Here is a 255,618-nt window from a genome sequence, read left to right as displayed (position 1 = left end):
GGTCCTTACGTCTGACATCCCGGAAGCCAATAATGATAAACAGATGAATACTTTCAACTTAACTGCGAGGGGCCTGTTCTTGTCCTGCTGCCTAGACTGCTCCTCTGTCCCCAGTCCCCTCTCAGTTGGAAGGGCTCCTGCTTCAAGGCCATACCCCCTCTGTAAAGGGGTTCCCAGGTGTCCCCCATGTCAGGCTGTGCTGGGCTCCCCGGTGTAACGGTTTTGGCTACAGGACTGCAAGAGTTAGGCGTGTCCAACAGGAAACAGAGAAATAAGGCACCCTGAGGAGGTAAAGGGGCCCCGGCCAGGGAGACAGGAGTCTAGTTTCCAGGCCACTGGTGTGAGCTGAACAAGGGTCTCCCCCTCTGGGGGTCCAGTCTCAGCTTCTAAACAGCAGGGGAGCGGGATGAAATGGTCTTTATCTTCAGAGCCTTTATCAGAGTCTATGAGATCTCCCCTTCTTTCCTTGGGAACAGGCTGTCCTAGGGATGAGTAAGTCCCTGGGACCTTCGAGACCTCACAACCTGGTTTCCAGATGGTCCCCAGAGCCAGCGGGACCGGTTGTCTCCTGGCTGAGCCACAGCCCGCCAGGCCGCTGAGGAGGGTGAGGGCGCCCCCTGGCGGGACCTGGGAGAAAGGCTCTCGGAGCTGTGGGATGGGTCTGAACTGACTGCAGTGGCATCCAAGGACCCATGGAAGGCATCTAGCCCAACCCCTCATTTTCCAAATGGGGAAGCTGAGGTTCACAGGAGTGAAAGACACTCTGTTGGGTAAAGTTTCCAGATAAAACACAGGATTCCCAGTTAAACTTGTTTTCATATAAACACGAATAATATTAACATTTTTTTAACATTTATTTATTTTTGAGAGACAGAGAACGGAGCATGAGTGGGAGAGATGCAAAGAGAGAGGAATACAAAGAATCCGAGGCTGTCAGCACAGAGCTCCAAGCAGGGCTCGAACCCATGAGCTGTGAGAGCATGACCTGAGCCGAAGTTGGAGGCTTAACTGACTGAGCCACCCAGGTGCCCAGAAATGAATAATTTTAAAAAATAATAAATTTTCATTTATTTATTTTTGAGAGACGGAGAGGGAACAAGTGGGGGAGGGGGAAGAGCGAAAGGGGGACAGAAGATCCGAACCGGGCTCCATGCAGACAGCAGACACCCTGATGTGGGGCTCGAACTCACGAACCATGAGATCATGACCTGAGCTGAAGACAGCCGCTTAACCGACAGAGCCACCCAGGTGCCCCAATAATTTTTTTAATATAAGTATGTCCCATGCAACATTTAGGACATACTTCTACTAGAAAATTACTTGTTAGGTACTTGAACTTCAAGTGTAAACAGTGTCTTGTCTTTTCTTTTGCTCAGTCTGGCAACTCGACTGCAAGTCCATCCACTGAGTTAATGTCTGAGCTCGGACTGCAGACCAGACATGGGTCAGGGCTCCTTCATCCCTGACTACCGTGTTTTGCTTGCAGCTCTGCCCAGCGTTCAGCAGGGGCATGGGACACGTCCGTTGACATTTCCTGGGAGAGAGCAAGTGGAAGGATATATGAATCTTGTCTTTGACGATCCCAGGAATGTTTTAAAGGTTCAGACAGAATGTTTCAAAGAGATGGGTCCTTCCCAATTCATGCTACCATCAAAAGCCCACCTTCAATGTTTTGGTAATAGAATTGCCTGACCTCCCTGTCCTGGTCTGATTTACAAGATTAGGGAGGAACCTGGGCGAGGAAAGAATCTGCACTGATAACTGGAATTCCTCAGTTATGCTTCTTGTGGTGAGCATTGAGTAGTGTATAGAATTGTCCAATCAGTATGTCATACACCTGAAACTAATATGACATTACCTATTAATTACACTTCAATTAGAAATAAATAAGTAAATAAGTGAATAAATGTCTGTATGTTCCCCAGGTGCTTCTGATACATAGCAAAGATTGAGACCCCCTGGGTTAGCTATAAGGAAGAAAGGTAGCTGCTTAGATGGGGCAGGTTTTAACTGATATATATCAGTAACTGCCCATCTTCATGATGCATAGGTGGAGGGGGCTGGGTTGTTAAAAAGCACATTCCCAGGGGGCATCTGGGTGGCGCGGTTAGTTGAGCGCCTGACTCTTGATTTCGGCTTGGGTCGTGATTTTGTGGTTCATGGGATCGAGCCCTGCATCAGGCTCTGTGTTGATAGTGCAGAACCTGCTTGGGATCCTGTCTCTGCCGCTCCCCCTGTGCACTCTCTCTCTCAAAATAAATGAATAAACTTAAAAAAAAAAAAAGCACTTTCCTAGTCCTACTTCCAGAGATTCTCTTTGAGTAGACCCAGTCTGGGGCCCTGGACTCTTCCCTTTTGACATGCACTCAGGTTCACCTGTATTTGTAATGTATTTGATTTGTTAAGAAACAAAAATAGAACTGAAGCAAATATGGATGGGTGATAAAGTTCTTCAGACAGGAAGTATATGAATACAAACATTATTCTATTTGTTCTAACTTAAATACTTCACTGAAAATACTTGTAAAACTTAGGAGCATTTTAGGGGTGATCTGTGACGTAGGTGGCAAGAGGGTGGACAGAGATGCCCACTTCCAGATACAGACTGGTTGCCCTCCATGTCTAAGAGTTGCAGTCTGGGGTGAGATGAGCAGGGCTTCGTTCTGCAGGGTGGGAAAGATTCAGAGAAGCAGAGGTCAGCCTCACAGTCAGGAAACAAGGAGTCTGAGCAAATGGGAGAGTAAGTGTCAGGCGACTAGGGCGTGTCTTGTTCGTAGCCGGTGTCGATAAATGACCTCTCTTGCCCTATCTCCTATCACTACTCAGTCACTATACCTTAGCCGAAGGCCTTCTTTGTGTTCCTGAAGCATGCCAAGTTTTGCCGTGCCTCAGGGCCTTCGCACTTGCTGCGCCCTCTGTTGGAACTACCCTCTTTTCCCAGCTTTTCCTTAGTGACTGCCTCTTTGTCACTCTCAGGTCTCAGTTCAAATGTTACCTCCTCAGAGAGGCCTTTGCTGTCTACCCTTCTTACTCCCATGCTCTGTCCTTCATTTCGAGGATCACAACCTGTAATTATTATCATATTTATTCATTTTTGTTGCCTGACGCCCCCCACCCTGATGCAAAATGTAAGATACATGAACACAGGGACCTGATCTCTTTTGTTCATCGCTATTGCCCCTCTGCCTGAGCACATCTCATGGAACATATTAAGTTCTCCCAGTCAATTATTTGTTGAATGAATGAATGAATGAATGGTGGGGCAAGGCCAGAATAGGGAAAGCCCTTGGAACAAGGGAAAAATGTAGGTAGACATTGGAGTCTGAGAAAATACAGGGAAAAAGTTCCTTGACATTGGTCTTGGCAAAGATTTTTTAGATTTGACACCAAAAGTACAAGTGGCAAAGCCAAAAATAGACAAGTGGGACTTCATCAAAGTAAAAAGCTTCTGCACAGCCAAAGAATCATCAATACGACAAGGCATCCTACAGAATGGTCGAAAATATTTGTGAACCATCTAAGGTGTTAATATCCAAAATATATCAGGACCTCATACAACTTAATAGAGAAAAAATTTTTCGATTTAAAAATGGACAAAAGGGGAGCCCGGTAAAGCATCCGACTCTTGATCTCACCTCAGGTCATGATCTCACGGTTTGTGAAATTGAGTTCTGTGCTGGGCTCTGTGCTGACATTGCAGAGCCTGCTTGGGATTCTCTCTCTCTCTCTCTCTCTCTCTCTCTCTCTCTCTCTCTCTTTTTCTCTGTCACCCTCTGCCCTTCCCCTACTCATGCACACCCTCTCTCTCTCTCTCTCAAATAAATAAATAAGCTTAAAAATTGTTTTAATGGGCAAAGGACTTGAATAGACATTTTCCCAAAGAAGACGTTCAAATGGCCGATAGGTACATAGAAAGGTGTTCAACATCACTCATCATCAGGGAAATGCAAATCAAAATGATGGTGAGATATGGCCTCATGCCTGTCGGAATGGTTGTCATCAAAAGCACGAGAGATAAGAAGCCTTGGCGAGAATGTAAAGAACAGGGAACCCTTGGGCACTGTGAGTGGGAATGTGCATTAGCACAGCCACTGTGGAAAACAGTATGGGAATTCCTTGAAGAATTGAAAACAGAACTATCATATGATCCAGGCACTTCATTTCTGGGTGTATATATCTGAAGGAAATGAAAACACTATCCGGGGGCGCCTGGGTGGCTCAGTCGGTTAAGCATCCGACTTCAGCTCAGGTCAAGATTTCGTGGTTCATGAACCTCACGTCAGGCTCTGTGCTGACAGCTTGGAGCCTGGAGCCTGTTTCAGATTCTGTGTCTCCTCCTCTTTCTCTGCCCCTCCCCTGCCCATGCTCTGTCTCTCTCTATCTCTCAAGAATAAATAAACTTTAAAAAAAAATTTTAAAAAAAGGAAAACACTATTGCAAAGAAATATCTGCATCCGCATTTTCCTTGCAGCATTATAGATATAGACATAGAGACAACCTAAGTGTCCATCAGTGGGTGAATGGATAAATACAATGGAATATTATTCAGCCATAGAAAGAAGGAAGCCCTGCTCTCTGTGACAACATGGATGGACCTTGAGGGCATTACGCTAAGTGAAATAAATCTGACAAAGAAAGAGCAACATTGTAGGTTCTCACTTATCTCTGGAATCTGAAAAGGCTAAATTCAAAGGAATAGAGTAGAATGGTGGTTGCCAGGGGCAGGGGAATGGGGGAAACGGGGAGACGTATAAATGCCAGGCTCTGTGATGAGTCAATTCTGGGGATCCGAGGCACGGTACAGTGGCTATAATCAACAACACTGTGTGATATACTTGAAAGATACTAAGAGAGATCTTAAATGTTATCACCACACACACAACAGAGGGAATTCTGTGAGGGGATGGAAGTGTTAATCAGCCTCATTGTAGTAAAGGATTTCTTAATGTATCAAATCATCACATTGTACCCCTTAAACTTACATATGTTGTTTGTCTATACTATTGCAATAAAGCTGGAAAAAAACACACTAAACCAAACCTCCACATTTCCTATGTCTCTAATTTAGAAATATTTAGTTCTCCATCTGTTAAGTCTCCGGTCTCTTTTTTTCCCCCAAAGTTTATTTATTTTGAGAGAGAGAGTGAGAGAGCACGCAGGGGAGGGGTAGAGAGAGAGAGAGGGAGGGAGAGAATCCCAAGCAGGCTCTGCACCATCAGTGCGGAGCCTGACTCGGGGCTCAAACCCACGAACCGTGAGATCGTGACCTGAGCTGAAATCAAGAGTCGGTTGCTTAACCGACGGAGCCACCCAGGTGCCCCGTCAGATCTCTTTGGTTGCATATTTGCTAAGGGACATGGCTACAAAAGCAGGCGGTGCAGGTAGGTCAGAATGGTGACGGCATTAGTGCCACTGGGGACGTGACTTTCAGAGGCGGGGATGGACAAGCCTCCGTGAAGTTCAGAGAAAGCGAAGGGCCAGCATCCATCAACTCACAGGGTCACAGCACTTCAGTGTATCTTAAAGCAGAACCAAACAAAACGACAACAAAACAAACAAAAGCCCGAACAGCTTTGCTCACGTTTGCAAAGGAGAGCTAGATTCCGGGCTCAAATCCTTAGAAACAGGATTTCTCCATCCGTTCATTGAAGAGCCACGTGGGACGTGGGACAATTCCTCACGGTAAAGGACTCTCTTGGTCTCGGCTCCTGCCCGTTCAAAGGCCAGCTGTGCCCTGGAAACCGTGACTGACCCCACAACTCCAAAAGGAACCCCGGTGACGATACACCACCGGGAGAACCTCTTTCTTGGACGCTTGCTGAGCGCTACCCGAGGCCAGCAGGGGGCGGCCTGACTCCAGAAATGAGCGCTCCTGGGCCGGCCGTGGACCTCAAAGGCCCGCCGGGAGCACCCCCCCCCCCCCCCCCCCCCCCCCCGCCTGTCCTCTCTCAGGACACTGAGGGGTCCGCTGCTCTGCCCACTCCCCCATTGCACACCATTCTATAGGTGAAGGAAACTGAGTCTCAGAGGGGAAGAGGGATGGGAGATTTGTGCCATGTCTACTTTGGTGGCACAGTCTGGAAAGGAATTCAAGAAGCAGAAACCCCAACGCCCACAATGTCATCATCCCTGTGCTCTGAGAAACGTCATCGTCACCTCCCCAGTCCTCAGCCGTGGGACAGACACCAGGGACCTGAGCCCTCCTGTGCCCAAGGCTGGCTCCCGGGCCTAGCAAAGAAGGCAGTGTGCTAGAGGAGAAGGAGGGAAGCCAGCGGACCTGGTCCTGGGTCCAACCCTGGCAGGAACCGCAATACCACACGATTCCCCTCTCTGAGCCCCCGACTTTCTTTTTCTAAGGAGAGTAGTACATACACGGCAAAATCCTACCAAACATAAAACTCCAAACTCTGCAGAAGGGTTTAAAATGTCTCCTCCTCTTGGGATGAGCACTGGGTGTTGTATGGAAACTAATTTGACAATAAACTTCATATATTGGAAAAAAAAAAATGTCTCCTCCTCAGCTTCCATTTCATTTCCTAGAGTAAACAAATTGTTAATATTCCTCATATATCTTTCTGGAGAAATATTATAATATGCAAAGATAGTTGTGTGTACATATATACGCATATATACTTTTTAAAAAGGTTTTATCTATTTATTTATTTATTTTTAAATGTTTATTTATTATTGTTGAAGAAGAGAGAGAGAGAGAGAGACAAAGGGTGAATGGGGGAGGGACAAAGAGAGGGAAACAACAGAATCCGAAGCAGGCTCCAGGCTCCACGCTGCCAGCACAGAGCCCAACGCAGGGCTCGAACTCACAAACCGTGAGATCATGACCTGAGCTGAAATCAAGAGTCAGACACTTAACTGACTGAGCCACCCAGGTGTCCCTAAAATTGTATCTATTTAGGGAATCTCTGCACCCATTTCGGGGCTCGAATTCACAACCCTGAGATCAAGAGTCGCATGGTCTCCCCACTGAGCCAGCAAAGCACACAGATTGGATTATACTCAACACTTTATTCTGTGTTTTGTTTTTTGATTTACAGTATCACCAATAATCTTTCCACAGCACTGATGTGTGTTTACCTCCTTCCTGCCTGTGCCTGTATACCACTCCATAACACAAATGTCCCACAGTTAAATGCCCTTTCCCTCCAGTCCCAGGAGGGTGGAAAGTATGTGAGGCCTCCCCAGTTCCCGAGTCACTGTGGGAACCTTCTGAGTCCTTCCCTGCCTGCCCATCCATTTTTCCCACCTGGTTTAGCAACTTCTGCCTTCCCTCCCAAGGGCTCCCATGCGGGTCTCTTGAGATAACATCTTGTGAAGGCCTTTGCCAAAAGCACGCCTTTTTCTGCCCCTGGAAGGAATTATTTTCACTTGTGCCGAAGAAGAGTCTCTGCAGGTACTTGTAACCCCTGCCAAGAAATCTGAGAGGCCCCGAATTCCTCAGTGCTTGGATCCCAGAATCGCTTCATCTGCCGGCTGCTCCCTTCCAAGGGGCACCGAGATGACGGAGTTACACGCTGCTTAAAGGCTTAGAGTGTGTCAGATGAAAGGGTTTGGGGGAAGTGGTGTTTACAGGGATCAGGGCAGACACACTGGAAGGGCCAGGGTCCCCCTTCCCTTCTCAAAGATGTCAGAGGATTGGCCTCATCCAAACCCCTGAGGAAGTCTCCCACCCTTTCCATCCCAAAGCCACTTAGCATCAGGACTGTTAGCCCCTGAAGGTTTGTGGGGACTGGGGAGGACGATGGGGGCTGCTTCACCTTGCACAATGCCAGGGGGCTCTTTTTACATTGACTATGCGGTGAATGGTACCCAGGAGAGGTACAAAGTGGTGCCGATGACCATACTACAGCAGCCAGCATGATCTTTTTAAAATGTGAAAAAACCAACTAATGATTTCTTGCTATACCCCAAATAAAACCCATAAATGTCTCTGCATGATCCAGTCTCATTTTCCTCTTAACTTGATGTCTACCATCACGCTGGCTCACTAAGTTGCAAACACATTGACCTTTCTGATCCCAAACGGGCCTGGGGGCCTTAGTTTCCACCTCAGGGCCTTTGCACAGGCTGCCTCTAGACCTTCCCAAGATTGGCTGCTTCTTGTTATTGAATGCCCATCTTATTTTCAGACATGAGCTCTTTCTATTCACTTCCAACTTACATTCAAAGTCCCATCTGCCAGCTCTGCTCCTTTTGAACATGCTCTTTCTTTTTCCAGCAGCTGGCGGGGTAAGCTTGTATCCACGGAGTCAGCACAACGCCTGGCACATTATGGACGTTCACAATTTCTTCCGAACAGACGTTGACTTGAATCAAGGTGGTTGGCAACACCCTTGAGCTGTAAAGTGCTATGCTTTATAGTTCCCAAGTAGCGGAGAGCAAAGAGTTAGGGTCGGAGGAAACTTAGTGTCCCCTGGTTTCAGAAGTTTTGAAAAAACAGAGAACTTCTCTTTGGGGTCAGCGCATGCTTTTAGCCCTCCCTGCCTGCACAGGCTTATAAATGACGGGGCTGGCAGGAATGACTCAATCCAGCTCCATTACTGTAATAATGGGAAAGCTGAGACTTTCCCAAAGGAGAAGAAGACATTAGTAGTTGAGCTGAGACTAAGAACTCAGGTCCCCATCCTTCTGGGCTGGTGTACCCCAGTGTGTTCGTTGTCTAGATAAAGAATGAAGGGGGTAATGCACTTTGAGGGGCGGCTGACCTGCCCTGAGAAACCCGTCACAATGCTCAAAATTCCTAGCCGTTTGTCTTTCACCTGAGTTAGGGTAGTGTGTCTGAAGAAGGCTCCTATCAAAACAGAATACTTGATCGGAATCTCATCCCTTAGAAGGGATTGGTCTCTCAGGTAAGTCGATGTGGAACAGTGAAGAGCGGGACCCTGAGTGGGGAGAAAATCCCACGGGTGGTGGTGGCGGCGTTTGTTACAAAGGGGAAATTTGGGGGTCCAGGCTATGTCCAGGTATGGCACCCCAGCCGAACTCCGCCAATCTCACTTTGCCTCAGGCTGGCCTCGAATGTGAACCACAGAGAACTGTTCAAATGCCAACAAACAAATGCAAACAGCAAACAAAGGGCTGTTTGTGCCGGGGAGAACCAGTCCCACGGGTGGTTGTGGGTGTAGCGGAAAGAAGGCTCAGGTTTTGGAACAGATGGCATTTAGAAAGCTGAGGAGAGCGAGGGTCACCTCCTTTCTCCCCATGCCACCCTGCCCATCGCCCCTGTGCCGCGGGGACGGTCTGCATCAGAGGCACCTCCCAGGGGGCTGGGACGCGCAATCTGAGCCCCCGTTCATTTATCCGGCCCTCCTGGAGGGTGGGGTAAGGGACACCCGGGGGGTCTATCGCTAGTGCTTGGACAGCTGGAACAGGCAGAAAACAAGCAAGTTCAGCAAGACCCTGATATTCTAGCCTGAAAGCTCAGAACCATCCACACCCAACTCCCTGCAGTCAACGACTAGCAACACCTACAAGAAACTCAATGGAGCAAAATAATGTCACCAGCAGAACTGGTCCCAAGGGGTCCCAAGCATCCCTTGGTTCTGTTGGCAAGTTGATTCCATTCAACCTGCTTCTCCATGGAGGGAAATGAGGCCAGGAACTGCCTCCTGAGCTCAGTTTGAGGTTGGCTGAAGAGGCTTCCAAAGTGCAGAGAGTTTTTCCTTCTCCCCCTATTCTAAGCTTATCTGTTCTTAAGGGCTCCCATAAACTTCCTTCCAGTCCACGGCAGCTTCTTTCCTTTGAACTCCGAAGGCTGTTTTCCACGCTCGGCTTCGCACAGGCAGGCCCATGTCACCACTGGCTTACTGGATGCCGGGCCTCTCCCCCCGACTCATCCTCAAGCTCCTTAGAGCCATAGTGCTGAGCACACAACAGGTTACCCCGATAAAAGCCTGGAGCTGGGCGGAACTCGAGTCACCATGATGGTCCGCTCCCCTCATGTTATAGACGCAGAAAAGTAGAACAGGAGTTGCCAGGGGCTGGGAGAAGGGGGCAAAAGGGACTTGTCGTCTCATGGGTACAGAGCTTCAGTCCTGCAAGATGAAAAAGTTATGGAGACTGGCTGCGTCACAAGGTAAAATATACTTGTCGCTACTTGTCTACACACTCAGAAATGGTAAAATGGTGAATTTTACGCTACATTTTATCACACACTGAAGACAAAAAATGAAACAAGTCCTCAAAGCTATTAAGTGACTTAGTGAATCGTGGATGCCTCCCAAGGGCAGGGATTTTTATCTGTTCTGTGCTCTGCTGTGTCCCTTGCCCCTTGAAGGTGCACGGGGCACGTGCTCAGTGCGTGTTTAGAGAGTAAGTGAACCGTAACCACTTTGCATTGATACTTTATTCATGAACCCTTTGAATTAATTAATTAATTAATTAAGAGAGCGTGTGAGCAGAGGGAGGGGAGAAGGAGAGAAGGTGGGGGGTGGGGAGAGGGAGAGACAGTCGTAAGCGTGGAGCCCATCACGGGGCTTGATCTCACGACCATGAGATCATGACCTGAGCTGAAATCAAGAGTTGGACACTTAACCAACTGAGTCACCCAGGAGCCCTTTTTTTTTTTTTTTTTAATTTTTATTTTTTAAGTAAACTCCACCTCCCAACATGGGCTCGAACTCATGACCCCAAGATCAGGAGTCACATGCTCTACCGACTGAGCCGGCCAGGTGCCCCTTTTCGTGACTCCTTCAAGCGTGATGGTGATATAGCAACCACTGCTTGAAGGTCATGCCAACCTCCAGAAGGTCCCACGGGACTTGCCCTTTCCCCTGCTTCTTGCCACCAGCTGAATTGGCAGAGCAAGGGAGCCGACTGCTCGTGGGCTGTGATAACCCAGAACCCATCCAGCGCCAGACCTCAGCAGCGTTCTTCTGGAGAACTTTAAGAGTCGTGTCTCACCCCACTCTCAGTCAATTCGCTCTATCAGACGTGGATATGCAAAAACCTATCTGAAACCGGACAAAACAAAACAAATAACTATGTCCAAAGGGCACAATACTTCTCACTTCTGTGATGACTGTTTTGGCCGGACTCCTTCTCTTCCCTAACTTGCTTGGCTCTGAGAGCAGGAGCTGTGACTTGCCTTGTCCTGGCTTCTGCATTCTTACACAACCCATTTCCATCTGCTTCACATCTACTCACACACACTTCCCCCCTTTTTGTACTTTATGTAAACTTTAAAAAAAATTTTTTTTAATAAAAAAAATGTTTTAAATGTTTATTGTTTTTGAGAGAGAGGGAGAGAGAGAGAGACAGAGTGCAAGCAGGGGAGGGGCAGAGAAAGAGAGGAAGACACAGGATCTGAAGCAGGCTCCAGGCTCTGAGCTGTCAGCACAGAGCCCAATGCGGGGCTTGAACTCATGGACCATGAGATCATGACTTGAGCCGAAGTCGGACGCTCAACCGACCGAGTCACCCACATGCCCCAGTCTATGTAAACTTCTAAAATGTTTGTTTATTTTTGAGAGAGAGAAATAAAGCACATGAACGGGTGGGGGGTGCCGAGGGAGGAGGGGACAGAGGACCCGAAGCAGGCTCTGTGCTGACAGCAGAGAGCCTGATTCGGGACTCAAACCCGTGAACTGTGAGATCATGACCTGAGCCTAAGTCAGATAGATGCTCAACCGACTGGGCCACTCAGGTGCCCTAGGTAAACTTTGTTATTGAAGCAAAGTACACATGCAGAAATTACATGCAAATCCTACATGTACGTGTGCAATTCAATGAATTTTCACAAACTGACCACATCCATGTGATCAGTACCTAGTTGCAGAAACAGAATGTTACCAGCTCTCCAGAAGTCCCTTTGTGTCTCCTGGAAAGACTCTTACTGATTTCCGGTCGAATATTTTCATTTTGCAGAAGAGAACACTAAGGCCCGACAGGGAAAATGACTGTCCCAAGAGGGCAAAGGGCAATGCTCTGCGGCTACTTTGTAGCCTCAGAAGTGCAACACCTCCTTCACAGAACACACCCCTCTAGGCGGCAGTTACAGGCACCTGCCAAGCAGAGCCCTCCAGGCCCCGAATTCCCCTCTGCCCCGATGGTGCTGAAGTTAGGGCATGGTCTGTATCTGCTCTTTGTGGAACTGTTGCTACACTCAGGCCCTTCCCAGGGTTCTGTTCTGGCCTCTTCCCCTGATGACACACTCTCAAGAAGCTTAAGCAGATTGTGCCAGGAAGGCCCTTAAAGATCTGATCAATTTATGATTTGCTTAAAAAAGAAGAAAGAGAAAGAAAGAAAGAAAGAAAGAGAAAGAAAGAAAGAAAGAAAGAGAAAGAAAGAAAGAAAGAAAGAAAGAAAGAAAGAAAGAAAAAGAAGGAGGAAGGAAGGAAGGAAGGGAGGAAGGAAGGAAGGAAGGAAGGGAGAAAGAAAGAAACCCCATAAAACTTTGTTCTTAAAATTCCCTAAATTAGTGGGTTGTTACTGCCAAAAAAAATAAAATCTAACAATAGAGAAACGTACTAAGCAAGTATAAAATATTTCCTTGCCTGGATTGTGAATTAGTCAGGAGTACAGGCAGCTGTATGGTAGATGGGCTTTATATGCATGTATATGTGTCATTTTTTTAAGTTTATTTATTTATTTTGAGAGACAAAGTGAGCAGGGAAGGGGCAGAGAGAGACGGAGAGAGAGGGAGGATCCCAGTCAGTCTCTGTGCTGCTAGAGCAGAGCCCGATATGTCGTGAGCCTTGAGATCATGACCCGAGCCGAAGTCAAGAGTCTGATGCTTAACCGACTGAACCACCCAGGTGCCCCTGTGTGATTTTTTTTTTTTTTTTTTTGAAACAGCTGTCTCTTTTCCTTCCCTCCTCCTTGGCTTTCTCTCAAAGTCATTGTTTTGCTGCCAAAAGCTGGATGAGAAGGAGATGGGAAAGAGTTAGAGTGATTGCCCCTGGCTATGTACCACAAAAGCCCAGCCTTGTCAATCACCTTTGGTGTGATGCCTTTGTGTGTGATAGAAACACAGAGCAACCAGGGTGTTCTCAGCACTAAGGTCTCTGTAAACAGAATCGTGTCCTAGAGAACATAGCAGGTTAGAATGGAAAGCAGCTGTAATGTTCAACCACGTAATCCTTCGGACGGATGAGGTGGGGAAGCCCAGAGCAGCAGTGCTTGGTGTCAGGGATCTCGCCCACCAGACTGCAGATAAAACCCAAGTGTCTTGACTCCCCGTGCAGTGCTCTTTGTACTATTCCACCTCAGTTCCCAGGGTAAATCCAATTTTTCTATTCTGTCTTCCTTCTTCCCCAGACATCTATGTGTATGTGTTGTACCATGGGTGTCAATTTTGGATTTGTGGAACCAGATCATCATGGCAATAACTCAGCAAGCTTACCCTTAAAGAGCTAAATTGGTGAGGGAAATCCCGGCCGGTAGCATGCATAGCAGTCAGAATGAATTCAGTTGCCAGTGACAGAAACTGAGATCAAATGAACTTAAGCAAAAAAAAAGAATTCATTGGCTTATGTAATCAACAAGCTGGGATTTCAGGCATGGCTGGATCAAGGGCTCTCTTCTCTCTATGCCTTAGCTCTTTTCTCGTTGCCTGTTGGTGTTGGCCCCTCTCTCTCATTGCTGCTAAGCTTCCTCCACGTGGATGGGTATGGTGGGCTGAATGATGGCCTCCTAAAGATGTCCGTGTCCTAACCCTCAACTTGTGAACGTGTTTGTTACATGCTAAAGGTGATTTTATATATATGATTAAATTAAGGATCTTGAGATGGGGAGATTATCATGGATTATCCAGGTGATCCCAACGTAATCATGAAAGTCCTTTTAAGAGGGGGCAGAAGGGTCACAGAAGAAGAAGGAGATGTGATGACAGAAGCAGAGGTCAGAGAGAGAGAGAAAGAGTGCTTTGAAGACGCCACCCTACTGGCCTTGAAGACAGAGCAATAAGCCATAAGCCAAGGAATGGGGACAGCGTCCAGAAGCTGGAAAAGTCAAAAAAATGAATTCTCCCTTAGGGCTTCCGGAAGGAATGTGACCCAGCCGGCATCTTGATTTTAGGACTTCTGACCTCCGGAACTATAAGATAATAAATGTATGTTCTTTCAAGCCATTAAGTTTGCGGTAATTTGATACCATAGCAATAGGACATTAACACAAGGGGCTTATGTCTCCAGGTTGATATCTTCTTCTGTGCTAATCCAGTAGTCCGTGGGGGCGGGGAAAGTTTCTTTCTCCCAAAGTCCCCGTAAGGGCCACAGATTCTCCCTGGCCACAATCAGGTCGTGGGACTGTTCTTCCGATAACTGGTGCCGGAGCAGGCAAGACAGAAAGCTGGCTCAGCCTGAGTTCTGTGGCCATGGTGGTGGTGTTGGGGGGCTCACCGGGACTGACAGGCCCTTTAGAATTAGTTGAAATGGAGAGAGGAAGGCCGGCTGGATGGATAAAAACAACACATACACCCTACAACAGGGGATTTTTGGAGTAACATGAGGAGAAACTGAAGGCTGGGTTAGGAGGTGCTGAGGGTGGGGAGAGGTGGGTGAATCAGGGGAGAGGCGGGTAGAATTGCCGGAAAGATTTCTGGGCCCTCCTGAACCACATGGGAATTTTTTGTTGCTACACTGCAGAGTAGTCCGTGCAGATAGCGCTGAAGAGGGATTCTGGGGGGTGTGTGTGGAGGGGGCACACGGAGGAAATAGCCAAGTGCAGTGGTTCAGCTCTGAAGAGTCCCACGCTCCTAGCCCAGCTCTGCACACTTTCTGGCTGAGCAGCCTTAGGTAAGGCTCTTCATTTCTCCGGAGACTCAGACTTCTCATCTGTAAAATGGGGCCAATAGAAATCTCTCCCCTCGCGGGACTATTGTGAGGGGTAAACGTGATCAGACACGCAATGTGCTTAGCCCAGTGTCGGCACACCACAAATACCACCTGAACGGTAGCCGTTGTTATTATTATTTTAATTAAGGAGAAACACCTACGACGTCTGAGTGATTTTGAAAGGACAACTTTGTGCAGAACTGGAAGGCAGAGCCAGGGTCCGAAGGGAGGAAGCCACAGCTCAACATAAGAAAGAACTTGCTGTGGATCCGCCTCCATGAAGGAGGGCCAGGCTGTCTGGGAAGGTAATGAACACCCATCACCACGTACTCAGATGGAGAGTGGGGGGCCACTTGGAGGGGATGTTATGGAGGGCATAAGCACTCAGTTTAAGTTTTTCTCTTGCTTGGGGAGCCAGTGGCTCGCAGCCCTCAGGGGGGACCATCCCCATGTGAGCTGGGCAGCTGCGGTTTCAGAAACTCTCCAGGCTCCATCAGGTCCACGTGCATTTGGTTCTGACATGCCCAGCCTGGGATTTCTTCCAGGCTTTCGGCTTGCAGCCCCAGAGCTTGACTCCATCCCTAACTTGTTCACCTGGAGCTTAGAGAGAGGAGGAATCTGTCTGTTCTCAGCAAGCACATCAGGAACCCTGCGTGAAAAGCTTGGGAAAGTAGCTTCTGTTTGGGGGTAAGAAGCCGGTGCCCCACTAGAGAGCTGAAAACATCAGCAGTTCAGACTTCGACCACCTCGTACGTGCCTGGCACTGTGTGAACTCGTATCGACCAGACTTCAGCTCAAGTGCATAGCAAAAAAGCCGAATAATCATAGCTCACACACAGAAGTTTTGTTTTTCCTGTTTATAAAGAAGCTTGGCACAAGTGGTTCCATATTGATGTGACAGCGCCGTGTAATTATCAGGGATCCAGAATCCTATCTTTTTTGTTTTAGGGCAACAGTTCCCACAAAGTGTTTGGTTGGATATATTTGGGCCACACTGCCTACTACAACCCTCCCTTAGAGATTCACATTGAACCCCACCGTGCTCAGGACGTGCACTGCTTCCCTGGCACTCTTTATGGATAATTTTTGACAAGTATTTGCTTTTTGGGGGAATGCAAACTGGTGCAGCCACTCTGGAAAACAGTATGGAGGTTCCTCAAAAAACTAAAAAGAGAACTACCCTACGACCCAGCAATTGCACTACTAGGCATTTATCCACGGGATACAGGTGTGCTGTTTCGAAGGGACACGTGCACCCCCAAGTTTATAGCAGCACTCTCAACAATAGCCAAAGTATGGAAAGAGCCCAAATGTCCATCGATGGATGAATGGATAAGGAAGATGTGGTATATATATATATATATATATATATATATATATATATATATGGTACCCACACACACCCACACACACACACACACACACACACACACACACAATGGAGTATTACTCAGCAATCAAAAAGAATGAAATCTTGACATTTGCAACTACATGGATGGAACTGGAGGGTATGATGCTAAGTGAAATTAGTCAGAGAAAGACAAAAATCATATGACTTCACTCATATGAGGACTTTAAGAAACAAAACAGATGAACATAAGGGAAGGGAAACAAAAATAATATAACAACAGAAGAGACTCACAAATATGGAGAACAAACTGAGGGTTACTGGAGGGGTTGTGGGAGGGGGGATGGGCTAAATGGGTAAGGGGCACTAAGGAATCTAGTCCCGAAATCATTGTTGCACTATATGCTAACTAATTTGGACATAAATCAAAATACATACATAAAATTTAAAAAAAGTATTTGCTTTTCACTCAAATAGTTCATATTTGCTATGAAAAAATTTTAAGTCCAAAGCAAAAAAAGAGAAGAATAAAAGAGAAATTGTACTTATCTTTTCACCCAGAGAGACCCCTTATTAGAAAATTGGTACACTTTTCCAGACTAGATATTAAAACATATACAATCATAAGTATTCCCTTAAACGGGACCATTCTCACACACTATTCCAAACCTGTTTATTCCATTTAAGAAAGTATCACAAACACCTTCCCATGTTACAAAATATGGTCACAGTATCAAATTCATTCCTATACGCAACAGTTTATTTGGCGTCTACGCAACGGTGGTTCGCACCTACTCCAGGGGGGTTGGACACGACTAGAAGCTATCCCTTCCTCTAGGAGCTTTCTCCATTTCTCCACAGTGCTGTGTTTCACCTTGTTGATTTTTGATCACACACACACACACACACACACGCGCGTGCACGCACACACAAGTAAGATTTATTTAAAACAAATTTTTTTTTAAGTTTATTTTATTTTGAGAGAGACGGAGACAGCGCAAGTTGGAGAGGGGCAGAGAGAGAGAGGGAGAGAGAGAATCCCAAGCAGGCTCCGTGCTACCAGCACAGAGCCCGACGAGGGGCTCGAACCCACGAAACTGTGAAATCATGACCCGGGCAGAGATCAAGAGTCGGATGCTTCACTGACTGAGCCTCCCGGGCGCCCTGAGATGTGACTATTTATTGAAATAGACACAGAGTGAGGAGTCAACACGACATGAGCACAGCATGGCAAACTTCTCCATACGTGTGCATCCCTGTAACCACCACTCACACACAGAACATTTCCGGGGCCCAGAAAGTTCCTTCTTGCTCTTTCCCCAGTCACAGACCTCTCTTACCTGAAACACTTTGGAGTGAGCGGATTTTTCGTGGGAGTGGGGTGTGTTTCTAGAACTGGATAGAAGTTGAGCTGCTCAGCACAGCCCGTGTGCTGTGCCTACCTTGGCCCTCGGGACAGGGCGGGCTGGTGAGCATTACAGAGCAAGACTGAGGACTGGGGTGTGCTCCATGGGACCCTGCACCCAACTCTCCCAGCTGGGCAGGCTGGAGGCCGAGGCACAAGTGTCTGTGCTCCAAGGTCAGAGGAGGAGAGCTTAAGGGCTCAGGGCAGCACCTCCCGTCCTGTCTGGCCTGGGCAAGCCCGAGCCAAGAGGGCAGTGGAAGGGGCATTAAGTGTGAGCCGGGGGGGGGGGGGGGGGGGGGGGGGCGGCGGGTGGGAGAGAAAGGATAAAAGGTCTTATTCATGTTGCCTGGGGCGGTAGGGAGGGGTGCCTGGGCACAGGGGTAATGAGAAAAATAATAACCAGTTCTGAGCGGGGGGGATGGGGTTGAGGGGGGAACAAGTAGGAAAATCTAAATATGGACTGTGGATTAAATAAATAATGGTATTGTATCAAAGTTAAATTTCCTGATTTTGATCCTTATGCTGCGGTTCTGTAAGGGAATGTTCTCGGTGCACACGGCAGTGCTGAGGTGTGCTGCCTTTGACTTACTCTGAAGCAGTTCAGATAAAAATAGACGTGTGTGTAGATACATGCAGAGAAGACAATGGTAGAGAAAAGGGGGCAAGATGTAAACATACGACGAATCTGGGTAAAGGGTTCATTCGAGTGTCTTGTATTATTCTTTCAACTGTTTGGGGGCAAGTTGGAAAGTATAACCAGATGCAAAGTGACAGAACAGAATGGTGTCTGCGACCTGCCTGGGTTCTGGATGTGTTCACTCTGACACTGGTGAGCAGTGTAAGCATGGGGGGCTGCCTGTCTCTCTCTGGTCCTAAGGCCCCGCCGTGCAGGTGAGGAGACCAGACACCAGATGACCTCTGTGAGACACAGCAGCTCTGGCTTTCTGGACACCTGAGGCTCCAGGTTTGTGGGGTCACAGAATCAGCCAGGCGACCCGCTGAGTGGCTGATGGAGTGTGGGGTCTCTCTGTCTTAACCCGCCCACGGGGTTTGCCTCCTGCTGAGGAAGAGGAGAGAGAAAGGGGTGACTTTCCTGTGGTTGCCTTTCTCCCCGATCTAAAGTAGTAATAGAACACTCTTAACAATGCAAAATAGGGAAATGACAAGCAAAATGCAAAGGCCTCGATAATCCCACTGCTCTAATGCTGACACCAGTTTGACAGCTGCAGGAGGCTGTTAGAATAGGAGGGAATCCCCACTAGAGTGGGGAAGACTGAGGCTCAAAGTGGGGGTGGGGTGGGGGGAGACTTGTTCAACATTACAAAAATGCCGTCTGGTGGCAGGGTCAGGACTGGCGACCACGTGTTGTGAATTTCAGACCAGCCCGATATTGGTTTTTAATGCACAATGTTGTTTATTTTCTAATTATGTAAAAAATGTCTAAGATGCGAAAGTCCGAGGAGCCATACCTGCTCCTCGGATGTTTGCCTGCTGGTTTTCCTACTCTAAGAATCTCCAGAGTCCAGATGGAACTCTCCTCTCTGCCTGTGGGCCCCACACCTGGCCATTCCTTCCATCCAGCAGCCTGGGCAGGACAGGGCTTGATTCTGCCCCTCAGCAGGGTGTGAGCAGCTCCCAGGTGACAGCAAGACACCAAGGCCCTAAGTCTTCCCTGCTGACTCTTTCCCATACTCCCACGGAAGGTTGAGTTGGGACCAGCCTAAGGACTGGACCCTATATATGCCACTTCCGGAACCTGACTTTGGGGGGCCAGCACGATAAGCCTCGGTGCATTGTCCTACCTGGAATTTCACAGTTAGTGCTTCATTCCTTTAACTTAAATTTTGGCCCAATTCCTTGGGTAGCCATGTCTACGTCTAGAATGTATCAGAAGAATGGGGACATTCTGCTTGTGGGAAAAGGAAGTGTCCTGCCTTTCTTTTTCTCATTCCCCAGAACCCCGTTTGCACTTTTTTCAAACGGACATCTGAGTTCTGTTCGGGGGCCATCCCTGACGCAACTTATTGTGAACTTGAGGTAGGTCAAAGCGGGAATGCCTGAGGGTGGATACATTTAAGTTGTTTTATTTTATATGAAAAAAAAAATAGTGCTTACTGAGCTGTTATTCTGTGCTAGGCTCTGCTAAGAGCTTGACTCCCATTACTTAAATTCATGCTCACAATGACCCCGTGAGGTATGTATTTTCTTCTCCCTGGTTTATTCCTGCAGGCAACCTGGCTAGAGAGGTTATATAGAGCTGGAAAGAGGAAGGAAGGATGGGGTCAGGGGTGCGAATCCAGGTCTGGCTCTGGGAGGAGGAGGTCACCGTTGCTTTAGGGGGTTGGCTATCCACCAGCGCCCAGACCTTCTCTCTCAGCATCTGGGGTATCGGGCAAAGGCCATGGCCCCAGCTCCTCCCCGCACCCCAAAACTCTGCTTAGGCTGCCACACAGGGAGACTTGGGGTGCCCTGGGAGATCGTCTGTGCCAAGCATCGTCCTCACTTGTACAGCTGAGGAAACAGCAGGGGCAGGGCTGCTGGGTTGCACAACTCTGGGGGCATCGTTTCACTGTATCCCATGTGACAGTTACTTCTCAGCGTTGTGAAATGCAGGGCCTGTGAGGGAGAGACAGGGACTAGCCCGAGTCACACAGCCACCCCGAGTCAGGACTTGACCCCGGAGGCAAGACGGCTCTGTTGGTGTGTCCTGGGGAATGGGGGAGGGGAAGACTTGCTGGATGGACGGATGCCCAGGGGCTCCGGGAGACTTGGTGTCTCTCCAGCCCTTCGTTGGGCAGGGGGCAGGCGGGGGGGGGGGGGGGGGGTAGGCCTTTCCTGCGGAAGGATCCACAGCCTCCCACAGCCGGCCCCACAGCACAAGGAGGCACAGTGCACCTGTGCAGCTGCGTGGCCCGGCTGGGAACTCTTCTCACCCTGCTTCTGGGCAGCTCCTCAGGAAGGCCTGGCCAACAGCAGCGAGTGGTGAGGCCTAGTCCCAGAGCCAGCGCTGGCCTGGGGCCCGTTCTTACCCATGCCGCCAGGGAGCTCAGCTACAGCAGGTCCCTCCTCCCTCACAAAACCTGTGGCGTCCCACCGCCTGCAGCGTGGAGGAGTCCAGACACTTCTGCCCAGCTTTCAAGATCTGCCACCGCCTGCTTCTACTTTTTTGCACCTGCATCTCGGACCCCGGCCCTTTTGGGGCTCCATCGACCCCAGACCGCTAACACCTGTGGCCGCGTACCTGCGCTCTCCTGCCCCAAGTCTCAGCTCAGGTTGTTCTCACCTCCCCCAAACACTGCCTCCTCTCTAAACTTTTGTTTTTCCCTGGCTAAAATCCTCCCCGCCCTTGAAGTTCAAACTTATCTTCTCCAAGAAGTGTTATCTTGGAATCGACTTATGTTTCCTTTGGGTTTTGAAAATATTCAGCTGCCCATCCATCCAGCTGCCCATCCATCCATCTGTCCATCCGTCCATCCATCCGTCCATTTCTCCACCACTACTACTGTGTCCTAGGTTTACGGGTTAAGTAATGAATATGCATGGTCGCTGCCCTCAATCAGCTGTTAGTGAAGGAAGCAGACCCCTAAGCAAGGAATGTAGTCAGTGCTGCCCTGGGGGAAGGGAGGTCAGCAAAAGCCTCACAAGATAGGACAGTTTATGTCCCTTTAATAAGTCAGGGACATCTGCAGGGACTCAGCCACACTACATTTGGAATTAAAAGAATGGCTGTTGGTGAGAAGAAAGTTGTCCCATATGCGCTGACTGTCCCTGGCATCATTTTGTGCCCTTAATAGCTCCTCATGTGAGCATCTTGCTTCCTTTATTTTGCAGCATGCTTTTTTTATGTCCCGCATTTGGGTCCCACAATAATCTTGCTCTTTACAGATGAAGACACAGAGAGTCAGAGGTGAAGGGACCTGCCCACGCCACACAGCTTGTAAAAGGTATATGCAAAGAAGACAATGGTAGAGAAAAGGGGGCAAGATGTAAACATACGGCGAATCTGGGTAAAGGGCTCATTCGAATGTCTTGTATTGTTTCTTTCAACTGTTTGGGGGCAAGTTGGAAAGTATAACAAGATGCAAAGTGACAGAACAGAATGGTGTCTGCGACCTGCCTGGGTTCTGGATGTGTTCACTCTGACACTGGTGAGCAGTGTAATCGTGGGCGGCTGCCTGTCTCTCTTTGGTCCTAAGGCTCCACCGTGCAGGTGAGGAGACTGGACACCAGATGAGCTTTTCCATTGTAATTGCATTGTAGTTATCATAGGAATAGGTAACCCATACCAAAGCCATGTGAACAATCCCCTCCTAGACCTGTTCCCTATCACCTCCAGGGCATATCTGTGTTGTCAAGTCTTCACTCCCAGAGACTCATGTGTGTGTGTGGGTGTGTGTGTGTGTGTGTGTGTGTGTGTATAAACAAATTGGTTTACAAATTCTGTCCTTTACACAAATGGTAGTGCTCTCTCTCTCTCTCTCTATATATATATATATATATAGCTGTGCATTTACCTTTTTACTACTTAATACTGTAATATGGAGGTCATCCCATAGTGTATATAAAATCCTTTCCCATTCAATTTCTATAAAAAGCTGTACAGCGTTCCATCACATGGATGCCCAGTAGCTGATTTAATCAGCCAGGCACTGGTGGACATTTAGGCTGTTCCCAATCTTTCCCAGTTAGAAACAGAGCCCCAGGGAATACACTGTCCTTTTGAAATTCCTTTCAGCCTCTCTCAGCCATGATGTCCCACACGGAAAGGACATGGGCAAGGCAGGACACGGGCAGCGAGCCTCAGAGCAGCCGGGACAGGGTCTGACTCCTGGTTGGACCACTTGGTCCTGTCCCACCTTGGACCCCTTGCTCATTCCATGTGAAGCAGAGGGGCCTGGGAATTTGCGTTTCTAACACGCTTCCTGGTGAGACTGGTGTGGGGACTGTACTTTGATAACCACTGTGCTAAGCGACTAAAATATGGACTCTGGTAATTCCCATCTCTTCAGGTGGGGATTAAGGTATGTAGCCCCGTAGCACCGTGCTGGTACCAGACTAAGAACTTAATACATCTTGGTGATTATTACTAGATCAGCCCTCTCACCACAGAGCGAAAAGTTAACCAGACGTAGGGATGATGCATAGCGATCCTCGGAGCCCTGATCTGTTCTCCAGGGGGCTTAGGGGTATGCTGGAGCTTCTCTCCAAAATCTCCTCTAAGACCTAAGTCTGGAATGGCTGGGGAACTCTGCCAAGCTGCCTGGCATCAGAAATTGTCATTTTGATGGTAGCTGGGGTGGAGAACTGGGGGGGGTAAAAAGAAGCCCAACTTGGAGCCCCAGCGCTGACTGGGTGATGGATGCTTCTGTGGGCACCGTCCTGTGCCAGCTTGCTCCCTGGTGAAAGGGTGTGCAAGAGAAGACAGAGAAGGGGCTCGTCACATGCCAGCTCCTACCCCAGCCATCAAAGGGCCCCCTCTATCTTTAGAGCCCTTGTAATCTGCTCTCATTAACAGTGCTTCGGGGGGGGGGGGGTGGGGGGGGGTGGGGAACATCAGTGGTGGAGAACCCCAGGCGGCCACTGCAGGCCTGGTCATGCCCCCACTGCTCTCTCCTTGGGCCCTGGGAGGGGAAGTCTGGAGTGAAGGCCATGCTTTGCTCCTTCCCACGCCACCTCTCTGCAGGGAGGCAGGGACTCAGGAGAGCTGGCGGAAGTGTGTGAGTTTCAGTCAGAAGAGGGGCACTTAGCACAGCGCCAAAATCACGGGGGTGGAAGAAGTGACTGGGCTAGGCTCTACCCTGCTTTGTGACCTTGGGTAAGGCCTTTTCCCTCTCTGAGCCTCCGTGTTCCCTCTTGTAAAATGAGATGTGCTCAGGATCTGCAGCTGGTGCCCTGAGTCAGTGTCGAGTCCCAGAATTAAGAAGTCAGTAGCATTTGGGGCACCTGGGTGGCTCGGTCGGTTGAGCGTCCAACTTCAGCTCAGGTCGTGATCTCACGGTTCACAAGTTCGAGCCCTATCTCGGGCTCTGTGCTGACCGCTCAGAGTCTGGAGCCTGCTTCAGATTCTGTGTCTCCCTCTCTCTCTCTGCCCCTCCCCCGTTCATGCTCACTCTGTCTCTCAAAAATAAATAAAAACACTTAGAAAAAAAAGAAAAGAAGTCAGCAGCCTTTTCCTTTGGCTCACCTGTGTGCAGCCCCAGGGACATTGAACTTCTAGCACCTGCATTTGGGCCTCCTTTGCTGCCCAGTGCCCCAAACTGCTGTCCTCTCTCCCCAGCCTCCTTCTCCCCGCTCCAGTCGGCATTCTACTCCCTAGGCCTTGAAAGCCACACCACTGTGATGCTCTGCCACTCACTGGCTGTGGCATGTCAGAGAGCCATTCAAGCACTCAGCTTCCCCGTGTGTAAAGTGGAAATAACATCATTATCTGCAGAGGGGGCTGCTGTGAGCGGGACCATACGTGCAGAGGGCTTAGCATGGTTCAGGCACACAGCAGGCTCTCCATACCTGCGAGCCATTCTTGCAATTATTGTCATTGTTTCTTTAAAAGCTAAGAAGAGCCAGACTCTGGGCAGAAAACACCTAACTCTTGAGACTCTATGTCTTTAATTTTGTGTTTTTTAAAAAAATGTTTATTGATTTATTTTTTAATGCTTTTTAAAAAAATTTTATTTATTTTTATTTTTTTAAATTTACATCCAGATTAGTTAGCATATAGTACGACAATGATTCCTTCGTGCCCCTTACCCATTTAGCCCATCCCCCCTCCCACAGCCCCTCCAGGAACCCTTTGTTTGTTCTCCATATTTATGAGTCTCTTATGCTTTGTCCCCCTCCTTGTTTTTATATTATTTTTGTTTCCCTTCCCTTATGTTCATTGGTTTTGTCTCTTAAAGTCCTCATATGAGTGAAGTCATATGATTTTTGTCTTTCTCTGACTAATTTCACTTGGCATAATACCCTCCAGTTCCATCCATGTAGTTGCACATGGCAAGATTTCGTTCTTTTTGATTGCTGAGTAATACTCCATTGTGTGTGTGTGTGTGTGTGTGTGTATATATATATATATATATATATATATACCACATCTTCCATATCCATTCATCCATCGATGGACATTTGGGCTCTTTCCATACTTTGGCTATTGTTGGTAGTGCTGCTGTAAACATAGGGGGTGTCCCTTCGAAACAGCACACCTGTATCCCGTGGATAAATGCCTAGAAGTGCAATTTATCCAGTAGTGCTGGATATTTACCCAGTAGTGCTGGGTCATAGGGTAGTTCTCTTTTTAGTTTTTTGAGGAACCTCCATACTGTTTTCCAGAGTGGCTGCACCAGTTTGCATTCCCAAAAAATGTTTATTTATTTATTTTTGAGAGAGAGAGAAGAGTGGGGGGAGGCAGAAAGAGAGGGAGAGTGAATCTCAAGCAGGTTCCGCACTGTCAGCACAGAGCCCGATGCAGGGCTCGAACTCATGCAGTGTGAGATCACGACCTGAGTGCAAGATTAAGAGTTGGACGCTTAACTGACTGAGCCACCCAGGTGCCCCTAATGTTTATTTATTTTGAGAAAGACACAGAGAGAGAGGAGAGAATCCCAAGCAGGCTCCACACTGTCAGCACAGAGCCCAACATGGGGCTGGAACTCACTAACCGAGAGATCATGACCCGAGCCGAAATCAAGTTGGATGCTTACCCGACTGAGCCCCCTCAGGCGCCCTGAGGCACAGGGAGGTTAAATGCCTCCCCCAAAGTCCCAGCAGTCTGGCTCCAACCACTACACCAGAGGCTCTCATGGAGTGGTCTAAGGACCCCTGGGATCCCAGAGACACTTGGACATGACCCACAAGGTCGAAATAAATTTCATTATTACTAAGAACTTGCTTGCCTTTTTTCCTCTCATTTTCTCATGAGGACACAGTTGAAATTTCCAGAAGCTACATGACTTGTGATATCATAGCAAGTAGAGAGGAGAATCCAGGTGTCTCTTGCAGCCATTCAAAAAAAATGTACAGCAATGCCACTCTTCTTCTCGCTATTTTTTAATTTTGGAAATATTTTCTGAAGGATACTTCTATGATAATGTGATGAGTTTATTGTGACTTTTTAAAATAAATAGCCCTGTAGGGGCGCCTGGGGGGCTCAGTCGGTTAGGTGTCTGGCTTTGGTTCAGGATCATGGTCTCGCGGTCCATGAGTTCAAGCCCCGCGTCAGGTTCTGTGCTGACAGCTCAGAGCCTGGAGCCTGCTTCGAATCCTGTGTCTGCCCCTACCCCACTGCACTCTGTCTCTGTCTCTCTGTCTCAAAAATAAATGAACATTAAAATAAACAAATAAATAAATAAATAAATAAATCGCCAGGTAAATACTTAGAATGTTCTTCTCGGTTTTAACAAGGTAAGACTGTAAAGCAGTCAGACACCACAAAGCTTGAGAATCACTGTTCAACACTAAACAGAAATGCTCCCCAGTCATCGTGACGTGGGTATAATGCTCCAAGGGAGGCCCACCGGGGGTGTGTGGTCCCTGTGCTGCTTGTCAGTATCATTAGTATTATTAAGAGGGGCGCCTGGGTGGCTCAGTCGGCTAAGCGTCCGACTTCAGCTCAGGTCACGATCTCGCAGTTCGTGGGTTCGAGCCCCGCGTCGGGCTCTGTGCTGACAGCTCAGAGCCTGGAGCCTGTTTCAGATTCTGTGTCTCCCTCTCTCTCTGACCTTCGTCCATTCATGCTATATCTCTCTCTGTCTCAAAAATAAATAAACGTTAAAAAAAAAAAAAAAAAAAGAAAGAAAGAAATAGATCCCTGGATCATGCTACACGGAGTGGCCCATGGGATAACCAGCCCTATCATGAATCAAAGCCTGTGATTCAGAGCATCTGCTCTTGTGACTTGCAATGTGGGTCTTAAATTGTAAATCCCTCCTTGTGTTTCTTTCTACAGTTTCCTAAGGGTTGTGGCCTATCTCTCTCTATTGCTCTTTTTTAAAGATTATTTATTTACTTTGAGAGAGAGAGAGAGAGAGAGCACAAGTGGGGAAGGGACAGAGAGAGGGGGAGAGAGAATCCCAAGCAGGCTCCGGGCGCCCCCTGTGGCTTGTCTGTCTTGATCAGCAACTCTGGTAGTGTCTAAGATGACTCCCCTGCTCTTTGAGATGCATCCCATCTGAGCCCTGCAAAAAAAAATTTTGTTTCCTACACAGCCTATATTTTATACAAGATGCTTATAAACACTCCTGCCAAATTTTGTGACAGCCCATCTAGTTATTTTCACTTGATATGGTGACAAATAGAAACTGAATAATGAAAATGACAGTAACAGTCATATTAGAAATTCAGTAAATATCGATGGCACAGAGGCAAATGACAAATAATGGCAAATCTAGAGAAAATTTTGTGGAAATGTTCATGAAATCTGTGTGTGTGTCTCTTGCAGGGGAATCTGGTCTTCTGGGTGGCAATCTTAATTTAATCTTTCATATCACTTTTTAGATTGCTCTCTTTATCTGGAACTCTGCAAGAAGCTTCTTGGAGAGATTCCAAAGGACAAATATGCTTGAGAAGAATTTCATTCCAGAAATATTGTTAGGATCTGACATGAACATGATTCTAACTTTCAGTGTTTCTTTTTTCTTTCTTTTTAATTTTAATGCTTCTTTTTTTCAACTTTATTTATTTATTTGGAGAGAGAGAGAGTGTGTGTGTGCACAGGCGGGGAAGGGGCAGAGAGGGAGAGGGGGAGACAGAGAGAATCCCAAGCAGGCTCCACACTGTCAGTGCAGAGCCCGATGCAGGGCTCGAACTCACAAACTACGAGATCATGACCTGAGCTGAAGTCCGACACTTAATCCTTTACCAACTGAGCCACCCGGGGGGCCCCTAACTTTCAGTGCTTCTATGAAGGTTCCTTCAAAAGACAAGAGCTAGGTTTTTCAGCCGTGTTGGGTAGATGACTACGGCCTTATGGGATGTGTTAATACTCTCTATAGAAACCCCACGGAGCCTTCTATATCTTGCTTGGCAACCTGGTTCACCTCACTCTGCTTTGAACTTTGTAACCCAATCAGAGGCTTGCCTGAGAGCCAGCTCACAATGGCACCGTGTCAAAAGGAACGAGCTGCAGATCTGACCCGAAAGGTAGGGATCCTGGCTGAACGGGTAGACATACTAGAGCTTCAGGTCTTCAGCTGTGAAATGGAAAATGAAATCTACCCCTCTTAGCCCTACGGTTGTGTTCTAGGGATCAAACAAGGTAAGTCCTTTGAAAAACAGAAAGCATTTGTCTCCCGAGCGATTCCCACGTGCAGTTCTGCCTACCTGGAACCCACTCTGCCCGCACCCCCCCCCATAGCTGTGTAACCCCAAATGGTCCTACAACGTGGCTTCTCTTGCTGCAGCCATGCTGGCCTCCGGGTGCAGGCGTGTCTCAGCGTCTTTGTTACTGTCACACCCTTTGCGTGGAATGCTCTTCCCTTGGGTGACGACATGGCCGAGCCCTGATTTCCTTCCCATCTCTGTCCACATGTCGCCTTATCAGAAGGCCTTCTCTGAGCACACTGTATGAGTTAACATCCAACCCTCAGCAGCTCTCCTATTTCTCTTACACCACATCGGTGTTCTTTGTAGCACGTATGCATTGCCTAGTTATTTGTGTGCCTGTCGATGATCTGACTACAGTGGCGGTTCCACAAGGGCGGGCGCTTTGCTGTGTTCTGTTGTGATCCCAGTGCTTGGGACCTAGCATGCACACCCTCTTCCACCAGAATAAAAAAAAAAAAAGTGAAGAGACAAGAAAATCGCAGACTGCCATATGAGACTGTGAGATGGGGTGGGCTGGGGGGAAGAAATTTCAGTGGGGCGGACCATACAGAACAAAGCAGAGGAGACCCCCTGTTCCCTCCGGCTCCCCTCCCACCTCTCTGCTTCGATGTATTACGGCAAAGCCTCGGTGTAATTATGGGCATTTAGATTGTTTACTCCTTGTTAACCACCCTCTTTGCTCACTTAATTGGTCCAAAGCCTGTGGTATGAGTAACCAGCCATGCGGCAATTTGGCACGTGGGGCATAGTAGTGGTGACGGGGTTGAGCAGGGATCGCTGCCTTCACACTAGTTGAGTTCTGGGTGCAGCCTTGAGCCGAAGTGGAGCTCAGGTTGGTGGCACCCTGCAAACACACCAGGGGGACTTGCCCAGCCCCGGGATCTTCACTCTGGGCTTCTCAGGGGTGCCCGATTGGTCTCCCAAATTCCGTGCTTTGTCAGCACCCTACCCAAGTGGGTGGAATAACTCCCCCTCTCCCGCTTCAGGGGGACTAAAACCCAAGCTGCATCTACATGGCCTGGCTTTTGACTGCCTGGCCACCTCACCTTACAGGTCTCTCCTCCTCACTCATCTCCTAACTGCTTTCCTATACCTGTCCTGCCTCAGGACATTGGCACTCACTGTTCCTCTCATATCCTCATGGCTGCCTCCTTTTATCCATGTATTAGTTTATATGAATGACTGAATGGATAGTATGACTTTGGGTAAATCCTGGTCTCTCTCTGTATTGCCATTTCCCCAACTGATAAATAGGTAGATGGGTTTAAGTTCCACATTCCTTTCCAAAACATATGTCTGAGAATCACACAAGCCATTTAATGAGGTCACAACATTTTTTACAGACGCTACTGGGCCCTGGGTTCTAGAGGCTATGTAAATAGTGATGAAAAAAATAAAGGTAGAAATCCTGCCCTGAAGGGGCAGACTTTCTAGTGGGTGGAGATTGACAGACAATAAACATAGAAACAAATAAGATAATTTCAGTGACTGCTAAGTACGGTAACAATAAAAATAAGGGAACGTGATGGAGAGTGAGCCATGGTAGGGGTTTTGGTTAGAGTAGTCGAGGGGAGCCTCTTTGAGGAGGTGACTTTTCAGTGGAGACCTGAGTGACGGTGAGCTGAGACAAAGATTCCAGGGAGGAATAGCAAGGGTAGGAGCCCAGAGAAAGAAACGAGTGTGTTATCTTCAAAGAGGAGAAAGGAGGCCTGTGCAGAGGGGGAGGGTGTCTGGTGGGCAGGATGTAAGGGATGAAGGTCTTGTCCGGGGCCATGGTACAGAGTGTGGATTTCATGTTTGGGGCGATGGGCTGTTCATGGAGGGTTTGGGGAGGAGAGTGACTTAACATCTTAGAAAAAAGTCATTCTGGCTGCTTCTTAGACTAAAGGGAGACAAGAGAGGAGGCAGGAAACAGCCGTCCACGGGAGAGAAGATGGCATCTGGGTCAAGGGCAGAGGGGCTGGTGGAATTCCGGGTGTACGTTTTGGAGGTAGAGCCGAGAGTGCTCACTGATGGATTGGATGTGCTTGTGAGACAGGGATGCAGCTAATATGTGTCTGGTGAATAACAGACATGGCTCAGCGATCCCTGTGGGAGGCTGGTTTGCCAAAGAGCTCAGCATTGGGGTTTGGGCACAACTGAAACGACCTTTGTATTTCCTACTTGTCATTGTCCTTGAGGACAGGCACCGTGTGGCTTTTGTTACTTTACCCCTGATGCCTAGCACAATGCCAGGCACAGAGCTTGTACCTCTCCCAAGGACCTCCCAGGGAGGCTGGGCCAGGAAGGCGGCCCAGGGCTCACAAGCCACCTGCTCTCTATGGTCCTATCAGCCCCATGTGTCGCCAGTCCGAGCAGGTAAGGCAGCTAGGCTGCATCGCCCCTTGCCGTCTTCAGGTCACCCAGAGCCCCCTCCTGTCTGCACCCCCTCACTGGCGGTAGGAGCCCAGGAGCCCAATTTCGATGCAGTCTGGCTGCTTTCCCAGCTCAAAAATATGCCCCCTGCTTACAATTCACCAATAGTCTGGGCCCCCATCCACTTCTTCCCCTGTGGGTCACACACAGGCTTTGGGGAGACCCAGGAGTCGGCCTCACATTAAGGGTGAAATGTCAGTTGTACGGAGGAGATGTTAGGGGCAGGGGTTTGGGGAGGGGGTGTGATCTGTATTAATCCATACATTTCTCAGCTGGGGAGCTCCCCACTCGGCCTGTGATTAAAGGCTGATACAGAAAAAAGATACTCCTTTTTCAGGAAGGTCTTCTCCAGGATGCCTCCAGCGGGGAAGAATGCTCCCCCAGAGGGGAAGAGTGCTCCCCCAGAGAGCTTCTCAGGGAAGGGACTCTTCTGCATTCTTGGCTCAGCCTGACTGATTATGCAGGCTTCGCCCTGTTCCAGGGCTAATAAGAAAGCACAGCCCCAAGGCACTGGGGCTTTGTATTAAATTTTTAATAGCCACGGTGGGTTTGATCCCACACTCATGGGTGAATTAGTCACTGCAGGTTCAAGTGAGGAATTTATGGACAGGCCTCAACAATCTGCTTCTAATTTGGGGCTGGAAACTTTGATTTAAGAGTTCTAAAAGGCAATATGGTATATAGTCAAGGAGGCCTAAGTCCCTGCCATTCAACGAATCTTATTAATCTACATGTTTGGCACTGTGCTGGTCTGGGCCCCTCCCTGTGAGTCGAAAGCTACGTTTGTGAGCAAGTTACTCCTGTCTTTGGGCCTCAGCCTCTTGACTTGCAAATGAAGGAGTGGGGGCTCCTCCCAGCTCTTTCCAGCTCCGATCTCCTGCATCTGGGTCTATGAAGGACAAAAGTTATCTCCAGCAGCTGCTGCTCCTTGGAGGCCTCCCTTAGGGAAAGTTGGCTTTGGGACAGAGCGCTTGCTAGAAGCCCAAGCATGCCCTGCCCTGAAGCCCTGCCCTGAATCTCTGCTCCCCTTCCTGTTGCTGGGGGAGAGTGGAAAGGGTTAAAGTTGGCTCAGCAAGGCAGGAATAGACTCACTGGATCCCCTCCCTCTTCAGGTCCTCTCCCCGTTTTGTTCTCAGGGATTTGCTCAGCTTGCTGAGGTTAGGTAAACCTCCTTGCTGGGCTGGGAGCCATGCCTCTCTGCCTCTCTGCAGCTAGAGAGCTGAATTGTAGCAACTTGCCTGGGTTCTTCCCCCAGGCAAGAAATCTGAAGCTGTGGCAAGGGGTGGAGAAATCTTGGAACCTGAGACAATGATTCTGGCTGGAGCCAGAAGTGACTTTGGAGATGACTGAGTCCAATTAGCTCTTTTTGCAGGTGGGGAAACTGAGATTCAGAGAGGGGGCTTTCCTTAGGTTCGCCCAGTGAGTTAGGGATAGACTCAAATGCAGGTTCCGAGGTTCCCAGGCCAAATCCTTTCTCCTGGGCTGATCCCAGGAGTTTGGGGGACAGTCTTTTGGGCTGAAGCTGTCATGAATAGATAATGTGGTGGGGGGGGGACACAGAAGGAAAGTAGAGGGGCCATGATTCTAGGGGTCATGAAGAAGGAAAAAAGGACTGATTCTTTGTTGATGCTTTTTTGGGGCTGCCTTCCTGACACTCATCCTGCCTTTGCCAGGCTGTCCAGGCACCCCACATGTCTACCGCTTTGCTTTTCAGCTCACAGTAGGCTGGTCTGCTTTTGCTAAGAACCCAGCTTGAATGGAGGCTCATTCATTTAGTTGTAAACAGACTTGCTTCAAGCCCCAGTCTCATTTCTTCCTTCCTTCCTTCCTTCCTTCCTTCCTTCCTTCCTTCCTTCCTTCCTTTTAATGTTTATCTATTTTCGAAAGAGAGAGACAGAGCACAAAAGGGAAGGGGGCAGAGAGAGAGGGAGACACAGATCCTTAGCAGGCTCTGAGCTGTAAGCACAGAGCCTGACGCAGGACTTGAACCCATGAACCTGAGATCATGACCTGAGCTGAAGCCAGACGCTCAACCGATTGAGCCACCCACGTGCCCCTAGCCTCTCTTCTTATTAGCTGTGTGATCTTGGGCAAGTTGCTTAACTTTTCTGAGCCTGAGCTACCTGTCTATCAAATGGAGCGCCAACAGTAACTTCTTCACAGTGTTGTGAAGAGATGCCTGAGATAATGCAGGGCCAGGCACAACGTAAGTGCTAGAAAAATGATAGAGCTTACCAGCACTCCTCTGTCTTGGTGTCCCCTCATCGTCTTGTCTTCTCCTTCAGTAGAATGGACCTGTCTCTGGGCCTGCCCTCCTCAAAAGGTAGTGTGAAGCTGATAAGACAACGGAGGTAAAGGAGCTTCAAAAAAGACTATGTGGAACCAGCGATCTCTCTTGGTGGTCTCTCTGACTCGTTTGTCCCACGCCCCGTGGCTCCTGAACAATCCCTGGGTTGACCAGTTGTTGGTCAGCTCAGGATTTGGATTGGGGAAACACTGGGAGCCCAGATGCACCAGGATTCATCCTAACCACCCATGAACTAAATGGTTCTGGGCATGTCATTTTGTCTTTCTAGGACAGTTTTTCCCATTGCAAAAAGGGGCCAGAAACCCTGTTTTTCCTAATTCATAGGTCTGTGTTGGAAACTGCAAAGCTCTCTGGCTGCTCCTGTGTCCACCCCCACCCCCCAAACCCCCTTCCTCTGGTTCCATACCTGATTTCCATGAGACATCCAGCCCATTCTGACTTTCAGTTTTGACCAGTGGTCTGGGGCAGCTGACCCAACCTCTGCTCCAGTGTTGGGTCTGAGACCCTCCTTGCCCATCAGAGCCCTGAATTCCCTATGGTCACTGTGATTGGCTCAGGGACGGGCCTGTGACCCGATCACAGCCAACTAACATTTAGCCTGGAACTTTGGCTTATAGTGACAGGGAGAAGTGACTCACTCTTTTTTCTGCTGGACAAGAGCCTGGGAGAATGAGAATTTGGAGCTCCCAGACACCAATAGGTGTGAAGAGAATCTACCTGATCCTTAAGCAAATACAAAGCAAAACAGACAGAAGGCAGAGAGGGGCAATCTTCTGCCAGAGTTGTTTGCACATTTGGTCCTAGACTTAGCTAAAGCCAAACTATTCCTGGACTTCTCAGAAATATGAGTCAATTTATTTATATGTAATAATATAAAATATATATAATAATATTTAATAATAAAACATGATTTACTTTCCTTCTTTCTTTCCTTTTTCTATTAATTCCTCTCCTTATCTGATTATTTATCTTTGCTTAAGTCAGTCTTATTTGACTTTCTGTCACTTGCAATCAAAAATCCCTAATTAAGACAATGAAAGAATTATTATTATTTTTAATGGAAAATAATTATGATAGTTACTGGAATAAACAATGTTAGCTGTTGACCCAATTTCCATTTCCCTTTCTTCCTCATTAATAGAACGCTGGATGGGGGACGGTAGCAGGTAAGTCCCAGGAGAGATGAGATGTTTGGCCTAACCTAATCATGACACCCCTATTTCTTGTTTTTCAGAGCCCTTGCATTAACAGTGGCCATGTGACCCAATTATAGACTATAAGACAAGGAGGAATCTTCTGGGGAAAGTAGGTGTCTGGGAAAGTAGACAGCCAGCATCACCCTGTCTCCTTCTTCCTGCCTTGGAAAAGGATGTGATGACTGGAATTGCAGCAGCAACATTGTGACCATGAAGCAGAGGCCAAAAGAATTGCAAAGGTGCCTGTCCTCACAACATTAAGCCAGTACACTAATGCCAACAGCTGTCTGCCTGTATGCTTCTTGTGATAGAATAAAAACAAACACCTATTTGTTTAAGCCACTGTTAGTTGGATTTTCTATTATTTGCAGCTCAAAGCATTCTTTAGGAATGAATCATTTCACTCATGTAGAACTCAAGTAGCTATCTAGCAATGTCATTGACCCAAAACCTGGACAAAGATACTAGTTAAGAATAAAACAACTCAGCCTGTTTTCTCTCCCTAGGGGCAAAAAAAGAATAAAACAAAATAACATTTTTGGAGTAGTTACTCTTGCCAGGAAGTGTGTTAAGTGCTTTAGCTGCAATAACCTTATGGACAGTTACTATTATTAGATCAGAAAACTGAGCTACAGAAAGATATTTTTGGGGGTCACTTGGCTAATAAATCCTGGAGATAAAAAGGCTTCTGGGTAGCTACAATGGATTCTACCAGGTACTTCATTCATAAAAAAGCCCCTTGCCCAGAGATCATATACTCATTTTCTACACAGTGCAGGCATGGAGTTCTCTAACGGATTTACTGTTGTAAAAAAAAATAGAGACAGAAGCGCCCCGGAAATAAGTGACAGCTGACACTCTGTCAATGAGCAATTATAAAATACGAAAAAAGAAAAGCCTGACTCTTTCAGTGTAGGCGAAAATAGCCTAGCATACCTTCAAAGCCCCGAGGACACCACTGTATTAAAACTCAATTCCACCATTAATGTTTTATAATGGCCCTGAGTCATCAAGTAAAGCTGAAATTACGCTTTGCCTCTTGTTTGAGAAGGCAGGGAGCAGGTAGTACATCTGGGAAGGTTCCTACTTGAAATATTTCAAACAAAAGAAAATTTTAGCGTTTTAATCCACAGTACTTCCTGCTTCTCCCCACCCCACCCCAACTTTCTGGAAAAATCAGCTCACAGAATGCTTCCTCCTCTAGAGGCCCAGAGGCCAAGGTGTTAGAGGACTGCATTTTCCATCACCATTTCCCCAAGATGTTCCCTTCTCAAGCCTGAATGTCAATAAGTGTGTTTCTAGCAAAGGTGATCTTAATTTACAATGCCTGGGGGTTACCCTGGGGCAGTCATGGCAGAGAACCCAGAAACAGCGTGAAGACTTGAAGAGCAGCACTTGTTAGCACCCCCACCTGCTGCCTGAGCTGGGACCCGGAGGCTGTACAATGAGCAGAAGGCTCAGAGGCAATTAAATGGTTCCAGTGTCTAGATGGGCAGGGGCCTCTGGACAAAAGTCCGGAAGGTGAAACCTACACCATGTTGAGAGACTGGAGGTGGCCGTTGATGTCTGTAATCCAACCTGCCCTGTTAATAGATAAGGAAACCGAGGTCCAGAGATGGGAAGGGACTTACTCAAGTTTCCACAACAAGGTTATCGCACAGCTCAGAGCCCTGTTTCCTGACTTTTGACCAGGGCACAGGGGAACACCAAATCAAAGTCCCAGGGCCGGAGAGGTCCTCTGAGACTTGTGTCCTGAGCGAGGACTGGGAACAGCCTGGCTGAAGCTCCTCTCCCACCCCGGGCCTCCTCCTTGGGACTTCCGGGGCTTCCCAGGCAGCTGAACCAGGTGGGGGCCTCTCTGCTCTCAATTCAACAAATATGTATTTGGTATCCAATAGGTCCTCATAATAGTGAGAGAGATCATACGTGGTGGCTGTCCTAGTGGCTGAGATGATAGGTTCTGGTGTCGTTCGCCAGGCACCAAGTTTGGGGGGCCCCTTGCTTGCTGCACTTAGACACAACCTAAGTTACACCGGCCACACAGACAGAGCCACACAGGCATAGGTAGAGTGGTCCACCCGTTCACACACAGACACAAACATATAGCTGTATGCATAGCCATGTGCCCACATCAGAGACACACACACACATATAACACACACAGACACATGCATATATATATATATATATACTCACAAAGGCACGCACATGTGCACACACACAGAGCCCCCCTGCACCCCCCCCCCCCCAACCTTAAACAAATTGCAGTTTTAGCAACATTGGAGATGACAGCTACATACTTCCCTGGTAAAATACTTCCTCAACAGTGCCTGACCCCAAACCAGGTGTGCCCGGGTCCCTCCCCCACACCCCTTGCTGCTACAGGTATTTGCTGAGTCGCGGCCGGAACCCAGATCTGAACCCTGCCTGATTCACTTCTCTCTCTGGGCCTCAGAGCTTCCTCTTCTCCACTCAGAGCAGCCTCCCAGGGCTCAGCACCTTGAGTTCTGCCCCTGACTCATCCTGCCTTAGCACAGTATGAGGACTGTGGTTTGCACAAGCTGGGGCATGACCCAAGGTGGGGATGGGGTGATTTCGGTGCGGGGCAGGGGTCACTGTTAGGTAAGGGCCCAGGAAGCAGGATGGGTATGGGCTGTGTGTCTTGTAGGGGCACAAGGAATATGTACCATTCAGTCCTGCTGGGAAGTTGCCTTATGGGAGCAAAGGGGGGACCCAGAAGTAACCCCAGGATTGTCTGTAGTTCAGATTCCCCTCACCCCAGAGCTCCTGGGCCCTGCCCTGCCCCTCCCACAGCTGCATTCTCCCCATGGGGTCAGAGTATATAGAGCCAGTGGGCTGGTTCACCCCAAGCTTAGGATTTCCATTTCTGGGTCACATTCTGGGCACCCAGGATCTGGTTGTCCTGTTCAGAAACCCCCAACTAGCTTCCTAGGCCTGTGCAGCGGGCCTCTGCTGGACACCTGCCACCCAAGGCAGGCTGTGCACCCCTGAAGGGTGGGAGGGGGGCCAAATTGGTGCTGTTTCCTGGCCAGGAGTAAGGGTGGTGAGTGGGTGGAGCTTGGGCTGGCAGGTGTAAGCACCTTCTTTGTGGAAAGGGAAGGAGGAAGGGAAGGCTGAAGCCACGGGGCTCTCCATGTGCACTCTTGCTTAGTACCCGGCAAAATTAGGGGTGGACCCGCCTGAAGTCAGTCAGTCCTGGTGCAGGGATGTGGAGGCCTCCCGTGGCAAAAGCATGAGGCTGAATGTCAGAGAATCTGGGCTCTGGCCAACTCCCACCAAAGAGTCCCATTGGATAGGAGCACAGGCTCTGGGGTCATCTACCTGGTTTTCAGGGTTCTGGGAATGTCTAGCTGTGTGATGTCAGACAAGATGTCCTCTCTGAAGCTCAGTTTCCTCATTGGTCAAATGACACCACTAATTGTCTCTACCTCGTGTTGAATAGTAAAGGGCTTAGCAAAATGGCCGGTACCTAGTTAGTGATTAATTAGCATGATGACCTCTAATCTTGGTGAGACCCTTGCTTTTTCTCTGAGTCTCAATTCCCTTTCAGGAAAGGGAGGGATGATGCTATATTCAATGATCTTTAAAGTTTCTTTGGACACTCGGTCCAGGATTAGGTCCAAGGGAGATGCCTCTCGGTGCTTGGAAAGCCCCAAGGACAGAGTGAAGCACTGGGTATTCTCTGGGTACCGAGAGCAGCCCTCTGCTCTCACTGACGGTCTGGACCTGCATATCTTCATCGAAGCTCTTGGAGAGAGAAATGGGGCCCAGAGAACGACACTCCCTCAACCTCAGGGCTGTTGCACATGCCAGGCCCACTGCCGGGAACACTTTCAGGGTCTTTCCCTTCTCACCCGTTTAACTGCCATGCATGTCTCACATCTTACGTCAAGTGTCACTTCCTCAGGAAAGCTCAGATCTGCTGTTACCGGGTTTCATTGCTCTGTGTGTCTAATTCCATCTATAATTAGATCTACGTAGGTGATCACTGGATGGCACTTCCTCCAAGGGGCCTTCCTTTCAGCCCTGTCGAGGTTTTGTGCCCTCCAGATGTACCCCCACGGCACCCTGCACTCTATATTTCACATACATCTGTGAAATCTTTGTTTTTCATCTCTGAGGGGCAGACGAAATGTCGCCTCATCTAGGGGGCGCTGGATCAAGATGGGATCCCCTGCTGCGTGTTCCCATCCTGCTCTTTACGCTCCTTTCATAAAATGCACTGAACTTGTTAAACTTGTCATGGCTTATTCAATATCTGTCTTCTTTCACCAGAACAGGAACTTCCCAAGGCAGGAACATACTTGCCTCATCCACAGTTGTATCTCTTGCATGTAGAACAGTGCTTAGCCCATTGAAAGAATTAATAGCTACGTGTTTATCCTTTTCCCTCCGCAAACACACACACCCACCCACGCACGCGCACACATGCACAAACCTACTTTTACTCTCAGTGCCTAGGACAGTGGCTGGCACAAAGCAAACTCTCAGTTAGCACTTGTTAAATGGAGGAACGAATACGTGAGACTCCTCTACGACAGCTGAAGCTCGGGAGGCCAGGGATCACGTCTTCAACGCTGTTGTTTTCCGTTTTTTTGTCAACGTGGGATCAAGTCAGGTCTCCCCGAGAATGTCCCCGTCATAGGACCAGATGTCCAGAACTCCACTCCAGGCATTCACAGCAGGGTCCCCAGAGCCCCCCTTCTCCGCTGTTCACAACCTGCCCCACTCTCCCACCCGGCCCCACCCTTTCTTTCCAATTTTAATTTCCACAACTTCCTCTCAACCTTGGGGTCTCAGCCATGGACACCCTCCCAGAACACAGAGGTAAAATCACCTGGTTTTCTCCATTGTCCAATAGCTGCCATGGAGAGCCTGATGGAGTAAGGACAGGAGGTGATACAGTAACTAGTTCAGTGGGACAGAGGAAGCTTCATCAAAGCCATGACATTTGAGCCTGACCTTGAAGGTAGGTGCTAGGTAGCCAGGCGGAGACTGTGAGGGCTGGAGTAGTAAAGAGCAAGGCAGGAAAGGCATTTCAGGCAGAGGAAATAATCAGCAAAAGCTCAAAGCAGAACCGGCTAAGATTTCTGGCGTTGTGGCTACTCCCTGAAGAACAGTGGGGTGCAGAAACATGGGGGGAGCAGAAGGACTGCCAGGGGCTGGAAGAGAACCCAGAAATGGTATCATTAGAGAGAAAGGAAGTAATGGTACCATAGCAACAGCAAAAGTAAGATGTGGCCTTTCCTTTTTTTTTTTTTTTTAACGTTTATTTATTATTTTGAGAGAGAGAGACACACACAGTGTGAGTGGGTGAGGGGTAGGGAGAGAGGGAGACACTGAATCCAAAGCAGGCTCCAGGCTCCGAGCTGTCAGCACCGAGCCTGATGTGGGGCTCGAACCCACGAACTGTGAGATCATGACCCGAGCAGAAGCTGGACGCTCAACCGACTGAGCCACCCAGGCGCCGCTGGCCTTTCCTTTTAAAGAGACCACTGGGTAACAGTGCATGGGACTCTGCCTTTCCCGGGCCTACAGAATAAATGTTTGCATGAGCTGATGTCTCCAAGTCTTTCCAGCTCTGAAGTCCTGTGACTGAAACTAAAGTCTCCCTGGGCTTCTCATTCCAGTTTTGGCTCAGCACCAGGACTTGTGACCAGAGATGAGGTCAGTCTTGTAGATTTCAGGACAAACGAGGGCTCTGTCTATGCAGCTGGTGCGCATTTCCTGTGCCCAGAGCTCTGCGCTTGTGTGTGGTGCAGCCGGCTGTCACCATGTTCATGGCGTCACCTGCCCCTGCCAGCCTCTCATCCTCTGGGCTCCCGGAGCATCCCTAGAGCTTGGCCGGGACAAAGGCGGCACAGCAGGTTGGGGAGGGTGGGTGGATGACAGGGGGCCTATGGCAGGTTGGCAGGGCACTAAGGACACCCTGATGATCCTTGGCTCAAAGGCCTAGGCTTCCGCTTTCCTTTCCTATGTCCGCATATGTTTCTTGCAGCCAATAGATTTTGGAATGAGTCAGACCTGGCTGTGAATTCCCTCCTTGCCACTTACTTGTGGCAGGGCATTTGGCCTAGTTTGCTTGGTTTTTACTCATTATTGCATTTGCTCACTAGCTCAATTTGCTTACTGATCCATCCACTTATGTATTATTTGATAAATGTTCAAGAATGCCTACTGTGTGCCCACACAATGCAAGGGACCCGGTGTTCCACAAGCTGACTTTGTCACTGCCTTCATGATCCACAACACTGCTAGCCTGTGGGTTCAATGGCAGAGCCACTAACACTCGGCTATAGAGCATTTGAAATCTGGCTGCTGTGACCAAGGAAAAATTTCAATTTTATTTAATTTTTATTAATTTAAATTTAAAAACAGATACTTGAGAGCACCAGGGTGGCTCAGTGGGTTGAGCGTCCGACTTCGGCTCAGGTCGTGATCTCGCAGCTTGTGAGTTCAAGCCCCACATCGGGTTCTGTGCCGACAGCTCAGAGCCCGGAGCCTGCTTTGGATTCTGTGTCTCCCTCTCTCTCTGCCCCTCCCCTGCTCATGCTGTGTCTCTCCTTCAAAAATAAATAAACATTAAAAAAATTAAAAATAAATAAATAAAAGCAGATACCCGGTTCTCTTTTAAGTATGCTTGAAATAACGGGAATGTGAAGCCGCTTTTCAACTGTAAATTTTGTGAAAACTAAATACAGATCAAATATTTCGCATCTAAGTCATGATGCCCTGGACATGTATAAAAACACATTGGATTTCAGAGTGTTAGTAAGAAGTAGGAATGAAAAAGATTCTTCTAATAAATGTTTCAATATTGATGACCTGTTGGAAATAACCATTTTGGATCTACATAGAGTTCAATAAAAATAATGACCAAAAGGAATTTCATCTATTTCTTTCTCCTTTCTTTTTTTTTTTAATTATTTTTTTATTAACGTTTATTTTTGAGACAGAGACAGAGCATGAATGGGGGAGGGTCAGAGAGAGAGGGAGACACAGAATCCGAAACAGGCTCCAGGCTCTGGGCTGTCAGCACGGAGCCAGATGCGGGGCTCGAACCCACAGACTGTGAGATCATGACCTGAGCCGAAGTCGGACGCTCAGCGGACTGAGCCACCCAGGCTCCCCTCTTTCTCCTTTCTAAATGTGGCCCCTGGAAACTTAAAATCACATATGTGCTTCACATGGTCTCTGGACAGGGCTGTGTCAGGCAATTAAACGAGCAACTACAATGTGAACTCCAGGATTGTGGCCAGCGTTAAATGAGATGCTGCGTATAAAGTGTGTAGTTCAGAGGCAGCACGCAGTCTGTGTTAGCCATGCCTGAACTTCAGACATCAGGCGGTATGCCATATCACTGCGTTCCCTCACCTGGACAAGTGGTGCTGGTCTTAGGGCCAACTTCTGGTTCCCTTTGCTGACAGTGACTTTTTCCCCAGGGGTCTCGTGGGACTTTTATGCGAACAGGGCCTTCCATATCCCACCTCTTGTCCTTAGGACACTGCCAGATCTATGTTACAACAGGGGCCCAGGGACCCCTCTGGGCCCCGCTGGATGTCATCTCTGTTTTCCTTCTTCTTCCTCCTCCTCCTCATCAGTACACACTCTGCCCTACTTCAAACTCTGATCCATACTCTAGGACTTTCTAAGTCACTTTTGGATTCCACAGATTGGTAAAATTCCCCCACAATTTTGAGGACCTAACACAGGATTGTTTTCTCTATTTGTTTGCTTGTTTTTGCAAATAATAGGGTCACTAAATTTTTTTAAACATTTTTTTAAGTTTATTTTATTTTGAGAGAAAGAGCACAAGCAGGGGAGGAGAAGAGTGCGGGGCGGCGGCGGGGGTGGGGGGAGTAGATAATCACAAGCAGGCTCCACACCACCAGCACAGAGCCCGATGCTGGGCTTGAACTCACAAACCGTTGAGATCATGACCTGAGCCAAAACCAAGATTCAGATGCCCAACCAACTGAGCCACCCAGGGGTCCCTGAAATTACAAAAAAAAAATTACTATCTCCTATCACCGTATTTCATAAGAGAAAGAACACTTTTATTTATTTATTTATGTTTTTTAACGTTTATTTATTTTTGAGACAGAGAGAGACAGAGCATGAACGGGGGAGAGGCAGAGAGAGAGGGAGACACAGAATCTGAAACAGGCTCCAGGCTCTGAGCTGTCAGCACAGAGCCTGACACGGGGCTCGAACCCACAGACCGCGAGATCGTGACCTGAGCCGAAGTCGGACGCTTAACCAACTAAGCCACCTAGGCGCCCCAAGAAAGAACACTTTTAAAGGTGGGGACTATTTTTTTTTTGGGCAGGGTTTGATAAGCTAATTCTAAAATTCATATAGAAATGCAAGGAGCCCAGAAAACAATCTTAAAAAAGGAGAGCAAAGGTAAAGGACTCACACTTCCCGACTTTAAAACTTACTACAAAGCTATAGTAATCAAGGCAGTGTGGTATTGGCTAAGAACAGGCATCTGGGTCATTGGAAGAAAATCGAGGGTTGAGAAATAAACCCTTACATCTATCGTCAATTGATTCAGACAGGGATATCAAGACAATTCTATGTGGAAAGAATAGACTTTTCAACACATGGTGCCGGACAATTGGATTTGCAAATATAAAAGAATGAATTTGGATGCCTATATCTCATAAACACAAACCGTAGTTCAATATGAACCGTTGACCTAAATTAAGGAGCCATAAGCTCTTAGAAAATATAGTGGTAAATCTTTGCGATTGCAATGAATTCCTAGGTATGACCCCTAAAGCATAAGCAATAAAAGGAAAAAAATGGATAAAATGAGCATCATCAAAATGAAAACTTTTGTGTTGTAAATGACACAGTTGAGAAGAGATAAAGACAAGCCACAGGATGGGGAAAATATTCGCAAATTGTATATCTGATGAGGGACTTGTATCCAGAATAAAGAACTCTTACAGCTCAACGACATCATGATAAAAAAAAACCTAACTAAAAAATGGGCAAAGGATTTGAAGAGACATATCTCCAGAGAAGATACACCACAGGTCAATAAGAGTATGAAAAGATGCTCAATGTCTTTAGTCACTGGGGAAATGCAAATCCAAACCGCAGTGAGATCCCATCTGACATGTACTAGCATGGCAATGACCAAGAAGGCTGGTATTAACAGGTGTTGACACGGACGTAGAGGAATTGACCCTTATATCCTGCTGGCGGGAGTGAAAATGGCTGCTTTGAGAAACAGTGTGGCAGCTCTTAAAAATGCTAAGGATAGCATTACCATATGACCTAGCCATTCTATTCTTACATATCTACGCAAGAGAAATGAAAACACCTGTCCACGAAAAGAAACCATTAACAACCCCCCCCAACCCCCGCAAAAAAAACCACACACACAAAAAACCTCATACACAAATGTTCGTGGCAGCATTGCTCCTAACAACTAAAAAGTAGAGAAAGTCCCGCTGTCCATCAACTGATGAGAGGATGAACAAAGCGGGCTATACCCACGCAAAGGAGTTTTATTATGCCATAGAAGGAAATGAAGTAATGATACATGGTACCACGTGGATGAGCCACAGGGGTGCATCAAAAACGTGCTCAGTGAAATAAGCCAGGAACAAAAGAACACCTACAGTATGATTCCATTTATTCGCAGCGTCCATTTGTAGGCAAATCTACAGAGACAGAAAGTAGATTAGTGGTTGGCAGGGGCTGGAGATGAGATTTCCTTTTGGGGTGATGAAAATGTGCAAACATTAGATGGTGGTGGTCGTTGCATGACTTGATAAATAATTGAGAGCCTTTGACATGCACCCTCCTAACCAGGTGAATCTGATGGCATATAAATTGTATCTCAGGACAGCTGTTCAACATGAAAGCAGGCTCCAGGATGGACAGCATATTAGGGAAGAGAACAGAGCTGTGCTGTTTCTAGGGCTTCAGTGTGAGTGTCCACTCTGCTGCTTTTCGGCTGTGGGACCTCGGGCAAATTAGTGACTTTGCTAAACCTCCGTTTCCTCAACGACGTGGGGGATCTTGGGAGTACTAAGCAAGAGCCTCTGTGGAAGGCGACACAGTGAGTGCTCAAAAAGCACCAGACATGGGCACCCAAGTGGCTCAGCGGGTTAAGTGTCCAACTTCAGCTCAGGTCATGATCTCACGGTTCGTGAGTTCGAGCCCCACATTGGGCTCTGCACTGACAGCATGGAACCTGCTTGGGATTCTCTGTCTCCCTCTCACCCTGTGCCTCCCCCAGTCTCTCTCTCTCTCAAAATAAATACATAAACTTAAAAAGAATTCCTTAAAAAAAATCACCAGATATTTTTGTTGTTAGATGGGCCTTCACCTCTGATTCAAAGATAGTCCTTTCCATAAAACAAAGTGAACTTTATGAAAATCTCACTGGCTCATCCTTTGTTTTTCTCATTTTGTAAAAACCAGTGAAAGCTTCTTTACTGGCCAGCACCTTCTCCCCCGCCCCCACCCCTCGGGGCAGCGGGACACTGCCCACCCACGTCATCATCCCCCCCTCTGAGAAGGAGACTGCCAGGACTGGAAGAGCTTTAGGGATCATTTACTCCAGACCTTTCCAAGCACATTTTAGGAATAGAATCAGTCTTCACATGAAATTAAAATACTAATAATCATAATAACAGCTAATGATTCCTGAGCCTTCCCCATAAGCCAAGTATGATGTTAAGCATCTCACGTGTATCATCTCCTTCAGGAACCTTCCAGGTACTCAAGGCCACAGCGTTAGTAACTGGCAGAACCCTCAAAAGCCTATCAGCCTTATACAAAACGTCTGTACTCTTGATCAAGGGGCAGTTGAAAGGGGCCTGATTCCAAGTGTTTGCATCCTAGCTGAGCTCCTGGACCCTAGGATATTGAACGGCCTCAGTTTCCTGGAAATGTGCATCCTCGTGATACAAATGCTATGCAGGATTACTGCGCTAAGCACTTTGCACACATTTTTTGCACAACATGCAGCCGACAAGGTGTGAGGGGTCAATGTTTGCTTTCTTTTTAAACATTTTTTAATTTTTTAGTATTTTTTTTGTCAGAGAGAGAGAGCGTGCATGATGGTGGGTGGGGGGAGGGAGGGACAGAGGGAGAGAGAAAGAGAGGAAGAGTCTTAAGGAGGTTCCACACTCAGCATGGAGCCTGATGAGGGGCTCGATCCCATGGCCCCGGCATCATGACCTGAGCCAAAATCAAGAGTCAGACACTCACCCAACTGGGCCACCCAGGAACCCCAATGTTTGCTTTCATTACCACTGCATATATCACCTCCTTATGAAGAAACCCAGCATGAGAAACAGATTACAGTAGGGTTGTTCCAGTTGAAAAGAGTGGGGTGGGGGGGTCCCACTTCTATGTGTCCTATCTTCTGCTTCTCCCTGCAAGGCGACCCCTAGGAACCCTTCTTTGGGACTCTAGGACTTCTTGAAGCATAGTTTGAAGCCACTCTTCTCACCTCAACCTTATTCATTGCGTAGATGAGAGAACTGAGGCCCAGAAAGGGGAGGATACCCGCCCAAGGTCACACAGTCACTCAGGGGCAGAGCTAGGATTAGACCCAGGACTCCCTGATCCCAACCCAGTTGTTTGCTGCCCCTGTTGGGGGCCCCCAGGCCTCAGAGAGGTTGTGCTGCTGCCAGAACTCCCAGGTTGCCCCCCCCCCCCCACCAACCCAGTCTCAGGGATAATCCTTTAATGAACTAAGTGGGGCAATTATGGGAGGGGAGAAGGAGGCTTTGTTACTTTTTGGTAACCAACTGGCACCCTACAGAGCCTCACTTACCATCAGTGGAGGAGCACTTAGACACAAACCCACTGACTTTCCACCTCAACACCCCCCATTGGGCCCTGGGGACAAAGTGGTGATCGAGCAGCTCCTTCTGTGCGGCTTCCATCTAGTACGAGCAGTCGGACCCCAAACAAGCAAAAAACTGGAGCCAAACCCCAAAAAGATCAATCACCTCAAGACATCTTCCAGTTTTCGGTTCTTTGTTCAAAGCAGAGTAAGGGGTTGGATCCTGCAGGTCGCACAAGACAAGGCCTGGCTGGTGCTGCTCCTTCTGCCGGGACTGGCACCTGTCTTGTCTGTGCGGCTGGCTCCTGGTGGCCCCGGGTCCCCTCCCAGCTCATCTGGCCAGAGCGGCCTTCCCTGGCCATGGTACCGGAGCAGCCCCGAGCTGCTCTAGCCCTGCCTCTGCTTTATTCTCTTCAGAGCGCACAGCTCGCGACAATCATCCGACTGATCTATTTGCTGATGTGCTTGTTTTCTGTCTCCAGCCCCCTATGGAAGCGCTGGCGGGCAGGAAGTGTGTCTGTCTTGCTCGCTACTGCATGCCCAGCACCCAGCGTGGCGCTTGGCATCTGGGAGGGACTGCGCAATATTTGTTGCCTGAGTGAGCGAAAGAAGAAGTGAAGAAGTCAGGTGCCAACAAGCGGACGTGGGGAAAGGACTCTCATTCCAGGTCTGTCACTAACTTGCAGTGAGACATTGGGCAAGCTTCTTGCCTTCTCTGGTTAAGCTCATGTTCTTCAATTGCAGAGTTAAGGAGTTAGAGTTAGCATCTCTTTTGGCTGTGTGCTCACATCTCCCTTGAAGGATTTTCATGCAGAAATATGACTGACTTGGCCTTGGACTTGTCTCACTCACGAAGCTCTGTGTTCCTTGGAGGCAGAAACCAAGTTTTACCTACAGTCTAAGCCAGCACAATACCGGACATACAGGAGTAACTGATAGTGTTGGGTGAGTGAATGAATGAATGAACAACTTGATGGATGGATGGATGGGTGGATGGATGGATGGGTGGATGGATGGATGGATGGGTGGATGGATGGATGGATGGATGGGTGGATGGATGGATGGATGGGTGGATGGATGGATATATGGAAGGCGCTCTGAAGTTCCTTCCAGGGCTAGCGACTTGGAGTTCCAGGGTTCCTGTAAACAGCGACAATGAAAGAGGAAGTAGGTATTCAAGTGTGTGTCTCCTTTGGCATTTTAGGTTGGACATCGTCCTCAGACTCTTTCCAAATCCACTTCAGGGGTTCAGGCTGTTCCGGCTCTCCCAAGCCCTAAGGCAGAGAACAATCTGCTCCACCACAGTTAAGACCATGGAGGGAGTGGTACAAAGGAGGCATATGACACAACCTCATTAAAGAATATAAGACAGCAAATTATCTCATTATCCGCACAGCAAAGTGTGTTAAGGTCATAGAGCAACAATCCCATGGAAGGCTAGAGCCGCAGCAGAGGTCGGCACACCTTTTCTGTAAAAAGCCAGATGGCAAGTATTTTACGCTTTTTGGGCCACACTGTCTCTGTTGCAACTACTTACCTCTGCCAGTGTGCCATGAAAGCAGTCACAGGCAATACGTAATGAACAATCGTGCTTGGTTTCCAATAAAACTATGTATGGACACAGAGAGTTCAACTTCACGCGTTACAAAGTATTACACTGGATTTGATGTTTTCAATCGTTTAAAAATGTGGCACCATTCTCAGGTGATAGGCGGTGCAAAAGCAGGTGGTGGGGAACTGGCCCCCGGGCTGTAGTTTACGGGCCCCTCAACTAGAAGGGAGAGCACGGCGTTGGGTGGCCTATATGGGAAGCTTCCTGAAGGAGGGACATGGAAGCCAGGGAAGGACTTGGATGGGGGAGCAGCAGAGGTTTGAGACAGAGGTGAGAGAGCAAGCACACACATGGAAACGCTAGCAGAGGCCAGGGAAGCCACGAGAATGAGCGAGGCAGGCCTGGTGGGGCTGGGGTCAATGCACTCGTGTCCCATCCATAACCCGCAGCATCTGAGCTCCAGCGCTTTGCTGCCAACAAGCCCCCCCTTTTTAAATCATCCGGAATTTCAAGACAAGCCTGCCTTTTTCTGTAAAAATTCCCAATTTTTAGAAGTTGGCAAGGAAGTAAAGCTGGGGTTTTTTGTTTTGTTTTTGTTTTTTTTTGAAATTAAGAATTAAAAAAACAAAGCGTGAGTCAAATAGAACGTGAGGAGGGCTGACTGTGGCTCACAGCCGCTACTTTGTGACTCTTGGCTCTGGAGGTTTATGGAGATGATGCAAATTGGAGTGGGGGTGGGGCGGGGGTGGTGGTGGAGGGGAGCTTCTTAACTTGGGAGTGTGCCTGCAAGGGCAGGTGGGCCCTGGGAAGGAGCGACAGAAATACACCCAAAACACAAGGCCTATGTTCCAGGAGACGTTTCAGGGGAAATCGCTGTTAAAGTAAGTACAAACATATTTGGGTAGATTGCAAAAATCACATAGTTTTCCTTTTTTTAAATTACAAAAAAAATTTTTAAATGTTTATTTATTTTGAGGGAAAGAGAGACAGAGTGCGAGCAGGGGAGGGGCAGAGAGAGAAGGAGCCACAGAATCCAAAGCAGGCTCCAGGCTCCAAGAGGTCAGCACAGAGCCGGACGCGGGGCTCGAACCCACGGACTGTGAGATCATGACCTGAGCCAAAGTCGGACGCTCAACCGACTGAGCCACCCAGGTGCCCCTAAATTAAAAAAATTTTTTTTTTTTAGTTGTCATTACATACAACGAAGCTCACTGATTTCTATAGTATAGCTCAGAGAATTAGTTTTGCCTGTTCCTGAGCTCCGCATGTTACAGAGCCTGTGCTGTTTGGGCTCTGGCTTCCTTCCCTCCACATACGGTCTGAGATTCATCTATGCCATTTGCGCACACCGGTTCCCTGTTTTCCACGGTCGTGCGTACTGCTCCGTTTACCTATTTTGCGACCAACGGACATTTGGCTTGTGTCCAGTTTTTGGATCTTCTGAGTGACATCGCCATGACCATTCCTGCGTGCGTCTCTTTTGTGGACACAGACCCTGGCTTCCTGGGGTACAGGCCCCCAGTGGACCTGCCGGTGGCGTGGCTGATGTGCGTCTCAGAGAAGGTAGTACTTGCTGTGAGTGGTTTCAGACTCTATCCCCAGACCACCAGGGACCCAAGACCACTCTCCCTTGCAGTTAGGTGACCTCACTGGAAAATTTGAGAACATTGTTGGTACAGGGGTAAGGACATGAAGAGGCAGAAGACGGAGGTCACCCAATGGTACCATTGCTAGCATCATTTTGCAGATAAACACATCGAAACTCTGAGAGCAAGCCGATTTGACGGAAATCGGGTAAATATTAAGGGAAGGCCCTGGATTTAAATCCAGCATCCGCCAACTCCAGAGTCATGTTTTTGACTGCTCTGCTCCAAAGCCTGGGCACGAGCACAGGTATTTTCACCTGCCCAGCATCTATGTCCCTCCTCTCACTAACAGTATCCAGATGTCCTTTGGGGAGGCATCCAGTACCTATTTGATGTGGTCTCAGTGGGCAGTCACTCCGAGTGCCCTCTAAGTACAGGCCTGGCCTAGCGCTAGGGTGACGGGCACCAAAGGTCTAAGGCACCTAGGGGGCAAAATTTAAGGATGGGCTCACTCTCAGGGTCAGACAAGCACAGGGTCAGCCTCCCCTCATCCCAGCCCTGCAAGGGACCCAAGTTCAGCCAACCCCACCCCAGTAAGCAATCTGGATTTTGAGAGGAGGGGCGTCCTTCTAGGGGGAGGGGGAGACAGCCTGAGTGGCCTGTCCCCTCATTCCTGGTTCTTCTCTTTGGGGGAGGTCTGACAGTCACCCCTGCCTTCTTAGTCTCTGGGCTCATACCCGTGCATTAAATTCCCCTTCTGCACCAGGTAGATGGGGTTGGTTTCCCCACCTTTTAAGGAGCCCACTATGTGCTCTGGGACATGTTGCCCAAGGTTCCTGAGTCTCCTTTTCCCCATCTGGAAAATGCAGATTCAATGCTTAGCACTCCAGCTGGAAAGCACAGCAAATCCCTGGAGAGGGGATGCCTCTGAGCCCTGCTTCCTAATCCTGGCTCCACACTGGCACCACCTAGGGAGTCTGAAGAGTCCGATGCCCAGGCTTGCACCTCATCCCAATGAATTCAGAGTCTCTGGGGTGGGCCCAGGGAGCAATATTTTGTAAAGCTGCGCCCCCCCACCCCCACCCCCGGGTGATTGCAATGAACAGCTAGGGCCAAGAACAACTGTGGGAAACAACCTTGGTGTTTCTACAAGTACTTCTCCTGCAAGGCCCCATGGCTCCATGCCTGGGACTTTACTAGAAGCATCAGAGTGGCCTTCATCTGGGTGGCAGCCAGATGGGAGGAGGAACAAGAACCACTTATCTCCCTTAGGCCTCCCTTATCCCTGGGTTTTCAAGGATCCCAGCAGCAGCCTGGAGAAAGCCAGTGGGCTTAGCTTGAAATCCGCAGCCTGGGTCAGGCAGTTATTGAGGGGTCTGAAATCTTAGAGCCGAGGGCCATCAAGAGGCCATTTGGGCCATTTCCTTGCCTCGGGTGGTGGGGGCGGGGGGTGGGGAGGGAGGCACTGGTAGGGGCCCCGGAATAGGCAGCGGGAGAGCGGTGTTCAAGCCTCAACCCCACCACACTCGAACCAATGAATCTGGACGAGCAAAGCAGCTGCAAAATGAAGAGGTTATTTATTGACCAGTCGCTGTGTGCAAGGCGCCCAGCCGGCTCTCCTCAACCTGGGCACCTCAAAGTCCTCTGATTCAGGGGACAGGGGAGGGGACCCACAAGCCACGCTTGTCAGTAGGCACCCAGGTGATTCTGCTCTTGCTGGGCTCTGGACGCTGCCCTGGAGGCTGGATTATCAGGGTGATTCTGAAGAGGGAAGCCGAGCTGAGCATCACAGTAGAGGGGCTGTGTCAGGGAGGATGGCATGCTTTGGATGGCGCGGCAGAAGCGTGTGGCCCAGACATAGGCCTCAGGCTGCCCCGACACACCAGGCCCTCGGTTTACTCAACTGCCACTCAGAGGAGTAGGATCTACAGTGTGTCATATAAATTCCGGGTCCTACATCGATTCCTCTATCAGTCACACTTTTTTTTTTTTTTTTTAATTTTTAAAATCTGCGTATGGCTGACACACAATCTCACATTAGTTCCAAGGGGTACAACATAGTGATTCAACTTCTCTACGCATTATTCCAGGCTTACCGCTGGTATAGCTACCATCTGCCACTGTCGGACAATGTTACAGTATCGTTGGCTCTATTCCCTATGCTGAAGGCAGTCCTTGCCTGCACAGGGAGGAACAGAGAGAGAGGGAGACACAGGACCCGAAGCAGGCTCCAGGCTCCGAGCTGGCAGCACAGAGCCCGACACGGGGCTCGAACTCCCGGACCGCAAGATTATGACCTGAGCCGAAGTCGGACGCTTAACCGGCTGAGCCACCCAGGCACCCCTGCATGCGGTTTTAGGCAAGGCTTTGTCTCAGCTCGTCTTTCAGGCAGTTCTCATAATTTCCTGGGGAAGGTGGCACACTGGACTGATGATCTCTGTTTTTAGTACAACCCCCTCATTGGTTACATGGCCAGTAGGAGTCAGTAAACAGAGGGACCCAAATCTAAACATAGACATGTGATCCAAAATCCAATAATCCTGGACCGAGATTATCTACCTCTCTTCTTGCCCATCCATTCATCCATCATCCAACCACTCATCCATCCATCCATCCATCCATCTACCCATCCATCTCTGTGTCCGTCCATCCATGCTTTGCTAACTTACTTTCATCTGCTTATTTCCCTCATCTATTTAATAAACTCATCTATTTCCATGTATCCATTTATCATGAGTTGGTCTCTGTAACAATCTCTCTATTCAGTTTAGCAAACATTTATTCAGAGTCTGTTACACTCTCCGTATTGTATCTGTTGCTTCCACTCTCCGTAGACTTCATCTTCCCACTGAATGCTTTTCTCCTCTGACCTTTCTGCAGGATCCATACTCTGTGTGACCACAATCTCCACTTACCTCTCTCCTGACCCCCATGCTTGTGAGTGGACCCCTTGTCCTTTCTTCTTTTTTTTAAAGTTTATTTATTTATTTTGAGAGAGAGAGAGAGAGAGAGCACGATCAGGGAAGAGGCAGAGAGAGAGGGAGAGAGAGGATTCCAAGCAGGCTCTGCGCGGCGAGCGCGGAACCTGACATGGGGCTCAAACTCATGAACCATGAGATCATGAGCCGAAACCAAGAGTTGGATGCTTAACCAACTGAGCCACCCAGGTACTGCCCTTCTTGACCTTTCTTGACTGCTTTCACCTGGTTCTTCCATTCCTGTCCTATGCTAGACTCTAGGCAAATATTGATTGACTGGATGACTGGACTCCTAGCTAAGATGTTTGCATCAATTCTTTTCCAGGGTTCCATTTCCGTTCCCAGTCTAGAGCTACGCACGCGGTAAGAATTTTATTCATAATGGTGGCCCTAAATTCATAGTCCTTGGGAGTTGGAAAGGACTTTTCAACTTGTATTCATTCAACAAAACTCGCATAGCTTTGCTTGAAAGATGTGCTTGTCAGGCATAGAGATTACTGATTATTTTACAGTTGGGGAGGGGGAAGCTCTGAGGACAGGGGCTTGCTTAAGGTCCCACATTTATGGCAGAGCCTTGAGGACAGTGAAGAGATTGCCACTACTCTAGACCCAGACAGCTCCTGAATTCCCCACAGAGCCACATGGTGTGTGCTTGAAGTTCCCCAGAGCAGAGGTACTGGGAAAGCACGACCTACCTTACCAGGTCAAACCAGTCTGGCTTCATCACGAGCCACAGGGAGCTGCCTTCTGGGGGGTAGAAGAGCCTGAGTCAGTCCCTGCCTGCACAGATGACATCAGGGTGACCAGGGGCTGGCAAGGGAAGGGGGGCGTGGCCCGAAGGTACAGGCCCTGGAAGGGAAGTGGAGGGGACCTAGGAGGAAGGGAAGGGAAAGTGGGGGGCCCTACCTGAGCAGTGGAGTCCAGCTGCAAGACTCTCCTGTCAGGCTACACTTCCCCTCATCCCTGGGAAATATCCTGCTAACTCTGCCCCTTCTCTACGTTACAATCAGACTCATAAGGTATGATGTCAGTGTTTATCTAGCTCAGTGGTTCTCAAACTGGAGTGAGCCCCAGAATGACCTGGAGAGCTCCAAGCGTGGGTGGATCTGTGTGAACTCCACGAAAAGACCCCACGACAAACTGCTGAGTAAGTCATGGAATGATACACAAGATGCGATTTTCACAACCACTCTCTTTCCCCAGACAAATAAAAGGCCCCAAATGCTATATATTTCCTTCTGGAATATCTATGTATGGATATAAATATCTACAAAGGTCACACACCTAGATGATTATACTGGTCACCTTTGCAGTAGGTATTTGTGGTAGTAACAAAGAGGGCTTTAACCTTCCATGTAATGTTTTATTATTTCACAAGGAAAATTACCATGTATTACTTATGTAAATGCAAAATTTAAATAAGATGTCTCCAAATTCGTTTGCTCATTTTATCTGGTTGGAAGTGCGAGGATCTGCATTTCAGCAAAGTTTCTGGGGGCTTCTGTGGAGCTGATCCATGAATTACATTTTGAGGAAAGCTAGTCGAGCCCACCATTGTACAAATGAGTAACTTGGGAGTCAGAGAGGGTAAGGAACTTGCCTAACTCCACACAGCATGGCAGGGACTGAGTTGATATCTGACCCTGGGATGTTTTACTCCAAGGCGGTGCTCCCTCTTATACACAGTGACCAGAAAAGGAAAACCACTGGGGAACTGGATACGGAGGCAGCGTGAATGTATTTCCAGAGCAAAGCGGAAGGGGCTGGGGATCTGTGCACCTCTGAGTTAGGCCAGTTGGCAGCCTCTGTGGGGGAGGGGACACAAAGGACAGTGGTGGGGCCAGAAGGGCAAACATTGCCCATCTTTCTAACTTTTCTTTGAGATTCACTGTTCCAGCCTTTCACCCCTCTGCATTCCCTTGTCCCAGTGTGGTTTGGATTTGCATCTGAGCCCTGCCTATTTCCAGAAGGAGCAGTGGCTCCTGTGAGGACAGCCTTGGTGCTGGTAAGTGTAGGCAATCCCTTCTGTCTCCTGACCTCAGCTTCCTCATCTATCACCTATGTAGTGGACTGAATCAGTGGCTCTTAAACCTGGCTGTGCACCCTCCTGGAGGCTCATTTAAGAAGCAGAATCCTGGGCCCCTCCGTAATGGGGGATGGGGGCTGGGATGTGCTTTTTTTTTTTTTTTTTTTAAGTTTACTTATTTATTTTTGAGAGAGAGAGAAAGAGAGAGAGAGGCTGAGAGAGAGGGAGAGAGAATACAAGCAGGCTCTGCACCATCAGCACAGAGCCCAATGTGGGGCTTGAACTCACAAACTGTGGGATCATGACCTGAGCTCAAGTTGGCTTAACCGCTTAACTGATTACCCAACTGAGCCACCCAGATGCCCCCTGGAATGTGCATTTTTAACGCCCACCCCACTCAGGCCAGATTATTCCTACAAATCTGAAGTTAGAAAACCACTGGGTTACTAGTCTCTTTTCCCTGAGCAAATTTCTCTGCATCTTGAGCCTCAGGCGGGCCTAAGGCCTGGCCTGTGAGAAGGGCCTGGGGTTCTGAGGAACCCAGAGTGGCCAGCAATCCCCACTCCCAGGAGACCCTGGCCTCTCTCCCTGCCGCCTGTCTAGGCCCCTTGGCCTCTGTTCCGGGGTTCCCTCCCTCGGGCCGCCTCTTCCTTACCTGGGTGGAATGTCTGGAATGTGGCTGGCGGGGGAGGGGGGAGACAGGGCTGGTCGGCTGCCAGCCCTGCCTCTGGAATTCAGGAGGGCCTCTGCCCTGCTGGCCTTGAAGTGACCTGGCAGGACGCATACACTGACAGTGGAGTGAGGGAGGGCTGTGAGGCCCGGAGCCGGCCAGCAAGTCTCATCAGGCCTCAGTTTCTTCATCTGTAAAACCACATCCTACTTCTCTACGTGCAGGGCTTCGCGGCCCTTCCAAAGGAGTTGGCATCTGTTCATCCTCCGCACCTATCACGTTTCATTAGCGCTGTGTGAAGAGCTATGGGAAACTCACAGATGAATTAGACACCAAACCGATCCAGAAAACTACCATTTTTTTGCCTCCGGCACGCTGCATAGTGTTTTACCGATTCATCCCTAATTGAGTCCCGACAACCCTTACAAGATAAGAACCATTACCACCTCCAGATGACAGATGAGGAGATTGCTACCCAGAGAGGTGAAGTAACTTGTCCAGGGCCACACAGCTGCACACATGCGATGGCAGAGCTGGGTTGGAATCTATCTAATTTCAAATCCAGACCTCACCTTGTGCTCCACTCCCCCCGACAAATACAGCAGAGGTGGGGGCAGGGTGGGGTGAGGACCACACGATATCCTGCCCTGAACTCACAGTGAGACCAGAACAGGACAGCCTGCTCCACAAGGGCCCGGAAACCCTTTAGCAGTTTGTGGGGAGGCCCACTGGGGGAGATTAAGAGATGTCCCTGAGCAGGCAGCCTTGTGATGGACCAGTAGATGCATGATGGATGACAGTCTGGACAGAGGCCAGGCAAGAGCAAACAGAGGGTGCGGGGCTGGGGCTGGGGAAGAGTGGGCTGGCTGACGCATTCCCTACAGGGCCTAGGGCAGAAGGATGCTGAACAGAACCTCATTCCAAACTATCGAGGTTTCCAAGGCAGAGACAGCCGAAGAACTGAATCGAGTCCTTCCTAAATGCGGGTGGCAAGCCCAGGGATGCAAATCCCGTGATTTGGTGGGAGCATAACCTCAGGGTGGAGGCTAGAAGCACTAGATTAACTTAGTTCAAATCCCCCCTCTGCCATTTAAGGGCAGGACGACCGTGGACAAGTCACTTTAAACTCTCTGAATCTCAGTTCCTTCCTGTGCAAAATGAGAATGGAAATAATAGTATTGCATCAGGAAGATTTATTTGAGGAGCAAAGGAGATGATGCTTGGCCGAGCACTTAATAAATTCTAACACATGCCAGTTATTATTATCACAGTTATGATTATTGCTGTTGTCACTACACAAGAGGGAGAAATGGGGGATGAGGCTGGAAATGTGGTTCATGGTTGTGGCAAGGGGGACATGGGAGCTGTACTGGTTCCCTGGTCAGGGCCACATCCGGGCCCCAAGTCTGGGGGCAGGTGAGGTTGGGGATAACATCAGACGTTCTGTTTCAAGACCTCAGAGTGACTCCCCCCGCCCCATCCCAGCTTCCTGTTGGGGTGACCTAAACAAGGCCACGGAACCAGCCAGCCTGGCTCCAGTAGCTCTCGGCGTCAGAGCCCCACCTGCCCGCACCAGCCTGGGGCGGGCCGACCGCGGGCTGGATGAGCAGCAGGTGAGCTGCTCATGCTCACCGGCCTGGCCAACAAGGCCGGACGCTTCTCCTGGCAGGAGCCTGTCAGAACTGCCAGCTGGGGGTCAGGATGAGCTGGAGAACCCGGTGGTGCCCAGATGCCCGTGGCCAGCAGGTCTGCTGAGTGTTTGATTACATTCCCGAGCACCCCAGGCAACGCCAGGGCTGGCTGTTCCAACTCCTGCTGGGTCCCGTCTGTCTGCTACAGAGCTGACATCCCAGGCTCAGCCCCCACGGCCCACCTGCCTTCCACCTTCTGCTTCTCCCTCTCGGCTGCAGGCTGCAGCCCTCACAGAGCCAGGTGGCCTGGGCCCCCGATGACTTCATCCTCCTTAAAGGCATCGTGTCCCTTTGATAGCCAGGCCTCTGGAGCCTTTCCCGTCCACAGGTCCATAGGCCAGACTTCACGATCTCCATTCTGTACCTGTCTCCCTGCCTCATTCCCATCCTGCTGTGCGACCCTCTCCAGAGAGAAGGCAGTGTGATGGAAGGGCCCCCAGCCCTGGAAATGCCAGTTTGCATTTCAAGTTCATCGACGTGTTGTCTTAAAGGAGCCAGTCCGTCAGCCAACTGTCCCCCGTGAGCTGAATCTTCTCTCAAGAAGACTGGTCTTCCAACGTGGACCCCACTCACTAGGGACCTGCTCTGGGTATGCGACACCTGTGGGTGACGTGGTGACGCCACGGTTCCCTCCACTGGGTGACCGCCATTCCTGTTTCCCCAGGACTGTCCTGGTCATAGCACCGAAAGCCCTAGTCCCTGGGAACCCCTCGGCCCTGGGCCAACCCACATGTTGGTCAGCTGACCCTGCACACACATCTGTGATGTGCTGTCTGTCTCGGATGATTTGCGTCTATGGTTTGTGCTAAAGAAACCTGAGACTTTAGCACACCCCAAAAGGAACCAAAAGGGTTCGTTCCGTCTGTTAAACATGAAGATAATATGATCTGTGCTCTCAAACTTTATGGGTGCCCTGGAGTTTGCCACCTAGTCAGAGATTTTATTACTGCTCAGGTACCCCACTTATACTCTCTGCCCCACAGCGATGTGGACGGATTGCTCCAGAAAGGAAAACCTAGGAGGGAGGAGAAAGAGCTCACCCAGTCCACAAAGGCAATACAGCTTTCCTCGGGCAGGTAAAGGCAGTGGACAGAGACTATTTGCTAGGTGTCTCTTTGGAAGCCTACAGTATCCTTGTAAAGAATATTAGAAATTTAGGGGCGCCTGAGTGGCTCAGTCGGTTAAGCATCAGACTTCAGCTCAGGTCATGATCTCGCAGTTCGTGAGTTCAAGCCCCGCATCGGGCTCTGTGCTGACAGCTCAGAGCCTAGAGCCTGCTTTGGATTCTGTGTTTCCCTCTCTCTCTGCCCCTCCTCCACTCACACTCTGTTTGTCAAAAACGAATTAAACGTTTAAAAACATTAAAAAAAAAAAGAACATTAGAATTTTAGAACGTCAGAGGTAGAAGTTAAAGATCAGAGTTCAACACCTGCTTTGTTGAGATAGAGAAACTGAGGTCCCTAAAGAGGGTTCAGAATCAGATGTGATTCCTTTTGTTTATTTTTTTAAGGATTTTTTTTTTTTTAATTTTTTTTTTTTTTCAACGTTTTTTATTTATTTTTGGGACAGAGAGAGACAGAGCATGAACAGGGGAGGGGCAGAGAGAGAGGGAGACACAGAATCGGAAACAGGCTCCAGGCTCCGAGCCATCAGCCCAGAGCCTGACGCGGGGCTCGAACTCACGGACCGCGAGATCGTGACCTGGCTGAAGTCGGACGCTTAACCGACTGCGCCACCCAGGCACCCCTAAGGATTTTTTTTAAAGCTTATTTATTTTATTTATTTTGAGAGAGACAAAGACAGCGCAAGTGGGGAAGGGGCAGAGAGAGAGAGAGGAAGAGAGAGAATCCCAACCAGGCTCCCGGTTGCCAGAGCAGAGCCGGATGTGGAACTCAAACTCATGAAACCGTGAGATCATGACCTGAACCGAAACCAAGAGTCGGGTGCATAACCGACTGAGCCACCCAAGTGCCCCAGACATAATTCCTTTTAATTCTACAACATGCCTGGTACTGTGTAGGAAACATGGGTGCCCTGGGTCCAGCCCCAGAGAGTAGAATGTGCTTGATCTGGGATGGGGCCTGGCCATCAGGATTGACAAATGCTTCCCAGGTGATGCCAATGTGCAGCCTTGGCTGAGAACCATTGAGTCAGAGATCTGTCCCTGAGGAGATTTAAAATGGAGTGGGCCAGGGGCTGAAGTGAAGAGAGGTACACACGGAGGCAGAACACAAAGCAGAGGGTCACACGGGAGTTTCAGCCAGAGGACTACAGGGAGGAGGGTCAGACGCGGAGCAGTGCAGCCCAGTGGTTAAGGAGTTCAGACAGATGGGAGCTTGAAACTTAGCTTAGTCTAGGCCTGTGACCTTGGGCAAGTAATTAAGGCTTTTCTGAGCTTCAGTTTCTTCATCTGAAAAATAGAGTATGATAAAAGTGCCTAATCCACCAGGGTGGTGTACAGAGAAATGAGATAATCCCTGCTGAGCTGAGTGCTGACATAAAGATTAGCCATTGTTGTTATTATTATTACTTCTTGCTCAGGTCAGGGGCATGGTCGGGGAGTTCACGGAGGGAAGGAGGCACATGGGCTGTACCAAGATGGACAGGAACAGTCTTTGATGTCCAGGAAGCTGTAAGCAGGAGCTCAGGAACGAGAAGTTTCCAAGCATGCTTGGGGGGACACTGAGGAGTCCGGTTTCCATGGTGCATGGGGCAGTGGAGGCCAGCAGGTCCCCTCGTCGGGTCCTGGGGCCAGAAGGAAGAAGGACCCAAGCCTGGGTCAGGAGTGGCGGGGGAAGTGCGGAGGGGAAGAATGGCAGTGTCATGATGCGGTTCAGCAGTCCATCCCAATCCCCATCCCTTCCTCCCTTCCCCCCACCCCGGGGCTGCAGGCTGTCGCTGCACTGGACACGCTGGAGGCCAGCCTTGGCCAGAGAGGGGCCCGAGGGAAGACAGCCGCCTGCCGCTCCACACATGACTAGTCAAAGGGCTCAGGGGCCACCCCACCACCCTCCTTCTGGTTAATGCCTCATCAGCCCAGACTCCGAGACCTGGGCAGCAATCAGTCAAGTGGATAACCGCCCAGGTTAGTCTGCCCACTGGAGCTCCCCTCACGCTGCACACCCCCAAGGCGTCTCCTCCAGGGCTGAGGCAGCTGGTAGGAGAGAGGCCTGGGAGACTCCCCTCCCCGGCCAGGGAGCTCCTCTGGAGGTCTCGGGCAACATACCATAGCAGCCTGCTTGGCACTGTGGTCATCCTAATACTGGTGACAGGTCCCCAAGGGTGTGGCTCACAGTGGCTGCAGCAGCTCCGTGAATGAATACCTTCCGAGAGCTGGGAAGGAGCCAAGAGCCTCATTACTCCCTCATAAGCACCAAGACCAGAACCTTAATGATTCCACTTATCCTTAGGGTCTAGCCAGAACTTCTAAGAAAAGCACGTCCTAGCCACAGAACTAGGCCTCGGTTGTGGTCACGTGGCAGAGAAAATAGCTCTGTTCTGAGCAGCCCCAGGAGTTGTCAGCCCATTTAACACACGAGGAAACAGAGACTTAGCGCATTTAAGTCGTCCGCCTTGGGTCACAGAGCTTAGAACAATAGCAGTAACAATACGTAGCATTCTTGCTTATTAACCAGGTTCAAGGGTTGAGGCTCAGCGGAGCATCAGGCAGAGACACTAAGAGTCAGAACTGACTGCGGAGGGAGGTAATGAGCTCCCTGTAATTAGAGGTGTGCAAGCAAAGACTCACTTCTTCGCCAGGGAAGCTGCAGAGGGGATGCACGTCCCTGGGGGGGAGGGTTGGGTCGGACGGTTGCAGAGCCATTTTGAGCTCTGGGGGCGGGGGCAGGAACTATTTCATTTACCCCTCTGTCCTCGGCACCAGGTGCAGCCCCCGGAAACGTGTAAGTATGGGGCCTCACACAAAACAAGCAAATGATTACATTCTGTAACTAAAAAGCACGGCGGCAGCGAGAGAGGGTGGAGGGAGAGCTGATTCCTGTCTGCCTTTTCTTCCCTTCCCTTAAAACACTGCTTCTCAACCCAGGGAGCACATTCGAGACACCTGGGGAGCCAGGGCAGAGACACCTGGGGAGCCAGGGCAGAGAGGCGCCCCATAAATCCTACAGAGGCTAAGCTGTCTTGCCTCCCAGCGAGAGGCAGACACTGGGCTTGGCACTTTCCGTGCATGATCCGTCCTGTGAATCTGCACGACCTTATGAAGCCGGTGTTTATTCTTACCCCCATTTCACAGATGGAGCAACCGGAGCTTGGGGAGGTTAAGTCGCTTCTGGAAAAACTCACAGCTAATCACAGTGAGAAGAAGAATTACCTTTTATGGGAGACTTTCCTGCTAAGTGACATCCATTTAACCTTTATCTTTTTTTTGATCCTCATAACAAGCCCGTGAGGTAGGAGTTATTATTATCCCCATCTTTTCAAAAAAGGAAACTGAGGCTCAGACTCAGTAACTCACCCAAGGTTACTGAGCTCGTGGGTGGCAGTGCTAGCATTTTGAACCGGGCCTGGGAGGCTGGGGGGATCTCAGGGCTGCGTGTCAGGGAGGACTGTGGGGAACACTGGCTGAGAGCTTCCCCAGGCCCCTCATGGTCTCTGTGTGTCCTTGCGTGACTACTACCTGCCTAGGGCCTCAGTTTATCCTTCTGGAAGCCCGAGGAGGGAGGTGGAAATGGGCCTGATTTCTCAGCAACTTTCCAGCCCTCATTTTCCATGACTCGATTCCCCACTGTGAGTTCTGGGCCACAAACCAGTTGGCTTCCTCCCTCCCTCTCCGTGAGACAGGGAGCTGGCAGGAGGGGATGATCCGCCTCAATTCTCCCACCTCCTTTTTCCTCCTCCTCCTCCTGGGCTGGGACACACCTACTCCAACTTTCTCAGCAGCCTCTTTGGGAGTGCGTGCGGGCTTTCCTGCTCTGAGTCTCTGCACCTCCCTCCGAAGCCTGTCAGCTTGGTGCTTGGGGAAAGGGCTCCAGCCCAGCAGCCCAGCCCGGGGCACCCTCCCCTGCCTGAAGGGCATAGGTAAGGCCTGCTGGAGGGTGGGAGGCTGGGGGAGGGGGTTGCAAAGCGAATCCATTCTTGTGCCCTGTCCCAGAGCAGGGGGCGGGGGGCACGGTTGGGGGGCTCTTTGAAGGTGAGACGGGACCGGAGATGGCTGGGGCAGTAACGGTGGGGGTAGGACAGGGGCACCTAGGTACACTGAATGAATCCACGCCAGAGATGTAGCCAGCCCGAGCCTTGGGGCTGGGGATTGGGGCCGGGGAACGGGCAAGGCTAGGACTTTGATCTCATGGAGGAGCAAGGTCACATTTGCAGGCTTAGAAAGTTGGACTCATGTCCTTGGAAGAATGGGAAGTCTGTGCTTGGGCTTTCAGGGGATGAGCCTTCAGGGGGCATGTGGGGACATTTTCCTCTGTGGTTTTAGGGGGAAGTGCTGGGGTCAGGGGGCCAAGAGGTGCTGGCTTCCTGTGTGTGTCCAGGGAGGCAGAGGGGTCCTATCATGGACACAGCCACCTGGTGTGGAGGAGGGAGGGAGGATCTAAGGGACAGTCAGATAACCTGGCCAGCCCTGGCCTTTGTGTGACTCTTGAGGCACTCTGACTAGACCTCAGCTCTCCTGGCTGTAAAATGAGGGAACTCACCATCTCCAGGGGCTGCGAAAGGCTGTGGGTCTAAGAGGCACCAGAGGCAGCACGGGGGTGGGGTGGGGTGAGTGGGGGCAGCTCTGTTCCCCTGTCCTGGGGGAAGCAGGAATCCGATGCCTATCTTTGGAGGCAGGACAGCTGGAGTGGAACGCTGAACAGAGATGCCAGGCCAGGGTTCAGCCCTCCACTGGAGAGAGGGTGTGCTGTATGCCCGGATGCGGGGAACAGCAGAGTATTCTGGGGTTTGCTGAGGGCTCCGGAGGGCTGCCTCTGTCGCCAGCCACGCTCTGGAGCTGGCCGCCTGGGCTCAGGAGACAGGAGGGAGGTCGAGAAGCAGGCACAGGGCTCCTTTTACAGGTGGGGAGCTGAGCCTGGGCAGAATAACAGTGCCCTGCACGCAGAACACTACTCTCAGTCATTGTTACTGTTGATGTTTGCTGGGTGCGTTCAGGGACTGGGCTGAGTGTGCATGGTCATTTGAAAATTGTGGGTTTTTGAAGCAGGGAAGATGGAAAGAGAATTTCACTACTCGAATTTCTGTAACTCAGCAGGCTGTGTGGCCTGAGGCAGTTCCATACCTCTCTGGGCCCATTTCCCTCCACATAAAATAAAGGTGGCTAGATTAGTATATGACCCATTCTTAACTGATTCACCCCAGGAAGCGTGTTGGTCATGCAGAGCAGGAAGGACTGGCTATTTTGCAGGTGGGGAAGCGGGGGCAAGCTCAGGTTTCCCCCAGGGCTCTCCACGCAGCACGGGTTACACTGTGGCAGGGACATGCTATGTGCATGATGCTGGCTAGCCTGATAGAATGCAACAGTGACACCCCCCTCTGCCAGGGGCTCCCCAGGCTTCAGTTTTCTCATCTGTAAAATGGAAGAGGAGCTAGAGAGAGTCAAGTTCTCCCTGGAGCCCCCCTCTGATTCTATGACGCTTGGTGGTCTCCTTAAGGACTCAGGGGACCAGACCCAGAAGGACACGGACATTCTCCAACCCCTACATGTCATCTGTGGCTGTATGTTCTCTGGGGAGGGGTTGGCGGGCTCCCTCTACACCGGTCCTCTGGGAGTTGGGCCGCTGTACTCTGCTCCCTGCACCTTCTTCCCTGGGTACAAATGAACTCACCCCGGTCTACAAGTTCTCCTTCCAGCTGCCCCATGATAGGCTGTGGTGCTGGCATTGCTGGTGGCCAGGTGGGGCCAGGTAGGTAGGAGAGAATGCGGGGCAAGGGCCACGTCTTAAAGGAAACTGGGCAGGGGCGCCTGGGTGGCTCAGTCGGATGCGCGGCCGACTTTGGCTCAGTTCATGATCTCGCGGTCTGTGAGTTCGAGCCCCACATGGGTGTCTGTGCTGACAGCTTAGAGCCTGGAGCCTGCTTCACATTCTGTGTCTCCCTCTCTCTGTCTCTGCTCCTCCCCCACTCATGCTCTGTCTCTCTCTGTCTCAGAAATAAATAAACATTAAAAAATTAAAAAAAGAAAGAAAGAAAGAAAACCAGGCAATGGTGTTGGCACAATTAGGGACCTTTGTACCCCTGGATGGGCCCTGCCCTTTGGGCTTCTTCCAAATTGGATGGGACAGAGCCTCTGGAAGTTTCCCATGCTTCCTGGGTCCCCAGCACCTGCTGAGCTGGCCCACAATCTCAATGCTACTGTTTCTATGGCTAATGGTCCTAATGCTTGTGTTTACAATGGGGGTCTCTAGACAGGCTTACAAAGAAAAGCCTGGGTCCAAATCCTGGGTATTTTTAGTTGTGTGACCTGGGGCCTCTACTCCTCTAAACCTCAGTCTCCTTATTTGAAAAATAGGGCGAATGATAGTCCTTTTCTCAGCGATTGAGGTGACATTTGAATGAGGTCACGCGTGTAGTGCACAGGGCCTTATTGGTTACATTCGTGGTCATCAATTACTCAGCTCCCTGTGCTTCCCTTGGGCGGACACCATCTCACAGGACCCTGAAGTATTCCTTCGTAAGACAAGTCACTGTTGTGGTTATTAGTTATTTGTGTTTTTGTCTCCTGCTCCTGGCTCCTACTAAGGGTTGCTCACTGCTCTGGCATCCGCGTCTAGCACGGTGCCTGGCCAATCCGAGAAGCTCATCACATATCTGCTGAGAGAGCTAATGAATCTTCATTTCTAATTCATAGAGGAGAACGGTCACTTAGAGGGACGGAGGATTAGCCGGACCCAGCCACAGATAACTAAGAGTAAGGAGCGGAAAGATCCCTAGAGAGGATCGAATCAGACAGATGGAGCCCCTGCAGCCTCACCAGGGAAGGCTGAGAACTTGGCCGACGTCACACAGCAAGCGAGCGGGGAAGGCAGGACTACGACACAGGCCTTTTCACTCTCCTCTGCCTGTCTGCCGAGTCCGGTTCAGAAGGTATTGCTTCCCATGCGGGTCGTCAGTCTAGGAGGCCGGTGAATCATCCCCACGTCCCCAGAAGGCAATTTGGGATCAACAACCAGGTTGGCCGCTAGACTGCGAGTTGCCTTTCAGGGGACAGGGGACATAAACCTCATCAGTCAGACCCCTTTCCCATCACCCACCAGCACACACACCCCCACACGCACATGCACACGTTCCTGCCCGCACACCGCTCTGTCACTATCGCCAACGAGCTGGCAGGTGCCTGTGACTGTACAACTAGAAGGGTCCTGAGGAGTTCCCTGAAGTCTCCAAGAATCGGTGGTCCCGTTTTACAGAGGGAACCATTGATTTTGAATATTTGCCTGAAGTCACCAGTCTGTAATGGTGTCCTGGGTCATTGGGCAGCCGAAACGGATCCATTTCTTCCTTCCTTCCTTTCTTTCTTTCTTTCTTTCTTTCTTTCTTTCTTTCTTTCTTTCTTATGTTTTATTTTTGAGGTGGGGAGGGGCAGAGAGAGAGGGGGAGACAGAGGATACAAAGTGGGCTCCACGCTGACAGCAGAGAACCCGATGAGGGACTCGAACTCATGACCTGAACCGAAGTCGGAGGCTCAACTGACTGAGCCGCCCAGGTGCCCCAACGGGGAGTCATCTCTGAGCATGGGATTTAAGCATGGAGAAGAGAGCTCTCATTGACCGACCCCTCCACGCGCCTGTCGCCAGGTTGTCACGTGCACCTTCTAGTCTGCTGTGCTTCCCTTGTTGTTGCTAGTGTTGTGTTCTGGGTGTGGAGACAAGAGACACTCAGGAAAGCTAAGCCACTTCCTTTCAGTCACACGGCTCCTTTTCCCTCCCCACTTAGTTCAGTACACTTAATGGGCACTTACGATGTGCTAGGTCCCCAGAGATTCACCGTTGGTGGCAGCAGGCCCATAAATGGACGGTTTAATAGCTTGAGGTGGGTAGCAAAATAGAGGCAAACTCAGACTGGAATGAGGGCCCAGAGGAGTGATAGTCAGCCTAGTTACAGAGCCAATGAAGGAAGCCTTCTTGGAGGAGGTGGCACTGCACATCAGTCTGAATAAGGCTTAAATAAGGAACCAAAAGTAGGAAAGGCAATTCAGAAAGAGAAAGCAGCATGTGTCAAGGTGCGGCCGGGGTGTGCAGGAAACCGTCAGCTGGGTGGAGAACATTTGGAGACCTGCAGTGAGAGGTAGGATGGGGCCAGGTCATCAAAGGCCTTATGTGACAGGCCAAGGAGTATGGCTTTCTTTTTCAATGTAGTTTATACATGATTTTTAAAACATTTTTTTCAACGTTTATTTTTGAGACAGAGAGTGAGAGGGGGAGGGGCAGAGAGGGAGACAGAAGCCGAAGCAGGCTCCAGGCTCTGAGCTGTCAGCACAGAGCCCAATGTGGGACTCAAACCCACGGACTGTGAGATCATGACCTGAGCCGAAATCAGCTGCTTAACTGACTGAGCCACCTAGGTGCCCCTATACATGATTTTTTTTTTAATGAGGAATTAGAAACATACAAAAGAATATTAAAAAAAAACTGGGGTGACTGGGTGGCTCAGGCGGTTGGGCGTCTGACTCCGGCTCAGGTCATGATCTCACAGTCTGTGAGTTCGAGCCCCACATCAGGCTCTGTGCTGACAGCTCAAAGCCTGGAGCCTGCTTTGGATTCTGTGTCTCCCTCTCTCTCTGCCCCTCCCCCACTTGTTTCTCTCTCTCTCTCTCTCTCTCTCTCTCAATCTCAATCTCTCTCTCAAAAATAAACATTTTAAAAAATTAAAAAAAAAAAAATCACCCAGCTTCAAGAATTGTGTTTCCTCCACCAACTCTTCCCCCATCAGATTATTTTGAAGCAGATCCCAGATATATAATTGCATCTGAAAATATTTTCGTATGTTTGTTTAAAACAGAAGGACTTCAGAAAATCATCAGAGCAGCATGGCTTTTATTTTGTAAATATTGGAGGACTGTGTTGAGGGAGGTTAAGTTGAAGGGTGCCTTGGCTGTGGGGAAAAGCAGGAATTTGAGGAAGGGGATTGGAGTATTTTGTTGTCTCCCCCTCGGGCAAGCACGTGCCTAATATTCCCGCTAATTAACAAAGCATCTCCTGAAACTCATCTCCTTCTGGAAGAGGTGATGCCTTAAACATGTTCCAGTTTAGAGCCTGGGGAAGAGAGAAATCCCTCCCCTTCTCCCACTCCTGAGTCTTGTTCCATCCCAGAGACTGGAGTGGCCCCTGTGAGGCACCTGTCCGTCCCCTGGCTGGGAAAATTGGGAGCCCACAATGGAGAACTCTCCATTTGCCAGATCCGGCGCCCACAGCAGTTGGTCTGGGTGCAAGCTGAGCAGGACTGTGCATGCCAGCAGTGGGGCAACGTTCGTGTGCGTGTGCTCACGTGTCCCAGGTCAGAGCTGCTGTCTGTACCTGCGGCACCCTTCTCTCTCTGGGTCCTCTCAGCAAACGCAAGACTACGTGGCACAAAATGCATCGTTTTAGATGCCCAGGAGCTTAGCCTGGGGAAGAGGCAGAGCTTGGTATCAGCATTGCACCATGGTTGGGTGCATGAGCTCTGGAGCCAGGGTGCTCTCGCTCCAGTTCAGCCTGTACCGCTGTCTATGCCTCTGATCTTGGGCACGTAACGTCACCTCTCTGAGGGTGCAGGGGTGTATAATGCCATCTACCTCATAGGGCTGCTGCCTCTTCTTAGCATAGTAGCCAGGACATATGAAAAGCTCACTAAACATTAGCTACTATTACAAATTTGGAGTCTCCTGAAGTCTGGAGAATCGATTCAGCAGCATCATAGCATTTTGGAAAATTCAAATCCTAGAATCTCAAACTCTTGGAAGCATATAATTAGAAGAACCCTATTAGATCCCTAGCATAAGTCTTACTCTGTGAAGATTCCCTACACCTTGTCTCTGTACTCTTTCTTTTTTTTCTTTTCGTAAACATTCAAGAGCAAGGTGCATCAACCATTGTAAGTTACAACTTGACGAATTTTACAAAGTGCTCACAGCAGTGATAACCAGCCACCAGAGCAAAAGCAGACACGACCAGTGCACCCCACCCCCGCCGTCCCCCAGAGCCCTCCTGATGCTCCTCACCAGGCACTACACCCACCCCCTCACACACACAAACGTAGTGATTATCCAGCCAGCTGGGCTGTTGTCAAATACCTTCTTGTGGAGTGTGTATCATCATTAGGAGAACCCTAATTATTAGAGAGGCTCGGTGAGTTAATTTGGAAGTTGTCGATTAAACTTTTAAGTTGTTTTGTTTTTACTGTCATACTTCAGTGGCAGCCTAGTTTAGGGCTGAGCTCCCAAAATGCCTAGGCCTGCTTTTAAAAACACAGATTCCGCAGCCCCATCCTGAGTCTACAGCACCAGAATGTGGGATCTGGTGTGGGACCAGGGAATCTGTGTTTTTACAAGCTCTCGGTGAGGTCCAGCTGGCTTTGGGAACCACTAAACTAGTGTTTCAGAGCTCGGGCTCAACTTGGAGAGGCTATTTTTCCAATCCATGTTCCATCTTACTGGCCATTGACCTTGGACAAGGCTCTCGGACTTTCTGACCCTCAGGTTTTTCACTTGTCAGATGGAGATGCAATGATAGGACTTATACTGTTGGGTTGTTGACGGGCTCTGACAGGCACATGTTCACTAAGTGCAGACATAGTCAGCAGGGCTATTACTGGGAAGAGCCCCTCTGTGGTGTAGCCAAAGGAATATTGGATTTGGTATCTGAAGCCTTGTGTTTGCGTCCTGACTGGGCCACTTGCTGGCAGTATGACCTTGGCCAAATCTTTTGACCCCCCCTCTCTGGGTCTCGACTTCCCTCATAGGGTCTTTGAGGGGATCAAACAAGAGAAGGGACCGGAAGACTGCGCTGAGGACAGAAAAATGCTGAGTGAAGTAAACTCCAATGAATGGGGACTCAGCTGAGCCTGGGAACCCAGTGGAAAGCGGGCTTGCCTTGCCCTTGCGGTTAGCGGAGGGCGGGCCAGGTGGGGGTGGGAGAGGGAGCTGCTGAGACCTTGGTGTTCCACAGTGCTGGTATGCCCTGGCACAGCTCCCATGCTGCTTGGTTTCTGACAACTGTCTCCTTCCTGGCTTCTGGGGCAGGAAGAACCCAAGATCCCATGGCGATGAAATCCCGTGCAATGTGCCATAGCCAGAATGCTTTTATTATTTCAATGTCTTCCCTTTTATTAAAAGCTCTTTGAAGCCCTTTACTGGCATTTTTAGAACACTGTTTAATGAAGTGTCATAGGCATACGAGAAATGCACAAATCCTAAGCGTATGGCCCAATGAATTTTCCAGAAACTAACCGGTTCCCAGATGAAGAAACAGAACATTACCACCATTCCAGAAACCTCTTTTGTGCCCCTTCCAGTCACTAACCCCCTCACAGGGGAAACTTTATCTTACTCTAATCCACAGATAAGTTTGCCTGTTTTTAAACATTATATAGTTGGAAGAGTACAGTATGGACTCTTTTGCATATGGCTGCTTTCGGTCCACAGTATGTGAGTGGGATTCATCTGTATTGTTGCCCAGAACAATACTTCATTTCCCCCGATACATAGTATTCCCTTATATGACCATTCTACAGTTTACTTATCCATTCTGCTCTTGATGGACATTCAGGTTATTTCTACTGTAGGGCTATTATAATGGTGCTTCTCGGAGCAATCTGCCTGAGTCTTTTGGTGAATGTATTTCCGTTGTGTCCCCTAAGAAGAATTGCTGGGTCATGAGGTATATGTATGTGGATCGAACCCTGTTATTTATTTTTTAGTTTTTTTAATGTTTATTTATTTTTGAGAGAGAGACAGAGCACAAATGGGGGGGGGGGAGACAGAGAGAGGGAGACACAGAATCTGAAGCAGGCTCTAGGCTCTGAGATGTCAGCACAGAGCCCGATACGGGACTCGAACCCACGAACCGTGAGATCATGACCTGAGCCGAAGTCGGTGGCTTAGCCGACTGAGCCACCCACGCGCCCCTCGAACCCTTTTATTTTGAAGCTTAGCTCAATTTGCTGCAAGTAGAACATGGTTCATGGGGTTGAGGGATTGAGTCTCTACTCAAGAGATGGATAGACCTGACCACAGGATGATAAATATTTGCCTCCAGGGTCTGAGGTGCTGGGGGCACAGACAGGTTTGCAGATTCAGAGGCTGTCAGGTGAAAGTCAGACGCGGGAATCAGACCTGTTGCTTTCCCTCCCCGGTCTGCTCTTGCATTTGACTCTAGAGATGGCCTTGTGTCTGCTTTGCCTGAGGGCCAGTCTTCCCCCCAGTGTGGTCAGCAGACCACCTACAGGGGAAAGCGCGTACCCCCAGCCCACCTCAGCCCTACTAAATCAGACTCCTTGGGATATGGCTGTGATTTTTCACACACTGGCATTTGCGAAGCACTTCTTATGAGCTTGCGGTCTTTTCCTCTCTTCCCCACCCCTCTCCACTGGGGCCTAGGAGAGGGCCACCTATGGGCTATCCACTTTGAAAGGAGGCGTGGTAAAACATAAGATCCTAAAAGAAGAGGTGACCTTGTTCAGCAGATCTCAAACACCAGTCTCACCAAAATCACCCCGGGAACTCGTTAAACATCTATTCCTGGGCCCCACCCCTAATGATTTCGTTTAGTAGATCTGGGGTGGGGCTGGGAATATGTAACCCCCACCTCCACCCCCTTAGGGAATTTCCAATGGTGGGAACCACTGGTTCAGTTCAATGGCCAGTCCTGTCCTGTGAGAAGACAGTGGGCCTGGTGATTCTGTTCCGTGTCTGCCATGGCTGAGTGGAGCGCGAGTCACAGGGAAGAGGGGAAAGTGGAATCGGTGTGGACGGAGCCCAGGGGGCTGGAGTGGGGAACTCCAAAGCTTGGCCAGGAGCCTGCCAGCAGAGGCTGCTTAGCATCTCAGCACACACCTTGATGCTCACACATATCCCTAACCCTTTGGTGCCCCTACCCCCCCACCGCCACAGTCAGGTTCAGCCAGCTCCACTGCACTGACAGGGGTGGGGGTGGGGGGGCCTCGGACAGCGGAACTGCCTGTCGTGTCCCACTGCTAGAGTGCCGCTCCCTGCCTGCTGAGGCCTGCCCGCCTGCCGGCTTTGTTCTAGGCAGTTCTGCTCAGCGGGATTTGGACTGGGCTGAACAGACAGCATGGCTAGGTGAGGCCAGGCCCGAGGGAATGGGATGGAGAGAGAAGGCTGGAGACAGAGCCTTTGCCGAGAATCTGTGTTGGCTAGGCTGAGAGGATCCGTGGTTATATGATCCCTCCCTTCTCACAAGTGCTATTTCCAATCGCAAGTGCTATTTCCAACCCCCCCGGGGAATGGGGAGGCAGGCCAGGGAACTGTTAGACACACGGGTGATCTGAGTTTTAATCCTGCCTGGGCCACAGTCTGGCTGTGTGAATTGAGTAATCTCTCTGAGTCTCATTTACCTCGTGTACAAAATGAGGATAATTCTAGGGCCACTGTGAGCGAGTCTAAAAGTGATAACGCATGCCAAGTGCTTAGGGCGGGGCCTCGCCACAGAGTAAATGTTCAGTAAACATCAGCTGGGACCGGTGTCTGTGCCTCTGTAAACATTTCCTACTCCCCACACGTCACCACCCAAGGGGGATCGTTTGACAGTGGCTCAGTGGAGGGTTAGCTGCTAAGGCAGGAGGGCAGGGACCAGTCCCCATTCCCAGATGGACGAGTGGAGGTCCCATAAATGAGGGCATTTTCTCAGGGGCTCCACTGGGACCCATGCTTGGGCCTCTGACAGGTTACCAAAGACTCTTGACACCAAGGCGTGAGGAATCATCTTCCCCACAGGGTCTGCAGGTGGGGGCCCATAAGCGGGGTGTCCTGTGGGTTGTCTCAGGCACCAAAGGCACTTCTTCTTAACTGAGCCTCCTCTACAGCCTGGTGATCACCTTCTCCAATTTCTACGTGAAGACACTGAAACTCAGTCAGGTTCAGTAGTTTCCTCTAGGTCACACAGCCAGCAATGGGCCCAGGCAGGACTCAAAAGCAGGCTGCCTCAGGCCAGAGCCTGAGCCCGTGACTGCCAGGTTATGTGGCCCTGACAACAGCCTCCCCACCCCTGGGGTCCTGAGTTAGAGGTAGACCTGGCTGGGAGCGGCCACAGGGGGCTGACAGTAACACACACAAGGCACCACGAGAAGCTTCTATCCCAGCAGCATCTCAGAACCAGCTAAGGGGAAGGGGACTCACGTCGCCGGCGGCTACAGGGCCTGCTATTTCCTGGGAAGGTAGCTCGTTGTGTCCTGGACAGAGAGGGGGGCAATGCCGCATGGCCTTCCTACCCAGATCACATAGGATGGGGCCCAGAGAGGCCACCCCCGCATGTCAGTGGCAGAATGAAAAAGGTCGAAGTTCATGTTGTTGTGGTGTGCCCACCGCATTCTCTACCTTCTGTCTTCACTGCCTCCTCACACGCACCCCACTGCCCCCCTCAGCCTCTGAATGACATCGCATCTATTAGCTCTCTGCACCTGTTACGGGGAAAAAGGGTGACAGGAATAGAAGTTATTCTTATTATTTTGACGCTGTTTAAGCTGCTGTTGGAGCTTTGCGACGGACCATTGTGAGGAGAGAAGGGATGTCACAAAAACCCACAGGTGTGTGTGTGTGTGTGTGTGTGTGTGTGTGTGTGTGTTTCCGTGTGAAGTGTGCTTTAGCAAGGAGCTCCTGAGACACAGGCAGGGATCAGTACACATACAGAGAATAACTCCTTCGTTCCGCACGTGCTTTTTGAACACCTAATGTAATGGTAAAAGCATTATTGTATTTTTACAATGGTAATAATTAGTAATAGTAATAACATTAGCTATTTTCCAGGTGCCTGGCACTGTGCTATATGTTTTCCATGCGGAAGCCCATTAAATCCTCCATGAGGTTAGCACTGCTATATCTCCGTGTCACAAATGGGGAAACTGAGGCTCAGACAGACAAAGCCACGCCCCTCGATGCAAGCCGAGGCAGGATTGAGGCCGGGTCTGACCCCAAGGCCTGGCTCCTTCCCCCTGTGGCCTCCTCCTGGCTGGTGAGCAGGAGGACGGTGACTTTGTGGGTTCCCAAGGAGCCTCCAAGCTGGGAGGAAAGCTGGGTTGAGGGGAGCAACTTGGGCAGGGACACTGGGTTCTAGTTCCAGGTGCACCACCACCGTCACACGTGATTTAATACAATGCGTTCCCCGCTCTGGTCATAGTTGTCCCATCTTTATAAATAGATGAGACTCCTCATAGGTTTCAGGCGGTGCCCTAAGGCGGCTTGGGAATTTCACAGACATGCCTGAGAAGGTAGAGGCGGCAACAAATGGGAGACGGGGCCCTATACCCCCAACTCACAGATATCACAGCGCCAGCTCTGTTTAATCCATTTCACATAATAATAATGATGATTTTAAAATAGCAACAGCTAGGGGCCCCTGGGTGGCTCAGTCAGTTAAGTGTCTGACTTTGGCTCAGGTCATGATCTCACAGTTCGTGGGTTCAAGCCCCGTGTCAGGCTCTGTGCCGACAGCTCGGAGCCCGGAGCCTGCTTCAGATTCTGTGTCTCCCTCTTTCTCTGCCCCTCCCCTGCTCGTGCCCTGTCTCTCAAAAATGAATAAACATTAAAGAAAATGTTTTTTAAATAAAAAACATAAAATAACAACAGCTAGCATTTATTTAGTGATTGCCCGGTGCCATGCACTGTGTTAAACGTTTAATAGGAACGATGTAGTTAGTCAAACCTTCAGAACAACCATCTGAGGTAGGTTCACTTAGTATCTCTCTTTTGAAGATGAGGAAAAACAGAGTCACAGAGGTTAAGTTAGTTCTCCAAAGGTCACCCAATTTGGAACTTGGTGTCTCTACGTCTGAAAACTCACCGTTTTGCAAAGGATCCCTTTGGATCAGAGTTGCAGGAAGCACCCACTAGACAAGGCTACGAAGCAGGGATATTCTGGTCTCTGCAATTTGTTCTACTCTCTGAAAGAAGTTTTTCAGTCCTCTAGGAGAGTATCTCCTGACTTCAGAACACAACCTTCCTCACTCCCAGAGAGCCACCCTGAACCCAGACCTTCAGGACAGCCCTTCTCCCCTCCTTCTCCCATACAGGGACCTCCTAGTACCTTCCCGCCCAGGAGGAAGAATCAAAGGTTCCCAGTGGCCTTCCCACAAGGCTGAGTTCACACTTGTGTCCCGATCTGTCCCAAGGCACAGATGTAGAACCCAGAGGGGATGCTCTGTTCCCCTGCTTGTCTCCCAAGCTTCTAATGGATAAATATCATTCCATGCCCTACTGAACGGGAGCGGGTTTTCACCTTACAAACCACTCTGGCCAGAGGGCCCCTCAAGAAGTGGGGCAGGGTGCCTTCCCTCCTTTCTCTACCCCCGAGCCCACTGATCCTGGGGACTCTTCTGGCTTAAGGAGATTTCAGCCCCACATGGAAAGCCTCCAGATCCATGTAGGCAACTCCAAGACGAAGAGGCCTCTTGCGCCCTCTGGGCCTCACCGAGTGTCGGGGTCTGCAAGCTAGAATGCCTGCAGCCATCGGGGAACAGCACCGAGGGGTGAAGCAGGGCCCTCCTGGACTCCCTTGTCCTCACTGTTTAGATGGAGATGTGGGCATGAATGGGTTTCTCTTCCATTAGGAAGCTGACCTTGGTGATGAACTGTGGCTGAAACAGCCTCGGTGTCTGGGAGGCTGGGGGTGGCGGGGGTGGGGCGATGACTCTGGAGAGGGCTTGTGCCCTCTAGTCAGCCTGCATGACCGCCTTGCTCCTGCCTTGGGGCCTTTGCACTGCCTGTGTTTTCTGCCTGAAGCTCCTTCTCAAGAAGGCTTTGTGGCCCTCCCCCTGCTCAAATGTCACCTTGTCATGGACAGCTCCCCTGATCACCCGAATCTGTCATCTCTTTCTCTCTGCTACTAGAATAGAACCCCACAAGAGCAAGGACCTCCTCTGTCTTGTTTTGAATGCCCTCATAGGGCAGGACCTCTGTAAATAAGCATTGAATGAGTGGCTTGGGCAGAAGAGACCCAATAACAAAACACTTTCTCATCCTTCCCCACTCTGTCCTTTTTCCTCCTTAAAACCCAGGTGCGTGGAAGCCCTTTGTTTCCTTCAAATATCCATCTCCCCTGGGTCACCTTATGACTTTCAAGGGTCTTAGGCATTAAATTAGAAATTGTATCTTATGGCAATATTTGTATAAAGATAAATATGTTTTTAGAAATGGTAACATTTTCTTCAGCCTAAAAGTTTGCTTGCTTTCTTCTGGATTTAATAGAAATTAAAACATTTTCATGGGTCCCTAAAAGTACCGCGGGCCCTGGGTGTGCCCACTGTGCCTACCAGATAGGGGGGCCCTGCCTCCTCCTCTGAGCCCCACGCACCCTCGGTTCCTGGCTCCCGCACCATGCTCTCTGGAGCTAAGCCAGCCAATACGGGAGCCCCTGGGCACATGTGGCTATTTAAACTTAAACTAAATAAAATTACAAACTCAGTTCCTCAGTTGTACCAGCCACATGTCAAAGGCTTGATAGCCACACGGGCTTAGTGGCTCCCATACTGGACATCTCAGATATAGAACATTCCCATCATTGTAGAAAGTTCCGCTGGAGAGTGTTGCTCTAGAGAATTAGCTGCAGCTACATCAGCCCTCTCTGAGTCTCTCTTTTTAGAATGTGGATTCCAATCCCTGGCTGGCACTAAAGTCCACCACCTATTAGGTGGATGAACTTGGGCGGAGCTTTCCCATTATCTGGCCCTCAGTCTCTCATTTAGAAAACAAGGGTCATAATAACTGTCAGAAGAGTGGTGATCTCCATACAATGATTAACTCGAACTGAGTGGATTCCAGAGCTGGGCATCTGCCATATGTTGACTCATTCAGCCTTCTCAACAACTCCACAAGATAGGTACTTATCCCATATCCCTTGTACTGGGACCAGAGAGGCGATGTAACTGCCCAAGGCCACACAGCTGGTGAGTAGTAGAGCTGGGATTTGAAACCTGGTCTATCTGACTCCAGAGCCCACTTTCTTAACTATTAATTCTATCCAGTACCGCACCCCTTCCCTCAAAACCATGTGAGATAATGCATGCAGGTTTTTTTTAAACTTATGGATTACACATAGACATGAGTATTTGTCATCAATAATAATATCAGAATAGTAATAAAGAAGGGGCACCCCTGTCCTAGCTCCCTTCCATCCATGTCGTAGGTGAGGACTTCCTTTTTCAGTCCTCTTTGCCTTCTAATTTCAGGCTTGGGCAGGCCTGGCCTTTTACAGCTCTCCTAAAAGCCGCTTGGTCCACTGGTGGTTTGGGCTGCCCTTTACCAAGCCATTATGGGTCCTAATAAGGTGTTACTCTGCGTCCTTCCTCCCTGTGCTTTCACCTCTCATATTATCTGTCTCCCCTGCAGCCCTGGGAAGTAGGTAGGAGTAGCTATTATTATCTGCATTTTACAGACAGATAAATTGAGGCTCAGAAGAGGTTCTGTGGCCTTCCCAAGGTCACACAACCCATCAAGGGCCCAAGACACCGGCTCCTTTCCTGCTGGCGTCCAGTTCTTTGACTTGTTCTGTTACACGAGAACCCGGCAGTGGCTGACTACAAACTAGCAAATGACTCAAGGGTTCATCCAAGTTTCTGAGAAATAAATCAAGCTTCTCTACCCACAGGGAGTTCCAGTTGGCTCACCCTAACGGAGCCAGTGTTCAAGCCCAGTCCACACCAGAGTGGGAGTCTTGAACGGAAAAATCTCCCTTTTCATCTGATATGAGATTACTCTTCTCAGCATGTAGTTCTCTTCTGGTCCTGCCTCTTCTCAAAAGCCTTCGATGGCTCCCTACTACTAAGAGAAAAAATAACTTCAGCAGCTCAAGACTTCATGACTAGCAGGCATCTGGAATATCCATATTCTTTCACTTATGATTTTAATTCTGATTCAAAGGCACAATCCCTCCTGTCCCTCCCCATATTTAAGCTATTGTCACAAATAGAATGTACTTGGAGAGTTCTTTTTTTTTTTTTTTTTTTTTTTTTAATTTTTTTTTTTCAACGTTTTTTATTTATTTTTGGGACAGAGAGAGACAGAGCATGAACGGGGGAGGGGCAGAGAGAGAGGGAGACACAGAATCGGAAACAGGCTCCAGGCTCCGAGCCATCAGCCCAGAGCCCGACGCGGGGCTCGAACTCACGGACCGCGAGATCGTGACCTGGCTGAAGTCGGACGCTTAACCGACTGCGCCACCCAGGCGCCCCGGAGAGTTCTTTCTTAAGAGCCACAAGGGCCAGTCCTAACACTGATGCCTGAGGCAGACACAGTGGAGGGGAGGGGAATGGGGTCAGAAAATACTTCCCAAGGGCACCCAAATCCACGGTAATTTTACATTTGGATTCTGGAGGGAGTGTGGACATTCTCCAATCCAGAGGAATGAATCCAGTGACTCTTTCTTTCAAGAAAGGCTCTCCGGGGCGCCTGGGTGGCTCAGTCGGTTGAGCGACCGACTTCAGCTCAGGTCATGATCTCACAGTTTGTGAGTTTGAGCCCCACGTCGGGCTCTGTGCTGACAAGCTCAGAGCCTGGAGCCTGCTTCGGATTCTGTGTCTCCTTTCTCTCTGCCCCTCCCCTGCTCATGCTCTGTCTCTCTCTGTCTCAGAAATAAACATTTAAAAAAATATATATATATATATATACAAACACACACACACACACACACACACACACACACACATATATATATATATATAAAAGAAACGCTCTCCAAACTTTAAACAACATCTTATCTCGTTGCTTCTTCCTGGAGCCTAGGAAATTTTGAGTAGTCAAGTTTAGGAAGTCTGGCTGTCTATTTCCAGTTCAGCCACCACCTTTCTGGGTGGCCTTGGGTGTGCTGTACAAATCTCAGTTTCCTGTATCTGAGAAGCGGGAGTAAAAGGGTAGATGTGTTTCTTAGGAGTGTTATGTGGGCCACTAGTGAACATCTGGGACATGTCTAAGAGAAGAGAAGGTGTTGGGCCATGAGGGAGGATGTCATCACTGGTCCATTGTCAGAAACAAAGCCTGACAGTTTGAAGAAATTTGGTAACAGCTTCTTTAGTGAGTGGTTTGGCTATGAATTCCTCCGGGTACATCTGCTTCCCCAAAGAGGGGACGGAATTAGTCACAGAGTCATAGGCTTCTAGAACTAAAGACTAGAGTCACTGCACGTGGACCATTACAAATATAGATCATAGTGCATCAGAGTCAGCACATCCAGGGGTGCCTGGGTGGCTCAGTTGGTGAAGCATCCGACTTCAGCTCGGGTCATTATCTCACGGTTCGTGGGCTCGAGCCCCACATCGGGCTCTGTGCTGACAGCTCAGATCCTGGAGCCTGTTTCAGATTCTGTGTCTCCCTCTCTCTCTGCCCCTTCCCCCGTTTGCACTTCTCTTTCTCTCTCAAAAATAAGTGAACATTAAAAAAACTTTTTTAAAAAAATTAAAGAAAAGAATCATAGCACATCCAGCTATGTGTCTTAGGACATTTTATGACAGGACAATAGCAGAGTCCAGCTTGTCAGATCTGGAGGGGCTCCTAGAGGCCATCTATCCAGTTTTTCAAGCCTGTGCTCCCCAGGGGGGCGAGGGACAAACCTGTGGGCAGGTTCTAGCCCTCCATCCCCACTCTTAACAGTGCAGCTCTGCTTTTCTCTGTTTACAGGTAGGTTTCCAGGTACAATTTCATTAGGAAAAACGAGATTCCACTCCTGAAAGCAATAGAGGGGGTTGAAATCATGGATCCATTCCAGCCCTTCACCCAACACACAGCACATCATTTACAGAGGAAGAAAGGTCCACAGGGCTCAGGTGACTGACTTGACCAAGGACACACAGGGAAGAAATGACTTTAGATCCAGGTCTCCCAGGAACCAGGTTGACTTGCTACACGGACCACTGAGCAAGCATAGGCGAGGGTGCAAGCCTCAGCCACAGCCAGAGGAAATCCCTTCACTGCCTTTGCGGGCTCATTTAGGGTCTAATAGAGACCACAGGCCTGTCCAGGCCAAAGAACCATACCTGTAAGAGTTGGAAGGGACTTTCGAGCTTTTCTCGTCTCCCCTGAGGGCATATATCCCTCTAGCATAGCACATCTTTCACACGTGGCCACCCAGACTCTGCCTGGACTCCCCGGTGACAGGGAGCTCTGTATTCTGAGACGACTCATTCCAGAATTGCACTCGAGGTCACTAACCAAAAAATTGAGGAAAGATCTCAGAGCACTGTTCCTCCCATTTGTGCTTAGACTTTCACCAGTGATTTGGATAAAGACGCGGGTGTCACAACCACCAAGTTTCTGAATGTTAGAATCCAGATTCTCAGAAACCGGAGCAGTGAGCTAAAGCACAGGGTGAAATGCATCGTAGTCTCATTGAAGCCCTACAGCGTTTAGTTGGAGAAAGTCAGCCTGTGCAAGAACAGATTGGGGAGTTGTGATAATGCATCTGAGAGTTTTCATTACCTATAAACTCAGCCGTCAATAGTATGAGCTGGCTGCTAAAAGTCATAGTACTGGGTAATATTTGTTGAAACTGCCACATACTGTATTCAGTATTTATGCACATTAACTAAGTCCATTCTCCACATGATATTACGAAGTAGAGAAATGAAAATCAGAGAAGGTAAGCCTCCTGCCCAAGGTCACACAGCCAGAAACTGTGTGTTGTAAACCACTTTCTGCCGCTTTCCCCACCTATGAAATGGGGCTGGGAGTTACAAGGAGGAAGATTTGATTCAGACACATATCCTAAAAGGGTCCATTCGTGAACTTGTTCACACCTGTGCACACACAAGCCCCTAGCTACCAATTTATTTGCTCCTATCATATTCATTCTGTCAAGCAGGCACATACAATCAATGTGCCCATACAGCTATTCAAAAAGTGCCTCCTAAGTATGTATGCGTGTTCTCTTGCAAATGTGCACATTCACCCACATGCAGATTTTTCTCTGAGTCTGGGGAGCCAAGAACGAGAGGCCCCACCCCAGACAAGCGCCTGCTCGCAGCTTACCAGAATAGCCTGTGGCTGGGCCAGCAAGCTTAGACTCGACCAGAGACCAGTGGCTTCCTGCTCCGTTGGGGCACAGGCTGGACCTTCTCCAGAGGAGTCAGTGGACCCCACCCTCACCCCAACCTCAGGCTTTGATTCTGCCTTGGCTTTGAAAACTAGTAATAACTAATATTTATTGAGTGCTTTTCTATGGGCCAGGCACTGTGCTAAGTACAACAACGTGCATGGTCTTATTTCTTTAGTCTTTATAAAAACCCCAGGAAAGCAGTTCTCTTAATAGCCCCATCTTCTAGATGAGAAAACAGAGGTTTGGGGAGGTAAGCTTACCCAAGGTTATGTAGTTAGCATGCAGTGGAGCTTGAACTTGAACCCAAACCGTCAGATTCACAGGTAGCCATGGTTCCTCTTTCTGACAAGGTGGTCGAGAGGAAAGAACCTGACTCTGGTCCTTACCCTGTGACTTTGGGCAAGTCCCTTTCTTTTGGGGGGACTTCATTTTACAGCTTCAGAAAGGAAGAGATCATCACTAAAGGTGCTTTCAGCTGTCATTCTGTCATTGCTTTTCCTAAGTCCAGATCCTACCATTTTTCAACTATTGAGTAGGGTTACGTACCTGGCAGTTATGTACCAGGCACTGAGAATTCATGCATGAATAAGATACACAAAGCCCCTGTCTTCACGGAGCCCGGTGGCTAGTGTAGAAGACAGTCATTAAACAAATTAGCAAGAACATATTGCGTAGTGATAAGTGCCATGAAGAAAATGGGGTGGTGTGATAAAGAAGGGTGCTAAGAAGGAGGCTACATCAAACTGGGACTTAGGATGAGGGATGGGTTGGGCTGAGCCAAGAAGAAAGATAACAAGAAGAAGCCAGCCATGTGAGAATCTTCAGTAAAGGGGAATAGCAAGTGCAAAGGCCCTGAGGCAGACTCTAGTTTGTTATGTTTGTGGAGGAGAAAGGAGGCCCATGTGGTTGCAGCTTGGTGAAAAATGAGTGCTGGGAGGTATCACTGGAAAAGCAGGCAGGGTCCACATGGTGCGGGGCCTTGTAGGTCATAGCAAGGAGTTTAGATTTTAATCTGAATGCTATGGGAAGCCACTGGAAAATTTTAAGAAGGGAAGTGATATGAATTATGTTTTCACAAGATATTTCGAAATAGTGGTCCTAGGTGCTGTGGGCTGGGAGGGTAGCCCAGGGAGCCCAGTGTGCCTGTGCACCCGCAAGCCCGTTCACTTGCCCAGGAATAGTGCCAGGAAGCAAATGTCCAGACACATTTGCTGAGGTCCTTCCTCAGCAAACCGCACACCAGGTCTGTGGGTCCTATAACTTGAACACAGCCCTGGGCACCAGCCCCCCACCCCCCACCCAAGGGTGCATGTTCTTTGTGCCTTATCTCTTCCAGGGAGACCCTGCCCCTGCTCCCTTCCCTAAGCTCATCTCTGCAAGACGCCTGCAGAGCTGCTGAGCAGCGTGTCTTGTTGGGGCCTGCCCTCCACGGGTGCTGACCTGGTGAACAGGAAGCGTTCCGCAAAACAGGGCAGGCCGAGCTGGGAGGCTGGGTGCACCCTGGGCTCGCTGGGCTGCAGAGGGAGCGGACCTGGGACTGGGGTAAGGACTCTCTTTCCCTTGGGGCTTCAACGTCCAAAGCAACGCCACCCTGGGGGCTTGGGGCCCACATGGCTCAGGGGTCCCTCTCCTCTTGCTGTGTCAGGGATGCGTGAGTGGAATGGGGTGAATATGGCTTTTGCCCGGGGCCAGCTCTACTGTGGGTGCAGGGGATGCCGGGGGAAAGAGTAGAGGGGCAGGAAGGATGGGAATAGACACCCCAAGTGTAGAAATCTGCCTCCACTCCCGCCCCTCTCCTCTGAGGAGCTGGGCCTGGGGTGCCACCAACAGGATTTCAGGGGAAGGATGGTGGGTGGTAGGGAGGCTGCAAGGATGGGGCATATTCAAATTCTTTTCTGTCACAGGCTTGCAGATCCCAAGTTAGGCAGACTTTTCCACCCTCCCTCCCATGTTGGGATGCTACCTGCCAGGTCTGAAGCTCCATTCAGCTCCCTCAGGACTCTGGAAAGGCATGGATGCAAGCCTCTCCTTTCCCCTCTTGCCCCCGGAGTTTAACTCTTCCTTGTCTTTGAAGAGCAAGGCAACTGGAAAAACGAGTCTTGCCTGTTTCCTCCAGGAATGCTTTGCACATCTGGCAGGCAGCCAAGAAGCTCCTGGGAGTCAAGACTCTCACGGGCAGGCAGGCCCGGCAGCAGCCTGCTGTGTCCAGCCTCACACTTTGCTTCTGGAAGGCACTTTGGCAAAGAACCTCTGCCTTCCCCTACTCCCCTTCCCCCTTCTCCCTCTCCTTAATCCTGATGAGTCTCCACTTTGAACTCAGGCTGGAGTTCAGGGACAAGCCGTGTGGGAAACAGCACAGGACACAATGGGAAACGTGGCAGGTCTTAGAGGGGCGAAGCACTCGTTCGTGGCCAGTTCAACAATTCCCAGGGACTAGTTCTTTCCTGGCCCCCACTATGTGAAAGGGGGCAAGACATGTTCCCCCTCCGGGGCTCTGCTTCGCCATCTATGCACGAGGAGTGGGGTCAGAACTCTGTGTCTCAAAGCCCCATTATAGCTCTGACATTCCAGGGGTTTGGGAGTTACAAGATGAGTCAGAATCGGGCTCTGTCCAAAGGGACTAGCAGTGGGACAGGGGCAGGTGAGTCTGGGGTGGAAGAAGCAGTCCTGGCCTTTAATGCAAGGAGCCTCAGGTCAAATTCTTGCTTTGCCTCTATCTAGTCATAAGGCCCTGGGTGGCTCCCTTCCCTTGATGAAACTGAGTTGCCTATTACCGATAATAGCCAATATTATGTTACAATTTCTATGTCCCAGGCACCCCCGCTGGGTCATTTACCTTTGTTGTTTCACTTAATTTCACACCAATCCAATGAGGTAGATAATGTCCTTATCCCCATTCTATGGAAGAGGAAACCGAGGCTCACAGAGGTCAAATAACCTGAGCAGAAAATCACCCAGCTGGTAAGCGGTGGAACCAGGGCTGATGGCCAACCAACCGGAGGCCAGGCCTGTGATCTTGGTCACTTTGTTTTTTTCTGCAGCCCCTGCACATGCAGACGCAACTCACTTTGGCTGGAGCTCCACCTTGATGGATGGGGTCTTGTAGGAAGTACTTAGAGACAGATTGCTAAACTTGGGTACCTGGTTGAAATTATCCCACCATCACTGGGGAGCCATTGAAGGTTCTTTGGGAAAAGGAGTCAAGTGGTCAGGACTATGTTGTATCTGCTAGTTACCCCTGAGAAAGCATTCAAATTAGTCTGTTAGTGTTTAGATACACTAACAGGTATCTCAACCTGAGCACTATTGACATTTGGGGCTGGATCATTAGTTGTTGTTGGGGGGCTGTCCTGTGTGTTGCAGGGTGTTTAGAAGCACCCCAGCCTCGATCCCCAGATGCCAGTAGCATCCTCCCCAACAAGCTGGGATAGCTGACGGTGTCTTCAGACATTGCCGAGTGTCCCCTGTGGGGCAAAATCATCCCAGCTAAGAACCATCGCAGTAGGAACCATTTCTTTCCTAACTCATACTTTTTTTTTTTGTGCGTAGGGCTTCAGGAGTTTTTCCATCATGATTATTGCCTTCTGGGGCTTTGTCATTTTCTTGCTCCGCTGTACAACCTGTGAGAAGCCCCGAGAAGGGATCCCCTCCTCCTCCGCCTGGCGCTTCACACACTCTCTTTATAATGCGACCATCTACGAAAACTCTGCCCCCAAGACCTACGTGGAGAGCTCCGTGAAAATGGGCATTTACCTCGCCGAGCCCCAGTGGGCAGTGCGGTACCGGATCATCTCCGGGGACATGGCCAATGTGTTTAAAACAGAGGAGTATGTGGTGGGTGACTTCTGCTTTCTGAGAATAAGAACAAAGAGCAGTAACACGGCCCTTCTGAACAGGGAGGTGCGAGACAGCTACACCCTCATCATCCAAGCCACGGAGAAGACCTTGGAGTTAGAAGCGTTGACCCGGGTGGTGGTCCACATCCTGGACCAGAATGACCTAAAGCCCCTCTTCTCCCCGCCTTCATACCGAGTCACCATCTCTGAGGACATGCCCCTCAAGAGCCCCATCTGCAAGGTGACCGCCACAGATGCGGATCTGGGCCAGAATGCCAAGTTCTACTATGCCTTCAACACAAGGTCGGAGACGTTCGCCATCCATCCCACCAGCGGCGTGGTCACCTTGGCTGGGAAGCTCAACATCACCTGGCGAGGGAGGTACGAGCTCCAGGTGCTGGCTGTGGACCGCATGCGGAAAATCTCAGAGGGCAACGGGTTTGGCAATCTGGCTGCCCTCGTCATCCACGTGGAGCCTGCCCTCAGGAAGCCCCCGGCCATCACCTCGGTGGTGGTGGCTCCGCCAGACGGCAAGGAGGGTGCCACCTACGCCACCGTCATGGTAGACGCAAATAGCTCCGGCGCCGAAGTGGACTCGCTAGAGATAGTTGGGGGTGACCCTGGAAAGTACTTCAAAGCCATCAAGTCTTACGCCCGCGGCAGTGAGTTCAGTTTGGTGTCTGTCAAAGACATCAACTGGCTGGAGCACCTTCATGGATTCAACCTCAGCCTGCAGGCCAGGAGTGGGAGCGGGCCTTCTTCTCATTCCCAGATCAGGGGCTTTCACCTACCCCCTTCCAAACTGGCCTCCCTCAAATTTGAGAGGGCTGTTTACAGAGTGCGGCTCAGTGAGTTTTCCCCGCCTGGCAGCCGCGTGGTGATGGTGAAAGTAACCGGAGCCTTCCCCAACCTGCAGTATGTTCTAAAGCCGTCCTCAGAGAGTGCAGGGTTTAAACTTAATGCTCGCACTGGGCTCATCACCACCATGAAGCTCAGGGACTTCCATGACCGAGCCCACTACCAGCTACACATCAGAACCTCACCGGGGCTGGCCTCCACCACCGTGGTCATTGATATAGTGGACTGTAACAACCATGCCCCCATCTTCAACAGGTCCTCCTATGATGGCACCTTTGATGAGAACATCCCTCCAGGCACCAGCATTCTGACAGTTACTGCCACAGACCGGGATCATGGGGAGAATGGATACATCACCTATTCCATCACTCGTCCGAAAGCTGTGCCCTTCTCTATTGACCCTTACCTGGGGATTATCTCCACCTCCAAACCCATGGACTATGAGCTCATGAAAAGAATTTATACCTTCCGGGTGCGGGCATCAGACTGGGGCTCCCCATTTCGCCAGGAAAAGGAAGTGTCTATTTCTCTTAGGCTCAAGAACTTGAATGACAACAAGCCTATGTTTGAGCAAGTCAACTGCACTGGGTCTATCCACGAAGACTGGCCGGTAGGAAAATCACTAATGACTGTGTCCGCTATAGATGTGGATGAGCTGCAGAACCTAAAATACGAGTTTGTGTCAGGCAATGAACTAGGGTATTTTGATCTAAACCATTTCTCTGGAGTGATATCCCTCAAGCGCTCTTTTATGAATCATACTACTACTGGTCAACCCATCAACTACTCCCTGAAAATTACAGCCTCAGATGGGAAACACTATGCCTCACCCACAACTTTGAATGTTACTGTAGTGAAAGATCCTCGTTTTGAGGTCCCTGTAACATGTGATAAAACAGGAGTATTGACACACTTCACAAAGGCCATCCTCCATTCTGTTGGGTTTCAGAACCAGGACTCCAGTGATGAGGACTTCATTTCCTTAAGTGCATATCAGATCAATCATCACACGCCCCAGTTTGAGGACCACTTCCCACAGTCCATTGACATCCTTGAACGTGTTCCTGTCAACACCTCCCTGGCCCGCCTGGCAGCCACTGACCCTGATACTGGATTTAATGGCAAACTGGTCTATGTGATTGCAGAAGGCAACGATGAGGGCTGCTTTGACATTGAGCTGGAGACAGGGCTGCTCACGGTAGCTGCCCCTTTGGACTATGAAGCCACCCGTTTCTACATCCTCAATGTAACAGTGTATGACTTGGGCACTCCCCAGAAGTCATCCTGGAAGCTGCTGACAGTGAATGTGAAAGACTGGAATGACAATGCACCCAGATTTCCTCCTGGTGGGTACGAGATAACCGTCTCGGAGAACACAGAAGTTGGAACCACAATTGCCGAGTTGAAAGCAAAAGACGCCGATTCCGATGACAATGGGAGGGTTCGCTACACTCTGCTAAGCCCCACAGAGAAGTTCTCCCTCCATCCCCTCACTGGGGAGCTGGCTGTCACAGGACACCTGGACCGGGAATCAGAGCCACAATATATACTCAAGGTGGAAGCCAGGGATCAGCCCAGGAAGGGCCACCAGCTCTTCTCTGTCACTGACCTGAAAATCACATTGGAAGATGCAAATGACAACTCTCCTCAGTGTATCACGGAACTCAGCAGCCTGAAAGTCCCAGAGGATCTGCCCCCCGGGACTATTCTAACGTTTCTGGATGCCTCCGATCCTGACGTGGGCCCTGCGGGAGAAGTGCGTTATGTCCTGTTGGATGATGCCCACGGGACCTTCCAGGTGGACCCGATGACTGGCGCGCTCAGTCTGGAGAGAGAGTTGGACTTTGAGAGGCGGGCTGGATACAATCTGAGCCTGTGGGCCAGTGACAGTGGGCGGCCCCTGGCCCGCAGGACCCTCTGCCACGTGGAAGTGATAGTCTTGGATGTGAATGAGAATCTCCACCCTCCCTGCTTTGCCTCCTTTGTGCACCAGGGCCAGGTGCAGGAGAACAGTCCCTCGGGAACCCAGGTGATGGTAGTGGCTGCCCACGATGATGATGGTGGCTTGGATGGGGAGCTCCAGTACTTCCTGAGGGCTGGCACCAGTCTTGCAGCCTTTAGCATCAACAAAGACACAGGTACTGGGAGTGGGGTGGACGGGAGTGCCAGGTGCTTGGAGAGGATGGGCCTAAGGGGATCAGGGGCTGTCCTGAAAGAAGACAGGCTCCAGGCTAAAAAGAAAAGGCAATAAATAGGGACTCTCCTTCTTGTCCCTTTTATTTTATTTTAAATTAATCTTTATCATACCGGAGATATATATATATGTGTATATATGTGTGCACGCACGCGTGTGTGTGTGTGTGTGTGTGTATCCATTGAAGTCAAATCATCCATCTCACTAGCATTTGTGTATATACTTATACACACACATAAACATACAGTATATGCATATGCTTATAAAAGTAATGCATCATGGCTATAAATTTTTATAATTTAAAAATGAATGTTTAAAAAAAATTTTTTTTTAGAGAGAGAGAGAGAGAGTGGCGGAGGGGGCAAAGGGGGAGGGAGAGAAAATCTCAATCCATCTCCAGGCTCAGTGCAGAGCCCAATGCAGGGCTCGATTCCACAAGCCTGGGATCATGACCTGAGCTGAAATCAAGAGCTGGGCGTTCAACTGAGTGAAACATCCAGATGCCCCTAAATATGAATGTTTTTTTGTGTGTGTGTCCCATCTCCCTGGATATAATCTTTATTAACAATTTGGTCTATAATCTTGTAAATTTTTCTTCTTCGTGTCTGACATTTTATCACTGTTCATTTTATTATATGAGAAAATCATACAAAAGACACTAATTCTGCAACACTTTTTTTTTCACGTAACACCAGGATCTCTTACGTATCAGTACCTGTATTTTTCCTTCTTTTTTAATGGCTGCATTTTATTCTATCATCTAGCTGTAACATCCTTGATCATATACTTTTACTCATATGCATGCGTCTCTATAGGAAAAACTCTTAAAAATGCCATTGCTGGGTCAAAGGATAATGCCTATTTTCAATGTTAATACAAAATTTCTAAATTACCCTTCAAAAAGTTGGCACCAACTTATTTACTCCCTTTTTTTAAAGTTTATTTATTTATTTAGAAAAAATTTTTAATGTTTATTTCTTTTTGAGAGACAGAGAGAGAACAAGCAGGGGAGGAGCAAAGAGTAAGGGAGACACAGAATCCGAAGTAGACTTCAGGCTCTGAGCTGTCAGCACAGAGCCCGACTCGGGGCTCAAACTCATGAACCATGAGATCATGCCCTGAGCTGAAGTCAGACACTTTACCAAATGAGCCAACCAGGCACCCCAAGTTTATTTATTTATTTTGGGAGAGAGAGAGAGAGAGAGAGAGAATGAATCCCAAGCAGGCTCCACACTGTAAGTACAGAGCCCGACCCAGGGCTCAAACTCACGAACCAAGAGATCATGACCCAAGCTGCAATCAAGAATTGGATGCTTAACTGACCGAACTTCCCTATTTATTCCTTTTAAAGCTTCATAGAAAATAAGTACAATTCACCAAACACTCACAAGCACCTTCTGCTTGTGAGATTCTGAGAGTGACACCTTGGGGGAGGTCCCAGGTGAATAAAGGTAGGTCACTGTCCTCAAAGAGCTTACAATCTGATGGGTGATTTATTTCCAGGGTGAAGGGCAGGGTGATGTGGTAGAAAGAGCATTAGACTGAGAGTCAGTTAAAAGAGACTCTGCTCTTCAGGCCCACTTGCTACACGATCTTGATCAAATCACGTTCTCTCTCTGGGCCTTCGTCCCTCCAGCTGACAAAACAGTGAGATTCCTTCCGCTCTGCCCCACGACAGCTGTGAGCATGGGCCTTGTCCTCTGGCACAAGTCCTTCCAGCTGAGCATGACCCATGAGAACTTAGGGTGCACCCCTCTTGTGCTCACTGTCGGACGCTCCACTTCTAGAACAGTGCTGGCCCATAGTAAGCAATCTGTGGAGCGAGCGAACTGAGGCATGAAGTGAGGTCTCTAGAATCATAAGGATGCTGGAAAGGGGAACAGCAATTTAGTCATCAGGTCCCTAACCTTTAAATGGGTATCTATACTATTTGAAACTTGAAGGAACCGGTTTAAGGACAACTGTCACGGGCTTATCTTAGCAGAGAACAGTTCTGAGAGGCTCTACAGCAAGGCTACGACTTGCATGCGTTTAACTCAGCAGCTCCCACACCACATCGACAGCAGGTCCCTTTTCCTGTGGAACGCTCCTGTTTCCACAGTATCGCCCGGGGACTGTTAGGTAAGGTGATTCCGAAAGCTACTGTGAGCTCTAAAAGATTTGGGGTTTGGTGCTCAACTGTCCCTAGGTATGATCCAGACTCTGGCACCCCTGGACCGAGAATCTGTGTCCTGCTACTGGCTGACGGTACTGGCAGTGGACAGAGGTTCCATACCTCTCTCTTCCGTAACCGAAGTCTACATTGAGGTTATGGATGTCAACGACAACCCACCCCGGATGTCCAGGCCGGTGTTCTACCCTTCCGTCCGGGAGGATGCCCCCCTGCACACCTCTGTGCTTCAGCTGGATGCCTGGGACCCGGACTCCAGCTCCAAAGGGAAGCTGACCTTCAACATCACCGGTGGGAACAATATGGGATTCTTTGTTCTTCACCCGCTCACAGGTAAGGACCTCAGGAATCTGGCTGAATAGGAGTCTCTACCATAGTGCTTTTCACAGTTTGGTCTTGGACCAGCATCCTCAGCATCACCTGCCCACGTGTTAGCAATTCAAATTCTCAGGCCCCACCTTACCACAGGCCGGGGCCCAGAAACCCATCTTTTATTTAACAAAATATCTGGGGGATTCTCAGGGGTGCTAAGTTTGGGAACCACTGCTGTGCGGAGTCTATCTCTCTGGGAAAACAAGAATATATTGGCTTTCTTTCCTTGGGGCCTAGGAAAGCCAAGCAGGATGCCTGGGTGGCCACGCTGGGAATATTTCAGATCTCTGAGTGCTCCCAAACTGACCCCTCCCCCGAGTCACAGCCACAGATCCAATCTCTTAACCCTAGTTCTAAACCGATCTCAAGCCTGCCCACAGAGCGGTGGCAGTGGAGATCCACTCCAGTAGAGTCAACCATCTCATAAACATCTATCCTTGGCCCAAGGCCATCTGGGGCAAGACGGTGGGTGGTTCATAGACCACAAAGGTGTTTTGTTTGGCTTGTGCAAGTCTTAAACAATGATTTTTCAAGTTGTTGCCAGTGTTTAAAAATTAGAAAATTCCACAAAACACTCCAGATTTCCGGTGGATCGTAAAGAACTAGGAGATCTGGCCACACTGAGCTCACATTTGCACAGGGCCTCAACGACCTGAAGCCAACAGCAGCTCTCCATGCAGAGCAGGTGCCTGTCCTCTGGTCCCCATGGGCCCCTCCTCCCTCTTGTGCTACCCTCAGCCTGCTTCTCGAACTGAGGCTACCTGCCTGGCTCCTGTCGCTGTTGGAATTTGAGAGCCAGCTCCCGCTGCTGTGGATATGTCTCCAAAGCCACATCTTTCTCTTAGAGGATGGACAGCGATATGATAGCAGAGAGGGCAGACGCTCTCTCCTCCGAACCCAAGATCCTATTCTCTGGCTCCAATAATTCATTCTTGGAAGGACAGAACCCTGGCGAGATTGGAGGAGGTGGAAAGGGAGAAACTAGCTCCCCATCCTTAAGACAGAAGGAAATGAGGAGGAGCAAGAGGCTGGAAGTCCTGGGACAGACGGTGGGTGGAGGACGCAAGTATCTATTTGCACAGGGACATTGGTTTGGAGCCTTTCCTGTTAACCTTTGATCTCAAGGAATGGATTAGTCCTTTAAGAAGGATCCTTTCACCCTGGAAAACAGGCCTAAGCTGGCTCTCACTGGGCCCATCCTGTCCCCCCCCCCCCCCCCCCCGCCCCGACCTTGCAGAAGAGAGAAGAGGTCTCTCACCTAAGGCATTGGCTTCCCAATGTCTTCCAAATCCCCATCCTGTTTACTGTCAACAGTTCCCTGACACAGGGTCTGGCAAAATGCCCCAGAGAGCAGAGATGTCCTTAGTCTTCCTGCAGTTGAGGAGAAGACATTTTAACCAGCACGAACATTTAAAAATAAAATAATAAGTCAGGAGTGGAGGCCCCAGCCCCCCTTTCTTATCACCACCATTACATCATCCCATTTCCCTGCCTGGATACTTTGAATGGTTCCCCCACATCCCTAAGATAAAGCCAGATCCTGCCATGTCTCCCACGCTGCGTCTGACATGGTCTCTGTGGACCTTTCGGGCTTCATCCTGCCTTTCTTCTCCTACCACTCTGGTTCCGACGACATGGCCTGTTTCAGTCGGTGCCCTCTCCTGACACATGGCCTTTGCATACACTGTTCTTTCTTCCAGAAGTTTCTTTTCCTTTCCTTTAGTCTGGCTAACTCCCACTCCTCTTTCAGATCTCAGCCCAGCCATTCTTTCTTTACAGTTTTTCCTGACACTATAATACATATCCCAGCTCAGTCTACTTTTTAAAAAAAACATTTTTTTAATGTTTATTTGTATTAGAGAGAGAGAGACAGTGCGTGAGCAGAGGAGGGACAGAGAAAGACAGAGACAGAATCTGAGGCAGGCTCCAGGCTCTGAGTTGTCAGCACAGGGCCTGACACGGGGCTCGAACTCATCAGCCATGAGATCATGACCTGAGCCGAAGTTGGATGCTCATCTGACTAAGCCAACCAGGTGCCACCCCCCAACTTAAAAAAAATAATTTAATGTTTATTTATTTTTGAGATAGAGAGCACCAGTAGGGGAGGGGCAGAGAGAGAGGCGGGATCGGAGGATCCAAAATCAGTTCTATGCTGACAGCGGAAAGCAATGTGCGGGGCTCAAAGTCACGAACCATGAGATCATGACCTGAGCTGAAGCTGGACGCTCAACTGACTGAGCCACCCAGGGGCCCTTACTCCTTTCTTTTTTTTTTTTTTTTTTAGTTTATTTATTTTTGAGACAGAGAGAGACAGAGCATGAACGGGGGAGGGTCAGAGAGAGAGGGAGACACAGAATCGGAAGCAGGCTCCAGGCTCTGAGCCATCAGCCCAGAGCCCGACGCGGGGCTCGAACTCACGGACCGCGAGATCGTGACCTGAGCCGAAGTCAGACGCTTAACCGACTGAGCCACCCAGGCGCCCCTCTACTTTCTTTTTTAAACACTTATCACAGAACATTATATTCATGTGTGTGATTATTCCATAAATTATCTATGTCCTCCACTAAACTTCAAAGGCTTTCTAGAAAAGGAACCTTGATTGTTTTTTCCTTCTTTAATATCTTCAGTGCCTAGCACACAGTAGGACTTCAATAAATAAGAGAGTCATTAATGAATGAATCTCTGCCAGCATCGACCACCTCTAGTGAAGCCCAAGCTTCATTCCTTTGTTCAACAAATGTTTAAAGGTGTCTGCCCTCATGAAGCACTTAAACTATGTGCTGTGTTGAGATGTGAAGATAATTAAACACAGTTTGGGGCCTTGAGGAATTCAACCCATCAAGAGCATGAAGATCTGGGTATAAAAAACTAGAGAGCCAGTGTGAACGAGCCCATTGTAAGATATGTGTAGATGCGGTGCCACAGCCACCCAGAGGAGAGGGAGAGTTGCTCAGTGTGGTGCAGTAGCAACAGCTTCATGGAGCAGGGGTGGCCATGCTGAGGTGAAGGGTGAGAGGGACTGACAGCAGTCTGCAAGGACACCTGGGCAAGGAGAGCGACTGGAGCAATAGCTAGCAGGGAGGAAGGGACAGCAAGTAGGGCAATTGTCTAAATGCAGATCCTATTCCTCCTACTTATTTTTTTAATTTAAAAAATGTTTATTTATTTATTTTTGAGAGAGAGAAAGAGAAAGAGAGAGAGAGAGAGAGAGAGAGAGAGAGAGAATCCCAAGTAGGCTCCACACTGTCAGCACAGAGACTGATGCAGGGCTTGATCTCATGAACCATGAGATCATGACCTGAGCCAAAATCAAGGGTCAGGCAGATGTTTAACCCCCTGGGCCACCAAGATGCCCCAACTTCCCTCACTTATTAACTGCAAGAGGTAGGTAAATTTACTCAGCTGCTTTATGCCTGACTTTTCCCACCAGTAAAATGGACATGATGATAGCTACCTCCTGTGTAATCGTAAAGATTAAGTGAGTTAATCAATATAGATCTATACAGAGCTGGACACAGAGGAGTGTTGGCTGTTGGGACCCTGAAGGAGAGGGAGCTGCAAAGGTGGTTGGAGTAAGATCTAGACTGTGGTAGGGCAGGGTGAATGGAGTAGAAGGATCTGGAATCCATTAGAGGTGGAATCAACAGGTGTTGGAGAATCACTGGATGAGGGAAAGGAAAGTCAAAGATGGGCCTGAGATGGGTGATGGGAAACATTTGTTTGGGGAGGAGAAATGACGAGGGTCCACCTCATGCCAGGAAGGATCCTCACACAGGACCCATGGGGGCGGCTTTGCCACGTCCCCATTCTACACGGCACTCCCTGGGAATCCTGACGCTGACCTCAGACAGAGGGATGAGGCTGACAACAGAGGCAATGATCCAGGAAGCCATAGGCAGGAATTCCAGGGACACTGGCCCTTTGAAGGTCTGGGGATGCGGTGGTGAGACAAGGGAGAGAGAGAGAAGAAAAACCAGAGACAGACAATGTCGGATATTCAGAGAGGTAAATAAGGGGAGGGAAGAGAGGAAGAGAGGGGTAAGGAAGAGAGAAGGAGGACGATGAGGGATAAATGACAGAGAGAGAGAGAGAGAGAGAGAGAGAGAGAGAGAGAGAGAGAAGAGAAAGGGACAAGAGGGGACGGAGAGAGAGAAGCAGGAGGAAAACCAGGACTGAGCCAGAAGGAAGGTTTACTAGCTGAGGCCCTTTCGTCCCTGCACTCCTCCTGGGGGACCCGGGATCCTGGGCCCTTCCCCGTCAGGCCCCTCAGCTTGGGGATGAGCTGAGTGAGGTGACCTGGGACAATATTCACACTGGCCCAGAGAAGTGTGTCTTTCTTCCCTGACTGGAAGGGCCTTTAGCTGTGGGGCTTTCCAGGAACCTTCTCTGCTCCACCCTCACCCCCCATGCCTGCCCTCAGTCAGGGAAGAAAAAGTCAGGGTGACTTGGTTCTACCTCACAAGGCAGTAACACTTCTCTAACAGAGGCCACCCCTCACACATGCTCCCATTTCCAGCACCGGGAGTCTCCACCCAGTACCAGATCCCCTCTCGCCTCACTGAGCCCCCTTCCTCACACTCCATTCCATGACTCCATCATTTAATTGCCTAAACAAGATTAAAAAAAACTTGCTGAAAGTTTCAGATGACCCACTGACCCCTGCCTGCTCTGCTTTCATTCAAGAGACCTTTCCTACCCAGTGCTGATGCATCACCTCTAGCATCACCTCCATCTTGACTTTCCTGATGGTGGTAGACAGCTGGCACCTTCTCTCCTCTCTGGCCTCAGATGCCTGCAGTTTGCAGCCATAGTGCCACAGGAAATCAAAACTAGACTCACAGATACCCAGATCCACCTTCCTCAACTTACAGGCAAGCTGAGAGGAGCCAGGGGACACAAGCTGCCTCCCCGCCCCCAAGCCCCCAATAATACATTGCACACAGATCCCTCCCCCCCCCTTTTCTTTACTATTTCTTTTTTTAAAGTTTATTTATTTATTTTGAGAGAGAGACATAGAGAGCGAGTGGGGCAGGGGCAGAGAGAGAGAGAGACAGAATCCCAAGCAGGCTCTGCACTGTCAGCAAAGAGCCCAATGTGGGGTTCGAACTCACAAACCATGAGATCATGACCTGAGCCAAAATCAAGAGTCAGATGCTTAACCAATTGAGCCACCCAGGAGCCCCCACAGCATCCTTTCTAATGGTGAAAGCTGGACGTAGGTGGGAACACCCGCGGATCCCATGGTCTCTGCTGTACTCTCCTTCCTCACTTCCCCTTCTCCTCCTTCAGGGCCCCATTTCCCCTTAATGCCTTTGCTCTCCAAAGACCAGAAAAATTCTGCCCTAGGATTTAAATGTATCCATGAACACACTCTCAATAAAGTGGCCCTGGGAGCCCTTCGCTCAGGTGTGCCTCCTTCCGCCTCTCCCCCAGGTCTCCTATCCACAGCCCGGCAGCTGGACAGAGAGAACAAGGATGAACACATCCTAGAGGTGAGTAATGGTGGTGAACTCATTCACTGGATTCAAAAACCTCCTGAAGGAGGCCAAGCAGAAGCTGAGCCAGGCCTTGGGGCCACACGCGCATCTCTAAGTAATGTGACTGAGGCTCAGGGCGGAGGAGTTTCCTAAGCTGAGTCTTGCTGTGGTTGGTGGTGAAGACTCTCAGGGTCTTTCCTGGCTCTCCAGCACTGGGAAGGGAAGGAATCTGAAACCATGTCTGGGCTGGGCAGGAAACGCTGATTGATTAGTAATGTCTGTGGTGAGTGCAGGAATAGGGAGTGGTACACACATGCTGTGTACTTGTTGAGTCTGGTTTCCAGCCCATCCCTATACCCAAGGTCAAGCACCAGGTCAGTACAGACCCAGATGAAAGCCCAGACCTTTGTTCTCTAGATCCGTGGGCTCTAGGATGTTTGTAAAATCACGTAAACATCCCTGGTGCCCGTTCCAACAAGAGGAATCAGTCTTGACCCAGAATGGAGTAAATCAGAAGGAATCTACTTATGCCCCCTCTGGAGCTATCCATAACTGATGAACGGGCATCTCTTCCAGTCTTAAAGACATCAGGTGGGAGGGAAACACATTCCTTCAGCAGAATTGAAATAAACTGACCTTCTATGCTCTCAGGCTCTGCACCTCCCCTTTGAAAGAGACAGGTATTATTAGTAAGCAGTTGCTAAACGGCCTTCTAGGGACCAAGCATTCTCCCTAGCTCAGCAGAGGTATTTCTCTTCAAACACCAAAATATTTTAAAAATTCAGAACCACTTAGAGTGGAAATGTCCTATCTTGTATGAGGCCCTCGGGGCCCTTGATGCATGGGACGATTTGCCCCTACATGAAATAGCCCTTGATTCTGAAGTTGTTTTAGTAGTTAGTGCCTTTTCCCTTGCCCTGGATTTTATTTCATGCATCGGTCGGCATGTCTGACTCAAAAGGTACCACCCACTCCTTCATAAACATCTTCCCATTTGTTTTTTTTCTAACCTCCAGTAGCTTAAGGAAACCAGAGAACAAAGCTTATGAGAATTACAAGCAAATAAAAAGTAAATGGTCTCCGAGAAATGGCCCATGGGCCTCCTGAGTAAAGAACATGAGCTTTTCTCTAGAGCCTCTGTGGCTTTGTTTTCTTCCAATTCTTTCCGGCTTCTCTGTTCTTGCTGGCTTTCCCATGGGCGAGGTCACCAGAGAGCTGGGTTCCAAGTAGGTGAAGTTATGATAATGAAAATCACAAGTATATACCAAAACACAGCCTGGCTAATGTTTCCAGGCTGTGCAAGGCAGGGATAGCAGAAGGGTTGCAGTGGGTGGTGATGCATATTCACTGCTTTGCACTTGGCAATTCATACTCCATTCTGTACCCAGGTGACTGTGCTGGACAACGGGGAGCCCTCCTTAAAGTCCACCTCCAGGGTGGTGGTCCGCATCTTAGATGTCAACGACAACCCCCCCGTGTTCTCCCACAAACTCTTCAATGTCCGCCTTCCAGAGAGGCTGAGCCTGGCAACCCCTGGGCCTGTGTACAGGCTGGTGGCTTCAGACCCTGATGAGGGTCTCAATGGCAGGGTCACCTACAGTATCGAGGAGAGTGATGAGGGGAGCTTCAGCATCGACCCAGCCACAGGCATGGTATCATCCAGCAATACCTTCACAGCCGGAGAGTACAACATCCTAACAGTGAGTGGTGTGTGTGTGTGTGTGTGGCGGGGGGGGGGGGGGGGGGGGGTGGAGGCCGCAGAGGGGGGAGTGTCATAACCGGTTAGGGATTTTCTTTGAGGATACAAGAGAAGGGAGACAGCCCTCAGGCATGGTGGAGGTGGTATTCCCTTCCCTGGCTTTCTCCCAGAGAAATGGGAGCCCCAGCGTCAGCCAAAGGATCAGAATTCTGGGCCTTTCTTTTTGAAGGCAATAGGGTCCTTGCCTGGGAAACCTGATCTGTTCTTAGAGATAAGGATTTTGGTGAGAGTAGCACAGGCTTTGGAATCAAAGTAAGCCTAGGTTCCAATTCTAGCTCTGCCACTTTACACCTGCCCAAAGCCAAGCCACTTAACCTCTCTGAGCCTTTGTTTTAGCATCTATAAAATGCGGATAAGAACGGTTTCCTTGTAGGGAGCCAATATAGCAAGCGGTTGGGATATGGACTCTCCTGTCCGACAGCCTGACTCCAAACCCCAGCAACCTCATTGCTGGTGAGGCAGACGATCCTGGGCAGCCGAGTTCCCCTTGCTGAGCCCATTTGCTCCTGCAAAGGGAGATATAACGGGACCTCTCTCAGGGCTGTCATGAGGATTAAATCAGATATTGCACTCAGAGCAGGGCCTGATCCTAGTGAGAGCTCCGTAAAGTCTCGTCTAATTTATGGTTTTGGTTGTTAAGAAGGGTCTGTGTGTGCCAAGCCCAGCTCTAGAACCAGCACACAGTAAGCCTTCCGTTAAGAGTGGCTTTGATTATTTTTTCACTACGCGTGAAGTTCTCGAGCAGGTCACCTGTTTCGTGCCCACTGCACCTGCAACAACCAGCGTGGTGCCTGTTGACATCAGGGCTTCCTGCTGTGTGTGTGGAATGAATGGACGAGTGGACGGGAGGCCGGGTCCAGCAGTCACAGGATGCTCTGCCTCTCGCCTGGCCACCTGGGTCTTCTTATTTCTTGCCCAGCCCTGCAGACAAGGCCTCAATTTCAGTTTTGGCTTCTTTTCAGATCAAAGCAACAGACAGTGGACAGCCACCACTCTCAGCCAGTGTCCGGCTGCACATCGAGTGGATCCCCCAGCCCCGGCCCTCCTCCATACCACTGGCCTTTGACGAGGCCCACTACAGCTTTACAGTCATGGAGACAGACCCCGTGAACCACATGGTGGGGGTCATCAGTGTGGAGGGCCGACCCGGTCTCTTCTGGTTCAACATCTCCGGTGAGGACCCTAGGAGGGTCAGCCCCTTCCATCCTTATAGCCCAGGCCTGGTCTTCACAGCACAGTCCTTCTGAGTGCGCTCACTCAGGTCACGCTCCCTGGAAGCCCCTCCTTTGGCCGTGAGTGGTGACTGTCTCTGCCCTTGTTCTCTGGGGCAGCTGGTGAGGAGAAGCACCACTCCTGCCAATCTTTCCTTCCGTACCAGCTGTGATCTCAGGTCGAGCCTCCATGGCCTCACTGGTACCCCAGCCAGAGTGGGACAGTCCCCCAGTTACACCAAGTGTCTAGGAGATTCAGAGGAGAAAGCACAAGTTTTGTGTTTCCTCTTCTGCCTCAGTGTGAGATCCCTGCAGAGCTGATATCGTCGACCATGGCTTGAGGACCGCTGTCCCTGGGGCCATGCTTCATGTTCCAATCCCAGGTTCTGTCCTCATGATCAGGGGAAAGGATCCATTCTCTTTGTAGGAGACACTTGGGTCCAAGCTTCATGGTCTTCTCTGAAATTTCTTTTGTCTCTAAACCAAGATTTTGTTAAAATATCCGGGGGGAGGGGAGCATAGACCCCCCTGAGAATCTGATGAATCCTTTGGGAACCTAATGAACGCTTAGGCTCTCTTCCCAGAAAGGTGTGCACATGTGCATGTGCGTGCACACACACACACACACACACACACACACACACACGAGAATACAAATATAGGGATTTATAGATCCCTTGAAATGCAGCCAGGGATTCCAGGTTAAGAATATCTAAGAGTTTCAGTACCACATGAACTTTGGGGTCCAATTAGAGAGATTCTCAGACTAGTTCAGAGATTGGATGTACACCTGTCCCAAGATTTTTGACTTCCTGGATTGACTTTCAATTCTGACTAACTGTTCCTCTTGTTTGGCTTTTCTTTTTCCTTTGGCACAAATTAACACATGTAGTCTGTAGAACATTTAGAGGAGACAAATAAATGCAGAGAAGATGATAACATCACCAAAACCCCCACTAATCAGAAGATAATCCACTGTTAAAATGTTGCTGTCTTTCCTTTTAGCGGTTTTTCTTTACACACACACACACACATACACACACACACACACACACACTTTTAGGGTTATATTAAAATGTTGTTTTATAACCTTTTAAAATATAACATGAACATATTTCCATGCCACGAAACAGATTTCTGTTGAGTAAACAATTAAATAGCTGCATGCTAATTCTACATTTTAGATTTTTACAGTTTATTGCATCAATTTCCTCTTGCACAGAGTTATTTTCTTTTTTTTTTTAATTTTTTGATGTTTATTTATTTTTGAGAGAGAGAGAGAGACAGAGCTTGAGCAGGGGAGGGGCAGAGAGCAAGAGGGAGACACAGAATCTGAAGCAGGCTCCAGGCTCTGAGCTGTCAGCACAGAGCCCGACCCGGGGCTCTAACCTGTGAACCGTGAGATCATGACCTGAGCCGAAGTCGGGTGCTTAACCGACTGAGCCACCCGGGCGCCCTGAACAGAGTTATTTTCATTTTTCTCCTGCACATAGGCACCTTTAGGCTATGCAAACTGTCCTATAGGCCATGGGGTAGAGCTCATCCTGGTAGCAGAACACGTTCTATGGCAAACGTCGGTCTTCCTCCGCCACTCTTCAGGCCTTATAAGTTTGCCTTTTTCTGTATCATCGCTCAGATCTTGTAGTAATTTGACAAGAACTTGACAGGATCTACGACCCCTTCCTCTAAACGTGCCAGACAGACCCCGTTGCTCTCCTACTGTCTCCATCACTGAGGCTGTGTGTGCTCCTCCCCCTCCCCACCCCCACTCCAGGTGGTGACCAGGACATGGACTTTGACATTGAGAAGACCACAGGAAGCATTGTCATCGCTAAGCCTCTCGACACAAGGAGGAGGTCGAGCTATAATTTGACCGTGGAGGTGACCGATGGGTCCCACACCATTGCCACTCAGGTTAGAGGCTTGACTGGGGACCCCCTGAGCTGAGAGGGGACGGGAGGCTTCCTTCATTGGGAAGAAGCTACACAAGGCTTTCAGTGGATGTGGTGTACTTTAGAAGATGCTGAATTTGGAATTAAGGTTCTGCCTTCCAGTCTTATCTGATAGATTTTCTACTTCTGTGCTCTTGGGAGAATTCTTGTTCCCACTGTGTAATGAAGGGTTTTGTCTCAATGAACAGTTTTCCATTAAGGATAGAGTTCCATAGAGGCTGCCAGGAGTATGAGGCATGCTGGTCAGTGGGGGCTCTAGATTTCTACGGTGGTTGCAGCCAGAGATTTACCTGCTTCATATATTGGAATTTCATTAAAAAATTCACTTGAAGAAAAGGTCCTTTTAACCAAAATTTTGTTTTTGAAAACCACTGGACTGCACGTTATTTCAAAGCCTTGTGATTTTGAAATCATATCTTTCATTCAACAAATATTTATTGAGTGACTGCTGCGTGCCAGGCACTGTTCTAGGCATCGATGGTATGGCGAAGAACCAGACAGACAAGGTCACTGACCCCCTAGAGCTTACAGGCTACCTTTCCCTCTCATTCTCCCTAGGTCTATATCTTCATGATTGCCAATGTCAACCACCATCGGCCCCAGTTCCTGGAGGCTCATTATGAGGTCAGAGTTCCCCAGGACACACTGCCTGGGGTGGAGCTCCTCCGAGTTCAGGCCACGGATCCAGACAAGGGCAAAGGCCTCATCTACACCATACATGGCAGCCAAGACCCAGCAAGTGCCAGCCTCTTCCAGCTGGACCCAAGCAGTGGTGTCCTGGTAACCGTGGGGAAGTTGGACCTTGGCTTGGGCCCCTCCCAGCACACGCTGACAGTTATGGTGAGTAAGCCGAAAAACCAGGGAAAGATGCACTTGCATGTGGATATGTGGGGGTGGGCGCCCTTGGAGGCACGCCGAAGGTCCCCTCTTCCCTGATTAGCCAGGTACGCTGATGCTCATGACGATGCATGACATGAGATGTGACACTTCCCAGCCTGCCAGAGGCACCTTCCATAAGGGGTGCCTGAGAGTAAAGAAAGAGATTACAGAGCTGCCAAGGAAACTCCTACAACCTGGGCTTTCTCTGGGCTCAGTCCACACACCCCCCAACAGCTCTCTCCCTGCTCCATGACCGCATGGCCACAATGCAGACTGACACAGTGTCGGAGCTGGGGAGGACCCAGAGACCCTCCCGCCTAGAGCAAGCACTAGGGTGAGCAAGAGAGGCATTGGCAGGGCACAAAAAACTAAGAAGGACTCACTTTCAGGGTTCTGTGCCCACACCTTATGACCCTGAGAGTGAGCCTCCTTAAATCTACACCCTGTGTGCCTCAAGTGCCACACTCTAGTCCCAGCCCGGAACCTACCCATTTCTCTCCTCTTACACCACAGGCCCACAGGGGCTTACTCACCATCATACAGTTCTTTATGATGGAACCAGAATCAAATCCAGCCTTCCTGACTCAAGGAGCAGGATTTTATATGTTAGGTTATCATCCTCTGGGCACATTAATATATATTAAAGGCTCTGCAAAGTCCTGCAGCAAAGAAAACTTTAACATCATTTAATTCAGCGCCCCCTAAATTTAGTTGACCATAGAATTTTTTCCCCTGAGTAACATGTTAACATCTTGAGGAAATATCCTCTGAGACCTCAGTTGGAAAATACGGTTTCTGTACTTCTTTCTGTCTTTCTCCTAAAATGGGATAGTCCATGAATACAGCTAAGCCTAATAATCACTAATTTATAAGTTAACTTAAAAAGAAAAAAGAGCAGGGGCGCCTGGTGGCTCAGTCAGTTAAGCGTCCGACTTCAGCTCAGGTCATCGGAATGGGAGGCGGCAGGGTTACATGAAGGTCAATGAAATAGAATGCCAGTGAAAGATACACCCAACTGTAACTCTGTGTTGCTTTAAATTTTGCTCTCTTTTATGCTCTTTTTTCTTCAAAAAAATTGTTTTAATGCTTATTTTTATTTTTGAGAGAGAGAGACAGACACAGAGAGACAGAGTGTGAGTGGGGGAGGGGCAGAGAGAGAGAGAGACACAGAATCGGAAGCAGGCTCCAGGCTTGGAGCAGTCAGCACAGAGCCTGACACGGGGCTTGAACGTCCGACTTCAGCTCAGGTCATGATTTCATAGTTGGTGGGTTCAAGCCCCGTGTCAGGCTCTGTGCTGACTGCTCCAAGCCTGGAGCCTGCTTCCGATTCTGTGTCTCTCTCTCTCTCTGCCCCTCCCCCACTCACACTCTGTCTCTCTGTGTCTGTCTCTCTCTCTCAAAAATAAAAATAAGCATTAAAACAATTTTTTTGAAGAAAAAAGAGCATAAAAGAGAGCAAAATTTAAAGCAACACAGAGTTACAGTTGGGTGTATCTTTCACTGGCATTCTATTTCATTGACCTTCATGTAACCCTGCCGCCTCCCATTCCGTTTGCTGCTCACGGCATTCTCCCCTTGGGCCCGTAGGTCCGAGACCAGGAGATGCCCATCAAGAGGAACTTTGTGTGGGTGTCTATTCACGTGGAGGCTGGAAACCTCCACCCACCCCACTTCACCCAGCTCTACTATGAGGCAAGTGTTCCTGACACCACGGCCCCTGGCACAGAGCTGCTCCAGGTCCGAGCCATGGATGGTGACCGGGGAGCCAATGCCGAGGTCCGCTACTCCTTCCTGAAAGGTGAGAGGCTGGCCATGAGTCCAGAGCATGAGGGAAGAGTCTTTGGCAATAAGAAAAACCACCAGAGGCATGAATTTGCAAGTGAATCAGACACCAGGCTCTCTAAGCTTTGGCAAATACCATTTCCAGAGCATTCTCTGGGATTATAATAACCTAAATTAATCCACTTCCAAAGATGGTAAGAATAATAACGAAGGGCCTACTTAAGTTACGGGAGAATTTATAGACATATTATATAAATTCAGCAACAATGTATATATAAAGGATGCTTATGGAGTCCGTGTAACATCTTTGTAATATCTTTGTGCCTTTACAATAGAGTGACCTATAAATACTTTGTAATACGTATGGTAGGAGTTACATTTAGGAGTAACATTTTCTGTTAAGGCCGTATCATTGTTTCATATTTATTATATGGTTTTCTTCCTCTCAAAATTGGGAATGATGTCCCCTGTACCAGAAAGTCTTTGTAAAGAGAAAAAGAGAAAATGTGCATTAATACATATTGTAAACTGTCACATATTATACAAATGCCAGGGGTTATTGCTATCATTGATACATGTTAATTATAAATAATTAAAGAAACAAAAATGATAATTCTAGTATCCAAATATGATCATTAATGATCATTTTTAATGTTTGATAATTCTTAATGATCTTTAATAAAAGTAAAACTCAGCAAGCTGGATGTTGCAAAGGGACTCATAGAACATAATGTTCATTTACTGCCTATATACTTTCCAGAAATCAGAGCTTTTACATTTTTTTTTTAAGAAACAGAAACTCTTATACCTTGCCAGGTGGCAGAAGTCTATATATACATCACTGAAGAATGATAATACAAATTCTAACCCGTTAATTGCTTACTTGTTGTGATTTATGAAGCATAATCACATCTTTTATCTCATTTTATCTCTTTCACAACCCCATTGATGGAGGTACTAATTTTATTTTATAGATAAATTAAGACTTGTTCTAAAATATCCTTCTGATTATAGAAGTCACACATGCTCATTTTTTAAAACATGGGAGAAGCAGGAATAAAGAAGAAAATAGTACTCAGCCATAGTTTTCACCAGACAAAATAATTTTGTGTATTTCCCTCTTATCTTTTCCTATGCATATTTTTGCAGTAGTAAGATTGGGTGTGGGGAGGGGGGTACCTTGGATGGCTCAGTCAGATAAGTGTCTGACTTTTGATTTTGGCTCAGGTCATGATCTTATGGTTTGTAAGTTCGAGTCCCATCTCTGCCTCTTTGCTGACAGTGCGGACCTGCTTGGGATTCTCTGTCTTCCTATCTCTCCCCCTTCCCTGCGTGTGTGCATGCATGTGGACTCTCTCTCTCTTTCTCAAAAATAAACATTTAAAAGCAAAGATTGAAGTGAATATACAATTTTGTGCCCCAGTTTTTTCTCTCAGCAGCATAACATAAAAAAGTATAATTATGCCCAGGTAGTTTACTTGGCTACTTTTAATAGAACTACTTTTCAACTGCAGTCTACTTATCAAAACTTTTTCAACTGCAGTCTACTTATCAAAACTGTTTTTGATGAAACAGGGTCTGTATCACAGGGCAAATTGGGAAATCACCTCACTAGTCAGCTGGAGAATAGCTTCCATGAGTGGGAGAATCAGATGGAATGTTTTGTGATGAAGCCTGGCTATTTGGTTACTATTGAAATAATAAAATATGCACTTGTGTGATAAACAGAAGAAGAATAGTAAAGTATAGGTCTTCCCTGAGTGAAGACCTATACCCCTGGAGGTGAGCAAAATTATTCAGGTGTTACTCAGTGATGGCATTAAATAAGCAATCTTCTCATCACAAGAAAAAAATTGTGACTGTGTGAGATGATAGATGTTAGCTAAACTTATTTTGGCAATCCTTTTGCAATATAAAGGTACATCAAATCATTATGTTGTATACCTTAAATCAGTACAACATAATATGTCAATTACATCTCAATAAAACTAGGGAGAGGGAAGTATCCATTATGCAAGTTGAAATTCTGGAGATCTGCTATGTGACATTGTGCTTTTAGTTAACAATACAGTGCTATATACCCTTAAACATTTGCTAAGAGGTAGAGCTCATGTTATCTGTTCTTACCATAAATGAAAGAAAGAAAGAAAGAAAGAAAGAAAGAGCAAGCAGGAGGGAGGGAGGAAGGGGTTGTTGTCTAAATAAAGTCAGATTTTAAAAACTGCAATAACTTTGAGACACTATTTTGGGGGGAAATATAATTAATTATATTTTCAACATTATTTTTTGGGAATCATATAATGTTGTATAACCAGAACTTTCCTCAAAACTTAAATTTGAAATGTTATTATGCATTTATCAAAATAAATATTAAATTTTATTGTTTTTTACAATTTTTTAATGTTTATTTTTGAGAGGAAGAGAGACAGAGCACAAGTGGGGGAGGTGCAGAGAGAGAGGGAGACACAGGATCTGAAGCAGGCTCCAGGCTCTGAGCTGTCAGCACAGAGCCCAAAGCGGGGCTCAAACTCATGAACCGTGAGATCATGAGCTGAGCCGAAGTCAGATGCTTAATTGAGCCACCCAGAAGCCCCTACATATTAAATTTTAAAAGGCCTATAAAAGATAGGCAATCAGATATGGAGAAAATACGTCCCCTTGATGTTCACGGGGGGCTTCCTGGTTAGTCAAAGACAAAGGCTTCACTGGGTACTCGAATCTCTCATTCTTCTCTAACACTTGCTACTCTTAGTTTTACAAAAGAAAGAGGATAGATCTCAGGCTCACATCCTTTAGCAAGCAATAGGTTTTATCCAGATTTTACCCAGGTATTTTATCCAAATGTTTTTTTCCACTGACTTGTTTTTGTGGTAGCCTCTGATGTATGGCAAGCAATAAGGATTTTCTTTTTTAAAGTAGTGATACAAAAGTTGCCTATTAAGTTATTTTAAATTTAGGGGCACCTGGGCGGCTTAGTCAGTTAAGCATCTGACTTTGGCTCAGGTCAGGACCTCATGGTTCATGCGTTCGGGCCTCACATCAGGCTCTGTTCTGCCAGCTCAGAGCCTGGAGCTTGCTTCAGATTCTGTGTGTGTGTGTGTGTGTGTCTCTCTCTCTGCCCCTCCCCTGCTTGTACTCTGTCTCTCTCTGTCTCTCCCCAAAATGAATGAGCATTAAAAAAATTATTTTTAAGATATCTTAAATTAAAAAAACAAATCCGTTTAAAGGAAAATATGCACTCAATAATGGTATAAAATTGCGAAGGTGGTGGCTGGATATTGAAAAAACTGTAAAGGCAATGTGAGAATGTTTGACATTTAGAAAATCCAGGTGTGGTGGAAAGGGCATTCGATCAGGAGCATCAAGGTCTGGGTTCAGTCTCTCCCCACCCAACCTCCAAGCCCAACAAGGACCTTCCCACCATAGACTATGTGGGGAGCAGATAGGGTGGTTTTTAAAAGTCTCTCCTATGAAAGTCACCACCGAAATACAGAGTGGAGTGTTCTTTTCCTACAAAGCCTAAGTTTCTTTCTTCGCTTTCAAGACCTACAGCTTTGGTTTGTAGCTTAAGTTGTGACCCAAAGACTGAGTGATCATTGAAGTTGCCATTTATGGAGTAGCTACTAGGTGCCTTGTGTAAGGTATTTTATAAAATAGGTGTGTTCCCTATATACCATTTCATAACTAAATCCAGGATAGCATAGGATGTGGATTTTGTCCTGTCCACGTTTTGTGTGATAGCCTCTTTACTGATCTAGAAAGCCTACTTGGTATCTCTTGAACATGGGGTAAATTTCAGTTTGTCTTGTTTTTTGTTTCAGGGAACAGCGAGGGTTTCTTCAACATAAATGCCCTGCTAGGCATCATCACTCTGGCCCAGAAACTCGATCAGGCAAATCATGCCCGGTATAGCCTGACAGTCAAGGCAGAAGATCAAGGCTCCCCACAGTGGCATGACCTGGCTACAGTGATCATTAATGTTTACCCATCAGATAGCAGTGCCCCTATCTTTTCCAAAGCCGAGTACTTTGTCGAGATCCCTGAATCAATCCCTGTTGGTTCCCCAGTCCTCCTAGTGTCAGCTACAAGCTCCTCGGAAGTTACCTATGAGTTAAGAGAGGGAAACAAGGATGGTGTGTTCTCCATGAATTCATATTCTGGCCTCATTTCCACCCAGAAGAACTTGGACCATGAGAAAATTTCATCTTACCAGCTGAAAATCCGAGGCATCAATATGGCAGGAGCATTTACTGATGTCATGGCTCTTGTGTACATCATTGACGAAAATGACAATGCTCCCGTGTTCTTCAAGTCCGTGTTTGTGGGCCAAATTAGTGAAGTAGCTCCATTGTACAGCATGATCGTGGACGAAAACAACAACCCCCTTGTGATTCGTGCCTCTGACAGTGATGAAGAAGCTAATTCCTTATTGGTCTATGAAATTCTGGAGCCAGAGGCTTTGAAGTTTTTCAAAATTGATCCCAGCATGGGAACGCTGGTCATCATATCAGAGATGGATTATGAGAGCATGCCCTCTTTCCAATTCAGCGTCTACGTCCATGACCAAGGAAACCCCATCTTATTTGCACCCAGGCCTGTCCAGGTCACCATCAATGTCAAAGATGTAAATGACTCCCCTCCCAGGTTCTCAGATCAGGTATATGAAGTAGCAGTAGTGAAGCCTATCCATCGGGGTATGGAGCTCCTAATCGTGCAGGCCAACGATGATGACTCGGAAGTCACTTATGGCATCAAAACTGGCAATGCTGACGAAGCTGTTGCCATCCATCCCATCACAGGCCGTATATCTGTGTTGAACCCTGCTTTCCTGGGAGTCTCTCGGGAGCTCACCATCAGGGCTTCTGATGGCCTATATCAAGATACTGCACTGGTAAAAATTTCTTTGGCACAGGCTCTTAACACAAGCTTGCAGTTTGATCAGGTCGTCTATAAGGCAACAGTGAAGGAGAATTTACAGGATAGAAAGGCACTGGTGATTCTTGGTGCCCAGGGCAATCATTTGAATGACACGCTTTCCTACTTCCTACTGAATGGCACAGATATGTTTCGGATGGTCAGGTCAGCAGGTGTGTTGCAGACAAGAGGTGTGGCATTTGACCGAGAACAGCAGGACACTTATGCGGTAGCGGTGGAATTGAGGGACAACAGGACCCCTCAGCGGGTGGCTCAGGCTCTGGTCAGGGTCTCTGTTGAGGATGTCAATGACAATCACCCTGAATTTAAGCATGCACCTTATTACACAGTTATCCAAGATGGCACAGAACCAGGGGATGTTCTCTGTCAGGTATCTGCCACTGATCAGGACTTGGGGGTAAATGGTGCTGTCACATATGCATTTGCAGAAGATTATGCATATTTTCGAATTGACCCCTATCTTGGGGACATATCACTGAAGAAACCCTTTGATTATCAAGCTTTAAATAAGTATCACCTCAAAGTCATTGCTCGGGATGGAGGCACCCCAACCCTCCAGACTGAGGAAGAGGTACTTGTCACCGTGAGAAATAAATCCAACCCGCTGTTTCAGACTCCTTACTACAAAGTGAGAGTGCCTGAAAATATCACACTCTATACCCCAATTCTCCACACCCAGGCCCGAAGTCCAGAGGGACTCCGACTCATCTACAACATCGTGGAGGAAGAGCCCTTGATGCTGTTCACCACTGACTTCAAGACTGGTGTTCTAACAGTAACAGGCCCTTTGGACTATGAGTCTAAGACCAAACACGTGTTCACAGTTAGAGCCACAGACACAGCTCTGGGGTCATTTTCTGAAGCCACAGTGGAAGTCCTGGTGGAGGACGTCAATGATAACCCTCCCACTTTCTCTCAATTGGTCTACACGACTTCAGTATCAGAAGGCTTGCCTGCCCAGACCCCTGTGATCCAGCTGTTGGCTTCTGACCAGGATTCAGGGCAGAACCGTGATGTCTCCTATCAGATTGTAGAGGATGGCTCAGATATTTCCAAATTCTTCCAGATCAATGGGAGCACAGGGGAGATGTCCACCGTTCAAGAGTTGGATTATGAAACTCAACAACACTTTCATGTGAAGGTCAGGGCCATGGATAGAGGAGATCCCCCACTCACTGGTGAAACCCTTGTGGTGGTTAATGTATCGGACATCAATGATAACCCCCCAGAGTTCAGGCAACCTCAGTACGAAGCCAATGTCAGTGAGCTGGCAACATGTGGACACCTGGTTCTTAAAGTGCAAGCTCTTGACCCTGACAGCAGGGATACCTCCCGCCTGGAGTACCTGATTCTTTCTGGCAATCAGGACAGGCACTTCTCCATCAACAGCTCATCAGGAATAATTTCTATGTTCAACCTTTGCAAAAAGCACCTGGACTCTTCTTACAATTTGAGGGTAGGTGCTTCTGATGGGGTCTTCCGAGCAACTGTGCCTGTGTATATCAACACTACAAATGCCAACAAGTACAGCCCAGAGTTCCAGCAGCATGTTTATGAGGCAGAATTGGCAGAAAATGCAAAGGTGGGAACCAAGGTGATTGAGTTGCTAGCCATAGACAAAGATAGTGGTCCCTACGGCACTGTAGATTATACCATCATCAATAAACTAGCAGGTGAGAAGTTCTCCATAAACCCCAATGGCCAGATCACCACTCTGCAGAAACTGGATCGGGAAAATTCAACAGAAAGAGTTATTGCTATTAAAGTCATGGCTCAGGATGGAGGAGGAAGAGTGGCCTTCTGCACCGTGAAGATCATCCTCACGGATGAAAATGACAACCCTCCACAATTTAAAGCATCTGAGTACACAGTGTCCATTCAATCCAATGTCAGTAAAGACTCCCCAGTTATCCAGGTGTTGGCCTATGATGCAGATGAAGGTCGGAATGCAGATGTCACCTACTCAGTGGACTCAGTGGAGGACTTGGATGAAGAGGTCATTGAAGTCAACCCAACTACTGGTGTTGTCAAGGTGAAAGAGAGCCTGGTGGGATTGGAAAACCGAGCCTTTGACTTAAAAATCAAAGCCCAGGACGGGGGGCCTCCTCACTGGAACTCTCTGGTGCTGTTACGACTTCAGGTGGTTCCTAATGAAGTATCCTTGCCCAAATTTTCTGAACCTTTGTATACTTTCTCTGCATCTGAAGATCTTCCAGAAGGGTCTGAAATTGGTTCTGTTAAAGCAGTGGCAGCTCAAGATCCAGTCATCTATAGTCTAGTGCAGGGCACCACACCAGAGAGCAACAAGGATGGTGTCTTCTCCTTGGACCGAAACACAGGAGTTCTAAAGGTGAGAAAGGCCATGGACTATGAGTCCACCAAATGGTACCAGATTGATTTGATGGCACATTGTCCCCATAATGACACTCCCTTGGTCTCCTTGGTCTCTGTCAATATCCAAGTGAAGGATGTCAATGACAATAGGCCTATCTTTGAGGCTGATCCCTATAAGGCTGTCCTCACTGAGAATATGCCAGTGGGGACCTCAGTCATTCAGGTGACTGCCAATGACCAGGACACTGGGAATGATGGCCAGGTGAGCTACAGGCTGCCAGTGGATCCTGGTAGCAATATCCATGAGCTCTTTGCCATTGACAGTGAGACTGGCTGGATCACCACACTCCAGGAGCTTGACTGTGAGACACGCCAGACCTACCGCTTTTATGTGGTGGCCCATGACCATGGAAGGACCATCCAGCTCTCCTCTCAGGTCCTGGTTGAAGTCTCCATTACAGATGAGAATGACAATGCTCCCCGATTTGCTTCTGAAGACTATAGAGGATCTGTGGTTGAGAACAGTGAACCTGGTGAACTCGTGGCCACTCTTAAAACCTTGGATGCTGATGTCTCTGAGCAGAACAGACAGGTTACCTGCTACATTACAGGTAAGAATACTTGTCTTGGAACGGCGGCACTGGGGTACATTGAAAAAAGTCTAGTAGGAGGTGCCCTAAGACACGGGTTTAAGTCCTGGCTCTGTGGCTTATTAGATTCCATTTATAGACTTGGCATGCCTATTCTCGTTCACTTCACAAGGATGCTGGTAAGATCTAATTTGAGAAGCTCAGACAGCCCCCTGTAAATTGGAAAGTGTTTTGCAGAGAAGATCTCTTATTACTTTAGGTGAAGTAGAAAGAATAGAAGGGAGATACTTGTAACTGTTCTCAGCTTCTAGAGGATGGAGAAGGCATCAGTAGTCTTATGATCCCTGAAAACGCTGTCAGATGACTGTCCTTGTGGAGTGTATTCTGCCTAGAGCAAGTTGTGGATACCAGAAAGACTGCTTAAGTCAATCATAGGACCTAAGTGTTGGAGTGAAAACACTGATAGATATGATTCCAGCTCAGTCCCCTCATTTCACACACAGGAAAACCAAAGCCCAGATAGGGGCAGAAACTCAACCAAGGTCACACTCCAAGCCTGAGTCATATCTGGCATTAAAACCACACTCTACGAGCTGCTTTCCCTAGCAATAGATACCTACTGCAGACTTAAATTACCCCAATCCCTGTCCAGTGGCTGAACCAGCTAGCCAGTGCCCAAAAAGGAGCTTTTGTTTTGAATTTTTTAATGTTTATTTATTTTTTAGAGAAAGAGAGAGACAGAGCTGAGTGGGGGAGGGGAAGAGAGAGAGGAGACACAGAATCCGAAGCAGGCTCCAGGCTCTGAGCTATCAGCACAGAGCTGACACGGGGTTCAAACTCACGGATTGTGAGATCATGACCTGAGCTGAAGTCAGATGCTTAACCGACTAAGCCACCCAGGTGCCCCAAAATGGTGTTTCTTTATTTCTTGTATAGAATTGAAATTTACTTCCCTTTAACTTCCCCACAATGCCTTCCAAAGCACAAGAAATAGGAAATTTGCCCCTCAGCCACATATTTTAGAGTGGTGCTTCTCACGGTGATAATTCCATTTCATAGGAGGCCTTTGAAGCCAGAACCAAATAACTGACTCAATAGAAATATGGGCCCCTTATTCAGGGAGGAAAATTTTGTCTTTCCTAGAAATCCTGGAAAAAGTGTCACATGGGCAGCCACCTATGGCACAAAGCCTGGTTTATTCCTTTTCCTCAGCTCCTGGAAGCTCTGTTCCATCTTTTTAGAGGGAGACCCCCTGGGCCAGTTTGGCATCAGCCAAGTTGGAGATGAGTGGAGGATTTTTTCGAGGAAGACCCTGGACCGTGAGCACACAGCCAAGTACTTGCTCAGAATCACAGCTTCCGACGGCAAGTTCCAGGCTTCGGTCCTCGTGGAGATCTTTGTTCTGGACATCAATGATAACAGCCCACAGTGCTCACAGGTAAGGGCCGGGTAAGGGTGAGGTGGCAGTGGAGGCAGAAGAGGAAGGAGAAGGACTCGGGGGACTATCTCTGAGGCTGGCATCACTGACCAGCTCTTGCTTCTCCCCAGCTGGCCTCAGACTAGTGCCCTAGGCAGGGTTCATTCTAGGCAATTCCTTCCTTCGACTGCTGCCATAGGAATGTCACCAAGTTCTTTAGAACCCCTGGTCCATACCTTTCCCCCTATACTCCCTACAAAGGTCTACTTCCCTGCAAAATACATCCAGAAGTAAAGTAACTTCTTTATTCTCCAAGCACAATCTGCTGTGCCCAGGGGGGAAACCCCTCTTCCACTCAGCTTGTTAGCTTGGCTCATTACATCCAAAGAGACCTGCCCCCAGAGACACCCCGCACTGCTTTCATGCCCATATATACATATCCCCACACCTACATGGATAATACAGACCTTAGATGCCCTCCTCGAGGTTGTAAGTATACACAAACATGCAAGCAGGGCAGTTGCATTTTTGCTGAGGACTTCACTTAATTAAACCCTAAATTACTCTTGAAAACAAACGTTGAATCGTGGTGGTGGTGGTGGTGTGTGTGTATGTGCACGTGTGTGTATGTTGGGAAGAGAACTGTGTTCTTAGAGGACCTAAGCGAGTAATCATTGCCACGTAGCTTTGTGTTGAAACATATTTTTTACATTTCTTTATTTTTGGGAGACAGAAAGAGACAAAGCACAAGAGGGGGAGGGGCAGAGAGAGAGAAGGAGACACAGAATCTGAAGCAGGCTCCCGGCTCTGAGCTGTCAGCACAGAGCCCGACGCGGGGCTCGAACCCACGGACTGTGAGATCATGACCTGAGCCGGAGTCGGACGCTCAACCGACTGAGCCACCCAAGTGCCCCTAAACATATTTTTTAAAATACAGTAAATAATTCTTAACTTTGGTGATTTGCATTGCCTCAAAGTTTTCAGATAGAATTAAACTATTAACATTTTACTGTTATAACGTTTCAAGTTACAGTAATTCAAATTTACATAAAATCCAGCCATTCAGTATATACACATAAATACAAACTTACACATACTCACTCATGTACACACACACAAAGGATCGTCTACAACTCTACGTATACATGCAAATACCCATACTTATATGCACACAGATACATAAGCATATACCTGCATACACACAACATTCATCCATCTGTATACCCATCCAGACATGGAAATACACATATATAACTCACACAAACATACTTACATGTGCATTGCATATATATATGCACTTCACTTATTTGCACACATTGATGCAACACATACCTTATAACACAAAAAATACATATATCCCATCACCTTTTCTTCCTCTGTCTTCTACACACCAACTACAGAAAATCATAGTAGAAAAAGACAACCTATATTATCAGGTTGGAAATGGAAATGGAAATGGAAAATGCCTTTGTGGGATCCAAGATGACCACCTTTTGGGTCTCAGAAGGGCAGCCTTTCTTGGGGAGGATGGTGGCCATACTTTCTTCCTCTTTCCCCTTAACTATCCTTGCAACCAGCCTGCATCCTCCCCATGCTGGGAGAGGCCAGGACCAAGCTCGCCCTGGCCTTCCCAGAGGTGGTCAACTGCATCACTAGAGTCAGAGAAAAGAGGTCTGGGTGGCCATCTCTATACAGCCCACTCAGGCCCAAAGCCTCCACCCAGAGCAGGGTCTCACGCTCACCCACACACTGCAGTGGGGGAAACCAGTTTGCCTGGAACCTGTGCCCAGAGCCAGCAGGTAGAGGAACATTGGGCTTCTGGAGAGCTCCAGCCTCTCCCCTGTGCCATATCCCCTGCTATGAAGGTACCTGCAGTGAAGGGAGGATGGGGGCAGGCCCTGGGGGCTCTCAGGGTCCAGACCTGACTCAAACAGCCAAGGGTCTGTCTTGGGGTGTAGGCAGGTGAGCCTGACAGCATGGCCTCACCACAGAGACCAGGATGCCTGGCCTGGAGGGAGTGGCTTGACCTGACACCTTCCAGAATGCCTCACATCAGGCTCATCTCACCAACCTCCTCCAGAAGCCTCAAAGGACCCGTGTGGAGTAGGTGGAAGCAAGTCCTTCTAGCTCTGAGTGTGGGCTTTTGATGGTGGATCTTCTCTCTCGTTCCCCATTCATGCTCTTTCTTTTCTGACTAGTCCTCTTGCCATCCTGCTCCTTGTTTGCAATCTCCGTTTTCCTTGCAGTTTCACCTTATTCTGTTTTAACCACGCCCTGCTTCCCTCTCTTCCCCTCTCCCCATCTTGCTCTCTGACCTCTCTCTCTCTCTGCTTCTCTCTCCCTCTCTGTCATTCTGCCTCTCTCTCAGTCAGGTGTATCTCCCACAATCTTCCTCTTTGTGTTCCATCTCCAGCTTCTCTATACTGGCAAAGTCAGTGAAGATATATCTCCAGGACACTTCATTTTGAAAGTCTCTGCAACAGACTTGGACTCCGAAACCAACGCTCAGATCACATATTCTCTGCATGGTCCTGGAGCAGATGAATTTAAGCTGGATCCTCACACAGGTGGGTTTCCTGAGCTGCGGGATCCAGCCAAGAACTTACTTAGTGAATACCAGTGACAAGTGCCATGCTAGGCTCCTTGGAGAAGAAGCAAGAATTCACTTGTCCATCCATCCATTCGCTCAGCAAACATATTGGTACTATGTGCCAAGTATTGCACTAGATGGTGGGACATAATCAATAGACGGACGGGCTCTGGGTCTTATGGGAAAAGCAGTCATCAGATCAGTGGTTTGAACGTGCCGAGTTACGAAAAAACGCAAGATGCTAAGGGAAGGTTTGACGGGAGCAGGGAGAGAGCCCTGGGGGCAGAGTTAAGGGAGTAGTAGGGATGGACACTCAAGGAGAATTTAGACAAGGACCTTGTTTTAGGAGAGAGCACATTCATCTGAGGTCCTGATGCAAGGCCAGAAACTAGTGCACAGAGGGGAGGAGATAGGCCAAGGGTAGGGGTGGGGGGGGGGGCACAAACTCCACCTTTAGAGCCATCAGAGGATTTAGGCAGGTGAGCTTCATGGTCAAGGACATGATCTCAAGACGTGTATGTTGCAGACCTCAAAATATTATTGTAGAAAATCCCAAGAGAGAAAGTCTATAGAAGTCTAGCCCAGGTCAGGCACGTAGTACGAGTTCAGTGGATGCAGTTGACATTGTCATTATTATTAGAGGACAAAGCCCAGAGCTAGAAGCAGAGAGCCCTGCAGGGTAGACCACCAATGCCTGGGAGAGGATGGGCTGTGAGAGTCTGATGGAGAAGACAGGATGGGGTCTGCTTCCTTTGGAAAAACAGCCGCACAGTGGGATCCCCATCCAGCTGCGATGGGGGAAGGTGTGGGCATGGGCAGCACAGAAGGCCCAGGCCACAGACGGCCAGCTGCTGACACTTGGCTTGAAACCAAGAGCTCAAAGGATGGCTTGGAGATTCCTGAGCAGGGAGGTGGCAGGTGAGAGTGGTGTCCCAGGAAGCTGTCTGGATAAATAGGAGACAACCTTGTCCTTTCTCATTCCAGCATGGGCGTGCTGAGTCACCCCAGGCAGGTTACCTAATCTCTCTCTGGGGCTGTTTGTTCAGCTGCAGGATGATTGGTGGGGTCTTAAAAAAACGGGGTGTTTTTTTCTAAATATGGAAATAATACATGCTCATTGTACAAAAATCCAAACACCGTGGGCGTGTATTATGCAGAAACTGGAAAGTCTGTATAATAATCAACCCCCCCCCAAAGAGAAGCACTCTAGAATACTATTTTGTGACTTGCTTTTTTTCACATAGCAACATCTTGGAGGTATTAACAAGGCATTACATAAAACTCTATCATAATTCCTTTTGGGTCGCACAGTATTTTACTGTATGGCTAATTCATAATATATCTAACCAGTCCCTTTTTGAAAGACATACAGGATATTTTCAGTATGTTGCTATTATAAACAGTGCTACAGAGAATATCTTTATACATACATTTTTATCCTTGGGTTGATTATTCCATAGGATATATTCTTAGATGTGAAATAGTGGGCCAAAGGATACTTTTTTTTTAATGTTTATTTTATTTTTGAGAGACAGAAACAGCACGAGCAGGGAAAGGGGCAGAGAGAGGGGGAGACACAGAATCTGAAGCAGGCTCCAGGCTCTGAGCTGTCAGCACCGAGGGGGCTTGAACTCACCATCTGTGAGATCTGTGAGATCATGACCTGAGCCGAAGTCGGACGCTTTACTGGCTGAGCCACCCAGGCGCGCCAAAGGATAAACACATTTTATGTGTTGTTAGAAATTGTCTAGTCGCCCTTTAAAAATGTTGTGCCTCTTTGTAGCTCATTGGTGAGAATCTGAAATTGGTGATGTGTTTGGGAGAATTAGGGAAGCAGGCAGGTGTGGGGCTGAGCTTCTTTCCTAACTGTATATACTCCCTTTTCTGACCCCTTTTTGTCACAGAGTGACAAAACTCTATGTCCCTGTGGTTGCCTTGCGTAGATACCTAGAAGGCATGTGCTGGAGGCATGTCCCCCAGAGAAAGCTCACTGGCTGTCGTTTCTCTGGCCAGGGGAGCTGACCACCCTTACAGCCCTAGACCGAGAGAAGAAGGATACGTACAGCCTTGTTGCCAAGGCGACGGATGGAGGCGGCCAGTCGTGTCAGGCAGATGTGACCCTCTACGTGGAGGATGTGAATGACAATGCCCCCCGTTTCTTCCCCAGCCACTGTGCTGTGGCTGTCTTCGACAACACCACGGTGAAGACCCCCGTGGCTGTGGTATTGGCCCGGGATCCCGACCAAGGTGAGGAGGAGAATGATTGGAGGCTCTTTGCTCATGGGGTCACCTGGGATGGGATGAGGGTTTGGCTCTCTGTGTGTTGCTCTGGGGCCTAGCAAGGACTCTGCCTCCTTGCTGAGTCTGCGAACACTTACAAGAGGAAAATGTCCACAACACCGCAAACCTAAGTGCTATGTGACAAAAGATTTGGGCAATGTTTTGAGGCCAGTACAGGGCATTTCAGCCTCATTGTTTGTCACTGGCACTTAGACCTGAGCCCTTTCAATGCTGCCATTTAACCTCAAGGACACTTTAAATACAAACATCTAATCTGAAATATACGAATCGGAATTATTCAACTCCAACGAATTTGCCACAAGAAAGGAATTTGGGGCACAAACTCTATTAAGCCTATTAAATTCTTTGATCAATTTTCTATATGATAAAGTGAAATCATTTTCAATATTTTACATCTTAACTTTAATGACATTATTTGCATTAAGGTTAATTCTTTTTTTTTTAATTTACAAGGCAAGTTTGATTCATGCATGAGTATTTGTTCCATATTGTACCAATTATAACTTCTGCCATCATAAAGTAGTGTGTGTGTGTGTGTGTGTGTATGTATATATGTATATATACATATATATATATATGTATACACACAGTGCATATGCCCAATTTTCTTAAGTTTTAGACAGGCATTGAAGGAGATGGAAGATTTTAAGGGGATCTAGGAGTTCAAGAGAGGGCAAATAGAGCAAAGTCATCTAATGGCTACCAGGCCCAAACAGTGCTCAATTACCTAGTACTTGGACACTTCCTGGGACAGGAAGCTCCCTACTTCCTAGGCAACTACTCGCCTGACTTTCAAGGTACCTCCCTACTTCCTAGCAGCTACCTACTGACCTTCCATGGTACCTCAGATAATTATCAAGTGCTACCTATTTTGAGTTGACACCTGTCGTTCCTGGTCCTGCCTTCTGTAGCCACACAGATCTAGACCCTCGCCCACGACAGCCTTTCTGAGGCCGGGAGGTGGTGATTACCTGCTCCAGCCCCAAGCTTTCCTTCCTGGATGAAGGAGACCTAGTTCCTTCAATTACATGCTTCCGATCATGCCTTCTTTCTAGGACACATCCCGTGGCGTTATACCAGTTTACCATTAACCCTTCAAAACTGTTATTATTCTAATCCAAATATTCCACCCAGATATTCCAAATGTGGCCTGACCAGAAGCTCCCTCTCTCTAGAAAAATGTATATATGGGGGAGTTCCATGGCACGCACATTTAATTTGTGTAAATCCAACTATTCTAATAGGCAGTTTCTGCCGTCATTCAACCGAAAGGGTGTGTGTCCCCATATGTGTGTGAGATATGAGACCCTCAGGCTCAGGGATGCACTCCTCCCATTGGGTGAGGATCTTGTAGCTGAGCCTTCGCTCTTCTTCCTGCACGTCAGCCCCTACACAAGCCGACTGCTTCAGCTAGTACACAACCAAAGAAAATAACAGAATCGGAGCCAAAGCTGGAGAAACACTGTGTGTTTTGATTTACTAAGAACTTTCCATACCCATGGAGATGTGTGTCTCCTTAGTGTTTTATTCAGACATAATTATAGACACCTAGGAAGCTGCAAAAATAGTACTGGGAGGTCCCTGCACGGTTCCCCCAGCTTCCCCCAGTGGTGGCATTTTAGCTGTAGCAGGAAATTGGGACTGGGACATTACTGGTAACTGGACTTTACTCCTTATTCAGATTTTACCAGTTTCTATATGCACTCATTTGAATGTGTGCATGTGAGCACACGTTTTTGTGTGTATGGTTCTATTCCATATCATTCCACATACAGTTTCATGTAACCACCACCATAACCAAGATACGGAATTGTTCTATCACAACCGAGCAACTCAACATAGATGGTTTTGACCCTGTACAATTTTCACTTTATGAGCTGATGTTAGACTCTAACCCCGCATAAACATTTACAGATAATTTCATGGGTTTGCAGATGTCCTACCCTCCAGAACCTTTCTATGAGGACTTGAAGCCCCTGGTGAAGAATCCCCTACAGAGAAGTTCTCACTCTTTTTTTTTTTTTTTAATGTTTCTATTTATTTTTGAGAGAGAGACAGAGACAGAGACAGAGAGACAGAGCATGAGTGGGGGAGGGACAGAGAGAATGAGGGAGACACAGAATCGAAAGCAGGCCCCAGGCTCTGAGCTGTCAGCACACAGCCCCGATGCAGGGCTCGAATTCGTGAACCACGAGATCATGACCTGAGCTGAAGTCAGACGTCTGCTTAACCAATTGAGCCACCCAGGTGCCCCAATAGAGAGGTTCTCACTCTTAACACAGCCTGAGCAGGTTAGCTCTTATGGGGACCCTCCTCTTCAGGCCCTCCTGTGGCTAGAAATTTCACTGCAAGCAGGGCCAGAAGGAACCATGCCCTTGGTCTCCCCAACAGGTGCCAATGCCCAAGTGGTTTACTCTCTGACGGACTCTGCCGAAGGCCATTTTTCCATCGAGGCCACCACGGGTGTGATTCGGCTGGAGAAGCCGCTACGGGTCAAGCCACAGGAAGCACTGGAGCTCACCGTCCGTGCCTCTGACCTGGGCTCCCCGATACCGCTGTCCACACTGGGCACAGTCACCGTGTCAGTGGTAGGCCTCGATGATTACCTGCCTGTGTTCCTGAGCACTGAGCACAGCGTGCAGGTGCCCGAGGACGCCCAGCTTGGCACGGAGGTGCTGCGGCTGGCCACCCTCACTCGCCCCGGCACCGAGAAGACTGGCTACCGTGTGGTCAGTGGGAACGAGCAGGGGAGGTTCCGCCTGGATGCCCGCACAGGTGAGCGAGCACCTGAGGTAGCCTCATCCCCTACATGCACTTACACACACAGGGTCTTGGGGAGCACTGGCTTCACATATGGGGGGTGTCCTCTGCAGACCCTCCCAGGGCAGAACTCCTTTGGTTCTGTGCATCTCTCCAGGTCCCATGTTCCTTCCTTTACCCTGGGGCCAGCCTATCTGGGGACCCCCTTTATTCCTCCGCATCCCCACCCAGGACCCTTGGCGACCCAGTCTTCTCCCACAGTTTGTAGCTTCATGCTCCCAGCTCAGGGCCACCTTCTGGAGGCTGAGGCCACTCTCTGTCTTCGGCTGCAGAGGCATGAAGCACTTGCTGGAATCTGGGGCATAAGCAGCCCAGGGCAGGGCCACCTGCTTCCCACCTCTAGCCCTCCCCAAATATCCCAGCACTAACCCCTCTCCCCTTATTCTTATGAAGAGAGAACTGGGGAACAGTCTCTTCTTTCTTCCTGGCCGCAGAAAAGTCTAAGTCAGACGCACAGAACCTCGTGGAGGGGCCTCAGAGGCTGCCCAGGTCAGATCCCTTTCCACAGCACCCCCGCAATGATACTCTCTACCTCCTAAAGCAGCTGCCTTGTCATTGAGCAGTATTTTTTAATGGCTGTACTATATAAAAAAATAGAACAGCATAATGAACCCCATGTTCCCATCACCTAGCTTCAGTAATTGTCAACATAGGCCAGTCTGATTTCATCTTTACCCTTTACCACCACCCCCATGCACACATATTGCATTTGGTTAGTTATTTTAATCTCTAACATTTTCCTCTCCTTCTTTATTTGCCGTGTGGTCTAACTAATGAAACGTGGGTCAGTGTCAGGCAGAACTTTTCTATTTTGGATTGACTAGTCGCTGTATCTTTATGATGTCATATATCTCTCTAGCCCTCATATTCCTTATAAGTCACATTTGGATGAAAGACCTTGATCAGGTTCAAGCTCAATTTTGTGGCAACAGTGCTTCAGAGATGAGGCTGTGCTGTACTTTGCACTATAGTGGGAGGCATATGATAACCGATGGTTTTTTTCTGAGGTTAAGACTGACAATGAGCTTTCATGTTGTGAACCTGACCCATCCATTATAGATGGATCCTTCTAATGGTTTTAGCAAACATTGATGATTATTTCCTAGATATATGATTTCATTAGGGGCAGAAAAGGGGCAGCCTTCTAATCTTATCATTCCTCGTTCATTTACTAACTAGAATTCTTTATAAAGAAGATTTTTCTACCATTAAATATTTGGTTATCCAGGAACAGCTGGATACATCCTTCTTCTTTTCCAACTGTCAGAGAAATAAATCTACATCCTAGCAGTTCGTTGAGCAACTTGGAGTATTATAAAAGTCTTTGAAAACTAAGTTCTGTCATTTATTAGCCGGGCGAACTTGGGCAGCTCATTTACCTCGAGGGCATCAGTTGGCTCACCTAGAAAATGGGAACCACAAGTTCTTCCTGCTCTACAGAGTTATTACAGATCTACATGAGAGAGATTCAGTATTACAGATTTAAGTGAAATTTCAGTGAAATATTACAAAAATAAATGAGGGAAACAGTGCTGCTGAGAATGACAATAAGGGAAGTGAGAGGAGATGAAAGGGAAGAGGAAAGGAGGGTAATGGGGAAATAGAAAACAAAGATGGTGATGTAAGAGAGGAAGGAAGAGATGATGGAGGACAGGAAGGAGGAGATCTGTTTCTCCCAACCCTATTGAGCTGCCTCTCGTGGGGTTCAGCTCAAGACCCCTCAGCCCTCTGCCTTTGTGGCCCCAAGTGCTTCATTGCTCCCATTATCTCTTGTTTCTTCAGGGATCCTGTATGTCAACAGGAGCCTGGACTTTGAGACAAGCCCCAAGTTCTTCCTATCCGTAGAGTGCAGCCGGAAAGGCTCTTCCTCCCTCAGTGACATGACTACAATCGTGGTCAACATCACTGATGTCAACGAACACCGGCCCAGATTCCTCCAGGATCTGTACACCACAAGCGTCTTGGAGAACGCTGCCGTGGGTCATGTCATGCTCACAGTAAGGATCTGCAGCTTTGCCCTTTGGGAGGCATGGACTTGGGTGGGTTCTTATCGCCTCCTCCCCCAGATGTCTATGAGCATGGGTTAGTTAATCAGTTTGTATACTATAGACTTGATTCTGACTTGCAGCCACTTGGCCAAACTGTTTCTCATGACAGAGGGTCTCAGGGCCATGTTTGATAAGGTCTAGATCATGTATTGATAGAGCGGGGCATGGGAGAGGCCTTAGAGGGGGTCTCTGTCCAGAGGTGCCAAGGTCTGGGAAGGACCTGGTGACAGTGTGTGATGTGGAGACTCAGTGGGGGGGGGGGGGGGGGGGGGAGGGGCACCAAATAACACTTCTTTGCATTCAAACATGTACTTGCTCCCTACTATATAGAGTGAAAACAAACTGCCCATATTCAAAGTTGACCATGACCTCTCCTTATTCTGCCTTCTGGTCTTATCTCCTTCTACTCTCTGACATGTATCCTATGCTCCAACCACCGAGGAAGATGTGCCTTTCCCCAAACAGCCTCCGCACTTTCATACATTCTGGGCTCATGTCTGGAATGCTGGCTCCACTCCCAGAAACCCTTCTTATCCTTCTGGGACTCATGAATGCTTTGCTAATCTCCCCAGGTAGAATTTACCGCTGTGTTCTCTGTGCTCTCATAAAGCTGATCACACGTTTCCTCAAATCAGAATGACCCATAACATTAGACATTAAACTTCCCGGTGGGCATATTCATTTTGGCATGCCCCTCACCTCCTAGTTCCGGACCTAGCATCCTGTCGGTATGAGTGAATGAGTACATGAATGAACCATGGCATGCTGAAATCTATCCTACGATATAAAATGAAGATGGGCGCCTGGGCGGCTCAGTCGGTTAAGCGGCCGACTTCAGCTCAGGTCATGATCTCGCGGTCCGTGAGTTCGAGTCACGCGTCAGGCTCTGTGCTGACGGCTCAGAGCCTGGAGCCTGTTTCGGATTCTGTGTCTCCCTCTCTCTGACCCTCCCCCATTCATGCTCTGTCTCTCTCTGTCTCAAAAATAAATAAACATTAAAAAAAAATTTAAAAAAAAATAAAAATAAAAATAAATAAATAAATAAATAAATAAAATGAAGAGATTCCTTTGGTAGGGATGACTGTGGCCCATGGGACTGCCACTCTGATGGCAATCATTGGAGGGGACACTCATCTGTTCCCTTTACACTCCCAGGGGCCAATATTCCCTCAGGTCCCTCTTGACCTCCATTCACAGCTACCCTCCCACTGCTGCAGGTGTCAGCCACTGATGAAGACGGACCTGTAAATAGTGCCATCACTTACAGCCTGGTAGGAGGGAACCAGCTCGGGCACTTCACCGTCCACCCCAAGAAGGGGGAGCTGCAGGTGGCCAAGGCCCTGGATTGGGAACAGGTGAGTCATGTGGGAGGGGCCCGACCCGAGCTCATCAGAGCAGAGGTATGGTCCCAGTGCAGGTCCAGAGAACTGTGGTCAGCACCCCATGCTGACTTCTCCAGACCTGCCCTCACTTGTTTTCTCTCTGTGGTCTCTGTGGCCTATGAGGCCAGAGGCAGGAGAGGGACTAAGTGACCCTTAACCTCCCTTAGAGGAGCTCAGGCTAGCTTCTTACTATTGACAAGGAGCCATTAGATAATAAATCAATAGTAATAAATCAATAATAAATTCTTGTTTACTGAGCACCTGCTCTGTGCCAGGAACTTTGCTAAGTGCTTTACATACACTTGGTCCTTAAAATAATCCTAGGGCGTGGGTCCCAATAATCTCACAGATGTTTAGTCACCTTCTCCATGTCTCACAGCTAGGAAATGGTTCAACTGGAAATCAAACTATTTCTTCCTGTCTCCAAAACCTGGACCCTAAAATAGTATGTACGGGCAATGGAGGCAGGCATAGCGGAGCGTCTCCATCTTATTTTGGGGAAAACATTAGTGATGAGTCATGGGGCAGAACTGAGGGGTCTTGTTGCTAACTCTCTACCGGCATCTTGCTATACAGACTTCTAGCTATTCCCTGAGGCTCCGAGCCACAGACAGCGGGCGGCCCCCACTGCATGGGGACACAGACATCGCTATCCAAGTGGTTGATGTCAATGATAATCCACCGAGGTTCTTCCAGCTCAACTACAGCACCTCCGTCCAGGTACGCTTGAGCTTCCAAAGACATCTTGAAGCCTTCCTCCCTTCATCTCCCTCCTAGTGGAGGGTGTTCACCACTGATATCAGTTCATCCAAACATGGGCTGTGACCTTGCCAACTGATATCCCTAATGGCAACACAGCCTGCAAAAGGGGACTATGAATCACAGCATTAACAAATAATCAGGCAATGTGCTAGGCACTTGCACATCCATTACCTCATTTGGGACCTGCATAGCTGCATGAAACAGGTAGTACGGTAACCACTGCCCCCCGCCCCCTTATTCGTGGTTTTGCTCTCTGTGGTTTCAGCCAGGCTGACCCCTAGTCAGTCACGGTCCAGAAGCTGGTGATCCCCTTCTGACATATCATCAGAAGGTCAGTAGTAGCTTAATGTACATCACACAGGCTGTGTGCTTATGTCGTTCATCTTACGTCACTTCATCATGTAGGCATCTTACTATCCTCACATGGTCACAAGAAGAAGGGTGAATACAGATACTTAGAGAGAGAGACCACACTCACATAACTTTTATTAGAGTATATTGTTATAATTTTCTATTTTATCATTAGTTATTGTTGTTAATCTCTTATTGTGCCTCATTTATAAATGAAACTTTATCGTAGGTATGTATGTATAGAAAAAAATCCCAGTATATACAAGGTGTGGTTACTATCCATGGTTTTTGGCATCCACTGGGGATGTTAGAACATATCACCAAGGATAAGGAGGCCTACTCTGTCCACTTTACAGGTTTTAAAATGGAGGTGCAGAAATGTGCCATTGTTAGAATGTGGCAAATCTGGGATTTACATGCAGAAGATTTTCCAGATCTCATTCTATTTTCATCATACTGATGGTTTACAAATGGGATTTGAAGAGGGCCTAGGGAATTGTGACCATAAGAGGTGAGGGAGGTGAGGACGAGGATAAGACGGCAGAATCATGGGTCCTGCTATGTATCAGCCAGAGTCATTCACTTGTTTGTATATTATGAGTATTAGGTAGGATGCTTTGACTGCCAATAACAGATTATCTTACTAAAACCTTGTTAAATAATAAAGATTTATTTCATGTAACAAAAGGTATGATGGTGGGAAGTTCTACTCCAGAATTGGTTATTTCATCAGAAAAACAGTATCACAGCTTTCAGCTGGCTTCTTTGGAATTCCCTCACCTTCTTTCTCATGGTTACAAAATGGCTGCTGCAGCTCCAGCATCACATCCTTGTCTAACCATCTTCAAAGGCAAACAGAAGGGGACTTCCCCCCACTCTGTTTTTAGCAAAGAAGAAAACTTCTTAAAACCCTCATCTGGTTGACTTCTCCAATGATCAGAATCAGATTACATGATCAACATTAAACCAAAAACGCACTTGAAATCAGATTTTATAACTGACTTAGACCAATCATAGTCCATCTCTTCTTAATAAGGACACAACTTTTCTGAGATACGGCCACCCCACACCTGAACAAAAGTCAGGTTTTGTAAGAAAGGAAGGAAGGAATGTCTATTGGATAGGCAACCATTAATTTCTGTCCATCGGATTTCTGTTCATAGATAGGACTTTGTTGCAAAAAGACAGTGAACCACCACTGTGTTATAGATACTGAATTCCCATGTTATGGAGCAAAGACTGGAACAGTACCCAGGAAATCTATTTTTTAGTTGAATTCCTACTCGTTTTTAAATGTTCTCATTGAGTGGCTGTTCCATTGGTCTTCTAAACAGGAAACCATTTATAAGTGTTCAGTTGACCCTACGCATCACAAAATTTCCACGTGGATCCCAGGCGCTTACGAATTTATATACGTGAATCGCCAGCTGTGTGAACTTGCACAAGTCACCTTCTGTAGGATAAGGGGATTCTAGGGACCCTTCTGGCCTCCAAGGGCTTTGTTTCTAAGACCCAGCACCGCCCTCAGAAAGCTCTTGGTCAAGATTGGCGGAGCCAACAACTAATTCAGAGGCTGGCAGAACGAACGAATGAATGAATGAATGAATGACAGCTCGAGGTCCAGGCATGGTCTGAGAGCAGCCAGAGTGCTGAGGACTCAGCCCAGAGGAGGGGACCCAGAAAGATGCAAAAGGAAGGACTGGAATTCATTTTGCTCTTTGATTTCCTGTCACTCTCTGTCTCAGGAGAACTCACCCATTGGCAGCAAAGTCCTGCAGTTGATCCTGAGTGACCCAGACTCCCCCGAGAACGGCCCCCCCTACTCATTCCGAATCACCAAGGGGAATGATGGCTCTGCCTTCCGAGTGACCCCTGATGGATGGCTGGTGACCACCATGGGCCTGAGAAAGAGAGTCCAGGAGTGGTATCAGCTTCAGATCAAGGTGAGAGCTGTGTTGGGCCACTGGTGGTGACCATGGGGACAGTAATGTGCTGGCAAAAGCACTGCCAGTGCTCCTATTATTAGGGGGAAGTGTACAGAGCTCGCACTAGGTGCTGGGCCCTGGGTTAAGTTCTCCACGGGTCTCATTGCATTAAATCCTCGCAATGGGCTTTACAGATGTAGCAACTGAGGCACAGGGAGCTTGAGCGACTGGCTTAAAGCAATACTGCTAATAAGTGGCAGAGGTGGGTTGCTCCAGACCAAACACTCTGACCCTAGAGCCTAAGCTCTTAATTCCTACACTGCCTCCAGGCAGAAGCATACCCTCACTCTGGCTCTAACTCCCTGAGCCAGAACAGCTCTCTGAACCTCACAGAAATTGGTGTGGGGTCCAAACTGGAGAACATACATACGTGTGAAGGGGATTACGGTGATGTTGCAAAGGGCAGCCCAAGAACAGCCAAAGTAAAGTGGTCAAGATGGTGGTTAAAGGTTTCTTCTTCATTTAATTCCCTCAAAATCCCTTTCTTAAATCTCAAGTCACAGTGGATCCTATTGTGCTGTGAACTTCTTCCCTGGGATCAGGATGACGGATCCATCCATTCATCCAGCCAGCCAGTCAGTCATTCACTGAGTCTTTGAACAAATATTGAGCACCCATCACGTGTCAGCCCCTATGCTTGCTGCTAGTAATGTAGCAGGCGGAAAGAAGGGGATGGTCCTCATGGGCTTTTGATTCCAATCACGGAGATAAACAATAAACAGATGAAGAAAGAAAGTGACGAGAGGCTCACAGGGCACAGGGGAGACATATTCAGAGGATGGCTGCCCTCACGAGGAGGGGACCTTTGAGCTGGGACCTGAGAAGTGAGCTGTGTGAAAATGGGCAGGAAAGTGTCACAGGCAGGAACAAGATGAGCCAAAGTCTCAAGCCAAGAGTTCAAGCTCTGGAACAAGCGCTTGAAGTGGCCTCAGATCTATAATGGGAATAAGCTGAAGACATGGGGTGGCTGGGTCATGGAGGTCTCATAGCTTGGGTGACCGTACTACGTGAGGTCCAAACTGTGAGGCTCTTGAGAGGGAGAGAGGCGCTAAAAACATTCATTGGCGATCGCTGAGCCACAACAGGATCAATTAGTGAAAATCAAGACTGACCCGGGCAAACCAGAAAGTAGAGCCAATCCTAACTATAAGCCTTGGTATTACTTTTATTACTACTTCCAATCCCAGCTGGAGCCAATGGTGCTGAAACCTTGAGCTGATAATGAAGACGCAGGGAGTGGATAGATTAGGGACAAGCTCTGCATGGAAATAAACAGGAGTTGGTGATAGATTAGAAACGGGCGGGGGGGGGGGGGAGAAGAATCAGGGGTGACTCCCAGGTTCCTGGCTCCAGTGAAGACTGGGTGGTGGGGCCACTTATGAAGCTGGAAAGATGGTGGGGTGGGGGAAGAACAGGTTTATGGGGTAAAGTGAGGATCCTGTTTTGCACCGGTCACCTTTCAGGTGCCCATGAGACATCTAAGTGTCCAGCAGGTCGTTGGGAATGAGAATCTGCAGCTCAGCACACAGGTGTGGGCTAATGTAGAGGGTTCTCAAAGCTCAGGGCATGGACATGACTGCCTAGGGAGAGATGAAAGAGAACAGCTTCCTGAACTCTGTTTCTTGACCCAGACAATCGCTCGGTAACTATCGGCATCACCATCTCCTGCATTTGTCCTGTATTTCCACTTTCGTTCACTGGGAGGTACTAGAGGCCAGCAAAAAAACAGGCTGTGGACCCAGGTAGTTCAGATTCTGCTCGGGACTTAACCTGCTGTGTGACCTTCGGCGAGTTACTTGACCTCTCTGAGCCTCAGTTATACCTGTTGTAAAATGGGAGATTTCGTGGCATCTATCTCGTAAGAAAGGCTAGGGTTTGGGTTAGTGTTGATATGCTATCTCATATATGCATCGGAAACATTTAAAAGTGACTGGCACACAGTTTTGCGCACAGTGATGCCAGCTGTATATCATACTTAGCAGTAGTCTTAACCACTGTCATTGCTATTGATGACCTCATCTGTGTTGCGCACAAATCCCAGTAGTAGGTGTCATTTCACAACCTTCTCCCCCCATTCAAAGCACGGGAATAAGATATGACTCTAGAGAAAGTTGTGGAGGCCCTGGGCTGACAGCTGTGAAAATGATAACGTCCCTGAGGAGAGGAAGGATACTTCGTTCTTGCTAATCTGGACACAAAGTTGCAGGGATGTTTGGCAAAACGTGAAAGGAAAAAGGCATTTTTTATTTACATTCTCTTCCTTGCTTAACTGAGGTCACGGCATGGCCTTGTTAAAACCTTCGTGGCTTTTCATTGCCTCTGACATAAAACCTGACCTTGTGCTCCTCAGCCCGTAAGTGACCGGGCGGCCTCCCTCGAGCCCTCCTCTGCCCTCAGCCCTGCCCACTCACTCCAGCAACCGGGGCCCCTTTCTGCTTGGTCGAGCTCATCACGCTCTTTCCACCCGAGGGCTTGACGCTTGCTGTTCCCTGTGTCACCTGCTCTTCTCACCTCTCCTCACCCCTCAGAACTCAGCTCCTCAGAGATGCCTCCCCTCCCACCTGATCTGGGTTAGGTCCCTTTCACTCTTCACATCTCTGCCCCATGCTCTGGTGATTTCCTTCACGGTACCTCCTCCGAGTCTGACATTCCCTTGTGTATTTAGCGATGTATCTATTGTCTCTGGCCCGGGGAAAGGACTCAGCGAGTATCTGTTAGCTGAGGGACAAAGGCCCACTCCAACCCCAATCACATAGTAAAGGGGTGTCCAAGGAGAACCTCCTTAGGCTGACAGGAACCACGAAGGATGCACATAGGAATCACGAAGAGACATGTGATGCGTCGCTTAAGGAAGGAGACAGGGGGCACCTGGGTGGCTCAGTCGGTTGAGCATCCGACTTTGACTCAGGTCATGATCTCGCGGTTCATGAGTTCGAGCCCCGCATTGGGCTCTGTGCTGACAGCTCGGAGCCTGGAGCCTGCTTCAGATTCTGTCTCCCTCTTCCTCTGCCCTTCCCTGCTGGTGCTCTGTCTCTCAATAATAAATAAACGTTAAAAAATTTTAAAAAAGGAAGGAGACAGAACGAGGGACGTTGGAGAGGAAGGAGGCTCGCGTTCGAGTGGCCAGAGAGACTTAGGAAGAGGCTCAGAGAGATGTCAAATGAGGAAAGGGAGCTCAGCTTTACCATGTGGTAGGGGATGGAACTCCCTCCACAAAACCTCCGGTGCGTTTGGAGTCCTTGTTTTCTTTTTCACCTCTGACAGCGCGTTGAGCCTGCCCCCTTAGCGGAGAGACCAGGCTGCCCAAGGAGGCCCGGCCTGGTCTGGGCCACCGACAGCTGCAGCCCATGGTGACGGCAGTGCCCGTTCTGTCCACAGGTGTCAGACAGCGGCATCCCTCCCCTCTCGTCCTCGACGTCCGTCAGAGTCCACATCACGGAGCAGAGCCACTACCCACCCTCGGCCCTGCCACTGGAGATCTTCATCACCGTCGGGGAGGAGGAGTTCCAGGGGGGCATGGTGGGCAAAATCCACGCCACGGACCGAGACCCTCAGGACACACTGACCTACAGCTTGGCAGGAGAGGAGACCCTGGGCAGGCACTTCTCGGTGGGCGCAACCGATGGCAAGATTATCGCCACCCAGGGCCTGTCTCGCGGCCGCTATGCTTTCAACGTCACCGTCGATGACGGGACCTTCACCACCACTGCTGGGGTCCACGTCCACGTGTGGCACGTGGGGCGGGAGGCTCTGCAGCAGGCCCTGTGGATGGGCTTCCACCAGCTCACCCCGGAGGAGCTGGTAAGTGACCACTGGAGGAACCTGCAGAGGTTCCTCAGCAACAAACTGGACATCAGACGAGCTAACATCCACCTGGCCAGCCTTCAGCCTGCAGACACCACGGCTGGGGTGGACGTGCTCTTGGTCTTTGAGGGGCATTCTGGAACCTTCTACAAGCTCCAGGAGCTGGCATCCATCATCACTCGCTCGGCCGAGGAGATGGAGCAGTCGGTGGGAATTCAGATGAGGTCAGCCATGCCCGTGGTGCCCTGCCAGGGCCCGAGCTGCCAGGGTCAAAGGTGCCAAGAGACGGTGCACCTGGACCCCAGGGTGGGACCCACCTACAGCACAGCCAGGCTCAGCATCCTGACCCCGCGGCACCGCCTGGAGAGGAGCTGCTCTTGCAATGGTGAGTGACGGGCTTCTCCAAGACACCCAGCACTGCGGGGCTCAGCCAGACTGGCTCTGGGGGTGGAGATCCCAGGGAGGCCCCGGGGAGTAGTGAGAGGGGGGTTTTAACAGGGCTAAAGGCCACAGTCTACAGGCCACCGCGAGACAGGTGGCAGCCTCCCCAAATCTAGTCATGGAACAGCACCCCATTCCCGGCCACTTTTTGGAGTTTTGAAAATAATAGTCAGGAATCAAGAGGCAAGTAAGTAGCAGGATGGCTAAGAGCAGACTCTGACATCAGACTGCCTGGGTTTGAATCCCAGCTCTGTCCCTTGCTCGCCAACTAACCTTAGGAAAATGATCTAGCCTCTCCGTGCCTTTGGGCGGTTAGAGGAATTAAATGAGTGTTAAATGTCAAGGGCTTGCTAAAAAAAAAAAAAAAAAAAAAAAAAAGAACCAAATAGAAATGAAAAAATAAAATAAAATAAAAATAACAAATAAGGGGCACCTGGGTGGCTTGGTCGGTTAAGTGTCCGACTTCGGCTCGGGTCATGATCTCATGGTCCATGAGTTCAAGCCCCACGTCGGGCTCTGTGCTGACCGCTCAGAGCCTGGAGCCTGTTTCAGATTCTGTGTCTCCCTCTCTCTCTGCCCCTCCCCTGCTTGCGCTCTGTCTCTCTCTCTCTCTCTCAAAAATAAACATTAAAAAAAAAAGTGCCTGACATACAGACAGTGGTCAGTAAACATGAGTTACTGCTACTTCTACTGTTATTCCTGCTATAGCGTGCTGCTTATAATCTCAAGATTTAGACTAGACAGCTCAGGTTCAAACCCCAGCTCCACCTCTTGCTAGCTGTGTGACCTTAGGTGGGTTGCCAAATCCTCTGAACTGTAGTTTCTCAACTATAAGATAATGAAAATATTACCATCTGCCTTCTGGAGTAGGTTTGGGAGTAAATTATTTAATGGATATAAAAGCACTTAACCTTGGCCAGGCCCATCATAAGCACCCCGTCAGTGATGGTTGCCATTCACACGGTGGCGGTGGTTGCTAGAAGGACTCTGCTGTGCGCCAGGCACTGTGTCTACGTTACCTGAACTGACTGTCACCAACACCCTGAGAAGCAGGGTCACCAGATCCAACTACAGTGGAAACTGAGGGATGGGGATTGTGTTGGTTTGCTCGACGCTGTACAGCCTCCAAAGAAGGGCTGGTTAATTAAATAGCCATGTGTCCTACTCTAAAGCTTGAGCTCTTTACCGCAACCCACAGGAAGTTAGTTTTCTGATTAGACTCAACTCCAGCACCCCTGGCGTCAAGAATCAGTGCTCTGGACCAGCTTGGGGATGTTGGCAAAGGGAAAACGGCATCGCCTCCCCTTCACCATCGCCCCCTGCCTGGCCTGGCCTACCTTTATGGGTCTCCCCAGTTTGCATTAGGGAAATTCTTTCTCCAAAGATTTGTGGGCTTTTTCTAGGTCCCACTGTACTCAGGCTGGGTGAGCTACTCTGGGTGGGTGTGGGAGGGAAGGGTTTCCCTTCTGTGTCTCTTGCCCCAGGGTTGCCTGCAGGGAACGCTGTGCTGGCCGAAGGTTCTCTTGCGGTCACCTGGCACCAGACAGCGGAGGTTCTAAAATTCATGCTTATTCAGAATCATCTGGGGAGTGTGTTTTTAAAGAGAACTGCTCCTGCGTATCACCTCCAGAGTCTGTTATTCAGAAAGTCTTGGGTGAGGCCTAGAATTGGCATTTTTTAAATAAAGTTTTTAGGGGCGACTGGGTGGCTCAGTCGGTTGAGCGGCCGACTTCGGCTCAGGTCACGATCTCGCGGTCCGTGGGTTCGAGCCCCGCGTCGAGCTCTGTGCTGACAGCTCAGAGCCTGGAGCCTGTTTCAGATTCTGTGTCTCCCTCTTTCTCTGACCCTCCCCCGTTCATGCTCTGTCTCTCTCTGTCTCAAAAATAAATAAATGTTAAGCTGAGGGTTGATGGGGGGGTGGAAGGGAGGGGAGGGTGGGGGATCGGTATTGAGGAGGGCACCTTTTGGGATGAGCACTGGGTGTTGTATGGAAACCAATTGGACAATAAATTTCATATATTGAAAAATAAATAAATAAATGTTAAAAATAAATAAATAAAGTTTTTATTTTAATTCCAGTACAGTTGACATACTGTATGTGTTACATTAGTTTCGGGTGTACAATAGAGTGATTCAATAATTCTATACATTACTCAGTGCTCGTCATGATAAATGTATTCTTAATGCCATCCCCCTATTTCTCCCATCCCTCCCCCCACCTCCCCCCTGGTAAATTTCAGTTTGTTCTCTACAGTTTAAAGTCTGTTTCTTGGTTTGTCTGTCGGTCTCTCTCATCCTCTCTCTCTCTCTCTCTTTTTCCTTGGAATTGGCATTTTTAAACAGCATCTCAGGTAGTTCTGAAGCAGGTGGTCCAAGGTCTACGCTTGGAGAATTATTAGAGAGGCTGGCTCACCAATCACCAGAATCAATTAGGGTTGTGTTGTTACTTCTTAAAACATTTTGGTGAAACGTGGCATACAGAAAGATCCATGGACCCCTGTGTACAGCCCAACCGGTTTTCACAAACCAAACACACCCGTGTAACTAGCACCTGTATCAAGGATCACTTCTCGGGAACCTCCCTTGTCTCCCTTCCAGTCGCTACACCCATCGTGGGGAGATTTTTTTAAATGCAGACTCTCGGGGCGCCTGGGTGGCCCAGTCCGTTAAACGTCCAACTGTTGGTTTCGGCTCAGGTCATGATCTTGCGGTTTTGTGAGATCGAGCCCTGCTTCGGGCTCTGCGCTGACAGCGCGGAGCCTGCTTGGAATTCTCTCTTCCCCTCTCTTTCTGCCCCTCTCCCCCCTCACTCTGCCTCCGTCTCAATCAAAATAAAAAAATAAACTTTATAAATAAATAAACAAAATGCAGATTCTCTTGTTCCTCCAGAACTATTGAGTCATACTCTCTGAGGGTAGACCGTGGCATTCTGTATTTTAAAACTTTCTCCAGCTGGTCCTGATATTCAGCCAGGTCTGAGAATTCCTGCTCTCCATCATCTTCAATATCCCATCGAGTAATGACCTACTACAACGGAATTGCCAGCATCAGAGAGTCTTAGACTCAGAGTACAACACACTCTTAGGGTCTTGAAATGCCATGTGCCTCGGGCTTTCTGGTTCTTCCTTCTCCTCTTGGCTTTTATTCTCTCTCTTCAACAATCTGGGAGATCTGGGGCCTATACAGCTGCTCCCCTTGCTGGACAACTGATAAGCTTATCCACACTGAGGTTTTAGGGATTCAGCAGCTGAACTCACTTCTGGGGAAGGTAGTAATCTGTATAATGTAGCATTTCCCGAGGCAGGCCCACACAGCGCTATTTCCAAGGGCTTTGAATAGGTGGTCCACATAAGAGGGTCCCCTGGTCAAACAAGCAGGAGAAACTCAAGTTTAAGTGAAGACTCCTTACTCTGCAACTGTGTGTTACCAATTGCTACAGGGCGATGTGCGTGCAGGACTTTACAGAAGTTTGGGCCCCTTCCTTTATCCAAGGGTCCTCTCCACCTCTCACAGTGCTTCATATGGTTAAGAGCTTACTCAAATGGTTACCCTCCTAATGGTGAAGGAGAGATCCTGAGGCAAATGACCTTTGTGGTATTCCTGAAATTACGTATATATGCAGAATCCTCTCCAATTCTACCTCCTTCTTCCCCCAGTGATGTCAAAAACAACACAGAAACTACGTAGGGTAGAAATTTTCATGTCCACACATTTCATTGGTTACATTTCCAGCTTGATTCTTGCTTTCTTACTGGTTTGGGCTCACAGTTCCTCCCTCAAGCTGGGACCCAAGGCAAGAGTTTCTGGGGCCAAAAGAAAGCGTGCAAGGTGATGGCCCGTGTCTAGCTGCATGGCCCTGGACAAGTAACCCCCCACCCCCAAGAAGCCTCATTCTTTCATCTATAAAATGTGAGCAATGTCACCCAAGGGTTGAATGAGACAAAGTCAGCTCGGGGACTCCAAGGGGACCTCTTCATAAGGAGTTGACATCTCTGGTTGCTTCTCCAGGTACCGCCACAAGGTTCAGCGGTCAAAGCTTTGGACGGTACCGTCGTCCAGAGGCTCAGAACTGGCACATCCGGTTCCGTCTGAAAACACTCCAATCACAGGCTGTTCTCCTGTTCAGCAATGAGACAGTGTGTATCTCCCTGAAGGTAAGGCACTACAGCCTGAGGGATTTCACGTGGGTGTGCCAGGCTGTTGGGGGGCAGCAGGGGGAAGAGCCAAGAAGCCCAATTTCTGGCAAAGAAAATCCTGCATGGTTTTCAGGGATGATAGTGTGACTACTGAGTTAAGATGCAAGGCCTTCCACTTGTGAAGGCCAAAGCCCCCAACCTGGAGATCTACATCCAAGGACAACCAGAGGTCAGACTGCTCTGTGGGAGGAGAGAGAGCCTCTGAAGATAGAGGGAGAAATGGATGAGGCCACCTGGCCAGGGTGGTTTTTTGTTTGTTTGTTTGTTTTTGTCACTTTTGCTGAGTAACAGACAAGTGTTTCCCAAGATGGGTGGGAGGCTGGCTACACCAAGGTGCTCAAGGCTACAAACCCAGCATTAAGTTACATGGACTCACATGGAAGAAAAGTGAATTTTTTCAGTCCCTCTGATTACATCTCATAGGACATCTCAGTTTGCCTGCCTCCAACACTCAAGCCAATCTCCCAGGTTGACAAAGAAAAAGACTTTGGCAGCTAGTTAGAAATTATTATGCCATAAATATTTAGTGACCATCTACCTAGTGACAGGCACTGTTCTAGATGCTTGGGTCTCATTGGTGAATAAGACAAAAATCTCTCTCAGAGTTTTCACCCTACAGGGGGAAGACGGACAATAAATATAAATATAATGGCTCAGAAAAGTATAGTTTGTCCAAATGTGATAAGTGCATTGACTTAAAAAAAAAAAGGATAAGGGGGATCAGGAGGGTGGGGGGGGGGGTTGCAGTTTTAAGTAAGCCCAGAAATTAGTAGTAGGAGTCGAAGTCAGATATATAATGGGATGAGGGAATACCTATAAAGTTCTCATAGGCCACTTAAGGGCTTCGGCTTTTATTCCAAGCAAAATGGAGGGCATAAGAAGGTTTGAGCAGAGAATTGACATGATGTGACATATTCAAAAGGGTTGCCATGGCTCCGGTTGATAAGCAACTTTAGAGAAACAAGGATAAAAGCAGAGGGAACCAGCCAAGAGCCTATTGCAATAATTCAGGTGAGAGATGGTGGTGGTCTAGATCAGGGTAATGACAGTGAAATGCGAGGAAGGGTTCAGAATCGGGTAGATTTTTGAAGGTAAAGCCAACAGGATTTCCTGACGAATTGAATGAGGGCTGGGAGAGAAAGCAAGGAGTAAGTTTCAGCCTGAGTAACTAGAAGGAATGGAGTGGCTGCCAACAGACCCTGGGAAGGCTATGGGTAGAACAGGTTTGGGGAAGATTGATAGCTCACATTTGGAGGTGTAAGTCTGAGATGCCTATTGAACTTACAAGTAGAGCTGGATAAACAAGTATAGTGTCTGTGAGAAAGGTCTGGGGTAGAGATGAAGATCTGGGAGCATTCGGCATATACTCAGTATCGAAAGCCATGAAACTGAGTGAGATCACCAAGGAGTGTAGATTGGAAGAAAGATTAGACCAAGGATTCATCCTTGCGACACTTCAACATTGAGAGGCCTGGGGGAAGAGGAGGATCCAACAAAGGAGACTGAAAAGGTGCAGCCAGTGATGTGGGGGGCGGGGGGGGGGGCACCAAGAGTATCGTATCCAGGAAGCTGAATGAAGAACACGTATCATGAAGGAAGGAGGGACCAGCTGGTAATGTGCTGCTCTGAGAGGTTAAATGAGATGGGAAGTGATATTAATCATTGGATTTGACAACACAGAGGTCACTGAATACCCTGAAACCAGTGGTTTCTGTATCATGGTGGATGGTGGGTGGAATTTCGCTACAAAGAGGGAGCAAAGAAAGTGATATCTGATGGAAGAAGTGGGTTCAAGACATTTTTTTTTAAAGATTAGAGCAATAACAGCATTTTTGTGATGACTGGAATGGTACAGTAGAGAATGAACAATTTGTGATGTAGAAAAAAAGAAAGAGTTGATGGAAACTCATCCTTGAGGAGGTAAGGGGGTTGTGATCTAGTGCATGAATGGAGAGACTGGCCTCCACCAAGCTGGGGAGATGTGATGGTAAGAGTGCCGATAAGTCCCAACCTGGTTGCTAAGAGCAAGGATGGGGAGGGGAGAATCAGGAGTCTCAGGAGGGAGAAGTTGTGAGAATAGTCATCTGGGAGAGTAAACCGACTATGGAAGATAGCACCATAATTAGGCACCATGAAGGGCTCATTTGAGACTCACGGTCATGAAATTAAAGAGAGGTCAATAAGCAAGCCTGAATGTTTTTCTCCAGCCATGTTTACCTCCATGATGCTCACATACAGTTGGGGGACGGTTGGACTTGACCAGATTTGTGGGTTTGCCAAGTGACTTCTACCAAGAAAGAGAGGACAGGAATTTGGCTATGGAATTTAAACTGGATAAGGAGACAAGTGAGGCCCTTACAGAGGTTGAGAGACAATGGAAAGATGATGGGACCAGTAGATTTGTGGTCCTAACCAAGTGAAAGGAGTGATTTAAGGACAATGTTTTGAGTCTACATTCTGTAGTAATAGTAAGTTTCCTTTTTAAGTATATAATGGTATAGGTAGTATTCAAGCAGGGCAAAAATTGGGAAAGTGGTGTATAAACAAGCAGCTTCTTTCTATAAAACACTGGATTGGATTTTCAAATTTCACCCAGAAAAAGCTCTACACAGCCGAGTAAGCAGAAGTTCTATCTCTTGGCCACAGTAGTCCTATTTCTTGGGCTGAGGTAAACTAAAATGATTTAACCTAGTGTTTTCTCAGATTTCTGGATTTCAGGACTTTTCACACTCTTAAAAATAATTGAAGATCCTAGGGAAGTTCTGTTTATGTGGGTTATAGCTTTCACTATTTTCAGTATTAGAAATTAAAACTGAGAAATGTTAAAATCTTTATTTATTAATTCATTTAAAAAGAGGGGCGCCTGGGTGGCTTAGTCAGTTAAGCATCTGACTCTCAGTTTCAGCCCAGGTCATGATCTCACTGTTCATGAGTTCAAGCCTCACATCAGGCTCTGTGCTAACACTGTGGAGCCTGCTTGGGATTCTCTGTCTCCCTCTCTCTCTGCCCCTCCCCTGCCCTCTCTCTGAAAAATAAACAAACTTAAAAAAAATAAAAATAACAAGAAACGTATTACATGTTAACACAAATACCATATTTTTGTGAATAATAATTACATTTCCAGAATTAAGAAAAAAGAAGAGAGTGGCATTGTTTTACATTTTTGCATATCTCTCTTACACATGTATGGCTCAACAGTAGGCAGCTGGATTTTTATTTTTTTTTTTTTAATATTTTTTTTTAACGTTTATTTATTTTGGAGACAGAGAGAGACAGAGCATGAACGGGGGAGGGTCAGAGAGAAAGGGAGACACAGAATCCGAAACAGGCTCTAGGCTCTGAGCTGTCAGCACAGAGCCCGACGCGGGGCTCGAACTCACGGACCGCGAGATCATGACCTGAGCCGAAGTCAGCCGCTTAACCGACTGAGCCACCCAGGCGCCCCAAGCAGCTGGATTTTTAGATGTACCTCTGTGTTCATCAGTTGTGGTAGCACATGTCTGGAAGTATATTCGTGAGAGAATGAGAGGAGAAAAGGCAAATAATGTCTTAGGATTATTATAAAAATGGTCTCCCTCTGTGGATCCTCTTGAAAGGTCTTAGAGACCTACTTTGATTACAGCGGAACTGCTGAAGAAGAGAGGGGGGGTGAGGGAGGTTTTTGGTGTCCCTGAAGGCCAATGTTGAGGAATGTACTACAAAGGCCTGCAAAGAAGAATCCAAAAGACACGGTCTCAGTCAGCAAGGTATCTCTGGGCCTCAGTTTCCTCATCTGTGAAAGGAGATGCTATCCCTACCCAGATCATCCATGGAGTGTGGTAAGGGCCAAATGAGACCATAGACAGAAAAGTACTTTGAGGGCTTTTATACTCCACAAAGACAATGTCTAAAACAGCCTTAAAAGTCACCAAACGCTACCTCCCTGACCCATGAAGACACAACCGACATTCTTTGCCCGGGCAGCTTGTTAGCAGTGCTCTTCCAAGGACTTCTTGGCTTTGCTGATGGCATCTGGGCTTTCTTTGCAGCTGGTCAATGGAGTGCTCCAGCTGGAATACCGTTGCCCAGGTGGTTTCTATGGAAATCTTTCCTCCTGGCTCCATGTGAATGACCAAGAGTGGCACTCCGTTGTGGTGGAGGAGACAGACACTTCCCTTCGCCTCTTGGTTGACAGATCCAGCGACACCTCCCTCATGCTCCCAAAGAACTGCCGGGGTCTCAGGCCTGAAGGGGACCTCTTTCTGGGTGGCCTTGTTCTCTTGGGTTCTTCCCCAAATGTGTCCCAGGGCTTCGAAGGCTGCCTGGATGCAGTTGTGGTCAACGGAGAGGCACTGGAGCTGCTGGTCCATGGCAAGAAGGCATCAGGCTTGCTGGAAAGGCAGGCCCTCACCCAGTGCTGCGTGCACAGTGATGACTGCAGCCAAAACCCATGTCTCAATGGCGGAAGGTGCTCACAGACCCGTGGGGCAGGTAAGGGCTGGAAATGACTCCAAGGCTTATCCCAGGAGGCTCTTCAGAAGACCCTAGCCTGTTGAACTAGCAATCATATATCACTGAAGAGTTTACAAAGTATGTCCCTTCAGCACAGCGCCATGAGGGAGAGAGGGCGTTGGAACAAAGTCACCAATGGCTCCACTTTACAGCACAGGAAACTGCTGGGTTGTGTAAGGGATACCCAGATTGGTGAAAGGCACATGGCTGTCAGGTGAGAGAGGCATGTTTGGGGTGTAGATCCCAGTGGAGCACTCCTGCCCTCTGATTCCAAACGTCTCTCTCCTCCCCTTACTATCTCTTGAGTAACGGGTTGGGATCTGCTAGGTTTACACCACGGGGAGCCAGGAGTCTTTGTTCTTCCTCAACAAGGACTGACTTGTTTGGATGAGACAGGCACGAACAGGGACCTCTGGTGCCACAGTTTGAGTTCATCATACACCGTAGGGTTAACATTGGTCGGTGCCAAGTTTCTCTTTTTTATTGCCTTTTAATCTATACTCAGCTGCCTTTCCCCTTCCCCAAGCCCATAGGCAAGGATTTAAAGTTTTTAAATGAGTTCTTGCAAACTGTACATTATTGGTTTTGCACATGCTTGAATTTCTGATTATGTAAGTGATACGTAACCTTTTACACCGGTCCATCCACGCTGCCACAGTTCGTATCCATTGCCACAGTACCCCAGCGTGCCCACGCGCCCTCATTCTCTCCCTCTCCACTCAGCTAGCGGCGAGCACCCTGGTGGCTTCAACATCCCATCTCCATCAACAATGCTGCATGAATATCCTCACACATATCTTCTTGGGAACCTGCAGGAGAACTTCCTCCAACACACGCACACACACCACGCCCAGGGATGGGATTCGCATGCCCAGAGAATGCAGATCATCATTTTGACTCAATAGGGCCAAATCACTCTTCAGCGTGGCCACACAGCCCGCACTTCCGCCAGCAGGGCATGAGGCTCCTATATCTCTGTCAACACTCGGCATCCTCCCGTTTTCTCATGTTTGCCCGGGTGATAGGACTGTTGTTTCCATCTGCGAAATATCAAAGGAGGCCAGCCCTCCTCTCTGGCCGCACTACCAGGCAACCGTTATCTTTCACCCTTGTGCCAGCTGCCTCCCTGCTCTCTCATTTCTCTGCCCCCACCTGCGTTTTCCAGCAGGGCTCCAGAGGGATCTTTATACAAAGCAGGTCTGAGTGCATCCGTTTCCTGCTTGGGACCTTGCAGTGGCTTCCCCTTGCTGTTAAGATGGAGTCCTAACTCCTAATTCCTGCATCAGGCTCTTGGCGGTGCTCTGGCCCCTCCCACCTCCCTGGCCCTGCAGCTCCCACTATCCCTTGGCTCCCTAAGTTCTGTTGTTCAATGGTGATGACTAATATACCGATATTCTACACAACTGGTTCAATAGGTCGGAGTCCCAAATTTGCCATTTACCTCCTGTGTGAGCGTGAACAAGCGTCATATGTTCTCTGTGCCTCATTTCCTCACCCGCCATCAACCTGTACCTGTTGAGGATGACATAACCAGCTTCAGAGTTGTTATGAGGCTCAAATGGGCTAACACTTGAAGATTCTTAGAACGGTGACCAGCACTGAATAAGCGTTGTCTGGGACGATGAGAAGGATATCCACCACTATTCTTCAGATGCCGGTCCTCCGGAGACTATAAGTTGTGTGAGGGCAGGGAAATCACGTCTTCTTGCCCAGCAGGGCAGCACGTGGTGCTCGTCACAGAAGGAGGCATTCAATAACTAAACGTGAACACGTGGGTCTGCAAACATGCCGAGGCCTCCCCTCTGTCCCAGAGGGCCTCTCAGCCTGCAGCTGCCTGACTGTCCCCCCTCTCCTCCCTCCCTCCCAGGGTATGTCTGCAGGTGTCCCCCACAGTTCTCTGGGAGGCACTGTGAACAAAGAAGGGAAAACTGCACTGTGACACCGTGCCTGGAAGGTGGCACTTGCATCCCCTCCCCTGAAGGAGCCTCCTGTAACTGCCCTCACCCTTACATGGGCGACAGGTAAGCATAGGGGAGGCCACCTGCCATTGGCTCCTCACCCTGGGTTTGGCCCCATGAGGGAATGAATGACGTCTGCACTCTGACCTCCGGAGAAGCCAATGGGAGACCAGGAGTGGAGTGCTCCAGCGACCTGGCTTCTTGGTCTTTTCCATGGGTGAGGCTTCTCCCTCCAACCACCTGCATCGGAGCACTCAGAGGAGAGTTCTTATTAAGATTTCTCAAGCCTTATTCTGAACCTACTGCATCAGACTCACTAGGTGGGGGTTCACGAATCTGCACTTCTAATCAGCTCCTCAGGCTTTTCTAATCTTTGCTGAAGTCTGAACATGGCTAAAGTTCTTACTCTCTTGCTCTGGACCGCGACTTCTCAGAAAGTGGCCCGGGGACAATGACTCCTCTAGACAAATGACTCCACATTGTCCACTAGGACAATGACGCACTGTTGTGGGTCTCGAACCCCACTGTAAGCTACCTGTGCCTTGTATTATGTTGGCCTGGGGGAGTCCAAGAATCCTCAGATCCCTAGAATCCTAGAGGTAAAGAGGCCTGGCAATTATCTAGGTTTATGGCTCCCCAGCTTGGGAGCCTTTAAAAAATCATCAGGGATACTTGTGGAAAATACAGATTTCTGGACCTACTATATCAGAATATCCAAGGAGTGAGGCCTGGGATTCTAATTAGAACAAGCTTCCAAGGGATCCCCTTGCTGTCAGTGTGTGCCTAAGATAGCCACTGATGTAGTTCACCCACTCACTTTACAGATGGGAAACTGAGGCCCAGAGAAGGAAAGGGCCGGTCCAAATCCCTCCACGTGTTTATGACCCAAGTCCTTTCTCTCAGCACCTGGCATTTCTGGCCTCACAGCACACCTCTCTGCAGTACATGTGCCACAGGGTACTTCCTGCCTGAAAGTGGGGTTCGCATTTTACAAGAGGAACTGGGGAGGACAATGTCTAACCCCAAAGGACAAACTGTTGGTGGTGAAGTTTTAGACACTGGGACTCAAGCAGGATGGAGGAAGCCTTTCCCAATATCCCTCAAAAGTGGACAAAACTGGCCACAGAAGCCTCCCTCCTATGAGCCTTGCTCCATGAAAGGCCAAGCTGACAGTGATCAGAGACGTCATACAATTCCAAGTACTCTCTCTGAACAAGGTGTCCAATGTAAGGTCTGTGCAGGGTCACGTTGGGTTTCTATGACCTCCTGAAGAACAGTGGGTAACACTGGCACCCTGTTGCCATGGCTGGGTGACTGCTGACTTGTAGCTGGGACTCTGACATTATTGCTGAGGACAGCTGGGTATGTTGGTTGCCTCGACCACAGTATACGATTGGAAGTCTCACCTCAATGATGGAGAGTATATCCAAAACCTAGATCTCATGAGTGGGAAATAATGGATGGGCCTAGAGCCTAGATTCCAAATCTAGGTCATGAATGAACATGTAACTGACTCCCACACCCTACTGGTGGAGGGTGGAAAGTTCTAAACTTGATACGTGTGATCATTACCATCCCTTTTCTTTTTTTTGGTTGAAAATCGGAGAAGGTGGGCTTGAGTGTAGGAGTCCATAAATCTTTGTGAGAGGGGACACGGAAAGGGAAATGTAGTGACTCAACCCCCCGACTACTTCTTTGTCTCTGCAGGTGTGAAATGGAAGCAAGGGGCTGCTCCGAAGGTCACTGCCTAGTCACCCCTGAGATCACAAGGGGGGACTGGGGACAGCAGGAGATTCTCATCATCATAGCGGCCCTACTGTTTATCGTTTTAAGCACAGTTGGGCTCCTCTTCTACTGCCGCCGTTGCAAGTCCCACAAGCCCGTGGCCATGGAGGACCCAGACCTCCTGGCCAGGAGTGTTGGTGTAGACACCCAAACTATGCCTGCCATCGAGCTCAACCCCCTGAGCGCCAGCTCCTGCAACAACCTGAACCAACTGGAGCCCAGCAAGACCTCAGGTCCAAATGAACTTGTCACTTTTGGACCCAGCTCTAAGCAACGGCCAGTGGTCTGCAGTGTGCCTCCCAGACTCCCACCAGCTGCAGTCCCTTCCCACTCTGACAATGAGTCCATCATAAAGAGGACATGGTCAGGCGAGGAGATGGGTCAGTATAGCCAGAGGCCCTTAGCCTCTAGCATTGATGGAATATGGTTGTAGACTTGAACACTCCATTACGTGAAGCCACCATCCAGTCTATCCCTTTGGGATGGGATATGAAGGGATGTGTTCAAGATCACAGTGCACTAGTGGGCTGGACCAGATGCCAGGTCTCTGGCCTCAGACTCTGTGGCTCATTCCATTGCACCATGATCCCCTCATCCACATTTCAACTCATTCCAGAGGACTGATATCTATGGCAGAAGCCTGTAGACCCTGGATAGGGGTGAATGGGATCCCGGGGGTGAAGGGGGGGCGGGGCTTCTGTACCTTTAGGCTTTTCATGAAAAAGGAAAGAGCAGTAGTCCCAACTTCTGGCCATCCAGTCTGGAGGTACAGCAGCCTTGGGCCAGACCTGGCTGACTTACAGGAGGGACCTCTCACTTTTGGCTCACTAGGAGGTGAATTCGTAAAGTGCTGTATATTTTCTGGTTTATTCACCAATAGTTGAAACAGGTATTTTCATAAACTTTTTGCTGATAGGGTAATTTGGGGCTCATAAAAACACAGTAACTTGTTCTAACTCACCCAACTATTTAGTAGCAAGGACAGAGCAAGGACCAAGGACCAACTATTTAGTAGCAAGGACAGAGCAAGGACCATTGCCTGGTCTCCAATCTTCCAAGCCATATCTTAATTAATCATGCTCTGTGATAGATGCCATCACACCCCCCCAAACCGTGTGTCTGTTTCCTTCAGTCAAGGAGACGTAAGTTACCAGTAGGAGCTGGGATGGAGTCGCTGGCCCCAGCAGCGGGGTGTGGGCTGTGTGGAGTCGTCCATATTCTTCCCTTATTCACTGACTCTTGGATTATCGGCACACATTTGCAAGAGGAGCTGGCTTTGGGTTAAACCTTTGGCCATGAAGTTGGCTGTACTGAATTCTAGATATCAACCTAAGCTGCCAGAGACAACACGACATAGAAAGCCACATTACCCGCCCCCCCACCCCCACTCTTTTGCCCATTTCTACCACATGCTGAATCATGTATAGTACCTATAAGGCCTGCGGAAACCTTTACCAGGGAAACTCAGAGCTCACCCTAACTTTCCATTTTCTTTCAGTGTGCCCAGCTGGAGCTACGGTCTGGCCCCCTACTTACTCCAGGAAGGAACGCTGGGAATACCCCCACTCTGAAGTGACCCCTGGCCCTCTGCCACCATCGCCTCACCGCCACCAGACCCCACCCGTGATGCCAGACCCCACTGGCCTCTATGGGGGCTTCCCCTTCCCACTGGAGCTGGAAAACAAGCGGGCACCTCTCCCACCCCGTTACAGCAACCAGAACCTGGAAGATCTGATGCCCCCACGGCCCCCCAGTCCCCGGGAACACCTGCTGGCCCCCTGTCTCAATGAGTACACAGCCATCAGCTACTACCACTCACAGTTCCGGCAGGGAGGGGGAGGGCCCTGCCTGGCAGAGGGGGGCTACAAAGGGGTAAGTATGCGCCTCAGCCGGGCTGGGCCCTCTTATGCCGACTGTGAGGTTGGGGGTGGGCACCCCACAGGGCGGGGCCAGCCCCAGGCTCCCCCCCACTATGAGGGCTCTGACATGGTGGAGAGTGATTATGGGAGCTGTGAGGAGGTCATGTTCTAGCTGTCCTCAGAGGGAGGCAGGTGGGAGGCCAAGGACTTGGCATCTTCCTTCCATCTTGTACGAGTGAGATGAGCGTGGCTGGAAAAGGGGAGGGAAGCCCCCAGTCCAGGCCGCCATGCCTTGAAACGTGCTCTCCCAGACCCCCAGCTAGCCCCTGAGGATGGAGGGAAGCTGAGGGAAGAGCTCCAGAAATGGCACCAGGGGCCCCCGCAGCAAGGGGCTGCACAGAGCAGTTGACCCTGGAGAACCGGACACACTGATTCCTGGGATGGACAAGAGGCAGTCTGTCTGGCTGCCACCTCTCAGTCCCCAGGGAGGCAAGGCCTGAACTACTGAGTCCGCTCTGCCAGGGAGCACCCTTACACCTACTCACAGCCCCATTCTGGAGGCAGAGGCAGGTCCGCGCCTGACAGGCCACAGAGACGGGGCCCAGGGTCATCTGACCCTGGAGGGCCACAACGCGTCCTCTAGGGGCTGAGAGGTAAGCAGTACGCAAGCAGGGACCAAGCCGGCCGTGCACACTGCCTCATTCATACATTACTCCAGCATCTGCTCCGTGTCGGGTACTGTGCTAGGCCTGGGGCACGATGTGAACAAGGGCGACAGGGTTCCCGAGGAGTGTCGCTTGGCTCAGTCTCCTGGGGTCCCACTCGAATCCAGATTCCAAGGAACTTGCTCTCCCTCTATCAAGTCCCATGACCTTCCTCCAGCCAGGGCCGGTCAGGATTCGTGCAGCCCTGCGCCTTCTTTGTTAAGGAATTCAGACCTCATGGAACTCTGGGTTCTTCACCCCAAGTTTCTCAAGCACTTTGGGCCAAAGGCAAGAAGGACATAATTCTTCGTTTTTAAAATTCTTAGGCACTTTTCAACCTTGCTGTCTGGATGAGTTGCCAAAGGGATTTTCCTTCCCTAGACACAAGGAACTCGGAACTCCCACTCAGGGCATCAGGGCAGGGGGGAGGCACGGAGCCGGACGCTCTGCCTTTCCCTGCCTCTCCCTGCCAGCTCAGATGCCTGCCAATTGAAGTGTTACCTGCAGTGACTCAACCCTATGCATGGAGGGTCAGTGTGGGCACGTGTAGAGTGTATGTAGCCAGGAGCGGCAGTGACTGGGGTGGCCGTGCCACTCTCTCCCCTGCCAATCCCTTTCTCCGGTCCACTGCCTTTTCATGCATGTTGTTTCTGGAGACAAAAGTCAAAAGGAAGAGCAATAGAGACTCTCACCCACCGGGTTGCTGCTGATAGTGAGAGGGAACTGTGTGGGTAAGGGTGTATTTGCGTGACTGGTTCATAGCTGTGCGTGATGGTGTGTGTGACGGGATGACTGGTTTACATTGGTCATTTGTTGTTTTTTTTTTAACAATAAAGTATCTTTTTTACTGTTATTTTTCTGTGTCACTTATCTTGTTTGGGGCTGGGTCAGGGGAAGGGCCAAGGGTCTACGGGCCCTTCTGAGCTGAGGTTCATGGAATTTGGGGGCTAGGAGGGACCTCAGAGGTCATCAAGCACCGTGATTCCCAAACCTAGCGAAATGGCTAAAATGTAGATTTGTGAGCCCCCAACCCAGACAAAATAGTGGCGGCGGGGCCCCGAACACTTGAGAAAAACACCTCCAATTCCAACACAACCGCCTGCAGTGAGGGAACAAGTCCACTAGTCAGCAGGTCGGGGAAAAGCCCAGGATGAGACTGGAGGGCTGCTGACACCGGCCAACACTCTCTGCACCTCACAGCACTGGTCGGCGAGAGGGGACTTTCTAGCACAGGCCTGGGGGAGCCAGCCGTCCTGGTGCCCAGAGCCAGTCTGTGGCTGGGCTGCTTCTCCACGGCCCGCCCCGAGGCCCAGCTGGTCCTGAGCTACCGTGGTCCACGTAGGCCCTGCAGTGACACTGAGACTGGAAAGCCCAGTCCCTGCTGCCGCGGTCCCAGTGGGGTGGGCAGAGAAGACACATCGTGGGAGGCACCACCGCACATTGTGGCTCTGAGGCCAGCTAGGCTGGGCTCCAAACCCCTCTGCCACAGAGCAACGTGGCCCAGGGCAGGTATGAATTGGCGTTCCAATTTTTAGAAGCAAAAACAATAAATGGTAACCTATGCTAGGAAGTAATACTAGATAGTATATAGATCGGATTAATTTATCAGAGCTGTGCAGGAAATCACAAACAGGCTAGTCCGGTGTTGCCCAGACTTCTGTTGTTTTGCTGACCACTTTTATGATTTTTGCCCTAATAGAATACCACCTGTGCCATTGTTTACTTAATAATTTTCTTTCAGTGTGTTCTGATTTGAAAAAAACATTTGTATTCACCCCAAAATGATATATGCATAAACTAAAGGATTTGAAAGTCGGTATTTGTTTTCTGGAACACACGAAAACACATAAACATTCAGATTTTTTAAATGACTGTCCAGGGTCCACTTTGGGAAGCGCGGATCCACTGTATCTTCATTCCTGATGTGCCTCATCCCCAGGCCCACAGAGGAGAAGGGTTTGTCTGAGGTCCCGCAGGTAGAACTTCACAGGCGTGAGGCCCACAGTCAAGTCTGCACCCAGCCTGGGAATCTCCCTTCAACACAACTTGCTCTCCCCTTGGATGGGGGAGCCTCTCTCCAGACAGCCCCGTTTTCCAGAACAGGCCCCCTCTTTCCCAGTCTTCCGGAGCCTGCACCTTCATGTACCAACCAGCAGAGGGCTCTCTGAGATCAAGATCAGCCTACTGAGCTGTGGAAGACCCGAAGGTTTTTAGGGCAATTCTCCCATCTCAAGTCACTGGGGCTCTGGTTCCAACCATCCGAGTCTTACACAGCACAACAGTGGCAGAGAAAGGCAGACAGGCAGATTTCCTGACTACCAGGCTGGGCGTTTTTACAGTTCACCATAATCATCTTCATTCCCACCTCTTACTGGCACTTGCTATAGGACAGGTGCTGTGAAAGCACTTGGCATATCTTGTCCCATTGAACCCTCACAAAAACCTCATGAGGTAAGTACTGTCACCTCCAGTCACAGACGGAGGAACAGAGACACACATAAATGGCTTGTAACTTACATTAGTGACTTAAAGTAAGGTCACCCAGTTCACAAGTGACAGGGCCGGGATTCAATATGGGGCTGCCTGACTCCCGATCTTGGCTTTACATTTGGGTTCATGAAACAAACTGCATGGGGACATCAGGGGATTGAGGGACAGCAGCAAGGAGGACTGAGAGGCTTCAGTCTAATGAGTTCAAGGCCTAGAGAGTCACATTATTCTAAGTGGTATTAACAGGCGAGTGTCCAGATCCTGGGAGGTGGGGTCTGCTCAACCCTGGGGTTCAACCCCAAGCCACTCCTGTGATCCTGCATCCAGTTCTGAGGCCAGATCTTAAGAGTGCCACAGCAACCTTGAGTGGGGGCTAGAGGGCAGCCAGGAGGGGTGGGAGTGAGGACTCACAGTCATGTCCACGGTAGAAGGGCAGCTGGAATTCACCAGACAACAGCAAAGGAGTTGTGAGCCTGCTCATTCAGAGGGCCGTGATGGGAGTCCGGGCTTGCACAACTGTACCATCACATGCGGTTGATGAAGGCCAATGTATCTTCCAGAAATTGGAGCACGGCCTGGGGGGGGGGGGGGGGCGGGGACACATGACATCCTGTGGGGAGGACTTATCTGGGGTGGAAGAAGGGTAGAGCCAAAGGCCTTGGGAGGAAAACCATTCTCATTTGGAAGGACAATTACAGATATTTGAAAAGATAGAAGGGGGAGAAAACAGGATATAAAGGTTTGAGATACGGAGTGCTTTGCCCAAGGCCCACAGCTAGTTCAGTATGGAACATCAGGCCCATCTTCCTGGTACCCCACGGTGAAGTGGTGAATGCCGGCCTGTGGGGGCACCTGGCCCCAAGTGCTGGACAGCCACCCACGCTGCAGTGTCTAAGGACTGACTTTCAAAGACCTCAGGCAGCCTCTGCCAGCTCTGTCCTGAGGAGAGGCGCCAGAGGTCTCACTGAGTAAAAAGCAGGGACTTTCTCAAGGATCCAGCTGGGAAAAGACAGACATTTAGAGTTTTCTCAAGATTCCTCAACAAATCTCCAGGGTCGGACCAAGGAAAGTGCTTGCTTAGATTGATGCAAAACTAAAAGTAAATATAGTGACATCAGCTCTTTGGAGGCCAGGCAGTATTCCCTACTCAAGGAAACCACACAAACCAATTAGTCACCAGCTAATTCCAGATACATAATTAGCCCCGCACAGACAAGCACGGGGAGATCTAGCCTGATCTGATCCTTGCTCAGGCAGCTCATGATCTAGGGAGTCGCCAAGCAGTCACAACTGTCTGCCATAAGTGGACACGAAGCTACCCAGACAAGGGATGTTACTGCTCTGCTGAGGAGGGAACCATAAATTCTGACTGACGCGGCCAGGGAAACTTCTAAAGAGGAGCAGCCATCCGAACTGGGCCTTAAAATTGAGCTTCAGATTTAGCACAGAGAGAAGGGCCAGCCAGGCCTAGAGGTTTTAAGTATTTGGGCAATGGCGAGTAGTCCTGGTGGGATGAAGTCGGAATGTGGGAGACTAGGGCCTGGAAACGTCCTGTGTCCGCTGAGGGGTGTTGAGAGACAGAGTGAGTGGCAGGGAAGATCTCACGGGAAGTATAAGGTTTGGAGCCACACAGACCCGGCTCCACAACTTAGAAAGTGTGATCTTGGTTAAGTCGTTTAACCTCTCATGCCTCAGTCTGAAAAATGGGGACATTACCAGAACCTCCCTTCACTGGATGGGAGTACTAGAAGTGATAATAATGATGCTTAGCGTAGTTAGCATAGTAAAGGTTCAAAAGACGTTAGCTATTTTATCACTAATATTAAAAAGTCAGATCTTTTCGTAGTATCCAATAACCACACACTTACCTTTGTTCCATGGCCAGATTAAAAAAAAAATCCATTCCCCCAGCTAGGGGTAAGACGGGGCTAAATGTATTAAGGTAGTAGTTCTCAATAGGAGAGGGGGATGATTTGAACCCCCCAGTCCCCACGCCTGCCCCCCCCCCCCCACCCAAGAGTACCTCTGGCAATGTCCGGAGACACTTTGGATCACCACAACTGGCATTTAGTGGCTAGAGACCAGGGATATTGCTCAACATCCTATAATGAACAGGACATTCTCCACAACAAAGAATTATTCACCACCAAACATACATAATACCGAAGTTGAGAAACTGTCCTAAGGAAACATATGCGGGCTTTATGTAGCATTATGGCAGCTGGAAACCTGGCCTGAGGCACAAAAAAAAAAAAAAAACAAAAAAAAACAAAAAAAAAACCTCTCATGCCAAGAACAGCAGTTATGGCAAAATGGTTTTGTTCATTTACAAAAAGGCACTATTCTGGAGTCTACATTTGTCAGACTAAATATCAGGGTGAGTCCAAAATAACAGATAATCTGACAGTATCTACAAAGAATGATATACCATGACTAAGTAGGATTTACTCTAGGTAACCAAGGCTGGTTCAATATTGAAAAATCAATAAATTTGGGGCGCCTGGGTGGCTCAGTGGGTTAAGCGGCCGACTTCAGCTCAGGTCATGATCTCGCAGTCCGTGGGTTCGAGTCCCGCGTCAAGCTCTGTGCTGACAGCTCAGAGCCTGGAGCCTGTTTCAGATTCTGTGTCTCCCTCTCTCTGACCCTCCCCCGTTCATGCTCTGTCTCTCTCTGTCTCAAAAATAAATAAACGTTTAAAAAAAATCAATAAGTTTTATCCACCATATCAATAGGTGAGAAAAGAAAAATTATAAGATCATATCAAGTGATGCAGAAAAAAATTAACAAAATTCACCCATTCATGATTTTTTAAAAAATATATATCTCAGTACAGAAACAGAGGAGAACTTCTATAAATATCTGAAAGTTTAAATCATACTTCACGGTGAAAGACTGAATGAATGTTCTCTCTGTACAGAGACAAGCCTAGAATGTTTACTCTCACCACTCTTTTCTTTTAACATAGTACAAGAAGTTCTAGCCATTGTAGTAATAAGGGGGAAAAAAGTACACAGAACAGGAAAAAAGGAAATACACCTATCTCTACATGCAAAGAGCCTGACTGTCTACACAGAAAATCCCAAGAAATCTAGACAAAAATTCAAAGAACTATTAAGTGAGTCAAGACAGGTCGTAGGACACAAAATTAACAAATATCAATTGCATTTCTATAGAGTACCCATGAACACATGGAAATTGAAATTAAAAACATATTACCATTTCCATTGCTCCAAGAAAATTAAATACTTAGGTGTACGTCTAACAAAACATTTATAAGATCTGATGAATGGTTAAAACAAAAAATAATGATAACATCAAATGCTGACAAGGATGCAGAGAAAGTGGGACACTCACACATGGCTGATAGAAATGTAAAATGGTACAGCCACTCTGGAAAGTGGTTTGGAAGTTCCTTTTAAAACTAAAAATGGGCTTACATACAACTCAGCAATTGTACTCTTGGATTTCTATCCCATGGAAATGAAAACTTGTTTTCATGCAGAAACGTGTACATGAATGAATATTCACAGCAGCATTATCTGTAATAGCCAGACCTGGAAACAATGCAGATTTCCTTCCCTGGGTGAGTGGTTGAACAAAGTGTGGTACGTCCGTACCATGGAGTACAACGTAGCAATAAAAAAAGGCAAACTATTAAAATAGGTAACGACTTGAATGGTCGTCAAAGAAATTTTACTGAGTGAAAGAAGCCAGTCTCAGAAGGGTGCATACTGTGTAATTCAATTTATGTAACATTTGTGAAATCACATAGTGACAGAGATAAGAACAGATTAGCAGTTGCCCAGGGTGAGGGATGTGGGGGAGCGCAGGAGGCGAGTGTGGGTACACGGGGGCAGTGTGTTGGAGTCTTGTCGTAATGGCATAGCCAAGAATCTTCCAACCCCCCCCCCCACACACACACACACACACACAAATGAGTGTGTATGTGACTGGAGAAATCTGAACGAGCTGTATGTTTTGTGCCAATGTCAATTTCCTGGTCTTGATCATGTACTACAGCGATACAAGATGTCAACACTGGGGGAGACCGGAAGAAGGGATCCCCCTGCACTGGATCCCCCCCATACATTTCTTCGCACCCGTGAATCCATAGTTAATTCAAAACAAAAAAACTTTAAAATTTTTAAGAAGACTAAATCCTTAAATACGTCACTAAAGAAGACAGATCAATGGCAACTAAGCAAGGAAAAGTGCAGGACGTCACTAGTCATTAGGCAAAGGCATACCAAAACCACAAAGAGGGTCTACGACATCCCCATTAAGATGGCCAAAATTTAAAAGACCAAAATATGAAGTGTTGGAGCAACTGGAGCTTTTATAAATTGTTGGGAGGAATCCAAAATAGCAGAGTCACTCTGGAAAAACGATTTTCCAATTTCTTATACAGTTAATGTACACTTACCATCCAAACCCACAATTCCACTCCTAGGCATTTACCCAAGAGAAATGAAAACATGTATCTACACAAAGGTTTGCACACGAATATTTGTAGCAGCTTTATTCGTAATGGCCCAAAACTGGAAGCAACCCAAACATCCGACAATTGGCAATAAACAAATTATGGTTCGTCCATACAATGAAATATTATTCAGCAATAAAGAGAAACAAACTACTGATACGTGGAATGATGTAGATGAATATAGAAAGCATTTTGCTAAGTGAAGGAAGCCAGACATAAAGGACTACATACTTAATGGTTCCCTTTAGACGACATTCTAGAAAAGGCGAAACTAGAGACCCGAGAAGTCAGGTCGGTTGTTGCCAAGGAGTCCAGTGGCATGGGGATGGGACTGACTGCAAGGGAACTTCTCAGGGTAAAGCAAACATTCCACATCTTGACTGAAATGGTGGTCAAATGACGGCATGCATTTGTCAAAACTCATCAAACTGTACACTTAAGAAACAGGTGAATTTTATTACATGTAGACTATACTCCAATTTTTTCCCCCAAAATGGGGGGAGACCAATGACCAAGGGTCTAGTAAAGTGCACCAGTTAAGGATAGTTTCTTGCGTATGTCTGCAACAGGCAGAGTCTGAGGAAGCAAGCCTACTTAGCCAAGAGTCCCAAGTTTAGGGTCCAAATTCAGTCCACTGTCACTCAATTTATGCCTCTAGCAGTACAGTGGGCTTCCCTCGAGGGTCCTTGTTATTTGGAAGGAGGGATTACAACCATTAAGTGTGAACGTGAGTAGGACCAAAAATGTGAAGAGGTGGAAAACCTAAAGTTTTGAATGCTCTCCACAACGTGAGCAAGACAGGACTAAAGAACAGATGCAAACCCACAAAACAACTAAAACTGCTTCTGAGTCTTGCTTTGCTTCCATTCGACTGGTATTTCAGAAAATGCTTCATAAGCTTCCATGCCAGGCAGTTTAGAACATTCTCTCTAACTCTCGCCATAATCCCTAAAGGTGGGCCTCCCTCCTGAGGCTGTAACAAAGAGGGGGAGGTAGCCAGTGCCTTGGGGAAGCGCTTGGGTTCTGGAATCTCCGTGCTTGCGTATGTGTCCTAATTCTGCCACTGGCTGATGGCTTGGAACAGTCCCTGAATCCCTTTGACCCCCCAGTTCCAGAAATAATATTGATAACGGAAAGTAGTCAGAATCCATTCCCTGCCTTCCTCTCTCTGTAAAGTGCTATATACTTCAATACTGTGCCTCAGGGGCTCTGCTTTTGAATGAGTCTAATTCAGTAGCTGCCCAAGATTGGTTTTCTGATCCCCTAAAGAGGCAGCTCAGATGGTCTTGTCTGCCCTCCTAATGTCACAAAAGGGGAAAGGAAGTCCTCTCTTCCACTGTCCTGAAATCTGTCTCCCTGCTTTAAAAATATACACCTACATGGAGGGGGTGGGATCTCAAGGAATTGGTTTATGTGACTGTGAGGGCTGGCAAGTCCAAAATTCACAGGGCAAGCTGGCAGGCTGGCCGTCCTGACAGGAGCTGACGCTGCAGTCTTGCAGCAGAACTTCTTCCTCACTGAAACCTCGACTTTCCTCTTAAGGCCCTTCAACTGATTGGAGGAGGCCCACCCACACTTTAAGGATAAACTTGTATTCAAAGGCAACTGATTATCAACATCAACCACGTCTACAAAATAGCTTCAGAGCAACAGTGAGGTTAGTGTTTGATTGAATAACTGGGTTACTCAACGTCATAGCCCAGCCACGTTAACACGTGAAACTACCCATCATACGTGTCAAGTACGGTCGTCTGATATACACAGAGAGGGTTGAGAGTTTCTACTCAAGTTTTCAATAAAAGCAGGAGCAGGCTAAGGAAGGGCAGGACTGTCTGACAGAAAAATACCTACCTGGCCCCTTTCTTGGGAACGCTCAATTCCACAGGTGGTCCTACTGTTTGCACTGCTCTCCCAGAGGAGCTCTGGGACAGCAACTAAAAACATTTCAACCTCGCAAGATCTAGTAAAGAGATCTGAGTGATACTACAAAAAAAACAAAACAAAACAAAAAGGCAAAAACAAAGATGCAGACTGCAACCTCTCAAAAATAAAAAATAAAATTCATTTATTGAGGAAGGAAAAGTTTAACACATGATCCAAGTGCAGAACCCAAAACAAATTCTTCTATGAGCTCCTGCATGATCTACCTCTCTACACATACCCTGTGAGAAATGACACCCACGTAGGCACATACGCGGTATAATATACACGGTACCGTCTGGTTACCAACACCTGTTGGATGGCAGTTTTTCATATTCGTCTTATTTGCACATTCATCGACATGGTTTACAAGAGAGTCACATAAATTCATTGTTCGCTAAAAACAGCTTCCCCAGCATCGCCTTGATTTCAACAAAAGAACACGGCTTACAGCAGGCACCCTCAACCCTCGTTTCCCCGCGCCCCCGTTCTGGTGACCACATATCAGCACCACTTACATACCCCGGCCAGATAATGACCCGGTGGTACAAAGAACAGGGAAGAAATACCACAAGCCGGTGCTGTCGGAGCAAACAGCCCTGCAACCAGCAGGACTAATTAAATTGTCTAAAAGTATTGACCATGATTTCAAAGACAAGCCACACCCTCTCCTTTTCCCCTAACGGTCTTGGAGATTTGTAATGTACTTTGGAAAATTTAATTCTAAGGCAGACTTGGAGCTGACTCCCTAATCACGAGGTCACGCGACTTGTACCATGTGTCTCCGCTGTCAGGAAGTGGCGTCGGGTTCTGACCGGGGCCGATGCTGGGGGCTCGCCTTAACATCTGATCGGCTGCGAAATACAAGCCACTGATACAGACCCCTTTGCTGTGAGCAGTGAATAGAGAGAGCTGTAAACAGACACAAATTGAGATTTTGCACTTCCAAAAAACATGAGGTGAATACGTAGTGTTATACAGAGTAGATATTCTACAATTCAGGAAGGGAGATGTTTGGGAAGAAAAAAGTAAGCCAGGAGAATGGGGACGGAGGGAAGATTTCCCCATGTTCCTTTCTGGGATCATCACTTGAAGACAAGTGAATAAACTGCAGCTTGTACCTTTCATGGGGGTAGAGTGAGCAGTGAGCACCAGCCAATGAATCCAGCCAGAGAGGTGAGTGGCAGAGAGGGAGGGCGGAAGCTGCAGGTTCTGAGCTAAGATACGCCACACATTCATACGCATCTGGCCCGGGTTTGTGCAGACGAAGGGCTCCTAGCAGCCAGACAGCAGCACAATATACAAATAATGACACTTGTGAATGCTGACAACTTCCAGAAAACGACACACAAGATGACACATCATGCTCTTCCCAGCCATTTGAGGGGAGGTACGCTGCTGACAGAGTTGGAAACCTGCCAAGAGCAGCGTTTGCAAACAAAAACAAAAACAAAAACAAAACAAGGGTCTCTGAGAAGCCACCTCGGGGTTACTGGAAATCTGAGGCTGCACTTGGGGTGGCTGGGGGAGGGGCACAGAGCCTAACAGTATCGGCCCGAGAATCCCACGGTTTGCCTTTGGCCCGGCAGATGCAGCCTCACACTCGAGAGCCTCGTTGCCCCTAATCAGACTTCTGTGTATGCTGGGCCTGCTTCACCAGGGGCCAGAGCAGGGCACAGGGAGAGGCTGGGCAGCTGGTTCCTGATGAGCCATGGATAGAAAGGGAAGGCCCCCTGACTGCAGAAGCCTCGTGGGCAGAAGAGCAAGCTATCCTGAGCTGGCCCAGAGGGCTGCTTCCCCCTACCCTCCATCTTCTGGCTGACCCTTTACTTGACAACCTCACAACCGGAAAGGCCCATGGACAGGGCCCCCCTTGCCTGGCTCTTCTGAAGCAGCAGGAGCACAGGAAAAAGATCAAACGGGGACAAGGCTGTGCCAAATTAGCTTCCAGAAGCCCCAAAGCTAGTGGTGCCGTCTCTCCCACACACGTTTTCTAGGCCAGGGACCCTGAAACAGTAGTCTGCATTTTGCTAAGACCTGGGACCAGAGGACCACTGTTTTGTGCCACCCAGTCCTCAGGTCAAGTCTTGCTACCCACCGGACAGGATGGCCTCTAGCAGCTCCCTGAGTTACAGAGGCCTCCAGCACAGAGGCTGTGGGCAGGACACACATCTGATTCCCTTCTTCTGGCATGTGCCTTCTCACTGAAAACAACTCTCAGGACTGCCGTGGAAAGACGGCTGGAGCCCAGGGCTTGCAAACAGATGAGTGCAACTCTTGAACCCACTTTGGTACCTTCTGCGCCTGAGGTTTCACAGGGCAGGGCCGCTGCCCCCTTCAGCTAGAATCTGAGTCCCATAAGCACCTACTGGTGACCACAGAAAGGGTGGGTGAAAACCGTCATTCTCCTAAGGGAGACCAAGTCACAAGTGATCCCATCTCCCTAAAGTTCATAAATTATTAGTAGGCTGGGAGTCATTGCAATGAGAATTTGGCTTTGGAACAGAAGAGAGAGAAAAAGCCAGGCTGGGGGCGGGGGCGGTCAGAGCCCTTACAAGCTTTGGGGAAACACAAACAAACAGGACCCTGATGAAGCTACGATGCTCTCCAACTTTCAGGGCGAACTGTGTCTCCAGGTCAGAAACGGCCTGGTGACAGGAGAGGAGGACAGCAGGACCCTATTGCACACACATGAACACACACACACACACACACACACACACACACACACAGCTCAGGGGATAGAGACTTAATGAATGCCTTCTGAAATACTTCTCACACCAACAGGGGGGAGAAAAGGCAGCCAAAAGCAAGGCCACGAACCTTTCTCTGCTTTCTCCACAGTTTGTTCCCAAATCTGAAGGCTGGCCTTGAGGTGAGCCAACACCGAGGCTATTTCTGACACTCAGGGAGGCATGCAGGGGGAGGGACGGGGTCACGATTAGTGTTTAAAACATACGGGACCGAAGTCCCTACCGAGTGGTTCCCTTTAGAAGAAGTCCAGGTCGTGGAGGCAGCCCGGGGTGGGGAGCTGCTTCCCGCCTGTCCCCCATTGATTGTAAACAACCAAGCACCACGTGTAGTGTCAGACCAGCTGCTTCTTAATTCTGTGAACTGAACTTCACGCTCTGTGCTCACTGGCCCCGTCTTCTCATCCACGGCGAAGTGTGGGTGTCCTCCCGACGTGCTGGCAACTGAACGCTAGCGTGCCATGTGCCTGTCGGGGGCCGAGGCTGAAAAACAGGCCTCAGCGCACGACGCGACCATTGTATAAGCCTCCTGCGGAAAGCAGCACATCCCACTCGGCCATCCTTCCTCGGCCCAGTGCACTGGCAAACATATCCTGAGTCCTGCGTGTCTTCTCAATATGAAACCAGGCTGGTCAGTGGGAGGCAAAGTCCATACCTCCCCACAGAGGTACACGTGAAAATGATCCTGATTAAAACCTCTGGGGTACTCAGACAAGGGTGCTGAGGACCTAAGCACACATTTCCTAGAGCAAGTTTCTTTTCAGCAGGAGAAACCTAGTAAAAGCTTACTGAGGAAGAAACAATCCACAATAACCCCAGATCTAGAGACAATCTAAAAACAGAAGCTAATTTTAAATAAAATATAAATATTTTCAATTTAGGCAGGACTTGATATCTTTCGGAAGCTAAAGCATCTAAGAATACAACACTGTGACCCACACGAGGAATTTGGAGGAGGTGTTGCCAAGGGTCACAGGCAGAGAGAGTAAAGATTAAAAGCTCCAGCTCTGGAAGTCTGGTTTTTAACTACTAGGTAGGTCCAGGCACCTCCTGGAGACTTGAACAGGTTGGAGGAAACTGAGGTAAAATATCTGGGAGAGGTATGAGAAAGAGAGAGGCCCAGCCTTCCCACTCATTTAATCCAGGCCTGGGCCTGGAAAGGAGAAAACAGGAGGTGGGGGATGCTAAGATTTTTAAATAAAGTGAGCTGTGCAACAGGAATAATTGGGTGAGGTGGGTCAGAAGGAGGGAGGCAGGTAAGGGAGGAGACAGGATGAGGGAAAAGAGTTGCAAAGTTCTGGGTTAATGTAAGTACAAATGAACAGGGGTGGCCCTGCCACTAAGAGGGGCCTCTGCATATCTGCTACCCACTCTCTCCTGTGCCCCCAGCCCTACCTGGCCCAGGGCACCCAGCTGCCAGGTAGAGGGGCTCCTGGACAGCAACCTCGCCTTTCCCCAGAGCCCGGACCCTATCTGAGGCTCTGGGGCCAGGGGCTGGGGAACACACAGGGGCGGGGCGGGCAGATCGCTATACAAAGGCACTGGTGGAGTTGATGAAGACAGGAGCACTGCTTGGCTGGATCAGCTCGTAGAGGGCCTCATACGTCCCCACCACAAAGCCCACGAAGCCCAGGATGCTGATCAGGGCGTCCTTGGCGATGGTGATGGGGCTCATGCCCTCCGAGTAGTAGGTGGTGATCTCCAGAAGGGGCGGGATGATGAGGGCCAGGGCGCTGCTGCTCACGGACCCCACCAGGGAGATGACCAGGTCCAGGCGGGGGATGAGGATGGCCAAGACGCCTGCAGGAGAGAGAGGACACGCCTGCTCAGGACTGCCCGGAGCCGGGAGAGACCTCCTCACTGCTGAGCAAATTTAGCACGAGTCCTTCTTCCAGAATGGAGAGCTCCGCAGAAACTTAGACATTGTCCCATCCAGTGTCTCTTTGCACAGATGAGAACACAAATGGCCACAGGTGTGGCACAACCTGGGTCTCACTGCAAGGCTGGGACTGGAACCCAGATCTCCTGGCTTTCAGCTTTTCCTGCTACAGCATACGACCTCCATCTTTCCGAAGCAAAGGAACCAAATTACACTCCTGGGCAGCCTGGTCCCTACCAGAGGAGGGAGGCGGACTGTTTCTGTGCGACTGGTCATTTTCTTCTGCCGAGGGTACCTCCCCCACAAACATCTCACTTAACTGACAAGAAACAAAATGGGGGGGGAGCCATCCTTCTGGAATGCTATCAGAATAAACCCCGTCTCACAGAGCATTTTCCTACAGGGAAAGTAGATGTAGCTCAGCGTGCAGGCTCACCTGAGGGGCAAGGCCCCACACGATGGCCTCGCGCCCGTGGTTCCCACACCAGGCGGAAGTGACGAAGAACCAACCGCAGGCCGCCTTAGGAAACCCCGTCAGCTTCCACCCCGGGGCAATGACGGTGCTGCTGTCACACCAGGGGGAGGAGGCCTCGCCAACCGCACTTACTCCAGCGCCCGCTGAGCCCGCCGTTCTCACCTGACTCAGCTTTCCGCCGGGGGCGAGGCGCGAAGGCCACTGCTCCATAAGTGCCCCAAGGACTGCGGGCTCTGGCATCGGTGACACGGGGGGGGGGGTGGGGGGGATGTTACCGCTCCTTTCTATTCCCCGGTTTTCTTGTTGGCAAATGAGGATACAAATGGCTCCTATGTCACAGAGATACCCTGATGGCCCAACGGGGTTGCACAGGCACCTCACAAAAGGCCTGGGGTACAAGAGGCTCACGCTAGAGTTGAGAGCATCATTCTACTATATATGCTGCTGCCCATGCAACTGCATTACTGACTCATTACTGTCTTCCCCACGGCAGGCTCCAACCGGAGGTCCCCAGCATGGAGACCGTGCTCCAGAGCACATCCCTGACCTCACTGGCTCCTAAGAGTCACATCTTACATGGCGGGGGGGGGGGGGAGGGGGTTCAGTTCCCCCTTCATCTCACAAAGCAGTGTAGCCGAGTCGTTCTGAGGAAGGCATCACAGTGGTGAGACTGCCAGACAGACACCTCAAGCCGATGCACCCCATTTTACCCTCGGATCAATTTTACTCCTCAGATGGGGCTGTCTGCATCGATTACTGTTTCTTTGGCTAAGCTACAGACAAATGGACTGGGTTGCATGTAGAAGCCAGGTTGTGTGAGACGCACTTGCTTTTAAGCTGGAATAGCACTCCCTGTAGTAAGAGAGGAGGCGACGTGGGATGTGGGCTTACCAGGAGAGGGACAGGTACACGTCTCCCGTCTCACACTTCCTCTGAAGCGATGTCAACTTAAACAAATCCAGTTCCTCATTCACAGCGGCCATATTTCAAGGACTTAACAGTTGCCTGTGCCTAATGGCTACCGTCCTGGACAGCACAGACCCAGAATACTCCCCTCACGGCAGAACATCTAGCGTCTGATAGACAGCACTGCGAGGCAGCCACTCGTTGGCAGAATCTGCCTCGGGTCCATGGGTATGTAACTTCACAACATGGTTACTGTCCCCAGGCAGATTCAATGATAGGAAGGGACAGAATGCAGGCCCTCAAGTGTCTGGTCACGTCACACACCTGACGATTAAGAACATACAGAACGACACCTGCAGGAGGGAGAACAGGGGTGCTGGCTGATCACACAAAGAGCCTGTCTGTGAAGAACTGGGGGAGTCAGGTGCTGGGCTAACTTTCCCAGGGACGCACTGCAATCATTTAGCAGAGAACCGGTATACAGTCAGCCCTGACCTCTCTCTGCTTTGCAAAGGAAGTAAGACAAGTGTTTTGAAGCCTGATAACAAAAGGGGGCACAAGGATACTGAGCCTCAGATCTGCTTCTGCCATCGTTTTATAGCCCTGAGGCAATCCCTTCCTCTTTCCTTATTCTAGTGTTCAACCGTAATGGCAATTATCCATCAACACCCTCGCTGTTCTGAAGCCTTCAGGAAGCCCATAAAAAGTGTAGGCTTTTAACTTGCACTGCAAGTTAAAAACAGTATGTTTCAGCCCTTAGCTATTTCTATATAGAGTTGGTGATATCCCTCAAATCTTCAGGGTTGAATTTGGAGGAAGGATAAAACTAAATTGTAAACTAGGGCGCCTGGGTGGCTCAGTCAGTTAAGCGTCCGACTTTGGCTCAGGTCATGATCTCGCGGTTTGCGAGTTTGAGCCCCCCCTTGGGCACTGTGCTGACCGCTCAGAGCCCGGAGCCTGCTTCAGATTCTGTGTTTCCTTCTCTCTCTGCCCCTCCCCTGCTCATGCTCAGTCTCCCTCTGTCTCTTAATAAATAAACGTTAAAAAAAAAAAAAAAAGACTAAATTGTAACCTGATGCCAAAATGGCGTTCTCATTATGGACAACTTAGCGCTCAACGAGAATTGATCTGCCGTGTGGTCTGTGCCGTGTGTTCCCTTCCCCTCTCTGGGGTCTGCGTCTACATCTGCCTAATGTCAACCTCACAGTGACGGCTCCCACGGTTCCAATGTGGGTGAGGGGTGCGGTGGCAATAGCACTGGGGCAGCAATCAGATCTGAGCCCCGGGAGAGGCTGGTAAAGGAACGTGGTTGAGAGTGCAGGCTCTGGACTCAGAACCTGCACTCCAATCCCAGCTCCACCACTAACCAGCCAGCTACTTAACCTACCACTAAATAGGAGTGGTCACATGAGACCGTTTCACATCGAGATCTCAGAGCACTCAGAACTTAAGTGCACAATAAATGAAATGTGAGTTAATACAATCACCGGTCCCAGCATGAACGGGTTCACCATTTGGAGCCTCAGCTCGTTCACCCACGAGGTTAGGTGACCATACGAGCCCTGGATGAGGACTGAAGTCTCACCCACCTCTGACACCTTAAGGAACTGTACAAAGCAGGTTTAGTCACTTAGGAGTGTGTTGTGGGATCCTTCAACTCACTGTCAAGTGGGAAGCACCATGTCCTGCTCGACTGTGGCACAGCAGAGCAATGGGATTCCTCTCCTAGAACAGATGGGTATGCCCTAAACACAGCTTCCAGCCTGCCTGGTTTTGTGCCGTTAAAGGGAGTGTGAGTTATTCTTCCGGTGCCAGCCCCTGATCTCCATGGATGCTCCACCCCACTGAAGAGAAGGGTGTCCTTTATCAGAGACAATAAGCCCGAGGAGGAAAGAAGTCAGATGACCTGCCTGCACCCTCCCAGCTCTGAGTCTGACATCCCCTCTTCCTCTCTCACGTTAACCTGGGGGACAGATGGTACGTCGTGATTGGACTTAAGTGAGGTCAGATGTGCTCTATTCTATGATAAGCATTAGGTGGAAACAGTGACACAAGCTCCTGCGATTAGAATCTTTTCTCAGATTAGACAGAGATGTTCCACTTCATCGTGACATTTTAAAAGCAATCTAAAAACTTGCCCTTGTATTTGCTACAAAGGATATACACAATAAGGGCGCCTAACAAAAATATCTCTAAATAGAGATTTTTTTAAAGTGGCAAAACTTTTCTCTTAAGGCCAGGATCACAGGGCTATCCTAGCTGGACCAGATACCACAAGCGAACCCCAAATAAAGCCTGACATTGGAGAAAGATAATGAGGGGGGTGGGGAGAAGGCAAGAACAGTAAGCCTCGCACTGATAATGCAGGGGGAAGGGGAAGACAAGAGGACCCAACCAAATTAGCACAAATAGCCCCAAGGGCTCAACTGCAGGGGTGCCTGTTTTGCCATCATGCAAAATGCGGCCAGCCAGCTTCAGCTAATTCCAGACATGGGAATCATGTACTTAGGAAAGATGTGGGAGTAACCAAAACCTCTTCTAGCACTAAATGTCTTTACTCGGAGTTAAAGCCCTCTAGAAAGAGAAACTCCAGAAGGTAGAGATCTCAAAGCAGCCAACCAGGAATATCCTCTCCCTACTCTCTCCCTGCTCCCCCACAAGCACACCCCATACAAAGAAGAACACTCCCACAGCGCACTCCCAAACAGCAAGGCAGCGCCCTCTGCAGCAGCTTGGCTGTGGCATGTGCAGAAATGGGGGACTGAGGACAACTCAGCTAGTCCACGTGATTAGTCAAGAGGGCTCCAAAGGTATTACAAAACATGTTCCCTTTGGGTTGAGACACTAAAAATGTGACCTTTTGACTGCTGAAGCGCCAGGGGGCAAACGACCATGTTCAGAGATGGAACTGACTGGGATTCTGGAGCCTGTGGTTTTAGACCGGCAACCGAAAGAGCTGACGTGTGCACAAGAGAAGAGAAAGCACTTTAGAGAACACACACTTACAGAATTATGCTGGACACCTACAGCCAGCCCTATGTCTGGAAGCTCTTCCTGCTGTTTCGTTGTGATCAATGCTGGTGTAACCCACCTGTGTTACTCTGAATGTCTAGAAATGTACCTTTAAAATTAATACCAGCCTTGGACACAATATGTCATTTCATTTAGGGGGAGTATAAATTTTAAAAAAATACAAAAGCAAGGAAAACAACTTACATGTCCAACACCAAAGGAGTAGTTTAGTAAATATGATCCACTAATATAATAGAATATTATATGGTCATGAAAATATTTATGAAGGATACGTATATTCATGACATAGTATCAAATAAAAAGCAAAAGACAAAGTTTCCTGTGTATACTATGATTGCAACTATTTTTAAAAGCACCTATGAGGATGAACACAGAAAATAAAATGCAAAAAAAATTATTTTAAGTCAGTGGGATATTTGGAATTTCTTCTTCAATCTAGACATTCTTGAAATGTTTCTACATTAACTTTTTTTTTTTTTTTTTTGAGCAGTATTTTGGTAGAAATTTCAAATCAGGCTCAAAGCACCCGTGCCAAATCCCAGAAGTTTCGACTTGAAAGAAATCTTCGCAATCTGGTACCCTGCACATCTATCTTCTGGCTGAGGAAACTGAGGCCTCGGGAGGGTTCCCCAGGGACCCACAGTGCACAGCTAACTAACACCACTGCCCCTTGTCATTGTAGCTGCAAGATGGAGGGATGGGAGGGAGCACAAGCTGCTGAGAAGCCACTCTGTTCGGACCTGGCAGCTTCATGCTTGACAGGGTTTGGCTGCTTGGAATGTTCCACAGCTACGCATTCCAGTCCAAACAGGCCTTTTAATTGATAAGGCTTTATGTTATTACGTCTTCAACAATAGGTTTCTGAAATTTTCATATGTAACCGAAGTAAGATGCTTCACATGGGAAATGCCACAGAGAATTAGTTCAAAGCACTGAAGGACAGATTAATGCCTCATGGAACCCAAAAGAACTACTCTTTCTACACTTCTGAACTCCCTCTGGCACCAGCCTCTTTCAGCCTCTCCTCCTTGCACATAGGTGACCTGCGAAGTCTGCAATTGAAACATAGGGGCTGGAAAGAAATACTGTTTCATATGAAATCGCAACACAATGAACACCATTCTCTGATGCATGTATTTTCCCTTCCCCTCCTGTCCAAGAGTCTGAAATTAAGCACCAAAGAGTAGACACAGAAGTCTTTGCAAAAAGGGGGAGAGTGGCGAGAAAGTCAAACTCCCAATGCAAAAAAAAAAAAAAAAAAAAAAGAGTCTGGACCAAATTCCCCTGCTTCCTTTGGTGGGTAGAGGGTAAGGAAGAGGAGGAAAAAGACAAGAAAACACCATAAATAGCAATAAAACAAGCTCCTATTAAAATGTATGGGTGTAATAGAAAACAATCAATTCCAGCAAAGTTCTAAAATCATACACCAAATAACCTTATGCAGCAAAGATCTGAAAGTACAGGAAAAAAACAAAAACAAAATAAACTCATATAAATACATTTAAGTTGGTGCTGCAGTGAAATGCCTCTCCTGAATCCCACAATCACTTCACAGTCTCCAGGGAAGGGAAAAGAAGCCCGGGTGTTCAGAGATGAAAAGGCTGCATCATTTAATAGGCTGACGATGCAATGCTAAGTCACAATAGATCACAGAAAGGGAAATAACTGAATGCACTTGCAGATCAAAAGCAGCTTGAGTCCTTTGAGCATCATGCTGTAGAAGGGAGATGAGACCCACAGACAGAGTCAGGAAAAGCAAAGCAAAATCCAGGAGACATCTAAGGATAGCATGAGGTCTATGAATCAGAGACTCCTGGCTCCTGCAGGTCGCGGTGGAAAGAAACCTGGCAGGAAGCAAGACATATGCTGCCGGAGGCTAAGCCAGGTTTGAGAAGAAAATGGGGCCAGGACAGGAATCAGGCCCAGCATCACCGCCCCAGCTCTCTGGGCAAGGAGAAGCTGGTGTCTAGGCAGTTAGAGCACATTTTGCCTAGACAGACCTACCTTTTCTAGAGAAACCACTACGAAAAAAGCCAATTATTTGAACCATCCCATCCTTGCTTCCAGCACCCTTTGGATTCCAGAATCAGAACACTGAGAGTTGACATTATACACTGTACACATGAAGGCTGGACTTCAATACTTAGAGGTAACCATCCACAGAGGAACACACGTATCTGTGTTAAAGAATGAGAGTTGCAGGCAGAAGATAGGAACAAAATCCAGAGCATCTTAGCCCATATTAAGGCAAATTACTAGAAAAGCAAAGATACGTTACAATTGTTTCCTTTTCAGTTGCTTTAGGGCAGCAGTGGCCTGTAGGTAGCTCTGGGCACTGGATTAGCTGCTGAGTGGGCTTTTTCTATAGGCTGGACTACAGAGGGCCAGAAGGTCTGCCAAACAAAGGCTATAAGGAGAAGTCAGATTCTTGGCTGCCATCAACTTGCTAGGGTTGGCAAATGCAAGCAGTCCACTCGTTGCCTGGCTCTTCCCCAGCCCCACCCTGCAATAAATCCTCAGACAGAATATGCCCAACATTAAGTCAGAAGGTTTGGTTCCTCAGCTCTAGTGACCTCCTTCCATACAAAGATTCAGGACGCTGAGCTTCACCCACATCCTTGAAATAAAATGAGAAAGAGAACTGCAGGTGGCTTGAAGAAATCTGTTCCATGACAGGCATTAGTCTGTTCCCTTGAGACAGTTCATTCTGGGACAGGCACTAGTCTGTTCTTTGAAGAGACATTCTAGGACAGGAGCCAGTCTATTCCTTGAGCAGATGAGTCTGAGATAGGCACTGTTCAGTTCCCTTGAGGAAGTCCTAGCTGGTAGAGCCACCAGTCTATTTCCTTGAAAGGTCCATTCTGGGATGGGCACTAGTCTATTTTTTGGAGAAGGACCATTCTAGGATAGGTACTAGCCTGTTCCCTAGGAAGCCCATTCTGTGGTAAGCAATATCAGTTCTATTGAGAAGACCATTCTGGGGTTGGCACTTTCCTTAAAGAGGTCCTTTCTAGCACAGGCACTAGGCTGTCCCTTGAGGTCTCTTCTAGCACGGGCACCAGGCTGTCCCTTGAAGAAGCCCATTCTGGGATAGGCACTAAGTCGTTCCCTTGAGGAGGCCCATCTGGGATGGGTACTCATCTGTTCCCTGGAAGAAGCCCATTCTAGAATAGGCACTAGTCCGTTCCTTTGAAGAGGGTTTATTCTGGGATAGGCACTAGGCTGTTACCTTGAAAAAGTTCATTCTGAAATAGGCACTAGTCTGTCTCCTTGAGACTGGTGCCTCAAGTCCTTTCTCGGGTAAGAACTATTAGTCTTGCTGAGGAGACCATTCTGGGATAGGCACTAAGCAGCTGTTCTCATGCGGAGGCTGATCCGGGATGGGCAGTAGTCCGTTCCCTAGAAGAAGGCTGTTCTTGGATAGGCACTAGACTGTTCTTCTGAGGAAGTTTATTCAGAAATACACACCAGAATGTTTACTCAAGTAAGTCCATTTTGAGATAAGCACAATCAGCTCTATTGAGGAGACCATTCTGGGATGGGAAGTAGTCTGTTCCCTTAAAGAGGTCCATTCTAGGTAGGCACGATACTATTCCCTGAGGAGGTCTATTCTGGAATAGGCACTAGTCTATCCCCCATGTCTAACCTCTACTGCCCTTCTCTTGTCAACAGTTAACCCATAACATCATTTCTGATCTTCCACACTATGAGTAAATGCTAGATAACTTTCACACCATTTATCCCTAAAACACTCCATTCTGGTTCAATTTAAAAATCATACAGGCCTATTTTTATTCCAAAGATAGAGCCTTGGACCGGATAAGTTAAGAAGTTCCCACGGAAGTCTCAATATAATAAGTCAAGATAATTCTTTTCCCAAAATAACACAATTTTTTAAAATAAAATAAAAAGCCCAACATAGCCAAAAAGTAACATCTAGATTCAAGTACTGTGATCTGGAAACAAGTTGCAAATCTCCTAGAAATTTACATTAGGTATTATAGACCAATTTATTCAGGGGTTCTCTATTCTATCAACTCACAGAACCTACCAAAAAAGAAAAAAAAAAAAGGAAACATTGATTTTTATTTTAAAATGTACATCGGTTTCCACCAACAGCAAATAGAGTAATATCTTGTCTCTTAACTCACACTCCAGGGTGTGTGGTCAGGGAGGAGAAATAAAACACAAAGGTAAAAATCAAACACCTAGATTAATCAGTATACATTTTCTAAGAAACACATTTAGTAAACGTCTAGAAGAGTATCATATAGGCCCAACATGAAATCTAAGCAATAGATTGTCACACTGGAAAAGGATTATTTGAAAACACAAATAAACATGTAGTGGCTATCAAAGTAACCTATACTCATATGCATATGGTTTAAATGGCTCTCTTTTACACTGTTGCCTTATTTTACCCCAAGGACACGGGATAGTAATTCTACATCTTTACTATGAATTATGACCACCACTGTAGCATTTTACACCATATCTACAAATAAACTTGTGTTCTCCTTCCCATACCCTTTCGAGTACATATACAATCAATTCACTTCACCGTCTGGCCGGGGCTCAACTACGCACCTGAGACATCAGGCCATGTTCCCCGCTCACACACTACAACTGTTTCAGTCCACCAGGCTCTTCTCCCTCAAGAAAGCCCTGAGGACTGGGTGCCCTTTGGGGAGAGAAAAAAAAAAAAAAAACCCAAAGCAATTATCTCGTCTTCTACTCACATGTCAGGCAGACCAGCACAGTGCGCACGAACAGGTCTACCACCAGCTCGCAGTGCTCAGGCACGCGGGACACGAAGAAGGGGATGATGATCTCGGCCGGGACGTAGAACTGGAGGGCGTAGGTGAAGAAGATGCCAATGGAGTAGAGCAGCTTGACCGACTGGTACAGCCTGCAGAGAGAGAGCCGAGACCCATTCCAAAGCCTGCTCTATGCCACAGCACTAGCAGTGAGGGGGGCAAGACGGTCTCGCCGTGGCCATGTCTATCCAAGTCACCGACGCGCGTGTCCTTCAGACCCAGCAATTTCATGTCGAGGCATTTACCCTGCAGACATACTTGCACGTTGCGTAACATTTTTCCCTCCAAGTATGTCACTGTCACATTGTTTACGTATGGAAGGCTGAAAACAGTTTATATGTTAGCCAGTGGGGAACTAGTTACATCATAGTGTCCCATACAGCTGTGAAAATAGGAGGCAGAACTACAGGTGCTGATACGGAACCAGCGTCAGGATACGTAAGTGAAAAATGCGTGAAGCAGGACAGTGCCTACAGTGTGCTACAAATTGTCCAAAAAAAGGGAAAAGAAGGAAAAAACACTCCCTCCCCCCCCCCACACACACATGCATATGACATTCTTACATACTCTAAACATCCCCAAAAGGAAACACAAGAAATTGGTAATGTGGTTGCCTCTGAAATGGTAAACTGTAAAACTGGGGACTTGGGGAAGCAAATGGAAACAAACATATTCTGTCTACACTTTGAACAGCTGGAATCTTTACCATAGACATATAACCCTTCAAAAATTAAAACAAAAATGCAATTAAAGCATAACAGGCCTTTTTCTATCCTTCCCCTTCAATTCCCTGTTCCCTAGAATCAGAAGGGGACCACATGACCAAGAAGCAAGAGCAAAACCCATCTTCCCACACCACTGTGGCTGTCTTCCTACCACTGCATCACGTGTGGCTCCTCAGCCACACACAGGGAGACGGTTAACTCACCAACAGATAGCTCTGTCTTATCTCTTGCCTAGAACTGTGCAGAGTAGAAAACAAGCCTGATCCATAAGTACTCATGGATCTGAAATGATCATTCCAGGGAAGGCTACCCTGCCCCTTAGCAAAAGCTCCCCTTCAAGCAAGACCTTCATGCCTTCAGCAGCAAGAAACACTGGCCTCCCCCACCCTGTTGGAAATCTATTTAAAAGTGGTGACTGCATTGTGTATATTGTGCATGGAGTTTCTCTGTGGTTGAACTTAATGCCTAGAAGATGTTCTGATGCTATAAACAGGAGAACATCCTGGGAGAGACTGAGTTTGACAAAAGGTCTTACTTGCTCCAAGAATAGATAATAAAAACGTTTTGGAAAAATCAGCTGGTGCCTCTATAATTAAACTCGGTACAACACCAAAGCCTTCTGGAGTGCTGGGAAGTCTGGAAGCAGGATCGTCACCTGCAGGGATGGCTAAATAAATCGCGCCTGAATGGAGGCGGAAAGATGAGAGTAGCTGGGTTTGGAGTGTCAAAGGGACGACGACAGGTGCTCATCCAAGGCTTTAGATTATGTGGGCTGCTTCTGCTGTTCCTGATCCATTCATCTTCAGTTATGCCAACCTACCACCTGGCTCTTGAAAGGGCAGGAACATTTGGAAACTTAAAAGCAGGCATCAGAGCGAAAGGGAAAGACTTTCTGAAAACAACAGCCCATTGCAGGACTGCCACTTGGCTGGCCACACCACAACCCTTGTCCCCAGACCCCTGCTGATTAAGGGCACCCTGGGCTAAACACTGACGACAAAACCAAATAAACACTCTTCTCAATTTTTTCAACCTGCCTTTGTACAATGCCTCACTGATCGGAGCTCTAACAACATGCACAGGCAGGTCAACCAGGCCAGCCTGAAAGGTTCCCTGGTCCCCAGGGCACTCAATAAGCTTCTCAGTGTCTGCTCAGCTGCCCTCCACAATGAAATTCTCATCTTTAAAACAGAACTGTTGCTTCAGACACACCCTGCGACAGCTACCTTTTTCAGGAAGCATTTCAGTATGTCTCAGTGTTTCCCTGCAAGATAGTAACCAAGAGTTAAGCAAAGTGAGGTACAGAAGGGCTCCCCACAGCCCCGAGTCCACTGTGAGAGGCCTCCACCCACTCATCAAGCTGGTGACTGCCACGGGAGAGGCACAGCAGAAGCTGGGAACCCAGCCTATTCGCCCTCTTTTCTCCCTGTCTGGAATGCTTGAGGTGAACCGATGGGATGCTTGGCCCTTCCAGGTTCAGATTTCTAGGGAGAAATGGCATACTACCTGATCAACCAATCCATGTGGCATACGCCTCCAGAGGAATCCCTCCTCTAAACAAAGAAGAAAGCTCAGGGCAGACTCTCCTTCTGATCGCACCAGGAGAGTATGACGAAGCACTTTCTCACACATAGCATTTGGTCTTCCTGACAATCCTGGAAGAAATGACTACTCCTGGTTCCCCAAAGTGGGAGCTGAGGCAGTGAGCAGCTGTGACCTGTCCAAGGCCACAGAGGTGAACATGGCAGACCGCCCCTACCCTCTATGCCCCAGTTGCTCCCTGAAAACATCTCTTCACAACATGCCTCACAGTTCTAGCGTTTAGTCCTCCTTTTTGTTCAAAAGGCATCTACTGGGTGATGATCGTGTGCCAGGTGTTGTGCCGGGAGCTGGGGTAGAATGCAGAGCTTACGGTGGAGGGAGATCACAGTGCAGGTAAACAGAACATTATAGCGCTTTGGAACAGGAATTAGGCTAGGGTCCGAATGGGATCCTGTAAGAACAGAGTGAAGGGGCATCTGACCTAGCCTGGAGGTTGTGGTGGGTGGAACAGCAGAGAAAGTTTCTCAGAAAGAGTGGCTCCTTGACTAAGTCTTCCTCACGGACTAGGAAGGAGGTGCAGGCAGGGCTAGAGCCGGAGTGGTCCTGACAGGGACGTTACAGATTTTTGTCTCTGCTGGAGGAGCAAAGGGAGGCCCCTGAGGGCTCTCGCCAAGGGCATGCACCCATGACTGGAGTCCTGGCTCGTACAGGGAATGGGAGAACAGACCTGGAGAAGGATTAACACTAGGACAGGCAGATGGGTCAAAGGGCTCAGTGGGGGGCCAAGGAGGGACAGTGCTGGCCAGGGGCAGGGGCGGGGGTGGCAGTGGTGGGCTAAAGTGAAGTAAGCTGATTTAAGGGGTGAGTAGGAAGAAAATCCACGTTCTGACCCATGAATTTAAAAAAACATCCAGGGGTATCCAGGTGGCTCGGTCAGTTAAGCATCCGACTCTTGATCTCGGCTCAGGTAATGGTCTCACGGTTCGTGAGATTGAGCCTCACATCAGGCTCCGCACTGACAGCGTGAAGCCTGCTTGGGATTTTCTCTCCCCCTCTCTTTCTCTCAAAATAAACAAGTAAACATTTTAAAAACTACAAACTAAATGAAACAAGCGTCCAGGGCTCCCACGCTTCCATCCTTCCCCACGTACCAACAATTGGGCAGGTTGAGGGTTATGCTGCCTTGGATGTTAGCTCCAAACTGTAGGTACCCCAGGCACCCCAGACTGATGTACAGGGCGGTGATGATGGCCATTCCCACGTACAGGATGACCGGAAATTTCTGAGGATCCTTCATTTTGTTTTCAAGGGGCAGAACCTATAAGAGTAGTGAGAAAGAAGAGAAAACACAGGAAAAAGGAACATTAATGGTGAAAAACAAAACTGTAATGGGCTCAGAAATAACTGCTTTAGCCCCAGGAGACAGAAACAAATCCAAGCTATTTCCTCAGAGCTGGAGGAGAGGCAGAGCCCGCTGTGTGAGCCGGGAAGTGCGGGGAGGCGAGCGTGGGCCGGACTGGGACCAGGACCCCTGCCCAGGCCAGTGCTCTGCCTCCGGCTCCAGGAGCCCCATGGGCGGGGTGGGGGGGTGCTCTCTGCCCCTCAGCACAGCCGCACGGCCGCCAGGAGCCCTCCCACCTCATGCCCACCCGGCACGATGGGGAACAGACCTCGCCTGAGACCACAGTTCTGCTAACCTGTCCGAAGAATGCAAAACACAGATCAGGGAACACTGCCACTCTAGTTCCCGGAAACTTCACAACCTGCTACCACCTGCACCTGGCCGGGCTCACAAGGAAGAGTGACAGTGTCGAGCTGTCCCACAAACCATCTTTGATCTTGTCATGACACTCATTTTCCTTGAACGCTTGCGGTCACGAGGCAGAGTGGGTCTGTGCCAGACACACCCCGGCGGGCAGGGAGGGCCCGCTGCAGGCCCGGCGCCGTGAGGGAGCCACAGCCCTGCACTTCCAACCGGCCCTCAACACCACCCCCCTCCCCCACCAGCGCAGGGGGCCTCCAGCTTCAGGTGATCCACATCCAGTTAGAAACAGTTGCTAAGCTTGCTTCCGGTTACCTTTCGTGGACAGTCTAGAGAGCCAGAGGGCAGGCAGCCCGTCTCCTCCATGTCTGCCAGGCCTGGGCCAGTGGCACAAACACAGAGCCTACCATGAACAAAGAGTGAGCAGGGGCCCTGCACCCACACACGCTCAACAGCCCTCAAATCCAAACTAAGAGTCGAAACACAGAGAAATCTCAAGCAACAGATAATAATGATCACAGGATGACTCCACATCCAGGCCTTGGCTAATGAAAGGAAGCAAAGAACAACGTCTGCACTGTGCTGTCAGGGAAAACTGGTAAGTTCCGCACAATGCTCCTTCAGAACCAGGATCTCCAGGCAGCTTTCCACATTTACTCAATCTCTTCTTTCCAGTCCCAAGCACTTGAGAGCTCGTTTCTCACTGCTACAATACGGGGTTCTGTTTGTGTTTGTGAGTCAAGGTGAGACCATCTTCCTGGGCAGCGAGAAGCTCCAAGAAAGAGCAAAGGGAAAGGTGTAAAACCTTGGGACAACAACTTACACACTAATCCCTCAGAAAGTCTCCCCCGTGATGTTAGGGCCTTAACACATCGCACCAATCCCACCAGGGCAACTCCTTAGTATTTTGACAAAAGAATCGATCCAGCTTCTAGGTTTTCTTAAAAGTATATCAAGTGACAGGGAAACCAAATGGGGATAAAAAGATATTCCCTGAAAGGAAAAGTGTCTTCTTCCCTTTTCCTAAGCTGTTGGCCAACAGTACTACTAATTTTCTTCAAGGAAGAATTCTGGAACTTTATTATGAAAAAATATAAATAAAAATCAAATTAGGTGCAAATGAGTGGCAGATTCCTCTCTTTAGGAGAAGAACTTGGTGAAATCATAGCAATGGTGGGGGAAGCTAACTAGCAGTGAGAGCTAAGGCCATTTATCTACACACAAAAAATACAGCACACCAATGTTCCAGGGCAGAGACATTATTTGTGCAGCTACTGATTTAATTCTAAAATCAATAGTATTATTAATAAAAATTATTAAATACTTACTGTGTGTCAGGGGCTACGCAAAGTACTTTACACACATCTCATTGAATCACTGAATGATTAGTGAACTACTAATCATTAAGTTCACTTTTCAGAAGTGAACAACAAAGAAGTTAAGTCCTCACACAAGGTCACACAGCTGTTCTCTGGGAGAGCCAGGACTCAACCCCAGTCAGTCTGACTCTAGACCCTGCACTCCCAATTGCCATGTATTATTGCTTATTGCCCACATAGGTGATAAATATGCAACAGAGAGGGTTTGAAGGCAAACATTCTCAAATCACATACAATTTGTTTCCAAAACCCCAGTGGAATCCCTGCATTGCTGTTCAGGAGCTGGCTGATAAGTTTCAGAAGATAATTTCTAACAGCATTTCCTCAGCCTTCCAAAGAGCAGACCTCAAGGACACCAAGGGCGACACAGAATCACAGCGAAACTCTTACCATCCCAATGCCTTCAAACGCAAAAATGGCCGTGCCAAAGAACAGAGGGTAGGTCTTCCAGGGAGCCACCAAGGGGAGGCGGCTGGGGTCTGGGATATTCTGAAAGAGAAAATAAAACAAAGCAAAGGCTATACAGAGATTCGAGATTTGAACTCCAACATCAGACAGGTCATAACCTTTTCCTAGATTCAAGATCCTCTAAAAGGAGAAAGTCTGACACCTGACATGGTTCGGGGACATTTAGTCTTTGTATTTTTTTTCCCTTCAGGCTTAGAAAACCCCTATTTGCTTTGGGGAAAGACTATATCCCAGTGTACTATAAAAAACTCAAATGCTGGAGCTTGCATAAAAATAGTCACATTCTTTCATTAGGTAATCCCATCCCCAGAAATTGAATCCGAGTAGGGGAAAAAAATCAAAATATACATGCTTATTTATTTTTGAGAGAGAGACAGAGAGAGAGAGAGAGAGAGAACGTGAGCAGGGGAGGGGCAGAGAGAGAGGGAGACAGAGGATCTGAAGCAGGCTCCAGACTCCGAGCTGTCAGCACAGAGCCCGACGTGGGGCTCAAACCCATGAACCGTGAGACCATGACCTGAGCTGCAGTCAGACGCTTAAACAACTGAGCCACCCAGGCGACCTGATTATGCGCTGTTTTTAAAGTAAAAATTGAGATAACTAAGAGCACATGAAAAACCGCTTACGAAATAATAGTGAGAACATTCACTTTTAAAATTTGCATATTCACTATAATGCCACTACATAAACACTCCACATGGATAAAGCTGCTTTTCTCTCTTTTAATTCTTATAAAACAGTTTGAACACCTGAAAAATTTTATTGATACACACATGATAGGAGTATTGGAACATTAGGGATAAAATGGCAAAAAAAATAAAAAGCATTTAAAATTATAGGCAGATGAAAACCATAGCACTTGTTAACTGCAGGTACCATGTACAGGTGTTGAAGCATGGAGGTGCAGACACAGAATCCTAGCTGGCTCACCACTGAACAACGGCCCCCAGCGACGGAGCATTAAAGGAACAGGACTCAACAGGGACAGGAGCTGTGCTTTCAGAATGTGGCTTTTGAAACCATGCGAATACACTGCTTAAATATAAGAATTGCTTTTTAAGCTGCCTTTATAATGTTTTTTGTGGCGCCTGGGTGGCTCAATCGGTTGAGCATCCGACTTCAGTTCAGGTCATGATCTCATGGTCTGTGAGTTCAAGCCCCACGTCAGGCTCTGTGCTGACAGCTCAGAGCCTGGAGCCTCCTTCGGATTCTGTGTCTCCCTCTCTCTCTGCCCCTCCCCCACCCATGCTCTGTCTCTGTGTCAAAAATAAATAAACATTAAAAAAAAATTTTAAGCTGCCTTTATAATGTTTTAAGATTGGTTTAACTATAGAGGTATTTAGACAAATATGGGGCATGCTCTAACAGTGTGACAGAATAGTACCAGTGAACAAAAGGAGATCTAACGTTAATCTCTATAATAGGCTTCTCTTTGAAAGTTTTCAAAGCAATTATACTATAGTTTCCCTAAAATATAATTTTAAAAATGCATTTTTTTTTCCTTCCTGAGCTTCTAAGAAATTGCTTAGATCTCTTTATAAAGTATTTTACTACCTGGAATGAAGACAGACTAATAAATATTTTTGCTCTACGATGAGACAAAGAGTGAAATTACAGTGCCTTGAAATTACTCCTGAGTCACAGTGTAACTTCTGGAAGCTTCCTGGAAACAGGAGCAATCGGTTGGTTAGTGGCTGACTGTTATCCAGGCTCATACATCAGATCTGGCTGAAGTATCAGAGAGGGAATTTCAGAATCCATGTCTGGGGATACTGGTGTGAATGAGACCAGCAGAAGGAATTTATAATTTTCCATACTTAATAATTGCTACTGACTTAAGAGACCAACCACTTAAGTGGAAAATGTTTAGGGGCACCTGGGTGGCTCAGTCAGTTGTATCTGACTCCTGGCTTCAGCTCAGGTCATGATCTCGCGGTTCATGAGTTCAAGCCCCACATCAGGCTCCGCACTGCTAGTGCTTGGAATTTTCTCTCTCTTCCCCTCTGTCTGCCCCTCCCCTGCTTGTGCGTGTTCTCTCTCTCTCTCTCTCTCTCAAAATAAACAAATAAACTTTAAAAAAAATGGAAAAAGTTTAACGTGCAAAGAAACATACAAATTAAAATCAGCTCATTATTGACATATTACCTCCTCAGTTCTATGATATTATTAATTTCAGTGATAACAGCTTCCTGAGAAAATGCTGTTAAATGTACATAAGGATTGCAAGATGTACTCCAATTTTGGAAATATCCTAACTATGAAAAACATTGCATCTCAGAATTAAGGAAATGCAGTGATAAAAACATTTACTGGGAGCCCCCTCCGGGGGAGGCCCTCTGCTCAGAACCATGCCATCTGTCATTCCAGGTGGTGAAGATATGGGGAAGCCTGCACAGGTGGAGGATCTCGGTCGGCTTCCAAGATGGTGTTTGCACGAGGAGCAAGCGCACCGGTCACACACGTTCGGGACCGCGGAAGGATTCGGAAACACTGGACAGCAGAAGACACCAAGACAAGACAGCAGCAACACAGCCACAAAAACGACCCAAAGGGAGCATCTTGACCTATGCACATCAAAATGATGCTGCTCGACTCACAGCCACACCACCGTTCTCCCAAGCCGCCCCAGCGCTGAGAGCACTGTGTGACCACACACGCCTCCTGGCTAAGCCCAGAGGCAGGCTCACACTCACGCTCAAGAAATTGGAGGGGCTGCCTCATCTGCAAGGGCAAGTTTGCTCTACGCACAGACAACGCTCTAAACGGACACTGCCTTCCACTGGGGCGGAGACACTGTTGGAAGCCACGTTCCCATCCCGGCCCTCTGATCACGGCAACCACCGCAGTCCAACGACTAAATGCAGTGTGTGTGCACGTCTATGTGAGGTGGCCTCGCTCGCTTTAATGTCCACTGCGGTGTGTCCTAGGCACTGATTCAGATCTCTAATTACAACGTTAAATCATGCATTTATTTACCCTTCCTTGTTTTCACTTAATTTGCCAGAGGTAGAGAAGAAAACTCTCTGGAAGTGGTCAATCATGCGTTCATGGGTCCTCCTTCCATGCTCATCAAAAATGGGACATATCCAGACAGCAGTTTATTTTGTTTTTAAAAAATAGTTCTGCGGAAGAAAAGTCAGTATCGGCCACCCATCTGACTCACTAAGACAGAAGAAAAACAATAAATTCATTATGTCATTTCCTCAGTAGAGGAAAACCTGTTTTACAATGTGCTGCTTTCCTAGAAACCGTATCAGTGAGTGACTGGGTCACTGTTAAGTAGACAGTGTGAAAATGAGTTAATGTTCACCTGTCAGATTGACTAATATTAAAAAGATTGATATGTCTAGTGATGGCTACTTACATACTATGGAAGGGAACCTAGATGAAATTGGTGAAAAGCTTTTGGAAAAAGCGACTTGGCAAAATAAAAATTCAAAAGTGCATACTCTTCAACAGCTACACCTCTAGAAAAATACCTTGGGGGAATATTTCTACATGGCCATAAAAAGAAAGGCCTCAGAAAACTCACTGCCAGAATACTAAAGTAACACTAAAAAATTATAAACGACCTGACGGTCCGCTGATTGGGGACTGGTTAAATAAACTAGGGCACATCTATTCTCTGAGATACTATGCAGCAATGAAAAAGGATAAGGTAAAATTATGTGTAACAACATGGAAAGCTCCCTGCCACGCTGGTGCTGTCCCGGAAACAAAAAAGCGAAGTAGAGGAACAGCACATCTAATAATTTTTAAAATTAAACACAAAACAAAACATACTTTTTTTTTATATATTTCTCTACGTACTAGACACAATTCAAACCAGGATACTGCCCGTGTTATGTGTAGATGCATTCACAGGACCTACACGGAGACAGACCAATCACACACAGTGAGTCTCTGAAAGAGCCTCGGGGTGGAGATGTGGTTTTCGATGCTCGTGTTGTCTGCATCTTAATGAGTATGCACTGATGAGTCCTTTGAGTAATTACATCTAAATACCTTTTTTTAAAGTTATGCTTTTATTCACCTGCTTTCATTCTCCTCTTTTTCTGGAGTGTTGGCAAAACACATTGTCTCGTCCATAGAGGGCCACACTGAGGGCACATTTTTCTCGCCTCGTCTTCTACCCATGCACATACGTCTTCTCTTGCACTGCCCCACAGACCTGCCCCCGTGGGCTAGGCATGGGGAAGCAATACTGGATTTATAATTTTGACAAATAAATATATAACCGGAGTGGTAAGGAATTACTTTATCTGAATATCACGTTACAGGGGCCCCTGGGTGGCTCAGTCGGTAAAGCGTCCAACTCTTGATTTCGGCTCAGGTCGTGATCTCACAGTTCGTGGGAGGAAGCCCCATGTTGGGCTCTGCGCTGACAGCACGGAGCCTGCTGGGGATTCTCTTTCTCCTTCTCTCTCTCCCCCTCCCCCTGCTTGTGCTCTCTCTCTTCTCTCTCTCAAAACAAACACGTAAAAATAAATAAATAAATAAATAAATAAATAAATATCGAGTTAGAGAAGTTGATTTTTCTTTTCATCTTAATATTTGTCTATTTTCCCATTACACGATGATCCATATATTAACTATCCAGTTGAGGAAAAGTCTAAACCAGTGATCTCAATAGGGGTGACTTGGCACGCGCACACCCGCCCTCAGCACACTTTGCAATGTCTGGGGATATTTTTGGCTGGCCTAACTTGGGGAGTGGCTGCTACTAGCACCTGGTGGGTAGAGGCCAGGGATGCTGCTAAAATCCCATGATGCACAGGACAGTCCCCACGACAAAAAGCTTATCGGGCCCAAAATGTCAACAGTGCCAAAGTTGAGAACCCCTAATTGAAATATACCACACGTAAGTAACATATCCCTATTTATGTTCCACTTACTTGTTTTGTTTGCTGCTTTGATTATATAACAGGCGGAGGGAAAGCCTGGGCTCTTACCTGGACAATGAACTGGTAGAGCATAACCAGGCTAACCAGCATGGTGATGTTGGCCAACAGAGAGAAGATGGACAGGGCTCGGAGGTTCCTGACAAAAACCAGCAGCACCAGGAAGGGCAGGAAGGTGAGCATGTAGAGTCGGGAGTCCATGGTGGGCGTCAGAATCACAGTCTCATTGTTGTGGCAGTTGTTGGTGGTCCCATTGGCTGCTTCGATCACCTAGAATGAGGGGAAGGAAAGCAACAGAAAAGTCTCTCAAATGACAGAGGCCGGTGGACCTCCCACCCAAAAGGGTTCCTAACTGGGGGCTCAGGAGGAAAACAACGCCATTCAAGAGTCTGTGGCTGGTGAACCATCTTCAGAGATCTTCATAACTGTCATCAGCAACCCAACTGTCTGAGCTGGGTTTGAACACATCTTATCTAAAGACAGGAGGATAGACAAGGTACCTGGAAGTTTCTCAATGTCATAGGTCTTTAGACAAAATTACACAAAAGACACCGTTCTATATAACGTGTTAAACTCTTAATTCTTCTGTTGACCAAAACTGGCTTAGAAGGAATCCTAAACTCAAAATCCACTTATCTCTTGCCATTCTCTCTCTCTGTCTTTTTTTTTTTTTAAACCAGGGCCCTACCTGTTTAAAGTTGTCAGCCAGAAAGACAAAGTAGACACAGCAGAACCCCAGCTGCGTGACAATCAGGAAGAAGTCCACCAGGTGCCTGTAGAAGGGGAAGGAAAGAATACAAACATCATGAGAATGAAAAGCAAGAGAGTCCCGGAGACAGAGGTGTTCCAACAGTGCTTCTTCCCAGGCCGTCACAGCCCCTTCCCACCAGGTGACAAGGATGAGGGTGCCCTGACAAAAGGAGAAACAGTGCAAGGTGCCACCAGTCTGGAGCTTTGGAGGAGGGTGAAGACGACGCTGAGGTCCCCTTCCTCTGTCTTCTCTAGAATGCTGCGTGGGGTCGGGTGATCCCGAGATCAGAATGGCTAGAGTGGAGCACACACCCCAGGACCAATGACCAGCCCTTGGCCTCCCCCTCCCCGCGGCCTGCCTATCCTATCTCACACTATTTGTTCTAAAGTTACAGGGAGCCCTCAGCATAAAAGCCAGGAGGTGGAGCCCTTTACGCTCACTTTCTATAATATGGATCTAAGAAACAGCCTACTCTCACATAAGTACACAGAAACAGATGTACCAAAACAGACGACTGATGGAAGCCCTGAGCAACAGCTGGCAACAACCTAAAAGATCATCAAAAGGAAAATGAGTAAATGCAAGACCATTCTTAAATGGAGAGGTATACAGCAGGGAAAAAGAGTATGTTAAATCTATATGTGCTGATAGAGATAGGTCCAGGACCTTTAACTGAAAAAACAAACAAACAAACAAACAAAGAAACAGCTTCCAAATAGTACTTATAGTACTGTCAATTTGTGTAAAAAATGTTAAGAACATGTGTATGTTTGTATACATACAGAAAATGCCAAAAGTATACCCAAGCAAGTGTAACCAATAGATACTTTTATTTTTCACTTTATGAACGTGTATCTTGCTCAAAAAAAAATTTACCATGAACAGACATTAATTTCATTAAAGAAAGGAAGGGAGGAAATAAGGAAGGAGGGAGGAGAAATGGGGAGAGAGAGAGAGAAAGAGAAACAGAGAGAGAGGAGAGGAGAGAGAAGAAAGGAGGGAAGGGGGCGGGGAGAAACAATCAATCAACTACCAGCCAACCAAATAACCAATGGTGGCCATTTGGCACGATGGCTTCTCCCAGTCACAGAAAATGATTCTGCTAAAAGAATCGCAAAATAAACCTGTATCACAGGAGGAAGCTATGTGTGAAACTATAAAACCTCCCTATGAACACAAAAAGGGAGTTTTCCTGGAGAACATAGATTTAATGCAGTTCCATTTAAAAAGAATTTAAAGGATTCAGCCTTTGATGTCAACTCTACTTCTAAATATACCATTTCCTCAAACAGGAAACGAAAATTAGAATATTTCTCTCCAGGCATCTGGAAACTTACCCTAAGGAGAAATTTCCAAACACTCCCCGCCCCCCTCCCCCCTTGAAATGTCTCTTTCCCCAACAAACCCATTTGTTCTAGCTCAGCTCATCTCTTCCTTAAAGCCTTCCTTCTCCTGCCCGGTGCCCTGCCCTTAAAGCACCTATCATGTGCACTTTGCATCTGGCACTGGTAACCGTCCTTAAATCTCCTCCCTGTCTGAGCCCGTAGGGTGTGCTTCTAGCTTCTGACACTTTTTCTACTGGTATAGACTATTCCTGATCTCTTGCCCGTGAGCCTTCCACATATCCTTCTCCTTACAGAGACTACAAGTCCGCAAAGGGCCAGGACCACACTATTCACCCCAGGGGGATCCCCCCTCCCTGTATCGAGAATTATTCTGCATGACTTACAAGAGAGTGCTTAAATATCTTTCCTGAACAAATGAGTGAGTAAAAAATAATCACTGGTCATAGACTGCCAAAGCTGGGAACAGCCAGGTTGGCCAATAAGGAAACTGAGGACCAGAGAAGAAAGGGGTCACACAGCCAAGGTCACCAGATGACTGCAGGCAGAGCTGAGCTAGGAGCCAAATCCACTGACCCAAACGATGCTGTTTCCACTGCTTATACCATGTGCCGCACCCCACCTCCCTGTCGGAGGGCCTCCGCTCTGCGAGGCCACAGCTGCAACGAAGGAGGGAAGTGGTTACCTTCCCCAGTGCGCGTGGTTCCGGAGCCAGGAGCTGGGGCTGGATTCCAGTCCGTACATCACTGTGTCCCCATAGTCCACAAAGGGCTTGTTCAGTCTGGGAGGAGAGGGAGAGAGGAAGGGCAGAGTGTGTGGGTTCAACAAAGTGACAGAACACAGGTAGCTCCCTGAGACCTGGGCCAGTTCCCCACCTGTCACCCTGGAGAAACTACTGAGTCCTGCGTCTAATGCTTTCAAGGATCAGAAGTGTTAAATCAACAGGTCAGTTACTTCCTTATAATTACCGACCATCTGGCAGAACCATTTCAGTGGGGTAAATACTACAAAGCACATAAAATGAGAATCTGGTCTCTGTCCACTGGACACAAGCAAATACAACAGATGACAACAAACTGAAAAAGAACACAAAAATAACCAGGGGAAGGGAGTTCTGCAATAATCAGCAGCCACCTGCAGCTAGCACAGAGAATTTAGAGTGGCCTAAGTCCTCTCTTTCAGCGCGGCTAACGGAACCCCAAAGGACAACTTGGCAGCTCAGAGCGCTCACCTGCGGCAGAAGTGGTGAGCACATTTCACCAGGATACCCATGCAGTGCACAGCCACGATGCCTATCACCAGCAGGCTGAGGGGACCCATCTGGGGACAGGTGTTGCGGGCAAGAGAGAGAGAGACAAGCAGGTAGAATTAGGAGTGAACCCAACGGAGAGTGGATTTGCAAATGATCAAAACACTACTAAGGCACCTTCCAGTGACAGAACTTCTGGCACAACGTTCGAGATAGGAATGTGATCGTGGGGGTTAGCTGGGGGAGAAGGGCATGATCTGAACCTTAGCATGCTTTCAAAAGAGTTAACCTCATGGAGAAGAATGACACAGCATAAGGCTGTTCCAAAACAGCTTCAATTCAGCCAAACAGAAGGCTCCTATGTTCTGGGAAGAAGAGACAGGGAAGGGGTGGAGGGAAGGAGAAGTTCTGGGAAGAAGAGACAGGCAAGGGGTGGAGGGAAGGGGAAAGGTCTCATTAGAGCAACGCCAGATCAGGAAAAGATGCCCTTAGCTAAGGGCAATCCACATCTCTGAGCTAGCTCCAACTCTAAGAGAAACCAAATGGCTTTAGACTGCAGTCTGTAGGGGATGAATCATAACAGAAAAAGTAAAATTCTCAGAGTTGACCTCCTAGGAGTGGGACGTGGAAGGACTGTGGAAGAAACCAACAGACTTCTGTTACGAATCCATTACTTAATATTATTCACAGAAACTCCCTGAGACATTTTAAGTACTCCTCCTCACCCCAGAGTAAGCTACATGAGGGCAAGAATCTCTCTTTTTTATTCACTGATAACGCTCAGAACCCAGAACAATGTCAAGCACACACAAGGCCCTAAATAAATATGTTTAAGTGAACGAACACCTGAATTTTGCTCTTTCTCAGCTGAATTAAAGAGAAAAGCTTTTCATTTTTAAGTGTTTTAAATGAAGCAAATTTAAAAAACACACACACCATCTCCTAAAATTTGTCATGAACTCCCCCTGCCAATGCAGATCCTTACCAAGATGCCTGCATTCTTCACTGCCAGAGGCAGCCCCAGGAGGCCGGTGCCAATGTTGCCTTTTAGCAAGTGGACCAAAGTCTGGAACCATCTGAAGTGGAAAGAAGGTAGACAAGGGCATGTTAACAATAATGACAGCTAGCATTTACTAAGCATGTAGCCCTGTGCTAAACACTTTCATGCATTATCTCATTCAATGTCTACAACAACCCTATGAGATAGATGTTAACTTTGTTTTATGGATGAGGAAGACACTTGCTCAAGGTCTTATACCTAATAAAGAGTTCAGCCAGGATTCAAACTCAGGCAGTCTGACCCGCGAGCCCTCCCCTTGCCTTTGTGCTATAAGCTCCATTCCCTGTGGATCTCCAAGAACCCCATCTCTATGGCACATTAGACCAGAGGGACACCACGGCTCTTTGTAGACGCTTTATCTTTTCCTAGTGGGTCTGGTCTGGGTTTCACCATAACTGCCACTACAGAGACTCGTATCCAAAACCACAATGGAGGATGACAAGCATTCAGTGTGAAGGACAAGACACTGGTGTAAGAGAAAAACGAGGGACATAAAAAACAGAAGCCCAGAACCCTTAAAAGAAAACTGTATGCAAAGTGAACAGAGCAAAAGGAATATGGTACCACAAACGGCCAGTCCCTGGAATACTTTGTATTTAAAATTAAAAGTCGATGGGAATGCAAGCTCTGGAAAACAGTATGGAGGTTCCTCAAAAAACTAAAAAGAGAACTACCCTACGACCCAGCAATTGCACTACTAGGCATTTATCCACGGGATACAGGTGTGCTGTTTCGAAGGGACACGTGCACCCCCATGTTTATAGCAGCACTCTGAACAATAGCCAAAGTATGGACAGAGCCCAAATGCCCATCGATGGATGAATGGATAAAGAAGATGTGGTATATATATATACAACGGAATGTCACTTGGCAATCAAAAAGAATGAGATCTTACCATTTGCAACTACGTGGATGGAACTGGAGGGTATTATGCTAAGTAAAATTAGTCAGAGAAAGACAAATATCATATGACTTCACTCATATGAGGACTTTAAGAGACAAAACAGATGAACATGAGGGAAGGGAAACAAAAATAATATAAAAACAGGGAGGGGGACAAAACATAAGAGACTCACAAATATGGAGAACAAACTGAGGGGTACTGGAGAGGCTATGGGAGGGGGGATGGGCTAAATGGGTTAAGGGGCACTAAGGAATCCACTCCTGCAATCATTGTTGCACTCTATGCTAACTAATTGGGATGTAAATTATTAAAAAATTAAAATAAAATAAAAGAATTTGCATTTTCAAAAATAAATAAATAAATAAATAAATAAATAATAAAATTAAAAGTCGGATTGGAGAAGCCCTCTTCAAACGTCACCTAGTTCATCATTCTGCCTTGAGGACAGATTTCCCCCTCACCTATTATAGACTGTCCATCTCACACTGTGATTATAAAGCCTATCCTGCACCCTCATTCATTTTTTCACCCAGCAAATACCATCTGTTCTGTGTAAAACATTGTGCTCATACTGTGGTAGAAAGAAGTAGGAATCAGATACAGACCTGGACCTCGGTCTCTAGAAATTAATAATGTTTCAATGAAAAAATAAGGCAGATACATTAATAACCACCCAGGTAGAGAGACGCCTTCTTAAGATGTGCCCGGGAACAGTGTTCAGGGAGGGGGAGGCAGGTGAGGGTCCCAGAGTGGAGATCTGAACTGAGTCTGGGAGGACAGGCAGAGCTTGCAAGGGTGCCCCTGGGGAAGAAAGGCCTGAAAATACAAAGCTAGAGAGAGACACGGGGCATCAGCACAGAGGAGTGTGTTTCCTCAAGGACTGACAGCAGAGGAATGTCCTCATCTGCCATATTTTCTATCCCGCTACCTCCAGAAGGATACAAAACAGGTCAAATATAGCCATTGCTTTGCCCCCAATACATAGACTCACTCAGGATTTGGCCTCTGGCACCGTCTGGAAATTCTTCCACACAAATACCCCAAATCCCTCCTAAATGATGTTTCCATATATTTCTTCAAATCAGCAATTCAGAAGAAACCAAAAGCAAATAACATATGTTCACTTGTAAAGACCATAATAAATATGACCTATCTCTACTCTCTGGAATGGAATTTTACTTTTGGTAACCTTTCTCCTTCTACCTCTAGGAAGAAGACCTCTCGACCTGCCTACTGTCCCCAAGCTTTTCAGGAAAGATCAAGAAAATGTCTTTGAATCTAAATGAGAAGAGGCTGAGCACTCTCCCGGACTATCCTGAGGAAACAGCCTAAGGACCACACGAGTACAGGGGTGACTGCTTCATTATCAGCAGCCAGGGACCAGAAGATTATAAGCAGGATGATAAGTGAAGCAAATGTCTACCTTAGCAAATGTTTAATCCACTCAAGGCAAAGGTAAGCATTGTAGCAAACCCACCTGCCTACCAGAGGCCTCCCCAAAATGCCTCTGAGCTGGGTTTTGTGGGAGACCGGGTCCCTATTAGCCCTGGTTCTGCCAGTAACTCTACACAATTCCCTTCCCTTGTCTGGACCTTAGTCTCAGCTGTAGAGTGAGGGGACTGGATAGGACAGCATCCTTTCCAAGGTCTCTTTAGCTCCAAAACACCAAGATTCTAGGCAACTGGCCAACATTACTCTCTTTAATCAATGGCCCCAAGCTGAGATTACCCAAAACCATGAGTATCACAAAATCAACTCCATGGACTGCAAAGTCTTAACAATGGGGAGTACAGGGAGGAAACCTTGCAAATCTCTGTAGTTCGGTTTATGTTCCAGATCAGTAGTTCTTACACTTTTTGGTCTCAGAAACCCTATACATACTTATAAAGTATTAAGGATACCAAATAGCTTTTGATTATATGGATTATGTCTGCTGATATATATTACAAATTAAAATTGGGAAATTAAAAAATATGTATTAATTAATTAATTAAAATAACATGTTAATAAAATAAGTAAATTCTATTTTAAATTAATTTACTTAAAATTAAGTTAATTTAAAAATAAAATTATATGTTAATATAAGTAACAGATTTTTAAATTTCTTTTTTCTTTTCTTTTTTTATTTGAGGGAGAGAGAGAGTGTGTGCAAGCAGAAGGGCAGAGGTAGAGGGAGGGAGAGAATCAAGCAGGTTTTACGCTTAGCATGGAGCCCAACTGGAGGCTCCACCCCATGACCATGAGATCATGACCTGAGCTGAAAGCAACTTAACCAACTAAGGCACCCAGGCGTCGCTATAAATAACAGATTTTTTTTTTTTTTTAATGAAAAGTAATTCTATTTTCCAAAACAAAGACTGGTACCAATTTACATTTTTTTTTTTTTTTGCAAACTTCTTTAATGTCTTGTTTGATACCTTCACTATCTACTTCTGCATTAAATCTGTTGTGATATGTTGTTTTGGTTGAAGTACATGAAGAAAATCTGTCCTCACAAAGACATGCAGTTGGAATGTGTTTTAGTAATCTCTTTAGACGATTATGGTAGTTTTCCTTTGATACTTGACATGTAGTTGTTTCTTAGAAGTTAGTTACAACATGGAGTCTGGCCTTTTCAATATCCTATCAGATCAAAATCTACTGGTGATCTTGCCCTTTGCATGAATCTTTCACCCACGCGCAATTTTCTAATATCAGGCTGGCCATTTGGAAGATACTGGTTCCCTGAGGTATGCAGATCTTCCAAGCACTGGCACATTTCACTACACGATATCAGAAAAACTCACATTTATTAATATCACTGAAGTTTTTTTTTTTTTTTTAAGGGAGAGAGCGAGCACAAGTTGGGGAGAGGTGCAAAGGGGGAGAGAGAATCTTAAGCAGGCTCCATACTCAGCATGGAGCCTCACATGGGGATCAATCATACGACCCTGGGATCATCAACTGAGCCGAAATCAAGAGTCAGATGCTCAACCAACTGAGCCACCCAGGCACCCTACTAGTCTTTAAGTAGAGGGAAGCTGTCAAGGTCAGTGTTGGATACCAGGTTTTTTTTCTAGTTTTGCTTGAAAACTTAAATTTTATTGTGGACCACAAATACCATTGTTTTTCATGAGGTTATGGTCTCATTATTTTCATTTTCAAGAAAATGTTTGCCAAGTCCTCAGGCCTGAATAACCTACAGCTTGTTAGTTCTTCCTAGCAAAAATAGTGTTCTACAAAAAAAAAAAAAAAAAAAAAAAAAAAACCCCAAGCAGCTAGTTCAGAGGTAGCTGAGTTCAGTAACTCAATCACTCAAGGTCTTGTCCTTGAGACAGGTGTCATACTTTGGTATGCAACAGAGGTATTTCACATGTACTTCCCATTTTGTCACGCAGATTAGTAAACCTGCACTGAAGGATTAAGTAATAAAATGAGTAATTTGACTGCTTCATCAAGGACCTGCTTACGTGAAATTGTACATTCTTTGTACATGTGTGGCAGAGAAAAATACGATGACTGACATAAGTTGGTAGTATTGCCTTGATTTATGCTAACGCACCAGCAATCTTACCCGCTACTGCTGCTGAACCATCAGTGTAAATGTCAACACAGTGAAAAGGCAAATAACGTGTTAGCATTATTATGAAAATAGTTTCAGTCTCACAGACTTCTTGAAATGGTCTTGGGAACCCCAAAGAGTCACACTTTGCAAACAGCTGTTCTAGATAACCTAGAGCAGTCAACTGGTTTCTCAGCCTGCCAGCCTGGGGGAAAAGGACCCAAGCTCAACCAACAGCTGGTATAATGTAACTCAACAGGGCAACAAGAAGAAAAATGCCCAACAGAGTAAGATGAGGCTGTTGTCAAAGCAGTCGATGGCTTGGCAACACCAAGTGTTAGGAAATAACCTCACTAAACACACCATTATGGAAGTGTCTGGGGTTCCGATCTGCACCCCTGATTAGGGATTTTTCTTGAGCCCTTAACCCTTAGGAGAGCCAGGTATATGCAAGCATGTACTTTATTCCTTGCGTTTTGTTCCTTGTACTTTGTTCCATGTTCTTTGCTCCTGGACAAAGCAGATAACAGGGTGGGGCAAGGCACAGTAGACAAGGACTCCAGCTCAAGAGCTTGTCTCTAACACCCTGATATGTGAGAGAGCTACCTGAGCTAACGAGGTCTCCTGAATCAGCTTATATCTTAATGACACCTGGCATGCTTTCTACACCTAAATGCTCAGGTGGATCTGACCTGAGTAACCAGCTGGTTACTCAACCAACCCTCCCAGTCCCAAGGGAGTACTTTTCCCTCTACCACTTGTGATACTGGACATCACTTGCAGATGGACATTCCTGGTCACCTACCCTATAGCACAGTATCAGGCCAGGATAGGCCCTCACAACAAAGCATACCCAGGAAAACATCCCAGTACAAGCCCCAGGAAGGTATCTCCTGATTTTCTCAATTTCGAACAAGCAAGGAGAAATAGTTTTGGGTTGATACTAGTTATAACGCAATGTGAAAAAAGAGATACTCAGAATAGCTAACGGGCACACATAACTTTCAATACATACAAAACTTGTGAGCTACCATCCTGAAGTTGCTAGTGGTTGGTTTTGAACTTCAGGGAGGTCCCTTTAAAAATGAAAATCTAGACCCCATATGACAAGCATTACACAGACAAGCTGATGCCTGATAACAAGAGCAAAAACTGGAAGAGAAACTATAGAGAGAGAAGCTTGGAAAAACAATTGCACAACGCGTATGACTTCTGAAGGGAAGCTATCACATGTCAATGGCTGCATTTGGAGCTCCTTCTGCCTGGGGGGAAGCCAGCTGGGAGGATAGGTTAGGGAAAAGAGGGGAAAGATGGTCCTCACTGCCGCCAGTTGTTCTCTGCACAATCTTTCCCATCAGCTAGCACTGCAAGGAAATGGGGGAATCTACAAAAGCATGCTACATGAGACATAAGCTATAGAGACTGAATCTTTGGGACCAGAAATCACCTAGTGGTAATGTGGACAGACCATATCTTCTGGTTCTATCCCAAGAGGAAATGCCCTGCCCCAGGAGAGCCTGCAGCCAAAGGGAGCTTCACCAGTAATGACCTCCAAGAGAAGCTTCAAGAGCCTCCTTGGGCAGTCACATGGGACAAGTCTAGCACATAAAGGATCCCTCAGTTAAGTCACACCCAACCCACAAAGGAACACAGAAAGGGTAACTGCTAAGCTTGAGGAATAAACAGAAGGGGTCAAAAAAGATGGAGAAAACATCAGGGGCATACTTGAGGTTCAGGACTGAGTATGAAAACTCAGTGGGGTAGAAAACCCTCTTCTGAACCTTCTAATTCAAGTGGGTAAGCACCAGACAGTCAGCATACCTTCACAGTGGGGTCCTCAACTTTCTCTTACATTTGGAGAAACTGAGGCCCAGAGAGGGCACTCAGATGAGCCTTGGGATTCAGTTTCCAGAAATAAAACTCAAGCCCTCCCTAGGCAATGCAAAGCAGACCTCCTTTTCTCAACCTCTTGAATTTTTTAAATGCAGGAGAAATTATTCCTTCCTCCCTCTTACCACCTCTTCAACCAAATGAACTGGCTGTTTCATGATGGGGACAGAAGTCTGGGCAAGACTCTGCAAAGGAAGCTTCCAATTGAGCCTAGAGGTATTTGAGGTTCTAAGACAGATGACCCATGCTTCTGAATTAAGAGAACGTTCTCTCTAGAAGTTTCTCTTACATTCAGCACCAGCGTTCGGGGACCAACGCAGCTGAAAGGAGCAAAGAATATAAAACAGATGGGAAGGTGGCTGGCAAGGAACTCAAATCTCAGCACTGTTACTCACCCAGTCTCTTTATATCTTCCTTCCATCTGTAAAGTGGGGAACTGATAAAAATGGGGGAGCAAAAATACCTCTAAGGGAGACTACATTATGAATACAGAATGTAGAAACATGAATCCCACCCAGGAGGGTAAAGAAACTTACGTTGTGCTGTTGCTTTCCCCAAACCGCTGGTAAGAGCCAGGGGAAGAGAAGTTGTTTAGGCCTTCGGATGGGCTCTCCTCTGGGCTCACGTCCGTGGAGCTGTAGTCATTGTAATCCTCGTTCCGAAGTCTCTGCGTGGACATGGTAGCTGGAGGGACAGGGTCAGCGCTAAGACCTCCAGAGGCTGGGGCCTTTAGCTCCAAGCCTGTGGTGGGCTCTGGGGCAGGAGCAGCCATGGTCACAATAGCTCAGTGACAGCTGCACTATGAATTAAGTACAGTGACAGTGCCTGATACCAAGGGAAATGGAAAAAGTGCAAAGTACACATGGGCGGGCTGAGCTCACTCAGCTTCTGTCTCCCAACCTTTCCAGTTAGTGCCCCACTCATAAATTTCTAAATTTGCCACCGCATACCTGGACAGAGCAAAGGTGAGGCACTGCCCGGGATGGGTGGGTAAGATGCAGACAGGTGCTTCCAGGAAGCCTTCCCCGTTCCTTAGGTTGGGAGTAACTATCCCCTCCTTTGAGCTAATTTCTTTGAACCTTGAACAACAGTTATATCGTATCTCTGCCCATCTTCCCCAGGAGCAAGCTCTCAGAGGATGGGAACCTGAATATCCCTCACTGCATCTTATTTTTCTTCTGCGTGCATTAGAAAAAGGACTCTGTTGCATTCAAGGAACCCCCTCCAAATCATCCAAGTCTGCTCAGATTCCCCACCAGGTTCCAGAGCCACAGCTGACTTCCTCTCCCTCTCCACCATGCCCTCTGGCCCGGCCTGTACTTTTTGGAGGTCACCGGCGACCCCCATCCCCTTTTCTTGCAACCAGCCTGAAATGCAAGCAGCTCAGAGGAAGAGCAGGAGCATGAGAGGGCTCTCCATTGGCCCTCATCTCAAGACCTCCCCTCCACAACTCCCCTTGTTTTTATTGTTACGGATTTGCCAACGTTTTAAAGATAGTGAAAGAAAAAACCCTTTCTGTTGTGTGTTGGGGAAAGATGGCGAGGGTATCGTCCCCAGGGTGGATTTTCTCAGTAATGCTACTACAGAAAAGAGAAAGAACAACGACTCCTCTGAGCTACACCAGAAGGATACATTTGGGCAGTTCCAGAAGCCTCCAGAATACTAGGCGCTACACTAAAAGAGCCCTCAGAGGTCGCTCCACAAACTGTGCATTTGACAGATGCAGAATCAATCCCAGAACAATGAAGGAACCTGTCTGCTACAGCCAGGTAGCAGCAAAGCAGGAAACGTATATTGTGCTGCCCTGCCCGAACCTGGAAACATCTACTAAATGCACTGCCACTGGCAATGAGGGAATATTACAATGAAAGGAAGCCAACTTCCTGCCCTCCAAGAATCTCCAATCGAGTGAGGAAAGGAAGGTACATGTACATTAAAGATTACAAATAAAAATCCTTCTGACACTGGCAGACTGGCATACCTGCCTCCCTGTGACTGGCCTCTTCCCCAGCCTAAGCCCCGGAGCCTGATGTGCTGTCTCAGATACCTGGTAAGGAGACAGGAATGACGGGCATCACAATACCATCTTGCCAGCCCCCAACACTAGCTGCCAGAGGACAGCTCTGTGCTGAGTGTTCCCACAGGTCAAGTCCCAGGGGACTCTTCGGAAACTGGCCCTACTCTGGCACCTAAGCGATCCAGGGTGATCTCATTTTCTCCCGAGTTTAATGGAGAGAGGACCCACATAATCCCACAAGGAAAGCGCCTGGCAGAAAGCCAGTAAGGGCTGTGGAAGTCTCCCAGAGGATCCTGCCCAGCTTCACCACTAGGGCGACTTTGTTAAATACCTAAGAGGGCATCATTGACTCACATGCCCGAGGGATTCAAAGAAGTCTTCTAGTTCTGGGGCAATTAAACTCATAAGAGGATCAGGGGGAGAAAATCTATAAAATATCTTAACATGACAGTTGAAAGCTGCTATTTAGGCAAGAGCTAATAGGTCAGGTTCTACGTATGGCAGAAGGCCTGGGTTCTAAGCCTGCCTCTCTCGCCAGTTTCCTTACTAACTTGGAACAATTCTTTTATCCCAAATGTGCAGAAAGGGGTAGAGGGCAGTGAACTGAAAGATCTGTCAGCTTCTCTCTAGCTCCAGTATTCCAAAAATCAACTAATTATTTATGCAAACAGAAGAGAATTTCTTTTCCAACATACCAAGTGTCTGAGGAATAGAGCCATCCAGGTGACTCATGCATATTACTGAGGGAGAAGGGACAGAATACGGGGACTGACAAATCCCCCTACTCCTCCCCAACAACCAGGAAACTACTCTATTGATTACTTGGCACAGATGCTCAATTTATTTCAAATACTGCAAAGAGGTGTCTTTATGTTGTATATAAAAACTGAAGTTACCCACAGCACAATATTGGCAAGAAACTGCTCAAAAAAAGAAGCTGAAATCTATAGATCTGAAGTCTGAGAAACAACCACAGGACGTGGGAGATGTGGCTTGGCCACTGCATGCATGCTGAAAAGAAAAAATTAACACTATTTACGGGTTTTAGCTGATGATCAGCTCAACAGAAGTCTACGATTTAATAACAGATGCCAAATAAGCTAATTCTAGGTTGCTCTAGGATGAGAGAGAACCCCCGGTAGTCGACAGCACTGTTTTTGCCACACACGATATTCTGTTCCAGGCAGTACACTATAAACAATGCTAAACTGTGGTATAGTGAGGGCTCACCACCAACAGGAGGAGGGAGTGGAAAACACCTAAATGAGGAACGACTAGAAGCAATGAGAAAGTTCAACCTGGAGAACTAGCAACTTGGGAGGTATAAAAACTGCTTCCAAAAGCTGTCCTATGGGTAACACTTGTCCTGTGGGACCTCAAAGATGAGTCAGAAAGAGGGTCAGGAGGTGGGAAGTAGAGGGAGGCAGGCCTGTGGCTAGACATAAGGAAGAGCCTTTATCAGAAGTTGTCCAATAGAACAGACTGCTCTGGGAGACAATGTGTTCCCCACCCCTGGGAAAGTCCAAGCAGAAGACCTTTCTCAGAGCGGTGAAGGAGGGGTCCAAGCGCTCTAGAGGGTGCGGGCAATCACTCCTCGGAGTTCCTCCTATCGCTCTTTCTGGCCATCAAGGCAGCCTCCTCTTGCTCTCTAGCTGTCCACACTGAGTGCTAGCCTCCAAGGCCACCCTGCCTCTGGGCTCCCTTTGATGAAACCTGGTTTCCAAGTCTATTGTGCAATTGAGATTTCTGCCCTGTGGGAGATTTTAATAGCACCTGTTAACTGTTTAAATGAGGGGCAAAATATGTGAGAATTCAAGACAAGCTTGTCCTTTATTTTAGGCTCTTGAGGACAAAGAAGAGAGTTTATACATTATGTGTGGCCCATCAACACAAACTCAAAATCTTCATTAGATATTTAGACCCAAAAGGGTGAACACTACAAACTAAGAAAAGTCTACACGTGCGGTGGGAAAAAATTTTTTTCTTTAAATATACATTCAACCAAAATTGCAGTGAAATATCAACTATCTGTATAATCTTAATAAATTTTACTTTTTTTTCCTTACATAAACTATTTTTTAGTTAGCAATATTCTCATTATTTGAAGGTTTTCCCCCACTTATTTCATATCTACTATTCCCTGAATCCGTAAAGTACACACACTAATGATGTGTAGTTGCAATATAACAGTCCATCATTATACTGATATAATAATTTGCTTCGCTAGCTCCCAACTGTTGGATATGAAGCTTATGCTTTCTTTCTTTTTTAAATCTCTTACATCACATCTAATAGGAATTCATACACATAGTTTTTTTTTAATTTTGGAGATATGCTTTGGGAGTAAAACTAGGTGAATACACTCATTTTTATGGTCCTTGCCACACAAATGATTGAACTAACCTACAGTGTCACTAGGAATGTGACTGTCTCTTCATAACTCCGCCAATGTTGGCTTTTATCATTTTTGTTCTTTTAAATGGATGGGTGGTCCCTTGTACTTGTTTTATTTTACATTTCTCTGATTTCCAGAAAAATAAAAACTGAGCATCTTTCATCCACCTATCGGCCTCATAGTAAGTCACTTTTGAAAATATGAAAATGTTCTCAAAATAACCAAATAAGAGTTTACTGATTGGTTTCTATTCCAAATTCAGTACAATAAACAAGGCCAATTCCAACAAAGGAAGGAGAGTCCACCTATACATATTTATAGCTCTTGTGTGGGGCCTATGGGAAGGTAGGGGAGGGAAAAAAAGGAATGAAGGGACGGAGAGACAGTACTAAAGTGTTATTTATTTAGCTTCATTATCAAAAACTGAACAATACCTTTATGGGTGCCTTGTAAACACATAAAAATTATCCACTAAAAACTAGGACAATTAATAAGTTCAGCAAATTTGCAGGATACAAGGTCAATATACAAAAACTAGTTGTATTTCTATGCAATTGCAAGGAACAATCTGAAAACTAAGTTGAGAAAACAGTTCCATTTACAATAGCATCAAAAAGAATAAAATTCTTAGGAATGAATTTAAACCATGTAGGTATAAGGGTTGTACATGAGAACTATAAAATATCGTTAAAAGAAGTTAAAGGCCTAAAAAATTGAAAAAACATCCCAATGTTTACGGTTTAGAAGATTCAATGTTGTTAATATGGCAATATTTCCTAAACTGATCTGCAGATTCAGTGAAGTCCCTATCAAAATCCTAGTTGCCTTTTTGCAGAAATCGACAAGCTGATTCTAAAATTCATATGGAAATCCAAAAGGCTCAGATTAGCCAAAACAATTTTGAAAAAGAAGAACAAAGTTGGAGGACTTCCCAATTTCAAAACTCAGTACAAAGCTACAGTAATCAAGACAATATGGTACTGGCATAAGGATAGACATACAGATCAATGGAACAGAACTGAGAGTCCAGAAAGGAACCCTCACATCTATGGTCAATTGATTTTTGACAGGGTGCCAAGATAAGTCAATGGAGAAAGAATCATCTTTTCAACAAATCGTGCTGGGACTACTGGATAGCCACACTGGAACTCTACGTCACACCATACGTACAAATTAACTCAAAATGGATCAAAGACCTAAACACAGGAGTGAATACTATAAAACTCTTAGAAGAACACATAAGTGTAAATCTTCATGACCTCAGATGAGGTCGTGGTTTCTACATATGACAGCAAAATCACAAGCAAAAAATAATTGGTAAATTAGACATTATCAAAATTAAAAAACATTTGTGCCTCAAAGGACGCCATCAAGAAAGTGAAAAACAAGCCACACGGTGGGAGAAAACTTCTGCAAATCATATTTCTGATCAGAGACTTAAATCCAGAAAATACAAACACTGTTACAACTCAATAATAAAAAGACAATACAATTAAAAAATAGGCAAAGCATCTGAATAACTATTTTGCCAAAGAGGTGGAAATGGCCAATACCACCTGAAAAGATACTCAATATCACTAGCCACCAGGTAAATGCAAATCAAAAGCCACAATGAGATACTACTTCACACCCACCAAGATGGCTAAAATCAAAGACAGATAATAATAAATACTGGTGAAGCTGTGGAGAAACTGGAATCCTCGAACACAGTTGGTGGGAATGTGAGATGGTGTAGCTACTTTGGACAAAAGTCTCACGGTTCCTCAAAAGGCTAAATGACCCAGCAATTCTACTCCTAGGTATACCCTGAAATGAAAATGTATGTCCACAGAAAAACTCATACACAAATGGTGATCCCAGTATTATTCCTAATAGCCAAATGTGATAATAAACCTGATGAATGGATAAATGAAATGTGCTGTATCCATACAATACTACTTAGCAATAAAAAGAAATTAAATACTGACATAATACCAAATACAAAAATAAATTAAGTACTGACAAATACATGTGACAACATGGGTGAACCCTGAAAACATTCTAGTTGAAAAAAGTCAGTCACAGAGCACCATATAGTATATGATTTTGTTCATAAGAAAGTCTAGAACAGAAAATAGATTATTAGTTGCCTACGGTTTAGGGTAGGGAGTTAAGAGGAATTAGCAGTGACACCTAAGGGACAGAGTTTCTTTTGGAGTGATGAAAATGTTCTAAAATGGATTTTATGCACATCTCTGTGAATACACTAAAAGCCAGTGAATTGTACACTTTAAATGGCTGAAGTATATCCCATGCCATTTGAATTATATCTCAATAAAACTGCTTAAAAAAACCAAACAGATTTCTGACCCCAGTCTGATTCAACATGAACAGTTTATTTTTAACCAGCTTCCTAGATGATCCTGATTACAGATGGATTCATACTAAGCACTAGAAAAATACATATGATGTTATTATGATAGGTGTACCCCAGGCCTCACCTCCTACCAGAGTTCATGGATCGGTGATATTTGCAGACTAAAACTGCCACCCATTATTCCTAAACGATTACATTGGGTTAGACTTTGGAACCCAGAGAAACAGCGTTCTCTAGATGCGTTTTCTTTTCTCTGTTGCTGGGATTCCAAAGTCATGAACAAGGACACAGATTGTGTTGCTATCTGTGATCTACAAGGAGGAAAGTGAAAATCTCTAACTTCCACGTGATCTGCTGTTTTTAAAGGGCATCAGATAAAACTCCATCTAACCTACCACAGAAGTGCATTCCATAATTTGACTTCTGCCTAAATGAGCCTGGTGAGAGGGCAGCTGACCTCAGCGGTCTCTGCCCAGGAGGGGCTAAAGACGCAAACACACTCACTTTTTACCCACAGTCATAAAAACCACTAAACGTCAGAACCAGGCGTGACTTATAGAAGATAAAGCCCCAGCTTCTCATTCAAAGGTGAGAAAACCAAGGCCCCAGCTAGTTAAAGACTTGGGATTAGAATATAACATTCCAGATTCTTAGTCAGTGTTTCTATCACACCATAAATTCTCTCTCCTCCCTGCCATCTTCCCTGGAACAAAACTGGGGCCAGGATTAGGTGTGCATGGGTAATTCTGCATAATAAAAGACACAACAAGTTCAGAGTTAGATGTGATTATCACCACAGAGAAGTTCAAGAACAAGAAGTCAGAAAGGTCACTATGCACACCTATGGTTCTGCAGTTCTTTTCCATTCCATCGCTCTTGGAATGAGTCCCCATTTGGGAAATGGTGATCTATGTGCCATGAGCATCCCAGTAACCCAGATAGATTTCTGACTTCATGGAATAGGGAGGCACAGTGGAGTATTTTCTACTGGAGAGGGTCATTGAGAACTGGCCCTGGGTGTTAAGGCTTCCGAGAGAAATGTTTGGGAGATAAGAGATGGCACCAAGTGCAATATCATGTAGTTTCTATTCTGGTACATTTAGAATGTCCCATCCACTGGACCCCACACCCATAAAACAGCTAGCTTTGTGTACTTAGACCCAGTAAGGCCTGGCTTAAGGAAGGAGCCTCAGGATTCCTCCACGGCCCCGGACGAGGCAAAAAGACTCAGTGAGAGTTTCCTCTACAGGACAAAGAGAAAAGCTATCCTAGGTGTTAGTGGTCGTCAGCCAGTCACACACTTCTGGAAGGGGTTATCAGAGCCAGGCCAGCAAAAGTAGAAACCAAAGTCCATTTACTCAGCCCAGTTCTAGGACCTTGCTTTCAGGTCATGGTAGAAAGAAATGTATCATTAACAGCACAATGACTCTTCAGAATCCGACCTTGGAGGAGATATCAAGCATTTAAAGAATTGAGACACTCCCTGGGGAGGGAGAAGGAGGAATAATAAAAAAATTAAAATTAAAATTAAAAAGCCAGGAGGGGTACTTAACAGGAGATGAGACAAAGGGGAAAGTAACACGTTCACAAAACTGGCCATCTATCCTACCCACCCTACTTCACATTCTCCATGCTAACAAGTCCAGTCCTAGAATTTCACAGAACCCCTGAGTTGGAAGAAAACCTAACACTCTATCTAGCCCAAAGCTCTACCCAATACAATAATCTAATCCATGACATTCCCAAAAGTAATTGCCAAGGGACAATTATCTCCAGTGACAGGGAGCTCCATGCTCTGCGTTGCCACATGAAAGAGCACTTATTCTTAGAAAGTTCTTCTGCTCACCCAAAAACCACTTCCCTTTCGGCACTTGCATCCACTGGTCCTAGTTATAACCTCTGGAATACCGCAGAAGAAATGGAATCTGCCTTTAGAATAGACAAAGACAGCTCCGAGCCCGTCACGCTGCCACAGAGGTGACGCTGAATGAACGGCTACACAGTTTAAAGGGAAAATAAGGACTCAACGGCAGGTGATTATAAATGGCACCATCAGCAAACAAAGGAAAAGAGACTTAATACCATCATCGCAGCAGCCTCTTCTTCATACAGCCTCCACCCCACAGTCTCAAACTCAGAGCAAGAGATCCAGTCTTTTGTGTCCCCTTTACTTCTTGACAACAAAAAAATCTTTAAAGAAAACATACTCTAAGTGCACACATGAACGACTATAGACTAGACCCTCGACAAAGAGTCAAAGAGGGGCTTGATCACGTTAAAGTGATTAAAGACCGTCAAAATGACTTTCAGCGGTCAGCATTTATCTTGGACATAATACAGAGATAAGAAGAAAGAGGAGGATTTCATGGCAACCCAGAAATAACTGAAGTAGGGAACCGCTTCCTGGACAACTGGATTAATCTTTGTTGCACAGTGGTAGTACTACACACAGGGGAAAACCCTCTCTGAATAGAAAACAAACAGACCCTGATGCACCGAATGTCAGAGCAGACGAGGTCCTTAGGGATTCAACTTCATCACGGTACAGGCTGGGAAACCTACACCCACTCCAGGATGGGAGTCACCCAAGGTTGCAAAGCAAGTGTCAGAGCTAGAACAGTCTCTCAATTCCCCAATCTCGGCTCTTTCCGTTACACCATGCCGCTATGTTATTTTAGCAAGCCTCAAACGACTGCATGCAAGTAACCAGTATTCCCCAAATGACACAAGCTACAGAAAACATAAAGCCAAGGCCTTCGCATTCTTCGAGTTAATGGCCAGGGCGTTCCACAGCCCCAGCTGCGAGCCACCTTCTGCAATTCTTATTTCATATCTCAGTATGATTTACACAAAATTGCAGGACGGTTAGAAGCAAAGCCTCCAGAATGATGAGTCTGCAGAAAAACCGTGAACACTGAAACAGGGAACCACACCCAGAGCCAAGCCAATCCGGGAGATGGAGACCGTAGAGCTAAAAAGGCAGAGCTAGAAGAGAAGAGGACAGGAAGAGGGTGCCTTTCCACATGTCAAGTTTTCCGCAGGAGGCAGTGTGGGGAAAGGCGAACAGCCGCTGGAGGTTGGGGCGCAGGTCTGCCACTAACTCACTGGGTGACCTTAGGCAAGCCCCGACCCCTTCCAGATCCTCCATTTCTCCAACTGTCCTAGAATGGGGTTGCACCAAGTGATTTCCCAGGATCCCAGTTCTGGTATTCTATGACCCAAAGACCCACTATTAGCAAGTCCCCGGCAGGGCTCCCACAGGGCCGGTCACTTGTCCCAGGCGACAGGACCCCCTTGGGAAGCGTGGAAGAAGTCCTGGCTGGTAGGTAGGGTGACCTTTCTCATCCGGGCACCTCAGTTTCCCCACCTGTCAAACGGCAGGGGGAGGTCAAGGGATAGAGCGCGAGGGAAAAGGGGATTCTCCAGTTGGCCTCATCCTGGGAGGGGTGCCCGCATCTTACCGCGGCTGAGGCGGGGGAGCCGAGGAGATTCGGACCTGCACCCCAAGCCGATCGGTGCCCGACCCGGAGCATCCGCTGAGCCCCAGAGGAAGGCGAGGTGGGTCCTGCAGGAGGCGGTGACACGCCGTCAGCCCCGGCCCATCAGCGCGCGGACGCACCGCTCGGACTCCGGCTCAGGATCGGTTCCGGCTCTGGCTCCCGCTTCAGCTCAGCCCACCCGTCCCCGCCTCAGCTCGGAGCCCCAGCCATCCCCCCCCTCCCACCTTTGCTGCCGGGGCAGCCGCTTCCGGGCCCCGTCACGTGATCCCGGCTCCCCAGCCGGAGACCCGGGTCACGTGTTCCAGCGCGTGGCAGCTCCCCTCCACCGAGGAAGCTCCGGAGCCCGGCTCCGCAGCACCACCTGGCGACCTGTTGCTGACACGGCAGGCAGGGCCGGGGGCCCCGCAGAACGGGGCGGGGCTTTGAGCTCGGAGCGTGGCTGGCGAGTCCCCAGAGCTCTGTCCCCTGAGCCCTGCGCTCATTTCTGCACATGGTGTGCTTTCCTTAACACGTTTCGGGGAGCGTATGTTGCTTTTATAATTTAAAAAAATACATCTTTTTAAAAATCCTCTTGTCCTATTTTTCGAAGCTTACACAAACTCATTTTGCTTGCTCCTGGAAATGGGACTGTGAGGTAAGGCAACGTTAACTTTTTAACATATTTAAAATTTTAAGTAATATTCTTAAATGGATGGCAACATCTCAGTATGTTTGAGGTGTATGTGTTACCTAGCCTTCTCTTTCCTCCTTCTCCTTGAATTTTTCCTTTAAAAATTATGTAACTAACAAATTAATTAATTAATTTGAAATTATGTAACCATTCACACACACACACACACACACACACACACAAAGGAATAAACTCTTGATAGAGCTACAAAATGGATAAATCTTAAAATAATTCTGAGTAAAAGAAGTCAGAAAAAATATTCCACTTACCTAACGTTCTAGAAAATGTTAAATAGTCTCCAGTGACAGAAAACCTGTCAGTGGTTGCCTGGAGTGGGTGGGAAGGTCAGGACCGGAGAGATTATAAAGGGGCATGAGAAAACTTTCAAGGTGACAAGTATTTTCACTACCTTGATTGTGCTGATGGTTTCATAAGTGAATATGGATTTTAAGTTATCAAATTATACACATTCAATACATGCAGTTTAAAAATAAATTTTTAAAAATATGTGCAGTTTATTGTTATGTAAATTATACCTCCATAAAACTGTTAAGATAGTAGAAATTATATATTAATATATTGTTATTATTAGAAATGTTAGACAATATATAGATATATAAACAGTGAAAATTTCCCTGCTCCCAAATTCACGCTTTTCCTCCAAAGACTTACAGTTGCCAGCATGTGAGTATTGTTCTCCATACGCTATACTATGCACTTATAGAAATATTTATACAGAGAGACATATACAGATTTGTGGCGTTAAAATCTAGAATCATGAATAACAGTACTTACTGTTTTGCTTAAGACTCTTACTCTTAACTATCTATATATACTGTCTCAATTATTTCATAAACATATATTACTTTATATATATATATATATATATTTAAAGCCTTTGTATGTTCTATGACCCACATATATATTTTTAATGTTTATTTATTTATTTTGAGAGAGAGAGAGAATGCACAAGCTAGGGAGGGGCAGAGAGAGAGGGAGAGAGAAAGAATCCCAAGAAGCCTTTGTGTTGACATGGGACTTGATCTCACAAACCAGGAGATCATGACCTGAGCAAAAGCAAGAGTCAGTCACTTAACCAACTGAGCCACCCAGGCACCTCACCATGTTTTATTTATTTATTTATTTATTTATTTATTTATTTATTTTTACATTTATTTATTTTTGAGAGACAGAAAGAGACAGAGCACAAGTGGGGAAGGGCCAGAGAGAGAGGGAGACACAGAATCAGAAGCAGGCTCCAGGCTCTGAGCTGTCAGCACACAGCCAGACATGGGGATTGAACTCACAAACCATGAGATCATGACCTGAGCTGAAGTCGGATGCTTAACCGACTAAGCCACCCAGGTGCCCCTCACCCCACCATATTTTTTAAAATATCTACCCCAGTTGGTTCATTTCACCAGGGAAAGAGAAAAGAATGCAGGTTCGTGCTCAATTCAAAATAGCAAGGCCAGTGAGTTCATCTCATCCCTGGAAGAACCCAGCAATTTATTGACTGATCAGTGCCAGAAACTGTGCTTGGAATGCTTCTGAGCCCAGGTTACCTCCAGGTCTTGAATTTCATTGATTCTATGGCTCCTTCTGATGTCATGGTCAAGAAAGCCCGATCTTAAGAGAACCAAAGAGCTCCCTGTTGGAATTACTGATGCAAGGGCGACTTTGCCTTCCCCAATTGGCTCCTGGGAGGCACTGACTATAATAAGGATTCTTTCTTATATCTGGCCACCACACTCTTATTAGAAAGACCTTTGCATCATTTTCAGATACTGTTAGGATTCTATCAAGCTTATCATTATGCAGTCATAATTAGAAATTAACACAGTTATAGGGCGCCTGGGTGGCTCAGTTGGTTAAGCGTCTGACTTAGCTCAGGTCATGATCTCATGGCGCATGAGTTCAAGCCCCGAGTTGGGTTCTGTGCTGACAGCTCAGAGCCTGGAGCTGCTTTGGATTCTGTGTCTCCCTCTCTCTCTCTGCCCCTCCCCCACTTGCTCTCGCGCGCTCTCTCTCTCTCTCTCTCTCTCAAAAATAAACATTGAAAAATTAAAAATTAAAAAGAAAAGAAATTAACACAATTACATCTCCTTGTCATTCCCAGAGAACTTTTCCCAACTATACAAATCCCCACCTCTGCTTCCACAGTTTACTCAGAAGTATAAATGAAGATTCACTGTTCAATATGGATGCATAAATAGGGGCACCTGGGTGGCTCAGTTGCTTAAGCATCCAATTCTGGCTCAGGTCATTCATGATCTCCCGGTTTGTGGGTTTGAGCCCAGTGTCGGGCTCTGTGCTGACAGTTCAGAGATTGGAGCCCGTTTCAAATTCTGTGTCTCCCTCTCTCTGCCCCTCCCCTGCTTGTGTTCTCTCTCGCTCTCTCTCTCGGAAATAAACACTTAAAAAATATTTTTAAAAATATATGGAAGTATACATAAAAAAGCACTTTGACTCTTTTACTCCTCGAAAACTATGCAAAAGCAAAACGTAAAAACTCTGAAAACTCTATTTTCAGCAAAGGGAGAAGATAGAATCCACAGATCCCGAAATATGTGTAAGGGCTAACAAAAGCGCTGAGATCAGACAGAAGCTATAAAGGAAAATGGAAAAGAAATTCAAAGAGAAGCAAAGGGACCCAGTGGGGACAGATCTCAGGAATGCAACAGTGAAAACGCTCTTCCTGAAGAGGAAGAGCTCACTTAGAGCTGCTCGGCTCTATTTGTTTTGTTTGCAACAATGGGTGTGGAAACAGTTCAGCAAGACTCAACAAAAGCTCTCCTGAATCTGGTTTGGATCCGGGAAGCCAGGAAGATAAAGATAACAGCAAGAAGCACAGGGATGAGCCATATTTGCAGGAAGCAATTGGTCTATGGCAATGAAACAGAAACGACTGGAAATACACTTGTTGTTGAGGATGTAAAGCAACTGGAAGTTTCATCCACTGCTGGGGGGAGTGGACAGTGATGCAACCGCTTCGGAAAGTTGTTTTGATGGTTTTTTATGAAGTTAAACACATATCCTGCGATCCAGCAATTCCACTCCTAGGTATTGACCCAGGGAGAATAAAAGTGTTTATCCACACCAGGGCCTCGACTAGGGGGAGGCAAGCAAGGTGCCGCAGATGGGACATTTAAAGAGGCACTCGCTTTTAGGATTGTACAGGCGCAGGGTTGGCACTTACATGAACACAAGAGCGGGTGCCTCCTTAAATTTTGTGACCTAGGCTTCTTGTCTTGCCTCACCCGGGTCCAGGCTGTGGTCCACACAGACTTGTATTCAAATTTTCACAGCAGACACCTTAATAAAGCTAAATCAGTGACAACCCACACATTTATCAATAGGTGAATTGGTAAACAAATTGTGGCATATAGAGCAGAAAGGAGCTATTGATACATGCAAAAATGTGGATGAATCTCATTATGGCTAAGTGGAAGAAGCCATACACACAAAACTGCATACTATATGATTCGGTTTATATAAATGTAAAGAATGGGCAAAACCGAATCTAGTGACAGAAAGCTGAACAATGGTTTCTTGACATGTGTCAAAGAAACATGTGGGGATTGGCTGCAAAGGGACACAGAGAGCTTTCTGGAGTAATGCTAACATTCTATATATTGATTGGGATGCTGGTTATATGGGTTTATTTTTTTACTTATTAAATTAAATACTTATTAAATGCAGGGCTCGATCTCACGAACTGTGAGATCATGACCTGGGCCAAAGTCAGACATTTAACCAACTGAGCCACATGGGCTGGGGGCGGGGGGGGTGGGGGGGGGTGGGGGGGTGGGGGGGGAGGGAACCTAAAATACGTTAACTTGATTGTATATAAATTGTACTCCTAAAGGTTCATTTAAAAATTGTAAAGAGATTACAAGACATCTGGGAAAACCTCCAAGACAAAAGAATAACCAAATGCACAAACACATGAAGCATTTTGGAGGAGACCATGCAAAAAACAAACACGCAGACAAATATCCTCAGAGAGACAAGATGTTGCCATCATGACATAACAACGATAGCAACAACAAAAATATTGCTTTTAAAAAATATTGTTAGGGGATGGAAATTAAGAATGTAATAACAAAAATGAAGAATCAAATAGAAGAGTAAGAAGATGAAAATAAAGAAATTGGTTCTTTTTCATTAATGAATATTTATTATATGTGCCAGCCACTGGGCCTAAAACAGTGAACACAATAGACAAAAATCCCCGCCCTTGTGAAACATTTTAGGGAGGGAAGAGAACAAAAATAAATAAGTAATATCCATGTCATGTCAGCGGGTGTACCTGCTGTGGAGCAAAATCAGGAAAGTGGGAGAGGGAGTCTAGAGGCAGAGAGGAGGGATTGAAGCCTTTTTAAATAGTCAGAAATATACTACTGAGAGGTGATATCTCAACAAAGTCCTAAAATAGGGGAGGAAACAATCCCTGTGGACTTCTTTGAGAAGAGCATTCTGGGCAGAGGGAATAGCATGTTCTAGGAGCCCAGGAGGGAATGTGCCTAGCCTATTGGAAGAATTAAAAGGAAGTCAGTGTGTGCATGATACTGTATGTAGAAAACCCTAAAAACTCCATCAAAAAGCTACTAGCACTGATAGGTGAATTCAGTAAGGCCTATTCATTCAGATAGGTGAATTCAGTAAGGATACAAAATCAATATGCAGAAATCTGTTACTAATAATGAAGTAGCAGAAAGAGAAGATAAGAAAGCAATCCCATTTACAATTGTGCCAAAAATAATAAAATAGCTGGGAATAAGCTTGACTGAGGAGGTAAAAGAACTGTACTCTGACAATTACAAAGCACTGACGAAAGAAATTGAAGATGGCAATAAACAAATGGAAAGATATTCCATGCTAATGGATTGGGAAAACAGATATTGCTAATATGTTCGTACTACCCAAAGCAATCTACAGATTTAATGCAGTTCCTATCAAAGTGCCAACAGCATTTTTCACAGAACTAGAACAGCATTTTTCACAGAAGTAATCCTAAAATGTGTATGGAATCACAAAAGACCCCTAATGGCCAAACAACCTTGAAAAAGAAGAACAAAACCTGAGGTAACACAATCCCAGATTTCAAGATTCATTACAAAGCTGTAGTCATCAAGACAGTATGGTAGTGACCCAAAAACAGACACACAGACAAATGGAACAGAGTAAAGAGCCCAGAAATAAACCCATGATTATATGGTCAAATAGTCTATGACGAAGAGGCAAGAATATGCAAGGGGAAAGAGACAATCTCTTCAACAGATGGTGTTGGGAAAACTGGACAGCTACATGAAAAGAATGAAACTGAACCATTTTCTTATACCATACACAAAAATAAACTCAAACTGGATTAAAGACCTAAATGTGAGACTTGAACCTATAAAAATCCTAAAAGAGAGCAGAGGCAGTAATTTTTCCGACATCAGCTATAGCAACGTTTTTCTAGTTATGTCTCCTGAGGCAAGGGAAACAAAAGCAAAAGTAAACTATTGGAACTACATCAAAATAAAAAGTTTCTGCACAGCAAAGGAAACAATCAACAAAACTTAAAGACAATCTAGTGAATGAGAGAAGCTATTTGCAAATGATATGTTCAATAAGGTATTAGTATTCAAAAATATAAAGAACTTATCAACACAACACCATAAAAAATAATCCAATTTAAAAATGGGCAGAAAACATAAAACAGACATTTCTCCAAAGAAGACATACAGATGGCCCACAGACACATGAAAAGATGCTCAACATCACTCATCATCAGGGAAATGCAAATCAAAACCACAATGAGATATCACCTCACACCTATCAAAATAGCTAAAATCAAAAACACAACAAACAACAACTGTTGGCAAGGATGTGGAGAAAAAGCAACCCTTTCGCACTGTTGTTGGGAACGCAGACTGGTGCAGCCACTGTGAAAGGCTCCTCAAAAAATTAAAAATAGAATTATCATATGATCCAGTAATTCCACAACTGGGTATTTACCCAAAGAATACAAAAACGCTCATTCAAAAAGATATTTGCACCCCTGTGTTTATTGTGACATAATTTACAATAACCAAATTATGCAAGCAGCCTAAGTGTCCATTGACAGATGAATAGATAAAGAAGATGTGGTATGTATATGTAACAGAATATTACTGAGCCATGAAAAAGAATGAAATCTTGCCATTTGCAACAACATGGATGGACCCGGAGGATATAACGTTAAGTGAAATAAGTAAGACAAATACCATATGATTTCACTCATATGTGCAATTTAAGAAACAAAAGAGATGAACAAAGAAAGAAAGAGACAAACCAAGAAACAGACTCCTAACTATAGCAAACAAACTGATGGTTACCAGAGGGGAGGTGGGGGGGGGTTGGTGTGAAAAGGGGATTAAGAGCACACTTATCATGATGAGCATTGAGTAATGTATGGAAGTGTTGAATCGCTATACGGTACACCTGAGACTAATATACCACTGTACATTAACTATATTAGAATTAAATAAATACAAGGAGGTCAGTGTGGCTGTAGCAGAATGAGCTATGGAGAAGTAAATCAGGCCAGAGCAAGCACAAGTGGGCGAAAACTGTATAAAGCTCTGTGAGCCATTTTAAGGACTTTGGCTCTTACTCTGAGTGAGATGGGAAGATATTGGAGGAGTCTGAGCAGATGAATGCCATGATCTGACTTGGGTTTAAAAGGATGCTCTGGGGGTGCCTGGGTGGCTTAGTCGGTTGGGCATCCAACTTCGGCTCGGGTCATGATCTCACGGTTTGTGAGTTCGGGCCCTGCATCGGGCTCTGTACTGACAGCTCAGAGCCTGGAGCCTGCTTCGGATTCTGTATCTCCCCCTCTCTCTGCCCCTCCCATGGTCATGCTCTGTCTCTCTCTGTCTGTCAATAATAAATAAACGTTAAAAAAAATTTTTTTTTTTAAAACAGGATGCTCTGCCTATTGGGTTGATTTAGGCATGGGCAGAAAGGGGAGACCAGTCAGGAGGCAGTTTCTATAATCTGGAATAAGATTATGATGATTTGACAAGAATAAGCACAGTGAAGATGGTGAGAAGTGGTCAATTTCTGAAAAATAGTTTTATGGTAGATTGGAAATGTTAAATGTCAATGGAAGGAAATGGAGTATGAGAGAGAGGAGATAAATACTTTGGCCTGAACCACGGGAAGAGTAGAGCTGCCTTCTACAAGACCAGGAAGACAATGGCAGGAGCAGGCCTCTAGGATCAGTGAGTCCAGCCCCCTATCCTTTGGTGGGGAAACCAAGGCCCAGAGAGGAGGAGCGGTGCACCCAGAGTCTCACACAGGTCATGTGTCTCTTTGCTCTAGCAAAGAGCCCTTGCTTTGGAGCCCTTGGCCCCCACATCATACAAAGGTAACAAAATAACACATAGAGAATGATTACATTTTGTTTAAAAAAAAAACAGGGTGTATATGCACACGACAGTCTGTATGCACATGAGTTACGTGAATTTAAGGTAGTGTGATATAAAAATATTAGTAAAGATCCACTTTGTATGCAGAATTTACAGCCTTTAGAATCCCACCCAAATTCAAAATTTCACAAAGTATGTCATAATAGCCAGACTGATGCTCAGAAGGGCACAGTGAATTGTCCTACACTATAACTTCCATACGGTGGCCACTTTGGCTGGGACACAGAAGTGCCCACCTGGTCCTTCTGTGAGAATACAGAGAGAAATGCCCTGGTCACATGGCATTTGTGTGAGAGGTCTGAGTAGTTATTAGCTGTAGCATGAGCATTCATCATTAGTATAATTTAAAACATTCTGTAAGCCATAACGATATAATTCAAGGATTCATTAAGTGGCACAAGTGCTGAAAAATGAATTTTAAAATCCTCAGTTTGGGCATGGGTATTAGAAGACATAATATTCCTATAACGAAGGCTGAACATCATCATGACATCACATGCTGAGGACTAGGGAGAGTGCATCCTGCAAAATAAATTAGGAACAGAGTGGAAATGAAAAGCAGCAATTTAAAGCAAAGACCCTGCTAAGGAAGCAAATACCAGCTCAAGTACATAGGAAAAGTGCTGGTGCCAGATCGACCCGTTATAATGTGCCTCTTGGCCAAGCTGTTGTGATTTTTATAATGATCTGAAAGGCAGTGATAATGATAAGATGTTTTACCACGAGTATTTCTGCGGTAAATGGAGTACGTTTAAAGAAGAGTATGTTACAAAGCTAAGACACTTAGGCACTCTGGAGTCCCAGAGAAAAAAATGTACGAGTGCTTCAAAAGCCCCTCCTGTGAATCCAGGACGAGTGCTGTGCCACCAATATTGGCATTCTGATGCCTGGGAGAGTGTGTGAGGGACAGAAGATTCTGCAGACACAGAACTGGGAGGCGCAGGTGAAAAGATGGCAAGGGGTGCATCAGTCCGACAACCTGCACTAGCCCCCAGGATTACAATGACAGGAGCGTCAATGCACGTGTGTGAGACTCTTGGAACCAAAGGCTGCTCACAGGAGGGCATCACAAGAGCACGCTTTAAACGTATTATACTGCTTTAATGGAAGGAAGACTTTCCCAGTGCTGTGCGATAGCCAATGGGGTATCACAAATGGGTTATGGGGTGCTGAGGTATTGATACTCTTGCCCCTTGAAGCAGCCAGGCAGGTCCCAAAGTGGCTAGAGCTCCTGAGACAGTTAGCTCTAACCATAAACAGGCTTTGTTCTTTCATCCTGAGGACCTAGAAAATGTTATTTTCTACATGTTATGATATAAAAAAAGACTGGGAAACGCTGGATAAGTAGAGTATCGATATAATTTCAAATGGAGACACTTTTGAGAATGAAAGGGGCCTTGTTAATATTTGCATCAGGACAATTGGCATAGAGTGGGACTGCTCCAGGTAAACTGGGATGTATGATGGAGTAGGCAGATTAATGGTCTCCAGAGATGTCCACATCCTTATCCCCGCAACGCTTAGACAGCAAAAGGGACTTTGCAGATGTGATTAAAGTAAGGGTTTTGAGATGAGGAGATTATCCTGGATTATCTGGATGGACCTGGTGACATCGCAAGGGCTCTTACAGGAGGGAGGCTAGAAGGTCAGGGAAGAGGCAAGATGCTATTCTACTGGCTTTGAAGATGGAAGGAGGAGCTGCATGCCAAGGGAATGTGGGAGGCTCTAGAAGCTGGGAGAAAAAGGAAGCCGATACTCCCTAGAGCCTCCTGAAAGAACAGTTTTGCTAACATCTTGATTTTAGGACTTCTGACTTCCAGAACTGTACGAGAATGTTTGTGTTCTTTTACTCCGCTGTGCTTGTGGTAATTTGTTGCAACAGCAATAGAAAACCAGTACAAATATTTGTAATTGACAATAAATTTATCTCTATGCTTATATAATTTTAAGCTATAAAGGTAAATAACTAAAACAGGTATAAATTTGCACTAACATTGTATTAATAAGTTGAAAACTCATTATATTGTATAGAGAGATGGAAAACTAGAGAACTGAAAAAACAGATGTTAAAAAAGCTTAGCCACAGAAAGAGGGACTTTTCATGGAGAAGGCTAGATGAGAAGACTCCAGTTTTTATTATAAATCCTCTGGTTAAAATATTAATAGTCTAAACCTGGGCGTGTATGTTTTATTTTGAGTATTAGTTTTTAAAGTAAGGTTGTTTGGGGGTAAGTTTCCAAGAGCTTATTGGGCTCAGGTTCTCCAAAGCTATAGCCCCCGCCCTACCTGAAACCTGCTTACAGATTCCCCCTCATCCACAGAACTTCTCCTAACCTTTTACTCAGCCAACAGCTTCCTTGGCACAAGATAAGGCCAACTGGTAGGTCCTCCTGAAATAAGGCAGGAAGAGGCACCATTGGACAAGGAATATTCCCAGGATTGGACCCAGGCAAGGGTCCAAGAGATCTAGAGCAAACCCCCAAAGCACCATCTGTAGGGTGGGCAAACCTTGACTTTACCTCACAATGCTAACAAAGGGCCTGGGAGAGCTGAGAAGAGAGAAGGGCCTCCTGTTGCCACTGAAAAAGCACTGACATAGGAGCATGAAGGAAAGGGCTGGGGCCAGCTCTACCATTGACTTAGCAAATCCCTTTCAGTCTGGGCTTCTGCCCCTAGCTGCTGAAATGAATAGGGGAAGGAAGCTCACCTCCCAAATCTTCCTCCTTCCAAAGATGACTGGGCGGGCCCAAGGTCAGCCAGAGAATCATTATGTATCACACCTCAGAGTTTCTCTGAGATGGTCTGCTGCAACCCATTCATTTACACATGGGAAACAGCCTCTGCGAGACAAAGGTGTTCATTCAAGGTCATACTTGGTAACTTCCAATGACCTTCACTTAGACCCTAGGGTTCTATGGTTACCATTTGCATATGAAGACACAGAATGGTACCCGTTTGATAAGCAAATAAATTGTATCTGAGTCTTTAAAAAATCCAATATAAGATGCCATTATGGAAAAAACATAGCAACGACCTCATATAAAAGATAAGCAGTTATATCAGCTTTCTATTGCTGTGTAATAAATTACCACAAGCTTAGTGGTTTAAAACAACACACTTTTATTGTCTCATGGTTTCTGTGGGTCAGGGGTGGCTTAACTGGGTCCTCTGCTTACAGGAACTCACAAGGCTGTAGTCAGGTGTTAGCTGGGTTGTGTTCTCATTTGGAAGCACAACTGCCAAAGAATCTTCCTCCGAGCTCACTTGGGTTGTTGGTACATTTACTTGCTATTGTAGGACTGAAATCCTCAGCTTCTCACTGGCAGTTGGCTTCTTGTTGGCCCTCAGCTCCTAGCCATGTGAGCCTTCCAACATGGCCACTTCTCCAAAGCCAGCTGAGCTTTGAGGACTCTAGAGAGAGTTTGCTGGTTATATAAATTCTTAGATGACGTAATGTAATCATGAAAGCGACATCCCATCACCTTTGCCACATTCTGTTAGTCAGAAGCAAGCATGGGCCCCACCCACACTCAAGGGGAGGGGATATATAAGAGCACGAATACCATGAATATCAACAGAGGTGGCACCTTACAGTCTATCCACCATTGTGGTGAAAACTATAAGTGTAAAAAGACTGAAATCTCTACTCCAGCTAAGACGAGAACTCAGGTTTAGCCACTGGATTTTGGAATGCAAGGCATTGTTACCCTTGACAAGAATAGTTTCAATGAAGTAATAAGGATCAAAGTCTACTGGAATAGATTCAAGAGAATGGAAAGTGAGAAATTGGAGAGAGTGAGTAGAGACACCTCTTTCAAGGAGTTGTGCTATGAAAGAGAACAGAGAGATGAGAGAACAGTTACTCTATTATGTTTATATGTTCATTGGAACAATGCAGTAGGAAGGGGAATTTTGATGATCCAAGAGAGAAGGAAGGATCATTGCAAGAGCAAAACTCTTGGTTAAGTAAAGGGAAGGGGAGGAGATCAGTGTGCAAGATAAAGGAACTTAATGACAGGTGAGGACAGTTTACCTATTTTTGTGGGAGAAAAGCCTGGTATATGATTCAGACACAGGTCAGTGGGTAGATTTCATGGGTGGAGGATAAGGAAGTTCTCTTCTGATTGCTTCTATTTCCTCAATGAAATAAAAACAATGTCATCAGCTGAGAGTGAAAAGGGGAGAATACTGGAGGTTTGAATCAAGAGAAGGGATAAGAAATAGTCCTCCTGAAGAATGGGAAAGCAACAGAAACAAGATAAGTCATAGATCTGCCCAACAGTGCTGGGACCCACCTGAGGGTCGTGTTCATAAATTTAAGATGCAACCAGTTGGCAAATCTGTGTATATTTCTCAACCCATATTCAACTGCTTGGGTGTAGTCTCAAAGTAGAGGTGAAGTTGCATCTACCCAGTATTATGGCTTTGAAAGTTGGACACAATACAAGGAAAGGGATAAGACAGATAAGAGTGAGTGGCCGGGGTGACTGCAATGACTGTCTAATAGCTGGGTTAAGATGGCAGTGAGGGTATGAGGGGACGAGCAGTAGATAGGGAGCAGAGTAGCACTGGTAGACTGGGGGACCTGATGTCAAAGATCTGGTGCGGTCTGCAAACTCATGGATAGAAGATGGACCGATAGGAGTTGGTAAGCCATCTAGAGAATAGGATGTTTGCAGTAGAGATTTTGAAGGTGGTATAGTCTCCGGTGATGACAAGGCCTAGGCTATGATGGGGGGAGTGGGTGTCTAAGGTGGGGTGAAGGGCAAACTATCTGGAAGCAGTGACCTGCAGAGAAAATGGTGACCACAGGGGAGCCACATTTTAATTAGAGCAAGGAGGTGAAAAGAACATTGCCAGGCAGAGGACTTCCCTCTTCCTCGGGAAAACCTTTGCTGACCTCGTTGCAAGAGCCAACTGCTTTTATTACACTCAAGTGTTCAGAGCATTTACTACAGTTGAAACTTTTACTTATTTATGAGAAACCCAGAGTAATATTCATGGTGTCCAACTAAGCTCCTGGAAAACAGGCACCACACTGCCTGGGACCGGGAGATCCTCAGCACCCAGAAAAGTTCCCGGCACGTGGGCATTCAATCAGTACTGGTAGAAGGAAAAGAACAGACTCTTAGAGCAGTGGTGAGAAGTCTCTGTGGGAGTGGAGGGAAAGCGCATTCATCCACTCATTCGTGCTTTTGGTCTTTTGTTCTTCCTGAGGATCAGAGCCTGCATCACTCCAGGCCAGTGGGGTGGAGCTGTACTGAAGTTCCTGAGGCTTCTAAGGCTCAAGCAGCTGAGAGCTGGGCCTTGCAGCTCCTACATGCCAAGGCTGTTCTTGCTCAAGCTTTTGCCAAACGATGAGACTCCCCACCCCTCACACACAGTGTTTGGAGCTGAAGAGTGAGGTATCCACCTGCCTGGGGCTGGGGGCACCTCTTCCAGCAGCCAGTCCCTGAATGGTGCAGCCCAAGGAATGTCCCAGGGGCTCCCAGGCAGGGCTCAGCAACTCTCCCACCAGGGCTCCTGCTGTCTAAGGAGGCCAGTGGGATCTTGTAAATGTCCTTTCCTCCCCAACAGTAGCTCCTGCATCTAGGATCTTGTACCTTGAGACTTTTGTGGGAATTCTTTCCTTCTTTTCAATAGCTCAAATAGCTAAATCTGGGCTCTTCTCCATTTTTGACAGGCAAAGAGAGGTGTAGAGATGGGCAACAATAATGTTCCTTGAAGATAATGCTTTTGACATAAGCATAACTTTTTAGGGATCCTTTCAACATTATTGAGGACCCAGTCATAATGGGGCTACAATAATGAACATGAGACATGATCCTCTAAGGCTCTCACAACTCACAGAGGAAGATATGTACACACATAGCTGAAATCCCAGACAGAATGGCATGAGTGAAATCAAGGATTCAGAAGAGAAAGGTATTTTTTCCAGATGGTCAAAGCAGGGAAGGCTTTCATTAGAGGTAGCGTCTGAGCTACTCTTTGGAGAAATGGTGTTGCCAGTGAGGACACCTATAAAGCATTATCTGCCTCTACTGAAGAAGACAGGCCAAGTCTTTGCCAGCAGAATCAAAGAATCCCAGGTTTGACATTAACCTGGGTCAATAGAACATTGTGGAAATGAGCACTGGTTTTGGCATCAGATGGAACTGACTTCAAATCCCAGCTCTGCCACTTACTAGCTATATAACCTGCGACAAGTTACTCAACCTGTCTTAGCCTCAATTTTCTCATCTGTCAAATGGGGATAATAATAGTTTCTACTTCAGATGATTGTTGTTAAGGACCAATTAAGTTGAGTCATGCAAAGCACTTAACATGGTGCCTGGCAAATAGCAATTATTTGCTGAAAAGGTTAGCTAATTCTAGCATGGATCAGACTCACTGTTCAGACCTTGAGCAGTCTGAGGACAATGACCAGGCCTCATCCCAAGCCTATCACTGGGCACAAGGAGCCAGTATAGGTTTGCAAAATGAATGATCAGACAGAGGTGACATCCTCTTTATCAATCTCTTAAATTGCAGGTAAGGGAAGATTTTTAGGGGAATGAGTACTGTTGAATCCTGGAAGGAGTTTTTTTTTTTTTTTTTTTTTTTTTTTTTTTGAGACAGAGAGAGACAGAGCATGAACGGGGGAGGGGCAGAGAGAGAGAGAGAGGGAGACACAGAATCGGAAGCAGGCTCCAGGCTCTGAGCCATCAGCCCAGAGCCTGACGCGGGGCTCGAACTCACGGACCGCGAGATCGTGACCTGAGCTGAAGTCGGACGCCCAACCGACCGAGCCACCCAGGCGCCCCCTGGAAGGAGTTTTAAAGAAGGTTGTGTTATGGACAGAGATTTTTTAGGAAGATAAATTATCATGTGTCCTTGAAGGCTTAAGGGGCCAGTCTGCTTGAGGTTTGCCTATAGAGGGGGACTGTAGTAGGACAATTGAAGCATTGTATGTGAGGGAAGAGAATATTGAAACGAATGACTTTCTGAGGTTCCAGGATGTCCTGTGTAAGACCACAGGAAAATGCACTCACCCCCATCCCGGCTCTGCTATTCCCACCGTAGCTGTGTGACCTTGGGCCAACTGTCCCATCTCTGAGCCATAGGTAGCATTGTGAGAATAAATCCTATTGCCTTCCGAGGCGTTGAGAGGGTTGCATGAGGCACTTCTCCCTCAGAGCCTGTGCAGGGCAGGTCTGAGCCTGGTGCTGGCATCCCGTGGGTCTTCTGTCACAATCTGACCCATTTTATGAGAAGCTTTGTCCTCAAGAGATCACGAGAAAGGCAGAGGAAATGCTCTCTATCGCTTGTCCCCAGAACACCCCTAAGTTAAGGTCAGGCTTCCTGTCCTGGAACCCTGAGTACAATTAGATCTAGAGTTAGCAGCTGTGCCAAGGGAACAGGGATGAATGACGGATCCAGGAGGGTCACTGCAGCACACCGAACTCACTTCTGCTTGTGCCAGCCGGGGCCCGGAGACACAGCCTGGAGACTGAGGAGGGCGCTAGCCAACCCCCGTGCCCACTAACATCACCTCGTCTGCCTCAGGAAACCAGAGGCGATGCCACGATGGAGACCAGGCAACTGAGTTCCCAAGTCAGGGTCTGTTCCATTGCCCCACAAGCCGGGGGGCAGGGGGTGGGGGGAGGGGAGGGTTACAAATCACACTCACACACACACACACACACACACACACACGCTTTTTTTGATTAGCATAATTTTATCAGCAGCACAAATACATACAGCCACCTAGTACGAGTCTCTAGTGTTCTGATAGAGCCCATGACAGGAGGGGTTAGGGCCACTCCTTTTTCTTGTCCCTCCTTTACTCATGGCCACTTACTTCTCTGGTCTGCTCTCTGTAGGATCTTATTGTCTGTCCATGTGAGACTGACTAGTTATATACTTATATCAATAATATCAGACTGCAGAGTTCATGATCCCTCTGTCCACGTTTCTTAAATATTCAGGCGTTTTGTTTTGTTTTGTTTTGTTTTGTTTTGTTTTGTTTTGTTTTAATAGACTTTATTTTTTTCGAGCAGTCTTAGGTTCACAGCGGTATTGGGCAGAAAGTACAGAGTTCCTGTATACCTCCTACCATAACACACTCACGTCTCTCCACTATCAACATCCCCCACCAGAGTGGTACGTGCGTCACAATCAATGAATCCACACTGACACATCATCGTCACCCAAAATCCATAGTTTATGTTAGGGTTCACTCGTGGTGGTGTGTGTTCTGTGGGCTTGAACAAATATATGACAGGTATTCACCACTGCGGTATCGTACAGAATAGTATCACTGTCTTAGAAACCCACTATGCTCTGCCTAACCCTCTCTCACCTCACCCCAGGCAAACACTGATCTTTTTATTGTCCCCATAGTTTAGCCTTTTCCGGAATGCCATATAGTTGGAATCAGTCAGTAAGTAGCCTTTTCATACCAGCTTGATTTCACTTAGTAATATGCATTTAAGTTTCTCCCATGTCTTTTATGGTTTGATAGCTCATTTCTTACTAGTGCTGAGTAATATTCCACTGTCCGCATGTATCACAGTTTATCTAGTCACCTACTGAAGGATATCATGGTTGCTTCTAAGTTTTGGCCATTATGAGCAAAGCTGCTCTAAGTATTTATGTATAGATCTTTGTGTTGACATAAGTTTGCAACTCATTTGAGTAAATACCAAGGAACATTATTGCTGAATCATATGGTAAGAATGTTTTGTAAGCTTTGTAAGAAACGGCCAACCTGTCTTCCAAAGTGGCTGTGCTGTTTGGCGTTCCCACCAGCAGAGAGTGAGAGTTCACGTTGCCCCACATCCTTGTCAGCATTTGATGTTGTCAGGGTGGTGGATTTTGACCATTCTAACAGGTGTGTAGTGTTTTCATTTGCAATTCCCTGATGATATATGATTTGGAGCATGTTTTCATATGCTTTTTCGCCTGCTGTGTGTCTTCCTTGGTGAGGTGTCTGTTCAAGTCTTTTGCCTTTTTAATTAGATTGCTTTTTTTATTGTTGAATGTTAATGTAGGTAACGGTCCTTCTTCAGTGATGTCTTTTGCAAATATTTTCTCCCAATCTATGGCTTGTCTTCCCATTCTCTTGTCCGATCCATTTTTGTCCTGTATTTTCATCCTAACATACCTACTTAACTCTCTTCCTTCTGACCACATCCCCATCTCTGTCTGGGTCCTCTCAGTCTGACGGTGATAAGCTTCGTAGCCATGCATTGTGTGGGTGTCCTGGTGAACTGTGCCCACCACTTCTTTTTATCTTATTTTATCTCATTTTATTCATTTTAGAGAGAGAGAGAGTGCACGCAAGCAGGGGGGAGGGGCAGAGGGAGAGGAGAGAGAAAATCTTAAGCAGATTCCATGCTCAGCGAGGAGCCCAAGCAGGGCTGAAGCCCACAACCCTGGAATCATGACCTGAGACAAAATCAAGAGTCGGACACTCAACCTACTGAGCCCCCCAAGCGCCCCTGTGCCCACTACTTCTGCTACAGGGAGAGCCTTCAAGCCTCCTTGCAAACAAGGCTTGCTTTGCTTTAGTTCCACTGCCATGGTTCGCCCTGTTTCCTGCCACCTTTCTTTACGCACATCCCAGAACAAGGCCTCTCAGTCATGCCCCATCAGCCAAGAGCTTATTCAGTTTTTGTCTCTGCAGTTTCTATCACAAAAGCAGTGTCCACTTTTCACCTTACGCACACAATTTAAAAAATACTATTATATATGCTTTGCCCCAGCTCTACCATACCCTTAATGCAGAATGGCTTTAGCCAGTTTGTTTAAGAGCTGTTTGGCAGAGATGGACGATACTCACAACACTGGGCTCAACACTGGAATGAAGAAACCTGCTAAATCCACTGGGACATAGTGTAGGGCACAATGCAATGGGAATCATTTGGAGGCAAAAGGGCTGGGTTTGAGATCTAGCTTTGTTTCTTGGGTGTTGTGGTTCACTGGGCAATTCCCTCAATTTCTATGAGCATCGGTTTTCTTGTAGAAAAACTATCGTAAGACATTCAGTTGAGTCTACCTCATAGGATAGCTTTGAGGATTAAGTAAAAAATCTATATGATATTCATTTGTAAATTGTAAAGGACCTTATGGTGTGTTTTATTTATGTTAACTTGTGCCAGAATTTGGTCCGAAGGGTGGTGTGGTAGCCGAAGTTTTACCAAGAATACCTCCATTTTCAGAAGAAATAAAGGTATATTTGAAATCTAAAAAAAATAAATATATTATACATATATGATTTTAAAACTCACTTTTAAGTGCCTGCTTATATATACAATGTTTATAAATTAGTGTACATAATGTTTACAAATGCATAGAAAAGGTCTGAACATGAGTACACCACACTGTGAAAAGTAGCTACTTTTGAGGAAAGAAGGAAGAGAATGAAATTGGAATGAGGGAGGGGAGTATATAAATAGGGATGTTCCTTTTTTCTGTATATACTTCTAGACCCTTAGACCCTTTTATAATAGGCATTCATCACCGCTGTATTTTTTTAATTTTTTTTTTTTTTTAATTTTTTTTTCAACGTTTTTTATTTATTTTTGGGACAGAGAGAGACAGAGCATGAACGGGGGAGGGGCAGAGAGAGAGGGAGACACAGAATCAGAAACAGGCTCCAAGCCATCAGCCCAGAGCCTGATGCGGGGCTCGAACTCACGGACCGCGAGATCGTGACCTGGCTGAAGTCGGACGCTTAACCGACTGCGCCACCCAGGCGCCCCTGTATTTTTTTAATTAAATGGCAAAGAAGTCACATTCCTTGTTATATTTCCCTGAAATTCTGATGAACCCAGAGGAGCATGAGTCCCTACGCTCCTGGTAAAAATCGTTGCAACAAGGGGCAGCGTGCATGATTCTCTTCGTTGCTACCGCAAAGACCAGCAAGTTATGCGGTCTCAGGGAAGCAGCAGCGTAAAAAAGGAAAATCACTGTGGTGGGAGCCAGGAGACCAGAGGTCAGCTTGCTGTGTGACTTTGGACAAGTGCCCTGCCCCCTCTGGGCCTGAGTGTCTGTCACCATGCGTTCAGTGAGTACATGCGACTTGTTAATCTGCTTAGCAGACGGCTCCAGGAGGACGGGGCCCTGCCTCTCTTATTCAATAATATGTACCCTAGTGCCTTGCACAGCTGCAAACACTCAGTAGGCACTCACTAAATGTTTAGTGAGTTGTAGATAATTTTGGAGACCCTTCAGGGAAGTGAGGAGGCAGAGTAGGCACCAGTGGGCATTAGCACCTAGCATTTCTGCCATACATCTACCTTTCATCTTTCCATGCAGCCCTGTGCTAACGGCCTGCCTTGCTTTCATCCCACGATATGCTGCTAAACCCAACAAAGACCCATTTCCTGTGCCCTCTCCCTTAGGCTTAATGGGCCCTTTATGAACCATGGGGATATGGTGAGGCAGCCCTGGCAGCCAGCCCCTATACCTGGCTCTGGGACCATGCCCCCTGGAGGAGTACCTTGTCCTCTCCTTGCCTGGAACAGAGTAGGATGATGAGTCCCACTGAGGTCTCAGACAGCCTCTAGTCCAATGTTGATATCTGTCCCTCAGAAACACATACTTAATTAATATCAACACTTTTGAGTGTCCTAAAGTAGTTCTCAAAGTTGGTCTCCAGTCCAGGTGCATCAGTGTCACCTGGGAACTTGTTAGAAATGCAAATTTTGGGGTCCCGTCCCAGAGCAAGTGAATCAGAAACTCTGGGGATGGGCCCCAGCAATCTGTCTTTGAACAAGATATCTGGATGATTCTGATGCGTATGAAAGTTTGAGAAACAACCATACACTGTTGACTACAGAAGTGGCCTCTAGGAGCAAACAAATATATATATAAAAAATTGACATTTCCTGTGCTTAACGGGAGGATTTTCTTTAATCCTGAAAGGAAGACAGCAACGGAACAATAACCAAGACTTAAGCCTTGCATATGGGTCAAGATGGACTCTCACGGGGTCAGAGCCAGGAGTTTCTAGAACCCAGCCCCCTAAAAATGCAGATGGGGAAAGTGAACCTTCAAAACAGGGAACTTGCCCAAAGTTACACAGTGAATCATAAGAGGCCAAAAACCACAACTCTGGGTAAACATGTGATCTAAATGCACTTAGCTCCTAGTTCTCCTGGGAAAGAACAACTGTTAGTTACTCTGAGTGTGGATTAGCTGATTCTGGGTGGCTAGAGTCTGGAGTCACCTCTCCCTGCAGTCAGGGGACATTCTGACAGCAGAGCTGTGGGGTGTGTGTGTGTGTGTGTGTGTTTTGGTTTTTGGTTTTTTTGTGTCAGCTCTTCTTCCTCTCTGTCCCCCCACTGCCCACTATTCCGTAGTCATTGGAATTCAAAAGAGTAAATAATGAGGCTACTGGATACTGCTTTCACAGTGTGAAATAAATCACTCTTAATTCAATGGGTGTTATGCTGGGGTTGAACCTTTACTGGCAATCATTAATAAATACCTTTTGAGATCACATTTTGCTGTAAGTGTGATTTGGGGTACTCCATGAACATATCTATTTAACCCTATTGGTTCTGCTAATTGTGGACCTGTCTAAACAGAAAGAGCCTAGGTCCAAGGCAAGCTGGGACCAGGGGGTAGGAAATGGGCAGTAGAGACCCTCCAGTTCCAGTGGTTGAAGTGGCCAGGGCCAAGAAACCAGAAGGTGATATAAGCAAAAAGGGGTCAAGCTGAGGAGGCCCTGGGCCAGTCTGAGATGGCTCATGACCCTGAACATCAGGGAATGCCAGCCAGTATACAATGACTCAAAGTCACATGGACTGTGTGTACTTTCTAGAAGAGGAGTCCATTCACCGAGAAACCAAGGATCCATTTGCTCATTAATTCATTCACCCACTCACTGAACAAGTATCCACTGAGTACTCACTCTAGACCAGCCCCCATGCTAGGTGCTAGGGAGACAGGAGTAAATATAACAGGCATGACTCCTGCCTTGATGGAGTTTTATTACCTAGCAGTAGAGATGGAAAGTACATAAGGAAAATTATGAATTAATAAGAGCTATAGCGGGTTGGGGAAAACCTGTCTAAAGAGGTGAGGTTTAAACCAAGATCTGGAGCACAAGTAAGAGCAACCACTTGAAGAGGCAAAGGAGAACTTCCTTAGGAAATGGTATTGCCGGTGGCCATGAAGTGGGAAGAACTCAGAGCCCTTCAGAAGCTGGCGAAGCATTCTGAGGAGGAAGAGACTGTAGAAGGAAAAAGTGGAAAGGCAGGCAAGAGCCAATCATGCATCAGAATGTTAATTCAAGAGCAGAGAAAAGTCCCCTCTTGAAGCAGAGGAAGGGCATGATATAATCAATGAGTTTTTAAAAGACCACTAGAGCTGCTGTGTGGAGCATAGATTGGAAGGACAAGAGTGGAAACAGATTCATTCCACCGGGGAAAGGATGGCCAATTCTGAGCAATTCCAAGTCAAGTCAGTTGGAATTTGCAGGAGGACAGAGCCTTCCTTCTCCAAGCAGATGAGATTGGGCAGCAGGCAATGGGATAGGGAGGCCAAGGCAGGTCTTGACTCCATAACTACCTGGACACAAAGTTTCTGCCTAAAAACATACCTGGACGTGGGGGTAATGAGCCTTCCAGGGTCATTCCTGTGCCTTCTGGAGCTGGAGGAGGTCTGAGGCTGCTGCAGGCCTTCATAGCTGTGGCTGTAGGTGGCAATGGCATCCAAGTAGGAGAGGTGAGGCAGGGGCTGATAACACAACACACGAGGTGGCCCCATATTCTCTCTGCCTTCCTCCTTTTTATAATAATCTGCTCCGAACACCCGGGTACATCGTGTTCTTCTTCCTGGTTGTGGATCACCTGGGCTTCTATGCGTTCCTTATGTTTCTGGCAGATAACTGTAAGCAGGCAGAGCCCTGGAGCAGAAACACAGATGGCCAGAGATAGCCCAGCTTGAGCTTTGAGCAGCTTTCTCCAAATCAACCAAGTTAGTGAAAACTTAAATGATTCGGCCTTTGCTTTGGGACTTCCAGGTCCCTACCTCACAGCAGCAACAGAAAAAAACAAGCACACCTTTCCACTTGAAAATAATCAAGGTCTTTCTGTTGGAGAGGATATTATTCTAAACACCTTCATCTGGCTCACAAGACTCTGGGTGACCTGGCACCCACCTACCCTCCAGCCTGATCTTCCACTTCTCTTCTGTAAGTGTCCCATGTCCCAACACAGCTGTGCTATCTACTGTTCCCAAATATATCCTGTCTTTTCCTACCACTGAGCCTCTACTTACGCTATTTTTCCCACGTGCAATGTCCTTCCTCCTCCAGTTATCTCCAAGTACTTAAATCATGCCCGTCCTCCTCTGGGTATCATTCCCTGATCCACACAGAATTGCTATCTTATATTTCCCTTTTCGGTTGATAGATAGATAGATAGATAGATAGATAGATAGATAGATAGATGTAGCTTCCCTTGAATATAGCTATGTGTCCACATCCCTTCCTTCTAACTAGGCTGTGAGCTCACTGAGATTAGAATATTTCCTCTGGAATTATTAAAGCAACTGCTCATAGATATTTGTTAGTTCTTCAAACCCGAGTGCTGAAACAAACACAAGTGGTATAGGTCATCAAAAGGCTACAAGGTATGATGTACATTTAGGACTCACTGTTGTAAATACAAATGTCTGCATGTGTCTATATACAAAGTAAAAATATATATAGTATCTACTCTAAATTGTAACAACAGTTGGGGGTGCCTGGGTGACTCAGTCAGTTAAGCTTCCAACTCTTGATTCCGGCTCAGGCAGTGATCTCATGGTTCATGAGATTGAGCCCCTCATCAGGCTCTGCGCTGACAGCATGGAGCCTCTTTGGGTTCTCTCTCTCCCTCTCTCTCTCCCTCTGGCCCCCACCCCCCAACACATGAGCTCTTGCACTCTCTCTCTCAAAATAAATAAACATTAAAAATAAAACAGTAACAGTGGCTACCTCTCTGAGATGAACTTACAGGTGTATTTTTTATCTTCATTTTTAAATCATTAGGGTTGATTTTATCCCATCAGAACACAAAACCATCACAGCTCTTTCTTAAACAAAATCAAACAATAATATAAACATTATTGAATTAAAGATCCCTATAAATCTCTCCCCTATGAAAATATACCACTAAAAGTTATATGAATCATTTTTCACATTTTTTCATGAATATTCAAATATCCTATGTACTAATCATTCTTTTCAAACTATGATATTGATCTGTTATTTACTTTTCTTTCTTGTATAATGATAGATCATAAGTTCATCACAGATGATTTATTTACCAAGTCCTTATTAACAGACATTTGGGCTATTTCTATTTTATTTTATGTTATAGCTGTTATAAGCAAGGTTGAGAGAATCTCCAGAGATAATTCTGCTTTGTTTTCTAAATCTTTAACCATAAATATTTTCTATCATCATAAAATGAAACCTTTATGGGGCACTTGGGTGGCTCAGTTGGTTAAACGTCTGACTTCAGCTCAGGTCATGATCTCACAGCTCTTGAATTTGAGCCCCGCATCCAGCTCTGTGCTGACTGTTCAGAGCCTGGAGCTTGCTTCCGATTCTGTGTCTCCCTTTCTCTCTGCCCCTTCCCTGCTCACTCTGTCTCTCTCTCTCTTAAAAATAAATAAACATTAAAATAAATAAATAATAAAACGAAACTTTTATTTTAAAAAAGGAATTATCTGGGGGCACCTGGGTGGCTTAGTCGGTTAAGCCTCTGACTTCAGCTCAGGTGATGATCTCAGTCTGTGGGTTTGAGTCCTGCCATCTGGCTCTGCAATGACAGCTCAGAGCCTGGAACCTGCTTCGAATTCCCTCTCACTCTTTCTCTCTCTCTCTATCTCCCCCTCCCCTGCTCATGCTCTGTCTCTCAAAAATAAAAATTAAAAAAATTAAAAAAATATTTTTTTAAAATGAAGTATCTGGGTCATCTCTCTGTTCAGAATTTCATTAAAAAACTCTCTTTCAATTCAGCAAATAGGTGTTGACTATCAACCCGGTGCTGGTCACTTTGCTAGCAATACAGTAGTGAGCAAACTGGATATGTACACTCCGGTGGGGACGGTAAACATTTAACCATAATCAAGCTAGTGTAAAGTCACAGTCTGTGATGAACCCTGTTGAGGAAATGGGCTAGGTGCTCTGATCTAGTTTAGCGGCGTGATCTGGTTTGTGGGGCATTGTACCTGCAGGCTGACCAGTCACTAAGAGAAGGTCGGGAGCGCGGGAAACTGTTCCACAAAGGAAACCTCCAGGGGCTTGGTGCTTCTGAGGGCTGAAAATCTGCCGCAAAGGCTGGAGGGCATGGAGGCGGGGCCTGGCGGGCGTGGGGGCGGGGCCTGGAGGGCATGGAGGCGGGGCCTGGAGGGCATGGGGCGGGCCCTGGAGGTCGTAGCGGAGGCTCGTTATCTTCCTTCCTTATCCGCAGGTTATCAGACAGTGGACGGGACCACCGGCTATTGTGGGGCAGAGGGCTCGTTCCTGCCACGCCCACCCTGGGCATCCGCATCTGCGCAGTACTCCTCTTCCCGGCGCCGCTGGTGTTCATCCAGAACCTTCCAGGCCTGTGGACTTGCTCCGTGCTCACCAACGTTCTCATGCTGGAATCCTGGCCCTCATCTTCCAGCACCTCTTCCAGGCAGGTTCCTCCCCCCAGGCCACCCTCTTGATGGATGTGTGTGCGTGTGTGTGAGCATGCGTGATGACACACATGCACGTGCGCACACACAGGTGCGTGTGAAACAAAAGTAGGGAAACACACCCTCCAGACTGTTCATCATTTCTCCTGCAGAAGGAAATTTCGGGTTGGGATGTGGTTTTGACGTATATACAGGATCCTCACTTGGAACATTTCTTCCACTGCTTTTTTTAAAAGAATGTCTATTTTTTTAACGCCCAAACTACACAGAATGAACCCATCTGTGCCACTCCAACTTTTCTGTACTCTGTTTATGTAAGTAACATTTACATTTATGCCCCCAAAACTCAATATAACAGATTTGGCAAGACAAAACAATCTGTGAGAAATGTCTTGAGCCGTTTCTTAAATTTTTCTGCTGCAGACACGATCAAATGTTAGAATCCCACACAGCTTGGAAAGCAGAACAGCTAAATGTCCACAAAGAGGATGTGGAAGATGTTACTGTAGATAAAGCAACTTCTTGTAAGTGCCACATTAATTTGTGCTGAGTGTCACATGGTAAGCATTTATAGCAAACATCAGAGTTTATTTCTTACATGTAGACATTTTATTGAGTTTTACTTACGTTTCAAAAATTGGTTGCGTGTTTGGGGTTGATGTGTCATGTGACATAATGTTTCCCATTTAAAATAATAGGAACTTGACCATCAGCATGCTTACACGGATCATAAAATTTTAGCAGCAGATTACTGATACTAAGAAGGATTTTTCCTCCCCAACAAGTAGGTATTTTGTTAACAGGGACAAACTAATAAGGACTCTTATTCAACTCAACTCAAAGTAACTGGTGGGAGGGAAAGGAGAGTGTATGAGAAAGATCCAGGGCCCTTTTGTGGAACAGCCAGGCCCCAAGAAGGATCTCGAGGCAGTCAGACTCTGCGAGCAGCACAAACCCAGAAGTCCCACCACATCGGTGCTTCTCGTGCCTCTGCTCAGGTTGACTCTATGTCTTGGCTTTATTTCTCTCAATGCGAACCAGCTCTGTTCTCCGCTCTTGAGTTTTAGATTTTACCACTTTAGGCACCAGAAGGAAACAAATCTGAGTTCTAGCTGGTCCCAAAAAATCCAGAGAAGGAATTCATCGGTTCAGCTTGGGTCAGGTACCACCCTTGAACCAATTAACTGTAGTGAGAGGGGCATGATCCATCCCTGGCCTTCAACTTGGCTCACTCGCAAGGCACAGAACCTTCTCCCAGACATCACCGTGTGGGGTCAATCAAGGAAAGGGCTGAAATGTGGATTTGAGTCCTAGCTTTGCACAGGCCATATGACCCTGAGTAAGTCATACGTGAGAATCGAGCTAGCAGTTCTTACCTTGTTAGGCTATTGTGGTGTAAAAGTGCTTGGTGCAAACACAGGGGTTCTGAGGCAGCAGAGCAAGTGTGGTGGAGGCAGGTAGAGACTCCAGAGCAGCCGTTCTTAACCAGGGGCGATTTGCCCCCGGGGGACTTTTGGCAATTCATGGAGACATTTTTGGTTGTCACAACTAGGAGAGTTCTGTATACCAGCAACTAGTAGGTAGAAGCCAGGGATGCTGTTAACCATCCTGCAGTGCTCAGGACAGCCTGGATGTCAGGAGCACTGAGATCCCTGCTCTAAAGCCAAGTGACCTGAATTCTATTTATAGCCCCCCTTCCATTTCAAACTTTGGCAAGTTACTTCACTTTTTGTGCCTCGTTTTTTCTATCTGGGAAATGGGACTGATACTAGTACCCATCTCCAAAGGCTGTCCTGAAAGTCAGATAGATTAATAGATGCGAAGAGCTTGGACCGCTGTCTGGAACTTGGTTAAATACCACTAAATGGAAGCTCACACCGCCCCCAAACCTGGCTAAGCAGCAGAATCCCTTGAGATCTTGTTTCATAACAGATTCCCAGGCCCTGCTTTAGTTGTACTGGATCAGAATCTTTGGAATTTGGAATCCAGGAATCTGTGTGTGTGTGTGTGTGTGTGTGTGTGTGTGTGTGTGTGTGTGTGATTTAATTCCCCAACTGATTCTGATGATGGGCCAAGCACTGGGGTGATGACTCTGAAGCATTGCTGTACCGGGCATGGTCTTGGGACCAGAGACATCAGCAGCACCTCAGCAGGACCACTCAAACCCCAATGTGCGTACAAACCACCTGGGGACCTTGTTACAATGCAGGTTCTGATCCAGGAGATCTGAGTGGGCCTGAGAGTCTGCATCCCTGACAAGCTCTCAGGTGAGGCCAATGCTGCCAGTCCTCTGACCACACTTTGAGTCACCAAGCTTTAAGCGCTTTGTGTACGTGCGTGCGTGTTGTGATGCCCCAGTCCTAGAGTAGGCTCAAAGCCTGTTGAATTCCAATCAGGACTGAGCTGAAATAGCTATCACTATTGGCTATTTTGAATAGCCGAACGCAAGGTAAGGACAAGATACTGCACGTGAACTCCAGATGGCCTCTGTCTTCTGAGGGCCCCACCCCCACCCCGAGCCTGAGCCACAGTGGAAGCCCCCACTCACCTCTTCAGGTCATTCTGGCTGGAAAGGCTCTCTCTGTTCCCAGAAAGAATAAAGAAGCTTCAGAGGCTCCTGGAGACCAGTTTGGTATAAATAACCTAGAGATCACCTTGTTTACAAGTAGATTTTTAAGGTGTTCCTTTATCATGGCTGGTGTCTCGTGAAGGACGTTGTTCTTAAACTGTCAGGCCTCACCAGACTCCAGGATTCTGTGTTCTTACAGAGTCAGAGATAGGACAGGACCTGGAGTTCATGTAACTCAGTAGCTTTTCAAAGTGTTTTTCCATACCTCTGGTGACGTGGGGAATGAGTTTGGGGGCAGATGTTTAGGGAGTACTTCCTGTTTTCTTAGTTATGTATCCGTATTAATATGTTCTCTCCTACTCCTGGCAATTCAGAATTTCATTGCCATACTTCTTTTTAAAACCGATTTTGCTTTAAAACATTGACTTGAGAAACATAAATAGGTGGAACACACATACGGTAAATGGCGGAAGTTTCAGACATGCTGTTTTAGCTCAACGTCCTTGCTTTCTGGAAGGAGACACTGAAACTAAAGAGGCCCTGAGCCTGGATTTTTCTTATCCTTAAAATGAAGATAACACTCCCTGCCCTGTAGGGTCATGGTGAGGGCTAAACCAGGCATTTAAAGAATTTAGCACACAGGGCGCCTGGGTGGCTCAGTCGGTTAAGCAGTTGACTTCGCTCAGGTCATGATCTCGCGGTAGGTCATGATCTGGAGGTTTGTGAGTTCGAGCCCCGCGACGGGCTCTGTGCTGATGGCTCAGGGTCTGTGTCTCCCTCTCTCTCTCTCTCTCTGCCCCTCCCCACCTCGTGCTCTGTCTCTCCCTCTCTCTCAGAGATAAATAAACATTAAGGCAAAAAAAAAAAAAAAAAAAAAAGAATTTAGCATGGTGGCTGGCCCATCCTGAGGACCTAAGAAATATTAGCTGCTCACATCTGTATCAGACAGAGAATGGCTGAGGGCAGAAGGCCAACTTCTACCCCCACCCCACCCAATTCCCCAGCACACTCACTTTACACACGGAGAAACTGAGGTCCAGACACTTGCCCTAGAACTCAGCCCCTGCCACTCTCAGTTCTGTCCTGAGTGTCCTCCTGCCTCTGTCCTCTTAAAGAAACAAAGTCCATCCACCACAAGTGCAGGTCGGCAGAAAGTTGGACATATTGTAGGACTCTGCTGGCTGGCCGGCTCTCTGTATGCTGGATTTCCACTGTGTTTTCTCAAGGTCAGTTTCATCATAACCGTTATCATCACCCTCCCCCACTCCCGCCCCTCCTGAATTTCTCCTTCAGGAAATCCCAGACCCTTAGTGGCAAACGGGAAGACCTACCCTTTGATTCTTCAGGACAGCCATCTTTGCTTTTGAAGGTATTGGGGTGGGAAGGTTTGAGATGGGGCAAGGATCCCCACCCCTGATGAGAGCGAGGAAGCGAGATAGTCTAGGTGAAGGGCACTCACTGGCTATGGAGCCGACAGACATCGGTTTGAGACCGGCTTCATGTTTTCAACCTGTGTGATCCTCGACAAGCTATTTAACACTTCTGTGAACCTCAGTTTCCTCATCTGTAAAATGGGTTTATAATGCCTACAAAGCAAGGATGCTGTAAGGACTCAATGAGATAATGTCGGTAAAATAGCATTTTGCTGGCACAAAGTTAGTAGCTGTCATTATTATAGCTTCGCCAACCCTTCACCTAGTGTGGGTAAGAATACCAACATGCTAGAGAAACATAACCGACAGAAAGCTGTGGATGTTGGGCAGATCTTTTCAATGAGCCTTACTTTACCCATCTGTAAAATAGGAGAATTGAAAACCTCGTTATGACAATCCCTGCCAAGCAGAAAACCTGCTTAAACACTTAAACATGTCTTCATATTAAAAATTTACCATTTACATTGCTCTGCCCTTAATCAGCACTTTTGGGTGCTAGAGATATTTTAATGCAGCATGAGAAAAATTACTTAAAAAGCCAGCACAAAAGGGAATTTAGCAACACTTTTCAAATATTTTTTTACCTTCTGAACCTTTTGAATGAAATCACAAGAGGAACGCAATATTTAATACAAACCAGTTACCTTCACATACCTCAGAAAAAAATACACACACACACACACACACACACGCACACGCACACATATCTATGTGTGGGAACATGTATATCTCGCACTCACACATAGAGAGAAGATGGTGACATAGCAAATGTGCTAACCTTTGGGGAATCTGGTGAAGGATATATGGGAAGGGTATAAGGGTATATTTCTGCAACTTTTCCATAAGTCTGGAATACTTCCAAGTAAATAAAGAGATCAGAATTTGATCCACAGCTTGAAGTGATTCTCACATCCATACACAGATAATGAAACCAGGGACTGGAAGCAATGAGGCTTGTCCAAGTGCATATCGCTGTTAAGTTCCAAAGCCAAGGCTTAAGCCCTCACCTTCCAGCTTCCAGATCAATGCACTTGTCCTCTCAGATGCTGCTTCCAACCATCCTCTTCTCTTTTCAGCTTCCCTGCTAGGTCTCCTTTTTTTTTTTTTTTCAATGTTTATATGAGAGACAGAGAGTCAGAATGCGAGCAGGGGAGGAACAGAGAGAGAGGAAGACACAGAATCCAAAGCAGGCTCCAGGCTCCAAGCTGTCAGCACAGAGCCCAACGCAGGACTCGAACTCACAAACCGTGAGATCATGACCTGAGCCAAAATTGGACACTTAACCGACTGAGCCACGCAGGCACCCCTTGTTTGACAGTGCTGTTACTGGGTCCCCCTGCCACTGACTTCTCCACTGTCCCCTCCCTACACACACACACACACACACACACACACACACACAGGGCATCCTGAGCTGTTTTTCAGAGCTGATGCCCCCATGTTACCACAAGATATAGAATCACAGATGACAGACAGATGGAGCTGGAATAAAGCATGAATGTGTACAGATTTTTCTAGACACTCACACCATGCATAAGGAAACAGATTTCTCCAGTACAATCTATATTCTTTTCCATCCTTCAGTCAGGATCCATTGCATATTCTGGTGTATAAGATAGTCTCCCCTGTAAACTCGAAGCAAAAGGAATCCAAAATTACACTGCAGGCTACAAACCTGTTAGTGCTGGGAGGTCCCCTTCCAGACCTGAAATTAGGGATGGTGCTCCCCCTGGTGGGCTGCATGCAGAAGCACAACTCCTACAAAGACCAGCTTGTACATTCTGAGGTTTTCTGTAAGGGAAATCATCATCATCCATGGGCCACAAAGCTGCTCAGGGGTAGAGCCTTTCCTGAGCATGGAAGAGGATACTCAAGTATAGATTGCTGGGCTAGAATGCCTTTAAGGTCTTTTCAGTAACTGGTCCTGTTATAATTCAGTAGTTCCTTGTACCTAGTGGGGCCATGTCTTTGGAGTTTTTCTCTCTCAAGCTTTATGATGGCTGAGATGAAGGAATTTAGAATAGTACACAGTGAGTGAATGGGGTCTTTACATAAACGGGGGCCACTATATAATTATGGCTCCTCTGTTTACAGATTCTGCCTCTGGAAAACGAGATGCAGTACCGTGTTCAGTTTCCACTCATTCTACACGGAGGGCTGTTCAAGATCACCACCCTGGACATAAGCCTAGGGGCCTTGGGCTACCTCAGGTTTGGGACCACCACCCAGGCAAGCATCACCCTCAACTTCCCCAACTTCTGGTGAGTGCGTTCAGGCTTCAGAGCCAGAAGGCTGATGTGCAGGGTGGGGCCGATAAGCATCCCCTTATCAGAGGGGAGTAGCACAAATGAAGATCAGGTCTATCAGGGTGGAGAAGAGATACTAGGAAACCGGACTGTGGGGAGAGGTGGACTAGATAAATCAAGAGATCTGGATTCTTGTCCAACATGGCCATTAATTCTCCTATGTTCTAGATAGGATATTTCCCCCCTCTTCCTATAGACTCCAGTTTCCCCATCTACCCAACAAAGCGATTAGACTAAATGATTTCTAAGTGCCCTCCCAACTTTGACTGATGTATTAACCAGATCCCTTTCATTTGCAAGTGACTAAAAACCAATCCAATCTGGCCTAAATTTAAAAAGAGAGAGGGGCGCCTGGGTGGCTCGGTCGGTTGGGCGGCCAACTACAGCTCAGGTCATGATCTCGTGGTCTGTGAGCAGCCCCGCATCGGGCTCTGTGCTGACAGCTCAGAGCCTGGAGCCTGCTTCCGATTCTGTGTGTGTGTCTCTCTCTCTGCCCCTTCCCTGCTTGCTCTCTTTCTCTCTCTCTCTCTCTCTCAAAAATAACAAATATTTTTAAAAATTTTAGAAAAAAAAAAGGAAAAAGAAAAAGAGAGAGAAGTCCATGCATATATCTACCTTCAGGCACAGCTGGATCCAGCTGTTTAAGTGGTATCAGCAGGACTCTGTCTGTCTTCATCTGTCACGTTTGTTTTCCTCTGCATGGACTTTATCAAGCATACTCTTCCCACACAGCATACAGTGGCAGATAACTAACTACTAACAGCCTCTCAGTTACTCTCAGCCCTGTGTAAAGAGCTTTTCTCTTTTCCAAAAGGTCCATTAAATCCCCGATTTGATTCTGATTCCCGCAGCTAGGGTCACATGTCCATTCTGAACCAGTCCTATGGCCGGGAAATGAAATAAGCTGATTGGCCGGCCTGGACCCTGTGCCTTGCTGGGGTGGGTCAGGAGTTCCTGGAACCTAGTTGGACTGAGAGCAGGGATGGGATCATTCCTGCTAACTGATGGGGTGACAGTTGCTAGGTCAGTTAATCCAACCGAGGTCCATTAACACATATCATAATTGCAGTCAAATCTGAGGACCACAGATTATTTGGTAGACGTTCTTACAGCTTCTTGGTAAGTCAGACAAGGTGGTAAATGGGATATCGCTATAGGGTGGCTGACAGCTTCTTTTCCGTTTTGCTCACCATCGTGACTTCCCAGAAGTGCTCAGGTTCTCAGGTACATAGACCCCCCCTCTTGTATTCTCCTCCCTGCTTTATGCCCTTACATTAACATCCTCGGAAATAGTCTATGTAAATTTAAATAGAGCTTAGCACGGTGACAGTCACATAGAAGTGACTCAATATTAATTTTCGCTGTTATTATCTTCCCCTGAAAATACAATCTCATACATGGGATTCCCTTTCTTTAAAAAAGAAAAAAAAATCTAGACTGAGATACATTGTTTTCCTTGTGTGTGACTTCTAAATTGATTCTTGGCTACTGTAAGTTAATGGCCCTAAAGAACAGAAATTCAGATTCTTAATCTAATGTGTAAATAGTAAATATTTAGAAATATGTGGTAACTTAGATTTCATTTTGAATGACTGATTCAACTCATCGTTAATGTAATATGGAAGAGGGGCATCTGGGTGGCTCAGTCAGTTAGGTGTCTGATTCTTGGTTTTGGCTTGGGTCATGATCTCGTGGCTCATGGGATCGAACCCCGCATTGGGCTCTATACTCATGGCATGGAGCCTGCTTGGGATTCTCTCTCTCTCCCTCTCTCTCTACCCCTCCCCCCAGTCATGTGTGTGAACGCACGGGCTTTCTCTCTCAAAATAAATAAATAAACATTAAAAAATATACAATGGAGAAGAGAGAATACAGATATTTACTGAGAACTTCCCAAATGGTTTACAGGCGTGGTCTCATTAACCCCATCTGCCAAGGGAGACAACAGCACCAGGTCAAGGAGTCCTAACATGATCTGGCCACATTCCCTAGCCTCATGGAAAGGCAGACACACACACACACACAACCAATTCCTGTTCTATGTGAGAGTCTCTGTAACCTGGACAAGTGTTACGGAAACTTAAAAAGACAATTAATTCTGACCAGGGAACAGAGAGGCTCCACAGGGGCCTCTGAGACTTGAACAATGAGCAGGAATGTGACAGATTAGGAATGGAGGGAAAGGCATTCTTGGCGGAGGGAAAGCATGTGCAAAGGCACTGATGCCAAGGGTGTGTCTCAGGCCCAGGGGAGGGCTCTCATTGTCTGGTACTGTTGCAGTGTTGAGCATGGGGTTGGGGGCAGAGGCAGGAACTGTTGTGAGATGAATCGGTGAAATTGCACTTGATACACAATGGGCTTTTAATCCCTGGCTCAGGTTTGACACTCTTTCATGTGGGTGATGAGATACCATTAAAGGCTTTTTGAGCATTATAACATAATCACTCATCTTTTCTCTGTCTTATGTCCACTAAAAAGTAGTGTGGTTCTTTTTTCTATTCTTGATAAAAATGAGCCCCATGTATTTAACAGTTTATGACCAGAGACCATCAGATACAGCCCCTGCCTTTTGGTAGGCAGAGTATATCCCCATTTTACAGATGAGGCCAGTGAGGTTCAGGGAAGTAAAGTGACCTAGGTAGTGTTTTGTTTTTGTTTTGTTTTGTTTTGTTTTGTTTTTAGAGAGAGTGTGCACAAGCAGGGGAGAGGGGCAGAAAGAGAAAGAGAGAGAGAATCGTAAGTAGTCTCCACACTGAGCACAGAGCCCAATGCAGGTCTTGATCCCACGATCCTGGAATCATGACCTTAGCCGAAATCAAGAGTCAGATACTCAACTGACTGAGCCACCCTGCACCCCTCTAGATAGTTAATGGTAGAGGATGAGTTAGGATTTAGACCTCCTGCAACACAATCTAGTTTTTAGAACGTACACATCATACACTTTGACCTCATGTGAATTTGGTTATGAAAGAGGGAGAGTGTGCTATTTTGAAAGGGCTGGTGGTTTCACCCATCACCCCACTGATTGAATAGATGTCCCTGAAGAAGGTGAGCTGGGAAGCATGGATCCGCCTCCTTTTCTGTGGGTCTCAGTCCCTTCAGGCCCTTCAGAGACTGAGGCTCTTGCTACCCTTTCTGGAGTAAGCCTTTGGTGGCTAGAAATCTGTGTATAATTTTTTGCATTGTATGGCCTCTAAACACATTGCTGTATTTTAGGGTGTTGAAGGGATGATTCAGGGCAGTTTGACAGTTCCCCATTTCTGCCCCTCACTGAGGCATCACGGGTCTCCCTGCTGTCCCTCAGCAGGTCCTCTAGAGGCTGCTGGTATCCACAGATGGATCTTTCCTGATCCCCTTTGCCTTCTAAAGGTTGTACCCGTCTGTCAAGCTCCTCTCCTTGGACAGTGCCTGCCTCACCTCCCCTGCAGTTCTGTGTCCCTCTGGAGATCATCCTGCCCGTCACTGAAGCACTGGGCCTTCGTGGTACACCTGGGCACCCACACTGCTGTGGTCCATCTGACATATGAGTAAAAGGCAGGGAGCCTTGCTTCTCCTGTCCCTCCCTCAGGACCCCAAAAGTTTCCAGAAGTCAGGCTACCAGAACCTCCCTAGGGCAGTGCAGAATTTCAGGCAGAGTACAGGTTTGTGGAATTAGGCTGGACCTAAGGGGAGCTTTGGTGCCAGGAAACAGTGTACAACTCTGGCCAACTTAAGCTGAAACAAAGGGATTTGGGGGCAGCTCAGAGTCAAAGGGAGAAGCTAAAGAAGCGAATCTTGAAAAAGACAGAAATCAGGGAGAACCTGAGATTAAAGTCAGAGGAATGAAGAGAAAGCCCCTGGGATAAATTTCCTTCAGTTCTTTTCTGTCTTTGTGCTCTCTGCTGAAGATGCACATTCTATGGAAACAGAGTTCAGTCACCCATGCCCATCCTTAAACAAGGGAAGTTGGGGAATTCCGACTGTGCCACCCAGACCCCCATACGGTGAGGGAGGGATGCTCCGTCACAGCAAAAGTAGGGTTCTAATTATCCTTACAACTTCCTCTTTGATGCATGGGTTATTTACAAGTGTGTCGTTCAGCTTCCAAATATTTGGTGGTTTTTCAGATGGTCTTTCAGTTGATTTCTACTTTAATTCCATTTTTGTCAGAGAACATTCTTTCTGTATGATTCCAGTTTGTGGGTTTTGATTTATGGCCGAGAACAGTTTATCATAGCCTGTGCCCCATGTGCACTTGAAAAGAACGTGGTATTCTGCTGGTGTGAAATGGAACGTTCTATAAATGTTAAGTAGGTCAACTTGATTGATGGTGTTGTTTAGGGCTTTTATATCCTTGCTGATTTTCCACCTACTTTTTCTATTAATTACTGGGCGAGGAGTATGGAAGTCTCCAGATACACTTGTGGATTTGTCTGTTCTTTCAAGTCCGTCAGTTTTTGCTTCATATATTTATTTGGTAGCTTTGTTGTTAGATATAATGCACATTTACATCATTTAGATTTGTCTCAATGACTTTACCCTTTTATCACCTGTATAATGCCTCCCTTTATCTCTCACAGCATTCCTTGTCCAGAATCTGCTTTCTCTAATATTAATACGCCCATCCAGGATTTTTTTAAATTAGTATTTGCATAGAATATCTTTTTCCCCTTAATTTTAACACATTTATATCTTTATAGTTTAAGTGGGTTTTTTGCAGACAGCAGTTACTTGGATCTTACTTGTGTATTCCATTTGGCCACCTCTTACAATTGGTGTCTTCAGAACATTTATATTTAATTATTGATGTGCTTAGATTAAAATCCATCCTGCCATCTCTTGCTAATTTTTTTCTATTCCATATGCTCTTTGTTTTTTCTTCTTTCTGCTTGCTTTTGGATTGAGTATTTTTAAAGGTTCCATCTTAGTATGTTTACCTCTTTCAACTTGTTTAGGAGCTGTCCTCAGTTTTAGACATCTTTAGTTAATCACAGGTTAATTTCTGTTTTCTTTCTTCTTTTTTCTTCTCTTTTCTTTTTTTATTTTACTTGAATCCAAGTCAGTTAACATATAGTATAGTAATGATTTCAGGAACAGAATTCAGCGATCCATCACTTACAAATAACACCCAGTGCTCATCCCAACAAGGGCCCTTCATGCCCCTCACCCCTTTAGCCCATCCCCGCAGCCAACACCCTACCAGCAGCCCTCAGTTTGTTCTCTGTATTTAAGAGTCTCTTATGGTTTGTCTCCCTCTCTGTTTTTATCTTATTTTTGCTTCCCTTCTCCTATGTTCAATCAAGATTATTGTCAAATAACAATTTACCGTTTCATGTGTAGTATAAGAACCTAACAATAGCGTACTGCCAAGTCTTTCCTCCCATTTCTGTGCTATTTTTCTCATGTATTTATTTTTATATATGCTATAAACCCATAATATGTGGCTGCTGTTTTTGCTCTGAACTGGAGATAGACTTTTTCTTCAACGGCCTGATGGTCAAATTTTAGGCTTTCAGTCCGTATAACCGTATTTCACCTATTTAACTGTGTCATTATAGCTCAGGGCGGACCTAGACAATACATCAACTGATGGGCATGTCTGTGTTCCAATAAAACTTTGCTCATGAAAATAGCCCACAGCCCATACTTTGCTGATTCCTGCTTTAGATATTTAGATAATCCAATCTCTTTAAAAGTAAAGGAAAAGTATCTTCTGTATTTGCCTTTCCTTTAACTATTTCCAAAGTTCTTCATTTCTTTTTGTAGATCCATAACTGTCATCATATTCCTCCTTCCTGAAGAACGTCCTTTAACCCATCTTATAGCACAGATCTGCTGGTAATGGATTATCTCAGTTTTTGCTGGTTTAAAAAAGTCTTTATTGCTCCTTAAACCTTTGAAAAATATTTTCTCTGAGTTGAGAGTGTTCATGTGTTAGCACTTTCAAGATGCCATTCATTTTCTGCTGGTTTGTATGATTTCCGATGAGGATGCTACATTTCTTATATTCCTTTCTCGGCATATACGTGTCTTTTTTCCCCTGGCTGCATTTAGACTCCTGGATGGAGTCTAAAAATGGAGGCTAAATAAAGTTTTCTCTTTATTTTTGGTTTTTATTCATTTGAATATGATGTGTCTAGATAAGTGTGTGTGTATGCACGCACATTGTATTTATCCTATTCTGTTTTGGTGATTTTCTCTGAATTTCTTGATCTGTAGTTTTATGTGTTTATGAAAACTGTTGGCCATTATTTCTTCAAATATTTCCTTTGCCACATTCTTCTCCCTCTGGGATTCCAATTACTAATATGTTAGACTGTTTTATATTGTCTTACAGCCCTTTGATGTTCCAGGTTTTTTTCACTCTTTTTTCCTTTTTGTATTTCAATCTGAACTTATCCTCAAGTTCACAGACTCTTTCCTTAGTTTCCTCAAAAACTCTTCATAGTATTTTTTTATCACCAGCATTTCCATTGGACTATTTTTATAGTTTCCGTCTCCCCACTGAATTCTCCATTTGTTCACACATTTTGTCCAAATCCACTTCAGAAATGCCATGAAGTACTCATAAATAGTCATGTTCTCAATTCTTTTTGCCTTCTGGGGTTGTGGAGAGCAGTGCTGGAGCTGAATCAGTCTGTGAGAACAGCCTCTTTAAGAAGAGGACAACCAGGGTAACAGCCGAGAGTTTCCCTGCTAGAGTCACAGAATCTCAGAATTCTAGAAGCTTGTCATCTTGGAATCTCGGAAGCTAGGGTTCAAAAAAATTTCATAGGATTTTAGAGTTGAACTTTAGAGCTTGAACACCTCCAGGGAAAGGCGTTCACCAGCTCACAGGGCAGCTGAGTTCAAAGGGAAGATGCTGTCTTCCTTCAGGCAGGAGGATGATGTTAAGGCACCGCTAGAGGGAGGCCAGTCCCTGCTCCCTGTCACAGTCACAATAAAAGTAGGATGTACCCTGTCCTGGCCCTTCACCTCCATATACACCAGGAATGACATAGCCACTGATCAGAAGAAAATCTAAGGAAGAGCAGTACACAGCTTGTCTTCTCTAAAATGTTATGTAATGTTATGGGATATGGGGTCTTAGTTCCTCCTCAAAGGGAATGGATAAGAAAACAAGACTATGCCCTAACCTTCGTGAGCATCTTTTTTCTTAAATTTGCTTTTCCAACTCTTTGTTGATTGTTGGATCTGATAATAAGGCAGATTATTATTATTAACTAGAGATTATTTTAACCTCACTAAACCTCAATTATCTCATCTCTAAATTGGAATCGGTTTCTGTTCTGTTTCCCTTTCGCCTTTACTTTCCCCCCCTTTTATGCTTTAAAATGCCATAATTTTACATTAAAAAGTGCTAATGATATATTAACTGAGAAAGACGTGTAGTAAGATGATGCATGTCATCCACTGCCATTTGTAAAAATTGAGTATGTGTGTGTGTGTGTGTGTGTGTGTGTGTACATCAGTGAGTGTGTGTTTTGTGTGTGTCCAGAGGGGCGGTGGGGGTAGGGATAACAGTTGATCTCTAGGTGGTGGAATTGTGTATATGTTCACTCTCTATGTATATTTTCCACTTTTTCTACATTGAATATATTTTTTAGAAAACCAGATTATAGGGGCGCCTGGGTGGCTCAGTCGGTTGAGCGTCCGACTTCGGCTCAGGTCATGATCTCACAGCTTGTGGGTTCGAGCCCCGCGTCGGGCTCTGTGCTGACTGCTCAGAGCCTGGAGCCTGTTTCAGATTCTGTGTCTCCCTCTCTCTCTGACCCTCCCCCGTTCATGCTCTGTCTCAAAAATAAATAAAAAAAACGTTAAAAAAAAAATTAAAAAAAAAAAAAAAAAAGAAAACCAGATTATATAAAAACTCTAAAGTTGTATACAAATATAAGGAATGATTGTCGTGGTTCATGCAGAGTTCCTCCCTGAATTTATTTATCTTCCCTCTTTACTTACACCAGTGGTTCTCAACCGGAGGTGACCCCTGCTCCCTTCCCCAGGGGACATGTGGCAATATCTGGAGACATCTTTCGATGTTCACAACTAGGGGTATGGAGCTACTGGTATCTAGTGGGCAGAGAGGCTAGGGATTCTGCCAAACATCCTACACCACACCTCATAGGAGCAATTTAAACCAGAGACTGGCCTCACGGAAGTTGATACTGAGTGAGGAAATAAAGATTTTCTATTACAATTTATGTAACCAACCTTGTATTACAAAACATCCAACTCGTTTCCAATATTCTGTGACAAACAGTGCTACAAAGAATATTATAGTGTGTGCCTTATTAGGAAATGTGAGTCTTTTTCAAGATAGATCCCAAGGAGTGGCGTCCCCGGGCCAATGGACACAACCACTTTTAGTCGTAACAATGATCGTAAACCCAGGAACACGGATGGGGTCTAAAAACAGAAGCTAAAGCAAAACAGCAGAAAGCAGAATGAGATTTTAACATAATACCATTTACATGAAGCATACAGAGCAACAAAGCAATAATACACACCTCAGAAGAGAAAATACAAGACAGTACAGGCCAGACATATCAGAACTGTTGCCTAGGGCGGGGAAAGGAATGGTGTAAACCAGCATTTCTGTACTTCAGCGCTGCTGACATTTTGGGCTGTCTAATCCTTTGTCGTGGGGACTGTCCTGTGCATTGGAGAATGTTTACACTATCCCTGGTCTCTACCCACTAGATGCTCATGTGGAGCAAAAATGTCTCCAGACATTGCCAAACGTTCCCCATGGAGGCGAGGTGGGAAAATAGCCTCCAGTTGACATAAATAAAGGAGAAAGGTAAATGAGCCAACCAAGATAGGAGTCTTGCATGGGCCTGTGATGACAGAAGAGCAGTTTCCAGAAAATATGATGAACTCAACCTTTAGCACCCACATTTTGAGTAGCTGAAAAGAAGTTACTACTAAATTATCTTTCAAAGAAGATTCTTAACAGAACACGGAAGGACTTCTGTTCCTACACCTTTGTCAACCAACACTTGCTATTATTAAACCTCTTTTATGTTTTCCTTTTTTATTTTACCAATCTGAGTGGTTAGAAAAGAAAACTTATTTCATTGTGTGTGTGAAATTCAGCATCTCTTTGTATGTTTATTGACTATTTGGATTCCCTCTTCTGTACCTGATTTGCACTTACATATGCCAGTTATATGCTTCTGAGGTTTGACATCCAAGGGGAGGAGGCAAAGCCTTCCAGAACTTTTCTTCATGACTGTAGAAAACCTCATTGCTTCCTTCATTTAAGCAGCAAACATTTGCTAAGGGCTAGGTACTATGGTTACCCACACATTTGCTGCGTAAGCAGTTTGAAAGGCACGGCAGCTCAGGTCCCTTCCAGTCTTACAATTCTAGAAGACAGAGTATTGACGTGAGTGGGGAGAAAGGTTGAATGAAATGACAAGAGTCTTAGAGTCAAAGAACAGCTGGGTAGAATCTTCAGAGGCTTCTCAGAGTTCTGAGCTCCTATAACAAGAGGTCTCTACAGTCATTCACCACCTGCTTATTGGGTGACCGACCCTGTTCTGAATCCTGATCAGCCCCTGAAAAGGATGATTCTCTTCTCTTAGAAACACAGAAGGCAAAAGTCAACTGTTCAGTCTTTAGGCTTAAAAGTTCTCTCTACTGACAAAAATATTCTCTTTTATCAAGCTTTCTCCTGGGCACCTAATAGCATTTCAAGGGCATTTAAGCATTTCTGTCTCTCCTCAAAGGGAGGAGGCTATAGCCATTCAGGAGATAAAGAAAAAGAAGAAGAGATGGTCCAAGGACACAAAAATAACGAAAAGGAGAGATCAGTTTGCTAAAATCCAGTCTCCAATCTCCAGGTTTGGGGAAAAGTCTTGTTCTTGAGATTTAGGAATATTACTTGATCTTTGAGCCTCAGTTTCTTTCCCACCCAGCCTACCTCAGGGGGTTTGAAGAGATCTAGGAGTTAACTAATGTGTATATATACATACATATATATATATATATATATATATATATATATATATATGTATATATATATGTATATATATATATATGTATGTGTGTGTGTGTGTGTGTGTATGGGTATATATATATTGTAGCTTATATATATATATATATATATATATATTTTGTATATTATACACACATATATATGTTTTGTTGACAGCTAAGCAATAAACAAATGCAAAGTATTGTAAAGATTATATTGGGCCACAGGATATCAGAACTGGGAGAATTTGCTAACAATAGAACCCAAACTGCCCTTGAGTCACCTTTACCCTACTCTGCCATTTTATGGACAAGCAAAAGGAGTCTCCAAGATGGCAGGTGACTTGTTCAAGAGTCATAAAGAAAATATTAAAGCCACTGTGGAAAACAGTATGAAGGTTACTCAAAAAATGAAAACCAGAACTACCATATGATCCAGCAATTCCACTACTGGGTGTCTGTCTGAAGGAAATGAAAACACTATGTCAAAGAGATATGTGTACCCCCATGTCCATATAGGAGCATTATCTACAATAGCTAAGACATGGACAGTATAAGTGTCCCATCAAGAGATGAATGGAGGGGCGCCTGGGTGGCTCAGTCAGTTAAGCGTCCAACTTCAGCTCAGGTCGTGATCTCACAGTTCGTGGGTTCAAGCCCCGCATCGGGCTCTGTGCTGACAGCTCAGAGCCTGGAGCCCGCTTCAGATTCTGTGTCTCCCTCTCTCTCTGACCTTCCCCCATTCATGCTCTGTCTCTCTCTCAAAAAAATAAAAATAAACATTATGGATAAAGAGATTTTATATATATATACATGGTGTGTGTGTGTGGTGTATACAAATACAATAGAATATATTCAGCCATGAAAATGGAGGAAGTCCTGCCGTTTGTGACTATGTGGATGGACCTTGAGGACATTATGCCAAGTGAAATAAGTCAGACAGAAAAAGAAAATACTCTGGCAATCTCACCTTATATGTGGAATCTGAACAACAAAAAACGAGCTTATAGAAAAAGCGATCAGATTTGTGGTTAGCAGAAGCAAGGGGTGGGGGTTGAATGAAGGCAGTCCAAAGGTACAGACATCCGGTTTTAGATATGTAGGGCCACCTGGATGGCTCAGTCAAGCATCTGGCTCTTGATTTCGGCTCAGGTGGTGACCTCACAATTCGTGAGATCGAGCCCACATGGGGCTCTGTGCTGACAGTTCAGAGCCTGCTTGGGAATCTCTCTCTCCCTCTCTTTCTGCCCACCCCACCCCCCACTTATGCCCTCCTCTCAAAATAAATAAACATTAAAAAATAATAAAATAGATATATAAGTGCTGGCGGTGTGATATACAGCATGGTGACCATAGCTAACACTGCTGTGTGGTATAAGTGAAGGCTGAATAAGAGAATAAATCCTAAAAGTTCTCATTACAAGGAAAAAAATACTATTTTCTCTTTCTTTCTTTCTTTCTTTCTTTCTTTCTTTCTTTCTTTCTTTCTTGTATCTATATGAGAAGATGAATGTTAACTTACTGTTGTGGTCATTTCGTGATATATGTAAGTGAAGTCATTATGCTCTTTACCTTAAACTTATATAGTGCTATATGTCAATTGTATTTCGGTAAGACAAAACGAAACGCCAGAAAACAAATATTCTGTAGTCACTTTGACTCAGAGGACATTTTGTTATGAATACATCAAAATCCACAGACTCCAGCTTATCTTTCCATGTGATGGTTAAAGAGGCTTGTTTCTTTCCTCATTCCTGAGTTTGTCTCACTCGCAGGTATACCCCAGGGTTGTAAATGAGATAAAGCTGAAGAAAGGGTGAGAAATATTTCCACCTTCCTTGATACTTTTACAAAAGACCAGAAGCTTACTGATTTGTTTTTCGGGCTTTATCAAATCGTAGCCTCAATATAGCCACGTTGAAGTTGCCCCACCAAAACAGCCTATCCCTATAAAGCATTATTAGCAGGGCCGCGAAATCTTCTCTGTGGCCCAGTGAAATGTTTTCTAACGCTCTGCCATGCTGGGATTCTGCTACCGTAGGGATGTTCCCTCTAGGTCAGTTGGAAACCAGGTGTCTTCTTCACCTGCAGATTCCATGGTCATCGTGACCCCCAAACTGGACCTAGTCACTTCCATGAACAGCAATGCCCTGGTCCTCCTCATTCCGCCCCTCCTGGAGATCAGCAGCTACTACTCAGAGAGGGTGGGCCCCCTCATCACCACCCAGGACACCCCGATCATCGTCCTGGGCTTTGTGAGCTTTGTGGTGGGGACCTGCCAAGCCCTGGACAAACCAAGCCAGATGGGAGACCCTGTCACCTCCCCCAGCTCCGCTGGCATCTTGGAACAGTTACCAGTTTTCAACTTGACCGTTCTCCGTCCACTCCCTGAACTGAAATTCTAGCCTTGTTTGAGCAAAGAGCCTTCTTTCATTGTCCATGCCTGTATTTTTATGGGACCTCCATGGTGCTGGGCAGAAATGGAGTCAGAAGATCTGAGTTTTAATCCTGAGCTCTGTCATTTACTCCTACCTGATCTGGGCCAGGCCACATACCCTCAGGCACCTCAGTTTTACAAATGTGGTTAAAGAGTCCAGCATCACGCACCTCAGAATGTTCTGGAAAACAAATGAAGATATGTGGACAAGCATTCTTTGAAAAGATACATTTTCTACAGATGTCAGTGATTCTCGTTACTTTGCTCTTTCCTCCTCTAAGGGCCAGAGAGGTATGAGGAGAACCTGCCTTTCTTCAAGCCAGGCTAACCCGTCTCTTGTCCTAATAGCTTGGGAGCTGAGAAGACACCGATCTGTGATCCAGGAGACCTGGTTCCAGCAACCCCAGGAACAGGCACCTTTGATCCAGGCTTGCCATGGGCCAGGAAATTTACAAAATGCACCCCCTACATTATGTCCTTAAGTTATCCTCAGAACCCTATAAGGTAAATGGTATCTCCTCCATTTTACGAGACAAGACACTAGGGCTCCTAGAGATTAGGTTACAGTCTAAGTCAGACTTTCAGTAAGTGGCAGAGCCAGGATTTAAGCACAGGCCTACTGGACAATGAAGCCCACGTTCATAACCATTACACCATGAAACTACCTCAACTACATGACTTAAGTGACATCTCTTTGGGACTCAGTTTCCCAATCTGTAAAATGGGAGGGTTGGCTAGATCTCTCAGGGCCCAATCTAAGCCATCTTTGCTCTACACACTTCAAAGTCTTCTTAACAAGAGGCTGACCTCTCTTTTGCCACCGATTGTTGGGGCCAGTTGTGACCTTGCCTTCAGCCTTCTGCAGCCCCGGAAATAATTGCTTTCCCTGAGCCTATCAACTAGAGAGGAACGATGACGGGTTTGCAATCAGTGGTCACCTCAACCAGATGAAGATACGGCACTAGCCTAGCGTCTGTATAACATGAGCAGCATCTTGACTTGGGGGAACAGCACTGAACAGAGGGGTTCATATAGAACCGACTTTTAGTCCCAGGGCTATTTTCAGCTAGCTGGGGAGTGGACATGTGGAAGGTCCACTTTCCCAGTGTCCTTTCCCTCATTCTAGAAACAGTGCCCTGATTTTGCCTTAAGGAACCACCCTTTCTCCACTCCCAGTCCGTGTAATTTCAGAAGGGCAGACTCCACCTTAACTCCAGGAGTGGGCACGTGACACGTCCCTGCCCATAGTTTTTTGTTCGGAGGTGGTCATGTGACCCAAGGGCTTTGATCAATGATATCAGGAAAGGGGGATCTTTGTGCTGGGATTACTCAACCCGGACAAATTAACCTGGAGCTGTAGTAAACAGATTCTCAGACTGCACTGCAGAAGCACGTCTCAAGCAGGAGAAAATGAAGCCAAGAGATGGAGACGAGGCCTGTCGATATCATTGGAGCTCCTTCCTTCACAGGTGCCTGATGCAGGTGCCACCTTGTACTTCCCATTCCCTGGGCCAGTTTTCTTTTTGTTTGAGTCACATTGGGTGAGGTTTCTGACATTTACAACTAAAGAACCCTGACTAAATCTGTCAGTGACCTTGAGCAAGGTCACCTTCTTTCGGTTGCCGCATCCAAAATGAGAGAATTGAGGCTCTAAGAGCCTTAATAGCATCAACATTCTTTAATTCTCTATTGTAATTAAAATGGAATCTCACTACACATCCATCAGAATGACTGTAATCAAAAAGATGGCAATACGAAGTGCTGACAAGGACGTGGGGAAACTGAAATTCTTGCAAACCGCTGATGGGAATGTAAAATAGTCACACGTTGAAAAACAGTGCAGTAGTTTTCAAAAAGTGAAACCTATACTTATCACATAGCCTAGAAATTCTACATCCAAGCACTTATCCAAGAAAAATGGAAACAAAGCCGATGTCCACACAAAGATGTATTTGCAAATGTTCACAACAGCATTACTCATAATAGACCCAAAGCTGGATACAATCCAGATGTCCATCAACTGGTAAGTGGATAAACTAAATGTGGCATATCCATAGAATGGGATATCATTCAACAATTAAAAGGAACAGACTATTGATACATGCTACACTATGGATAAACCTCGAAAATATTATTCTAAGTGAAAGAAGCCAAATGCAAAAGACTACATATTGTGTGAATCCATTTATGTGAAAAGTCTAGAAAAGGCAAATTTACAGAGACAAAGAGCAGATAAATTATTGGTTAGGGCTGGGGGGTAGAACCAGGGATCAACTATAAATGGGCAGAAGGAGACTTTCTGGTGTGATGGAAATCTTCCAGACTGGCTTGTGGTGAAGATTGTACAACTATAGATTTACTAAAATCATTTAATTGTATGCTTGCAGTGGGTGAATTTTATGGTATGTAAATTATAACAATAAAGCTATTTAAAGATAGAATCTCTTCCTCTGCCCTCTCATTTACTGGCTGAGAGTCTTTTAGGAACATTAGAATAGAAGAGAAAGATGCCTCCTTCAACCATTGCCTCTTAAAAATCTCCTTTCAAGTTTACGTTTTTCCAGCAATTCTTTTTTGGCATCAGGAAAAAATGCATTAGAGATGTACGTCCAGTGGGACGGCCAGGAGAGATCTAAAACATTCATGGATGTTGTGCCAAAGTTAGCCAACTTAGGAAGGTGTGGAAACGTTAGCAGCTGAAGGCATGATGGTTTAAACAGGTGTCATTGCTCTGGAGAAAGGAAATCCTTAGTCTGACATGTTTTAAAGCTCTAGGACTAAGTAATTTCACATACATGGTTTCTGATGCGGCTGCTTTCGAATCACTGAGGCACTTGCAAAAATGTAGATTCCTAAATCAACAGTTTGCTGTGGGCCCCAGGAATCCGCATGTTAACCAGCTTCCCCGGTGGTTGTCCTGCCCCCTGAAGTTTGAGGACCACTGCTCCAGCCAGTAATGGTTACTCATTGGGTGGGAGTGGAAGAATTTCACAGGGAACATGTCAAACGAGTCACAAAATTCAAGTTCTAATCCTGTAAAATAGCAGTGGTTTCTGCAGGTGGAAGACTAAGAAGGCACGGAGTTCACGTTCAGAAAAGATTGATTGGCTTCTGTCAGAGGTTGGCAAACATTTTCTATGAAGGACCAGATAGTAAATATTTTAACCTTTGTGGGCCAGTCTCTGTCATAACTAAGCAACTCTGCTGTTGTAGTGTGAAAGCAGCCATGGACAATGCACAAATGGAAGACCTGGCTGTGTTCCAATAAAACTTTATTTACAAAGATAGGCATCAGGATAGATTTGGCCAAAACAATGTCATAGTTTACCAATCCCTGCTTTCGGATGTCACAAAAGAGAGAAATCAAACAAGATCAGTATCAATTCTTGGCATCCCACTCATCTTGTAAGAAAGTACAAGTCAATAAAGTCTCTTACTCTACAAAATCAGCAATGGAAACTCCATCTCTCCCATGTCAGAAGATGCACCCCACCCGGCTGGTGCTAGCATGACTCCTTTTAGTACAAAAGAGAGTGATGGCTTTTGTCATGCTGCTATTGACTGCCAACAGTCTTCCTGCTGCCTACTACTGCCTGTTACACATAGTGACAAATTCCTTAGCTATGTGGGCCTGTGGCTAAAGCTGGGAGGGAGGTTAAGGCTGACCTAGGAACAGACCTGTGGCTTTCTGAATAGAAGACTGAAACTTTGGGAATGAGGATTTCCTGGTTGTCCACCAGCACATGTGGACGTGTCATTAAACCTCTCTGGCCTCAAGTACCTCATCGGTAGCTAAGGGACTATATAACCCCTCCCCTTCTTCCTCCCAGGTTGGTTGTTAACATCAATGGAATTCCGGATGGATTAAGTCCTGGGGAACCATAGTCCTGTACCCACAAGAGCACCCTGCCTGGGTAGATATTAGCTGCCGGATCTCTCTCCTTGGCCCCAGTTACTTTCCTCTTTTTTTCTTCCTTAATGATCCTCACCTTTGAACAAGGAATCATAAGCAGGTAGAGGGGGAAAGACACCTCTGAAGTTAAATTTGAGATAGAAAATTATCGCCAGTTCTGTAGCATGTGTTTTACTGAATTTATGGCAGAGAGCTACAGCCAAGAAGGCAGATTGACCACAACCTAAAACCCAGCAGTTAACCTCAGTATGGGAGGATTTTGTTGAACTGCTTCCTGCCTTGTCTTTGTATGAGTGGATGGGAGGGTGGCTCAAAGCTAGACTTCAGTGTGTGCATTTCTCCTTGCAAAAGCACAGGGGGAGAGCCAGTCCTGAGAGGGGAATTGCAGGGAGGAGACAGCAGAGGCATGTACTATGTGTGGCTCACAGCACTAAGAATGAAAAGGAATACACACCCCCTCTCCTCCTGGTGCTGATTGTCTCCTGCTCAGGGGGGACCTGAGTACTCCATATACATGTCACTCCTCTGTTTTTCTTCTAGCACCTTATCAGACTCCCCACCCCATCCCCACCATACGCTTAACATACCCTTTTAAAATTTTGATTTTTGTTGCAAAAATGACATATATATCTTTAAAAATTAAAGCATTGAAATTAAAACGTGAAATCCTCACCCCTGCTTCCACCCTTGTGTCTCCACTTACACAGCTACAGTGTAGAAAGGACTATTATAAAGTCGTCCAGATCTTTGCATGCACGTACAAACATGGGTGTGATCTATGTGTGTCTTAGTCCATTCACTCTGCTGTAGAAACAAAGACTAGGTGATTCTAAACAACAGAACTTCAGTTTTCACAGTTCTGGAGGCTGGAAGTCCAAGATCAGGGTAGCAGCATGGTCAGGTGAGGCCCTTCTTCTAGGCTGCAGAATCCTCATTGTATCCTCATGCGGTAGAAGAGAAAAGGGAGCTCTCTGGGGCCTCCTTTATAAGGGTGCTAATCTCACTCAGGAGGGCTCTACCCTCATGATCCAATCATCTCCCAAGGGCTCCACTTCCTAATACCATCACTTTGGGCATTAGGATTTCAACATATGAATTTCAAGGGGATGCAAACACTCAGACCATAGCAATGTTTCTATATGCATGTGTATTTATGCATGGGTGGGTGTTTATGGTAGTATGTGTGGATGGCTTCTTATTTTTAGAAAAAAAAAAGGGGGGAGGGATTATATTACACTTAGTGTGGTGGGCATTTCGTATTTCACAATAACATGCCATGAACATCCCTCCACATTAGTAGGTACAGATGTACATGAATCTTTTCAACAGCTGCAGCGACATTTTCCTCAATAGAATTACGATAGTTTATTTCATCGGGATCCCCTTGATGTACATGCAGGTGGTCTCCAACCTGTTGCTGGTACAGATAATGCTGTGGTCAACACCCTGGTGCCTAGCCGTGCAAGCATCTCCGTAGGAGAGATTTCTAGAAAGTGCATTGCTGAGTTAAAGGGAATGTGCTTTCTAAAATTTCGATGAATCTCACCAAGTTAACTTCCAGCGCTATGTCAGTGTTATTTTAAGGTGCCTGTCTTTGATCAGTGGAGAGGTCTCACCATGCTGTCCCTTGCATTCCAGCACCCAGTGTTCAAGTTTTATTTCTCCTATGTGATGAGCATCTCTGTCTGCCGCCCAGGACCCATCCTCCCTTCCTCCGGTAATTGTTCCCTAATTATCCTTTGGAAAACCACTTCTGCCACCTGCCCTGTACATAGTTCTGAGGCCAACTCTGTCCTCCCCTCCAGAGATGAACGTATAACCCAACCCTGGACCACCAGACTCACAGTGGCTGCTTCAGGCATGTGTGTGTGTCCCAATCTGCCTAATAGCAGCTAGTGCCAGGACTATTTCTAGAACTACTGAGAAAGAGGGAGAGTAGCCCCGAGTCACCCCTCCTTCTTGTCCTCCTACGAAAGCAGAGCTCAATCTGTCAACCCCCAATCCCAGCTAAAGGAAGGGGGGCCTAGGTGCAGGGCAGAGTCCGTTTCCCTGGGCCTACTTCTTCATATATAAAATGGGGAGGTTGGACTCTGTGTTCTCCAAGGTCATTTTGGCTCGTGTGATTATGCCCAGAGAAGCACAGGGACTTGTCCAAAGTATAGATATTTTTCGAGGCAAGAGATCATTTCCTCCAGAATAGCTGTTCTATAAACCAGACTTCATAAAATGAAGACATCAGTATTTACCCAAATGAGTTGAAAGCTTATGTCCACATAAAAACATCCACACAGATGTCTATAGCAGGTGTGTTCACAAATGCCAAAGCTTGGAAGCAATCAAAATGCCCTTCAGGGGGCGACTGGGTGGCTCAGTTGGTTAAGCGTCCGACTTCGGCTCAGGTCATGATCTCTCGGTCCATGAGTTTGAGCCCCGCGTCGGGCTCTGTGCTGACAGCTCAGAGCCTGGAGCCTGTTTCAGATTCTGTGTCTCCCTCTCTCTGATCCTCCCCCGTTCATGCTCTCTCTCTGTCTCAAAAATAAATAAACGTTAAAAAAAAAAATACCCTTCAGTAAGCGAATGGATAAATAAATTGTGGTACACCCAGATGGTACAATACTTTTCAACACTAAAAAGAAATGGGTAAGGTGCCTGGGTGGCTCCCCTGCTCAACTCTATCTATCTCTCTCTCAAAAAATGAATAAACATAAAAAAAAAAAAAAAGAGGGCTATCAAGCCATGAAAAGACATAGAGGAACCTTAAATGGATATTACTCAGGGAAAGAAGTCAATGTGAAAAGGTTACATACTGAATGATTTCTATTACACACATTCTGGGAAAGGCCAAACTATGGAGACAGTAAAAAGATCAGTGGTTGCCAGGGGCTGGGGGGAGGGAAGGGTTGAATAGACAGAGGATTTTAGGACAGAAAAACTCTTCTGTATGATAATATAACGGTGGATACATGTCATTGTACATCTGTCCAGACCCACAGAATGTACAACACCAAAGGTTGACTCTAACGTGAACTCTGGATTTGGAGTGATAATGATGTGTCAGTGTAGATTCACTGATTCATTATAACACATGTCCCCCCCTGGTGGGGGATGTTGATAGTGGGGGAGGCTAGAGGCTGTGAGCGTTTGGGGTCGGGAGGTATAATGAGAACAATCTACTTTCTGCTCAGTTTTACTGTGAACCTAAAACTGCTCTACTAATAATAATAAAACAACTTTTAAGACAACATCAGGTTTCAGTAGATAGTCCCTAAACTGAGAACCGTATTTTAGGTTCTTTTCCTGGCTCTGTCCCAAACACAGTGTGTCTTTGTACATGATCATTTCCCCTCTTTGAGCCTCGGTTTCACGACCTACAGAATGAAGAAACTACTCTATGCTTCAGGTTCTATGAGCCTCTGACATTCTAAGAATAAAAAGGGAGGAAGGAAAGAAGGAGAGAGACAGACAGACAGGCAGAAGGTGAAGGGGGAGGTGGCAAAAGGAAGGGAAGGGGAAGGAAAATGGGACAAAACAACCACAGAGTCATCAAGTGGCAGATAAGGAACTAAGGAAGAAGTCAAATTGAACCAGAGCCATCAGCAGTATCTGTATTGGGTAGATATGACCGGGAAAATGGGTTGTCCCAGAAGCTGTGTCTGCGGCTTTAGTCGGAATGAGACAAGCTCTAATGCCCCAAGGGAGACAGTTATATTTATTTGATGAGCACTAAGTGAGAGGGAATTGTGTGCACACCCATGTGCTAGGTACACTAACCCAGCCAGGGAAAAGAAATGTCTGTATATAAACACTGTGTGCTTAACGGTCTACAGTTTGCTTCTAAAGTCAGACAGATCTGGGTTTGCTGACTGGCTGTGTAAGGTAATCAGGTCAAAGATGGCCCCAAAGATATCCACATCCCAATCCCAGAAGCTGTGATTGTCACTTTATATGGCACTTTGCAGATATGGTTAAATCAAGACTCTCAAGATGAGGAGATGATCCTGATTATCTAGGTGGGCCCTAAATTAATCACAAGTATCCTTCTAAGAGGGAGGCAGAGGGAGATGTGATGACAGACAAAAGAAAACCACGTGACAGACACAGAGTCAGAAAGAGAAGTCACTACATGAAAATGCAGGAGGGTCCAGGAGCCAAGAGAGGCAAGGAACGCAGCTCTAGAAGCCAGAACAGACAAGGAAACGGACTCCCCCTGGAGCCTCGGGAGGGGCTGGGGCCCTGCCAACACCCAACGTTAGCCCATTGAAACCGATTTTAGGCTGGCATCCAAAGCTCCAAGGGCATAAGTTTGTGATGTTTCCAGCCACCAAGTTGGTGGCAGTGTCTTAAGGCAGCCAAAGGAAACTGATATAAGCAGGGCAAGGACTTTACCTCTCTGAGCCTTATTCCCATCTGTTAAATGCAAGTACATTCATTCATCAAATGTTTTTTGAGTACCTATCGTGGGCCGGCCCTACGCACTGGGGATTCCAGGTGCCCAAGGCCTTCCTATTTTCATGGAGCTTAAATTCTAGTGTGAGGAAGCAAGAGCATAAGCAAGACCATTACATATAGTGCGAAGCAACATGAGAGTAAACGGTGGGTGTGGACACACAGTTACTGGGTGGCCGAGGGCACTTGCTTTGGACACGGTGGTCAGGGGAGGGCTTCGGAGGAGAAGAAACTCGAGCTAAGACCAAGGGGCCAAATGCACAGGATAAACGGTGAAGGCACCAGGAGCAGAAAATGCTTATCTCCGAGAAAAGGACAGAGTTTATTGGAGCACAAAAAGGCAGCTGGCGTGGCTGGGTGTCCTGTTCTAGAGAGAAGGGCGACAAGGTGAGGTTGGCAGGACGGCAGGGCCCAGAGCGTGCAGGGCCTTGCGAGCCACAGTGAGGAGTCTGGATTGTATTCTCGGGGCAGTTCGGGGCAGGGGGAGGTTGTAGGCAGGGGAGGGGCATCACCACTGGCCACTGTGAGGACAGATTTTAGGTGGGGAAGAGCAAGGCAAGGAAACTGCCCAAGGAGCTCCCACTGCCTTTCAAGGGGGAGGTGGTACTGGCTCGGAGGAAGGAGAGGGCAGTGAGGATGAAGGGTGCCGGGAGTGTGAAGTAACATGATGAGTGTGGAGTACCTGGCACGTAGGAAGGGCCCAATAATGGAAGCCTTCCTTACGGTATTATTATCATCAGCACCATCATCGCTATTCGCGTCTACTGAAAGCAAAGGGAACACGACTCACTCCGTATAGTATGAGCGGAGATAGCCCCGCAGCAGCTGGAAGAGGCCCCATGGTGTCCTTCCTCGTTCCTGTCCTCCAGGAGAAGCCACTTCTGAAGCCACTTTCTGCCCCTCCCTGACCCGTCTACCTCCCCCCCCCCCCCACCCACAAGCCCATAATCCTAGAAATGGGTCAGAGCCCACGGCTGCTTACACAAACGCATTCTTAGGCCATCTAGGAGCTCTGAGGGATAGTTTTTAATATTAAAAATGGCATGGTAAGCCTGGTGGACCTTTGAAGATTAGATCTGATACAGTTTTTTCATCTGTAATTAGATCTGTGTGCTCCTCGAAGTATCATTGTTTGGGCCTTTGTCTGTCTGTCTGTCTCGGTCATACACACACACCTCCATCGCCACCAGCACCCGGACAGCCCAAGCCCCCATCGTCTCTCACTTGGTCCACAGTCACCTCCTCGGTGTCCCCCAGCCTCTGTCTTGCTCTTCACTCACCTCTTCTCCACACAGATCTTCCAAAGCACACTTCGAATAACATCCAGACCATTTGCCAGGACCTGCACCCCCACCCTCCACCTGCCTGTGCCTTTGTCTGGCCTCTGTCCCCTGCACTGCCACAACTCCCCTCCCTGGCCCCCTTCCACACTCTGCTGTGCCCTCCCCTGGCCCCCCCCCCTCCCTTCCTAGCTCTGCCTGGAACACACTGCCAGCCGTCTCTCTGCCCCTGTCCCCAGTTTTCCCACAGCTGGCCTCTTCTCTTCTTTTTTGGTTCTTGGCTCCAGGGCCACCTTCTCAAAGTCCTTCTCTGACAAATTTACCTAGATCGCCTCTCCCTTCCCACCACCCTTATCTTCCTTCAATGCGCTGACCACAGTTTACCACTATCTCTTTCTCCTTTGTTGTCTGGCTCCCACACTAGGCAGGTTGTCACTGACGGAACATTTGTGGCTCCCAACATTCAGATGTTGAAGCCCTAACCGCCACCCCAGGATGGCTGTATTCTGAGATGCCTCTAAGGCAGTAATTAAGGTTAAATGAGGTCACAAGGGTGGGTCTCTGATCCAATAAGATTAGTATTCTTCTTACTAGTTTTTTTTAACCATTTATTCTGTTTTCGAGAGACAGAGAGAGACAGTGTGAGAGGGGCAAGGACAGAGAGAGAGGGAGACACAGAATCCGAAGCAGGCTCCAGGCTCTGAGCCATCAGCACGGAGCCCGACACAGGGCTCAAACCCACAAACCGCGAGATCACGACCTGAGCCGAAGTCGGACACTTAACCAACTGAGCCACCCAGGTGCCCCAAGATTGGTGTTTCTATAAGAAGAGACACCGGAGAGGGACCTCACTCTGTCCACACACTACACCAAGGAGAACCATGGGAGACCATGAGGAGAAGGCGGCTGGCTGGCTACAGACCAGGAGGAGAGCTTGCACCAAGCACTGACCCTGCCAGACCTCGATCTAGGACTGCCAGCCTCCAGAACTGTGAGGGAGTAAATATTTGTGCTGTATCTGCCCAGCCTGTGTCTTCTGTCCTGTGACTCCAGCTAAGACACAGATGCTTGTTTGCCTATGAGGGACATAACAGTTGGCACGTGGCCGGGACTTGGTAAATATCAGTTAAATGAGTGAGTGAAACTTCTCCTCTGTGCTGCATTTCAAGGTGTCTGGGAAATGGTGAAAGCATCAGGGCTTGGAAATCAACGGACCTGGACTGGGTCATAGTCTTGGCCCTGCCATGGCACCACCATGAACTCATTGTGTCCCTTCCCTCTCTGAGCCCCAGTCCCCTGATCGGTAAGGTAGTACAACTCAACAAGATGACCTTTTGAGTTCCTTCTAGTGATAAAATGACATAAGAAAAAGAGCTCCCCACTCTGGGGTGCTGACGGTGAGTGGGGCACTCACTGTACTTGTCCCTTTTCTCTGCTGCTCCTCCCTCCTGCCTAGAGAGGGAGAGACACCCATGTCGTCAGCATGTCACAGGTGAGAAACCCCAGAGCAGTCCCCACCAGAAAGGGAAGGAGTGCTCTTAACATCAAAAGACATTGTCCTTTATCCTGAGATTATGTCCTTCCAGGTTTTAGAGATCGAAATATTCTTTCTTTTAGGAAATGACGACCCTTTTAAGGTACTTAGAGAGAAAAATGAGAATTTGGCCATCTATGCCAGTCCCTAGAATTCATTTGGAAATTTGGTAGCTGTATGAAATCCCGAAGTCTTGAGCCACATAAATTATGTATATGGAAAGGTGTTTTTTTAAGTTTATTTATGCTGAGAAAGAGAGAGAGAGTGAGCACAAGCAGGGGAGATCCAGAGAGAAGGAGAGACAGAATCCCAAGCAGGCTCCACACCATCAGCACAGAGCCTGACGTGGGGCTCGAACTCACGAACTGTGAGATCACGACCTGAGCCGAGATCAAGAGTTGGACACTTAACTGACTGTGCCACACAGGCACCCCTGGAGGGGTTTTTTCTAATTATTATTATTTTGGAGTTTCTGCTATGCATTAAGCATAATCAGGGCACACAGGGATAAATTACAGCTTCAGAGGCACATTCCAAGAGGCCTGGATTCATATCAGAGCTCAGCCTGTAGTACCTTAGGCAAGTGAAGTAACCTCCTTGAGCCTCGATTTCCTCATCTGTAAAGTGGGGGTGATAATAGTGCCTTCCTTATGTAATACACTTAGTCTAGATTTAGGCACAGAGAATAGACTCCATCCACGAAAATTACGATTATCACCATTGTCATGCAGTCAGTGAGAAAGTCACAGTGGTCAGCCAGTGGCTGTGAAGGGCTCCCCGGGGAACAAGGCCGGGCAAGAATTCCCATCTGGGTAGGAGTTTCAGTGTTGTTTCTGGAATTTCCAACTCCCCCCGCCCCAAAGGACTACTTTGTGTTCATTTCCACCAAGTTGCACGACTTCACGCAAGGCCCTTCCCAGCCCTCTGCCTTGGTTCTCTAATCTGTTAAAGGGGCTCAATTACTTTTACCCCATTGCACAGTGGAACTCAAACTCCGGCCAGTAGCGGAACCACCCGGGGAAGTGGGTCTAAATGCAAAGGCCCAGATTCTCCCGACTTCAATGAGTCAGAGTCTCTCTGTGCTTTAGCACCTCCCCGAGATGCTTCTGATACCCTCCAGCTTTCCAAACTGCCATCAAAGAATCAAAGAAACAAGGCCCTCTGTTTACTGTAAAGGGTCAGAAAAGATGATTATCACTATTTAAGTCCCATTTATTCCACCCTCTATGGAGATGCCGAGTGAGTAGCTGCTTGTGTCCCAACAAGGGAAGCTGGGTGTGCAGCTCAGCATCCCGTGGGGATGAAAAACACAAGCCCTGGGGTCCTCAGCACTTTGGAAATCCCCTACCACTTTGTATCCTTTTCACAAAGCGGGGACAGAGGAGCAATACCTTTCCCAACGTCACTGCAGATTCGTGGTTAAGAGCCACGGTGGAACCAAGAGCTACAGGTGCCTGGGCCACTGTCAAAGGGCTTGTTTGGAAGCCCCCCCCCCCCCCCGCATCCTGGAAGAAGACCTCTGGCCAGCTGGCAGGTGGCACAGCAAGGTGGAGGTCAATGGGCAGCACTCTGCCAGTTTCCTTTTAGCTGAGGGTGCCTGGAAAGAGCCCCAGCAAAGTCCCGGATTCCAGCAGCTCCTTTCCCAAAGGTCCAAAGACGAACTCAGGCGTCTCACAACCTGGAGAGGAAAACAGGAACTGGCCCCATATCCAAACATCTCAAGCTTCTTGACAATCTTATTTCTCCATCTTGTTGCTTAAGCGGGCACACAGATCTATTGGTGGGGTGAGAGCCGAGATTAGCATCGAATTGTAGAGTCTCTGTGCTTCAGCTGGACAGACCAGAGGCTGCAGCCTGCTGTCCCAC

At 47.2% G+C, this 255,618-nt stretch overlaps 2 protein-coding genes and 1 long non-coding RNA gene across 9 annotated transcripts; 2 read left to right on the top strand and 1 right to left on the bottom strand.

Moving 5' to 3' along the window:
• The first annotated feature begins 27,679 nt into the window (after positions 1-27,679).
• On the top strand, positions 27,680-34,113 carry LOC132680872 (uncharacterized). The gene is made up of 2 exons (XR_009610737.2): positions 27,680-27,788; positions 33,814-34,113. It is a non-coding gene; the product is annotated as an uncharacterized LOC132680872 (long non-coding RNA).
• A 4,470-nt stretch (positions 34,114-38,583) lies between these two features.
• On the bottom strand, positions 38,584-220,916 carry SLC36A1 (solute carrier family 36 member 1). 7 transcript variants are annotated; one of them, XM_060634764.3, is made up of 12 exons: positions 220,804-220,916; positions 189,351-189,498; positions 182,405-182,495; positions 181,402-181,490; positions 180,856-180,951; positions 178,765-178,849; positions 178,128-178,346; positions 173,098-173,196; positions 170,718-170,884; positions 167,222-167,391; positions 43,428-43,473; positions 38,584-38,958 (listed from the first exon to the last, which is right to left on the bottom strand). In XM_060634764.3, exons 1-11 carry the CDS (start codon positions 220,913-220,915, stop codon positions 43,445-43,447), a joined length of 1,305 nt encoding a protein of 434 aa, XP_060490747.3. In that variant the 5' UTR covers position 220,916; the 3' UTR covers positions 38,584-38,958; positions 43,428-43,444. The 7 variants fall into 7 exon arrangements, with proteins under 7 accessions (XP_060490747.3, XP_078302184.2, XP_078302177.2 ...); XM_078446058.2 differs by lacking the exons at positions 38,584-38,958; positions 43,428-43,473 and adding an exon at positions 133,870-134,365 and having other exon boundaries at positions 220,804-220,914; XM_078446051.2 differs by lacking the exons at positions 38,584-38,958; positions 43,428-43,473 and adding an exon at positions 138,257-139,755 and having other exon boundaries at positions 220,804-220,915.
• On the top strand, positions 82,876-145,494 carry FAT2 (FAT atypical cadherin 2). Its single transcript, XM_078446063.2, has 23 exons — positions 82,876-86,138; positions 88,383-88,697; positions 94,170-94,228; positions 95,602-95,913; positions 96,935-97,145; positions 98,958-99,097; positions 99,694-99,975; positions 101,602-101,812; positions 105,618-109,676; positions 110,897-111,093; positions 113,486-113,639; positions 115,676-115,909; positions 118,355-118,738; positions 120,566-120,780; positions 122,049-122,186; positions 122,790-122,933; positions 125,072-125,269; positions 128,690-129,500; positions 133,565-133,710; positions 137,781-138,222; positions 140,111-140,264; positions 141,909-142,366; positions 143,485-145,494. The coding sequence occupies exons 1-23, from the start codon at positions 82,877-82,879 to the stop codon at positions 144,015-144,017; spliced, it is 13,059 nt and encodes a 4,352-aa protein (XP_078302189.2). The 5' UTR covers position 82,876; the 3' UTR covers positions 144,018-145,494.
• Positions 220,917-255,618: the final 34,702 nt, after the last annotated feature.

This window comes from Panthera onca, chromosome A1 (genome assembly GCF_046562875.1).
Source record: "Panthera onca isolate mPanOnc1 chromosome A1, mPanOnc1 haplotype 2, whole genome shotgun sequence".
Lineage (NCBI taxonomy): Eukaryota > Metazoa > Chordata > Mammalia > Carnivora > Felidae > Panthera > Panthera onca.
The sequence above is the reverse complement of the archived record's forward strand: the minus strand, read 5'-3'. Positions and strand labels throughout refer to the sequence as shown.

Bases quoted from the DNA above. Each gene is read 5' to 3' on its own strand.
- FAT2 (XM_078446063.2), top strand. From the start codon at position 82,877: ATGATTATTGCCTTCTGGGGCTTTGTCATTTTCTTGCTCCGCTGTACA. The intron at 95,914-96,934 runs GTGAGTGGTGTG...GCTTCTTTTCAG, and splicing joins GAGAGTACAACATCCTAACA to ATCAAAGCAACAGACAGTGG. The intron at 133,711-137,780 runs GTAAGGCACTAC...CTTTCTTTGCAG, and splicing joins CAGTGTGTATCTCCCTGAAG to CTGGTCAATGGAGTGCTCCA.
- SLC36A1 (XM_060634759.3), bottom strand. From the start codon at position 220,915: ATGCCATTGCCACCTACAGCCACAGCTATGAAGGCCTGCAGCAGCCTC. The intron at 182,496-189,350 runs GTAAGTTTCTTT...TTTCCACTTCAG, and splicing joins GGGGAAAGCAACAGCACAAC to ATGGTTCCAGACTTTGGTCC. The intron at 173,197-178,127 runs GTAAGAGCCCAG...TTTCTCTTTCAG, and splicing joins TCTACCAGTTCATTGTCCAG to AATATCCCAGACCCCAGCCG.